This window comes from Acinonyx jubatus, chromosome F2 (assembly GCF_027475565.1).
Source record: "Acinonyx jubatus isolate Ajub_Pintada_27869175 chromosome F2, VMU_Ajub_asm_v1.0, whole genome shotgun sequence".
Classification (NCBI taxonomy): domain Eukaryota; kingdom Metazoa; phylum Chordata; class Mammalia; order Carnivora; family Felidae; genus Acinonyx; species Acinonyx jubatus.
This window is the reverse complement of record NC_069394.1, coordinates 74,100,790-74,389,147: the sequence shown is the minus strand read 5'-3', so window position 1 is coordinate 74,389,147 and position 288,358 is coordinate 74,100,790. Positions and strand designations below refer to the sequence as shown.

Below are 288,358 nucleotides of genomic sequence, written 5' to 3'. Positions count from 1 at the left end.
AAAAATTCAATTTAAGCAGATTTACACACGAGAGAAAGTAATTGGTTCACGAAAGTAGAAGTTCAGAGGTAGAATGGCTTTGGGGGTTGACTTAATCTAATGGCAAATCTTTCTACTTGGCCTCCAGTGAAGTTGGCTTCTTCACAGGCTGAAAGTCACAAGCTCACAGCAGATCCAGGACTCACATCCATGTGCAATAAATCCAAACAAAGAGAGAAAAGGTCACTTCCGGGAGCTCACCCAGAAAAACGGAAAAGAATTTCCCCAAAGGCCCTGGGCTCACTCCTACTTCCATCTCCCAGGTCAAAATTATTAACAGATCAAGGACATGAGATTATTCTTAGACAAACTGGGCCATCCTTGGAATTGCAAGTGGAGACAGCATCCCCTGAGATACACAAACTTCCTGGAGGAGGGAAGGATACCTGAACAAAGTCAGGATTCTTTTCGGAAGAAGAAAGGAAGGAAATAATGGATCCTGGGTAGACGGTCAACAATGTCTCGTTCAGAGAAGGACATTTTCATCTCACCCTCCTTTTGCACACGATCTGTGGCTTTAAAACAGTTCTTGTGAAAAAAAAAAAAAAGCTGTGATTTTTGTACTGATCATAAATTCAGTATGAGCCAAAAGGATCAGATGGTGAATCTGGAACTCATTGTTGAGAGTGATGAGGTTAAAAGAAGAAACAGTCTTATCGTACTCACTTCTGGTCATATTGGGACCATGGTATCAACTCCAGATGTTGCATTTCAACATGGTACACTGTATGGCTGAGCTGTAAACATATTTGCTCCACCCAGCGCGGAGCCCAATGTGGAGCTTGATCCCACAACCTTGAGATCATGACCTGAACTGACATCAAGAGTTGGACACTTAACTGACTGAGCCACCCAGGTGCCCCCAAGCCTACCTTTAAAAGTGAGAGTTCCTGCTGGGAATTTGATTTTGCCTACCAGTTGATGAATGCATTCTTTTACCTATAAAACAACAGACTGAAATAGGGAAATAATGTTAAATGTAGGGTTTAAAGATTTTGAGTGAATCATGAGTACTGGGCTTTCAATACTGCTGGGTGATGGCACATATTAAAGAAGAGGTAAGAACAGGACAAGTGGGGGAAATTAAATGGGATGACCAAGACAGAAAAAAAAAAAAAATGTTTCATAGATGTTGAATTATGATCTAAAACAATACCATAAAGCCACCTAGAATTCAAAATAACCCTCATACCACAAACCAGCCTGATGTTTAGAAGTCAACACACAACATGGAAGAGATACTAAGATCCACATCTATTCTTTCATCTTTGAACATGAAAAATAATCATATAAAGACAAAAATGCATACTTTCACCATTTCTAGTCAGCATATTGTCAAAAGTTCTAACCAGAGCAATTAGGCAAGAAAAAGAAATAAATGAAAGTCAAATTGGGAAGGCGGATGTAAAATTATCTGTTTGCAGATGACATGAATTTATATACAGGAAACTCTAAGATTCCACCAAAAAAAACCCTGCTAGGGATAATATATGAATTCAGCATGGGGTGCCTAGGTGGCTCGGCTGAGCACTGGACTTTGGCTCAGGTCATGATCTCACCGTTTGTGAGTCTGAGCCCCGCATCGGGCTCGCTGCTGTCAGCGCAGAGCCTCTTTTGGATCCTCTGTTCCCCTCTCTCTGTCTCTCCCCTGCCTGTGCTCTCTCTCAAAAATAAATAAAACATTTAAAAAATATATATGAATTCAGCAAAGATGATGAAACAAAATTAACACACAAGTCACTTGTATTTCTATACATTAACAATGAGTAATTGAAAAGTAAATTATGAAAGCAACTGTTTAAAACAGAACAAAATGCAAAATTATAAAACATTGCTCAGAGAAATCTAAGATGATATAAATAAATGGAAAATATCTCCTGTTCTAATACTGTGAAGATGACAATACTATCCAAAGCAATCTACAGATTGAATACAATCTTTATCAAAATCCCAAGTTTTTGTTCATAAATAGGAAAACCCATCCTAAAGTTCATATGGAATCTCAAGGGACTCCAAATAATGAAAACAATCTTTAAAAAGAACAAAGAGAGCTCATACTTGTAGATTTCAAAACTTACCACAAAGTTGCAGTAACCAAAACAGTGATACGGCAAATGGACAGACATACAGAACAATGGAACAGAACAGAGAGTCCGGAAATAAATGCTTGCATATATGACCATTTGATTTTTGAGAAGGGTGCCAAGACCACACAATGGAAAGGACAGTCTTTTCAACCAACGGTTCAGGGAAACTGGACTTCCACATGCAAAAGTATAACGTTTATACCAGACACAAAAACTAATTTAAAATGGATCAAAGATCTAAACTTAAAAACTAAAATTATAAAACTCTTACAAGAAAGGGGGAAAGCTTCACATTGGATTTGGCAGTGACTTCTTGGACACGACACCAAAAACACAAGCAACAAAAGAAAAAATAAATTAGATCTCAACAAAATTAAAAACTTTTGTTCGACAAAGGATCGTATCAAGAGAGTAAAGACACAACACAGAGAATGGGATCAAATATTTGCAGATCATATAACTGATAAGGGATTAATATCCAGAATATAAAAAACTCTAAAAACAACAGGACTTGAATAGACATTTCTCCAAAGAAATGCAAATGGCCAATAAGCACATGAACAAATGTTCAAAATCATATCATTAGGGAAATGCAAATCAAAACCACAGTAAGATACCACTTACTGAAAAGAAGTGAAAAAACTGAAAGCAACAAGTGTTGGCGAGAATATGGAGAAAAAGGCATCCTGGTGCATTGCTATTGGGAATTTAAAATGGTAGTCTCTGTGGTAATCAGTTTGGTGGCTCCTCAAAAAGTGAAACATAGAATTACAATATGATCCAGCAACTCCACTCCTAGGTATACATAACAAAAAAACTGAAAGCAGGGAACCAAACAGAAACTTACTTGTACAGCAATGTTCATAGCAACACTATTCACAGTAGCCAAAGGGTAGAAACAACACTACTTTGCATAAACAAAATGTGCTATATACATACAATGGAATATTTTTAAGCCATAAAAAGGAATGAAACCTTGATACATCTATATGAACCTTGAAAACACTGTGGTGTAGTAATATATATGTGTAAATATATATTTACACATCTATCATATATATATAGATAGCTAGATTTTGCACACACACACACACACACACACACACACACACACACACAAATTTGGTCTTTGTTCCTAGCTCCTGGCACTGAGTTCCTAAAATCCTGGTAATTTTCTGAGTGATAGAATAACTGTTTTATGCTGACGCCTAGTTGGGTGTGATGAGGGAAGGCTAGATAGCTTCAGGATGAGGCTAGTTACCAGAAAAACTATGTGATTAGAGGCTTAGAACTTTCAGTCCCGTCCCCAACCTCTAGGGAGGTGAGAGGCCAACCAGTGGCCAACAAGTCAATGAATGATGCCATGATGAGGCTTGGGGGAGCTTCCGGGCTGGTGAACAGATCATATGCTATCAAGGGGGGCACCCAGGGAGAACATGGAGGCTCTGACAACCCCGCCCCCCCTCCCCCCACTCCCATACCTTGCCATCTCCCATTCGGTGGTTCCTGAATCGTATCCTTTGTAATAAAATAATAAGTATGGCATTTTCCTAAGTTCTATGAGTTGTTCTAGTAATTAACCCAACCTGAGGAGGGGGAATGGAAGGGGAGGAGGTCATGGAAACCTCCAAATTTGTAGTAGGCCAGGCAGAAGTGGGGGTAACCTGGAGGCCCTATTTGCTGCTGGCATCTGAAGTGGGGCCAGTCTTACAAGACCGAGCCCTTACCTTGGAGGGTCTGTGTTAACTCCAATAGTGTCAGAATTGAATGGAGTTGTAGGAAATCCAGCTGATGCCAGAGATGAAAGAACTGGCATTGGAACTACGTCATCTGGTGGCAGAAAAGACCTCAACTGATTTTGCTAAGTGAAATAAGCCAGACACAAAAGGGTGAATATTGTGATTCCACGTATAGAAGCTACCTAGATTAGGCAAATTCAGAGAGACAGAAAGAACAGATGTTACCAAGGGCTGAGCAAAGCAGGGAATGGAGAGTTATTATTTAATGGATACAGAATTTCCGTGTGGGATGATGAAATCGTTCTGGAAATGAACGGTAGTAATGATTCCACAATATTGTAAATGTGTTCAAGGTGAATGAATTGTACACTTAAAATGGGCTAAAATGACAAATTTTGCTACATACATTTTTCCAAAAAAGGTAACAAAAATGTATTTTAAAAACAGTAATCATATACAAATACAAAAACATATCTCTTACCCTTGTAAACATCTATTATTTCAAAGGTTCCTAATGCTATAAACTTCAGAGGGTCTCATATTTAAATCACTTAGAAGTATATGTAGAATCCTTTAAACAGAATACGTATCTCAGAGTCCACAGTGATAATATCAAGTCTGTGGGGAGAGCAGAAACTGGAAAATTTTATAAGAGTAGAATGCCAACTAACAAATGTAGAATAATAGTTAGAAGATCACACTTTTGAAAACCTCACAGTAGTACTTATTTCAGGAAAGAGTCAATTCAAGAATGCCAAAATCGGTGGGTGAAAGTTTGATGAGACACATATATTTACATGGTCTCAAAGTATCTCTCCATAAACTCGATACAAAGGAAAATTTTACAGGGAAGAAACCTGGTGGGTGCCATTTTAACCAAGTGATCAAAGTTACTACCATCGCTAATGAACCAAACTGACATTATGTGCCTCGTGATGTGAAACGCTTGAAAAAGCACAGCATCATTTATGTAGTATTTCTGGAGTAATGCATAACCTGATTCAAATCATGAGAAAAATATCAGAGAAAAACAGAGTAAAGGGTATCTACAAAGCAAACAGTCTGTCTTCTCCAAAAATGTCAGTATCGTCAGAGACCAAGGAGGGCTGGGGAATCATTCCAGACTAAAGGCAACTCAAGAGATAGTAAAACTAAATGCAATACGTGATCCTGCTATGAACCATGCATCCAGAAGAGCAACTGATATAAAATATGGAGACAACTGGTGAAATGTGAATCCAGTCTTCAGATCAGGTAATACCAGATATCAATGATAAATTTCTAGTCATTGCTCTATGATGCTATAAATGGACAGACTTACAATCGAGAAGAAAAAATTGAAAGAAAGAAAACATCTACCTATATAGATATATAATATATATAATATCTATACAATATATACATGGGATGGGGGAGAGAGATAGGAGGAGGAGTGGGTGAAGAGAATAAAACCAATGTAACGTAACAATTGGCCAATCTGGGTGAAGAGTATGTGGGAGTACTATGTGCTACCATTGCAACTTTTCTGTAAATTTGATATTGTTTCTAAGTTTTTTTAAAAAGGATATGAAAAATCTCCCATAGAAGTATGCCATGTTCCTGCTTCTGGAGAGTTCCTAGCTTTCATCAGGCTTATGAAAAACTCCCTTCAAAGAGTGAACAACACCCCCTTTCCATTATTATTTGTGTTTCTGTATTCACTCCTATCCCCTCATTCTTCTAAATGGCATCTAAATTCAAACAGCAAAGATAAAGATCTTGTCCTGAGCAAGACAGGACAGCTTCCGGATAGAGAACATGGCTTGAAGTAGTAAAACTTAAATAGTATAAACAATAATAGCTTTTGCTACAGTAGCAATGAATATCGTTCTTTCCTCCATTTTTAAAACCCAATGGTGGCCCCGAAACATTATTCTCATTTGTTTTATAATCATTTATTCATTCATTCTGGAAACACTTATCGATTTTCAAACAAACACTGCTCACTGCCAGAGGGAAAAAAAGCTGCAAATAATCATTAACTGACTCTTTTCATTGGAACTGAAATTAAAATATATTTCTTACACTAGAAAGTAAGGTTTACTCATTGTGGCTGACATAGATGATTGTCAACATAGGATTGTGGGTGAAAAATGTATGAACAGTAAAACAAAAAAATTACTTTAAAATAAGAAAATGTCGCATATGTAATTTCACAAGAAAATGAACTGTAATTCAGCTTTACTTTTATTTTATGTCGCTTACTTTTATATACATCACACATATCATACATATATACTTGTTATACAAAAATCTATACAAAAATCCAGGTAATTTAGTATCTAAAAAAGGGAGCGGGAGATACTGCATTTGATTTCTGGTACTCTTCTGTTTAAATACTTCTAAAATTCAGATTTCAAGGAGACAACAAATTGAAAGCCATTAATTTTTCAGAAAGCTTTGTGTTCACATAAATTCATCATTCACGTATACTCTTATGGAACAATAATACACCACGTGACTGACTGCAAAATCACACTGAATAAGCCATGGTACCGAGTAAGAGTGGAGCTTTCTTGCTCTGGTTTTACAGAATCAGCCCCTTACATGAAACGCGGAACACAACCGCGATTCCCACCTGCCACTATGAAACGCCATGTTACAGCACGGTACACCCTCTATCGTCTGTCCACAGATTCTTGTTAAAAAATAATACTAAAAAAGAATAATTATTAGAAATCTTACTTCTCCGAATTTCTTTTTTATTCAATTTGAAAAACAGTATACCTCTTCCATTGTGCTTGGCAACTTGACATCATACCTAAAGAAATCATTTAAAGATCCTATGGATCAAATATATACATAAGCTTCTAAAAATTCTTGGTATTGTTTAATTCATTTATAATTTCAGTTCGACAGTTCTCAGTCACAGCAAATATAAAGAATTTAAAACAACACTCCTCAACATAGCATTATTATGTTTTTAAAAAGTGAATTGCTGAGGCACAAGAACATTACATGATTTGCCCAAGGTCAGGAAAGGAATGAAGGGCAGATAAAGGAGTATTTCTTCTCCAATTTAAAGTGTCTGTACTGAATTCCACCATCTTGCAAAATTAGCCCAATGCAACAGATACAGAAATTAGACGCATTATTTGGGAATGTGTGTTTAGCCTAAATCGCTGTTATTAATAAACCTAGTTTTTAAAATCTATACATTTATCATACATTATCAGGAATTTATAAAAAGAAACACCATTCTCTGAATTATTAGGCAGGTAATGAGTTACTGCTTAATTTTGACACAATTGATTGCAAAAGCAAAATCGATACAATTTTAAACAAACAAGTTCAGCAAAAGATGCTTATTAACATTTTTTTAAAAAAATACTAATTATAGAACCTACAAAATTTAGAAGACAGTACTAGAGACACAAACATACTAATATAAATGTATTAAATCGTCTTCGAGTTGATCTTTTGTTTTTTATGAAAACGTTCTAACAAAGCACTCATAATGTTTCCTGGTATTCTTTGGTGCTTATCAATCAAAGCTTGAACAGCATTCTTTGTCTATTAAGAAAACAAAAGAAAAGCCATTATTCTTTTAGTTCTCAAAATAGATCATTCATTTTGTAAAGATTTTAATACACTACTACTTGCAAAAAGCCCTCCCTAATTGAGCATCCCTCTCTCCCCAAAATTAATGCTTTCCTTCTCAGCACACCCGTCGTGTGGTTCTCACACTTGCCAGGCTGGAAGCACAGTTAATATTACACGGCTATTTTCTATACCACACTGTAAGCTCCTTAAGACACAGCTTCGTCTTTCTCCAACACTGAGCACAGCAATGTTTTGCATACAATAAACACTAAGAGGAACGAGAAAAGTCGTAGGACATTTTTCTAGTGGGCAGATGGGGAAGGAAGTTTTACTCCTTCCTATCCATGAATAAATTTGTGTGCACGTTTCTTTCATCACATACAATTACATCAGGCAACGCAAGAGGAAAAAGTGAGAACTATGAATGAGCTGATACACTTTTAGTTCACTGCCTCAATTTCTAGACAGTTTGAGGACTTTAAGTCACAGCAATGGAAAAGCCAATTAGGATATAACAAGGTGTCTCCTAAAACGATTTGCTTCCCATTAAATTCATGACAAACTCCAATAATCTTTTCTTTTATATCACTTTGTGGCTATCTAAAAAAAATCTGTGTGCACATCATGCATGCATGTACACACGTACATTATTTTAGATGGCAACCTTTTAATAAGGCTTCTTTTTATAAATCTTGGACCTTCATCCCTTTTATTTTTGTAAAAAAGGGTTTTTTTTTAATTCCAGTTAACATACAGTGGAATATTAGTTTCAGGTGTACAATATAGTGATTCACCACTTCCATACATTACATGCTGCTGTTCATCATCACAAGCGCCCTCCTTAATCCCCATCACCAGTTTCACCTGTTCCCCCCCCAACCCAGCTCCCTTCTGGTAACCATCAGTTTGTTCTCTAGAGTTAAGGGTCTGAGCTTCAGCTCCTTTAAATATAATTAAGAAGCTCTAGCCCAAAGATGTATTTAAAAAAATTTTTTTAATGTTTGTTTATTTTTGAGACAGAAGAAGACAGGGCGCGAGTGGGGGAGGGGCAGAGAGAGAGGGAGACGCAGAATCCGAAGCAGGCTCCAGGCTCCGAGCTGGCAGCCCAGAGCCCGACGCAGGGCTCGAACCCACGGACCGTGAGATCGTGACCTGAGCCGAAGTGGGACGCTTAACTGACATAGCCACCCAGGCGTCCCCCCAAAGATGTATTTTAAAAATATGCTTCTGAACCACAAGTTTGCGTGTCTGTAAAAGGAGAACTGTTATTATAAGGGTTAAAGGAAATTTCAACCATGTCTTCAGGTACTCGGCAGTGACTAAAAGTAACTAATAAGGGTTGTCTCTTGTGAAGTATGTTCTTTAAAATTTATTCATTTATTTAGAAAACAGTAGATGCTTTCCAAGCTGTCACATTAGTGAAACAAGTCTCTAACCTCAAGCTTGTAACTTAGTAAGTGGGTCAAGTACAAAGTAATAAAAACCTTAGATCATTTGGGGGCGCCTGGGTGGCTCAGTCAGTTAAGTGTCCGACTTCGGCTCAGGTCATGAGCTCACAGTCGGTGGGTTCAAGCCCCTCCTCGGGTTCTGTGCGGACAGCTCAGAGCCTGGAGCCTGCTTCGGATTCCGTGTCTCCCTCTCTGTCTGACCTGCCCCACTCACACTCTGTCTCTCTCTGTTTCTCAAAAATAAAACATTTAAAAAAAAAAAAAGATTAAAAAAAAAAACAACAACAACAAAGATCATTTGTAAGCTGTATCTACCACCTGAGATGTGAAAAGAAAGTATCTAGAAGTTCAGACGACAGCCCGTTTATTTGCTAGGCAGTGACAGGGAAGGACACACGAACAAGGTACTGTTTGGCCTGGGTCTCCAAGGACCAGTGAGATTTCAGTGACAGTGGAGACAAGAGCAGGAAGCAAGAGACCACAGGAAAACAACTGGCTAAGGACAGGTGGGTTAGGGAGCTTGGCTGGACTTTCAGGTATGTGTTCTGAAGCCGGGTGGTAGAAGGCTCTAAAATTATAATTCAATTAAATCATGAGGCTGTCAAACACCAAGTGAGAAAGTACAGACTTTGTTTAATATGAACTGAAGCGTCAAGGAAGGGTTTGGGGTGGAGAAATATCGGGGCAATGCATTAAGAAAATACAACTCTTGCAAAATCACCAATGATACTCTTCTGTCACCAAACCCGATGACATTTTTTTTTTTAAGTTTATTTATTTATTTCGAGAGAGTGTGAGTGTGCGTGCCAGTGGGGGGAAGGGGCAGAGAGAGAGAGGGAGAGCGCGAGAATCCCAAGCAGGCTCTGCACTGTCAGTGCGGAGCCCGACTCAGGTGAGATCACGGCCGGAGCCAAAAAAGAGTCGGATGCTTAACTGACTGAGCCACCACGGTGCTCCAGTCAGCGACATTCTTTTAATCTCACTTGACCTCTCAATCTCCCCTGATCTTGCTTCTGGAATTCTCATAGTGGAGGAAAACCTAGGTTTTCTTCTAACTTTCAGGCTGCTCCTTTTCAATCTTCCTTGCAGATTTACAGTCCCCAAATCTGCCACTGACTTATTCTTCAAAGGTTCAGTAATCTTTCCCCTTTCCACAACTTTAATTACCTTTCATTTGCTGATGACTCCAGCCCGCTCAGCTTCAGACAGGAATGGTCTTGAGTGTTTTAAAGGCACCTCATACTTTGTCCTTCCCTTAGTTCCTTCCCCGTTTCAGCAAACGACACTACCATAAACCTAGCCAAGTAAGCCCAAACCTAGAAGCCATCCTTCACAACTCTTGCTTCTCACTCCCAATAGCCAATCCATCCATTTATTTTTACCTCCCAAATACCACTCACATTATCCACTTCCCTCCGTCTTCTTTAAACCTTTATGACACATGTATACGATATATGCGTGTAGATATAAATAAACCCATATTTCTATGTGTGGATGTGCGCAAGAGACTAGAGAGAGAGTGAGTTAAAGAGACAGAAACAGACACTGTAAACACAGAAACAGAACAATAGAGAGATTAAGACTGAGAGAACTTTCGGGAAATATCCCAAGTGCCCTCTTCAGCATTAGCATAGTATATTTTAATTTAGATTTAGACAGTGCTTACAAAATGGTTCTCCGCAATCAAATGCCGGAACAATCTATCACCCATTTTTTAAATGAGGTTTCATTTCTACATTAATTTGGATGCTAGTAACTTTGAATTTGTGATGATTCAGGGATGATTACCCTATAGTTTATGCTTATATTATTAACAACGAAAACTGGAAAATCATGACAATGTATTACAAAAGGAAAATTTTAAGTGTTCTTTATTTCCAGTATACTTTAGTTCAATGACAACTTACAATCCAAAATATGAATACAGCAACTATGTACTTACGTAAATTCCCCCAAGAAATTCTACGATGCCTTGGTAGACTACTTGTTACTTTAGGCACTGAAAATAAAGCGCATAAAGTAACTGGAGATGATAACTGAGGTATTTCGATGATTCAGAAAGGCCTTTTCTTCCTTACTTAAACTGGTGTGTTTTTACTATATTTATCTGTTTTACTATATAAAATACCTAACCCTACCAGTGACACAAATGTGAGTAAATCCTGCTCTCATATGAAAAATCAAGGCACTGGAGTTTAACTATCAGAACATACTTTCCTTAACTGAGGAAAATAAGGGAACAGGGTTCACTTAATTTGAGACCTAAAAGAAATGCCGAACAGCATTTAGTTCAATTTCTCTGCTCTACAAATAAGGAAATCGGGGTCTGGGGAAGAACGTATTTCTCTAAAGTGATGCTGCTGCCTAGTGGTAGGATTGGTGATGAGTAACACGGGTGACGATCATAACCCAGGTCCCTAACCTTCCACGCCAGGCTTTTCCTGCTCCTTTTCTGTTACCTTCTATTTTGTGCGTAAAAATACGTGGTATTTGTAAAAGGGGCTCCTAACTGGCTCTGAGCCACTTAAATCTGAATACATAGGGAGGAAAAAGTTGTAAAAGAACAAAACAGAATTCACATATCCTACAGGAGAACACATAGGTCGGGGGCAGCACAGAAATGTGTTAACGATAAAGTGCACGTGGGCAGAAGCAATGTCACTGGGTAAGGCCTCACCCTGGCGTCAGGCTCCCGGAGCCTCATCAGTAAGGCATCGCCGCGGGATGAGACAAGAGTCATGTCGCACGGACAGCATGTGCTGACTCTAAAAGCCAGTGTCACGGAGCTTTGTCTTCAGGATGAAGGAGGGTAGTAAGTGCTGAGTATATTTAATGAGCCCGCAGCGTAACTGAAGGTAAGTTTTCTGTGTTTTGTTTCATTTTTTTTTAACGTTTATTTATTTTTGAGAGAAAGGGGAGGGGCAGAGAGAGGAGGAGACGCAGCATCCGAAGCAGGCTCCAGGCTCCGAGCTGTCAGCACAGAGCCCGACGTGGGGCTCGAACCCACTAACTGTGAGATCATGACCTGAGCTGAAGTCGGACGCTTAACCGACGGAGCCACCCAGGCGCCCCAGAGGTAAGTTGTCTAAGAATGAAGTTCAGAGACACGTAAGCAAAGACAAGGGCGCATAATGTTTCTTTACTGTTAACCTTTGTGAAACTTCCTACATGTCAGCTGCTTGATTTGAACGGTCTCATCTAATGTAACATTATCGTTGTTTCAACTGTACATTCTTTTCTAAGTGGTCTGGTCTGGCTGAGTCCCAATATGGTAGAGCAGATTATAGTTACTCACTCTCTCTGCCTACCAGGCCTCTCTCTTTTGGACCATCCTATGGGAGGAATACAGATCCTGTCCCCGTGAAGTCCATGGTGGCCATGTGACAGCACTGGCCAATAAAACGTCAGTGGGCAGCTGGGTGGCTCGGTCGGTTAAGTGTCTGACTCTTGATTTTGGCTCAGGTCATGATCTTGCGGTTTGTGAGTGTGGGCCCCGCATCAGGCTCTCTGCTGTCATCGCAGAACCTGCTTCAGATCCTCTGTCTGCCTCTCTCTCTGCCCTTGCCCTGCTCGCTCTCTCGCTCTCAAAACTAAATCAGCATTTAAAAATAAATAAATAAAAATAGAAATAAAATAAAATGTCAGTGGGAGTAAGTGAGCCACCTGCAAACAGAAGCTTTAAAAAGTTTCACTCCTGACATTTTTTTTTTAAGTTTGTTTATTGAGAGAGAGGGGGTAGGGGGGGGGAGAGAGAGAGAGAGAGAGAGAGAGAGAGAGAGCGCGAGAGAATCCCGAGCAAGGTCCACTCTGTCAGCATGGAGCCATGAGGCTGGCCTCAATCTCACAAAACCATCAGACCTTGATTTGAGCTGAAATCAAGAGTCAGATGCTTAACCGACTGAGCCACCTCGGTGCCTGACATTTTCTTTTTCCCATGGCAACATCCCACCTGAATCCTCCTGAATCCAGGAGAAGGAGGACAGGGACCTCAGGGGAAATATAACATAAACAAGAAGTAAGCTTTCCTGTCTTAGCCTCTGAGATTGGCTGGTTGTTAGCACAGCACACCCTAGCAAAACTAACTAAATTATCCAGTTTTCTTATGTGTAAAAGGCAGTAATAAGTCCTGCTCTATAGGATTAAATCAGACTTATGCATAGAAGGAAAAGTAAAATTACCTCTGTTCACAGATGACGTGATTTTATATATAGGAAACCCTAAAGATTTCACAAACACAACTAATAAACAAATTCAGCAAAATTGCAGGATATAAAATCCACACACAACACAAAAATTGTATACACTACCAACGAACAATCTGAAAAAAAAAACCAATCCTGTTTATAAACGCATCAAAAAGAGTAAAATACTTAGAAATAAACTTAACTGAGGAAGAGAAAGTCTTACACATTGAAAATTATAAAACACTGCTGAAAGAAATTAAAGAGACAAATACATAGAAAGACCTCCTGTGTTCATGGATTAAAAGATTTAATATTGTTAAGATGTCCATATTATCCAAGGTGATCTACAGATTCAAGGCAATCCCTATCAAAATCCCAGCAGCATTCATTTGCAATTTCAAAGGACCCTAAGTAGCCAAAAGAAGAACAAAGTTGTAGGCTTCATACTTCCCCATTTCAGAACATACTACAAAGCTACAGTAATGAAAACAGTGTGGTGCTGGTATAAAGACAAACATATAGACCAATGGAATAAAACAGACGACACAGAAATAAACATTTGCATGTATGGCAAATGATCCTTGACAAGGGTGCGAAGACCATACATTGAGGGGAAGGCAGTCTCTTCAACAAACAGTGGTGGGGAATCTAGACACCCACAGTAGAAGGAATAAAGTTGAACCTTACCTTACATCATAAGCAAAAATTATCTCGAAATGGATTAAAGACCTAAACATAAGACTTAAAACTATAAACCTTCTAGGAGAAAATATAGGACGGAAAGCTTCATAACATTGGACTTGGCAACCATTTCTTGAATATGACACCAAAAGCACAGGCAACAAAAGCAAAAATAGACAAACAGGGCTCCATCAAACTCAAAAACTTCTGTATATAAAAAGGAACAATCAACTGGTGAAAAGGAACCTACAGGATGAGGGAAAACATTTGCACATCATATACATAGTAAAGAGGACATCCAGAATAAAGAACTTCTACAATTCCACAACAAAAAAAAATCCAAATAACATGACTTTAAAAATGAGCCAACACCTTGAACACACATTTCTTCAAGGCACATGAAAAGATGCTCAACACCACTAGTCAGGGAAATGCGTATGAAAACTATAATGACATATTACCTCACACCCGTTAGGTTGGCTGCTATCACAAACAAAACAAAAAACAGAAAGTAACAAGTGTTGGTGAGGATGCAGAGAACCTGGAACCCTTGTGCCCTATTGGTAGGGATGTAAAATGGCATGGCCAACTACAGAAAACTGTATGGATGAGGGTCCCCCCCAAAATTAAAAAAGAATGATCGCACTGCGAGATAACAGAAAATATATATTGGTCTCTACCCCTGGTTCCTGGCACAGAGCTCCTAAAACTCTTACTATTTGGTCTCTTAATATTTGGTCTCTGACTCCAGTCAGGACACAGTGCTCCTGAAATCCTTATAATTTCCTGGGTGATAAAAGTGTCTTTTGTTCTCCTGGATTCCTGGATGCCTTCTGAATAAGGGCAGGTCACCAGAAAGACCAAACTATGATTAGAAACTTGGAATTTTCAGCTCTACTCCATCATGCCCCAGAGAGGGGAGAGGAGCTGGAAACGGAGTTAACAATCGATCGCGCCTATGTGAGGAAGCCTCCATAGAATGCCAACAGTACAGAGTTCAGGGAGCTTCCATTCCAGGCGGGTGAACACATCCACACCAGGAAGGGTGGCACGCCCTAACTCCACAGGGGCCCTGCAGTTGAGGCCCTCCCATTCCTTGCCCTACGTATCTCTTTATCTGGCTGGTCGTCTGTATCCTTTATCACATCCTTTAATAAACTGGTAAAGTAAGTAAGTGTATTCCTGGGTTCTGTGAGCCAATACATCAAAATCATTGAACCTGGGAGGGGTCCTGGGAACCTCCAATTCGTAGCCAAATTGAACAGAAGTTGCAGGTTACCTGGGGACCCACTACTCGTGATTCACATCTGGAGTGGGGTGGGAGCAGTCTTGTGGGACTGATTCCTTAACCGGTGGGATCTATACTATTTCCAGGTAGACAGTGTCCGAAATGAGTTAAGCGACAGGATGTCTAACTGGTGTCAGAAAATTGCTTGGTGGGGGCAAAGCCTCCCTCCACACATTAGGTGACCAGGAGTGTCGCAAGTCATGTTCTGTGTAAAAGTAAAGGAGATGTGCAAGTGAAAGAAAGACACAGTATGGAAGAACTAGGTTTTTCCCTCCGGGAGGGAAAAGCGAGTCTTTTCTTTCCACCTGTGATCCGGCAATCTGACTTCTGAGTATATATCCAAGAGAATTCAAAGCAGGGTCTTGAAGACATATTTGTACACCCATATCCACCACAGCACTGTTCCCAACAGCAGAGGAAATGGAAGCAACCCTAACGTGCATCGGTGAACGAATGAATATACGACATGTGGTACACACAACGGAGTGTTATTCAGCTTTAAAAACCAGAAGGAAATTCTGTCACGTGCTGTAGTATGGATGAACCTTGAAGACCTTATGCTAAGTGAAACAAGCCAGTCACAAGAAGACAAACGTTGTATGATTCCCCTTTTCTACCACGGTCAAACTCATAGTCATAGAAGGCAGAATGGTGGTCACCAGGGGCTGTGGGGAGGAAGAAGCGATGAGTGGTGTATGATTTCTACGCATATGTGGAATCTAAAAGAGGTGAATTCATGGAAACGCAGAGCAGAATAGGGGCGTTACCAGGGTGTGGAGGAAGAGGGAGATGTTGGTCAAGGGTACAAGCTTCCGGTTACGCGATGAGCAAGTTCTGAGGATCTAAGGTACAGCACAGTGACTACAGTTACGAATACCGTATTATATATCAGAAAGTTGCTAATGAAAAGGCCTTAAATACTGTCACCACGGGCACACAAAGTGGCAATTAGGTGATGGAAGCACCTAACCTTACCGTGGCCATCATTTCACAATATACACACGTATCGCATCTTCACGTTGCACGTTAAACTTTTACAATGTGATCGGTTGCTTGTATCTCGACAAAGCTGGGGGAAAAACAAGAATCTCGCGTGGCCCGTGAAGGAACCAGAAGAAAAAGCTGACGGGTATGTATGAAAAAGAAAAAAGAAAGAATGGGCAGCAGGTTTTCAGGGGGTATAGAGACTGGAGATTGGCCACACACGTGAATATATTTGGCACTACTAAAGCATACACTTAAAAACGGCTAATAAACGTTGTGGTTTTGACTACAATTTAAAAAACTTGAAAGAAATCACACTACACGTACCTACGGCTGGTATAAAAGTCATAATCAAAACACACTCACACCATTTTCCAGGTGATTCAATAGAAGCCATTCAACTCATGGCTTTCACGTAGTTTTTTACTTTCTGAAGATGTAACTGCAAGCTGACTGGGCTTTTCTCATCCTCATCTTCCCTGATCTCTTTGCAGGAATGAATATTACCGGTCATTCCTATTATGTAAACATCCTCGCCGGCTGGCTTCTCTCACACAAATTGACTTCTCTCCACGTCTCCACAGCTTTGGCTGACGTCCTCCGCATGCCCCTCGTGTGTTCTTCCCTGTCCTCCCGTCTGTCCTCAGTCTTCTGTCTCTAACCTGCTTTGTGAATGAAGCTCATGACTTCAGTAAGTGTCTCGTGCGGATAACTTCTAAATTTTCATCATCAAGTATTTTTAAAAACCTATGCATATAATACATATGGACACATCCTGCAGGTAGCTATAGAATCAATTTTCAAGTCTGGTACGTTCTATCTCTATAAAATCTCTCCAATCTGTCCCTTGCTCTTCTTCAAGTAGATAGAGACCACTATGTGATTCATTCATTCATCAAACATTTACTGAGATCTAATTAAATACCTAACATGGTGCTGGGAACTGGAGACCCAAGAATTCAACAGCATGAGCCCTGCTCTTAAAGAGTGCACTTATAATCATATGTATCTAAGTGATCACAATTGCTACAGTCATCTTCACAAACCATTGTAGAGAAACAGATTATACATCTGCTTGTTTGGGCCTCCTAAATGTGAATGAAACTGATATGAGCCACTCCCAAGCAGAGACCTATCCTCACTGAAATGTTATCTGGTAGACAAATTCCCTAGTCTGACAGTTAAGGGCCTAAAAATGTAGCTACTTACTCATCCAGCAGCATCTCAACCAAACCCTACCCACCAAGCTACTGATTCCCCAAGTTTATTCCACAGCTGCTAATCCAGGAAAAACAAGGAGGTTTTGGTCAGCTAAGACTGGGAAATGCCCATTGAAACAGTTAAATAGACTTCATTGCAGAGCTTCTTAGAGCCTTTAATGCATTTGCAAAATCCCTGGAGAATTTATTAGGCAGTCTTTTCCAACCTTGCCGTTCTAACCAACACTGCTGGTATATGGTCAACTCTCCAACCACCGCATCTTTGTTCATACTCTTCCTCCAGCCCCAAGTCCACAGGACCAAGCCACGCCCTTCTTTCAAGACCCACCACAAATGCCCTCACTCCAGGAAGCTTTTCCTATTTTTTCCTTCACAAAGCAGTCTTTTTCCCCTCTGAGCTTCTACTGGTCTCCCTCAAATTCAGCCTCCGTATCACTTCCAGTGATCTTGCCAAACGCAAACCTATTACACCATTCACCTATGTTCCAGAGCACCCCCCCCCCCACCTGCTTTCAGGAAACAAAATCAATTATAGGCCATCCTAGTCCAGACCATTCCTGTGTTTCTAGCCCCATCGCCTATGATATCCCTGTAGCTATACAAGACCACTCTCAACTCCCCAAAGATTTTATGCTATTTCGTAACACCATCCCTTTATACATTGTTTCCTCTACCTCAGGACCCTCTGTCCAGCTAATTCCTTGTCTTTCAAAGCCGAATTCAAGCATCACCTCTCTCAAGGAGGCATCCCTAATCTAAGTTAGATAGCTTCCCTTTGTGCTTCCATGATGTCCTAAGACAGAAGTTCTCAATCAGATCAGATTTTGCCCCGTTGGGGATCATACGGAAAGGTCTAGAGGCATTTTCTACGATCACAACGAGTGAGGGGTGAGGATGGGGAGCGCTCCTGGCATCTAGTGAATAGAGGCCAGAGATAGTGGTGGTAAACATCCCACAGTGCACAGGACAGCACCCCACAGCAAAACGCCACAGTACCCAGGTTAAAAAACACGTCACCATATAAGCACTGATTTAGTTATTTAGCTCCCTCACTAGAGTGTAAGTTCCTAGGACAACAGGACTCCCTGGTGTTAACAGTGTTAATATCCAGCATTCATGAAGCGCTTACTATCTGCCACTCACTGTTCTAAACAATGAACTTGCGTAACCTCATGTAATGCTCAGGGACAACTATGAGCGGGTACTATTCTCTTCCCGGTTCTGCACACTAACAGAGTGAGCTGTGGACTCCCTGAGGTCACACAGCAAGTTGTGGAGCTGGGAGCAATCTGATTTCATCACCCACACCCTTCAACACTGTTCCATTCTCCTCCCAAGATACTTCTATCAAACAAGAACAATACTTGTCTTTTTATGGAGGTCAATCTTTGTTCTTCTGAACATCACTTATGAAACCTTTTACTTACCAGTGCCAAGAGCCCCGACTTCGGCACGTTTGACATTTTAAACCGAGTAGCTCTGCGGTGGGGGCCTTACTTAGGCATCGTACGATGTTTACCAGCATCCCTGGCCTCTACCCACTAAATGCCAGTAGCACCACCACCTCCCGGGTCCTGCCTGTCATGACAATAAAAACAGTCTCCAGATCCCGCCAAATGTCCCCTGCGGGGAGGAAATCACAACTGATCTAGAACATGTTTGTAGGATAAAGTAGTGAAGTCATTTTTAATACAGTACTTAAAAGGAAAACTCTGTTCAAAGATTAAGAAAGAAACAATAATTTACCTTTTCAGCTAATTCTTCTGCTGTTATCTTTGGATCATAAGGAATAGGCTCACCTAAATAGGTGCGTAATTTCACAGGAAAACCCCCATACATCGGAGCAAATGGATAGCGGAATTTTTCATAAAGCCATCTAAATAACCCTGTTTTAAAGTAAACAAATTATTTTAATGGGTTAAATATTCTGAGCACATAATTGTAACTTTCAAATTAATATGTAAGACTTAGAGGAAGGTGGCAAACAATATCACCCCTGGGCAATTAATACAATATATGTTTTTTTAAGATGAGCTTTTCATCACTTGTAACTAATGGAGCATACTAACGTAAGATGTTAATAATAAGAGAAACTGAGGGGTGGTGAGAAGCTGTATCAGTACTCTGCATTTTCTGCTCAATTTTTCTGGGAACCTAAAAATGCCCCCCAAAATAGGTTTGTTCATTTTTTTTAAAATGAGCTTTCAAAAATAAGAGAATTTTAAAAAGGCAAATCAATTACTATTATTACAAAACAAAGGGTAAAGACTATAACCCAAAGCTAGAAGCTAAAATGTCTAGAGACTCACAAAAACAGGCGTGTATGAATAAAAGAAAAAAAAGAAAAGGGTAAGATAAATTCACGTAAACATGAAACTACAATGCACCAATAAACCAGGTAAAGAAAAAATATTGTAAATTAAGAAAACTGCAGAGTAGCAAAGAATTACTAATGTTAGTGACCAAGTACAAAATTTAGCAGGATTGCAAGTGGCAATAATGTAAAATAAACTGATGAACTAAGTAAAAAAGAAAGTCAAAAAGTAGTCAACAGTAATTTTTAAACCACTTTATAATTAAAGAAACAAAATTAGGAATAATTTTTGGTATGCAACTTAAATTCTGAAGAAATGACCTGAGAGAAAATTAGAAGAAATAATTCTACTGTAAGAAATAATCCCCAACAGTTAAATATCACATCACTTTCCACTTTACATTTGAAAAAAAGGGGGGGGGAGTAATACCTAAAAAATGTAATCGAATATCAACGATATACCAACATCAGACATAAAACAGACAACAGAAATTTAAAGTTCTTCAAGAGGAGATCTGCATGGGGATAGGAACAATATATTGCTAGGGATACAAAATATAATCAATCGAATATAATATATAAACCACAGGATATAAAAATAAACTATGAAAATCTCAAAATAAAAAGAAAACAACAGAGAAACTGCAAAGAAAAAGCACATCTAAATGTTATCTCTCCTCTAACTACACTCAAAGCTTATTTTGTTACCCATAAATTAAAGTTAGGCAAAAAGAACTTTATAATATAAATGTATCATGGTTCAAAATATTTTAAAAAGCAAAAAATAAGAAGTAACAGATATGAACCAAAGCAGATGATACATCCTTGTGTTGTTAATCTTAATTCAATATCATATTGTCATCCATTTTTAAAGCTGAAACTCATGCAGCAGTGAGTTAGGAAGGCAGTCTGAGTCATGGGTACATTTGTTCTAAACCTCAACAACGTGGTTCAACCCAGGAAATTAGATAACTCACTGTAATTTTAAGCCCACAACAAATAAGCTTCAGTATGTAGATGAGATTCTCAACAAAAATCTAACATCTAAGAACTGCCATTACTTAGAATGAGTTATCGTTTAGACTTTAAATAGAAAAGCATCTAAATAATAAATTCATTATCTAAAGTAATAACTCAAAAGGATTTCTTATAGGGTTCAAAAGCCCAAATATTTAAACTACTATAATCTAAATATTACATTACAATTAGAAAAACCATATGAATCAGAACTTACTTGTTCCTCCAAGTGATCTAAATCCTTCTCGAATATTTTGTGTAAACATAGGAATAATGGGCTAGAGAGAATTTGAATTAAAAAGTAAATATATTGATCCATTCAATATCACCATTGAGTCAGTAATGCAAACTTTTGGGGGCCTGCTTAAGATTATGAAATGAGGTATTTTAAAAATAAAGGTATACTTTTACCTCTAGTGTGATTTATCAGACTAAATTTAACTTGATCATTTGTAAAAATAAAAATTGGAACTACTACCCTCTAGTGGCGATATGTATTTCATTTGCCAACTTTCCTATCATTCCACATAAACCCTTGAAACTCAAAATGAGGATTACCAAAATCATTAATTTCACGGAATAAAATGAATATGGTAAATTGATCTTAGCGGTCCACTGAAGAGTACGCTGACTGAGAAAAGTTACAAGGCAGAGGCCCCTGTATGGGGAAATACATATGAATTTAAATGACAGGTTTTGGCAAGATGCTGTCACAGAATTACTGAAACACTTTTTTGTGTGAGCTTATGGAATCTAAAAATGTTCAACATTAATGAAAAGTGTAAGACTCACTGCAAAAAAAAAAAAGGAAAAGCATATACAGAAAACAATTCCTTTTATCATTAATTTTAGAGCATTTCTGCTCACAAGTTCATGGTTTTTATTATCCTATGAATATCACTGATTAAGCATGATTTTTTAAACAGAGACCTTAACAATGATGAAATAGCAAAGGATCACGTAAGGAGGTTCTACCATGGTGAAACTGAAGCAGACAAAAAAAATTGAATAGAAACACCTTAATATGCACACAAAATCCAACGAATTAAACGATGTTTCATAAAAAAAAAAAAAAAGAAAAGAAAAGCTGAGTATCACTTTACTTCCAGTCTACCATCAGTCTGTGCCGAATACAGTGTTCCCTGCCTCGGTGAGCAGGGCTTGAGATATTTAAATAAGCTGACATTTTACAAAGCCATTCTTACTCAGCTGTGGGGAACAGTAAACTATGGTGGACTGAAGGAAAGGGACTAAAGGCATAGCTTTCTTCCTAAGACTTACTAGCTCACATAGAACCACTGACCATTTATTTACTGTATCTCTCCCCGCAGCAGAAGGAAGACCCCTAACAGCGGAGACGTTGTTGGGCTCACAGCTGCGTCCCCAGCACCCAGAACAGTGCCTGGACTAGACTAGGTGCTAAAACGAAGTGCGATGAAGGAATCACAGAAGGAATGAGTACACAGAACAGACACAATGCCTGTAATGGATTAGTTCGTATTCTCTGAATACAAAATGTCAGAAACAGGCAGCAGCAATCTTAAAACCAGTTAGGAAAAAAAGTCAGGTAAAGAAAAGCACTCCGGTGGAAGAATTTAAAGTTTCGTGGCGTTAATCCACAAAGCTAAAACATGAAACAAAGTACACGGACTCTTTGGTAAAAAATTCAGATTCTGATCAAGGAAACCACCCCTAGTTTGGTGAAATAAAGTAATTGGCTGACAGTCTAACATTTTAAAGAGTTATAAAATGTCTTTAGAGAACATAAAATGCCCAAAGAGGAACAGAAACCTTTCAGCTCACATATACACACACCCTTTGTCTTCTCTGACCAGTATTGCTGGATTTATGTCTACTGAGTGGCAGGAACCCCTAAGTTTATGCTGAAGCGTGCACTTTATGAAGATTCTTGAGGTTACATATCATCGTTTAAAAAGCTTACTCTCCAGAAGCTAGATATTTCTAGAACTTCCTAAACAGGAAAATGCTTACCCTAGCAGGCTCAGTATTCCAGGCTATAGTCTGGGCATATGGTCGCTTAGACTTGCATTCAAGCTTAAAGCCTTAAGACCATAAGCATTACTTTATTACAACCTGATACTGTAGTACAATTATTCCTCCCTTTCCTCATGCACCTTTTGTATACGAGGGACTTGCATAAGTAACCTAGGATGAAACTGTTTGCAGTATACACGTATCTTTGTGTAAGGGTGTGCAAGAGAAAGAGAATGTGTATTTTGTTAAAACTAGTCTTGGGGAATCAGGTGAATGTGGTCTGAGAGTCTAAACTTTGCCACTAAAAGTAAATGAGCACCACTGGACAAATCACCAAAATGGAAATAATAATAATTATCCTATCTCAAAGGCTATTTTGTGGATTGAGATAATACATATTAACAATTTTACTAAAACAACTGTTATTTTCTTTTACATCAGTTATTTGTTTTCTAACTTGAATAAATGGGCTAATATTTTCCCAACCTATTTAGATATGAAGTCACCTAAACATTCCTATCAAAGTGATAATTCTCAGGAATTTCACAAAATGAGTGATTTAGATCATATTAAAAAGCCTGTAACTTTCAGATAAACCTTAAATATTTTTTACCAATATTTTGTAAACTTGCACTGACAATCTAGATTTTTTTCACTTCAATTTGTTATAATGTCACAATTTAAATGCAGTTATTCTTGCAACAGTCTTAAATTTTTACTGGAAGTTTATGATAGTTCTGTGAGGACTGTGAAGGGGTTTTCCAGATGGGATATTTGTAGCATTCACAACTAGATCCATATATGATTGAAAGAGCTCCGTCACATATCCGGAGGGTCCCCCTAACCTCCAGGTCAGCAGACTCACGGTGAAATGCAGGCAGGAGTCCCGCATGTAAGCTCTGCTTTGCTTCTGCCTTGCTGTATGACCCGACCCCTCCGTCCCTTCATCTCTCTGTGCCTGAGTTCCCTCATCTGCAACACTGGAAGAATTACATACGTCACCTACTTACTATACAGGAGTACCAACGTAAAGCCTTTAGAAGCACTACAAAAGGTTGGGGTGATACAGTATTTACCAAACATTTAATGCTATTTTGTAAATCAACAACGTTAAAGATTTTTGTTTTTAAACTTAAAAAAGGCGGTTTATAAAATTTTCCCAAGTTTTATACAGAAACTTTAATTAAATGATCTGGATTATCTTACTTAATTATCTAGAAACTCTACCAAAGATTGAAAAAAATAGTTCCTTTCTCTCTGTAATTTCTTTCTTTCAGGCCTTCGTCCAGGCAATGTTCCTTAAATCTGTGAAGTTAAGGATGAGAAATTAGAATCTCATGATCAATTTAATTCCAAATCTATTTTTGTCATTTTTATCTTAAAACTTTATAAGAAATCATTCTTTCAAAATATAAACTGAAAATAAACTATCTTTGATTAGGTTTTTAGCTTTTATCATTGCTTTAACAGATATTACATTCATTACCATTAATTTTTGTACAATGGTGCATATATCCTTTTGTTTTACATTATTCATATATTCTAAAATTTTGTTTTATACATCAGTGCTTAAGACTCTTTGAGAAATAGGGGTGCCTGGGTGGCTCAGTCAGTTAAGCATCTGACTCTTGGTTTCCACTCAGGTCATGATCTCATAGTACGTGAGAGTTCAAGCCCTTCTTGGGGCTCTGTGCTGACAGCGCAGAGCCTGCTTAGGATCCTCTCTCTCTCTCTCTCTCTCTCTCTCTCTCTCCAATAATAAATAAAATTAAGGAAAAAAAAAGCTATATGGCTTTAAAAAAAAGCCTCTTTGGGAAATAAAATGTGCTATAAATTAATTTTCTGTATCACTAATACTATTAACATAAAGTTCAACTTCAAACATCCCTTTCTAGTAGTGCTTAACGTTTTTCTAGTAGTGCTTAACGTTGTGTTTAAAAAATCAATTCAATTCAATTCAAAGACTACCAAATGCCAATCACTGTAGATGGTCTCGTCCTCAGGGAGCTTATAATCTACAGTAGGACAATAGTGTTTAAATGTGTATGTTGTCTATTATTAAACACTTGGGCAAGTGCAGTAACTCTTATTCTGGGATCACATTACTAGTGCGCCACAGCAGTAACTTCTGGTAGTTACATGTACATGTGTACAGGACAAACTAAAACTCAATGGATTTTATTTTAATTCTGCGGTTAAAAAAAAAAAAAAAAAAACCCCGTTCTTCCTCAAATATCCGTCTTGGGTCAGAATGAGTCATCTGTAATCTCTTCGTTTTTAATCAAGAGCCTGTATCTGCGAGCTGAACAGGCAAGTTAAGCGTGCACACCGGTCTCTATGTAGCAGCAATGGGCACACAAAAAACACTGACGCAGGGAAGTACTGTCAGCAGTCTCTAACTAACTGGCCCAGAAAAAGAACACCATCCTGGTCAAAGGCACTACCATTTCTTTTCCCGACAATCTAAAATGAAAACAGAAAACACAGGAACATTCCACAAGTGATCAGTAAGCGTTTCACAGGATAAAGTACAATATGGAAACCAAAAAGTTGAGAAATACTTTCCAAAGCAAAAGAAAAGGACAAAATGGCATTCACATTCTCTAGTCTACTAAACAGAATAATTACAGTGGATCTCAGAGGAACACTTAATTTTATTGACTAGTTCTTTCATCAAAATCTTTTTAAAAGATCTAAGTTACAGTAATATTTGTTTCTCATCTTCAGTACAATCAGAGAGCTGACCACATTTGCTGATAAAAAAATAATAGGGGCTACGAATTATTCAATTCCTAGGATTAGATAAATTGGTCACAGATAAAAGAATTGCAGTGAAACCAACCAACGACCGTCACTGAAAATATGCCAATTCAATCATACCAAAGGACTAAAATACATAGAACTGAACTGATTACACTTTTGAACAAGGTATGACTGAAGGAATACAAAACATTTTACAAATCTGATTAAAAGTCAGATTTTGAAATACGAAATAAAACTTTGGTGGCTATCTGCCAAATTTCCAGACTGATGTGGAGGTGACATCCCATGCACAACTTCTCCACCGCTACCTTACGAAGAGTTATGCATACACTGATTTTTAAGTAGTGCAATGAAAGGATCTAAATTCTTATATACTCTGGCTCACTATGTAAGCATGTATTTTAAATCCAACCTAGCTTTACTTTAATAATTGGTTTTATACAACTCACCACTTTTGCATCAATTGCAACCTGAGCGAAGCCTTTACGATTACCCCAAATGATGTTGTAGGTTTCATCACTAATTAGGGCTTCTCGAACTCCACCTGGTGAAATAGCTAACAAGTGACCACTCCTCAGAATTTCAACACATTTTTCTCTTGGTCCATGTAGAGCACAAAATACATCAAGTAATAAACTAAACCCTGTAAGAAACATTAGCATGAAGATGTCTTAAGTACTTCTTGTCCAATTCTTCAAAACAAAAACATTTGCAACCCACAGAACTTAATATCTACACTTAAATTAGTAAATTCCTTTTTTTACTTCTTTTTAGATCAACAAGAACTCTTAAGGTTTACGTACAATTAATATTGCTGGTAAAGTAACGGCTACTATGACTTACTCATCGCCTCCTACTGATCACCTCCTCACGGATCACCTGCTATTCGGGCTACTGGACATATTCAAACTCTTAATTAAAACTCACAAAAACCATGGAAAACAGGGATTCTGGCCCCCATTTTACAGACAAAGAAAGTTGGCTCAATGAGTCTCTTGCTCAAAGTGACACATCTAGCAAATGGCAGGGCAGAGATTCTGGTCCAGGTATGTCTACTCCAAAGCCCCTTCCACTGCATCTCAGGGCCAAACACTGTGTATAGTATTTACTAGAGCAATCAGAAATGATATCCCATCAGCAATCACAAATCTAATCTCCCTTTAGCCCTATAAGAAAGAGAATCACTCAGGAGAATGTAAATCTGACTATGCTTAGCCCTACCAAAATTGGCAAGCCATAATCAAATCAACTGAAATTCCAAGTTAGATGATGTTACTCTCACAATTAAATTTTTAAAATCAATAATAATAGCAAAATCATTAAGAGGTTTGGTTTTTTTAAGAGTTTTTAATGAAGTGAGTATTTAATTCAGTAACAGCCAATTCCAGGTCTTAATATTATACAGTTTTTCAAAGCACAACTATTTATGGATGAAAGAAATAATCCTGTTAGTAACTAAATATTTTAACCAAATCCTACACTGGAACTCTGGAGGGCTGATGTTAGCGTATACATTATTCTTGAGAATGGAAAATTGGGTAGTGAAGACTGTGCGGACTAACCAAACTCCTCACAGGTTTAAGGATCTAAAGCAAGATTATGCATATTATTAAGATTGAAAGACTATTCACCCCCATTATATCAAAAGCTCACTGATTTAATTAGATACATTTTCATAATGGGTTTCATAAATTACAAGATGATAAAGGGGAAATTTCAAGCCAAATGCTAAATAAAAATATGCACATTACATATAAAAAGAAAAACAATGCAAGCAACCTAATGTTCTATAAGAGAAAACTAGTCAAGTAAATATTTTAGCCCTACATTAAGACTATTCTTTATAAAGCATGGTACAATGGTAATGCTAACATCACAATTTTATAAAGAAGAACACAAAAGTGATTGCATAACATGCAAAATTATGCAAATGAAAAATGAAGTACAATAAATCAAAACAATAACTGGTTATGTTAGGGTGGTAAGATTATAATGATGCTCTCCTTTTCTCTAGTTTTCAAATTTATTATAAAGTGATCACAATTACTTTCTAAAGAAAAACCTTTCCTGGACAATTTAGTTTAATCAGAGTACAAATGGCTTTTTAGTACACAAGGACACTCAAAAGATTAACCATGCCTATGAAAGGCACTGTTACTTAATTCACTGCTTGGTGTTTGTCTTTCTGGTTGATGGGTGGCTTTTGCTTTTATTATGCCAGAGAACAAATGATAAACTTTGTTGGCTCATTTCTGGTGATTCAGTGACAAAAGAAAATAAGACTACCAAGGAGTTTATTTTAGAATGGCTTTTTAAAAACAGTTTGAAATCATTTGGTTCATTAATCTTTTTAAAAAGCATAAGCCTTTATGAACAGATTAAGAAGAATATAGTCCTTAACTTTAAGAGTTGTAAGTCTAGTGGGCAAGTCAAGTACGAAAAAGACAGACTTGTAAGGACAGGATTTCTGAAGCAATGTTATTATATGAAGACAAAATATACCCTCACTGATGTTTTAAGTAAGTTTGATTTGCTAGAATACCAACAGTAATCAAACTCTAATTACTGTGAAGTTAAACTCCAAAAATCAGTATCTCATGGAAAAATTCATCATATGAAAAATCAACTACTTTCTATGGCAAAATATAAATTAATCACTTGGTAAAAGTTACAATTTATTTTTTTAAGTGGAAGTTCACAATTTAACTTAGACAAATAATAACAAAATAGCTGTTAATAAAGAAAAAAGTTAGGTGACATTTTTGACCATGTTTTTATATTTAGATATATTACATAAATCGGATAATTAGATACTCCCAAACTAGAGTTCTAAGCGTGTTACCCTAAAAAGGCAAAAAGCTTTTCCAAATGATCCTAGAGAGCTCAAGGACACAGACTTTAACATAATTTGATCATGTTAACACCACTATCCACAGTCAAAGTTTACCTGGGATTTTAAAGACAAAGTGATCAGCTACTACTCGGCAAGTCCTGCCTTTATGGATAAAAATTTTAGCCATGAAGTAGTAAAAATCTATGGGAATAGCTCCATGATAAAAAATTATAAGTGCTGGTCCTTCTTCTGGTATTTTTTCCATCCCGTGAACTTCATAACCTGTTAGAAAGACAAAGTACAGATGCTTAAAATATATTTATTAGTCTATTTACACTAAAGGATGGTTACTAACTCAGAAACTCGGTCTTTTGTCATTGAAGTGCATGAGCCTTCCTCTTTCTCTTTCCCTCTTCACATAAATCGGTCCCACAGCGATTAGGTGGGCCACAGCAAAGTCGGGGTGGGGAGCAGCAAGACATGCTCCAGCTCAGGCAGGTTGAGGAGGGCATCCCCATGAGGTGGTCCAGAGTGGGGAATCAGAGCCCAAGCAGAGTTGTGAGTACAACCCCAGAGGGCAACAGCCTAGAACAGGGTGCTGGGGCCTGGGTGGGAAAGGGAGGGAAGCCAGGAGTGGGGACAAACACAGGGGTAGAGGACAGCGTTCAGATACTTCAGGGGCCTAGTATGGGGTGTCAGCCCAAGTGGGGTCAGATGGTATCCTTGAGTAGCACGGGATGATGGCAGTGATGAGAGCTTGATTAAATACAGGAGGACTGGTCTAATGAGCCTACACATTAAGGGTAATGTGAGCCAGGTTTCTCAGTGCTGGAGAAGGTGGCTACAAACACAGAAAAGGAGAAAACTAGAATAAGGTCTAGCTGTAAGAGAACCTCATTCCCACCCTAAAAGCAAGAATAAGCGGTGTGTCAGAAAGCTGAGGTCGCTCTCTCCATCAGCTGAACCGAGAGCTCCAATGGGTGATAAGCGCCTCTAATGAGAGGGAAGGTTAAACTTAAGTATGGAGAAGACACCGGTGCCCTAAAAGTAAGCAAGAAGAAAGTAACTGAGATGTTAACAAATTTAAAGGCCAAGTGCTGGTGGCCATTGAGTGCAGAATCCCTGGGAAGCCCAGACATAAGCCAGAGTCCACACTCACTCAGCAACCGTCCTCCAGAGGCCTCAGTGGGTGCTTACAAGAAAAAGCGGGGGTGCAGTAGGCAAGAGACGGAAAAGGGCCCTTGCAAATGGTATCGAGAACAAAACCCCACTTGCTTCTTGGAAGCCTCTCTTGGAAAGTCGACACCTGACCCTGGGAGAAGTGCAAGAAACTCTTCCACCCTTTCCAGGGAAAGGGCACCTGATGCTGGAAAGGACCCTCGCGTCACCCCGCCATCGCACTCTCAGGGAAAAGTCCACTACTGCTAGGGGAGCGCAGAAGCCAAAGCATCTGCCCCTGGGAGGTAGACAGTAGGCCCGGGTTCTGAAATGACATCAAGGAGAGATCGACTCCCCCAGGAAGGAAGGGCAAGAAACTTGCTGCCAACCCCAAACTCCCACCTAGGTAGGGCAGAGTTTGCCTGCCACTGGGAAGAGGAAAAAGGCCGCTGAGAAAGCCTCCCACCTGGGCCTCAGGCATTCAGGGACCGGGCCTGAGTGCGGTCCCAGCCAGACCAGGAAAACCGAAGAGTGTCCCTGACATCCCCACCCCACCGCCGGCCTCACGTGGCGTGATAAAGGCAACGACGTGCCCGGCAGTGGCAGATGTACTGGACTGAGGATGCGGGAGGGGTGCTGGGAAACACCACTGTGCACAAGGCAGCTGCAGGATTTTGCACTCTGTGCTGAACGGAAGGTACCTACAGCTACAACAAAACACAACTCCAGTCCACCTACAGGGTAGGCTGAATTAAACGCCACCCCACTCACTAACGGCCTGACAGAAAAAGGTCAATTTTCAGTTATAAATACTATTTACCTCATTTTCTACTTTCTTTTACAAGCAATGCACAGAATTCAATAAAAAAAGAAATTACGAACCATACAAAGCAGCAAGAAAAAAATCCACTGTCAACAGATTGTTTAATCAAGAGAACCAGACCCAAAAGTTTAAATCATCGGACGGTAACTTTAAATTAACCATGGTTAAGATGTTAAAGGATTTAGTGGAAAAAGGAACACATACACAATCAGATTAGAAATTTCAGCAGATAGAATGAAGTTATAAAAAACAATGAATCAAACGGAAAGCAAAATACTTGAATGAGATCTAAAGATCAGTAATAGTTCCATGTTAATTTCCTGATTTTAATGGTTTTATTAATGTTAAATAGAAGAACTTCCTTGTTTGTAGGAAATATGCACTAAAAGCATTAAAGAGAGGGTAACGTAGGCACTTCTAGTCAAATGATTTAGGAAAATAAGTTCTTTGTATAATACTTGGAGTATTAATTTTTAAAAAGTCTATGAATAAAAGCAACAATCGTTATTGCTCTCTATGGAAAAACCATGTAAGATCTTAGAATCATAAAATTTGTAAGATAAAAAAGAACCTTTGGGTTCCAATCTAACAGACATATTAAAACTTAAGACTATCTTCGGTTGTTAATCAAGGCTACCCAAGGAGTTACACATCTCTAAAACATCAAGTACACTTTATTGAATCCACTGGCTTTTAAAACACAATCTGGACCCTTCTGTGTAAGCTTAATACAGAGTAGTTCTAGGGGAGGAGATTCGTCTTGTTACAAGCAGATTGTAAAAAGGGTAATGAGCAGATCAAGGGGAGTAGTGAAGAGGGCCAAGGTAGGAGACGTCAATTAACTTATAGCTTCCCTGAGATAACACAATCTAGAGTAAAATTTAAGAGTGAGTCATAAAATAATTCATTGAGCGCTTGCTTCAGCAGCACATATACGAAAATAATTCATTGATAAAAATAAGAAAACTCTTAAACTCTTGACTCAGTGCAAAATAAAACATCCGTTTAAACTGTTACATACAAATGGGTAACTTAACCACGTTGCAAACTTTGATTTCATTCACAAACATATTTTTTGATATGCTGCAGAGACTGCAGAAATCTCCTGCAGTACAAGTGAAATTAAAGACCCGCGCCACCCCCCGTCTTTCCTTCCTGCCACACTGTAAACCCCACAAAGTCACTGTAAGGAGGAGCGAGTAAATGACAGGATGAAAGGCTGGTGGAAATGGGGAGGGGGACGATCGCTGGAGGCTTCCTTCTAACGTGCTTCAGTTCAAGGTTGGCTTCCTGAGTATACTTGTTTTCTCCTCCGACGCTAAAGAGATGAACCCGTCTACTGCCCTTTAGACTGCTACCAACCACCAGCACATCTCTCATGGCAACCCTGTCCTCTTGGCGGAGGTGGGGGATACAACAGATTTCAGTAAGCTCCACCAATGCTTCAAAGGAAAATACCCTGCATATTTTATCACAAGACTTGGAACTTAACACTCTGAGGAGCCGATGAAATGTGATCATGGTTCTAGTCATAAGATCTGTTCCTCCTTCCCATCTCACTGCTGTCAGGTGTCATTACTGACCTCAGCCTCAGCTGGTCCCAGCAAAAAGAAAAAGTCCACTGAACAATGAAGAAATGAAGAAAGCAAAAGAAAGCAAAAGAGATTCGGGGCGCCTGGGTAGGCTCAGTCGGTTAAGCATCTGACTTTGGCTCTGGTCATGTTCTCACGGCTCGTGGTTCGAGCCCCGCATCAGGCTCCGTGCTGACAGCTCACAGCCTGGAGCCTGCTTCCGATTCTGTGTCTCCCTCTCTCTCTGGCCCTCCCCCACTCACACTCTGTCTCTCTCAAAAAAATAAATAAACAAACATTAAAAAAAAGAGAGAGAGATTTAAAAATACCTTGAGATAGACGAAAATGGAAATAAACCATAATGAAACTTGCGGGATACAGCAAGAGCAGTTCTAAGAGGGAAGTTCATAATGATAAATGCCTATCTCAAGAAAACAAGAAAAATCTCAGATAAACAACGTAACTACACCTCAAGAAACTATGAAAAGAACAAAGGTAGTAAAAGGAAGGGAATGCCAAAGAGTAGAGAGGAAATAAAAAGACAATATAAAATATCAATGAAACCAAGAGCAGTTTCTTTGAACAGATAAACAAAATTGACAAGCCTTTAGCTAGACTCACCAAGAAAAAGACAGCACTCAAAAAATGAAATCAGAAATCAAAGAGGGGACCTTACTACTGATACCACAGAAAGACAAAGGGTAAGAGAGTCCTATGAACAATACATGCCAAGAAACTGGACAACCTACATGAAATGAATAAATTCTGAGAAACATACAACCTTCCAAGACTGAATCATGAAGAAATAGAAAATCTGAACAGACCAATTACAAGTAAGGAGACTGAAGCAGTAATCAAAAACTTCCCAACAAACAAAAGTCCAGAAGACGGCTTCACTGGTAAATCCTACCAAACATTCAAAGAGACACTGATACCAATCCTCAAATTCTTCCAAGAAATAGAGGAGAGAACTCTCCCAAACTCATTTTATGAGGCCAGTTTTACCCTAATACCAAAACCAGACAAGGGCATCACAAGAAAAAAAAATTATAGGGGTGCCTGGATGACTCTGTCAGTTAGGCATCTGACCCCTGATTCGGCCCAGGTCACGATCTTATGGTTCATGGGTTCAAGCCCCACGCTGGGCTCTGCGCTGACAGTGTGGAGCCTGCTTGGGATTCTCTCTCTCTGCCCCTCCCCTGCTCGCATGCTCTTTCAAAATAAGTAAATAAACATTTTTTAAAAAAAGAAAAGAAAATTATAGACTGATCAATACCCTTGATGAACACAGATGTAAAAACCCTCAACAAAACATTAGCAAACCAAATTCAGCAATGGATTAAAAGGATCATACACCACAATCACGTAGAATTTATTATACGGATATAGAAATGGTTCAACATTTGCAAATCAATCAACATGATACACAACAGTAACAAAATGAATAAAAATCATATGATCATCTCAATGGATGCAGAAAAAGCATCTGACAAAGTCCAATATCCATTTAAGATAAAAATTCTCAACAAAGTGAGTATACAGGCAATGTATCTCCACATAACAAAGGCCATTTGGACAAGCTCACAGCTAACATCACATTCAATGATAAAAAGCCGAACGTTTTTCCTCTAAGATCAGAAACATGACAAGGATGCCCACTCTCACCACCTGTATTCAACATAGTACTGGAAGTCCTAGCCAGAGCAATTAGGCAAGAAAAAGAAGTAAAAGGCATCCAAAATGGAAAGGGAGGAGTAAAACTGTCACTATTTACAGATGACATATTACATACAAAAAACCCTAAAGACTCCACCAAAAAGCAGAGAAAGAGGAACCCTTCTGCTCTGCTAGTGGGAATGCCAACTGGTGCAGCCACTCTGGAAAACAGTAAAGAGGTTCCTCAAAAAATTAAAAATAGAACTACCCTACAACCCAGCAACTGCACTACTAGGTATTTATCCAAAGGATACAGAGGCATTCATCCAAAGGATACAGGAGTGCTGATTCGAAGGGGCACATGCACCCCAATGTTTATAGCAACACTATCAACAATAGCCAAAGTACAGAAAGATCCCAACGTCCATAGGCTGATGGATAGTTGTGTGTGTCTATATGTATATATATATGTGTGTGTGTGTGTGTATATATATACATATATATATACGTATACGTGTATATATATATATACATATATACATATAGACACAATGCAAGATATATATGTATATATACACAAAAGAAGTAGTATACACACACACACACACAAAACCATGCGATGGAATATTTTTCAGCGATCAAAAAGGATGAAATCTTGCTACTTGCAACAACGTGGATGGAACTAGAGTGTATTATGCTAAGTGAAATAAGTCAGTCAGAGAAAGTCTATGACTTCACTCATACGTGGGTTTTAAGACACAAAACAGGTGAACATAAGGGAAGGGAAGCAAAAATAATATAAAAACAGAGAGGAAGACAAACCATAAGAGACTCTTAAATACAGAGAACAAACTGAGGGTTCCTGGTGGGGTGATGAGTGGGGGGTGGGAAGGGTGGGCTAAACAGGCAAGGGGCATTAAGGAGGACACTTGCTGGGATGAGCACCGGGAGTTATACCTAAGTGATTAATCACTAAATCCTATTCCTGAATTCATTATTACACTATATATTAACTAATTTGCATTTAAATTGAAAAATAATAACAACAAATAGTAAAATTAAATTAAAAAAGACTCCATCAAAAAACTGTTAGGACTAATAAATCCAGTAAAGTTGCAGGATCAAAATCAATATACAGAAATCTACAGAAATTAGTGTTTCTGTACACTAACAACAAGAGAAAATAAGGAAACAATTTCATTTATAATTGCATGGAAAAGAATAAAATATCTAGCAATAAATTTAACCAAGGAGGTAAAAAGACCTATACCCTGAAGACTATAGGATATTCATGAAAGAAACTTGAAACACAAATGGAATGATATCCCATACTCAGGGATTAGAAGAATTAACATTGTTAAAATGCCCATACCTGCGAAAGCAGTCTACAGATTCAATGTAATGCCTGTCAAAATTTCAATGGCATTTTCCACAGAAATAGAACAAATAATCCTAAGTCATTTGTACGAAACCACAAAAGATCCCAAAGAGCCGATGCAATCATGAGAAAGAACAAAGCTGGAGGCATCATGTTCCCAGATTTCAAACTACACAACAGTTTGAAAAACTGCTGAAAAACTAAACAGTCATAGTTATCAAAACAGCATGATATTGAAATAAAAACAGACACACAGATCAGTAGAACAGAATAGAGAGCCCAGAAATGAACCTACACATATACGGTCAATTTTTGACAAAAGGGCCAAGAATATGCAATGGGGAAAGAACAGTCTCTTCAATAAACAGTGTTTGGGAAAACTGGACAGTCACGTTCAAAAGAATAAAACTGATAAAGAAAAGAATGTACTATCTTCCACGTACAAAAATTAATTCAAAATGGATTAAAGATTTGAAGGTTAAGACCTGAAACCACAGAATTCCTAGAAGACTGCCTAGGAAGTAAGCTCCCTGATACCAGACTTGGCAATGATTTTTTAAACCAGGTTCCAAAATCAAAGGCAACAAAAAGAAATATACAAGTGGGGCTGTAGCAAACTAAAAGCTTCTGTACAGCAAAAGAAATCATCAACAAAATGAAAAGGCAACCTACTGAATAGGAGAAGATATTTGCAAAAACCATATATCTGATAAGCAATTAATATGCAACCCACGAAGTCATACAACTCAAAAATAGCAAAAAAAAAAAAAAAAGAGGAGAAATGGACAAACATAAAAAATGGACAGAGACAGGATCTAAATAGACATTTTCCCAGATATAGAGGTGGCTAACAGGTACATGAAAAATGTTCAGTATCACTAACCATCAGGGTATTCACACAGAGGTATCACTTCACATCTGTTACAATAGCGATTATCAAAAAAAACAATAAATAACAAGTGCTGGTAAGGGTATAGAAAAAATCAATTATCAATTTTTGGTGCCATAAATACAGTATTTATATTTCTCTGTCTGACTTATTCCACTTAGCATAATGTCTTCAAGGTCCATCCATATTGTTGTAAATGGCAGGATTTCCTTGTTTTTAATGATTGAATAAGGAAAACTCACTTTTAAAAGAGTATCACTTATCCTAATAAAATACAATGCCAAGTTACCGTAAAAAAAATTAAAAGAGGCTAAGAACTATGTCTTTTACTTCCTCTGAGCCATAAATGCATCTTTAAAAGTACCTCAGAAAAATAAAAACACCCCAAAAGTATATATTCTATTACAAAATGAGCTTAGTGCTTAGTTACCTAAATTAAATCATGTCTCCTGAAATATGAACAAATTCAAATTCCTCATGCTATATATTATCCTGAAATAGAGGGGGTGTATACGTAAGAGGGGGATACATATTCCCAGTAAGTATTGTCAACAATGCCAAAGAAGTTCCGTGTGCCTGTTTTAAAGACAACAAGCGACAGCAGCCGACACCAACGCAATCTCTGCAGACGGGCACACGTGGAAAGCGGAAGTATCATCTTGTCTCATGTAAAACCACCATTAGAGGGTATGAGAGTTGTAATGACCGGCAGGAGCACTAGTATTCAGGAGTAAATATCCCAAATTCAGTACATCAAAGGTATACGGCTCCTGGTTGCAAACCTGCTATTCAGGTATTCACCATGACGTTTGACCTTGAATCCCCAACCTGGGACAAACTTTCCACAGAGCACAGATCGCAAGAGGACAGGCTTTAGAGCCTGATATCGGAGATTGTATCCTGGTTCGTCCTCCTAGCTTCCTAGCGTGCCTTGGGCAAATAACAACCTCTCTGTTCCTCAATTTCCTCACAGGAAAACTGCAAAATGGAGATAATATGTAGACCTATCTATTCTAAGATTTAAAAGAATTAATGTACATCAAGCATTCAACAGTGTATGGCACACTAAATGCTCAAAAGACTTATAAGAATGTAGGTCATATTAAAATGATGACACATTGGCCTAATAATAAGCGTGTTACTGGTAATCTGTGCTAACAGCAGCCTTATACTTCCACGATATATATTTCCTCCCGTACCTATTTCAAAATCTGTGCTTCCTTCTGTGTATTTCTGTGAAACGATTTTGATGCTTAACATGAAATACAAAGCACATCTTTGTTAAACGCCTACTGAATTTTTGTATAGTCCTTAAGCAAAAATGATGAATAAGATAAAAATTGGTAGAGAAAAACACCAAGTCCTTGATAACAGGCCACAGGAGGGCAATTCTCATGACGGCCAAAGAACCACCAATCATTAAATGTAAAACACCACAATCTCTCAAATGATAAAGAAAAGAATGAATATCCTGGAGAGAAACTTATTGCTATCTCATTTCTTCAAGAGACATAATAACCTCTGAAATGAAGCAAACAGAAAATGGATAAATTTTGGTATACAATTATATTTAACATTATTAGTTAATAATTCTTTTTCAAAAAACATCTAATTTGACTAGGAAAGTTCAAACTTACTTTGAACAAGATGGAATTAAACACTAAATAATTAAAGCATTTAAATAATTAAACCTATTTTCAAAATAGGTTTCTAAACCGTTTTAATTAGTTTCTTACTCTTAGATGTCTCACATATGCACTTTTACATTTTACGTTATCGTTAACAGCCTACACTGTTGTATGGTTCTTTAAGAAAAAGTAACATGTTTGAAAACAATCATTTAGGGGCTCCTGGGTGGCTCAGTCGGTTGGGCCTCCGACTTCAGCTCAGGTCATGATCTCACAGCTCGTGGGTTCGAGCCCCGCGTCAGGCTCTGTGCTGACCGCTCGGTCTGGAGCTGGTTTCAGATTCTGTGTCTCCCTCTCTCTGACCCTCCCCTGCTCGCACTCTGCCTCTCTGTCTCAAAAATAAACAAACACTAAAATTAAAACAAAAGAAAACAAAACAAAAAAAAACGAATCATTTAAAAAAAGACATGTAAACGCACAATGCATGCAGACAGATGAAAGGAACTAGGGAAATATCCCTTGTACTTTTCAGTATCACGAATGATGAGACAGTTTCAGTGCCACACACGTGAACGGCAACACAGACAGCAGGGGACTCTTGCTTACCGTGCCAAACTGCTGCGTGTCCGTCCCAGAGAGTCGCCACCGTCTTCCTTGCACCGTCCCATAAATTATGAGAGTAGGCTTCTTTTAATACATTCTTCCTCTTATAAATGTGTAAGAAAATAATAGTAAGATAGAGAAGAAAGATAGTAAAGTAAGGAAGTATTAAAAGTATTAGTGGTGTAAAAACCCACAAGAGATAGTTTGCAAAATTCAAATAGTCCTCCAACTGCTCCACACCAAACCATCCTTCGAGGATGTGAATCAGACAAGTCATATAGGGCACAGAATCCTGTCCTATACCGCAGGTTTGATTTCTGTCTATCATCTTTCTTTAGGTGAAAATGACAAATTCAGTCTCTTTCTTCATTGTCATGGTAGGTCTTTAATTTTGCCACTAGAAGGGAAAAATAATCCAATGTTATTCTCTTCACAACTGAGAAGTGTTTCAGTCTACATAAATACTATACAGAATCATTTTTTTAAATTTTTCTTTTAATGTTTATTTTTGACAGAGAGAGAGAGAGAGAGAGAGACAGAGCATAAGCAGGGGAGGGGCAGAGAGGGAGGGAGACACAGGGAGAGGGAGAGGGAGACACAGGCTCCAGGCTCTGAGCTGTCAGCACAGAGCCCGACGCAGGGCTTGAACTCACAGACCACGAGATCGTGACCTGAGCCAAAGTCGGACGCTCAACCAACTGAGCCACCCAGGCGCCCCCCCCTTTTTTTTTCTATTTTTTAATGTTAATTTATTTTGAGAGAGAAACAGAGAGCAAGCAGGGGAGGGACAGAGAGACAGGGAGATACAGAATCCGAAGCAGGCTCTAGGCTCTGAGCTGTTAGCACAGAACCTGACGTGGGGCTCAAACCCACAAACTGTGAGATCATGACCTGAGCTGAAGTCGGATACTTAAAAAACTGAGCCACCCAAGCGCCTCTTATTTCATTTTTTTTTTTTTAATGTTTGTTTATTTTTGAAAGGGAGAGAGAGAGAGATCGCCCCCAGGGGAGTGGCAGAGAAAGAGGGAGACACAGAATCCCAGACAGGATCCCGGCTCTGAGCTGTCAGTCAGCACAGAGCCCCACATGGGGCTCCAACTTGCAAACCGTGAGATCATGACCTGAGATGAAGTCAGATGCTTAACCAACTGAGTCACCCAGGTGCCCCTATAGAATCATTTCTTAATACCAAAAAGGAGTACATTGTTCATGGTTAACTTTGTTGCAGATTTAAATGTGAAAATTATAAGGTTTCGTTTGCATGCTCATGAAGCATGTCAGGTTTAGCTTTTGAAATAACTCACAAGCTATAATTGAGAAGGAAAATAAACCTGATGAAGAATGAGATTTCGGATTGATCTTAACAATTTGACTTACATCTTAAGTGGATCACACTGAATGTTTGTATCTTAAATTAGGCTATGTTGAGATAACTGCTCTTCACAAAAGAAGGCATCAATATTTGAGTCAATAAAAGTAACCTAATTCTTTAGGAAATGATGACATACATTTGTGTGTACTGTCCTTCACAAGCAGGTTTACAAAAAATTTCTCTATTCTTTTGACATTATGCAATAATAAAAATTTATCAGTGTCATTTTTATCTTGTAGTCACTAAAATTTCTCTTAAGGCTTCAATGACTGAAACTACAGCCATACAATTATTTTATGCCACTTATCTCTAAACCAGTCACTTAACTTACCAGAAATTAGGCAAATATCTTGTCCCAATCTTCAGTGTATATGTTCTGGAAAACACAGTATACAAAGAAAAATATGCTTAAAAAAATATAATCATTAATATCTAGAGTTAGAATTTCCATAAAATAAAATAGCAAAAGACATTCACATATGTGTGACAAATATTATAACCCCACACTAGTGTATCACAGTTAAATCATTCTCGTGACCAATGCTTTAGTGAGGACAACGCTATACGCTTATTTCCAGTATATAAAGCCCCACCTAAGACTTTCTTTTAAAATTCAGAGCTAGGAGTGCCTGGATGGCTCAGTAGGTTAAGCACCGGACTTAGGCTCTGGTCACGATCTCACGGTTTGGGAGTTCGAGCCCCGCGTCGGGCTCTGGGCTGACAGCTCGGAGCCTGGAGCCTGTTTCCGATTCTGTGTCTCCTTCTCTCTCTGTCCCTCCCCTACTTCACACCGTGTCTCTCTATCTCTCTCAAAAACAAATAAGCGCTAAAAAAAATTCAGAGCTATAAAAAATTTTTGCTTCTTTGGAGAAAAAGTATAAAAGTAAAATGTATAACTGAACATGTCTCTTTTTAGTAACTTTGCCAAATAAGAAGCTGATGGTCAAATATGATATTCAATGATATAATTACATTAGCTCTTATGATCATGTTCTCTACACAAGATTTCCTTCTTTCATTCCTGTTTTCTTAGGTTCTGATTCTATTCTTAGAGACATTTTGTCATCACTGCATACAACACAGTCTTTACAAAAATCATCTCAAACCCTTTGGAGATGAGACAAGAAGACATAGTAAAGAAAGGGGTGGAGGAAGAGGTAGAGACAGATATACAACAGCAGTTATAAGTGCGTTGTCTTTATGCCAAGATTATCTTGCTCCCTGACTTATTGGCAGGCCTGCGATCTGACTTGGTCTTCCAGGGGTGGAGGATTTAGTCTAATTTCCTTGTCACCAACGGCATTGATTGTGAGAAATGTGGGCTGCGATGATAAGAGAAGCTAAACACGGCACATGCTAAGCTCACAAGCTGGGCTTTATTTTTTTCACTGAAGTATACTGGACACACGATGCTATGTTAGTTTCAGGTGTTCAACACAGTGATTCAAAAACTCTGAATGTTTTGTTGGGCTCACCACAAATGTAGCTGCCATTTGTTACCATACAGTGACGTGGGCTTCAATTACATCATATTCTCATCAACCCATCTGAAGACTTGAACCCCTATAATGTATCAGGATGTGGTCATTTAGAAGGCAATATAAACATAGCAAAACTTACTACTTTTTAAAATTAGAGCTTTCCCCCAGAAACATGGCTAGAACTACGAAAATGGAAAGTAAGTGTTGATGACGATGTGGAGAAATTAGTACCTTCATATGTTGTCGCTGGGAGTAAAAATGATGCAGCCACTGTGGAAATAAATCAGTTTGGCGATTCCTCAAAAAGCTACACGCAGAGTTACCTTATGACCCAACAATTCTACTGCTAGGTACGTATCCCAGAAAACTGAAAACACACATTCACACAAAAATTCGTATATGAATGCTGATGGCAGAATTACTCCTAAGGACCAAAAAGTGGAAGCAATGCAAATGCCCATCAACTAATGAATGGATAAACGAAATGTACTACACCCAAACAATAGAATATTATTCAGTCATACAAAGAGGTACTGGCTCATGTTACAACAGGCATGAACCTTAAAAACATACGAGGTAAAAAAAAGTCAGACACGAAAGGCCGCCTTTTACACGATTCCATCTATATGAGATTCCCAGAAGAAGATAATTAGTAGAGACAGAGAGGCAAGTGGCTTCCAGGGGCTGGAGGAGAGGGCAATGAGAAGTGACCGCTAATGGAAGTGGAAGTGTCTTCTGGGAAGAATGAAACGGTTCCAGAATTAGGCAGTAGTAATGGCCGTACAACCTTGTGAATATGCCAAAAACCATCAAGTTGTACATTTCAAAATGGTCCATGTTATGGTGAATTACACCTCCACAAAAAGAGCTTTCAAAAAATGTTCATAAGTTAAAGCGTATGATGGCTTCTCAAATATGTTAAAAGGAGCTTCTCCTAGGCCTGAAAACCAATCATTTTGATGATCCGACCCTTACTGCTTAATACAGTTGCCCCCTCTAAACTAGTCTCATTTCCGATTTTAATAGGATCATAAAATCTTGTGATTTTAAAACCTTCTTTAGTACCTCCCCCGCTCAAAATTGGTAATAGAACTATACCTCTTATGCTCAATTACATTTTCAGTTATCACACATACTTAACAAACACAACGAAGAGGGACAGCGCACAGGCGCACATCCAGGGAGGGAAGTTATGTGGACATCTTCGTGCACAGTCCCTGAACTGTGCCCCCGTGCTGCAGGAAAGGGCCTCCTCCAAAATGGTCATCCTCGCTTTTGATTTAAGCCCTTTCAGAACCGGAAACTCAAAAAGTTGTCCAATTCCATCTTCAAAACCATCCATCAATCCACAAAAGATCGTCCATATACTTACCTGACTGTAACTTTTCCCTGCCAGACCTAGTTCTACATCATAGAACTTCTTCCGTGAGACACGGCACAGCTATGATAAGCTGTGAAATCCCGTTTTCTAGTCAGAATCCTGAATTCTTTTGGGGCGCCTGGGTGGCTCAGTTGCTTAAGCGTCCAACTCTTGATTTGGGCTCAGGTCATGACCTCACAGTTCTTAAGATGGAGCCCTGCGCCAAGGCCCTGAGCCATCAGTGCACAGCCTGCTGGGGAGTCTCTGTCTCCCAGTCTCTCTGCACCCCTCGGCCCCCTTGCGTGCTCTCTCTCTCAAAAATAAATAAACATTAAAAAAAAAAATCTCAGTTCTTTCAACCACTCCTCAGACCCTAGCGTCATAACCTCTCACCACTCCGGTCACTCCCTGTGACGGACTCCAGTTTGATATTGAGAGCAACAGGTACAGTAACCCACCTGTGCCTCAACTTGCTAAAATCTGTAAAACTGGGATATGGTAATAGATACACTACGTTAGATGACACTAGGTCATGACGCTATGGAGAAAAATCTACAGCGGGGTAATCAGAATATGGAGCTCTACAGCAGGCAAGAGGGTAGGAGGGGGTTGCGATGTTTTAATATCATAGCCCAAGAAGGACTCCTGAAAGGTACATTTGAGCGGAGACCTGAGGAAGTGAGGAAGCAAATGATGTGGGAATTTGGAGAATTCCTGGCTAAAATAAAAGCAGACGCAGAGGGTGTGTACTTGGTAAGGTGAGGAGCAGCAGGGTAGCAGGCTGAGAAGAGTGAAGGGAGAGGGGTCAGAAATGGGCAGAGAGGTAGCACTATGGAACTCTCTAGGCCAGCTTTCATCTTAAGTGAGCTGGAGAGGGCACCAGAAGAGACAGCCTGACTGCAGCTTTAAGTGACCACTGTGTTGAGAATACACTGCATAGGGAGCAAAATAGAAGTTAAGGCAGTAAGTGAAATGCTGAAAATGGCTCAGACAAGGCTAACAGAGCGAAGGTCTGTAAGAGACCATCAGTTTCTGGATCTATCGTAAAGATAAAGCCACTGGAATTGCTGATGAACGTCTGTAGAATGTGAGTGAAAGAGAGAAGTCTGGGAGGACTGCAGTTTTGGCAACGTGGGCTTGTATTCCAGGAGACTCTGTCACTTCCCGTGTGACCTAGGCAGACCTAATATTGCTATGATCACCACTGTCATTAGCTAGCTTGAGAAAAGACGGAGTTACAGGAAGAACAAGTTTGGGAGTGGTCTCGACATCAGAAATTCAATTTAGAACATGTTAAGATTCTAGTAAACATCCAAGTGAAGACCTTTAACAGGCAGCTGGACATACAGGTCAGCAGGAAGATCAGGACTAGAGGAATACAGACATATATTCCTCCCGGGGGGGGGGGGGGGGGGAATCTAGAATGAAAAAGAGTCCCCAGGACTGAGCCTTGCAGCCCTCAACATTTTAGAAGTTGGGAAAACCATGAGGAACCAACACTCTCCTTCCAGGAATGGCACCCTGTGTGTCAAAGTAAGGAAAGAGTACTCAGCTGTTTCAAATGATACTGAGAGGCCTAAGAAATAATCATTGATCACTGCGTTTTACAACACAGAGACATTGACAAACCCTGATAATTAAGAGATATTTTGATACAGTGAGGATGAAAGTCAGGTGGAGTAAATTCATGGAAAAAAAAAGGGCAACGAATTGGAAACAGCAAATATGGACAACTCTGCAGAGAAATGCTGACACAAAAAGGAACAGAAAAATAGGGTGAGTATCTAGAGGGGAATGTGGGTCAAGTTTGTTGTTGTTTTAAGATGAAAGAAAACAGCAAGCTTTAATACCAATGGTAATGGGTCAATGGGAGAGTAAGAAAGAGATGATGCAGGAGAGGAATAATGTTGGGACCGGTCCTTGACTAGACCACAGGGGATAAATACAGCGTATAAGACAGGGGATGGCCCAGAGAAGACTATGCCATTGGGTTATTAATTTACTCAACATATACTTACTAAGCAAGTAGTTCGTGCTCCACACTATTCTAAACACTTGAGGATACATCAGTAAACAAAATCATATGAGAAAATCAGGGTGCCTGTGTGGTTCAGTTGGTTAAGCGTCCGACTTCAGCTCAGGTCATGATCTCACAGCTCGTGGGTTCGAGCCCCATGTCAGGCTCTGTGCTGACAGCTTGGAGCCCAGAACCTGTTTCGGATTCTGTATCTCTCTCTCTCTCTGCCCCTCTCCTGCTCACGCTCTATCTCTCCCTCCTTCAAAAATAAATAAATATTAAAAAATCATATGAGAATGGGGCGCCTGGGTGGCTCAGTCAGTTGAGCGTCCGACTTCGGCTCAGATCATGATCTCACAGTTTGTGAGTTCAAGCCCTGCCTTCGGGCCCTGTGCTGACAGCTCAGAGCCTGGAACCTGCTTCGGATTCTGTGTCCCCTTCTCTCTCTGCCCCTCTCCCCCACTTGTGCGCGCGCTCTCTCTCTCTCTCTCTCTCTCTCTCTCAAAAATAAGTAAATGTAAAAAAATAAAAAATAAAAAAAACCCATATGAGAAAACATATGTAAAGCACTTACAATAATATGTCTGGCACATAGTAGGCACCTAACAAATACCAGCTAAATATAGACCTTACCTGTGTTCCTTCAAATCCGTGACAAAAAATGTGGACCAAGACAGTGCCCTAAAACCTGCCACTAAAGAACTACCAGAGGAGTCTGAATAACAAGCCTTTGAGTGGATAAATACTTACTTTCCATAATATGAAAATTGGCTTTAGAAGTCAATGAATGCAACCTCTTAATTTTGCAGAAACCAGTTAAAAAGAGAAAGCCAAGTCCACTTGCCCAAAGTTACTAAATTAATTCAGTGAAGAACCAAGGACCAAAATTAAAATCCAGTTCCTACTTCCTACTCTGGTTTTCACTACATTCTCTGTAATATCTCTGTCCCTCTCTCTCTAACAGAAAGCTGAAAATATTAAGATTGCAATTTCTGTCTTCCCACTACTTCTGCCTGGCCCTTGTCCCCCTCCAATTTACCACGGGCTGTATTGGACTCCTTACCACTTTGTTTTGATCCAATTAAAAACTATAGTGGTTAAAAGTGGTTTGGGGGGAGATACAGTATTTTAATTACCAAAATAACAGGTTATTTCCAACCAAAAAAAAAAAAAATCTACAATCAAACACAGTCCTCGCATCACATATTAAAAAAATAGCATAATGTTGACATTGATAGTGAAGAACATTTATTGTAATTGACTTTACACACTTTAAAATAACAACATTTCAAAAACTAATAAATCAGAACAGAGGATTTCTTGTTTTCTGTAAAAACGTAATAAATCTGTTTAAAAAAATTTTGGGGGGAATGCAAACTGGTACAGCCACTCTGGAAAACAGCATGGAGGTTCCTCAAAAAGTTAAAACTAGAACTACCCTACGACCCAGCAATTCCACTACTAAGTATTCATCCAAGGGATGTGTGCTGTTTCAAAGGGGCACATGTACCCCAATGCTTATGGTAGCACTATCAACAATAGCCAAAGTGTGGAAAGAGCCCAAATGTCCACTGATGGATGAATGGATAAAGAAGATGTGGTCTATATATACAATGGAGTATTTATTACTCGGCGATCAAAAAGAAGAAATCTTGCCATTTACAACTACGTGGATGGAACTAGAGGGTATTATGCTGAGCAAAATTAGTCAGAGAAAGACAAATATATGACTTCACTTATAGGAGGACTTTAAGACCCAAAACAGATGAACATAAAGCAAGGAAAGCAAAAATAATATAAAAACAGGGAGGGGGACAAAACATAAGAGATTCTTAAATACAAAGAACAAACAGGGTTGCTGGAGGGATTGTGGGAGGGGGAAGGGCTAAATGGGTAAGGGGCATTAAAGAATCTACTCTTGAAATCATTGTTGCACCATGTGCTAACTTGGATGTAAACTATAAAAAATAAGTAAGTTATAGAAAGTAAAAAGAAAAAAATTTTTTTAACATTTTTATTTTATTTTTGACAGAGAGAGAGACAGAGCATGAGGAGGGAAGGGACAGACAGAGAGGGAGACACAGAATCTGAAGCAGGCTCTAGGCTCTGAGCTGTCAGCACAGAGCCCAACACAGGGCTCGAACTCACGAGGTGTGAGATCATGACCTGAGCAGAAGTCGGACGCTCAACTGACTGAGCCACCCAGGCACCCGGAAATAGATCTATTTTTTAAACACCCATTATCAGTACTTTTAGCACCATGGATGGCAGCAGATCAATTTTTTACTTTCAGTATATAAGCCACATTAAGGATACATTGAAAATGCCAATTAAATTAAATACTCGCTGAAATAAAATTAATTTTCCCTTTTCCTTTCTGCATTTTTAATAGTTGTTTAACAGGGGAATAGGACTCAGTTCTAGCGAATAAGCATCTACTTCAAACCATCAATAAAACTGAAGTTTATCTAATATCTCCATTAAAACGTCTGGCAAACCTAGTAATTTTATCTTTAAAACAATACCTTTTAGGGGCGCCTGGGTGGCTCAGTCGGTTTAAGTGTCCGACTTCAGCTCAGGTCATGATCTCACGGTTTGTAGGTTCGAGCCCAGCATCAGGCTCTGTGCTGAGAGCCCGGAGCCTGGAGCCTGCTTTGATTCTGTCTCCCTCTCTCTCACCCCTCCCAAGCTCACTCGCGTGCGAGCTCTCTTCTCTCTCCCTCTCTCAAAAATAAACATTAAAAAAGTAAAAACCAGGGGCACCTGGGTGGCTCAGTCGGTTAGGCATCCGACTTCAGCTCAGGTCATGATCTCACAGTCCATGAGTTTGAGCCCTGCGTCGGGCTCTGTGCTGACAGCTGGGAGCCTGGAGCCTGCTTCGGATTCTGTGTCTCCCTCTCTCTCTGACCCTCCCCTGCTCATACTCTGTCTCAAAAACAAACTTAAAGAAAATTTAAAAAATTTAAAAATAAATAAAATAAAAAATAAATAAAAACAATTACCTTTTAGATTTCAAGTTTCAAACTCTAGGTTCTGATATGAACTACCTTCCAAGGTTTGGGATTTTTTTTTTTTTTAACCCTAGAATGTCCTTCAACTTCTAGCTAGAATCTTGCATTCTGATAATTACTGTTCTACCTTTTTTTCCTTAACCTATCCTCACCCCCCAAATGTTGCACATCTATACGGGTGTATCTGTAACTGGGCAGCACTCTTACGAGCCTATCTCGGACACCAGGTGGAAATAAACATTTCATTCGAAAATTAATCTTCTATTTCCATCCAATAGTAAATGCGACCAAAACATTAAGGACTGTGTTAAACATCCGGATTTTATCTCAGCTTTAACACAGACTAAAGAAGTAACAATGCCATTTCAGCATTAACAGCACAACCAAGTCCTGAAATGCTCCAACCACCCCCAAGTCTGAACTTGCTTCTTTAAGGAAGCTGCCTGGGCAGTCTCAACGAATACCACACACCAAATACTAACTTCCTTTTTCAAATCTAGCAGTGGTGTTCCAGTTTTCGGCGTCCTGGTTATGTGCACACGCATTTTTCTTGCGCATCAGCAGCCTGAGGGCAGAAATCTGTTCCACAGGCTGCAAACCCCAGGGACCAACGCAGTGCCTGCGCGCACAAAGCAGGTACCCACTCAAACTATTAATAGCACACGAGCGATCGGATACACAGTTTTGTTTAGTCCTTCCAGCCGCCCGAGGAGGCAGGTACTATTATTCACCGTTCCTATTTTACAGATGATCACAAAGAGGCTCAGAAGGGTTACTTCGCTTGCCCGGATCACAGAGGCAGCGAAGGGGCATCAAACCAGGATTCCAAGCCTGACTCGTCCGGAAACCTTCTTAACCACTTATTCCTGCGGCCTCTCCCGTACACGCCCGTGGTCACCCCAGAAGGCTCGATTCGGATCCCGGAACCAGAGGTCGCCGGGCAAGCCCCAGAGGCCTGTAGTGAGGTTCTGACACCTCGCCCCGCCGCCTAAGTTGAGATGAAACGAGGTTTTTAAGCGCGGGGGGGGGGGGGGGGAGTGATGCGCGGCGGAGTGAAAGGGCTCGTTGTGACCCAGGCAGGGCCACCCCTCCCCGCCACTCCGGTGCCCGAGCTTATACCGAGTACTGCGGGAACCGCCGGGGACTCCGGGACTGCCTCACCGAGACGAGACTCGCGATCCTGGCGGCTCAGAGCCCCGCGAGACTGATGCGGAGCCGCGCGCCGGAAACGGAGGACAAGAGGAGGACCGACGCGCCTCTGGCGGGAGGTGCAGAGGCGGCTCGCCCTCACCCTCGAGCAGCGGCGGGAGCCCTTCGGTGGCTCAGCGACCCAGGGAAGCGGAGAAATTTCAGCGGCCAGCGTTCTCCCCCACGAGCAACCTGTGAAGAAAAAGACAAACACCGGCGGCAGCCCGGACCGCGTTGAGCCGTGCACCGCCTGCCGCCCCGCCCCTTCCGGGGCCGCCAGGAGCCGTTTCCGGTGGCGGCCCCTCCGCTCGCTCCGGGCTCGAGCACCCCCGGGCCCGTTTGTAAAGTCCTGACGTTCCCCCGCCCCCCCCCCCCCACCGGGCGCGCCGGCGAGACCTCTTTTCGGTGTCCGGGAACCGAGCAGAGGCCGGGAAGGCCGGTCCCGTGCCGCTGGTCGCAGGGCTTCCTGCTCCGAAGTGGGAAAATGTGCTGCGACAAGTGGAGCCGCGTGGCCGAAATGTTTCTCTTCGTTGGAGACCTGGAGGAGGATTGTAAGATCCTTTGCCTGTGCTCCAGGGCATTTGTGGAGTAAGTAAAAACGCGTCCCTCTTCATTTCTAGCCCGGTTCTTGCCCAGAAATGTAGGCCTCGCAAGCTACGTGTGATTGATCCCCGAAGCCGTGGCTCAAGTCGAAGACCCGTGGGCAAGGTGGTTTCAGGAAAGAAAAGTCCTCAGAGTTCACGGAAGGTCGCCTATTACCGTTAAGGGAAGGGGGAAATCGACTTTGTCGGCTGCTGTGAAAAAATGCGGCAGCTGATCGATTTCGTTTTTATAAACCGAGGGGACGTTTAAAAATCGGGGGAAGTGAAATGTAAACGCCCCTTCAGGGGTGTGACAGCTCAAGGTGAAGACTTTAAGATGAGTACCTTTTGTTGGTTAACATTTTTTGAAAACCTTGAGATTTATTCAAGCGCATATGCGCAGACATAGAGCTTCTAGTTACCCGAGATAAAAGATTTAACTATAATTCCATCAGTTTTTCAGCTGTATTTTTGGGAAATATTTGGGGTAAAAATTGCCCTCCATGGAAGGAAGATAACCAGTGGGTGGGAAACAAGGAACTAAGGAATCGGATTATAGGGATGACTGTTTGCATATCGGGTGTGTGAGTTAAGACGCTTCAATCTTTTTTCCGTCCCTAAAACAGGTATGTTTTCACAATGATTTCCAGTGATTTCGCAGGCTTATTGTTAGATTCAGCCTGTGGAAGTAAATTTCATGGGCTGTACTTTTAATGTAGTTTAATGTGGGGGAATTGAAGTTTGAAGAAATGCTTACAGTTACTGTATTTGTGTGGAGTAATCGGAAAATTGATCCAAAAAGAAGTTAAACACGATGTCTAACTTTTAAAATATTGCCATCTTTGCATACGTGCATGCATGTGCAAATGCTTTCTGTGGTTCTTTGTATTAGGTACCCTGGTAGGCCCTGGGGTATAAGACACAGCCTGTCGCTACACCCTAGTAAGACAACTGTTACATAATTATTTAGCGAATTACAGTCGTAGGTGCTATAGGAGAGGAGTACAGGGGCCGTCATAGCAAAAACCTAACCTTTCTCCAAAGATCACAGATTTCTTTGAGAAAAGTAGCTTTTGAAAAGAGATCTAGAGAGTGGAAGGAAACTGGGGTGTGTTTGAGTGAGAGAGAGAGAGCGACGAGCAGAACTCTGTAAAAAGTAGAAGAAAGCCAAGTCTACATACCTACTTCTTAGCCTGCAGCCAGATGAGTCTCGGGGCTATCTTCATGAAGTCTCCTTTCCACAAAAAAAAAAAAAAAAAAGGAAAGAAAGAAAGGGAATGTGAGTTATAAATGCATGAAGTTGATGGGGCACCTGGGTGGCTCAGTCAGTTAAGCGTGACTCAGTCAGTGAAGGGTCCCGACTTCAGCTCAGGTCGGGATCTCACAGTTTGTGAGTTCAAGCCCCGCGTCGGGCTCTGTGCTGACAGCTCAGAGCCTGGAGCCTGCTTTGGATTCTGTCTCCCTCCCTCTCTGCCCCTCCCCCGCTCGTGTTCTGTCTGTCTCAAAAGTAAATAATAAACATTAAAGAGAGTTTTTTTAAAAAATGTAAAAATTTGAGAAAAAACTGTCATGCCATACCCCTACAAAGCAATATGCTACTAGATTTCAATTAAAGCAACTTTATTTAGAACACAATTTAGGGGGCTCCTGGGTGGCTCAGTCCATTGAGCTTCCAACTCGATTTCAACTCAAGTCATGATCTCATGGTCATGGGATGGAACCTGATGGGCTGGCGATGGGCTGGCACGGAGCATGAAAACTGCTTAATATTTTCTCTCTCTCCCTTCCCTCCACCCCCCCCCCCCCACACACACACACCTCTTCCCCTGGTATACATGAACTCTCTTTCTCTCTCAAAATAAAAATAAATGAATAAAACACAATTTAATTGCCATATAAATCACCGATTACTTTGAATTTAGTCTTTTTGAACCAAAATGTTCATTTTTTAAACTTCGTATAATTTCATACATATTAAAACTTAGAAGCTCTACTTTCCTTTTAGAAGCCACATTCTGAGTTCAAAATAGGTAAAGAGAAAAGAATGGCTTTTTCCTTTAGATCACTTAATGCTCAAATTATAACTCCTTAGAACAAAAACAACTTGGAAATATGATCTTGAAATTATTTCCAGGAGAAGTCCTGGGGACTTGGAGACATGCTGGCAGTTCAGAGGCTTAATAGTGTAACTCTGACTTTCCAGGTAGAGACAAGGTCTGTTTCACCATCTTAAAATAACAGATTGACTGTTAGCAAAATTCTAGAATAGATTATTAAACTGAAAAATACAGTACCATACTTTGGAGCAGAAACAGAAAACGAGCATTAGCATAGGTGCCTAATACCTTCTTAGTATTGAGTTGACTCTCATACTAAACTAAACTAAAGGTTATTGTACACCTCTCCTATTGTAACTAATTTTTATTTTCTGAGGACATTATATTAACACACTGTCAGGGCACCTGGGTGGCGCAGTCAGTTGAGTGTCTGACTTTGGCTCAGGTCATGATCTCGCAATTGGTGAGTTCAAGCCCCACATTGGGCTCTGTGCTGACAGCTCAGAGCCTGGAGCCTGCTCAGGATTCTGTGTGTGTGTGTGTGTGTGTGTGTGTGTGTGTGTGTGTGTGTGTGTGTCTGTCTGTCTGTGTCTCTCTCTCTCTCTGCCCCTCCCTGCTCATGCTTTGTCTCTCTCAAAAATAATAAAACAAACGTTAAAAAAAATTAACATACGGTTTTATGAGCTCTAGAGTAATCTGTTTCATCTGCACATTCAGGTTTTCATACACCATATATATGAAGAAGACATAATTACATGTAATGGCGCTCTTAAAAATAATCATCATGATGGCTCAGTAGTAACATGAAAAAATAGCTTACGTTAATAAACGTCTGAATATAAAATATCTACTCTATAATTACAATTATGTAAAAATTTTGTGTTAATATGTACATAGTCTAAAATAGAATATAGTAAAATGCTGAAATGATGGAGTAGTAGATTTTTGTTATAAAAACAACAGACATTAATTATTTAATTCTTTTAAAGGAATTACTTAATTCTTTTAAATCATTTTTTTCTTTAAGATTTACCTATTATATATATCTGATGCTACTCATTCTTAGAAAGTTTATGCTTTTCTTGTTTTTAAACTTTATTATTAATTTAAATCCAAGGTATTTAATATATAGTGTAATAATGATTTCAAGAATAGAAGTTAGTGATTCATCACTTATATGTAACACCCAGTGCTCATCCCCACAAGTGTCCTCCTTAATGCCCCTCCTCCATTTAGCGCCCCCTTCCCAACACCCCTCCAGCATCCCTCATTTTGTTCTCTGTATTTAAGAGTCTCTTATGGTTTGTCTTCTCTGTTTTTATATTATTTTTGCTTCCCTTATGTTCATCTGTTTAAAGTCCACATGTGACTGAAGCCATATGATATTAGTCTTTGACTTATTTCGCTTAGCATAATACACTCTGGTTCCATCCACGTTGTTGCAGATGGCAAGATTTCATTCTTTTTGTCGCCGAGTAATATTCCATTGTGCATATATACCACATCTTTATCCATTCATCCGTCGATGGACATTTGGGCTCTTTTCATACTTTGGTTATTGTCACTAGTGCTGCTGTACACATTGAGGTGCGTGTGTCCCTTCGAAATAGCACTCCTTTGAATATCCTTCAGGTAAATACCTAGTAGTGCAATTGCTGGGTCACAGGGTAGTTCTATTTTTAATATTTTGAGGAGTCTCCATACTGTTTTCCAGAGTGGCTGCCCCAGTTTGCATTCCCACCAGCAGTGCAAGAGAGATCCTCTTTCTCTGCATCCTCACCAACATCTGTTGTTGCCCGAGTTGTTAATTTTAGCCAGTCTGACAGGTGTGAAGTGGTATCTCATTTTGATTGATAGTTGCCTGATGATGAGTGATGTGGAGAATTTTTTTCATGTGTCTGTTAGCCATCTGGATGTCTTCTTTGGAAAAGTGTCTGTTTTGCCCATTTCTTCACTGGATTGTTTTTCGGGTGTTGATTTTGATAAGTTCTTTATAGATTTTGGATAGTAACCCTTTTTGTGATATTTCATTTGCAAATATCTTCTCCCATTCCGTTGGTTGCCTTTTAGTTTTGCTGATTGTTTCCTTCACTGTGCAGAAGCTTTTTATCTTGATGAGGTCCCAATAGTTTATTTTTCTTTTGTTTCCCTTGCCTCTGGAGACATGTCAAATAAGAAGTTGCTGCAGCTGAGGTCAAAGAGGTTGCTGCCCGTTTTCTCCTCTAGGATTTTGCTGGCTTCCTGTCTTATGTTCAGGTCTTTCATCCATTTTAAGTTTTATTTTTGTGTCTGGTGTAAGAAAGTGGTCCAGGTTCATTCTTCTGCATGTCGCCATCCAGTTTTCCCAGCACCATTTGCTGAAGAGACTGTTTTTTCCATTGGATATTCTTTCCTGCTGTGTCAAAGATTAGTTGGCCACATAGTAAATCATTTTAAAATAATTTCAAACTTAAAAAATAGGTCCGTGAACCATATTCCCCTCTCCGCAGATTCACCAGGTCTTAATAGTTAGCTGCCTTTGTTCCATTTCTCCCTCTGCAGACACAGAGACACGTGCCCAGGCCCCACATACACCATCTTTTCTGAACCATTTGAGAGCAAGCTGCAGACTTGATTCCCCATCTCTCCTAAATACTCCATTGTGCATTTCCCTAAAACAAGTATATTCTCCTTCATAACCACTGTCGAGGGCTCACATTTCCCCCAGCTTTCCCGGCAGTGTTTCTCTTTTCTTTCTGATCCAGAATTCCACATAGTTCCTCTTATGTTTACTTTTGACTTGTCAATCTCCTTTGGAAAAATTCTTCACCCTTTCCCTCCCTTTCGTGGCCTCAGCATTTTAAGAAGTGCAGACCTTACCTTCTCCTTCTGTAGGCTGACCTTACTTAACCTGGGTCTCTCTGACATTTCAACAGGAACAGGGATGGGGCCGTGCCTTCTTGGCAGGAATGCCACAGAAGTGATCCTGTGGTTGGCCCTGCATCGCTTCAGCAATGACTTTCTGGAGATCCAGCCCACCACTGGTGACGTTAACCTCCATTGCCCAATCATTGGGGTCTCCCAGCTTTCTTCACTGTAAAGTCACAGTGATTCCCTTTGCATTCATTAGTATGTTGTAGGAAAGTACTCCAGTGCTATACCAGTACCCTGTTGTTGCCTGAATCTGCTACCTCTTGAAGATTGCCAAAGAGTGATTCTCTGCCTGTATCGTTCTACTTTTATTAGTTGGCATTCTGTATGGAGCACTTTCCCCTCTCTCCACATATTTGTTTACTCCTTTATTTACATTAACGTGAACTCTGGATTGTTTGTTTATTGATAAGTTATATTTTATTACTGTCATTTATTTCGATGTTCATATTGGCTCAGCTTTAGCTGGTGGGGGCCTCCTGAGGTGGCTTGTATATCATTTTGATGTGTCCCTGGCATTGTTAGACCTCCTCCTAACCTTCTGGCACAGAAGGTGACCCAAGCATAATCTTTTATAGTCCATGCTACAACCTGGAACTGCCATTTCTGAAGGTACCTTGGTTCCTTTTAGCAGAGTGTAGTGTTCAGAAACCAAGACTTGGGTGCTCGTTGTGTTCCCTGCTCTTGGGTTTTCATTTCCCCTATGCTCTCTCAGCAGATAGAATTAGGCAGGGTGTATCTGCATTTGCATACATACATAAATACATGTAGGTGTGTAGGAATATCTTGGCTGTCGGTATCTTCAGTACATTTACTTATGTGCTCAGTGTAACCAATCTTGCAATCTTACTAGCCTTTTCCTCCATCTGACACCTAGTGCCCCGTATCCTCGGGTGCTGACAGGCACGCCGTTGATGCCCTCCGTATAGCTGCTGCTCTCCCCCACCCCCAGAGCCCTCTCCATTGTCCAGTGTTCTTGGGAGCCAGTGGGCATTGTGCCAGAGCACATTTGCACTGCATCCCCTGGCATGTTTGCTGTCCTACTGTGAGTCATCACTTTATCTTTTATAAAGTATCAAAACATAAACAGGAGGATAGTGAAATATATCAAGTATACAAAAATTTTATTTGGTTGAATTTATTGTGGTCACACTGGAAAAATAGTATCAGGTATTACTTGCAGATGGCTTTATTCTGGCAGTTCTGATGGAGTTTGTTACAGCTCAATTTAATGGTAGGAAGAAAATGGCACAATTTTCTCCTTTTTCAAAGTGTCCTGTCAAGTTTATTTGTGTTAAGTAATCTCTGACCTTAGCAGATAGAAAACAACTCTTGAAGTAGGTATGTAAAATAAAGTTGAATCATTCACTGTTGTTAAAAATTGTTGAGACTAGGGTATTGGCTGGCTCAGCCGGGGGAGCATGCAGCTCTTGATCTTGGGGTCATGAGTTTGAGCCCCACATTAGGCACCGAGCTTACTTAAATAATTATTCAATTAAAAATTGTTGAGACTGAATGTTTTGTTTTGATTTCTGTTTCAGTTTGATAAAATATCTAAATAAGAACTTCATTGTATGTTAGTCCCCAAAACAACCTTTGCTTGGACTGTGACTATCTTGTCTACTAAGCAATGATAACTTGGCTGATTTGCAAATGGAGTAGGGTCTACATGTGGATTTATGTGTGTGTAAGGTAAATCTTTCCACCTTTTTTTTACATGTTTATTTTTGAGAGACAGCGAGAGACCAAGCATGAGCGGGGAAGGGCAGAGAGAGAGACACACAAGAATCCTAAACAGTCTCCAGGCTCTAAGCTGTCAGCACAGAACCCGATGTGGGGATCAAACCCACGAACCATGAAATCAGGACCTGAGCCAAAGTTGGACTCTTAACAGACTGAGCCACCCAGTGCCCCTAAATCTTTCCACTTTTATGCTCACTTCTTACAGCAAGTTTAGAGAACATTTTCTTGTTTATGTATTATAAGATCAATTCTTCCCACAATGCCAGAACTACCCTTTAATTATACTAATTAGTAATTGTAATTATAAATGATTCCTATGTGGTATATATTCCCTGTCTTAGATGTACTATCCTTGTAATAACCTCATGAGATATGTGTTCTTTCCTCTGTATTACAGATGAGGAAGATATATTAGCAGATTGCTTTTTCTGTTCCTTAACATTTTAAATCTATGCTGCCTTGAATTTTTTCCCCAGATTTATAATGTATTTCATTTTTGACTGTTTAATTTGCTTTGCAGAGATCGAAAATTGTGCAATTTGGGATTAAAAGGCTACTATGTCAAAGGCAATGGTGACAATGCAGGTAATACAGTATAAAACCATATGGTCCCTTTTCACTCAAAGTAACTATAGTACTGTATTGATTTTAAATATAATTTATTATAATACCATATTGATTTGTTGCATAAAATATTATAAATGACAACCAGTAATTATAGTCCTTATTTTTTATTATGACATGGTTCTAGAATCCTTTTCAAAGCACATCTTTTCCTGCTAGCTCCTCTATGGACTTGAGGTAGCCTCTTTTGCTCTATGTAACGTTCCTTCCTGAGTTGTTGCCATTAGATAAGAGGAGCCTGAAATTTGCAGCTTTGAAAAGTAGAGAGCATATTTTTCCCCCCAGCAAAATTTTATTGTGTTGGAAGATAAACAGAGGCATATTAAAATTTTCAAGAGTTTATTCGAGTAGACACCTCTCCAAGTCAGGCAGTGCCGGCTCCCTGGATAGGAGCACCACTCCACAACAGGTGTTAGAGGAGGGGTTTTTATAGAGACGGTGTAGAAGCAAAGCAAGGAAATTACTTGATTGGCTATGGCTTAAACAGTGGGCTCATTTGGGGAAGCATACGGGCTATTTGTGATTGGTTGTTCTTAAGTTTTATTTTCTTCGATTTGAGCGCTTGGATTCTGGCTTAGGTTTTTGGTTTGCTTCCATTGACAACAAAGGCCTTAGAGCCACCTCAGTCTAATGACCTCCTTATTTATATACTTTACCAATCGTATAAATAAGGTATTCAGGATAAGTGCCAAGTGAACATCCATAGTCTTCTGACTGAAGTGAAGAGCCCATCATCTGGGTTCACGTTCCCAAATAACAAATAGAATTTGTTGTATACTTTGAGCCTTATCTAGTTTCCAAAAACCATCTTGCTCTCTCTCAGACTTCCCTTTGAGACCGTGTTTGTTCTTTCCACACAGATCTTTTTTGTTTCTCTAGATACAGGCAAAACTAGCATGAGTTCTAGGCTAAAGCCAGCACAAGTAAAGAGTGTCGTGTTGCCCTTAAAAGTCCTTTAACTCTCACAATAATGGAACGAGTCAGTGTTTCTTCAGTTGATTGCTGGATAAAGTGTTTGGTTTGTGTTTCAATGTAATGTACAAATAAGGTTTCTTCAGACCCCAAGCTCCTGCTAAATGTAAAGTATACATACCATGGGGCACCTGGGTGGCTCATGATCTCATGGTTGTGAGATTGAGCCCCGTGTCGTCGTGGAGCCTGCTAGGGATTCTCTCCTCTCCCTCTACTCCTCTCACTTGCTTGTGTGTGCATGCTCTCTCTCTCTCTCTCTTTTTCATAAATCAATCAATCAATGAATAAAACACATACTATGAAAGGAACATAAAACTTAGCACATTTGTTTTTCCTATTTGCTCTCGGACTTTCATAAGTTCATTGAGTGGAATGGTAAATGGAATCCCCCTTATTACTTAGGCAGAGATGTTTTTTTCCCTCTTTGTTTTAGTAGGATTTGTACACAAAAGATTTCTTTATAGTCTCCATTTTTGCTTTGTAAGACTCACCATTCTGTTGCCTACAGTCATTTAGCTGGAGTGCAGCTCAGCCCTAATTGAGTATGCTAATGTGTAAAGTGACATTTATCTCACATTTCAAATGGCTAATGGAGCATTTGAATGGCATTTGTCCTGTTAATGGTGTGATACACTTTTTTTTAATCTAACCATATTAGTATAAAGCAAAACTTACTTTGTTACAATACAACAGGTTTTTTTGTAAGACCTAGAATCAGGAGTTTGAAAGAATCTTCCAGCTCAGTAGATTTCACTTTCAATAGCAGAACCCTTTCATTCAATCATCTCTCCCAGAGTCACAGAATATAAATCCTAGTTGTGATTAAAGTACCCTCAAAATAAATAAATAAATAAATAAATAAATAAATAAATAAATAAATAAAATAAAGTACCCTCGAGGCGACTAAAGACATGCCTTTCACCTCTCTTATTACTAGCTCCTAAAGTAACTCCACAAATCATCATTTTAACTTCACTGATCTAGTTGAGTAATACTGCCTATGGTGAAAATGTGTTTTCCCTGTGATTACTCCACCGTGTCCCCCCTCGTATCCTCAGTACTCTGCACGGTGCAAAGGGCTCTGTGCCCAGCACAGAGGAGGTACTCAGTACGTGTAACTTGAATGGGCAGCTGGTAGCTGGCAGAGCCAGACTAGAAGTTGTCTCTTGATTCTCAGTTGGCCATTTTTTACTAGTCTTTTTAACTCCTTAAAAATCGTAACACTTGCATGATTCTGGATCTCAGGTTCCTCTTTAAAATGAGGATGATAAAACTTACATCTACATTCTCTCTAAAATGAAGCTAACAAATGCTGTCTGTAGGAGACCAAGCAACAGAAGAGGAGGAAGGTGGCACGGCAGAGTCACATGACAGCAAAGGCTTAGGCCTAGATGAAAGTGAACTTGATTCTGAGGCTGAACTCATGAGAAGTATGGGACTACCACTCCAGTTTGGTGGTGTATCTGCACATAAGACTTTTGAGGTAAGTAGGGGCGCCTGGGTGCCTCAGTCGGTTAAGCATCTGACTCTTGATTTCAGCTCAGGTCATGATATTGTAGTTTGTGAGTTCAAGCCCTACATCAGACTCTGTGCTAGTGGTGTGGAGCCTGCTTGGGATCCTCTGTCTCTTTCTCTGCCCCTCTCCCACTTGTGTTTTAAATAAGTAAATATTTTTTTTAAAAAAGAATTTTTACAAAAGTATAAGTTACTTTTATTTGTTTCTTCATTTTCTTCATGAAATACCAAATGGAATTATTTTATCCCAAATCTAACACATTCATACATTAGAGCACCCCACTTCTTTTTAAACGTACATATTTATAAATTAACCAAAACTGCAAGTTTTGATATATGTCTATGTTTGATTTTTTCCTCCTCCTGTAAACATAGAGAGTAAAATTAATCTGTGTGTGTAACTAAAGCCCAGGATGAGGGTTTGAGGATCTATTATTTAATTTAATGGTAAAAGAGACTTGGATTCTATTTTCTCTTATACTTTATGAGGTGCATTTGATATTCAAGTTATTTATCTTATGTAGGTGTCTATGAATACTAGAAATAAAGTTAAAGTCAAAAAGAAAAAGAAAAAACAGCAAAAGAAGTACTTGCATGAAATTATGAGAGAATCTTGGAGACAAGAATATGAAGAAGATGACATTTTGGCTTCCGATGATCCGTCTTCAGTTGAACAGTATGAGAACACCAAAACATGTGAACTTCAAACCAAAAAGGACATTGAAGCTGAAAATCTTCCTGTTGAAAATACATTATGCCCAAAGCTAGAAATTACAGAGAAGTGGGAAAAGTATTGGAATGAATATGGCGGAGGACTCTTATGGCAAAGCTGGCAAGAGAAACATCCAGGTCAGACACTGTATTCTGAACCTTGGAACGTTCCTGATACAAAGGAGGAATGGGAACAACATTATAGTCAACTCTATTGGTATTATTTGGAACAATTTCAGTATTGGGAAGCTCAGGGTTGGACTTTTGATGCCCCAGAAACCTGTGATACAGATACTGGTGAGCCTAAAATAGAGGTTGACGACGAGAAAGATGAAAATTGCATAAAAGCTGACTTAACGTCTTTTCCATCTTCATCTATAACCATTGATAGTGAAAGCTCTAGTTCAAGTGATAAAGAGCATAATGAAATACTTGATGGAGTTAGTAACTTAAGTCTGAATTCAGAGGAAGTGGAACAGAGCCGGTTAGATTCTTCAGTAAGTTACGATGGATGTCAGTTGCTAAGTGAAGTCGGCAGCAGCAGAGAATGCCCTGCTGGCCAAAGTGAACCATGTCACGGAGGAACCAAGGACAGCAACGTGTCTGGGAACAGAAGCGCAAACCAACCAGCTCAGGGTAAGACTGGCCAAGATGTATCCTACTGAACAGGAAAATGAACCTACTGAGCAAAATAACACTAATCCTTTATGCAAGAGTTACACAATGCCAACTGCATTTTATAGTATAAAGTGATTTACTCCATATATCACAAGTTGTTTATTTCCCTTTCATATAAATCAGAAAAATATTTGCAAAGGGTTCTCAAAAGTATCATTTTTTCCACTTGTACCTTGGTGGCCAATTAAAACTTGAAACTCCCCTGGGGCGCCTGGGTGGCCTCAGTCGGTTAAGCGTCCGACTTCAGCTCAAGTCATGATCTTACAGTCTGTGAGTTTGAGCCCCGCATAGGGCTCTGTGCTGACAGCTCAGAGCCTGGAGCCTGTCTCGGATACTGTGTCTCCCTCTCTGTCTCCCTCTCCCTCCCCCACTTGTGCTCTGTCTCTCTTGCTCTCAAAAATAAATAAAACATAGAAACGAAGCAAACAAAAAACACCTTGGAACTCCCTTGAGAAATTTAGAATAGACGTGGAACTTCCAAGTTTCTGTGAAGCAAATGTATTTATAGGAGGCATATTAGAGAATGGTTCAGAGTACACAATGGATATCAGGCAAATCTTACTTTAAGTTATATCTGGAAATTTATTTTGGAACCAATGAAGTCTTGCTCTGTAGGGAATCTCAACAGGGCATGATATTAATTTCTATCTAGAAGAGTTGACCTCAGGATCCTTGTTAAATATCCAGGATAGGGAACTTCGTTGACTCCAGCCTAAGTGATTGAAAACAAAACAAAACCTGTCATGCAAATTGATGTCTAAAGAACTAAAGAAAGGATGAAAGAAAGCCAGTGAGAGGTATGTTAAGAAGTCAGAGGTGGTTATTAAGAATGCTCTTGCTAGGGAAAAGGATTCTAAGGAATCCTAAGGAAACCAGGAAAATCAGAGAGGAGGAAATTTTTATAAGTTTGGCATCCTTGATGTTTGGTGCTAGACAAGTCTGGTTTATAATAGAGGACTTTCTTCTCGGCCTCATTCTTACATGAAACAAAAGGTTTTGGCCTTTTATTTAACAATTGGGTTTGCTTTGTTCCTTGGATTGCGGATTTTCATCTAGCTGAGAGTTCCCTTTAGAGAGAGTTCCTAAAGGACCCTGCCTACTTTTTGATTTCTTTTTTCTCTGTGCTCTCCCAATGGAGCTTACCTCAGTATTATCATTCTTTTCTATTTTGGTGTTATTTTCATCCTTTTTTTAATGTGATTACTTTATGTTAGTCTTTTGACACTCCTCTCTGCTCTCTCGATTACTTTCTGTGCTGATTTTGACCATAAAACTAGAAATCTGTATATTGGCCAATGTATTGGCCCCTGTCTTACTACTTCATGTTACTTCTTTGACCATCCTCCGTTATCTTCCTGTTTGTTCCCTTTGTCAAACATAGTAAACCTCATAGTCTCTGCCTTCTGTGGTCTATTTCCTAGTTTACATGCATAGATTGGCCATTTTTGTTACCTTTTCCCTTAATTATGTGTGTAATTGGCCATTTCTTTAATTAGTCCCGGGGTGAGTGCCATCAGGATCAATCTGAGAATTTGAGGTTTTAATTTGTTTTGGATCCTCCCTTGAGATCACAACACAAGGTATATGTTGCATGTTTTCTATGTAAGCGTATATGTTTTCTATTGTTTGTGGTTGCGTATTCTCCTGAAATAGTCTGTGCCTACACAATCAAAGTATCCCATTGCCTACACTACAGACAACTCTCCATTTCTAGTTCCCCCTACTCACTCTGTGCCAGTCTGAAGAAATACAGAACAAAGACAGGTGCCTCAGTCAGAGCTGCCACAAGTTTAAAAGCATTCTTTTTAAATGATGGTGCTTACCATTCTGTTACTTGCATTGTCAATTTAAGGGCTATATTAGAGACCAATGTATTTGCTTCTTAATAAGGAGAAATCATTTTTCTGAAAACACTGTATTCAGAGTCATGTAAGTTAAAATTCGGTCAAATGTGATAGCTGTTAGTGTGTGTGATTAGAAAGCTTTCATAAAAGTAACTGGATTAATTTATGTAGATTTGGACAGCTATGAGGAAAAAGTTTTCGTTTGCTTTCTAAGTAGTTAGATCATGGAAACTTTAATAGATAGGCATAGCTACAATTTTACGCTCAGACTCTGCATGTGGATACACAAAATAGGTCGATTCGATCTGGCGCTGTGCCTGACATGCGCATACAGGTCATTGCAAGAAAGGCAGTAAAGTATTTGATCGCCTTTGCAAAAGGCAGAGGAATTGTCAAACCAAGGAGAGAACTCCACTGCAATATCTCTGCCTCTTTAGCTTCACAGGACTCTTCCGAAGCAAACGCAATCAGAGAAAGACCACACTCCAACAGTATTGACGGAGACGAGAGTGAAGAAGATCCACCTGAACATAAGCCAAGCAAACTCAAGAGGAGGCAAGTAACACATTACCTCCCTCTCCACAGTGGGGTAGCAGAAGCACTTGTGTCCATGAGGGGGTGGCTGTAAAGCATTTGTTATATTACAGTACTTACTGTTAGTCCTGGAGAAAAGGAGAAAAGATGAGACGTACTAGCCTTGGAACACGGTCAAATCCCAGCAGTCAAATCCCACAGTTTCTTGTCTATAAAATGGAACCAATGCTTTTTTTAATGAGATCGTTAGGAAGACTAGAACTAGCATGTAATATATCTGATGGGAGTGTCAGTAGGTGACAGCTTTTAATAATGTATCCGTAGATACGGTTTCTCTCAAGGACGTTCTGATTTTTTCTTCAAAAATCTAAGTATATGTTATCACAGAATTTTATGCTAAAAGACCTCAAGTATCTAATGCTCTTAATCTGTACATGGGAATATTAAGAACAAAATGAGGGTAAGTGCTTTTGCCCAGAGTTACATAGCAAAACAATGGCAGTTCCAAGGCTGATGCCCAGACCAACTCTTCTGGAGGCAGTGCTCTTCTAGTATACTATTGATATGTAAAATTAAAGTGACAAGTAACACAGGTTGGATACAGTCAAATGCTAATTCTGTAAGATACAAGGAAAGGACGGATGTTACAGAACTTAGATGTCAGCTAAAAACATTTTATTTCTGTGACAGGATGTGAAGTGTTCCACATATGACTTTTATGTTAACATACAGCTTCTAGAAAAAATAATATGCAAACTTTGGGGGCCCAGTAACCTAGTACTTTCATAAAAGCATGCCTCCATTGTGTTCCTTCTACATGGTTCGCAGTGCTTGTTAATTCCTCCCTAAGTGCCCGGAAGCAGAGACTCTGTATGTTCTTACATTTCTGGGACGTAGTAGGTCCACCATAAATGTTCGGTGAGCTTAATTTAATTTGTAAGAATTATTTCTCCCCATTTTCTCTTAGTACTGTCACGTACGTCATAGGGGTCACTGGGAGGTATCCCCATTAGATCAGTGATCATGGGTTACTTGATAACACACTTGAATCACAACCTTATTCTTCATATATTTTTTAAAGTTTTTGGTTGGATTGATACTTCTCAAATGTTTTCTTCTTTGTTTTTGAGGAAAACTTCTAAAGGTAACATTCTAGGAGCTTAGTTGAAGGCTGTAGTTTTTACAGGTGTTCTTCCAAAGGCAGATGGAGAGATCTGAATTCGTGCCATGTTCAAGAGTAGAGAGAGTTACTTGACAAAGTTTAGGATCTGAGTGCTTTTTGCTGTGTTCCAAATACTGCTGGGTACTTTATCTTATTTGGAAAATCTGATTAAAGTACTCTTTCCTGTCTTCGTGGATTTGTGAGCTGGAGCTGTGGTTGACTGTTGTGATTAGAAAGTGTGTGTAGATTGACTCTGTGTACCTTTTGATATTTTCATTAACTGGTGGCCTCTAGATATAATGGTTTATCACGTTTTACCTTTTGTTTGTTTAGCCACGAGCTGGACGTCGATGAAAACCCAGATTCAGACTTTGATGACAATGGTTCCCTTCTGGGATTCAAGCATGGCTCAGGACAAAAGTAATTATGTATAAATACTGTTGTTTTCCCAAAATTGTAACACTTCAGCTGTCTTAACGTTCTCTGATAGCTAATGATAGTTATAGATTTGATAGCATTTGAGATAGTATAGTTAAAACACTAACCTCTCTTGTGGAGAGATCACCACACATTTGCTATATTCACATACATCGTTTACTCAGTTGCACTTCATACAATCCAATATCGTTATTACAGTTTCATAGATAAAGCAGTGACTTGGTTGGGATCATATCATTTCCTAGGGAGAGGATACAGGGCAAGGTTTTGAGACTTCTAAGCAACCCTGACTTATCAGTGCTCACACAATTATCTAATTCTTGTGTGTTTAATTGATTACCCTGTATGTACTTCTAGGTTCTTCCTAAGATTTAGGCGTGTTCCTTTGAGGTTCTTCCCAAGTTATTGTGTGTACCAATAGTTCATTCCTTCATACTGCTGAGTAGTATTCCGTTGTATGGATGTACCATAGTTTCTTTAACCATTCATCTATTAAAGGACATTTGGACTATGTATGGTATTTGGCTATTACAAACAAACTGCTGTGAACATTTATATACAGAAGGTGTAAGTTTTCTCTGGTATTAAATGCCCAGGCATTAAATATAAGAAAAGTGAAGGGCTTATTGCATATACCATGAAGACCAAACTGAGTATTTAAGGCACATTAAAGACCTACCATTTATGTCAACATGCACCAGTGATTTAAACCAAGATTAAGGTCTTTGATGTTTCTAAGGGTTGAGACTTACTTTGTTAGTTGTGCAGTTTTAGCTGATACCTACATACTGTGAAGTCAGCAAGGAAAGGACACAGATCTCAAAGTTGACTTATAAATTGAATCCAAATCGGTTAAGGATTACATGCTCATAATACTATAAATATTTTTTTAATTATCAATTATCTCTCCCTTACGGTACTTGAAGGCAGTTGCCGTTGGTATAATTATTTAAGGTTAAAGATCACAAAGATGAGTAATATAAAATGTCTTCTTGATAGTGCCATGTTTAAATTCCTGACAGAATTTATTTCTACCCACATGTAATTTTATTGAGAAATTACTTGAGTGGCTCTTGCTAGGATACATCCCTGGAGATTTATTCTGTGACCTGGGATTTAACTTAACTATTCTTCTGTTTAGGATTCCCAGTTCTACTTAGAAGAAAAGGATAAGGGGGACCTGAGTGGCTCAATTGGTTAAGTGTTCCAACTCTTGATTTCCCGACTCTTGAGATCGGGTCACGATCTCATGGTCATGAGATCGCGTTGGGCTTCACGCTGGGCATGGAGCTTCCTTAAGATTCTCCCTCTTGCTCTGCCCCTCTTCTGCTTGTGTGCTCCCACTCTTTAAAAAGAAGAAGAAGAAGAAAAGGATAAAATGGACTTTTTTATAAAGTTTATAATATGGCTAGAAGATAACACCTGATATTTAACACTAAACTGTTCAGGAGTTTGTAAGTGCTAAATTGTGTATTACACTTTAAGTTTCTTATAGTCTGTGGGAGAAGTACTTAAATAAGGCTTGATATAGTCATAGAAGTCTTTGTAGCAGATCTTGATCTTTTAAGACCAGAAAAATTCAGATGGTTAGATCAGCAGATATTTTCTAGTTATTTTGTTAATATGGGTTTGCTTCTTGGGTAAGCTCAGATTAATTTAGGTTAAGAAGTCAGTGACCACTTTTAAAATAATTGAAGTCCAGGTATGTATGTATGAAAGAGCTTTGGTATCATCTCACCATGAGAAAAGATTATATTTCCCTGGTGTGCAACGGGGTTACATGTTTCTGCGATTTCTTTATTACATTTTACTTTGTAATACCTGCTTTCTGCTATATAAGGTATGTTGGTACTCCCAACTGATGTTTCAGATTTACTTAAAATTAACATACAACTCCTATGCATTTGAACTTTATTTCATAATTTTTATAATTTAGAAAAGAAATTAAAATGGTGGCTGCTAATCGAAAAATAGTGAAAATTGTCCGTTTTATTCTCTTTTCATATAAGAAAACAAACTCACAGAACTTAAGGTTTGAGTCATCTTCCTTTGCTTTGGTCACAGATATGGTGGAATTTCAAATTTCAGTCATCGGCGGGTCAGATACTTGCAGAAGAATGTGAAGTATAAGTCAAAGTTCCTGGACATGAGAAGACAAATAAATATGAAAAACAAACACATCTTCTTTACTGAAGAGTCAGATAAAACATTTTTCAAGAAAAGCAAAGCTTTGACTAAGGTCTGTATAAATTTTGTTCTATATTTACAGATAGAATCTCATTTTGTGAGCTTGACTCAAATGGTATTCAAATGGAAATCCTGCTTCTAGCAGATATAAAGGTGCCTAAAATTCTCTTCCCCTTGCTTCCTAAAAGCATATAGCATGTGAACTAAATTTGAAAAAGAATAAGTTGGTAGTAATGTTATGTTTTAAAAGCTATAAAGTATCTGGGAAGATAGATAAAATTGCCTTGTATATGTAGTAACAGTGAGACTTTCTCATCTGCTTCAGGCTAAGTAGGATCCTGGAAGTCAATTTCTAGTACAGCTTTTATTGTAAGTCTTAATTACGAGATCATCCAGAGGCGATCAATTAAACATTGCACTATGGGGCGCCTGGGTGGCTCAGTTGGTTAAGCGTCCGACTTCTGCTCAGGTCATGATCTTGCGGTTTGTGAGTTTGAGCCCCACATCGGGCTCTGGGCTGACAGCTCGGAGCCTGGAGCCTGCTTCGGATTCTGTGTCTCCCTCTCTCTCTGCTCCTCCTCCACTTGTGCTCTGTCTCTCCCTCTATCAAAAATAAATAAAAAATGTTAAAAAAAAAAAAATTTAAACATTGCACTAACCAGTTCATCCTAATGGTCTCCTGCGAATTTAGTGATTTACACTGTTAACTGGAGTGTTCACTAGAATATTCGTGTCCCCTCTCTCGGACTCTGCTATACCTGCTGTGCCAGCACCGGAAAAACAAAAGTAATTAGAATAGTTGTTGCTTGGTTTGATGAGTGATACTTTTCTGTTGGGGGGTGGTGGGCAGGGAGGACACCTTCTCATGAGTGAAACCTTTGTATCATCGTATTAGTCACTTCTCCAGCAACTCCTTTGGACAACAGAACAAAATCTCAGATCCTGTAATGACTTTGTTCTACCCTTAAGGTACATTATCCTTCCTAACTTCAGCATTCTTCCAAAACATGCAACAGACTTATGTTGCTGCCTTCATGTTTTCCTTTTCATTTTAGATTGGTTGGTTGCTAGTGATATTTTAATATTTTAGTGGCCCTGGTTATGTCTGGAACACATTTCCCACTTCAGGTCAGTCAGTCCTATAGAACTTTTTATTTGTTGGATGTGATTGCCCCTATACATCCATCTGTAGACAAAGCAGAAACATACCTGCTGTGTATTGACAAGGAAAAAAAGAAATATGGCTGTTGTGTCCTTAGGTATCTGTTTGATACATAGGCACAGTCCCCTTGAAGATTCTGGGTTTGTCTATGCTCATCTTCCAATTTCCTAACTCTTAGGAGGGTCATGAACTCTGTTATGAAGAATATTCTTGTAGGGGCATCTGGGTGGCTCAGTTGGTTAAGCATCTGACTCTTCATTTCAGCTTAGGACATAATCTCATGGTTTGTGGGTTTGAGCCCTACATTGGGCTTTGCACTGACAGTGCAGAACCTGCTTGGGATTCTCTCCCCCCCCCCCCCCGCCCCTCCCCCTCTCAAAATAAATAAGCTTAAAAAATTTTTTGTTTAAAAGAATATTCTTGTTACAGAAGTTTGCAAGGAAGTTACCTGACCTTATTAACATTTCTAAGAAACCTACTTTTTAGGAATCCTTTTTACAGGCTTCACTCCGTTAAAGGGCAGTTTGCATTGCTCTTTTTCTTCACATGGGCACTTAATCTTTTTAGAGTTTATCTTTGATGCTGAGTACAATTTAACATAGACTATAGCCTCAGCCATTGAAGAAAGGCCTGTATGATTGGAAAAGATAACATTAATGACAGTAATAAGTGGGTACGTGTGTAATGGCAATATCACATAGTATGGTTATATTGTCAGAAGCCTCTATGGAAAGCTACTGGAACAGTTCAGCTTTATCCTCTTAGTGCTAATTGATTACAGGAAAGTCACCACCTTGTGTTTAAGCTGATATCTTCTTCCTTTTAAAGAAATCTTTAATAAGGTCATGGTATGTCCAGATAAGAAAATTGTGCAGTTAGCTCAGAATTACTTTTTGCATAATTAGCTTGTATGATACAGTGTACTTATTGGAGCTAATAATTATGACTCAGCTTCTCAGTGAAGTCCAAATGGTCAAAGCAGGTAGGACTATTCTGTGCAATTTGGAATTAATTCGTGCTTGTGATGACTGACAATTTCAGGTAGAAAAATTTCTAAAATGGGTTAATGAACCAATGGATGAGGAAGCATCACAGGAGTCAGTTTCTCATGACAACGTGCAAGACACGTGCACAAGCAGTGATTCAGAGGAGCAAGAAATGTCTGTTAAAAAAGGCGATGACCCACTTGAGACGAGCAGTCAAGAACCTGGAAAGTGTCACGCCGTGTCTTCAGCTGGTGAACTGGAAACAGAAAAAAATGAAGGAGACAGCACAGTAACAGCTATTACACATCAGGAAGATTGTGTTACTCAGATTACACCAGACTCTCTACAGGTCGACACTGAAGGTAAGACTGTGCTTCAACTTGCTGATGAATTTGGATAATGTGCTTCCCTAGCTGTCACTTGTTAACCGTCTATACATAAGGATGCACCGCTATTTTACTTTATTGTATTTTATTTCATTTCATTTCATTTTATTTTATTTTGAGGTGGGGGTAGAGCACGTGTGCACACACGGGGAGGGGCAGAGAGAGAATGTGGGGCTCGATCCCACAACCCTAGGATCATGACCTGAGCCGAAATCAAGAGTCAGACAACTAACTGAGCCACCCAGGCGCCTCTCACCGCCATTCATTTTCAAGTGGAGAGGATGCACAGTAAGTGTAAATGTGCTAGTGGCTATGGTTTGGCACCAGAAGACTACACTCTTGGCTGAGCAAGCGTGATGAGATAAAAGGGCGCACATGTGGGAAAACTGAGTGTCTCTGTTCCACTAAGATTGGTCTCTGCCACTACCCTCTGCTCCCTGGGCTAAAAGTGACTGGCAGTCCCTTTTATCCCTCTTGAAATTTGGTATTGCTCTGGTGTTCCTTTTAATAATTCTTTTTATTTTGGGGCGCCTGGCTAGCTCAGTCGGTTAAGCGTCCAACTTTGGCTCAGTTCGTGATCTCGCAGTTCGTGAGTTTGAGCCCAGCATCGGGCTCCATGCTGACAGCTCAGAGCCGGGAGCCTGCTTCAGATTCTGTGTCTCCTTCTCTCTCTGCCTCTCCCCTGCTCACGCTCTTTTTCTCTCTCTCTCTCTCTCTCTCAAAACTAAATAAGGATTAAAATAAATTTTTTTTTAATATTGAAGAAAATACCTCATTTGAATCTTGATTTGTGTGTGTGTGTGTATGTGTGTAGAGAGCTGTATTCTTTGTATCACATACTCCTTTGCCTTTCTAAAAAGCATACTAAAGGTAGTTTAAATTTTTTTTATTGTCATGTACAACTGATGTTCATATGGTACTTGCAGATTTCATGTGCCTTATTTTCATTTAATCTATAAAATAGGTAGATGGAATTATCCCTATTCTATAAATACAGAAAGTAAAGCTCAGAGAAACTAAGAAATTTGCCTGAGATCACACAGCTAGTAGGTGGCATAGCTAGGACTCAGTACCAGGTTGTCTGATTCCTCAGTCCCATTTCCCCCCTACCGCTTCCCTACTTCCCTAATTACCTCATGTCACAGTGCTGGTAGTTCTCACCTGGGCCCATACCACCCACCTCAGGGGCATTTGGAAGGTGTTGGCTGTTAGAATGACCTGGAGGTAGGGGCATTTAGTACTTGGGGTTAACCTTCTGTCCTGTATAGGATGATCTTGCACAATAAGGAATTGTTCATTCAAAATGTTAGTGTTGATGACACCTTATGCTATTTGCAATGACCGGATGACGAATTAAGACTTGGTTCTATCCTTGAGAATCATTGAAGCAGTAGTTTTATTTGTCATCATCAATTCTTCTCATTATGTCTAGCTGTGATAATGCTCTAAGTTGCTATTTCTGATCTCAGAACTGAGACAAGATAACCAAATTAATAAAAATTGTTTAAGAAAAAAGTCCGTCGCAGGGTGCCTGGGTGGCCCAGTCGGTTAAGCATCTCACTTTGGCTCAGGTCATGATCTCACAATTGTGTTCTGTGCTGACAGCTCAGAGCCTGGAGCCTGCTTAAGATTCTGCGTCTCCCTCTCCTCCCTTGCTCACACTCTGTCTCTTGCTCTCCCAAAAATAAATAAAACATTTAAAAACAAGAAGAAAAAGAAAACGTCCATCTTTGAATGAATGAGATCCTTTTCTGTTAACATTAAAGCCATGACCTATTTTAATTTCCTTTAGGTCATGGGATCTTCAGGTCATGTCTGTGTTCAGAGGATTGACCAAGTTAGGACTCAGTCAGTCCTTGGGAGGTTTTATTTCAAAGAAGGGAAGAACAATGTTTGGATTTCTATAATTGACCGACTGAAGTAGTACCTTATCTAACAGAAGCAATAACTTTATACCTACGTAGTATCTGTGCACATCCCCTAACAATCTTGGGAAGTAAGTAGATAAAATACTATTCATTCGTTCCTTTTGAGGAATTAGAAATTGGATCTTAGTGAGCCTGGGTTTCTTTATGTACCAAGCCCAGGCAAGTTATAAACAGCAAAACAGAAGCTGTCATGTAAAGTCAGTGCTACGTGCATCAGGCCCGCCTGCTTCTCCAGGGGTGCCGTTGCACACGTGTTCTGGAGTGCATTCCCAAATTGTAAATATTGAATGTGGGTACACTTTTAGATAAATTCATCTCCGATTTCCTTTTTGTCATGGTGAGCATCTGTATTTTTTATATTCTTTTATTTTAGCTGAAAGGAAGAAGAAGAAGAAGACAAAGAAAAACAGGAACAAAAAGGTAATTGGCCTGCCTCCCGAGATAGCTGCTGTTCCTGAGCTGGCAAAGTACTGGGCCCAGAGATACAGGCTCTTCTCCCGTTTTGATGATGGGATTAAACTGGACAAAGGTAAAATATATGTGGGGGGTTTTTTGACACTATTTTGAAATAATTTCAAAGTTACAGAAACGTGGCAGGAATAGTAAAAATCTCATAATGCCCTTTACCCATATCTGACTGCTTGGTAACACTTTGCCACATTTGCTTTATCATTCTGGGTGTGTGTGTTTCTGATCCAATCGCTCCTATCCCTTAATACTTGCGTGTATGTTTTCTAAGAGCAAAGATACTTTATGTAATGGTGATAAAATTACAAATTGAACTTTGCTGCAATATTCTATTCTGCAGTCCAGACTGCAGTTTCATCTGGTACCCTAATCATGTCCTTTATGGCATTTTTTCTTCCAGTTGAGGACCACATATTGCATTTAGTTTTCTTTTCCTTTCATCTGGAACAGTCCCTCAGCCTTTTTGTCTTTCTTGACTCTGACATTTTCCAAAGAAAAGTGGCCAATTATTTTCTACAGTGTCTCTTAGTTTGAGTATATATGTATTTTTAAAACTTCACATTCAGGTTTAATCTGGATTTGTGGCATTTTAGGATGGATAGCAAAAAGTCAATAGACTATTAAGCAGAACATCTGATGAAGAAATACCTAGTGCAGAAGGTGTAATTTAATGAATTAACTCTGGAAGCGGAGTTCTTCTGTGAGTGTCCCTGCTATGTCTGGAACACCTTCCTTCATTCATTTCTGCAAATTGATGCTTATTTTCATATCGGGGCTCCCTAAACATTGGTCCTTATTGACTGTCAAAATCAGGAGACTTGATCTGGGTAGAATTTTGGGTTCTGTGAACCTCTTCTAATAATTTCCAAAATGTTGTGTTTGTTGTGTGTCGAAGAGAGTACATAGGAGTTTGTTTGGAGAAATGAGGCTGGATAAAAAAGCTTTCTAATTCTATAAAAGGAATTTATATTTGTATTCTTCCAACAATGAGGAGCCATTTAAAGTCTTGGTAAGGAAAGAGAACAGGAAAATTGGTGCATGATTTTGTTCCAGAGAAATAAATTTCTGAAAAAAAATGTTAATTTTTTCTACTGGGAAAGGAAGTCAGTATCCTCTTTCTTCTGGAGTGGGCATAGGACCCCGTTTCTGAAAACGAAGAGGGGTCTATTCCTACAGCTTTGCATCCTTTTGCTGTCAGCTTCTTGCTTTTCCTGACCCTTTTGAAATGTACACATTTTTCCAAAGTGTCAAGTACAAATCTGGCTCGATAGTTCCCTGTTAGAAATAAAGTAATCCGGAAACTCAGTGGGGTCTGGGGAGTTGGCCAGTTGAATAGAGCAACTTTCCATTTTCCTTAATAGTCATTAATACTTCAAACAGAGAAACTAAAGTTGCATTCAGTTATTAGAAGTATATTATAAAAGCAACAGGCAAGAATTCAGATGGTTGCTTCTGTGCAAATCGGGAATGGGAATAGTACTGCTTTTTATAACAAGCTCTACTGAACTTTCTGTAAAAAAAACGAAGCAATTTATAAGTTCTTGAAAAGAGAAACTAGATCTTGTTCGGGTATAGCATATATAGTAATGTTTGCTGTGATGTTTGTGCTCGGGTTGGCTTCTTGAAATTGAACCATCTTCATCCGGATGCTCTTCCTCTGCAGAGGGCTGGTTTTCCGTGACCCCTGAGAAGATTGCTGAACACATTGCTGGCCGGGTCAGCCAGTCCTTCAAGTGTGACATTGTAGTAGATGCATTTTGTGGAGTCGGAGGAAATACCATTCAGTTTGCCTTAACAGGAAAGAGAGGTAATTAGCCGACAATGGAAGAAAGCGATTTATTTTCCGTTTGTTTGAGTTAAAAAGTTTCATTTTGCTTTAGCCTGTGTATGTTGTATATAATTAGTAACATAACCCCAAATATCCAAAATAATAATAGCAGGGCGCCTGGGTGGCTCAGTCAGTTAAGCATCTGACTCTTTAGTTCGGCTCAGGTCAGGGTCTCACAATGAAATCGAGCCCCGCATTGGGCTCTGTGCTAACAGCACAGAATAAGTAAATAAACATTTTTTAAAAATACATAATAATAATAATAATAATAATAACAACAACAGCATATATCAAGCCATACACCCTGTATCACGTACTAGTATAAGTGCTTAATATGTATACATTTATTAGTCAGCAGTCTTGTGAGGTATATCTTTTACTATCTGTGTTTCACAGATAAACAGAAAAATAGAGATGAAATAATTTGCCCAGGATTACACAGACACAGCTTGGTGAAGCCAAGATTAATGACATTGTAGAAAACCAACAATTCTGAAATGGGAAGGCCTTCTTTAGAAGAAGAGTGGACAGAGAGTACCTGCTTTGCCACCTCTGTGACTTTGGACATCATTTAACCTCAGTTTAAAGGAGACCTTAAATTGAGATAACGTCTGTAGTACCTTTCAGCTTTAACATCATAAGACTCTAAAAATCTTTCAAGTGTTAGGTCCTCCTCATGTTTGACTTTGGAATCCCGGGAAAGAAAACCTCTATTGCTGTATATCTACCAAGAACTTTGTCAAGTAGGTAGTACGTGTGCTGTTTCCCAGGGAAAAGAAAGCTTTATAAAATTGAACAATCTGCCCAAATTGGCATAGCTGAGTCATGAAGCCAAGGTTTTTTTTTCTGGTATCCCTGTTCTTTCTAAATTCTTTTGAAAGCGTAGTATCAAAGACATCAATTGTTGAGTCATGCTCTGAAGATGCTTTTTTTTCCCCGACATCTTTCTATGATACATGTAGTTTCCATTTCAGTGAATTAAGGTTAAGTCTCATTAATTTATATGAAGTTCTTAATGTTGACTAGGAAAGCATGATTCTGGAAGCCTAATATAGAAGCTAAAAATCATGAAGGAAAACTTAACATTGATTTTAAGACCCATGCTGATGAACTGTGACCCTTATTTAATCATGCTCCAGGGCATGGCATTGCCCACCTTATATGGTCTCCCAATAGCCTGAATGAAAGTTGTTTTCAGAGTTACTGGAACAGGAATTATTTTCTTGTTTTCCTTGAATTCATTATTTACTCTGCAATTTTTTCTCTGCACTTGCCAGATAAACCATTCCTGTGAGCTCAAATCAGTGTACATTGCATGAAAATGATTTTTCAAAATCATTGTCAACTTGGTCTCAAGTTGTCAACTTGGTCTTCGTTTTGATATTGCATCATAACATGACAATTAAAATATCCGCCCTCCGGGGCGCCAGGGTGGCTCAGTCGGTTAAGCGTCCGACTTCAGCTCAGGTCACGATCTCACGGTCCGTGAGTTTGAGCCCCGCGTTGGGCTCTGGGCTGATGGCTCAGAGCCTGGAGCCTGCTTCCGATTCTGTGCCTCCCTCTCTCTCTGCCCCTCCCCCGTTCATGCTCTGTCTCTCTCTCTCTCTCAAAAATAAATAAACGTTTAAAAAAATAAAATAAAATAAAATATCCGCTCTCCAATAAAGCAGCAAATAGATCTGGATATTTTTTCAAATACTATGGAAACTGTCCATATTGTAGATTTGTATTTCTTTGAATATAGGTCCGTAGCCAAGGCTTTCTGCAGCTTAGTACACATTTGGTAAAGGAAAATGTCCAATGTGGGTCCCACGCTAAAGGAAGTCTATTTCTGGCATGTTCTCCCAGATCCAGCTTTCATCAAGGCGCCTTAGGGTCTTTTAATCACTCACGCTTACAGGTAGCCAGCTTCTGGGAGGAAAGGGAAGCAGATAGCGAACACCATGCCTCTCTGGTACTGTCATGACCTGGCTTCTGTCTTTGCAGCATCTGGAACGGAAAGCCTAGGACCCCTCAAGCCTGTTCAGCGTAGTGGTGTCCTGTGACCTGTTTCCCAAACAAGCAGCAACAGCTCGCAGATGCTCTAATGTTAGTTGTAGGTACTGCTCCGTGCTAGGGGATTCAAAACATTTGAAGTATAATTGATTGTGTGCTTACATATCTCTGTGTGTGTTGATATATATATATATATACACACACACACACACACACACATGCACGTAATCATTCTTCAGCTGAATATATATGAATCCACACACATACGTGTACGTGCCCATACACATATGAGAAAATAGCGTTGTGTATGACTGACATGATCCCTTTGTGCCATTGCTTCCTTCCACTCAGATGGTTGTGGTCTATGCATCTACTCACCTGAGTGTTAGAGAATCCACAAGGTTTTGCATTTTGCCGTTAAAAGATTTTTTTCCCTCTCTATCTACTTCAGTATCCTTGCTATTCAATAGAATTTTCTGTGATGATGGCAGTGTTCTGTATCTGCATTGTCTAGGTATGATAGCCACTAGCCACATGTGGCTATTGAGCATTTAAAATGTGGCAGGGTGACTGAGGATCTGAATTCTTTATTTCATTTTAATCAATTTAAAGGTAATAGCCACATATGGCTGGTGGCTACCATTATTGGACAGTGCAGTTCTATATAATGTCATCCAACGTTTGTCGGCATTTCATTTACATAATAGATTGAGTGCTTACATTCTGTTAGGCCTAAAAATAAAACAGCCTCTAGGAGAATGTAGATGAAAACGTGAGAATTGACTGAGTATATTTGATGTTGAAAATCATTTTTCCCCATTGAGTTTTTGATGTTGTCGGCATATCTTTCCATCTGTCTCTATACTACAAGTGGAGCAGATTGAACAGCTAAAAAGGACATTTTCATCTTTTTTGTTATGAACGTTAGCTTATTTAGAACAGAAAAATAGCATTGTAAATGCATAATTTTCAACATGTAATTGGAGCTCGTATACATTGTTCAAGTGATTATTTAGTGCATTATTTCTCAAAAGTGTTAACAAATTTTGAAACCAGCATTTTGTAGAAAAGAACTGTGTTTCCATGACAACCATGGTGTATGCATTAGGGTTCCACTTAGACCTTGCAAATATAAAATATTGCCACGAGCACACTGGTGCACATACAGGTGCACTTGAGTTATTTGCTGTAAGACATCATGAGTGAGCTCAAATCAACTTACGTTTGCATTGCTAATTATGAAATTGCAGTAAATTAAATGAAAGCCCTCTCGGTGAAAACATAACGTTGTCAGTTCCCTCCCCCCTAAGATGTCTCATTAAACGTTATCAGCAGATGTTTTTACATTTCTTGTTCATAAGTTGGCTCTATAGGTTTGTCAAATGTGTTTCAATTTGCTCTTCTGTAGAAGTTGTCAAATTTGTCTTTGGAGGCCGTGTCTCATTTTAGGAAATGGGTCTTTTCTGAAATCCTAGTGTGGTTACAGGCTTGACATGCAGTCGGCGACCTTTCCAAGTGTTTGCTGCTCAGGGTGTTCAGGCCACAGTGCTGAACACGTTACCTCTCAGTAGGTACTGTGTGACTCCTGTCACTACTTGCTTTGGAAAAGCTGGCTGAGTGACACAGCTTTGACAGCCAGGCCATTTAGTCCCATTTTCTTGGTACTACACAAGTGCATCTTTCTACTTTAGGTTAAATTTTTTAATTAAGTTTTTATCCCTGGTATATGAACCAAACTCCCTTAGTCTTTAAAAAAAGTTCTTGTAAAGAGAAGAAAGGAGACTGCTCAGAAGATGAACTGTTCTATGTAACAGCCGGTGTCATTTAACTCCTCTCTTCTTTTCCCACTTTCAGTGATTGCCATTGATATTGATCCTGTTAAGATCGATCTTGCTCGCAATAATGCAGAAGTTTATGGAATAGCAGACAAGATAGAGTTCATCTGTGGAGATTTCCTCCTGCTGGCTTCTCACTTAAAGGCTGATGTTGTGTTTCTTAGCCCCCCTTGGGGAGGACCAGACTACGCTACCGCAGAGACCTTTGACATTAGGACCATGATGTCTCCAGATGGATATCCTTTGCAAGGCTGGCAGTTTACTCAAACAGCGGTTGTAGAGAGAAGGGCGTGCATATGAATGAGTGTGTGTGTGTGTGTGTGTGTGTGTGTGTGTGTGTGTGTGTGTGTTTCAGGGAGAGAGAGGTTAGTGAAGGGGGGAGATACTCACTAGTAGCACCTGATAGGTTCCGGTTTATTTTGCATAAAAAGCCAGTATGTAAACATTAAGTGCTGGTTGATTGCCAAGAGTAATGGCCAATGTGAAGTTACATTTCCTTTGGTTACTGTCCAATTATATCATCATAAAACAAGAAGTAGGAAGTATTAATTGCTTGAAATTATGGTCCTGGACATTGGGAGATTCCCCAAGACCTGTCCTTACGAGTCTGGGTGACCATCCTTTAACTTTTCTTCAACTTACACTGGCTTGAGCTGATTCTCTTTGTCTCTTCCAGTGTTTCCTCTCACTTTTCCAAGACACCAAAGCAAATTTTTCTTTCATGGTAATATTTATTATTTGTCCCTTTCTTTGTCTCTCCTCCCCAGAGGAATCACCTCTTTGACTCTAACAGGAAGCGTGTTTCTAAACTGCTAATTAAAATTTAGGATGTAAACCACAATGACCAGATTTACTTGTCTTTTATTCTTTACTGGAAAGAGGTGGTATTGTGCTTTCCTCTTCTTTCTACTCTCACAGTAATTAGGAAATGGTAGAAAGACAGTGTATTTCTGACCCCTGGCTGCCTTCCACAAGGATAATCGAATGAACAGTTTTAACTGCTAATCTTTGACCCATCTGAATTACAAAATCTCCTACTTAATTCTCTTTTAGGTTCCATTAGAGGATCTAAATGTGTGTCTTATTGTTACTTATCAAAATATATTTGGGATATGATGCAAGAACATATCTCTGCTCAGAAATGAACTGCTCTTTTTGTTACCATTCCTTAACTGCTGTCCACCTTTGAAATTTTCAGGCGTTCCCAGAAGATCACTAATAATATTGTTTATTTCCTTCCAAGAAATGCTGATGTTGACCAGGTAAGTAAGCCACTACTGCAGAACTTCTCTGAGCCTGTGGCATAACTATTAGGAAAAATGGGCAGAAAAAAATACAAGGCATTTCTTTGAGAACATATTTATGAAAAGTGTCTGGCTTTTATGCTAATAGTAGAAAACTGGAGGTGTTTGGTAGTTAAATCCTTGCCTGTTTAATGCACTTCATCTCCACAGCTCCTGGCGTACATGTACATAAATAGAATACTCGGGGCTTTTAATATGTTCTGGAAGGATGACCGGATGTGTTGTGTTTCAAATGTGCATACCGAAACCAGGCAAGATCTGTCTTTACTGAAGCCTACCTTGAGAATCGAGTTTTTAGGTATTCCTCAGAAGAGGACCCTACATAGACATACATAGACAGATGAAACCTTAATTTGGCCAGAAACAGTTTTAACCATAGTCTTGGAGTGTGGAAAGCTAGACTAACAGTTAAATGTCCTCATTCCATTCTTACCATAAACACTTATTTTAGTAATGTTATTTTTTCTCTGGTAGAATTGGATTTGGTACAACTGCCCTGTGAGGATTTGATGGTGGCTTTATTTCATGTTTTTGTTGATTTGCTTTTTATAAACACTACGTATTTACTGTGTGGTGAGCGTTCTGTTGAAAATCTTTTGTCTTTCATGTTTTGATTTTACTAGTATAACTAGGTCTGGAGTTTTCCTTTCTCTCCTATTTGATACTCTGAGAGCTGACCCTGTCGTGCTCAGCCTTGTCATCTGATTCTGGAGAAATTATCTCCCATTACCTATTCAATTAAATTTCACACCACCTTGGTTTTTTTTCCTGGGACATCACTTACGCGTGTGTTAGTCTTTTATAATTCTATTTTCTGGCGCTTTTTCTCTTCCTTTTTCTTCTGGGAGATCTGGGCTTCCAACTAGTTCATTCCTGAGAGTGTATTCCTTGTGTTTTTTTAGTTCAAGTATCGTGTTCTTTATACTTAAAATTTCTGTACTGTTTTTGTTTTCTTTTATACTGTAATAATATCTCTTACTGTTATTATAAGTTTAAATTCTTAATCTGGTCTGTCCTTTCTGCATTTCATGTAATTTAGAATCCATTTTGTTTTTCTTCCATGAAATACTGGCGGTCCTCAAATGTCTTAGCGTGCATTGACTGTTCTCAAGTAACGTGGAGGAGACAGGCCAGGCTAGAAACTAGCGTCGACTCTGGCTGTACCCTAGGGTCACTGGGGACCCTTAGAAAAACTGTGGCTATGTAAGCCCCACCTCAGAAACTGATCTAACCAGGTTCGTAAAGCTGCCAGATCATTCTAAGGTGGAGCCCGGGCAGCCTAGCGCTGCTCACCGCTGCGTTAGCCCCGGTGATAACCTCAGGGGACGAGAGTGTCAGGTGAGCTGTGGGGTTGCCAGCCCAGGAACCACAAGACCGCAGTTCATTGTCACCAAACACCACATCAGGAGGCAACTCCTCGCTCTTGGGGAGGGGCTGGACCGAAGCGGGTTCACGGGCTCTTTCATCCCCGAGTGTCATCAGCTCACGGGTGTGGAGAGGGAGGAGTGAGACAGTGGCTGTCAGGGACTCGTGGCCACCTGTTCCTCTCAGCTCGTCACGCGGGATATCTTTTCAGACTGCCCTAACGACTGAACGTTGACCAGAGTTCCCGGTTTCTGGAAGTGAGGCAGCGTATACCAAATACAAGGCAATTGGCCGAGGGAGCAGCCGAAGCGGAACTTGCGAGTTCTTGTTCTCCTTCTTCCTGTGCCGGCTTCCCACAGGCCCGTGCCTCCCGCCTCAGGCCAGAGGCGCTGCCCTCCATCCTGCGCACACACGTTCAGACCATCCCGGGTCTCCGGAGGTCTCGTTCGTTTGGCGGCCTCCCTTTGTAGTGTCTTCATCCGGTGCTGGCTTGCGGTAGCCAACAGGCCTTCTAGCCCGGCACCGTCCCAGGGCTTTCGCCGCGGGGACATAAATAACGACAGTGCACCCTTCTCACGAGAAAGGTGGAGATTGAACGCGCTGGCTCTCTGGTTGGATGACTTCAGGAAACGCTCCGATGATGTAGGACGTAAACTGGACTTCGGAGTCCAAGAAGCTTCGATGGTAGGAGTTGAGCAGAAGGTGGCCAGAGCGCCAAAGACACAGCAGTGGGAATGTGTAGGTAGTGTTCAGTTAATGGGCTCAGAGAGAGAGAGCAAATCAAACGGACCGGGTTTAGTCTCGGCCCTGCCACTCACCAGCTGTCCGGCGACGGTTCCGAGGCGTAGACGAGTCTGGGGGTTCTGCGTTTAACACGGTACCTCTAGCCCACAAACCTTCGATAACGTCCTGTGTCTGTGACTTATCGCAAAGTTGTTGTGAGGAGAATGTAAATGCTCCTAACACCTTGAAGAGGACCAGTATGGAGAGATGATATGTTTTCCCTAGAGGACAGAATAGAAGCTCCTGTATTTGTGAAATGATAGAACTTAATTTATAAACACACCTCCCCGATCACCTGTTTTTCTCATCCTCTCATCAGAAACATACACTCTGAACAGACAAACTCTTGTGTCAGTTGGGCACACTCTCGGGATCATGACGTATTTCCTTGGTCTTTGCAACACTGGCTCTCAGCCCTGGCTGCTAATTGGAATCGCCTGAGTGGCTTTTGTTTTTTATTGTGGTAAGATGCACACAACAAAACTTACCATAAACCATCTGTGAACGTCAGACACATTCGCACTGTCGTGCAACCATCCCGCCATCCGCCTCAGAACTTTTACATCTTCCCAAACTGAAACTCTGTACTGTGAAACACTCACCACCTGCCCCTGGCAACCACCATTCTCCTCTCTGTGTCTGTGAATTTCACTGATCTAGGTACCCCAAATAAGTGGAGTCAGACAGTATTTGTCCCTTTGTATCTAGCCTGTTTCACGGAGTATAATGTCCTGAAGTCATCCACGTTTCAGCATGTGCCAGAACTTCCTTCCGTTTTAAGGCCGAACGGTATTCCATTGTGTGGACATACCACATACCGTTTATCCATTCATCAGTGGACATTTTGAGCTACTTTCACCTTTTGGCCGATGTGAATAATGCTGCTGCGGGTGCCCTGTATCTTTTCCTGCTTTGAGTTCTTTCGGGTATATACCCAGAAGCAAAATTGCCAGATCATAGAGCAATTCTGTTTAGTTTTTTGAGGACCCCCCCTACGATTACTCCCTGGCAGCCGAACCAGTTTACATTCCTACCAGCAATTCATCAGGAGTTCAGTTTCTCCACATTCTCACCAACACTTGTTTTTTCTGTTGGTTGTTGTTTTGTTATGATAATAGCCGCCCTAATGGGTATGAAATGGTATCTCATTGTAGTTTTGATTTGCACTTCCCTAATGACTCATGATGTTGAGGACCATCTGTTCACGTGTGTATCTTCTGGGTATTAATCCCCTCTCAGTATATACTTTGCCCGTATTTTTCCCCATCCTGTGGGTTGCCTTTTTTACTCTTGATAGTGTTCTTTGCTGTACAAAGTTTGTAATTTTGATGAAGTTCAGTTTGGCTCTTTTTCCTGTGTATTGCCGGTGCTTTTGGTGTCATAGTCAAGAAATTGTTACCAAATCTAATGTCATGAAACTCTTGCCTGTGTTTTCTTCTGAGAGTTTTATGATTTTAGCAAGTAGCTTTTTAAAACTACCAGTTGAAGAGTCCCCAAATGATTGTAGTATGCTGTCGGAGTTGAGGTTCTCTGGGATAACAGAAGGGTAAATGATCTGAATGAGCCAGAGCTCTTACTCTGTGGGTTAGAGGAGGTGAAATTAGATCTTGTCACCTGTCATCTATTTATGAGCCACAGTGTTTGAATATTAGACCTCCCAAACACTGTGTGCTGTACCGTTACAAGAAAAAGCACTGTCCCCTTGCTTCATGCATTTTTTATATCAAATCTCATATTAAACTGTATCTCCTACTCACGTGACTCTCATCTGCATCCTGTGCTCCCAAGTAAAGTTGAGCCTGTTGATTCCATAATTCTTATTTGCTCACATAAATATTATGCTCCATATTGCTAGTCTCATAAGTGGTTATGTGATCCTTCTATTAAATATTTGATGGGCTTCTTGGGGTACTTGAATGACAATAGGAAACTCACTGTTTATTGCAAAAGTTACAGTGTTTTTTCTAGTTAAGTTAACATTTTCCCAAGGAGGAAGTTAATTTTTTTCTCTTTAACTTGTGTTTTTGGTTTAGTTCAGAAACCTGCCAGAATTAGTTCATTCACATTTTCTACCTGTAGAGGGAGTAACGACACTAAAAAATAATAAAAGTCAAAAAGGAAATGAGATTTCAAGTGTTATTATATTGTTTGGTATTAAATTTGGATCAAATTACAGTAGGGAGTCAACTTTTTAAAATGAAAAAAAATCTATCCATATATAGTATTGTATTTTTACAATGGGAGACAAGACAGTTCTGCAAGAATGAGAGAGAGCAGCATTACAGAGAAGTCCACTTTTTTGCTAAGGAACATTTAGAATGTCACAGCAACCTGAACTTCCACATGGGCTGGGTTCCCCAAGTTCATGAGTTGGCTGTTTGAAACTCAGGCCGCATTTTTCCCACAGAAATGTCAATTAAGAACAGTTAATTTCCCATGCAGGGAGATTTGTACTCATGGTATTTGTATTTAGGGTAACTAAAGTGAGTATGGACTCAGCACAGATACAGCTTGTCCTGTAGTCTTTCCACATGGGAGACGAGGCTAGTTGTTTTCTGTGTCTAGTAACACATTTTTCTAGGTCCCCTATTACCTCAGTCTCTTACTCCCCTTTTCTGTGTGGGTGTTATTCCAGGACACGTATTCCCTTGTTATCCACACTCTCACTGTCCAACTCAAGAACTGAATAATTTAGAAAGTCTTTTTGCGACAGGCTCTTTGGAGGGAAGTCACAGTTGAAACTTGGGAACTGATTAGATTCAGTTTGGAGGGCCCAGGATATATGTATTTATCTACTGGATGATAATCTTCCTTTGACAATCAGAGTTCAGCCAATACTGGCTTTGGTTCCACCAGACATTCCAAATACGGGAAACTTCTGTTTTAAAAAGTGCACGTACACAGTATGGATCGAGATGTCTGAGCAGAGCAGAAGGTCGGTATGAAGTCCCTTTGGGCGGCAGCTCCAACGTGGAGGAACCCGTCTGCTGGACAGACGTTGGGGTGCTGAGAAGGGCGGCTGCTGGCTGCTGGGATACAGCACCTCCTTATCTTTGTCTCCTGAAATGTCTAGCCTTCTCTTTAAAGGACTCTTCTTGATAGTTTGTGCGTACTACCGGTACAGAAAGGGCAGCGTTGAGCAGCATCCCTGAGGATTGTGTTGAAAAATGAACCGGGAGGCAGCCGTGCTTCGTGTCAGTCCGGGCACTGGGCTGGCAGACGTGCTCTGCCCTTCGGTGACCTCCCCCGCACACGCCGTGGTGACAAGCAGGCCAGTCCCCAACTGTTTTATTTCCCGAGGAAGCAGGACCAGGTTTGTGGGCTTAGTACCACAGGTGAAACTGAACCTGTGATTGTTTACGTTGCAGCCCCAGGCCTAAAAGCTGTGAGATTGAATCATGAGAGCCCTTCTTCCCAGTGGGCCGAGTGCTTGAGGCTCCCGCTGGAGCCAGTACATGGTGTCTGGGAAGGGGAGAGCTCCTGCCTAACAGCAGTCCTCACGCTTCCAGCAGCTTATTGTGCCAGGTGGGCGGGCAGGCAGGAAAGGAGGACTTACAGGTGACATTTCTAAAACCACATGGAAGAACAGCGAGGCTGAACATGGAAACTTGAGGCAATGTTATTTGGAAAAAGATTACTTTAAATGTAATGTTAAATATTTTAAATATAATTCAGTTCATTGGCGTTTTTAGTGTTTGTTTTTAGCTGAGTGCAATGAAAATCTACCACCGATTTCTTTGCAAATATTAGTTCCAAGCTGTTACAGTATCTGTTTATATGAGAAATGAAAAATTAGGGCCTTGCCGGTTTCTGTGATAAGAAATTTGTGTCAGATTCTTCCAAAAGAAATTTCCGTAGTAGAAATCTGGTATAATGGCAGCACGGTCGTATAGCCAAAACCGAATCCACGTGGTCAGCATGATGAAGTCGTCCCGACAGGTGGAGGGCCCGTAGTCCGGGGGTAGATACCAGAAGCAGGAGAGAGTAGAAGGAGGATCAGGAACTGGATTGGATCTGCTACATGTAGGAATAGTAACCTCTAAAGCCGTTGAACCTGAAAGTAGCCAGCCCCTGAGACTCCGAGCGCTCAGAAGTGCCCTCATCCTGCATTTGTGTGCAACACAAACAGCTTCTAATTATGTCCCTGTTGAATACACGTTTCTTGCTCGTTGGCATCCTTAGAGCTCGAGGCTTTCCCTGCGCGTTTCGTTGGATTATCTCAGTGGCTCCAGAGCAGGCAAGTCCGGTTCTCAGCCTGAAGTTGGCGATGCGAGGACTGGAGGAGTTCGGTGACTTGACTGCTCCTTCTGTCTCACCGTGGCAGGGCCTTGCTGTCTCCCACTGACAAGGGATTCACTACCAAGAGGAACAGGTCCATCTGCTATCAGTGAGTTAGCGCACCCTCAAACTGGAAGCAGTGAACAGAAGTTGGTACGAGAGAAGCCAGGGAGCTGTAAAGAACTTCGGCTGGGTCAGTTCTGTTTCATTCCCGATTAGTGAGAAAAAAGAGGGCTGGAACTTCACCGCAAACTGAAAGGCACTCGCTGCTGAGCTTTGTCTCCACGAGGATCCTCTTATCTCTTCTAGGAACTGGTACCAGGTGTCTAGACCACTTCTATCCCTAGTGAAACCTACTGCCTAGTACATACAGTGCGGTTAAGGATACGTTCGACCAGCTTCGGTAGCTGGCTTTTCCCTGGGGAGTTTGCTGCTGGCCAGAAGGGCAGTGTTCTTCGTTCTTGTGCTGCATATATTCTCATTCTCCAGAGGGGCCGTGCACCTGGCCCCATAAGTGCAACTGGAAAGGCAGATAAGATCCTGGACAGAAGCTTACATTTCTTTTGCCCCTTTGGGTAAATTTTTTCAGTAAATGATGTAGATAAAAAGTAGAAGCATACCACACGGTGCCACAAACAAGTCCTGTGCAGGCAGCCGGGGCCTCTGGATTCTCTGGTCCGTTGTGCTGTACGTAACTAGCTGGATTTAAGAGCAGTCTTCGGGTTTCTGGTATCCAGCTCTGAGAACAGGTAAGGAGCAAAGCTCAGTGAACTGATTTTTGGTAGCCTTCTTCTGAGAAACTAATGTAGGAAAGCTTTTGGTGCTCAGCAGGGTTTTTTTGACCTGTCACCACTGTGCTCCTGTTGACAGTGGTGGCTTTTAAAAATCATATTTATTTTAATCACCAAGTCAATATTTGAAAAAAAAAACAAGAAATGATACTTGTGGGAGCTTGAGGTAATCTTTAAGTTATCTGAAAAACTTTTAGCAAAAAAAATTAAGATTCATTCACTCCAGCATAGAAATCTCCTTCCTGTTTATCATGTGCAGGTAAATGGAACTCAACTTAAGTTGTGAGTATTCCCTGGTTTTCTGCTGATAAAAAATACTTCCTTTTATCTCCCAGAGAACTGTTCATCAGAAATATTTCATCCAGCTTACTTTCATTTGTGTGCAGTTATTAATTGGCTGTCACAAAACACAAGGGCAGAGGAACCATAGGTAAGGCACTTGTTTCCAGTCACAGCCAATAATACTTCAGATGCTTGCTTCTCCTGTCGCTACTTGGCAGAAACGCGGGGGCGCCTGGGTGGCTCAGTCGGTGAAGCGTCCGACTTGGGCTCAGGTCATGATCTCACGGTTCGTGAGTTCGAGCCCCACATCGGGCTCTGTGCTGACAGCTCGGAGCCTGGAACGTGGTTCGGAATCTGTGTCTCCCTCTCTCTCTGCCCCACCCCTGCTCACACTCTTATCTTTCTCAGTCTCTCAAAAATGAATAAACATACATACATACATACATACATACATACAAATAAATAAACAAACAAATAAATGGCGGAAATCTGTAGGCCCCATAAAAAATACTCCTCATTTTCACCGGATGTAATTTGCATCTAAGCAAGTTTTTGCATATTGCAGATATAATCACTTCTGCAGTGTAATAAAAAGACTTATTTCCAGTGCTCTGATTTTTCTGCATCTTATAATAAAGTTCCTGCCCTTAGTATTGATTATATATTTTTCCATTAGGATCCAGTTTAGTGGTTATTTTCTTTTATCTGTTCAGCTGCCATACCTATTTACTTCAAATCAGTTTGCTTTTGAAAAACAAATGCAGGGGTGCCTCACCAACTCAGTCAGTAGAGCATGAGACTCTTGATCTCTCTGGGTCGTGAGTTCAAGCCCCACATTGGGCATAGTTTACTTAGAAAGAAAGAGAGGAAGGGAGGAAGGAAATGCACTTTTGAATGTTTAGTTGACTCTTAAATCTTCCGTTTTTATTAAAGTTGCCACCTTTACCACGATCTTTACCCATTTCTCCTTTCCCAGTCCCCAAGGAACAACTATTTTAACATCTAGTTGATGAGGGTTACAAGCCTTAGTTCTAGTTCAGTCCAAACTAATTGGGATTTCTTTTGGTAAGTCTAGTATCCTTGGGTAATATGCCAGAAACATACTATGTAATCCAGAGGTAATAACCTTTATCTATTTACCTACCTGCCCTTTACTCTCCCTTTCCTGTCTTGCCTCCCTCCTTTCCTCCTTTTCTCTCTCTCAATTTATTAAACTTTAAGAAAGAGGAAGGAATCAAGTAGCCTTTTTCAGTTAAACCTGCTAGTGAAAAATAAAGACAACTGGAAATCAATGGCATTAAGTTTGATTGAAACAAAGTGTTACTGGTTTGAACTACACAGTCTTTATAGTCTTTTCAGCTCCAGAATCCTAACCTTTATATAGTTGGGGGCCTGGGTGGCTCAGTCAGTTAAGCCTCTGACTCTTGTTTTTGGCTCAGATCATGATCTCATGGTGTGTGAATTTGAGCCCCTGAATCAAACTCTGGGGTGACAGTGCAGAGCCTGCTTGGAATTCTCTCTCTCCCTTTCTCTCTGCCCCTTCCCAGCTGTGTGTGTGTGTGTGTGTGTGTGTGTGTGTGTGTGTGTGTGTGTGTGTGTCTAATAAATAAACATTTAAAAGAACTTTAAAAATAAAATATATATGGTTTTAAAAACATGGAAAATGTACAAAAACACTAAAGTTAGAAATTGGTTTTAATTAGAACATGTGAAAGTAACACTTTAAGTTTCTAAACACTGAATAGATAATGAGTTTTCTCATTATATTTTGACATAGACCCACCTTTTCCTCAGTATCAGGAAAAGTGCACGCTTGTTTTTTTGTCTGTCATCTGCCTCTCCCAGCCTTCAAGAGGGTTGAGATTTTGTGTGTGTGTTTTTGCTACACTCCACTACCTGGAACAGAAACCTCCACGCATTCAGTAAATAGTTTTTGAATAAAATAATTGAGCATTTTGCAAGAGAGCCAAGAAAACTCTCACGCGGTGAGCGCATCTCCATTCTTTTTTCTATCCAGAAAAAAGTACCCCACTTTCTCAGGGATTTGTTGGGTTTTTCTTAAGTTTATTTATTTTTGAGAGAGAGCACGAGCAGGGGAGCGGCAGAGAGGGTGAGGGGGTGGGGACAGGATCTGAAGTGAGCTCTGTGCTGACAGCAGAAAGCCCAATGCGGGGCTCAAACTCACGAACCTCAAGATCATGATCTGAGCCCAAGTCAGACACCTAACTGACTAAACCACCCAGGAGCCCCTCAGAGATTTGTTTTAATATAATTCTATTTATGGCTCACAAAACGCACTTTTCAGGGACATAGGTAGTACTGTTTTTCAGATCCTTCTAAATTGATAGGGGCGCCTGGGTGGCGCAGTCGGTTAAGCGTCCAACTTCAGCCAGGTCACGATCTCGCGGTCCGTGAGTTCAAGCCCCGCGTCAGGCTCTGGGCTGATGGCTCAGGGCCTGGAGCCTGTTTCCGATTCTGTGTCTCCCTCTCTCTCTGCCCCTCCCCCGTTCATGCTCTGTCTCTCTCTGTCCCAAAATAAATAAAAAAACGTTGAAAAAAAATTAATAAAAAAATAAATAAAAATAAATAAATAAATAAATTGATGGTGGAACTGGTATTCAGATTTGCCTCTGACTTTGCTCTTGGTTTTCTGCTAGACCTCTCCTAGTAGACTTTTGCTGTGGTCTCAACTCTAGTTCTCTTAACCTGCCCTCTCCTCTCCCCCTGCCTTGTCCTCCTCTCTCCTCCCCAGTCACCACCCCCAACCCCCGCCTCCCTCGAGAAAACTTCAGCTTGCCAATTCATCACTTCCTCTTGAGCAAATCACTGGTTTAAAGGAACAGGAGAAATACTGCACCTGAATTATGTCTAACTCCTGGAAAACTTACCATGAAATAATTATATTTTAGATATACTAGTGAATGCCTTTTATTGTTTAAAGACAAAATTTGTCATTTTGCCCTTATGAAAAATCAGACTAACGGGCACCTGGCTGGCTCAGTCGGTGGAGCGTGTGACTCTTGGTCTCAGGGTTGTAAGTAAGTTCAAGCCCCCTGTTGGGTGTGGAGCCTACTTGAAAAAAAAAAAAAAAGAAATGAAATGAATAAAGAAAAATCAGACTGGCATAAAGATACCAAAATAGAAGAAACAATTATTCCTATAATTGCCGCTTAAAGACTAGTTGGCTACTTTTAATTTCTAAAGTTTTACTTTAATGTACTCTTTATTAGTAAATAGTGGGATACACGTGTGCTTTTTATCGTTATGACAGATACTGTGTTTGACTTGGGTTGTCAGCTATTCCTACTGATAAAAACACAGCCATCTCTTTGGTGTGTGGTATTTTTGTTGTTTTTTTGGGGGGGGGGGGTTCTGTTTGTTTTTTTGTTTTGTTTTTTTTTGCAGGTGGGCATTGATGTTGATATTAACTTTTTTAGTGGGACAGCTTCTTTTAGAATGACCTGTGGTTTCTTCCCTATTTCTGTAGCTGTAACTTTTTTTCTAAGAGGAAGTTGAAATGCTTTTTTAAAATACACACTCATTGGTGATGCACAAAAAATCTTCCCTTCTGCCAGATGCTGGTGTAGCACATGTAATGCCGCTGAGGTTAGTTCTCTCAACCTCCATGCCAAACGAAACCAGCTGCAGCCCTGCAAAATACTCTGCCGATTAGGACACAGAATGGATTACGGAAACTACAGGTCTCCTTTCGTTGGAACCTGCCCCTGATATTTTGGGTATCCCCAAATATCAGTGCCTTCAGTTATCAGACCCCCAGGACTTTCCCCTTGCAATACCCTTCCCCCTGATCATTCTCACTGCTATCTTGATAAAGATTCTGGTAATGGAATCGTGGGTTTAGAAGGTAATATATTTGCTAGTTGACAGACGTGAGAATGAAAAGTTGTTGGAATGAATCAAAATTTTATCTGTAGACCTTTGGGGACAGCATTGCTAGTTTGAACCATCCTTTTGATGTTAACTCTGTGGAGGTGGAGAGGAGGTGATGCTTTTTTAGCTTCCTAATAAAAAGGTTGGTCACTGTTTCCTCGTAGACCTCAAAAAGTAGGGGGTCTTAAAAATATACACACGAGGGGCACCTGGGTGGCTCAGAGTCAGTGGAGCATACACCTTCAGCTCAAGTCACCATCTCACTGTGAGTTCGAGCCCCTCATCAGGCTCACTGCTCTCAGTGCAGAGCATACTTTGGATCCTCTGGCCCCCACTCTCTCTGCCCCTCCCCTGCTCGTGCTTTGTCTCAAAATTAAAGAAACACTTAAAAAAAATACACAAGAGCAACAGGTGGAGGAAGTGGTCCTGGTCGGGATAACAGCACAAGAGAAGGAAAAAGCATACAGCAGAGACCAGAACTCTGACAGGAGCATGGGATCATTTCTGTCTTGCTGTCTGGTGTATTCCAGCATTAGGGAGCAGGTGCTCGATGAATATTGTTGAATGTGTGAAAGGGCAAGTCGAAGAAGGTAAGGTGAACAGGACCGAAAGCTGTCAGGGAAGGGAGTTCTTTTTTTAAGTTTCTATTTAATAAATAAACCTGATATTTGGGAAGGGTCCGTTCATTTTCTCTCCCTCTGAGGGCGTTAGCTTCTGCCATTGGAGAGATTGGGTTCTGCCCAAGAAACACAGCACATGGTCTTACCCGTATGATCAAATGTGTTTGAAACAAGTATTTCTGCCACCAAATACTACATTAATACCTGCCTGGAAAGTAACGATGAACATTTGAGATGCCTTGTTATTTGAAAGACTTAATTGAAAAGCCAGAGTCTTATTATTTGATAAAGCATTTAAATGAAGGATTTATTTTGAAATCATGCTTCTGTTATGTGTGGCTTTTTCCCGTTCCTTTTTTTTAGGTGGCATCCTTAGCCGGGCCTGGAGGGCAAGTGGAAATAGAACAAAACTTTCTTAATAATAAATTGAAGACAATCACTGCTTATTTTGGGGACCTGATTCGAAGATCAGCCTCTGAATCGTAACTGTGAAGGTGGTATAAGGACAGACAAATGGATCATGTGTGGTCAGAACGTTATTCAGATGAGACCCTTGAATTTCTTTCTGCATTCACTAATATTTTGTACCCACGATCTTACATCACCGTATGACACAGGAGCTTACAGTAGATTCATGAACATTAATGAGGTACTTGGACACCTTTGGATAATATTAACTGTGTGCAGTATACATGAGGATAGTCAGTATCTGAAATGGAAAAGGTAGGCTTTCCCCTGTGCTTAATGTCAGACAGTGTGTATATATGTGTGTGTGTGTGTGTGTCTATATATATTTTTGAATCGCACATGTTTTGGTTTAACATCTTTGTGTGTACGTGGGTATAAAAAACAATCACCGTGTTTCTTCTAATACAGCGATATAAAAAAACAGTGAATGAGCTGTAGTCTGCCCATCAGACCCCTGCTGAGATAAATAATATTAAGCCTTTAAGGGTAGAAACATAAACAGTACAGAAGGGTACAAAATGAAAAGTAGAACTCTCCTACCCCTTCCCCTGTCCATTATTCATTTATCTAAAGATAACGACAGCTAACAGTATTTTATAATTCCTTTGGAAGACAGAAAAGGAATTGCAGTATACTTTAATACACTTTTTTCCCTCTCATTGATGCACTGTTCAGTACTCCCCCGTTTTTTATGTAACGTATGTTTTTTTAAACTATGTACATTTCATTGATGTATCTTGAAGACCTTTCCCATATCCTTACGTACATGGAGCTCTACCTCATTCCTTTTCATGGCTATCCTATATTCCATCATGTTGTATTAATTCAACTGGTCCCTGTTGATGGACACCTGGACTGTTTTCAGTTTTTTGCAACTGTCAACTGTTGCAGGCATCATCAAGCATTTTGATTTTGTTATCTTATGTGTCAGAAAAATAGTATCTTATTGTTTGTATGTATTCCTTAATTATGAATGAGATTTGAGCATATTTTCGTATATTTTGGTCTTAATAGTTTTTCCCCTTTTAAACTTACTGTTCCTATATTTTATCAGTTTTGGAGGGATTGTTGTCTTTTTCTTATTAATATACATGACTTCTTCATACATTAAAGAGCCCTTTGCCTTCAGTAGGTATTGCAGATATGTTTTTCCAGTTTGTTATTGCCCTTTGCTTGTTCTGTAGCTTTTTTGTTTTTGTTTTTGCCATACATGAGTTTTTAATTTTTATGTGGTCAGACCTATCGGTCTTTTTTTTTGTTGCTTCTGGGTTTGTTTTTCTTAAAAGACATTTTTCCATTCCCAGAAAATACATACATTGATCTAAGCTTTTTTTTTTCTAGAATTTTACTGTGTTTGTGTCTTTGCTCCGTCTAGAATTTGCTTTTTAACATTCTCTGATTTTATAAAATTAATGTGTTTTAAATTTCCATTGCAAAAATAATAAGTATATTTTGTAAAATGGGGTTTATATTCTTTTTCTATTAAAATGGCAATGAAAGGAGGAATGTGTGTTGCGTAATTATTCATCTAAAAAGTGTATTTAGGGGGCGCCTGGGTGGCTCAGTTGGTTGAGCATCCGGCTTCGGCTCCGGTCATGATCTCACGGTTCGTGGGTTCGAGCCCCGCGTCGGGCTCTGTGCAGACACACTCAGTGCCTGGAGCCTGCTTCTGATTCTGTGTCTTCCTCTCTCTCTGCCCTCCCCTGCTCACACTCTGTCTCTTTCAAAAATAAAACATTTTTTAAAAATTTAAAAAAATAAATAAAAAGTGCGTTTAGTCATTTTAATAAGTAGGTAAAAAGATAGGGCCGTAGGACTCTGTCAGGGATCTGGGACCTTTATCTTTTAATAATGTGGCCATGTTAAACATTAGACAAAACATGGCTTTGGCTGGGATGAAGCTAGGGGAATTGAAATAAACTGAAATTTCCAGTAAGTACTGGGAGAATAACTGTTAAATAAAACAACTTTGTCGGGGAATGGAGACGCAACGCTAATTTTTGTCTCTTGAAACTTTACAATGTGTTCCCAGTTGTCCTGTGGCAATAGAGCCGGTCATGAAGGATGAATTGTTTATTGATTCGCAACATCAAAATCTGTCAACATTCTTTGTTTTTATACTTCCTCATCACAGAACATCAGTGTATGTATCGTAAGTCTGTCATCGTTTTTTAAATAATGGCACCCTCGGTCATAACCACGGGGCCTCTAGAACTAGAACATGACTACTCAGCCACTGAAGTAGGAGTTAGAGGAGTAAAAGCAGATTTCCGAAATCACCAAGTGTTTTTTAGTTTGTGTCCCTTAACCTTTCATGTGTATCTTTTTTCCACAGTACGTTTTCTTATTTATATATTGTTAACATTAAAACTAATTTATCTTTCTGAACATACACACGAGTAGAACGGGAAGCCTAGCCGAGATTAAAATACTCTCCACTAATCACACGCAGACATAACATAGACTCGTTTGTAGACTATTGGTAGTGTTCAAAAGAACTTTATCGTGCAGCTCCTGTGTTCAAATAAAATCTTACCAAAAGGCCAAATATGGAAAACAGATAAAAGTAAAGCTTCTAGAGTTGCTTCCGATAAAACAGAAATGAGGCTAGCAGCCCTTGTTCTAGTCCAACTCTCTTTTTCTTCTTGTTAAATTACAAGACTTCTTCAAAGTTGCTTTTATTAAAAAAAAAAAGGATGTATTTTCAATCTGAGTACAAAGTGAACAACTCAAAAAGGGAGACCCCCTACCCTCGCCTCCTGCTTGGAGCGCTTTGTCTCCACCTCGTCTCCCACATTTCCATTCCCCTTCCCAAAGGCAATGGTGGGCAGCACCTTAGTATGTTGTACTTCGAGACATTTCCCAGAGCTGTCCACACACAGTGGGATGGAACATAATAGGATAATATTTTGACATTTGATTTTGTTTTGAGTTTAATAACCCGTACGAGTTTCTCCATTTTAATACGTAAACATTTGCGCTATCATTTTTTCTTTTTTATATTTATTCTTGCGAGAGAGACAGAGTGAGAGCGGGGGGGGGGGACAGAGAGAGGGAGACACAGAATCCAAACAAAGCAGGCTCCAGGCTCTGAGCTGTCAGCACAGAGCGCGACACGGGGCTTGAACTCCTGAACCGTGAGATCATGACCTGAGCCGAAGTCAAACACTTAACCGACTGAGCCACCGAGGCGCCCCTGTGCTGTCACTTTTAAACAGTCCCATAGTACAGATCTGAGACAGTCTTTAACCATTACCCTACTATGAACATTTCGGTTGTTCCTAGCTTTTGCAATTGCAGATGCTACTGCAGTGTGGATTTCTAAGTAGGGTAGGGTCCTAGAACTGAAACTTAGGTTAAAAGTCCTGCTAATTTTTGTATTTAGTATGTCATGTTAAGTTGCCCTTCAAAAATGTGTATTCTCACCAACTATGCACGAAAAGGGCCACTCTTCCCGACTGTCCAGAATGTTGCATGTTTTCAATTCTTATTGTTACCAGACTGATCAAAGTTATTTTAATTTGCATGTCCTGATAACTAGTGAGGGATGAACAGTTTTTCATATATATTTGTTATGCAAGTGCGTGAGCTATTAGGCATCTAATCTTTTCACCAAAGCTAGTTACTACACCATTTTCTATTAAATGAACTAAACTTTGTCCTTTAATTTGGAATTCTGCGTGTGTGTGTGTGTGTGTGTGTGTGTGTAATTCTATGTCTGGAATTCTTTTTGTCCCATCAGTCACTTGTCCATTCCTGTGCCGCATTTTTTGATTACTGTAGTTCTCATTGTATGTGCTAATAATTGCAAATCCCTCATCATTAGTCCTTCAAATTTTTCTCAGCTCTTCCTGAGCATTTTTACTTTTTTAGGTGAACTTAAAATTTTTTCTTTTTTTTTTTTAATGTTTGTTTATTTTTGACACAGAGACACAGCATGAGAGGAGGAGGGGCAGAGAGAGAGGGAGACACAGAGTCCGAAGCAGGCTCCAGGCTCCAGGCTCCGAGCTGTCAGCACAGAGCCCGACGCGGGGCTCAAACTCACAAACCGTGAGATCATGACCTGAGCCAAAGTCGGCTGCTCAACCGACCGAGCCACCCAGGCGCCTTTGTCAGTTCTATTTTTAAATCCCCATTAGGATTTATAGTTTTCAGTTTAGACAGAGTGATGTCACAACATTGAATCTTTCTACCCAAAGACTTAAAATGTCCCTTTCTGATCTGTGTCTTTCCGTAAAGCCTTTATACTCATATAAATCTTGGTACTTTTGCCAAGTTTATTGCTTGGTATTTCACACTTATGGTTTGATTTTGAATAGGATCTTTCTTGTTCTTACACTATTGTTTGCATGTAACCGCTCGTACTTTCTTACATCCAGTCACTTCACTGAACTCTTTTGAACAGTTCCAGCGTTTCAACTGATTCACTTTGGTTTTCTAAATCGGCAGTCATGACACCCTCATAAGAGTTTCTCTTTGCCAATATGTGTGCCTTTTAATCTTTATTCTTTTCCTATTGTATTGGTTAGGATTGCCAGGAATGTTATGATAATGGCACTTGCTTCTTGCTTTTTATTTTGCAGTGAAAGCTTAGAAGCGTTTCTATTCGATGTTAGAGCTTGCCTTAGAATTAAAGATACTACTGTATCCTAGAGGTTTTTTTTTTTTTTTTTGCCCTTATTTAATAAAGTGCTAAAATACTCTTCAAATGTCAAATTATTCAAGAATATGGGCATGTATCATTAAATCCTACTTTATCATAATGTATTGTTTTAGTTCACTGCTGGATTTCACTTGGTAAGTTTACTTTGTTTATATTTGGTTTTTGTGCATTTTGCCTGGTTTTGGTATCAGAATTAGATTACGCTGGCAGAATGCTTTGGGAATGCTTCCTTTTTTTATTTTTATTTTTTTTTTCCTGTGTCCTAAGTAACATTAGCATTATTGGTTCATTGAACCCTTGGTTAGAAGTCCAGGAAAACTAAGCCTGATACTTTTTTAAGCAAGATACTTTCATTTTTTAAAATCACATTTTTCTTCCATTTTTTAATACTTTCGTGAGTTTTTTCAATAATTTATAATTTCTTCAGAAATATCCATTCATTAAAGAAGATGTGGTATATTTACAATGGAATACTAGTGATCAAAAAGAATGAAATCTTGCCATTTGCAACAATGTGGATGGAACTAGAATGCATTATGCTAAGCGAAATAAGTCAGGAAAAGACATATCAAATGATTTCAACATTTGTGGTATTTAAGGAACAAAATACACGAGCATAGGGGAAGGGAAAGAAAAATAAGATGAAAACAGAGGGAGGCAAACCATAAGAGACTCTTAAATACAGAGAACAAACGGGGGGAGTGGCGGGGAGGGTTAGCGGGGTAGGGAAAATGGGTGATGGGCATTGAGGAGGGCACTTGTTGGGATGAGTGCTGGGTTTTTAATGTAAGTGATGAATCACTAAATTCTCCTGAAACCATTTTAACACTATGTTAACTAACTTAGTGACATAAAATTTAAAATTTAAATAAAATTTAAATAAATTTTAAATAAAATAAAATTTAAATAAAATTTAAAAAGAAAAAATATCTTCACTTAGATTTTGGTCTATTGACATAAAGTTAGTACATTAACTTCCGATATTTCCTTTCATTGACTTTTTTTTAATGGTTTCTGTCATAAAATGATTGAAAAACTAGCATAAAACATTTTTTGTGGACAGCTCACTCATTTTCCAAATGTTATTATCTTATCTCAGGCTGCCCAATGAATTCTGGAGGCCGTAGCAGAGGGGTGTAAGAGACAACAGGAAGTGCTCCCCAAGTCCTCATGTACCCCGGATCACGGCCTAACCAGGCAGAGGAAAGACGTCGGCCAGGCCAGTGCTTCCCAGACCTCAGGCAGTTGTCTGTTACCCTCATAATGTCACCACACCTGTTGTCAATGTGTAGCGGCAGTTTTTTTTAACTCAGCTAATTTTTAAAACTTAAAATGTATTTGAGGGGCGCCTGGGTGGCTCAGTCGGTTAAGCGTCTGACTTTGGCTCAGGTCCTGATCTCGTGGTCTGTGAGGTCGGCCCCGCATCAGGCTCTGTGCTGACGGCTCGGAGCCTGGAGCCTGTGTCCCCGCCTCTCTCTCTTCCCCTCCCCTGCTCATGCTCTGTCCCTCCCTGTCTCTCAAAAGTAAATAAATGTTAAAAAAAAAAAAAAAAAGTATTTGAAAAGCAATTTCAAATACGGCCAAAAATGAAAACTCACTATCCCTTTTAGTATTTGTATACTAATACAATAATAGAAAGGATGTTCATCCATTTAACTACCTAAAACAATGGAACTTTGTTCCACTGTTTGAGAAACAGTGGAATGGATGGTGAATGGTAAAGAAGATAAAGACCCACATCGTCCCCTCAAGGAACCAAGAAGCGTGACACAGCATCCCGTGTACCATGAAAAGGCTGCCCTTTGAACATCACGGTAAGTTATCAACAGGAGGAGATTCAGGAGTAGGATTTTTCCAGGTTAACAACTTGGGACAAGACATTCCAAGAAAGGAAACAGCATTTAGAAGGCACAAAGGCAAAAGCATGCCATCTGCTTAGACATCAGTAAATGTCAAACTCCTGGTGAAGCTGAAGAGTCCTGTGCCTGCAACCTGAAGACAGTGCTGGCTTTTTTAAATTCTTTTTTTAGTGTTCATTATTTTTGAGAGAGAGAGAGAGAGAGAGAGAGAACAAGCGGGGGAGGGGCAGAAAGAGGGAGACACAGAATCCGAAGCAGGCTCCGGTCTCTGAGCTGCCAGCCCAGAGCCCGACGCGGGGCTCGAACTCACAAACCGCAAGATCACGACCTGAGCCGGAGTCGGACGCTTAACCCTCTGAGCCACCCGGGCGCCCCGAGTGCTAGCTTTTTTAAATCAACACATTAAATAAAATCTACTGGAGGGTTTGCTAGCTGCTGCCAAGTAGTGAGCTCTGTAAATGGTGTTTCAAGGAAGGTGCAACAATTAGAATGTTCCATGAAACCGTGTAATGTCTGTTGGTGGCAGAGCACAGGTACTGCTACGAGCTTGTTTCGTTTTCTGTTTGCCACGCACATTCACACACTGCCTGAATTCCACCCCTGATCCCTGTGGGGCCACAGACCGCAGCTGAAGATTTCCCTTGGAGGGATCTCTCGGACTCAGGAATTAGCCTGCCCGGGAAGCAAGAGGCGTGGAAGGAGGCGCTCGTCCACATCAGTGATGTGTGTGTGGCACTGAGGACCAAAGGCAGAGGCAGATCTGAGAGAGGTTTAGGAGGTAGATAGAGCTCGGATGAGAGACGCAAGTTAGTGTCAGCCCGGTGGGCAATTCCTTACTTTTCCTGGGAGACATTCTGTTCCTGGAGACCTTGTAGGATAAAACTCTCCTTTCTGCAAGAGCGGAGTGGGTTACTTCTCCAGCTTTGAATGGGGAAGGCATTCTGTAATTAAGCAAGACACCTCTTGGAAATCCTGAAGAGTATTAATGGGAATCCTCCAGATCAACACTGTCCAATGGAAACGTAATAGGAGAAGGGGTACCTGGGTGGCTCAGTTGGTTAAGTGTCCGGCTTCAGCTCAGGTCATGATCTCACAGTTTGTGGGTTCAAGCCCCGCATCGGGCTCTGTGCTGACAGCTCGGAGCCTGGAGCCTGCTTCGGATTCTGTGTCTCCCTCTCTCTCTTCCCCTCCCCCACCAGTGCTCTCTCTCTCTCTCTCTCTCTCTCTCTCTCTGTCTTTCGAAAATAAATAAATTAAAAAAATTTTTTTTAGAAATATAAGCAACAGGTTGGGGCGCCTGGGTGGCGCAGTCGGTTAAGCGTCCGACTTCAGCCAGGTCACGATCTCGCGGTCCGGGAGTTCGAGCCCTGCGTCAGGCTCTGGGCTGATGGCTCAGAGCCTGGAGCCTGTTTCTGATTCTGTGTCTCCCTCTCTCTCTGCCCCTCCCCCGTTCATGCTCTGTCTCTCTCCCAAAAAAAATAAACGTTGAAAAAAAAAATTTTTTTTAAAAAGAAATATAAGCAACAAACGTAATTTTACATTCTCTAGTAGCCACATTTAAAGGTAGAAATAAACAACAGGTGAAACTAATTTTGAAAATATTGTTTTAACATGTAAATGATATAAATCCATATTAATAAGATATTTTACTTTCTCTTACTAAATTTTCAGTATCCAGTGTGGTTTTTTTAATTTTAATTTAGAGAGAGATCATGAGAAGGAGAGAGGGGCAGAGGGAGAGAGAGAGAGAAAGAATCCCAAGCAGACTCCACACTCAGCACCTAGTCCCACAAAAGGCTCGATCCCATGACCCTGGGATCATGACCTGAGCCAAAATCGAGAGTTGGTCGCTCAACTGAATGAGCCACACAGGCACCCCCTGGTTAAAATACTGTAAGTATTTTAAACTTACAGTACATCTCATTGGTACCAGCTACACTTCATGTATTCGGTACCTACGGGGGGCTGGTCACTGATGGCTTCTGTTCAGATAGTGCAGATCTAAATTTCTGGAGAACAAAGAAGAACACTTTCATTCTGAGGCTTTGGTATCTTGTAATGAAATCTCAAATGCTTAGGAATTCAGATTTCATCCTTAGCTGATAGGGAGACATAGTCATTGAAGCTGGAAAAAATTACCAGATTTGCATTTTATAACCCAGGATGAAATACTGCACAAGCCTTCCTCCTTCCAACTGGAAAGGTGAGATTCTTTTGCAGTATTTCAAATAAAAGCTTAGGAAGTCCTAAATTAAGGACTAATTAATCATTATCTCAAATGAAGTATAATCATGATTTTTTTAACCCTTGAAATAATCGGCAATAAGCTGAGATTACAAATAGTAAACCCATATGCTGAAGGTTTTTGTTGTAGCTGTTACAGTGACTAGTGTCTGAGCCTAGACTAGCTATGGATCTTGGATGAGTCTGCTTTAATTCTTTTAGGCCTGACGGCCTCGCTCTGGGCATTGATGAAGGACTCAGACTCCAGAAGAATTCTGGGGAATTTGCCATTCTGGGGAATCCCTTCTTAACCTGCCCCACAACGAGGGACGGGAGAAGTGTTTTTACTTTCTTTAAGACATGTGCTCCCTTTATTCAAATTCATTTTCTTTAAATGACATTTCTAGTAAATAAATAGAAAAAAAATGCATCTAAATGTTAATTTCCCGTGAGGAAATGCAAATAGCATACAAACACAAGAAATATACTTTTCCCTAATCACTCATTAAACAAATAAGTATGCCAGGCACTGCTAGACTTTGGGAGTTCACAATACCAGTTGAAACAATCCTTATACCAGGTTATATCTCTTCAGTTAGCAATTTAAAAGTAGTAGCATTCAATGATAGCTTGTTACGATAAATAATTCACTCATTCACTAGCTGTTCATTATTGCCTTTTGGAAAAGCAACGGAATGGGATCTGAGATGGCCCAGAGTTCTTTAACACTCGCTGCCAACCCAAGCCTGTGGCTATGACTTGAGGATTTAAGTTCCATCAGGTACCTTTAGTTCCAAATATGCAGTTTCTTGTCTTGTGGCCCCAGGGCCTACCAGCTTATCCCTGGATTCTGCTGCCCCTCCTGGGCCTTCCACACGGTTGGACTGGCCTCACGGTTGCTTGTTTCCATGTTGCCTCTAGACATGGTCTTGGTCCATCCTGACCAATTCATCTTTAGCCCTCAGTCCAGTCTGGATATACTCCCTCTGTCATTTATCTGACTCCTGAGGATCTGCCCTGCGGAAATCCTTGAGCGAGGGGAAAAATAGGCATATATCCATGAAGATATTCATTACATCCATGAAGATACTCGTTATATCCATGAAGATACTCGTTATATCTATGAAGATATTCGTTATATCCATGAAGATACTCGTTATATCCATGAAGATACTCGTTATATCCATGAAGATATTCGTTATATCCATGAAGATATTCATGACATATAGGGAAAAATTTGAAAACAACCCAAATATTCCCTAAAGAAGACTGGCTGTTTACGTTGTGACTATTAAGACCATGACAACACATAAATCCGCTTTTTCAAAATGTGTATAACTCAAAGGAATCTCTCCAATGTTCTCCAACACCAAATAGTGCACTTTGAGGCCCCCATCTTAGGTCTTGCTACCCCTCTCCATTGGTCAGAGTGGAGCCTGGGATTCCTGTCTGCTCAGCCTCGCAGGGGCCAACGCATCTAGGTTGTCCTGCTCTGTTCTGGCTTAACCTCAGGACAAACTCTGGAGAACTGAGAGTGGGCTGTAAAGGTATTTCAAGTTCTACCCTTTGCGATCACGGCGCACATGGGCTGTTTCTTCTTGTCTCTGTGCCCCACCACGTGGACTCACTGCATGAATTTATTTATGCCCACAAAATTAATACCCATGCTAGAAAAAACAGTGTTCCCTGGAATGGTCCCAGCCCTTCTCCTGGAGAAAAATGTAAACCACAGTTTGAAGCGATAATGGCACGGCTCACTTCCCCAAAACTGAATGGTACCAAAAGAGTTTTTAATATTTTAAACTTTCTCCTCAGATTCCAGTGACATTCTCACCATTTGTTACCAGGGTTCTCTCTAGAGAGAAGTGGTTTCTAGGTGCATTTTACCAGATAACTATATGTTGAGGCACCATCTGTCTTGAGATTTTATACCGTGGCATGTGAAAATCAAACAGGCAAACAGTGTAGCATGTAAAGAGACATAGGCAAGATGCATAAAAAGCTGCAGCGGAGGGTACGAGAGTTAGATCTCTGCCCTGTCATCAGATAATCATTAGTGCTTCTTAGTAACACCAATAGTGAGACATTAAAATCTGGCGTGCACCTTCATAATTACTTCTCCTTGGAATTTTGTAGCGCCTTCTGTTTTAAAAATTTATTTATCCATTTTGAGAGAGAGAAAGGGAGAGACAGAAACCCAAGCAGGCTCCTTCCATGCTGTCAGCGCAGAGCCCAACATTGGGGCTCAATCTCCCAAACTGTGAGATCATGACCTGAGCCAAAATCAAGAGTCGGGCGCTCAACCGAATGAGCCACCCGGGTGACCCTGCAGTAGTAACTTCTAAAATCTTTACCGATGGACAACCTGAAGATGTCTTTAATGTACAGTTGCTAACTAGGAAGCAGCCTCTAAGACAGCCTCCCAGTGATCCCTGCCTTGTGTAAGTCCCCTCCCCTTTAGTGTGGAGGGGACAAACAAATAGAATTTGGCAGAAGTGAAAGAATCCGATTCTAAGATTAGGTTACGAAAAGACTGTTTTTTACTCTTGGAGTTTTCTCACCCTGAGAGAAACCAGCTGCCCTGTTGAGAGGCCCTTGTGGCAAGCCACTGAGGCCTGCCACCAAGTACATGAGTGAGCTTAGAAGCACACCCCTTCCCAGCAGAGCCTTCAGATGAGACCACAGCCATAGCCAATGGCTCACGTGCAATGCAGTCTCAGGAGGCACCTTGAATCAGAGACAGTCAGCTAAGCTACACTCGGACTCCTGACCCATGGAAACTATAAGGTAAACATGTATATGGTTTTAGCCTGCTGAGTTTGGGGATAATTAATTACATGGCAGTAGATACTAACACAGTAACCAAGCCATGAAGGTTACTACAGCCACTTGGTTGACCAAAAAAGTTTTGACTTCTTATTCATAACTTATAAGCAAGAATCTCAAATTTCTACATAATTGGTGAATCATCTCCTCCCTACTGATTCTCACTGATGGTATCCTAGTCTAGGCCACCATCATCTCTAGCACTAATTTCTACCGGGGCCTCCTAACTGTTATTTCTGACTCCAAGGGTGTTCCCCCATCCGCCTGCCTTCTAACTCTGCAGCAAGCAAAGCTCTCTAAATTCCAAATCTGGTTGTATCTCTCACAACTTGAAACTCTTCAGTGACTATTCCATCCTTCTCTGTGCCCAAAGAAAACCCTGTGTATCATCCCTGAACCCTCCCTCCTGCGGCCCCCATAATAATGCTCAAACGCCTTCCCACGGCCTAGCCGCCGGCCCAGCCCGCTTCTGCTTCTCTCCCAGTCACACCACGCCCTCTCCACTCATCCCACCATCCAGCCCGGACCCTACTGTTCAGTTCCAGCTTCTGCAAAGCCCTTCCCTCCGCTGGGACATTTCCCCAGCACAGCGTGGTCATCTGACCAAAACCAATTCAGACTAGCCCTCTGAGATCAGAGACTTTGTCACTCCCTCACCTCCCAGGCCCCTCTTGCCACCCCGTGTGGACCAGTCCCTTCCCTGAGCTCCTGTGACTATCTGCCCTGAGCACCTGCAGACCCCTCACACTGTCCTTCGGCAGAGTCTGGACCACTTCTTTGAGTTGAAGCATTGAGCTGAGGACAGCTGCTAAAATGTAAAGAGCCCTTTATTTATTTGGTGTTTGTTTTTAAGTTCACTTATTCATTTTGAGAGAGACAGAGACAGCATGAGTGCGGGAGGGGCAGAGAGCGAGGGAGACAGAGAATCCCAAGCAGGCTCCGCACTGTCAGCATGGAGCCCTCCACGGGGCCCAAACCCACAAAACCACGAGATCATGACCTGAACCGAAACCAAGAGTTGGACGCTTAAGTGGCTGAGCCCCCCAGGCTGCCCCAAAACCCTTTATTAATTCACAGCCTTCCGTGTCCTTAGCTGGAATAGTTAGGTTGTCGTTGTCCTTTCACTCTCGTAGGAAGATGGCAAATCGTTCTTCTTCCAAGTTACTTCATTCAATATATGGCAAGGATTTGTAGCATCATCTGATCTTTCCATTTATAGAAATTGAGATTGACCCGTAATCACATGATCAGTTAGTTTCAAAATCAAGAGCACCTACAATTCTCGAATCTCTGACTTCTGCCCCAAGTACTGATGGACACTTCCTGTCTCTACTCATGCTCACAAATCCACTGACTTCTCCTTTCTGCCTACGAGAAAGGCACCTCCCAGCCAGCATTACAAAATACTACATATGCCCCACATATCTTGACCAGGGAGGTCTTTACAGAAACATTTTCACCATATCTGAAAAACTCATACCCAGCAAGACTCTGAGTGGTAAACTCACTTTTCCTGTTCTATAGATGAAAACAATAATAAATAATTAGAGATTTTTGCATCCCCATGTGCCAATTTTGTACATTAAGTAGACATTAGAGATATTTCAGATATTAAAGTGCCAATTTTGAGTTTTCTTTCTAGCCTAGTTCTGTCCAACTTTTTACTGTTGTATATAAAAGGAGAGTTTTAAAGATCAAATTTTATTATTTACTGCTTTTTTTCAAGTTCATTTATTTTGAGAGAGATAGAGACAGCACAAGTGGGGGAGGGGCAGAGAGAGAGAGAGAGAGAGAGAGAGAGAGAGAATCCAAAGCAGACTCCACACTGTCAGCACAAAACCCAACGTGGAGCCCGAACCCACAAAACCGTGAGATCATGATCTGAGCAGAAATCGAGTCAGGCGCTTAACTGACTGAGCCATCCAGGCACTCCTATTATTTACTGCTTTTTAAATGATTATAAAATTGACATTAAACTTTTTAAGTTTAATCCTTTTTCAAATTTTTTTAGTTTTTGAATTTGGAAGGCTGCAGTGTGATGAGTTGGTTTTTTAAAAAATTTTTTGATGTTTATTTCTTTTTGAGAGAGAGCGAGAGACAGAGTGCAAGCAGGGGAGGGACAAAGAGCAAGGGAGACAGAATCTGAAGCAGGCTCCAGGCTCTGAGGTGTTGGCACAGAGCCCGACGTGGGGCTCGAACTCACGAACTGGGACATCATGACCCGAACTGAAGTCGGATGCTTAAACAACTGAGCCATTGAGGCACCCCCCGACAAGTTTTTAAAAATGCTTCTCTCTCACCCACGTTAGTGAGCCAAAAATCATTCAAAAACTCTGTGATCCAAACTAAATATTCAGGCACTTGGAAGAAAACAAAACCTATAAAGCAATCCATATCCTTCCAGAGAATATAGCAACAACCGTATGTTGTAGCAAATCAGACCTGTGTGTAATACTTTCATAGATCAGCGTGTCCTTCCAAATAGCTGGCTACCTCGGCTGGTCTGCCTGACGTCCCAGGATGATGTTTGGCAGCTGTGATCATCCCTGTCTTGCTCATGAGCAGAGATCAAGAGAGAGTTTCAATGAATCCATGGCCTGCCCCTACCTACCATTGCAGAGCCCAGGCCAAGAGTACCAGAGGATGTCCGCTGTGTGCCTTTTGGCGTTGGTGATATGTGGTGTCTCTAGAGCTCAGGGCCCAGACCGTGGTTCTAAGAGCAGATTTGTTATTGAGAACAGGAGCCATAATGCGAGTCTTTTTTTTTTTTTTTCAACATTTATTTATTTTTGGGACAGAGAGAGACAGAGCATGAACGGGGGAGGGTCAGAGAGAGAGGGAGACACAGAATCGGAAGCAGGCTCCAGGCTCTGAGCCATCAGCCCAGAGCCTGACGCGGGGCTCGAACTCACGGACCGCGAGATCGTGACCTGGCCGAAGTCGGACGCTTAACCGACTGCGCCACCCAGGCGCCCCAATGCGAGTCTTTTAAAACCAGATCCAATACTCAATTATCAGAGTCACATCATAGGGAGCAAGGCTCTCGAGTCAGCACTTGAATCCGAAAAGGGTAAGTTGAACTTGGGGTATCTTAATTTAAGCCCTGACTTAATATTCCCTGAATTGCCTTATGAAGTATAATCCACGTTACCTTGTGTTACTAAGCCATGCACTGTCACAGAGGATATTATTCATGGTTACCAACCTACCAGTCATTCCTAAAGGATCCCGAATTTCCCTGCCACAGAATTTGGGTATCTGGACCCTAACCTCTACTCTAAGGGTGGTTCCGAGAATAGCCAACACAAATCAGTATAGTCACATCTGTCCTGTCACAGCAATTGGATCGGAAGTGGACACATGGTGTAGGGCACCTCGATCAGCAGGAAGGTCAGACTCTAAAGTAAGAAAGTTACTACTCTTTTTATAGGGATACTTTTTATGTCTTAATGATTTCCTGTTCTTCCTCTCTCATGAGGCCCGTCCTTCTCCTCTGCCACTATTTCCTGCCCTAAAGTCTATGTGCCTCCTCCCCAGGTTTGGGAGACCTTTCTCTCCACATGAAAAAGCAAAGAAAGATGGTTTACTTTTATTTATTTTTATTCTTTTAGATGTTTATTTATTTTTAAAGGTTTTTTAATTTATTGATTTGAGAGAGACAGAAACAGCTCAAGTGGTGAAGGGGCAGAGAGAGAGGGACAGAGCGAGTCCCTAGCAGGCTCTGCACTGTCACAGAGCCCAACACGGGGCTTGAACCCATGAAACTGTGAGATCATGACCTGAGTTGAAACCAAGACTTGGACCCTTACCTGACGGAGCCACCGAGGCACCCCATAAATGTTGGTTTAGTTATTTATTTTTGACAGAGAGAGTGTGCATGCACACGAGAAGGGGGGGAGGGGCAGAGAGAAAGAGAAAATCCCAAGCAGGGTTTGCACGGTTAGCATGGAGCCCAATGCGGGGCCTACACTCACAAACTGTGAGATCATGACCTGAGCCAAAATCGAGAGTCAGATGCTCAATCCACGGAACCACTCAGGTGCACCAGATGGTTTATTTTCAAAATGAAGAAGAGGAAGAAAAAGAAGAAAGGAAACAAATGGAAGTGTAGCATATGGATCATGTCTAACTCATATACACAGTTCTTGGTGCTCGATCTCTCCATCTAAATACAAAATACTGTACGATTCCACTCCTGAACAGTCAAATTCATAGAGACAGGAAGTAGAATGGTGGTCAGTAGGGGCTAGGGGAAGGGAGGAATGGAGAGTTATTGTTTAATGGGTGCGGTATTTATGATGGAGATGATGAAAACGTTCTGGAGATGGGCAGTGGTGTTGATTGCACAACAATTTGAATGTAATGAACTGCACATTTTAAATGGTAAGTTTTATGTATATTTTACCACAATAAGAAATGAAAAAAATATATATATATAGTATACACCAATATGTAATATTTATTACATAATTGTGTATATAGCAATATGTAGTACTTATTCTGTAACTTACATAATTATAATTTTTCATGTAACTTTATCTACCTCACTTCCTCATTAGCTATCTGACAGCCCAGCCCTCCATCATTACAGGGAACAGACTCGAGAAAATGGATGACATCAGCACAAGTTATCATCAGGGCTGGGAAACAGCTCCACAGAGCCAACCTCTTCTGTGGTCAACGAAATAATGCAGTGCTCACCATGGGCAGAGACTGCTCTAAAACCTCGGTGTATATTAACTCATTAATACATAACAAGAACTCCACAAGAGGGGCGCCTGGGTGGCTTAGTCGGTTAAGCGTCTGACTCTTGATTTCGGCTCAAGTCATGATCTCAGGGTTGTGGTATTGAGCTTTGCCTTGGGCTTGCATTGAGCGCAGAGCCTGCTTAAGATTCTCTCCCCCCCCCCCATCTCTCTGCCCCTCCTTGGCTCTCTCTCTAAAATTAAAAAAAAAATCTTCTAAAAAACAAACAAACAAAAAAGAACTCTATGAGATGGTATTTTGCTCATTGTGCAGATCAAAAACCTAAAGTACTGGAAGACTAAGTTACTTGTTCAAGTTCACACAACTAGTGAATGAGGTAGCTGGGATTCGAACCCAGGTACCGTCTCCAGAATTCTCGTACTCTTTTGCCCAAATGAGACTTACCAAACCAGGGGTCCCTCTATGCCCCAAACCTATAAGGATACAGAGATGAGTCTAGAAATGGACCCTCTTTCTCTGTGCCTTGGTTTCTCCATCTGAAAAACAGAGGTAATAATGACACCTATTTCATAGAGTGGTCATGAAGATTACATGAGTTCATGTACATGACTTTGTAAAGTGCTCTGTGTGTCTGGCTTATAGTAAAGACTAGTATTCGTCATTGCTCTTAAGGAAAAATTAGGAATCAAAGATGGTTGTCATGAAAAAAACCTCTCAACAAACCAGATATACAAGGAGCGTAGCTCCACATAATAAAGGCCATATATGACAAGTCCACAGGTAACATCATATGCAACAGTGAAAAACTGAAAGATTTTCCTGTAAGATCAAGGACACAAGGACACCCAGTGTTGACACTTTTATTCAACATAGTACTGGTAATCCAGGCAGAGCAATTAGACAAGAAGAAGAAATAAGAGGCCTCCGAGTCAGAAAGGGAGAAATGAAACTGTCTCTATTTGCAGATATCATGGTATCGTATATAGAAAACCCCAAAGACTCTATCAAAAACCTGTTAGAACTGATAAATTCAGTAAAGTTGCAAGATAAAAAACCAATATGCAAAAACAGTTGGATTTCTATACACCAATAACGAACTATCAGAAAGAGAAACCAAGAAAACACTTCTATTTATCATTGCACCAAAAAGAATAAAATACCTAGGTATAAATTAAGCAAGGAGGTAAAACACCTGTACAACTGACAACTATAAGACCTGATGAAAGAAAATGAAGACACAAAAAAAAATGGAAAGATACCTATACTCATGGATTGGAAGAATTAATACTGTTAAAATGTCCATGTTTTTCAAAACAATGTACAGATTGGATGCAATCCCTATCAAGATTTCAATGGAATTTTTCACAGAAATAGAACAAATAATCCTAAAATTGTTATGGAACCACAAAAGACCCTGGATAGCCAAAGAAATCTTGAAAACGAAGAACAAAGCTGGAGGCATCATAGTCGGTGATTTCAAACTATATTACAAAGCCACAGTAGTCAAAACTGTATGGTATTGTCATAAAAACAGATACCTAGATTAATGGAACAGTGTAAGAGCCCAGAAATAAACCCACACATATGTGGCCAATTAACTTATGACAAAGGAGCCAAAAATATGTAATGGGAGAAGGGCAGTCTTTTCAATCAATGGGAAAGCTTGATTGGGAAACCTTGATAACCACATGCAAAAAAAAAAAAAAAAAAAAAAAATGAAACTGGGCCACTTTCTTATGCCATACACAAAAATCAACTCAAAATGGATTAAAGACTTAAACATAAGGCCTGAAAACATAAAACCAGATGCAAACTTATAGGGGTAAGCTCCTTGACAGGTCTTGGCAATGACTTTTTGGATCTCAGATCAAAATCAAAAATAAGTGGGACTACAACAAACGAAAAAGCTTCTGCACAGCAAGGGAAACCAACAAAATGGAAAGGCAGCCTGCAGAATGGGAGAAAATATTTGCAAACCATATGTCTGGTAAGTGGTTAATATCCAAATATATAAAGAACTCCTACAACTCAAAAACTCCAATTAAAAAGTGGGCAGACAATCTGAACAGACATTATTCCAAAGACGTCCAATGGCCGGCAGGGACATGAAACTATGTCACCATCACTAATCATCAGGGAAATGCAAATTAAAACCACAATGAGATATCACCTCCCACCTGTTAGCATGGTTATTATCAAAGAGTCCAGAAATAACAAGTGTTGGTGAGGATTTGGAGTAAAGGGAACACTTGGGCACCATTGGTGGAAATGTAAATTGGTGCAACCACTCTGGGAAATGATATGGACGTTCCTCAGAAATGTTGGAATAAAACTAACATATGATCCAGCAATTTTACTTCTGGGTATTTATCTGAAGGAAACTAGATCACTATATCAAAAAGATATCTGCACCCTCATGTTCATTGCAGTGTTATTCACAGTAACCAAGATATGCAAACAATCAAAGTGTCCATCAACAGACAAATGTGAGATATATCCTAGAAGGAAATCCTGCTATTTTTGCCAATATGCATATACCTTGAGGGCATTATGCTAAGTGAAATTAGAGAAAGACAAAACCGTATGAGCTCATTTGTGTGTGCAATCTAAAAATAAACTCATAGATGCAGAAAACTGTGCCAGAGACAGGGGGTGGGCAAAATGGGTGGAGGTGGCCAAAGGTGCAACCTTCCAGTGGTAAGATAAATAAGTCCTAGAGATATACTAATGTACAGCATGTTGACTATAATTAACAATAGCATATTGCATATTTGAAAATTGGTGAGTAAACCTTGACGGTTTTCATCACAAGAAAAAAGGTTTGTAACAGTGGTGACACGTGAATAGACTTAACGTGGTGATGGTTGTACAATATATACAAATATCAAATCGTGGGGGCACCTGGGTGGCTCAGTCGGTTGAGCGTCTGACTTCTTGACCTGACTTGGCTCAGGTCAAGATCTAGCAGTCTGTGGGTTCGAGCCCCGCGTCAGGCTCTATGCCGACAGCTCGGAGCCTGGAGCCCGCTTCCAGTTCTGTGTCTCCCTCTGTCTCTGACCCTCCCCTGCTCACATACTGTCTCTCTCTCTTTCTGTCTCTCAAAAATAAACATTAAAAAAAAATCATTTTTACAAATAGCATGTTATTCACCTGAAACTAATGTAATATGTTATATTAATCATTTCTCAATTTTGAAAAAGAACAAAAGAACTAAAGGAAAAAGGTGCTAAGAGAGTAGATCTTAAAAGTTTCATCACAAGAAAAAAGGATTGTATCCGTGTGGTGATGCAGCTCATTGTAACCACAACGTGTACATCTATCAAATCATCATGTTGTACACCTAAAACGGATGCCATGTTATACATCAGTTATAGCTCAATTTAACAAAAATGTTTGTCGGAATGTTAGTAAGAAAATTTTTAGAGAGAGAGTGAGAGAGGGAGAGGACAGAGGGAGAGAAAGAGAGAGAAAAATAATCTCAAGCAGGCTCCACGCTCATCACAGAGCCCGATGTGGGGCTCGATCCCACGACCCTGGGATCATGACCTGAGCCAAAATCAAGAGCCAGACGCTCAACGACTGAACCACCCAAGCCCCCCGATGAGAGACTTTTATTTTTGTTACATAAAAACTGCCTTCTTAAGGTTTGTACATTTAAATTTTCTTCTTGCAAATGAGTAAACTTAGAAGCATGAATGTTAGGGTTTTTTGTCTTCTCAGTTTTAAACCCCGAACCCTCACCTTCCTGATCATATTGTTTTAATCGTAAAGAAGCATAGGTATTGGGCTTGAGGTCATAAGATGGCGATTTGATCCAGTTTGGGCAAGTGATTCAGTGTCTCCGACTCTTTGCTCCTCAAAATGGAAATAACAATTCCCGGTCCACAAAATAATCAGGAGGATAAGTGAAGAGATGGTAAAATCGAGTGGTTAATGGTCTTAGGGTCATTCATTCCTGTGTTGACAGCCCAGGGTCTTGCTGAAGCTCCTTTGCTTGAGAGTCTCTCATGGGTGTTGTAGGGTTTAGCACACTTATCACTGTTCCAGAAACCATGTGGTCTCAAAACATAGAACTATTTGTGGGGTGTTGATGAAAATGATGCTGTAGGATTGTGAAAGCACTAAGAAAATACAGGTTATTATTTCTGTTACTTCCTAAGCAACTCTTAAACGTGGGATTTAGAATCCCATTTTTTAAAAGAGGGATTCAAGGTTAAAGGCAGTTATGGGTCTGTTACAGGAAACCTTCTGGAGACAGCTTCCCTGTTTGGGAGGTCTGGTAGCTTCTACTGCATAGCCACTCAGAGTAGAAGCGCGTACCCAGGTGGGGTCACCATGTCATGCCCTCAACTACAAATGTGAAAACAGATTCACCAGTATGTGCTGCTGCTTTTTTAGTTTCACTACCGGAAAAGCCTGCTTGGATGGAAAGATTTCATTTGCTATGCTTTCTGCCTTTGAGTCTGGTTAGCATCGTAAGCAGGTGTTTTTTCATTCAAAACATGTTGTGGCCCTTGTTGAAAGCCAGCATGCAATAGACAGTACAACCTGGGAGGGACACAACAGTTCTGGACTTGCTAGGGCTATCACCAGTCTCTAGAAATACTTACAGCAAGAAAGCTTCACTCCCTGGCTGACACACCTTATCTTACTTATCACACACCAATCCTCCTTCAACTTCCTGTAACTAATCAAAAGACAGTGGTTGAATATTTGAAATTCCTCCGTTCTTCTAGGTCAGGGCTCGGCAAACCGTGGTCCACAGGCCGAATGTGGCCCACCACCTTTTTTGTAAGGCTTGTCAGAGAAGGATGGTTTTTACATTCATAAAGAGTTTTTTTTTTTTTTAAGGAGAAAAGTACTTTATTTCATGGCAAGTGAAAATGAAATGAAATTCAGATTTCACTGTCTATAAATAAAGTTTTATTGGAACACGGCCCATTTGTTTACACATTGCTTATGACAACTTTTCGTGCTCCAAGGACAGAGCTCCACTATTAGCTGGGAAGTTCCCATTATATTTTAGCTTAACAAAAAATAAAGGAATCAATAGCCAGAAATACTTACGTTTTCACATGACAAGTTCTGATTTTCTAGTAGTGCTAGAAGCTAAAAATTAATTTCAGGGTTTAATCTGTTAACATTTAGGAATTGACTCAAACAAAGGGGAAAACCATGTCGAAAAGTATTGTATTTAATTTATTGTATTTATCTTTATTGTATTTATCTTTATTCTTTATATTTATATTTATTGTATTTATCTTTATTCTTTATTCTACAATTTATTGTATTTATCTTTATTCTGTAAATCAGGTGCCAAATATGCACTCTCTATTCCATGCTTGTCTCTGACATACCTATCCAAAAAGAAAAAAACAAACAAACAATTGTCCTAGACTAGGCTTTAAGCTGAAATGGATACTGTAGAGAATGAAATTAGGGGATGTGGCTACATTATTCAAGATTTTAGCAGCTGTTGAAATAATTCCCTTAACTCTCTCTTTTATTTCTGTAGCAAGACTGCCCTTATTGTTGACTGGATTCAAGGCTACCTAGAGTTTCAAAGGTTTTCCTTTACCAGTCTCCCGGGGCTTACTCAAGTGCTCCAGACTCCAGAATTGAATTTGCCTCTGACTTGGTCGTTCCTTCCTTCTGCCGTGGGTCCCCCTACAGAAGAAACCAGTCAGTGAAGAGTGTGTGTGTGTGTGTGTGTGTGGAGAAAAGGGTGTAATAGCCACCCCACCTCAGTCACTGAGTAGAACCCTGATGACTAACCAGCAGAAGCAGAGGTCCCGAGAGCCTAACACTTTGCTATACTAAAAAAAGTCTGGCTACAGAAAAGTATGAATTTAAATGCAAATAAAACTCATCATGTAGATGTTCCCTGCAGTCCTCTTTTGAGTAAAGAGTTGAAAACAGTGTAGACATAGATTTAAAAAAAAAAAAGAACTGAATTTTTAAACAGATTGTGGTACATACACGTAGAAAAATGCAATTCGGAACTATGTAGAACTGTTGTAGAAATACTATGTAAAATTCAACCAAGAGGTTCTGTGCAGCCATGTGACAATCCGATGAAACTGAATCTACTGATATACGGGTACGTTCAGGTCCCCAGTTTCAGGGTCACCTCATCTATATAGCGACTCTGCACCACCGAGTTTCCCCAAAATATCTCCTGCCCCACGTCGGTATTGACTACCTGCCTCCGTCATAACTATGGCCTGCGTATACTCAAGTCTTCGTGCCTGTGGACCATCCCCATTCCAAAGGAATAAGGGGAGGGGGTGAGGGGAGAGAGAAAAATAATTAAATTGCAATAAACTTAGTTACTGCTTTTCACAAGCAAAGTCATTTATTCAAATGACTGTTTGAACTTGCTCCCTTGATTTGAATATGTGGGACAACATCCTATAGAGATAAAACTATGTTAGGAATTTTACGGAACTTATTTAACTAGAAGATGGCAATTCATTTAAGTAGCACTAATTTGCAGGCAGCCTATCACCAAGAGAAGCACAGAAGGATTTGTATGTTTGGATCTGAGCTCGCTGTAGGAAGTGCATTTGTGACTCACCAAGACTCCCCCGGTAGCATCTGGATCCTTAGTCTACACCGTTTACTTGGTTATTGTTATAAAGTCAAACCATGTCCCCACAAGTCTTATATTGAACTACAAGTCCTCAGCACCTCAGACCGTGACTGCATTTGGACATAGGGTCTTTTAAGAGGTAATTAAGTAAAAATGGGGTCATTAGGGTGGGCCCTAATCCAAAATGACTATTGTCCCTCTGTGCAAAGATTAGGGCACAGATACGCACAGATGACAGAGTAAGTGAAGACACAGGGAGAAGAAGGCCAACTCTAAGCCAGGGAAGAGAGACCTCAGAAGAAACTGCCAAGACCTTGATCGTGGACTCCTAGCCTCTAGCCCCGTGAGAAAATTAATTTCTGTTCCCTAAAAGCCACCCTGTGCAGTACTTGGCTATGACAGCCCTAGCTAGCAAACTAATACAGTAATTAATTGTGCATTAGGGAGTTTTTAATATGACTTTAATATTCTTTATGTTTTATACATTTTTATGTAATGTGATGTGAGTACCACTTAAAACTTCTAATATGTGTATGTGTTTCGTCCCCACTAGATGGTAAGGTTCTTGGGAGCATTTCAAACCAAACCTGTATAGCTCAGTGTCCTTGTAGAACTCCCTAGATGTTTACTGGCTTAATCTAATCACAAAATGTGTCACTTCTATGAAAAAGAAGAAGTGAGAAAAGAGAGGGGGAAAGTTAGTTTGGGGTTAGACACTGACATCTCTCCGTGAGTGATTCTGTTGGTTACTAGTGAACCAAAGATTGAAACAATGCCTTAAGGCTTTACCAAATGATCTTCTTGGACCTAATGTCATATATTCTTCACAAGGGCCTGGGACAGGAGTGCCACCATTGGCTAGACTTTGCAGATGGAGGAAAGAGAGCTCAGAGCCATCACAGAACTCGGAAGGTCGCACAGAACCAGAGGGGTCGGCCTGGAAACGCGACCGGGCTCGGGGACACAGGGGAGGGGTCCCACTCCTGTCCTCGGCTAAACTGCAGTCACTAAACTCACCGAGACGCTCCCGGAAACCGAACTTGAGACGACCTGGAAGCCTTGCCCTTCTCAACCAGGCCCGTTGTCAGATCTGGAATCTCCGAGGGGCAGGGGAGAGGCTCTGCAGTGACAAAGAAAAGCGACGGGTCGCTTGTTATAATTCGGGGGAGGAAATCAAGCCCCAGCACTGTGCGCTCACTGCAGGTTCTCAAATGTTTCTCGGGGCAGTTTTTCTTTTTCCATTCGTGGTTTTCCGGCCACGGTCAGAGGAGCCGTGCCCTTAGTTACGATGCCGAAACTTCTCACTTCTCCATTCCCGGGGCTTCCTCCTGGGTGACCAGCTGGCTGACAGCTGGCGAGCTCTCTGCGGACCTGAGAAGTCACTCCAGGCAGGAGGTGTCACCGGATTTCAGGGTGCTCTCCTCTGGGGAGGCCCCTGGCCCTTCTGGGTCTGTCCAGCCCTCCCATGAGGATTCCAGCCTGCCTGCCCCTGGAGTCGCAAACTCAGTAAACAGACTGCTAATCGTTGCCAAACGCGTGAATCAGGGAAGGATGGATATACTGACAGAGGAGATGTTGGTTTTCCTCCAAAAATGACTGAACTATTTGGGAAACTGAATGAGAACTAGATCTCTCCGGGGCGCCTGGGTGGCTGCACCGGTTGAGCGTCCGACTTGGGTTCAGGTCGTGATCTCGCGGTTCATGGGTTCGAGCCCCGCGTCAGGCTCTGTGCTGACAGCTCAGAGCCTGGAACCTACTGTGGATTCTGTGTCTCCCTCTCTCTCTCTGCCCCTCGCCTGCTCATGCTCTGTCTCTCAAAAATAAAGGAACGTTAAAAAATTAAAAAAAAAAAAAAATCGGATCTCTGCCCCAGGTCGTGGAATGAGCCAGACCTCAGAGCCGCCCAAGGCGCCGAGAGGAGCGAATGCCACACTCCCTCCCCGTTCGTGGGGGATGCAAAATAAAAGCAGTGAACAGACAGCAGCTCAAGGAGGGCCAGATGCTCATAAAGAATATCACGTCCATTGCCCCTCCCGCAGTCTTGTCCTTTTTGTTGGACGAAGCCATCGAGGTTATCGGTCAAGTTGCCTTTCCGATTTCCAGCTTCGGTCTCCAGGGTCTGATATTAAGTGCCTTGCCAGCCTCCTAAAACTAAAAGTCCCAAACTGTTTTTCAGCTTCTAGCTAAAGGCCTCCACTCCGCTCCCATCATTTATTTTCCTAACCTAGAGTCACACGCTAAAAGCATGTCACATGGCCATCTGCACACATCTGTAACGGGGCAGCACAGGGGCCTAATTTCTACCTTCACGAATATGCACCTTGAACCCTGTAATTCGGGGAGACCTTATTTTGCTGAAGAGCTGGCTCCCCTCCAGGTAGAGTGAGCCCACAGGCACAGCACCTCCAACCAAGTCGGTCTCGTGAAAGGCTGCGGAATGAAGGAGGTCTGAGCACGGTATCCGTGTGACGTGAGAGGGAGAAGGGAAGGGGGGGTTGTAAAAAAAAAAAAGGCACCCCCTGCCTTCCCATTCAGCGTCTGTCTCCATGATCTGCCTGCACAGTATTCTGCACAGAGAGGCGTGGAAGTCTGGACAGTTCAGTAAACTTTGCACACATGTCCGAAATATGCAGAAATGCACTTTAAGGAAGGGGTAGTGGCACAGTTTGTTGTGTTAATCTCACAGCGTCAGGCTGAGTGGAGAGGAATCCAGGGCAGCCGTGGAGAGATAGTAAGGGCAGGGTGGTGGTTGCGGGGAGAGACAGTGGCTCCAACTGCCACTCAGGCATCCAGGCAGAGGGTGGAGGCCAGCAAAGACAAATGTGGGTTTCTGAATACCTTCTCTGTGTCCCTCCACCCCCCACGCGATCTCTCTGATTCATTTTCAGACTCAGACCTTAGAAGGATTTCAAAGGGAAAGTCCAATGGGGTATCACGGTATCCCTGCAAACTCCCCATTGTGACCCCCCCCCCCCAACAAGGCTCTGCTGTTCCCCGGGAATGTGAACTCAGGAGGGGAGAGAACTGGGCACAGCCAGGGCGCCTTCTCGAGAAGGCCAGGGCGTGTCATGGGAATCATGGGAGTCGTGGGAATCGGAACCTGCATCCCCCTGCCCCCCACCCCAGGTTTCTCAGGAATGCACGCCTTACCTAACAGCAGCCCAAGGGGGTGGGGTGGGGGGACTCTTTGCTGGAGTGGAATTTCTCAGCAAGCAGCCTGAGCTCCAAATTGCTGGTTTGCTAAGAGGCCCTCTAATCCTAATGCCCGCTCCCAGGGAGCACTTTAAATGACCGTTCACACGGTTCCCGAGGTGTTTTCAAATACCTGGCTGCAATAAAGTTCGGATGGGAAAGATTTTCTTTCTCAACAGATTATATTTTGTCATTGTTTTGTTTTGGTTTTTAAGTTTTTTCAATGTTTATTTATTTTTGAGAGAGAGCGCGAGAGTGAGCGGGGCAGGGGAAGAGAGAGAGGGAGACACAGAACCTGAAGCAGGCTCTGGGCTCTGAGCTGTCAGCACAGAGCCCGAGACGGGGCTCGAACCCACAAATGGTGAGATCAGACCTGAGCCAAAGTCAGATGCTTAACCAACTGAGCCACCCAGGTGCCCCCATTGTTTTGTTTTCATACATCAAATTGCCTATGATGCTATTTTTGATTACAGAAGAACGTCAAAAGTTTTGCCCAACACCAACTGATTGGTACCATTACTGGTAATGACAATCCTGTGTTTGAATTTCCAGGTCACCCCGGATCCACTCAGGCTGAACAGTAGATAAAAGGCCACAGGGCTACCCCTTGCACTGGCCCCGGAGGGGGATCTTCTACTGTCATTATCGATCTATTCTCTTTGCTTCCCAAAGTTTTTCCGACACGCTCTGTCTCATTGATGCCACACGGAGGGCGGTCCCAGCCTGTGGCTGCCACAGCCTTCGAGTTACCAACCACAGCTTGACGTTGTCGTACCTGTATCTTCTATCCGTTGCCGTTCATTTCATTCTCTCTTCCCTCCACCTTCATATATTTCCAGACCCCACTTAGCTGAGCCCTAGAAAGGCACTGGGTCTGTCGCCACCCTGGCCACAGCTACAGAAAACGCTGGAAGAACTCCGAGTGGACAGGAACAGCGGGATGTCTCTCTCTGGGATTCCCTCCTCACCCGTGGTCCCCAGCCCAAAGCCACTCCTCTTGACTTCTCTTTACGTTATCCTAAGTATTCCCACCAGGGACTCAAGCACATGAGTTTTCAGAATTCCACTTAGTATAACATGTGCCTGGCATTTATCAAGCAAAGGGGAGAGACCACCAAGGAAGGAGCCACATAGAGAATAACTACAGTCACGGTCCCAACAAACAAACAAACAAACAAACAAACAAAAAACGGGTTTCAGATAGTAGTCATAATATACCCTCCGCTTCCAGAGGACAAGCTCAGGGTCCCAGGAGTCACTGCCTCAGCTCTTTGCAAGTCTGTAGCGCCTCACCGTCCAGGGTGCACGCGACCAAGGACAACTAGACATGTGGGCGGTAAGAGCTCTAAGTGGAAAACACACACCTGATTTCCAACAGTTCCAAAAAAGAATCCAAAACATATTAGTATTTTTTATATCAATTGCGTGCTTAACGATAGGATTTTGGATGTTGGGAGATAAATAAAACATATGGTTAAAATGAAGTCCACCTTCTTTTTGCCTTCTTTAAGGTGGCTATTAGAACATGAACGCTGATACCTGTGGCCACCATTTTGTTTCCACGGGATGTTGCTTCTCAAATAACGGCCTTACCTCCTGCCTTGCGGGGAGCCTTCTCCAGGGGACTTGCTTAGTTCCTTACAACAGTCCGGACAAAAGTTCTCTGTGTCTCTCACTTCCCATATTCCTCCCATTCGATTCTGCTCTTCGGTCTGGGACAGTCACCTCATCCACAGCCAACCAAACGGACCGTCCTGATGGGGCAGGACCCTCTCCGATAACCAGGAGGATTGTATCTGCCCCTTACAGCCAGCTTCACCATCCAATAATCTCAGTCCCTACCATGAGAATTATAGATCCCCCTCATCATAATCCCTCATCCATCTCAGGTCTTTCCCAAAGAAAATGCAATATCCAGGACGAGCATTTATTGCGAAACTGGTAAGAGCCCCACCTTCCTGAGACGGTCTATGTATCTGGCCGTATCTACATGGAAGGTTCACAGAGCTCATGAATTAACCTTTATTTTTTTAATTTTTATTTCTTTTTTTGCCAGATGGAGGCTGTGGCCTGCCCAGCACCACAGAGCTCCGGGAAGGAAATGCTGACCCGACCAGCCGGGTAGCTTGGTTTTAATCTTGTCTAGATTTCTATCTAATTCATATTCCTCTGGTGCCTACAAAAGAAGAACACTGACTTCACACACATCCTTTCGAAGCCCATAAAGAATAATCCTCTTACCATGACTTACCCGTAGGATAAGACTTTCCCTACCTTTTAGGGGTTACGATACACCCGGTAAGGGATGAAAGAGAGATAACAAGATCTGGGGACACATCTACGTGGGGCTGAACAACTGGACCCCAAGAACATTCCCGAGGTCAGCTCTATTTACGCCAAAAAATTTGATGAACAGATTAAATGCTCTCACTTTTCATTCAAATTTAGAGGCCTGGTATAAAGACAGCTATAGATTTATGGAAACGGTAGAGTTATCGGAAAGGGCTGCAGGATTTATACCAGCCGCTGATAATGCAGCACAGTCTGGGGGCAGTTCCTGGTGGCTGACGTCTGAGGAAATAGACGGCAACACCCAACTGCAGATGGCTCCTGATAACTGGCCATCTCTTTTCCGAGTGGCCAGAAGTGTTATTTCGGGAGCACGACACAGAGCAGACCATCTGTCAAGGTTCTGGGGGAAGCTTCAGTTGGTCATACGTGGCAAAGGCAGCCAATGAGGCAGAACTCGAGCACGGCCGTGGACGTGCCAGAGGTCGCCGAACCCCCCCGTGCTGACCGCAAGGGAAGGGCTCCGAGCTCCAGGGATCACGGACACTCTGAGGGAAGGGGCTGAGGGCTGCTGGGGTGTCTGCTGGGCCTCTGCCAGGCCTCCGTTGTCCCCGTATCTTGGAAACTGGGAAACGTGTTGCTTTGCTGTCTATTTTTGGTACCAGAGGACTGTGGCCTTTCCCGAACAAGCGTGTCTCTCGTGTTAACAGTGTGCGAGCAGACGTGCCCTGGGAAGGCTGGTTCAAGGCTAACGGGGCAAGAATTACAACACACAGTGAGTAACTGTAATTTCCCAGAGGAAAAGCGAAGCCTGCAGATCTTCTCAAACCTTTATCCCAAGCGTGAAGTTTTGTTTTCAATGCTTGAAAGGCCAGAGTTGTCTTCGTAAACAGAGACTGGGCCTCAGCAGGCCAGAGCAGGGGGACGTCTGATCTCGGCCATCACTGGCCAGGCCCTGACGGGCTCTGGCATTCACCTGCTCTCGTCTCCAACACGTCCCTCGCCCCGGAAAGTTCAGCGTGTGCTTCATATGTCTTGCAAAGCAACAGCGATGGGTAAGTAAGCCATACGATACAAAAATACATGTATGCTGAAACAAAACAGCTTCTTTCTAGATTTCTCTATGGTCAAATTTGGGGTAATTTCTCCCTTTCTCCCTTTCTCCCTCTCTCCCTCCATTCCTTTCTTCTTTCTTCTCTCCGTTCCTTGTATCTTTCCTCCCTCTCACCCCCACTTTTTCCTATCCTTCTTGACCCTGCCCCTCTTTTGCTAGTGCTCTGTGCACCTACATTGTCTGCCTATTGAATAATCCCGATCTGGTGTCACCTTTGAATAATCACACACCCCCAAACTCTTTGACTTCCTGCACATCTCTTTATGGTTTTATCTCCCACGAATGTATCTACAGTGAGAACATCATCTATTCATATCCCTCACCCCACATACAAGGACATTCTGTTCATTGGTTTCTGTAATCCCTAGTGTCTCTTGAGGTGGCACGATGCTCCCCTGTCAGCTCTGGTGGCCTCTGACTAATATGTCCCAACCCATCACCATCTTTAAACAATAATAGACCGGGGAGTGGGGTCCCAATCAGGGGGCTCCACAACCACAGGACTTCCTTTCCTTTTCCTTCTCAGCATCTTGGAGGGTCTCTTCCTCCTTCCCCCCATTCTCCCCGAGCCCATGGCCATCCTCAGGACCAGCAGAGGGTACGTCAGTGCAAAGGGAAGATGGCTGCCCCTCCCCCAATCACCTTCTCTCAGTCTCAAACCTGGCACATCACGGCATCCCTTTCCCTCAACTCCCCTCCCCACAGTCACTGTTCTATAACTCATGCCAGAAACTTTTCTCCATCTCATGTAAATACAATGACCAGATTTTCCAGAAAGTTCTAATTTAAATTTTTCTGTTTGCCACACCCTACCTCCCATTTGAGGAAATATGGCCACTCGTCCAATATGGAATATAATGGAAGCCTGTTGTCAGTACCTGTAAAAATAACTCTGATTTTGTCCTTTTTAGGGTCTAAGTAATTGTCGAGCAGCACAAGAAGAAGGAGGGCGTAACAAAGTTAAGGTGCATGACTTTCACACTAGACATCTCATACTTGCTTGAGAATCTGGAAAAAGCAGCAGACTTTGATTTCGGAAAAACACACAATGTGCAACATCAAACTGCGCTCCACATAAATGGAGAGGACAAATTCTTTTTTTTTTTTTTTTTTAGTTTGTTTATTTATTTTGAGAGAGACAGAGTGTGAGTGGCAGAGGGGCAGAGAAAGAGGAAGAATGTCAAGCAGGCTCTGTGCTGTCAGCACAGAGCCCACACGGGACTCGAACTCACGAAATCGTGAGACCATGAACCAAACCCAGTGGAAATTGGGAGTCAGATACCCAAGCCGCTGAGCCACCCCGGGGGCCCCAAGAGGACAGATTCTTTAATGGGAAGTATCAGAGGAGGTAACGACACAAAGGGAAAGCAGCAAGACCTTTTTTGTTTCACTCATTAATACGTTGACTCTTGTTTCACGCCCACTATGTGCTGGAGCGTTCTGGGCACTTTGGGAATGCAAAGCAAATATAAGGCATCCCTTTTGCCATCCAGAAGTTCAGTGCAGTGAAGGTAGACGCGCCTGCAAATCATTCTCTTTTGTTTTTTAAATTTCAAAATCATCATAAACTTATAGGAAAGTCGCAGGTACAAGATGAAGACATTTTTCTTCCATCGCTTAATGCGAAGTTGCCGATCTGTCGTCCCAACTCTGATAACCATGTCTCTTATTTTCTGTATTCTGATGCTCTGACAGCTGGGGTCTTGCTGCCCCTGGAGGGGCCACCCCTAGCAGGGTAGCCCGTTCCTAAAGATAACGAACAACCCGCATCGAGCATGCTTTTCAATGCAAACCGACCAAGCCAGAGTCCGCACCCATGATCTACACCAAACACCTGATCACCCCAAAGCAGGTACCAGACAAGAAGGACAGCTTCTCTGCCCAAGAGCCTACTGATAGTTCAAAACAGCCAATCCCACGCCCGCTCGCCCTGCCTCGCCTGTTCTTCCCATGGAAGCGAGAGTAAAAGCTCTGGTCTACATTTTCCCTTCACTCCCTCTGCTTCCTTACAGACACTGCTTCCCCTTGTGGGCCTGTGTGGGGTGCCACGGCTCCCGGAGACTATAACCAACTAGATAGATCTTCGACGGCGGTCTCTCGTTCCCGTACCTAAATGCTAACAAAACCTGTTAAACCATGGTCATCTGCGACTACTTCGTGCGTACTTCCTACATAACTACAAAATAACTCTTAAATTTTAGAAATTAACACTGATACGTTACTGCCATCCAGTCTTCAGACACCTTTTCAGTTTTGCCAGTTATCCCAATAATGTCCTCTAGAGCCAAAGGATCCAGACCAGAATCAGACATCACGCGTAGCTGTCAGGCTTCTTTAGTTAGCATCGTGTAGGCCGGAACGGTTCCTTGGCCTTTCCTTGACCTTCAGGACCTCGACACTTATTGAGATTACAGGCCAGTTATTTTGCAGGAAGTCCCTCGATCGGGCCTCTCTGATGCTTCTTCGCACGATTAGGCTCAAGTGCTGCGTCTTTGATGAAATGCCACAGAAGAGACGCTGTGTCCTCAGCGTGTGCCTTCGGGTCACGATATCAGTTCGCTTCCTTACTTTGGTCACTTGATGAAATTGTGTCTGCCAGGCTTTTCCACTAAACGGTTACCCTTCTTCCTGTTATAATTTATAACCTTTTCGTGGAGGAAAAACTTTGAAACTATAGAAATATCCTGTTCCTCATCATACGTCCAATTTACATATTACCACAACTTCTTCCTTTCTATGTTACTCAATAGGCTACAATCTGTTACCTAGAACCCATTATAATTTGTTACTCTCATTATTTTATATTCAGATTGACCCAAATTTAACAAGTGTGTGCTTTTTAAAAAATTTTTTATTAATGTTTGTTTATTTTTGAGAGAGAGAGAGAGAGAGAGTGTAAGCAGAGGAGGGGCAGAGAGAGGGAAGCAGTCTCCAGGCCCTGAGCTGTCAGCACAGAGCCTGACGCGGGGCTCAAACTCACAAACCGTGAGATCAACCTGAGCCGAAGTCGGACGCTTAACCGACCGAGCCACCCAGGAGCCCCTAACAAGTGTGTGCTTTTAAAAAGTGACCTCAGGGGCGCCTGGGTGGCTCAGTCGGTTGGGCGGCCGACTTCGGCTCAGGTCATGATCTCGCTGTCTGGGAGTTTGAGCCCCGCGTCGGGCTCTGTGCTGACAGCTCGGAGCCTGGAGCCTGTTTCGGATTCTGTGTCTCCCTCTCTCTGCCCCTCCCCCGTTCATGCTCTGTCTGTCTCTGTCTCAAAAATAAATAAACGTTAAAAAAATTTTTTTTTAAATAAAAAAAATAAAAAGTGACCTCAATTTCCTTCTGACATGCCCTCGGACTTTTTAAAGTACTTCCTTGCTTTCTTTCTTAGTGAGATGTTCCAGCCTCTTCTTGTACTTGCCTTGCCCCAGCTCCAGAATTGACCGTTTCTCCCAGGAGTCCTGTATCTTTTGAGAGGATGATTGTATTGAGAAGTCAAGCCCCAGGCACTGGATGTGTTCATTTCCATGGGGGAGTTGCTGCTCCTGGCCTTCTTGGGGAGCAGAAGGAGGAAGCATCGGTGTGTACCCATATGCACATGTACACATCTGTGCACACACACACACACACACACACACATTTTGTTCACATTTATTTCTCTGTCTCTATCTCTCTAACATACGATTCTGTCTTTGGAGAAGGATAGGGTAGGGTGGATGATGCCAATAGGTTTGGGGTCCTTTTGTTGTTGTTGTTGTTGTTGTTCCTTGGTTGGTTGATTTATTAGTACGCTAGGGCTACCATAACAAAATGCCACGGACTGGGTGGTTTCTACAGCAGCTATTTTCTCACAGTTGTAGAGGCTGCAAGTCTGAGATCAAGGGGTCAGCACGGTTGGTTTCTCCCAAGGTCTCTCTCCTTGGACAAAAGATGGTCGCCTTCTCCTGTGTCCTCCCACGGACTTCCCTCTGTGCATGTCTGTGTCCTGATCTCCTCTTCTTGAAAAGACACATCAGATGAGGGCCCACACATCTGCCTTCGTTTTCACTTAAATACGTCTTTGAAGACCCTATCTCCAAATATGGTCACACTCTGAGGTACTAAGGGTTGAATCTGAGAGGGAGGGGGGTACAATTCAGCCTATAATAGTTAGTTTACCAGAAAAATCAGCATGCTTTTTGGCAAAGGTCTACACGTTCTAAATCTAGAGAACTCAAGCATCAACACAACAAACAGTGATGACGATTTTTATTTTATTTTTATTTGTTAAGAGAGAGAGAGCAAGCGAGCAGGAAAGAGGGGCAGAGGAAGACAGAGAGAAAATTTTAGGCGGGCTCCAAGCCTGAGGCAGGGCTCGATCCCATGGTCCCGGGATCATGACCTGAGCTGAAATCAAGAGTTGGGTACTCAACCAATGGAGCCACCCAGACGCCCCAGTAATGAAGACTTTTAAAAAGAAACAAACAAACAAAATTCATAGTTCCCCTCTTCAGTGGACAGGCTCTGTCTAAATTGGGATGAGCCAGTCTGCTCACGGCAAAGAAGGACGTCCTTCCCTTCTAGGCCTTTCGATAGCCCGTGGGGACTCTCTTCTCCCTGATATCTGTAGTTACACTCAGTTTCTCATTTTAACTTTACTTGTAATGTCCTAAAAAAAAATGTCCTTTGAGAATTTAATTGGTTAAGAAGGCATTTTTAAAGATTGACCCTCACACTAAGCAAAAAACAATATCAAGAAATTTCGATTTCTGACGAATTTCATTCTTTGTTTTACAGGAAGCCAAAAGGTCCATTTTTTTTTTCTTTTTTTCTTTACATCTAAACTGGCTTCGAATGCAGACAGACTTCTCCTTTACTTATTTCCATCTTAGTTTTTTTACAAACTAGTATCCGTGAGCGTGCATTTTATGCTACGTAACACAAGGGCATGATTTGACCGTAGTTTCTTTTTGCCACGAGGGGTTGGCACAAAGCTTCCCTCTGCATCAGGTTCGGCTGCACCAGCTCAGCGAGGAGGAGTGTGCAGTGCCCGGGCTCAGGCCGCAGAGCTGGGCTGTTTGGGGCAAGACTCCCGATCTTGCTGGCATGCCCTCTCCTCTGCCATGAAATGGAAGAATTGCCCCCGTCAGGGAGCCTAGTGCCTGGAGAACGCTCAACAATAAACAACTTCATGCCAAATACTTGTGGGAATCAGAGAGAGAGAGAGAGAGTGTGGCCAAAAGCCCCCGCAACGGTACCCGCCAGCCCGAGAGAAGAATCGAGAAAAGGGGCAGTAGAGAAACAGCGATAGATGGCAAGCTTTATCATTTCTGGCGATGGGCCTTGGTGATAGGGTTAAGGAATTGGTGCAGAAGAGTGTAAGTGAAAAATTAGGGGAACTGCGACCCGTTTTCTTTAGATAAACCGTATCTTTATATGAAGAAGGTAGATTACACAGAGCATCACGCTTTTCCTTTGGTTCCATTGCGCACCCCGGATGGGCAACCCGTCCTCAGACCCGGCTCTGCGTCCCCCTAAATCCCGGGGAGTCGTGCCTCCCTGGCCACCGCAGTAAGAAGCGGTCTGAGGGACACACTCCCCCAGGGTGGCCAGCGGGCACCTTCCCGTGTGCATGAAAGTTCACTGAACTCACCCCCCTGCCCCCACCCCCGGCCTTGTTCTCTTCCCTTCCATCAGCAGCTCAGAGCTGAGCTGTCCACTAAGCTCTCCTCCACGCCGTCCAAAGGCACTCGTCCCCGGACTCTGAATTAGACACGGCAGAAAAGAGTCTGAAAGGTCAAACGCAGAGTAGTTCCTCTTTCGGTATCAAAATAAAGCATTCCTTGCATTTCCCTGAAATTTCTTCTTCCTCTTCTCCCGCTTCTCCTTCTCCTTTGAGACCGTCCGGGGAGAATTTCCCACGAGCCGAGCTACGCTACATCCTCGACAGGCTGGGGCTCGGTGAGACCCCACTGACGTCGCGGTCTTGCTCATTTTAAAACACCAAAACCCGAAGTTTAGCGAGTGCGGAGGTTCCCGAGCTTGGGGCGCGCCTGGGTGGCTCAGTCCGTTCAGGGTCTGACTCTTGATTTCGGCTCAGGGCACGACCCCGGGGTCGTGGGAGCGAGCCCCTCTGTTCTTCCACACTTCCCACAGATCCTCGTGGCTGACCCACGTCTCAAAATTTCTTCCCCGGACATGACACTTCACAGGCACACGAGCACACACACACACACACGTGCATATGTCTGCGTGCATGCAAATCTACACATGTGCATCTAACACCCCATACACAGAACGCCTGCATATCCGCATTCCTGCACAAACACACACGAACATCCTCACATCGTGCTCCTACATACGTGCCCTTACCCCGCCCCCCACAGCCCTGAGCACACACACTCATCTATGCACACAAATGTCTATACACATAATTACACCCTGAACACCCATCGGTGCACCTACCCTGACGCACACGCTCCCCTGCGTGCACACACCCTTACACACGTGCCAATACCGTTCCCTCGCACACACACCCCTGAACACACGCTCCCCGTACCCACACAGACCTGCCCGCACATGCACACGCATCCGGCCACTGTCAGAACACGGATGAAAGCGGAAGAAGCTAGGGTCACGTGTTATCATTTTGTATTTCCAATAATGGGACCAAGGGAAATTTTCTCTCTGCATTAATTTTTTTTTAATGATGTTACTTGGCAATACATATATACCGAGAGGAGAAAGATCATTTCAGGTCATCCAGTCAAGAAGTTTTCGTGCTGAGGAGACATTTGAGGCAACCTAACTAAGACCATGTCAAGAACTGCACTCAGTAGACACCTTTGTGTGCCCTCATTTTGTTTTGCTTTTTAAAAGATTATGGAATTGAAAACATGGCCCTTTGTTCTACTTTGTATTCGATTACCGGTGAATTTTTGCAATTAAAAAAAATTTTTTTTTTAATTTTGAGAGAGAGAGAGGGTGTGAGCAGGGGAGGGGCAGAGAGAGAGGGAGACACAGAATCCGAAACAGGCTCCGGGCTCTGAGCTGTCGGCCCAGAGCCCAACGCAGGGCTCGAACCCATGAGCTGTGAGATCGTGACCTGAGCCGGAGTCCGTCGCTCAACCGACTGAGCCACCCTGGGGCCCCTGAATTTTCACAATTTTAGAATACTTAAGTATTTTAATTGAGCGCGTGCTATCCCAGCTTTGCAAAACAATGGTAAAACACAGAGATTCCATCCAGGGATACTGTCCTCGGACCATTTATTACCAACAACTTACGGAAGCAGAACTTCTGGAGCTTTTGAGAGTGCAGATAGAAGGCTTGGCCTGGTGCTGCTTACACGTTCTGGGCTCTCCCCATCTACATGTCTGAGATTCAATTTGTTTCGCCTTGTAAAGAACTAGAGTGGCTACTTTTCTATTAGGACAAATACACCTTGGTATCCTCCAACCTATGTGTTAATATTTACGAGGAGAGAAGTACTGGGCACAATAAAACCATTTCCGATGTGTCAAGTTTTATAGTGAGTCACGCATCTGTCTAACCAGATAAATGTGACAGGACATCCTGTAGGCACCATGCAGTTTTTCCAATGCTTCTAAGTTTTTCTCTTCTACTTTTCTTTTCTTCTTTTCTTTTTTCTCTTCTTTTCTTTTCTTTTCTTTCCCCCTTCTTCTTCTCCTCCTCCTCCTCCTCCTCCTCCTCCTCCCTCTGGCCCTGCACGAGACCCAAAGGCAATCACACTGTAACCAAATACTAAAACATGTTATAAGTCTAGCTGCAGCTGTGTACAAAAAGAAAGAATTGTAAAGGAAAAAACAAAAAAGAAAGAAAGAATTGTAAAGGTACTGTTGAAGGCCGATCATGTTTGGTAACATCTCCGCAAGACAGATTTTTCTTTTAGAGCACAAATCCCTTCTCTATTCATTTTTTACTCATTTGTACTTTTTCCACTCTCACTTCCACTCTTGCCATGTGCTATTGTTGTTTGTTTTTATTGGGAAATAAGGGACTTCTCTGAAAGGGAAAGGACACTTCATTTTGTTTCAGCAACATGCTGCTTTACACAGAGTTCCCGCATCGACTTTGGTTTTTACATAACCTTCCTGACGGAATGGTGACAGGATCGTCAGATTCGGTAGACAACAGATGACGAGCCACCAATGAAAATAATCACCAGAATAGCACAGAAAGTCAGCTAATATGTATCAAAAGGATGAACAATTGAGAAGTTGATGAATCACTATTTAGGTTTTACTTACAGAACAAACTCTGTGGTTTCTTTAGCGAGAGTAACACGTAATAAACATTAATTGATTGAGTCGTATTTGGTTTCCACAAACGTCCTCAAATATCCGAAGCATGGTATTTCACACCAAAAAGTTATAATCACCTGTCTAACCCCAAAGACGATCACGCAATGAGTTAAACTTAATCAAACATTTAACTGTAGATATTAACATACATGTACAAAAGTAATGCACGACTTTGATAATTATTCTTTCTGCCAGTTACTGGCTGTGTGATACTGGGAAAGTGACCTAGCCTCTCTGAGCCTTACTTTCCTCATCTGCAACTTAGGGATTAACAACATCAACAGCAAATCCTTGTTGTGAGAAGTAAATAAAGCAGCATCCAGCAAGTGTCCTGCTCGGCACACGATGAAAACGAGATAATTGGTAGGTCAAAAAGCCTGTGTTCCATCCTGGAACCATCAAGTTACTAGTTTGAGATCAGACAAGGTTTCTCTTTTCTGTCGCCCAACTTTCTTATCATGAGATGAAACAAAAATACGCATGTGGGGGGGCACCCGGGGGGCTCAGTCCGTTAGGCGTCCGACTCTTGATTTCAGCTCAGGTCATGATCTCGCCGTTCATGAGTTCGAACCTCACGTCGGGCTCTGCGCTCACAGTGTGGAGCCTGCTTAGGATTCTCGTTCTCTCCCTCTCTCTCTCTCTCTGCTCCTCTACCCCTCCTGTTCTCTCGCTTTGTCAAAATAAATAAATAAAAACTTAAAAAAAAAAGCAGGAGGGAGAGGGGAACATGGGTGAGGAGGGCACTTGCTGGGATGAGCACTGGGTGTTGTACGTAAGCGATGAGTGACGGGAATCTACCCCCCAAAACCAAGAGCACGCTGTATATACTGTAGGTTAGCCAATTTGACGATAAATTATATCAAAAACAAAAACAAAAGGACGTGAAGCCTGCCGCACACTCCTGGCCATTGGTAGGCAGCTACTGGATTCCCTTTCCTGACCTTCCCTGGTGCTCTGACTCAATAACGGTTACAGCTCTCACGTCCACTCCATCATTAATCCTACAGCTAGTTCATTTAACCGGTTCAGCGTCGTTCACGTTAGCGAGGCCCTTGTTCCCTGGTTAGTGCAATGCGAAACGTGTGAGATATAGAAACTGATTGAGAAGCTGGAAACAGCATCCACTTTTCAGAAATCTCATCACATCTTTGAATGTCCCACTTCTTGACAGAGGAGTTCTGCCAACGAGCGTCTTGGACTTCAGGCCTGCTGAATCTTCCGGATGCTTCCATCGGAGCCTTCTCGGGGGCAGGGGGGCCCAATTCTCATTCCCGTTTCCAGACTCATGCCGCACATATGTCATGCACACACGTGTACACATGGATACAGTTATGGTCTCTTCAACCTCATTTAATAAACTGTCCTAAATTTGAATTTTTTTCTCCATCTGTCTGTAGCCTAACATGTTTGATTATTCCAGCCTCACTGGTTCGCAGTCATGTCCTGAGCTCATTTCTTTAGAGCCCCCTTCTCGTAGGTCCGAAATCCAGGTACTGACAGAGATGAACAAGTACACATTAAAGATGATTTCTTACAGCCATCTGCGTTCTCTCGGGAATGCGCCCTAAACAGCCCTGTACTTGAGCACTGTTCTAAACTTTCAAGTTCAGATCACAAAACACTCATATGTAAAGGAATTTTAGAAGATTCAGCTTTAGTTTTCTGGTCACCGGAAGGATTTCTTTGTTTCCATTTAACAGGAGCATCTAGTTGGACTGGTTTATAAGACTCCATAATAGTTGAAGGTTTAATCTCCTTAATACAAGCTACTCACCACCTCTTTTGTATGCAGATCCCCCTCAAAGGATTTTCCTTCTTGAAATCAAAAGCTGCTTCCAATTGGTCTGAGCAAAAATATCGCTTTATACTGCTCACATAATTTCCCAGGTCACAGTGAATTATTTTCTCAGGTCAAACGCCCTGAACAGGCAATAAAAGTCCTCCTAGTATGTCTTACCATCAAAAGCAGAGACTCTGAAACCTGAAAGTTCCTACGGATGCCATGCGGACCAGCCTCTAAGCCCAAAAGTGAGGAAACCAAGGTTTCACAGCTAATAAATGGTGAAGCCAGAGCTGAAACAGAGCTCTCATAATTCCTATGCGATGTTCTTTCTATCAAAGAAAGCTTATTTTTATCACCAGCTTAAATCCCAGAGAACTTAAGCTTTATGGATGCATAAAAGCATACGATTATTTTTATACAATTGATTTTTAGTGCACTGGAGAACGCATTCATCTCGCAAATATTCATTGAGCTGTATGTGTCTGGCATTGTGCTGGGCACAGGGATAGAAAGGTGTGGAAGACCCCGTCCTCAACCTAAGGAAGCTCGGGGTCCTCCTGGATCAGCCTGTAGAACACAATGTTGTCAGCCCCGTCTGCATTCGAGGCAGGGAATGCACAGATGAGGTGGGTCATCACTGCAGACCGGTGGAGATCATGGAGACAGTGGAATGCACCCTGGTTCTGGATCCAAAGACCTGAGTTGAGTCCCAGCCTCCCATTCGCTAGTTATGTGGCCTTGAGCAAGCCTTTTCATTTCTCTGTGTGACATAATACATGCAATGTACCTCGACCAATGCCTAGTACTCCATAATCGTTACTTACCATCCCCCATGTTGAAAAGCAGAGGTAGAAATCACGCCTACCCTCTGTACCTCAAAAGACTTCTTACAGAGGTTGAATGAACCAACGCCTTCTAAAACCACTTGTAAAGTATTATTATGTTTCTCTTACCACCATATTATCGTGACTACTATCTTACTCTTTGTTTCTTTCCAGTTTAAGCATTCCAAGCACTTAAACGAAACCCATCTGTGTGGTCCCAACCACCTTCCAAAACCCACAAAGACCAGAATAAGGAGAAGAGAGTTTAAGGGAGAACTTGTGTTTCTGTGTGCCTGACCCCACTGGTTCCATTATTTTTGCATTCACCAAGCTCCCAGAGAAGTTAGGAAGTAATTCCAGTCTTTAATTGCATCAAGAGGTTGTTTCTGTGTTTTGTTTTATCTTCACGGAGTTTATCGAAAGACTAGTCCATGTTTGTGATAAAGATATTAAGGATGACTAAGGATATTAATACTTTTGTAACACGTTGAACCATGTAAAATTGCCAATAGTTAACCATTTTTTGGACCTGTAAAAATGGCAGTTTCATAGGGTTCAACCTAGTATTTTATTCAAGAGCAGTGGTCATGGGAATGTTAGAAAGACTCTCTCCCTCGATACACATTTAGCTACAAGATGGTTTCATAACATACACCTGAGGACGGCTTACAGCGATCTCTCAAGCAATGCATCTGGGATGAAACTAAGCCCGATGTCTAGAGTGCGATGCTGAGTGGAACAGTGGCCATCGTACTGGCTGGGAGTTAGGATGTGCAGCCGGTAGAGCCTGCCATGTGTTAGATGAGTTGAGTCCCTGAGGCATCTCACAGAAGCTCTCTGAATCTCAGGTTCTCACACCGAGCCTAAGAAACTATACCCGTTCCTTGGATGCAGGCGAGAAGAGTCTGGTCTCGCTCCCCATGAGGTGGAGACCCTGCCCCTGGCACGCCATGCCCTTCCAGAGAAGAGTCTGTGAGTTCCCGCCCTCCTGGAGCCCCCCTCAACCCATGTTCCCGGTACGACAAACCACAAAGTCCCCGCCTAGGTATTTCTGGGCACATCGGACGCTCAGATCTCCTCCCCCAGGGAACACAGCATGACAGCTCACGTCTCCCTAGGCCAAGAGACAGCCGTCTGCAGAGCCGCAGACATTTCGATGTGTGGGTTAGGAAGGCCGCACTCCTGCGTGCAAGGCTGCTCAGAGTGAGGGGCAGAGGTGAGAAGAGAAGGGGTGAGTGGCAGCACAAGGAAGGGCCTTCAGCCAGCCATCAGCGGTCCTGGTATCGCCTCGCTCTGACGCACACTTCCCCGGGGTCTGAGAATTCCACCTTCCCGAGTCCTTCCAAGACGGTGGTGGTTAGTTTTGTGCGCCAGCTCGGCTGGGCCAGGTACCCGGACATCTGGTCAGACTTCACTGTGGAGTTTGCTGTGAAGGCATCTTTCAGACGAGACTAAAATCTAAATCGGAGGACTTTGAGTAAAGCAGATGATCAGGTGGATGGGCCTCGCTCAAGCACTTAAAGGCCTTAACAGCACAGACTGTGTCCCCCTGAGGGGCACCTGGGTGGCTCAGTGGGTTAAGCAGCCGACTTCGACTCCGGTCGTAATCTCACGGTTTGTGAGTTCGAGCCCCGCATCGGGCTCCGTGCTGACACCTCGGAGCCCAGAGCCCGCTTCGGATTCTGTGTCTCCCTCTCTCTCTGCCCCTCTCCCTGCTCACACTCTGTCTGTCTGTATTTCTCTCTCACAAATAAATAAACATTAAAATAAAAAAAACGACTGTGGTCCCCTGAGAAAGGAGGAATTCTGCCCCCAGACTGCATTTGAACTTGAGCTGCAACATCAACTCTACTCTTTCCTGGCGTCCAGTCTGCTGGCCAGCCCTGCAGACTTTGAACTTGCTGACCTCCATAATTACATGAGCCGATTTGCTAAAGTAAACCTCTCTCTCATATTGATTCTGTTTCTCTGAAGAATCGGAATTAATACAAAGGTTTATTTTACAAGGTAAGAGGCTAGATCATGTTTTATGTATCACTTGATGTATATAGACTAGATATATTAGACACATAGTATTTGGGCCGCTCAGAAGCGGTCTCACAAATATTAGGGCTGAACCCGAATATGTCTGCATTCCCACTTTGTGCAATACAAGAGGTCCGAAAGTGTGTGCTTTAGCCACATGTAGCGAGCCCTACATAGATGCTCATTGCTATCAGAGGGTCAAATCTTGGCATTAAAGCTACCGAGGACTCTAGAAAGGGGGCGGTGGGGGAGGGATGGGAACAGGCAGTAGGCCACAGTGGGAAGGCCATAGGCTTGGTCAGCTAAACCCAAAGTCAGATCTTACCTCCATGTTTCAGCAGGGGTGAGTGATCCGTGTGACCTTGGAAAACTGCTTTTACTGGCCTGTGACAGCGTTCCCATCAAACGTAAGCCAGAGGAAACAGCAGGGGTCTCAAACATTACTGAGAAAACTGTGTACGTGATGTGTCTAAGGGACTTGCCCCGCTCAAGAACCATCCGCTACTTTGCGAGGGCTGTTGCCACAAAGGACCACGAATGGGTGGTTCAGACCACAGAAATCTGCCGTCTCGCAGTTCTGGAGGCCAGAAGTCCAAGATCAAGGTGTTGGCAGAGTTGATTCCTGCCAAGGCTCCGGGGAAGGATCTGTGGTATGCCCCTCTTCTAACGTCTGCGGGTTTCCTCGCGACATTTCTCATTCCTTGACTCGTACCTGCACCGCTCCGTCTTATGCGGCATTCTCCTGGTGTGCCGGCATGGTCATCCGGGTTCACGTTCTCCTTTTCTTTATAAGGACAGAGTCCTATTGAATTGCTCCCTCCCCCCCATGACCTCTCTTAACTTGGTTATCTGCAAGTTAATACCTATGTTAGAAGAAAGGTACGGGGGGCCCTGGGTGGCTCAGTCAGTCGAGCATCCGACTTCGGCTCAGCTCGTGGTCTCACGCTTCGTGAGTTCAAGCCCCGAGTAGGGCTCTGGGCTGACGGCTCGGAGCCTGGAGCCTGCTTCGGATTCTAGGTCTCTCTCTCTCTCTCTCTCTCTCTCTCTCTCTCTGCCCCTCCCCCAGATGTGTTCTGTCTCTCTCTCAAAAATAAAAATAAGTTTTTAAGAATTTAATAAATTCTTAAAAACAAAGAAAAAGAAGAAAGGTATAAAGCGACAAGTCAAGAAGAGCTAGAGGTGAAGTTTCATAGGATTTTAAGGGCTGAACAGATGCAACGAATCTAAAGAAGTTTTCACAACTCTTTGATGAGGTAGCATTTGAACTGGCCCTTGAAAGATGGGTAAAAATTGGCCAGGTGAAGATGGCCGGAAGGGGAATGTGTGAAAAACAAAAACAAAAACAACCCAAAAAAGATGTGAAGTTATATGTCAGCGTGAACTAAGCCGCATAAAAATATTCTCAAACTCTTGTGTCTTTAAAGTATGAGTTGGCCTTCTTGTCCTTCCTTCCACCTCTTCCCCCACCTCATCCCATCACCATAACCCTAGACGAGGAAAACTGAGTCACTTGACTGCCTTCACAGGACCTCGTGTGAGCTAGATGTGACTCACTTTGTAGATAAGCAAACAGGATCATGTTAAGTATCGCGTACCCGATCATCACAAAGGACCTCTTCTGATACCCTGGGGTCACGTCAATGAGCAGTTCAAGTTCAACATCACAGCCTTGAACCAAAGCTCTCCCACTGGGTGGTAAGACAAATACATATACTCTAAAATTCCAACTTAATTCATGTGAATTTTTTCTCTTATAACTTTGAATCTGCTCTACAGTCAGATCTGAAGACTCCCTAAGTAAGAACTTCACAGGACAGTGTATTTTTAGGATAGTGGTATTCTCAGAGCTTAACAACAGCGAATCAAAATAAACAGGACTTTGGAGGAACACACACATGCACACACACACACACACGCACACACAAACTATTCAGATCAACCAAAAGACATACCCAAAGTCAGAAGAAAAAAGAATCATAAACCCACCCTGGAATGAACTCTACCTTTAAGAGGGCGGTTGAGATTTTACGGAGTGGCCTGTAAGGAATGTTCTGCATTTTCTGGACATTTCTGGAGGTGGGGGCGAGTGACGGAAAATGACCACAACAAGGCCGTGGAGGTCCCCCCTAACACTTTAGCTGAGCACTAGAAAGATATCACCAGCCTGGAGACAAGTCAAGGAATCGTACCAACACCTCTTTGTACATAATTAGAATCTGTAGCTCCCCGTGGAATACTTGGCCGAGCAGTGGTGGCCATTCGCGCCCAAGAAGTGGTAATAGCCAGACCAGGCTATCAGGCTGGCTCTACAGAGAACTGGGGGGTGGGGGGGGAGGGCGGGGGGTGGTTAGCTGATGCCTCCCACCAGGGTGAAAAGCAGAAGCAGTCTTTGAAGCTAAATTCATCCGCAGGCAGCATAGACCAAGGAACAATTTCCAAGATGGTCACCAAACTACATACATACATACTTACGTACATGAAAACGACACAACGTTGGTCAGTGCAGATAAAGGATGTAACCGGAATGTAAAATCGTTATCAGCGTTGCACGAACACCCTCCTCGGGCTAGGTCTCCGCACGACAGCGGGTTTTCTGGGGGAACCGTATCCAGCATGCCATGCCGTCTTGCCGCTGGTCCATGAGAGGTGATGGCATTCACCAGACCCCAGAGGGCCAGTTCACCATGAAAGGCTCTGAGGGACAGTTCTGTCAACACGGAGTGTCACAGAGCTCTGAGAAGCAGTTCAGGTTTGTTTGCATACTGGGAAACGGGTGCAAACACCCATGGGCACCTCGTTCGTGCTCACGATTTAAACTATTTTGCTGTCACGTCTGTGACAGCAGACGAGGTAGCGGCACGGTCCCAGGGGCCTCAGACACGACGTCCTGTTAGCACCAGGCGGCAGTGAGGGCTCCCCATGAACACAAGCAGCTGTGTTGTGACAACTGGTCCCGAGTGCGTTTCTCCGCACGCGTGTCCCCTGGGCCCGTGAGTTGGGCACACACACACACACACACACACACACACACACATGCACTCGGGCCCCTTCCTAAAAGACCCACAGCAACATCGCTGTGCTACCTGGAGCCTCTGGGACCAGGTTCATCTCAAGATCCCCAAAGCAATTTAACCATGAAAACTTTTTCCATGTGACACCTATTCATATTTAACAGTTTGAGAAATCCTGCTTTGCGGTAATTTACGCACAAATAACGTTTTATGGAAAATTTTTGTAGCCTGAAAGGGTTCGTATGAGTTTCGTTTTTCTTTATTAATTCCCTGGTGTCTACAAGCATTTGTGCTAAAGTCCACCCCCTGCCCCCAATTTATGTGTGTGTGTGTGTGTGTGTTGATTTTTTTTTTTTTTGATGCTTACCGTTATACTCACATGCAGGTGTACAAGTGCTTCTCTTCCACATGGCAGTCCTGGGAGTGGGGGGGAGGACCTGGGGGAGGTTGCGACTGTTAAGACAGCCGGTTTCCGGGTGGGGGGGGTGGGCGAGCCCTCTTCTGGACACACTCACGGCATGGTGGCACCAAACCCACGCAGGTGGCCTTTGCTTTCTGGGAGCAGAAGAGGAGGAGAGCTTAAAGGAAGCTAGAGGAAGCAGGGGGCGGCCCGATGCACGGCCACTGGGCATCGAGGGCACTCCTCATCTGTCTGCACCCCAAGCCGCTTGAGCAGGGTGCTGCCCAGTTCTGGGAGTGAGGTCGCTGGCCTCGGCTCGCCCATCGGGACTGGCCCCCCTCCCCTGCCCGCTTTGTGAAATGGCTTCTTTCTTGCTGGGAACACTAAAGGTGACTAGTGGGGCTGCATCGCCCAGGGGAAATTACGTTACACAACCAAGCTTTCGAGATCAGTATCTGTACCAGGCACCCTGGACTTCCAGAGAAGCAAGCCAGGTTTGTCCCAGGTAAGGGGGGAGGGGGAGAGGGGCGAGGGCAGGGTGGGAGGGAGACTCTTTTTTGCAGCCCTTTCCTACCCAGCACCTCCCTCAGGTGATGCTTCCAAACACTTCTTTCCTGCAAGATGTCCTGGGCACGAGGTGACCCCTGGCCATCATTCCCCACCGCCACCACCTTCATCCAAACCTCCAGCCTTAATGCCAGTAACACCCCAGGCAAGCTCTCCAATTAAACTACATCATGGGGCGCTGGCTGGCTCAGTCGGAAGAGCATGCGACTCTTGATCTCAGGGTTGTGAGTTCAAGCCCCACGTTGGGTGTAGAGATTATAAACAAACAAACCACATCATGAAGCTGCTCTGAAAATTAAGTGGTTTTATGCTTCTTTTTTTTTCTTTTTTTGATCCTTGCTACTTGTTTTTCCAAGGCTCTCTACTTCCTTCGACTGATGCAATCCAATTTCAGAAGGTTCTGTCTGTCCCAAAGTGATAGGATACCTCATTTCTGCAGACATTACAGAGATAACTGACTCAGGCAAGAATCATCAAGGGACGCTAAGCTAGTGGGTAAAAGTTTGATGAAGTATAGGAAACTTCCTTACATAGTTCGTAGGGAGCAAGCTATCTCCCTACAAGATATTGATTAATTATAAAAGGAAAAATCGTGACTCTGGAGTGGAAAAACTAGGCAGACACCCCCTTAACTAAGGAGATAATGGGCCTTCTGCCATCAATGATGCCTTCTGCCCGAAATGCACAGCCCGAATCTAATTATGAGGAAATATCACATAAACCCAACATGCAGCATGATCTGGAATTTTCTTTTGCTATAAAGTGTATTTGTGGGACAAATGTCAATATTTGAATGGTCTACAGATTTCTTCTTCTTCTTTTTTTTTTAGGTTTATTTATTTTGATCGGGGGCAGAGGGAGGGGCAGAGACAGAGTCGGGGAGGGAGAGAATCCCAAGCAGGCTCTATGCAGGGCAGAGCCCGATGCAGGGCTCGAACTCATGAACCGTGAGATCACGACCTGAGCTGAAATCAAGTCAGACGCTTAACCGACTGAGCCACCCAGGAGCCCCGGAGTGGTCTGCAGATTAACAGTGTATCAATGTTCGTTTCCTGATAAGAGAATGTTTTTAGGAAATACACACTGAGGAATTTAGGGGTAAAAGGGCATCGTGTCTGTAACTTACTCTGGAGCCACGGTTGAGAAAAATTTGCGGATTGATAGAGCACAAACATGGTTAAATGTTAATGGTTGGAGAATCTGGCTGAAGGATACAGAGCGATTCTTTGTGGCTATTTTTGGAACTTTTCTTCAAGTCAGAAATTTTGAAAAACTAAGTACATGAGTTCGTAGATATTATAAAAACATCTAGAATTAGAACCGGGGCAGGGCTGATACCAGAGTGAGGAGATCTGCTTGGTTTGAGGGCCTAGATACCCTTGCTAAAGATCAGAAGCTATGGAAGGAGGGAATACGGCACTGACCGGGGGCCTCGTCCTTCTGAGAGAAAACAAAAATGAAGTCATAACCAATTCTCCCTCTTACCTCAGGACATTCCCCTGTAGACCACCCCCCAAGCCCTCCGTATGACTACATGAGACTTTTATTTTTTACACACAGTCTATATTTTGATCTAATTCCCATGTAGCCCCGTCTTGTGCATCATCGTGTATTTTGTTATAAATTTGATAGGATTCCAATCTCGACGATGTTATTGGTATTATTACCCTTATTCGCTAGCTCGGTTTTTAAATAACTTCTCATTCAGGTAGTTTGGTTATCCCTTTGTAATGTAAGGAATTGAGAAGGACTCGGCCCAGATTCAGCCACGTGTACTTTCGGGCACACCGGCGGGGTTTCTGCGCTTTGCCAACTGAGAAGCCCAGACTTTACAGAAGGCATTGGAATCCAAGGGTACAACTTGGGCTGCGAGGTCAGACGGACAGAAGGGGTTTGAATCCAGCGTGTGCCATCTCAAGGTGAATTTGGGTGAGTCACCTTCCTCCTTTGAGGCTATTTTCCTACCTATCAAACATAGAAAATAAAGCCGGCTTGTTGTGAGGACCGATTGGAGGCTTTAATATAAAACAACCTGCCCAGTTCCTCCCTGGTAGTTGTGACAAAAACCCTTTGTAAAAAGCAAAGGGAGTCCTCCCTCCAGCAAAGGGAGTCCTCTCCTTGCTGCAACTTTTCCAGGTTTTTTTTCCTTTCTATCTTTATTTATCTTGAGAGAGAGAGACAGAGACAGAGACAGAGAGAGCCAGCAGGGGAGGGGCAGGGAAAGAGGGAGAGAGAGAATCCCAAGCAGGCTCCACACTGTCAGCGCAGAGCCAGATGTGGGGCTCGAACTCACGAACCGTGAGATCATGACCTGGGCTGAAACCAAGAGTCAGATGCTTAGCCGACTGAGACACCCAGGCGCCCCTCCAGTTGTTTTTATATCAATGTGTGCCTGACGTTATAAATAAGCAATTAAGTAGCAACTTAGAAAAAAATGGGTGGAAAAGTTGTTTCTATGTAAACTAAGCTGAATATTTGGAAACGGTCACAGGTAAAATGGTAAAAGCAGGGGCTCCTGGGTGGCTCAGTCAGTTAGGCGTCCCGACTTTGGCTCAGGTCATGATCTCGTGGTTCGTGGGTTCAAGCCCCGCGTTAGGGCTCTGTGGTGACAGCTGGGAGCCTGGAGCCCACTTCGGTTCTGTGTCTCCCTCTCTCTCTCCCCCTCCCCCACTAATGCTCTCTTTCTCAAAAATGAATAAACATTAAAAAAAATTTTTTAATGGTAAAAGCAAATAATTCTGCTGATTTAGGAATGATTTAGGTGTGAGTGAAGCGGCTGTAGAAAGCGGGAGACTGAGGGGAGAGATGGCTTCGGGCGTCTTTCCTCTGCTTCCACAAAGCTGTAACCAGAAACCAGAGATGAGGGCCCATGGGTGTGGGTTAGGGAAGAAAGAGGATACAGAATGCCCAGCCGGGGATTCACAGAGGAAGTGCCATAGCATCACATGAGAGATTGGCAGGGAACGAACGTGAATTCAACCTTAAGTTCAAGTGAAATATTTAAAAAAAATTTCTTTTCTTAACGTTTATTTATTTTTGAGACAGAGAGAGACAGAGCATGAACAGGGGAGGGTCAGAGAGAGGGAGACACGGAATCCGAAACAGGCTCCAGGCTCCGAGCCGTCAGCACAGAGCCCGACGTGGGGCTTGAACTCACGGACCGCAAGATCGTGACCTGAGCCGAAGTCGGATGCTTAACCGACTGAGCCACCCAGGCGCCCCTCAAGTGAAATATTTAAGGCACATGTACATCACTTTTATTATTTCCCCACTTTAAACAGCTTTTTTGATTCATCAGTCCCCAGTGCGTCAGGGGAGAGGCCTTCTAGTGCATTTGTTCCGGAACGCTGGCGGTAAGTAGACACCCGTTTGTCTGGCAGCTACGTCCCGTGTCCTCCCAGGGTCTTGGTTGGAGCTTTTTCCCAGTGGTTCCCACCCATCTTGGCCTCTCCTCAGCCCCACCTGGGGAGCTTCAAAGTCTCTCTCACTCTACCCCTTTGATGTAATGACCGGGGTCGGGCCTGGGTAAGGCGATTCCCACGTGCTTCCGGGGCTGGGCACCGCTGTGCTGTGTTGTTTGCTACACGGGCCTCGGTCTGCGGCCGTGTCTGCAAGGGTCAGACGGACCGTCTCAGCCTCCACTCTGCCCCTCCCCACAAAGCCAAGCAGGGAGCTGGTGCAGAGTCTGTACGAGTCCCTGCATTGTCTGCAAGAGTCTGAGCCTCCGGAGAGCAGCTCCCAGAAAAGTGAAAGGGACCCCTGGGACAGTCCACACGGTGACGGTGGGGTGAGCTGGGGGTCAGATGGCAGGTGAGCTGACACGGAAGCCTGTGCCGAGGATGCCCGATCCCCGCTCCAAGTGCCACGATCGGGCGCATGATCTAGATGGTGTTGAGGGAAAATTTCCTTGAAGTCAGGCATTTCATTTTCCGACCAGCGGATAACAGGCTGTTCTTCCGCACCATCGATTCTCATTATTCCTAGCAGTTACGGTCTATAAAGATGAATGAATCAGCTAATACCCAACCACTGCTCCTGACGGGAAGGCAGGCTTCAGCAGCCGAGAGTCTCTGGCCACTGCACGTTCGTCGACGGACCGATAAGTGACCTTGTTTTATGTGTTTCTGTTTAAAGACAAATTCTTTAATGTAATCTGTTGACTCACCAACATCGAACTCATAGCCAACCGTACCATACGTAACTCATGCCCGAATAAAGCCTACCTAACACATAGATCTCTTCCATAAGGCACATCACAGCCTTCTCGTGCTCGGAACGCTAGACCGCACTTCAGCACTACCCTTTGCCATTTTAAACAGTGAAATTACCAGCAAAAAGCACAGAAATGCAAAAAAACACGGCGCTAAACGGAGCCCCAAAGAACGCCCGGTTTATAGTAACAAGAGCTGCAACGGGAAGGCGGGCCGTGACCTTGTCTGACCTCTGCTGGGAATGGGTGCCTGGGGAGACGCAGACTTTTCACTGCTACGCTCACGTCCCCGCGTGGCTGTGAAAGCATTGGGTGCACGGATTTGGGGGTTTCAAATAAGTTTTAGCGAGGGGGTGAATTTGCAGGTGCAGAATTGGAAAGACTGAGGATGTGCCATTTCCACTATCCCTCCTCTTGTCCTGCCCAGGCATGTCCCCCGCCTTCTTCAAAAGCCTGCTTCCCTTGCCAAGAGGGATCTTTGTTGATTTTCTTTTTTCTTTCTTTCTTTTTTTTTTTTTTTGTTGTTGATTTTCAGCCTGCCTCTGATTGTTGCCGTGTGTGCTCAGTTCCCTGTTGAGACTGCCCTTGAGACAACTCAGTCCGTCAATTATGAACCAACCAATACTAATGAAGTATTTTAAAGCACCTAATAGACTTTTTAAAAAAGATTTTATTTTTAAGTAATCTCTACCCCCCACACGGGGCTCGAACTCACAACCCTGAGATCAGGTGTCACATGTGTTCCCGACAGAGCCAGCCAGGTGAGCCCTCAAGCACCTAACAGAACTTTTGAGAAGTGCGGTGGGAAAGAGATAAATACAAGAAGCCGTGCCTTCCAAAGAGGGGTTCGCTATCTCCCAGCAGTGGAGGAGAGAAAGTTACCATGTGAAACAAAGGCAAACAATGTTAAAAGGGACCTACCTCTATTTTAAAATGAATGTTGCACACCGAGTGTTCTGGACATCTGGAAAAGAAAGATACCAATGAGGGCTTTAAGTAAAACTTTTCCAAAGACATGAAACTTGCATGGGGCTTTGAGGAAAAACAAGTGTCGAGGGTGGGTGGGGAAGTATTCAGGATATATGAATGCAACCTGAGAAATGGGAAGAAACATAGATTCGCATCCAGCGCTCACCCCCCCCCCCACCACCACAAATAAGAACAAAGAGACAAACTTAAGCAGGGTGCTTGTATGTAAGGTGCTTGTATGTAAGGATCTAAGTGCAAGCCTAGCCCTGCCTGGTGATCCTTTGTTCCTTATTCCACAAGACACTTTACCGAAAAACACTGACGGGACATGCCAGATGGATTAATCAACACCAAACATTTTGCGTCCCAGTCACGTGCCTTTTGCCAGGATCTCAAGGATGCATGGGTAATAGTAGTAACAGTATTAAAATATGAATCAAACAGTGATTTTGATTTAGGGCCAGTGTACTTGACAGGTCGTCCTGAAGAAAGGTGTAGGCAATGAGGTCTCAGGTAATCAATTACTCCATAGGATCCGTGACCGATTTCACGCACACATTCAATACCTTCCAACAGGTGCCCTACCCTCTCCTCTTCGGCAGGAAAACGAACCGATTACATGCTATTGAACATCACAGGTATAGGCCATCCTACCTTTTTTTGTTGCGTAAGGCAGTAGATTGTAAACGTCTATAGTCTGTTGTCACTAATAGATGGCTGCTGTATAGGATTATGTTAAGGTGGCTACTTGACGGCTGGACAATGGCTGTCGCCTCAGGTGGGGCCAGCCTCTTAAGAATCTTAACCCACACTTACGCAGTATGCAAATCCGCAATAAAGAAGGTAAGACCATACAGTGGGGAAAAGACAGTTTCTTCAATAAATTGTGCTGGGGAAAATGAACAGCTACACGCAAAAGAATGAAACGGTCCACTTTCCTTACACCATACACAAAAATAAACTCAAAACGCATTAGAGACCCACGTGTAAGACCTGAAACCATAAAACTCTTAGTAGAAAACACAGGCAGTAAACTCTTGGACATCAACCAAGGCCATTTTTCTAGATATGTCTCCTGAGGCAAGGGAAATAAAACCAAAATAAACTCTTGGGACTACACCAAAGTAAAAAGCTTTTGCACAGCAAAGGAAACCATCATCAAAATGAAAAGGCAACCTACTGAATGGAAGAAGATATTTGCAAATGGTATATCTGATTTGGGATTAACATTCAAAAATATATAAAGAGCTTATACAACTCAATACCAAAAAACCAAAAATGGTCTGATTTAAAAAATGGGCAGGGGACCTGAACAGATATTTTTCCAAAGACGACATCCAGATCGCCAACAGACACATGAAAAGGTGCTCCACACCAGCAATCTTCAGGGAAATACAAATTAAAACCCCAATGAGACATCACCTCACACCTGTCAGAATGGTTAAACTAAAAAAGACAAGAGATAACAAATGTTGGCAAGGATGTGGAGAAAAAGGAACCCCCGTGCACTGTTGGTGGGAATGCAAACTGGTGTAGCCGCTGTGGAAAACAGAATGGAGGTTCCTCAAAAAATTACAAATAGAAACACACACACACACACACACACACAGTGGAACGTTGTTCGGCCATAAAATAAGATGAGATCTTGTCTTTGTGACCACATGGATGGATCTAGAGGGCATCATGCTAACTGAAAGAAGTCAGACAGAGAAAGACAAACCCCATATGATTTCACTTATATGTGGAATCTAAACAACAAAGCAAATGAACCAACAAAGCAGGAACAGACCCATAAATAAAGAGGACAAACTGACGGTGGCCAGAGGACATGGGGGTAGGGAGATGAGCAAAAGAGGTGACGCGAGTGGGAGCTCACAGACTTCCAGTGAGAGAATAAGTCAGTCCTGGGGGCGAAAGGCACAGCGTAGGCAATGGGGTCAAGGGTACTGTAACAGCCTCGAATGGTGCCGATCAATGGTAGCTCCACCTGTGGTGAGCACAGCATTGCCGTATAGACTTGTTGAATCACTATGTTGTGCACCTGAAACTAATGTAACATTGTGGGTCAACTGTACTTTGATTAAAAAAAAAAAAAAAGATTAAAAGAAGAATTACAGGGGGGAAAAGAGAAGGGTAATGGGTCAGAAGTGCTTAGCCCAATGCCTGGCACCTGAGAGGCCCCACTTGGTCGCTATTATAAATACCAAGAGTAAATCTCCTACAGGCCGCTATTTATTTCCTTGTGAATTCCACAGCGTGGCGTAATGCTGGGATCCCGGGGAATCTCGCTTCGACCTGGGCCTCCGCCACGGCTGGGACCAGTATCTCGGACTTGCGTGTGGCATTTACTGAGTTGGGGGACACGGGCTTGAAGGCGGGCTCATTCTTTCAACCAACCACGATTATGCCCTTGCTGTGTGCCGAGCACCGTGCCGCATGCGGGGAGGCGGAGAGAGCCGGAATGAGAGAAGAGCAGCGACCATCACGGCGCGCTAGGGCACAGTAGGAGCCCTTTGCACGAGCATTTCACCCTCCCAGGCACCTTTATCTCCGTTTTCCGGGAAGGAAGTCCAAGTTTTGAGGAACCGGGTCATTCTCCAGGCCATTCAACTCCGCTTCTAGCCTCCGCCCCCGCTCAGCCCCCTGAACATCCCCGTGGGCACCCTTCAGGGGCTTACTCGGTTGGGAACGTTAAGAACTCCGTGAGACTCTGCACGTCAACTCGGCACATCTCAGCCTCTCTCTGGAGAACTCCAGATGCTGGGGCTCAGGGCGCGCCCCCTCTGCGGCCAGGGGCACCCCACCTCCTGACACCTTCGGGAGTGGCTTGGAAGAGAAGCCGAGGCGGCCGACCGAGGCTCCGTGGCCGGGCTCCCTGGAAGAGCCTTCTGTCCGCGTCGACAGGAGCATGTGGGGCCCCAGCGGCTCCGCTCCCCCGAGCGGCACGCTGCGACTCCAAGTTTCTCTGCCTTCAAAGCTTGCGCGACGGCCACGCCGAAGACCCAAGCCTTGGGCAGAGGCCAAACGGTCACTTCCCCGCCCTCCCGGCGCAGTATGCAAATCCGAGCACCAGGAAGTAGCTGGGACCTCTCGGCCGAGCCCAGCGACAGCCAGTTCCTCTCCCGCCGCTCCGGGCCGCCGGCCGCTCGCTCCCCTGCCGTGGCGCCTCCGGGCCCGACGCGCTGCAGCCTCCAGCCCGCGGCAGGCGGGGCGGCCGCGCCACCCCGGGCCCCGAGCCCGCAGCCCGCCCTGCGCCGGCCCCGCGGGGCCGCCCCGTCGCGCCCCCCGCTCTGAACTCGAGTCACCGTGGAGCGCCGCCGCCGCCCAGCAACTTTCACCCGGAGCTGGTGAGTCCCCGGAGCTAGCCGGGGGGTGGGCGCGGGGTGGGGGTGGAGGGGTGGGGACCGCGGCTGTGTCCCCGGCCGGAGTCCCGGACGCCGGGCGGGCCGGGGGCCGGGGGCTGGGGGGGGGTCGGCGCGGGCCGCGGCGGCCGGGGGCGCGCGCCGCCTCCTGGCAGCGCGGATGCCTCCAGCCTGTGGGTGGCCCGGCCCTGGGGGAGCGCGGTCGCGGGGGCGGGCGGCTCCGCAGGTGTCCTCTCGGCTGCGGCGCGCAGGGGCGCGGTGGGAGGTGCGGGTGCGAGGGCAGGCGCGCGGCGGGTCCCTCCGGTGCCGACCCGAGCGCTGGCTGCCGTCCCCGCCCGGGCCACTCTCGGTGCGCCTCGGGGAAGCCCCTCGCCGCGCGGAGCCGGCGCGCGGCGGGGATCCCGGCGGGGACTCCTCGGGCTGCAAAATCCGGCCGCGCCGGGGCCCCCCGAGGTGAGGGATGGGGCTCGGCCCGGGCCCTCTGCCAGGCTCCTCGCGAGCGTGACGTCGGGGTGGGGTGGGGGGGGGCTGCGGCAGAATCGGTAGGCACCCTCCCGCCGAGCCCGGCGCCTCCCCGCCTGCCTAGGAGCAGTCCCGTGCCTCCGCCGGCGGAGAGGAAGCGAGAGTTATTTTAAGAATTCAGGGGTTGCCTTTCCTTCGCCTTGGGGGGAAGGGTGTAAGCGTCAGTTCCCGCTTTCCTGCGTTATCTTGGCCGACTGTGGCATCTTCTCCAAGCTGTGTGTTTGCGATGTTCCTGTCTAATAGCTGACGTGGTCGTGCGGTTGTGTCTCCATTCGTGTGTGTGTGTGTGTGTGTGTGTGTGTGTGTGTGTGTGTGTGTGTGTGTGTATTATCCCAAACCCACCCAACTTCTTTGCCAGAAACCCCAGTTGAATCGGGCCTTGCAGTTGCCTCGCCGAGTGTCAGCTTGGGCCTATTACTGAAATTACCTGCGTGGGTTTTTTCATCTCTGGGAGAACATACTTACTTTCTGAGCTGTGTATTGCATGCAAAGCCCCAAGTACACTCACAGGCATTCTGTAAATGGCGCTGTTATTTGTTGCAAATACAGTAACTCTATCAAAACAGGGTTCCCTGGTTCTTTGCAATTTGTTGATTTTAAACCTAAGACTACATGGTCCGATTTAGCCACCTGACCCTCCTAGTAAACGTGCTTAATAAATACACCGGAGATTAGCTGTCTGCACAGCTAGTGCCCGGGAGTCTCACTCACCCTAAGCACTAGCCAGTAAAGATGTTTGACTTTTGATTTGTTGACCGCCCCTACAGGCACTTGTAGGGTTTAGGAGGGCAGGCCTGTTGTCCCTGCACAGGTAAAAGCCACAGCCGTGCAGGGGGGAACAGGAGTATAGGAATTTAGTAAGTCCCGAGAAGCCCTTCCTAAATGAAGTAAAGTCTGCTGGAAAAAGGGTGGGATTCAGTTAGTCCCCGGTTTTCGTTTGGAGGCAAGGAGCTAAATGTCTTAAGGCTTGAAGACATTTAATTTGATCACAGGAGGCTTTTGGTGACTGGGCCTCTTTGGAGGCAGAGTGGGGTAACCCTCTTCCTGAGTGAAGGGTAGAGGCCAGCCCCGGTAAGGGAAGAGAAAACAGGAACTGGAAAACCTAAGTTTGGGCCTCTGCCATTATCTACCAGAGCTGTGATTTGGGATAAGTTGGGTTAATGACTTGTCCGTTTGTTCGGCCAACATTTCCTTCATAGCAGTAACTGGCGTTATATCATGATTTGTCCGTGTGTGTGTATGTGTGCGTGTCTGTATTCACCACTGCAATGAAGGCTCTGTTAAAACTGCTCTGTCTTGTCCAAAACGCTAGCCCCAGTGCCTGTCACAGAGTCGAGATTACTTGGAAGAAAGGGTGAAGTTTGGCTTCGAGTTTGGCTCCGCACAAGGTCAAGGAACAGGGCTGGTTCGTAAGGCACTTGAAGCCCGCTGGCCCTCCGTCCTGGTTTCTGAAATGGGGATTTGAGGGACTTTTTTTGACTGTCCAGTTCTCCCAGGGTCAGTCTCTCTGCAGGACCCGTTACTCAGCTGTATCACTGGGAGCAAGGGCTTGATTTGGATTAAAGGTCATTTGCCCAATCAAGACGACCCACTCGATGTTGCCCACGTATATGGAGACCTTGCCATATCCTCCCAACCCCCAGGGGCTTTTTTAGCAGAAAAGTGGTCCAGCAATTTTGTGAATCGAGGACTGTCCAAGCCCCTTAGGTCCATTTCACTTGTATTCAAAACATCGGAGACGCCATTTGGCTCAAATGAATACACAGAGTTGTGATTCAACAACATTAGCATGGGTTTGCTTATGGGTAGTATAATTTGCATCTGCGTAAATAAGAACACAAGGTGTCTGAGGCTGCGGTGTGAAACGTTGTCACAGCTCACACTGCTGATCTCCATGACCTCCATGTCCTCAAGCATGGATAGTCATTAGTTGGGACGTCGATCGGTGACCCATCGCGATGACGGTGCTCATCCCTTTCGCTTGTTAGGAGCGATTCCTGGGAATCACTGATCCCGGAGTCAGAAGCCTTCCTGAGTTATAATTTCATCTGAACCTCTCATGGACCCCAGGGTGGGCAGGGACAGGTACAAAACAAAGGGGTTTGGTGTCCTGCCCAAGGTTACAGGTGGCAAAGTAGCACCGTTGGGCAGAGTAGGTATGTTTTCTGGCTCCATATTCAGAGCGTTCCGCACTTTTCCGCCTTTGCCCTGTAGTAGGTACTCAACTACGGGAAAGAAATCACTTAATAAACATTTTCAAAAAGGGGAACCACAAGGTAATTTTCTTCTATCTTTTGGCGATTGCATCATCAAGCAGGGCACTTAAGGCATGTTCCGGGAGATGCGTTTCTGTGCCTTTTAGCACTGCTTCCTGCTCAGGGAGGGGGGAGATCTGATCACTGCCAAGGTGACTCCTACATCGGCTGTTGCCCAAGCAACTCTAGTGACTGCCTTGGGGCTATTAGGGCTTATTGGTTAATACAGAAGTGCTCAGGTAATACTTTGCCCAAGGATTGCCTCCAGCCTCTGCTAGAAATGCCTCCCGTGAACCTTACAGGCCTCCTTGTGTGGTGGTTATAACAGTAGGAGCATCATTTGAGGTGAAAATATAGAGTAGGGAGATAGGGCCCAGAAGATGCTCGTTAAAACATACACTACCCTTTACTGAGCACCTGCTATGAGCAAGGTACCCTTCAAAGCCAACACTCTTACAAGAGGGTACACATTGCCTGTTATCTTTAAAGACTGGTGACAGAAGAGGACAAATATGTAAGAGGAAGTCTTTTTTTTTTCCCCCAGTCAGAAATATTGAAAGATTTCTTACAGTTGCCCGGTTTCCTGATACTTAAGTTGTGAAATGTTGAGTTCACTCTATCATCATTTCTGAAATTTATTTTGAGTAAGTTCCCATTTAGGGGAGAAGCCCAAGTATAGAAAATAGCATAGGAGTCTGCCAGTTGAGGAATTAGAATTTTTGAAACAGCCCAGTTTAAAGATTTGGACCCTCTTTTGGATATCCTTGGCTTAAGTTAGCTGGACGGGCTCTCTTGTAATTTAGAAGAGAAAGTTCAAATAACGATTTGGGATGTTGTGTTTAAAAGGTGCATCCATGGGCACCTGGGTGACTCAGTTGGTTAAGCAATTGACTTTGGCTCAGGTCATGATCTCTTGCTTCCTGAGTTCAAACCCCACATCGGGCTTTTTGCTGTCAATGCAGAACCTGCTTCAGATTCTCTGTCTCCCCCTCTGTCTCTCTCTGCCCCTCCCTGCGTTCCCTTTCTCTCAAAAATAAACATTAAAAACATTTTTAAAAAGGTACATCCATGCTAACAAGTTACAGGGGCCATTGATGTAGCCTTTGTTCTTCATTCTTGGACTTTTTCCTCAATCTTGTTCTGTGCTTCACTTTCCCTTAGTACTGAATAAGCTGTCAGCATTCCTTATTTGCCACAAAAGTAGTTCTTGAAAGTTCTATTGACCATCTGGAAATGGCTTTCATTTGTATAGAACTCTTCCAAAGTTTGGTTGTTTGACTGTCTTTATTAACCCTCACATATTCCCAGTCTCCCTTCTCTGGCCCCCCTCTTCAGCTCTCTGTTCTCCCTCTTACCAGGTCCATGAACCATGAGTTGACGTGATAAGAGATGAGCATTTATGGCAAGAGTTTATTGGCTCATGTCATTGTAACTGTTCATTTTTCATAACGCTGACTTATACAAATGATGTCCCGTAAAATTATACGAATGGTGAGACCTTTATAGAATCCATCAATGTAGGTATTTCTTACTGGTCTGGGCTCTGCTTCCGGTGAGTTGGAGAACCCTGGGCAGAAGTCTCCATTCGTGTAGCTCAGAGTGCCTTTAAGTCAATCTCATCTGCTTTTTACAGTTCATACCTCAGGCAAGTCTGATAATGCTGGGTCTGCCCACACTCCCACCTTTCTCTGAGCATCTACACTGACTCTGTTGATCCCAAGCCGTGCCATCTGAAAGCTCTTTGCCAACGTGCCTCTCTAGTCCTTCTTCCTCTGTCTGTGGGTACCGCATCAGTTGTGGGGCATGGGAGAGCTGTCAGTACTTCCTTGGGCCCACTTTTCAGTGCTGGGGAGACCGGAGAGATGGGTTTGCATTTATTCTACCTCCAACTCAAGTAATGATGTCTTCTTGGCCTTTGGGCCTTCTGGGTGCCTCAGCTCAAGTAGTGATGTCTTCTTGACCTTTGGGCCTTCTGGGTGCCTCAGCTCAAGTCGTGATGTCTTCTTGGCCTTTGGGCCTTCTGGGTGCCTCAGCTCAAGTCGTGATGTCTTCTTGGCCTCTGGGCCTTCTGGGTGCCTCAGCTCAAGTAATGATGTCTTCTTGGCCTTTGGGCCTTCTGGGTGCCTCTTCCTGTTAATGTTAACCCCCACGGGGGTGAGGGGAACAGAGAAGCTCGTCTCAGAGAGACCCTCTGGAGAGGGAGGACCACTTCTGCTTTCCACGGGGAAGCTGTGTCACAGAGGGCAGAACTGTAGCCAGCGGCCTGACGGGAGGCCCGAGGGAGGGGGCCGGCAAGGAAGTGATACTTCCTCCTGCTTGGAAGGCCCCAGACCCAGTCATTTGCCTGCAGCCCCACCTTCCTTACCACTCAACACTGCTTTTTTTTCCTCAGGGTTCTTTCTACCACCTTCTGCTCTGTTCATTTTCAGTTTGCCTCTGAGAGGGGGCGGGGGGGGGGTGCGGGGAAGGGGGAGAACGAGCGTAGTCATCACTGGAGAGCCTTCTGTGGCAAAGCCCATGGTGGCCATGTTTGAGTCTTCAGCAACAGAAAGATGTACGTTTTGATGGTCACCATCATGGAAATCATTCTGAAAATCTAACTAGGTGTTCTGAAATCTTTTAATGTTCAGGCAATATAATAATTTCTTAAGCTAACTATAGTGGTTCAGTCCTATTTTTAAAATTACTTAAACTCTAGCCTCTTGTTAATTTTTTGGGATAGGGCGGTGACTTTCATGTGACTTTCATATTTCTTTGACCATAACCCACATCAAGAAACATGTTTCACCTTGTGCCTGAATGCACGTCTATGTGTATGCAAAAAAAAAAAAAAAAAAAAAAAAAAAAGAAGAAGAAGAAAAAGAAAGAAAGAAAAACGAATTTGGTGAAAGAGCTTTTCCTTCTAGATCACCGGGCAGTGTGACCCAGAGCCGTCCTTTCAAGAACAGCGTAGTGAGATCTATTAGAGTTTAAAACATTTGGGGGAGCCCAGAGATTCCAAGAAGCTCCAGTCTGATAGGGAGGCTTATTAAGCAAATACAAATTAAGATAAATCCATACAATGGAACACCGTAGATCTTTCTAAAAATAGTATTCAGTTGGGGCGCCTGGGTGGCCCGTTGATTGGGCTTCTGGCTCTTGATTTCAGCTCAGGTCACAATCCCACACTGTCCACCTGAAACTAATATAACGTATGTTAACTATACTGGAATTTAAAAAAGAAAAAGAAAAAATAAGTTGAACACAAATGTGTGGGTAATATATGATAGTATTTCTGAAATATATGCATTGGTGAGACACCTAATCTGTAAGCTATGCACATCGATACTTTTTGTACTAAAGTTTTGATAGTGATTATTTCTGGGTTATACCAATTTTATTGCCTTGGTACATTTTTTTTTTTAAGAATCACTTATTTGATAAACGTTTTTTTTTTAATTTAATATTTGTTTCTTTTGAGAGAGCATGAGCGAGAGAGGGCAGGGGAGGGACAGAGAGAGAGGGAGACACGGAATCGGAAGCAGGCTCCAGGCTCCGAGCTGTCCGCACAGAGCCCGACACGGGGCTCGAACCCACAGACTGTGAGATCGTGACCTGAGCCGAAGTCGGACGCTCAACCAACTGAGCGACCCAGGCGCCCCAAGAATCACTTATTTGACTTTAAAACACCATTGTAATGAGCAGTGACGTGAAGCCAGTGTGAGTGCAGGGGAAAGGGAAGAGCCATCAGGAAACGTTGGGGCCAAAGCGGCCACAATGGAGCTTGTGTGATCTAATCGTGAGCAGACTTGCCCCTGGAGGAACTCATGGGCTCTGCGTCTTGTAAGTAGATATAATATTTTCTTAAAGGCGGGTCTCTTTCTTCTATTTAGTCATATTTAGCATGGAGCGTAACAAATGTTTGAGTAAGCTGTGCAGGAATCATTCAAAGATCCAAGAACTCGTTCTAGTGGAGTGGGGATAAGCCTGGAGGGCCATTGCCCAGAACACGAAATGTTGGATTTTACTGTGTAAAAGGAGAATCACCAGAGCCTTTTAGCGGGAAGCCATTTTCTTCCTTCACGACCAACTTCTCGCCCAGACTCTTGGCTGTAAAATGGAGTTGCCAGATGATGAAGAGATAGTGAATACTCATTAGCTGCTCGGAAGAGGTGGATCATTAACCCAGGGGCTAACAGGCACCTCCACAGAGATTAATTTGGGGCTGAAAAGTAACATTTATTGCTGTCTTGTGTAACATCAGAAGCCTTGACCTTGTAGTCACTAGCAGGTCGGTACTTGATCGCTGGCCTGAGTGGTCATCTTGTCCAAACTCCTATCTAAATATTCTTAATGATAGCAACACTATTGAAGAAATGAGCAATTAATTTGGAGTTGAGGTCTAAGTTTCTGTGGCATTATGAGTATTTTCCATTTGATTTAAAAGGCAAATCTGTTGGGGTGCCTGGGTGACTCAGTCAGTTGGGTGTCTGACTCTTTATCTCCACTCAGGTCTTGGGCTCTGGGTCATGAGTTCAAGCCCCATGTTGGGCTGTGCACTGGATGAGAAGCCTACTTACAAAAAAAAAAAAAAAAAAAAGAGAGAGAATGTATTACAAAGCAGCAGCTTGGTGTTGGGATCCCTTTTATGATCTATAAGATAGTAAAAGCATTACCAGGAGTGCCTGGGTGGCTCAGTCGGTTGAGCCTCTGACTTCGGCTCGGGTCATGATCTCACGGTCTGTGAGTTCGAGCCCCGCATCGGGCTCTGTGCTGATGACTCGGAGCCTGGAGCCTGCTTTGGATTCTGTGTCTCCCTCTCTCTCTGCCCCACCCCAACCCGTGCTCTGGCACGCATGCTCTCTCTCTCTCTCTCAAAAATATTATAAAAAAAAAAAAATCCCTTCCATAACTAGGAATGGCAATATTTGGCCAAAATGGCATAATTTGCCGATGATGCTGGCAACTACCTTGCATAATCCGATACCACATATTGAATATCTCTTGTTTTCAATGCCTTTGAGAGATTCTTACCTTTAAATTTGAGGGGAGATAATGTAAATGGTAAAAAGACAGCGGGTTTCAAGTTAAACGGATCTGAGTTCCTATCTCGGTTCCCCTGCTTATGACTTTAGGTAAGTTACTTATCCTCACCATTTAGTAATACCAGGTTTGTGGTGGTGATTAACAGAGCCAACCTCCTATCTCCTAATGTTGTTTCTGGTACACAGCAGGCACCAAATAAAAGGGAGCTCTTTTTATAATGGACTAGGTGATTCTTTCTTAGAGGGGAGGAACCCTTCCTTCCTTCCTTCCTTCCTTCCTTCCTTCCTTCCTTCCTTCCTTCAACAAACACATGCTGAGCAAAAATTTAAATACTATCACAATCCAATGAGAGTTCAGAGTCTAATGGGGGATCAGTCACAAACCATCCTGCCCAGCAGTTTGCCACGTGCTGGAGTCTTGACTGAACTTTGGATCTGCCTATGAGGTTCCCAGAACTACAGTAAGCCCAGGGGCTACCAGGGTTAGCGGGATGGTCTTGGCATTCAAGGATGCCCTTTGTAGGGGAGCGTGAGGACACAGATGTGGTGTTCAGAGTGTGACCCGTGCCATCCTAGATGTATACACACGGCGCTCTGCAAGCGGAAGGAGAGGGCTCCCGGTGATAGGAAGAGACGCTGGAGCTGGGTGTAGAAGGAGTAGAAGGAATTCTCTAGATAGGGGCTTTACGGAGATAGGCAAATGAGCCTGGGGATTCCAGAGAGGCCAGGGGTCCTCTGGGATGGACTGCATCCTTACATGAGAGGCTTCGTGGTCTAGAGGGGGACAGACGAATATGGTAGCAGGCACCCAGTCTCTCTGGCTTCAAATGAAATTCTAATGTGGAATGCAGGGTCATCCATATAATCAAATGAGTACCGTAAGTTGTTTTTTTTTTGTCTCTCTGGACAAGACCCTGGTTGTTGTCTCTCTGGACACGGGAGCACATTGCCTTTTTTGAATGGTTTCAATTTTAATGGATTAAAATGGATATAGAAAGGAAATGTTAACCGGTTAAATTTCATAACTGCCTGTGTGTCTTACTTTCCGGCCCTCAGTTATTGTTAAGGTTTTAACTGAATTAATACGACCACTGAATGAGGATTTCATTGTAAGTTTCCTTCAATTCCTTTACGAGTGGATAACCTTTCAAGAGTCTAGTAGAAGAAACCATTCTGAGCACTCTAGTGAATGACCCCGACGTTACATTGCTGCCATAGTTAGAAGTCTTCAAGAGAGATGAGGCCGTGCAATCCAACTTAACACATAACATAACCCTTCGCACGTCAAGTGTCAACCCTCGGGCTCTTGACGTCCCCTATCTACCTTGGTATTCAACGTTTGAATCCTAGAATCTTGTAAAAAGGAAGAGATTCTGGTAGTGTCTTACACATGGCCCTTAGCAGGGAGGTAGTCACCTTCCCGTGAATCCTGGGTCTCAAATGTTAGTCTCCTGCCAGGTTATCCTACTGCAGGTAATGGAGGCCACATTGTGAGAGCACCGTGAGAGGGTGCTCAAAGTGACCCATTTCATTTTTGGACAGCTCTGGAGAGGAGACAGATTTTTCTATCATGCTACAATGTTTCATTTTGGTAACTTCTGCCTACTGCTGCTAACTCTGCCTTCTCGCACTGTTTTGACAAATTCTGAGGCTGTGGCTGTCGATCGGGGACGTGTAGGGACATGATTGATTGCCTGCCCACCCAGCACCGTTACCCCACCTCTCTTCGAAACAGAGCCCAGATTATTTCAGGGTTCATCTTCTCCGCTGAAGGTTCAGCAGTTGTCCCCATCCCCATCGATAGGGTGGCCCTGACTGGTCAGAGGCTCCTACTCTTGCCAGTGATTGGCTCATAAATGGGCATACTTGGGGTTGGACGGTAGTCAGTAAAGGGAGGTAATGTCCCATGGGTGGCCCTAACATGAATAGAAAAGGAGTGGAGAGGGATAAGAGAAGTGAGAGATGAATGAGGAATAAAGGCGGGGGGGGGGGGGGGAACTCGTGAGAGTCAAGAAATTAGAAGGAGAATATAAGTTATCTTGATTACTAATTTGCTAATTTGTGATGTGTACAGTATGTGGTGTGTGTGTGTGTAGTCACACAGACTGGTGTGGGATTAGTAGTGATTACTGGACTTCCATAACCACAGTTTATTTTTAAGACGTATATGTATTGAGTGCTGTGTGTTGGGCATTGTAGTGGGTGCTTTGGGGGAAGCAAACATTGGTAGCATGAGGTTCCTGCCCTGGAAGAGCTTATGGTACTCTGTTCTCTCTGGGTGGTTCACGGACCACAAGGCTGACAAATTAATGTGCCAAGGTCATGGATGGAACAGTAACCTTCTTGCTCAGGAGATCCCTGAGCACCTTAATCAGTGCCCAGAAACCAATATTTTTGGTTTCTCCCTCGTGCCCCCCTCCCTCATGCCCCCCTCCCTCGTGCCCCGTCTCCCTCGTGCCCCCCCAACTCATGCAATTGCCTGCATGTGCTAGCTCTCTCTCTCTAGCAAACAAAAAAAGAAACAACAAAAACCCCAGAAAATAACAAGTGTTGGCAAGGATGTGGAAAAATTGGAACTCTTGGGTGCTGCTGGTCGGAACGTGAATTGGTCCAGGGTGGCTGTTCCTCAAAACGTTAAACCTAGAATGACCGTACAATCCAGTACTTCTATTTCTAGGTGTGTACCCCCCAAAATCGAAAGCGGGGTCTCAAAAGAAATATTTGTGCACCCACATTCATAGCAGGATTATTCACAAGAGCTGAGGGGCGTAAGGAACCCAGGCGTCCGTCGGCAGATGCACAGACAAACTAAATGTGTGTACATACAATGGAATATTATTCAGCCTTAAAAAGGAAGAAAATTCTGACACGTGCTCAAACATGGATGAACCTTGAGAGACCAGTATGTTAAGAGAAATAGTCACGAGAGGATAGCTACAGATCTTCCTTGACTCATGATAGGGTTACATGCGAATAAACCCATGTGCTTTATCTACCTAACCTATTGAACATCCTAGCTGAGCCTAGCTTACCTTAAATGTGCTCAGACCAGTCACATTAACCAACATCAACGAACACAAAGACTGTTTTGTGTACTAATAAGGTGTTGAAGATCTCCTGTAATGTACTGAATACGTACTGCAAGTGGAAAGCAGAATGGTTGTGTGGGGACAGAATGGTGGTGGCGTAGTGGTTGTTGACCCTTGTGATCGCGTAGTTCCCTGGGAGTCACTGCCACTGCCCGGCCTCACAGGAGAGTGTCGTGCTGTCTGTGGCTAGTCCGGGGAATGATAAAAATTCACGATGCCAAGGACTGAATGCATATTACTTTAGCACCATTATAAACTCAAAACATCAAAGGGCACCCGGGTGGCTCAGTCGGAGGAGTCCGACTTCGGCTCGGGTCAGGATCTCATGGCTGGTGGGTTCGAGCCCCACATCAGGCTCTGTGCTGACAGCTCAGAGCCTGGAGCCTGCTTCGGATTCTGTGTCTCCCTCTCTCTCTCTGCCCCTCCCCTGCTCACGCTCTGTCTCGTTCTCAAAAATAAATATTAAAAAAAATTAAAGATTTTCTCCCTCTCCCCCTCTTGCGTTCTCTCTCTCTCTCTCTCTCAGAATAAAATAAAATGATTTTAGAAAAGTTGCTAGATAAACAGAAATGTATACAAATTAGATGAGGGTGGTGGAGAGGATATTTCATTGATTTTTCTTGATAAATTCTCCTTATTCTGAGATTTGCCCACCACGTTGGCTGGTGTTGACTTTTTTGGAAGGGAGGGGGCAGGGTCTTCAACTCTGTGTCATTTAACATAGAGCCATGTGGACTGATGGCTGACAAGATGTGGACACGGCTGTGTGTGTGTGTGTGTGTGTGTGTGTGTGTGTGTGCGCGCGTGCGCATGAGTGGAGAATTGTACAAAGGCAGAGGCTAGATTGGAGGGTAAGGAGGAGGCACGATTGGAGGCCTGAAGGGGATATGGCTGGGGTGCAAAGTGGGCCTTCTCCATTCCCAGAAGTTTGTAAACAGTGATTCTCTCATGGGACCCTTTAGAACAGGTTGGACCAGGGGCGCCTGGGTGACTCAGTCCATTGAGCGTTCGACTTTGGCCCAGGTCATGACCTCAGGATTTGTGAGTTCGACACCCGCATCAGGCTCTCTGCTGTCAGCACAGAGCTCACTTCGGATCCTCTGTGCCCCTCTCTCTGCCCCTCCTGTCCCCCGTCTCTCAAAAATAAACATTGAAGAAAAAAAACCGAACAGGTTGGACTACCCGACTCTTGATAACTCTGTTCTTTCTTGCTGTGTACTCACTGATTCCAAATCATAGGAAAGCACATTTCCGATGGTGTTTTCCTCCTAGGCTCGAAGGGGAGCTTTTATTTATTTGAGTTTTTTTAATGTTTATTTATTTTTGAGACAGCGCGCAAGCCGGGGAGGGGCAGAGAGAGAGGGAGACCGAGTCGGAGGCAGGCTCCAGGCTCTGAGCGGTCAGCACAGAGCCGGATATGGGGTTCGAACCCACAAACGGTGAGATCATGACCCAAGCTGAAGTCGGACACTTAACGGACTGAGCCACCCCGGTGCCCCTCGAAGGGGAGATTTTAAGGAAGTTTGCCCAGCGCATCAGGGGGCTTTTTCTTTCGATTGAAGTGGAACATACACGCAGCAAGTGGCTTAAAGCAAAGCCTCCTGTGACCACCCCCAGCTCAAGAAGCAGAGCCGGACCCTCTGCTTCCCCGTGTGCCCCCCTGACAATACTGTCTTCCCTCAAAGGCATCTGTCGTCCTGCTCCCAGTTTTAAGTTAGTTTCCAGTGTCGGCTTGTCGGCAATAAGGTGTAAGAAACTGAAGAGCAGCACAAAGCCTTTTGTTTGGCAGATGAGCAGCTTGCTGAGCTCTGGGTCTGGCAGGCCCTGGCCAGCTCCCCGCCTCTGCCTAATGACTGCGGTTCGATCCCGAGCAGGTCCTTGCCCTGTGTTATACCCTGGCTGTTCCGTTGCTAAAATTCTCACCTGGGAGTTTGATCCAAGCCTTATTTAAATACCTTTTTCTTCCTCCATTCATTCGTCTCGCTTTTCTCCCCATCTCTGCACAGCCAAGTGAATGTGTCAAGGCGGATATAAAAACGTGGGCTTGGGAAGGTGGTTTCCAGTGGCCCAAAAGTAATCGCACATCCGGCCACATGACCCGAAGCCAGTCTGTGCGTAGACATCTGGAAGTACTAACTGGTTTTGGGAATTCAGTTGGGAAGCGCCTCAGGAAACTAGGACCCATTTTTCTGATGCGAAGGAACACGGTACCCTTATTACTACTCACTGTCCTGCCTCACGTCGTTCTGACACTTTATTTTTGTCGGAGAGGAGACCGCACCATTATTTGACCTGTGGAATTTATTAATCCATGAAGTAATGCTTCATTTATTCATCATTCAGAAAACATTTCTGGGATACTCCGTCCTCATGAATATGTATGCATGTGACCCGCAGCTACATCCACTTGCTCTAAATGGCAGAATTGTTCCATGTGGACTCGGGAAGTGAAAATATTTTTAAAAAGTAGAATGAGGAGTATGAATCTCTATTTCCTATGAAGTAGGAAGAGCACACACAGGCAGGGAGTATGGAGGCGCGGCCTTCCTACGAGAAACGGCGCGGGTTGTGGTCTGGGTCAAGGCCCCAGAGAACCACAGGCCAGGAGGGCAGGGGGAGCCCATGGCATAACCACCTGCAGCCCCCTGGCCCCTGACCAAAGTGTCTGAGAGTTTCCACCACTTATGTCTGTTGGTGACATAAGAAGGAATGAATCCTGGAAGTGGAGGACGGGGAGGGGGGCCTAGGCCCAGGAGCCTGACCACAGCAGGACCGTGTTTTTGCTGAAGAAGTGTGTTCCTGAGTTGAAGATTAAAAAAAAAAAAATTTTTTTTAATAAAAATAAAAAAATAAAAAAATTGGGTTCTAATCCACGTCTGTCCCGTTGTAGGTGTAGGGCATGAGATGAAGTTCCTTAAACTCGTCAGGCCTCATTTTCCTTACACCTAAGTCAGCAATGACAGGTTTACTTCACATTCCATCCCATTGCTGCAAGGGTTAAATGAGGTAATATACCTGAAAGTCCTCAGAGAAATCTAACTCGCCACACGCCGCCTGTGGGTGCCGTTTGGGGTCAAATTTCGGTCCCTCTAGCCTTTTCTTCCCCTTCAGGCAGGAGGCAAAGGGAAAACATTTTCTTTTATTGTTAGGCAGTCCTTAAGCATGAGAGGTAAAGCAGTTAAAAAAAAAAAAGTTTTATAGATAAAAAGGGAGGGAATAAAAATCTTGCCTAATTTGGTCGAGGCCCACCCTCAGGCTCCCTCACCTGAGTGCCTGGATAGACTACTGTGGCCCGGCCAGAGAGTGGGTTCCATCCAGACTCTGCCCCCCTCAAGCCCTCTGAGCTTAGAGCAACCTTGGCCTTTCCCCCTCCAACAGGGAGATGAGGTGCACACGTTACTGCTCTGGCTTTGATTCATGTGATTCTTACCATGCCACATAAACGAATCCAGATTTGAGGCTAATGAACGTTGAGTCTTCTCTGTTGTATCTTAAAAGATACTTTTTCTCCTCCTAATAATGGGTTACAGGATGCTCGAAGTCTGACTACCTTAACAACACCTTGAGGTCGAGAACGAGCTTTACAGATGCTAAGCAGACCTCCAAGTTCACCTGTGGCATTTACGAGGGGCTTGACTGCATGGGACCCCTGAGTTGTAGCAATAATCCCGAACCCCGCCCTCCTCTTAAAATTGCCTTTTCTGCCTTGGATATCCCCCCTCTGACAAAAAAAAAAAAAAAAAAAAAACCGCTGATCCTTCAGATGTGCTCCAGAATATTTCAAAATCCCTTCAGTAGGGGGATACGGCACTCTAAGTCATCGGAACAATTTTTTAAGATTAGTAAGCATTTTTGTTTTGAAAAATTTAACAAAGTTAAATGAACAAAGATTTAAGTGAAAGTAGGTTTGATGTTAAGAAACGACTGGAGTTTTTTTGTCCTTTTTTTTAGTCGACTTTTAAAATTTTCTATGCAATTCTATGATTGAAAAAATGTATGGATTCCCTTGGCCATTACCATAATAAGGATACAGAATGGTTCTGTCACCCCCAGCGTCTGGCAAGCGCTGATCTGTTCTCGGTCGCTATAGTTGGGCCTTTTCCAGGATGTAATATAAATAGAATCCTCCTGTATGTGGCCTTTTTTACAGCGTGGCCCTCCTGAGATAGAATTCACACACCATATAATTTACCCATTTAAAGTATGCAATTCAGTGGTTTTTAGTATGTTCACAGAATTGAGCAACCATTACTGCAGTCAACCTGAGAACGTTTTGTTCACAACAAAAAGAAATCCTGTACCCATGAGCCGTCCCTCTCCATTTCCCCCAAGCCCCCCCAAACCCCGCTTGCCCTGGGCACCCACTAGTCCGTTTTCTCTTTTGTATAGATTCCAGGCAACTGTTTTTAATGATATGTTGTGTGTGGCTTTTGATGTTTCCCAGACTGAACTGTTCTCCAGTTTTATTAATTAAACTTTGCAGGATTTCAAGGGGTAATTTATAATGCAATTTCCATAAAGCTTCATATTGTCGGCAGGGTGCATGGGGGGGGGAACATTTGCTGTGTCTTTTATACTCAAAATAGTTTTTCTCCTTTAGGGCTGCTACTTAAATAAAGGTCCTCCCCAAGAGAATCCTCCAAGATTGTAAAGGGCTGTGTTATTCACGCTGGAGGGGAATCCTGGAAAGCTGAGCTTTAAATTCTGAGGGTAACCTGGGCATTTTGTCCTGTCCTATCCTGCAAGTGCCCTTAACTGCAAAGTTTACTTTGTGGGGAGGTGGTCTCTGGGAGCCCCAGCTCCCCCACTTAGAGAATGGACGTGACCATAGCTTCTCACGGACTCTCCCAAGAGTCAAGCGTGTGATCATTGGAGCCAGTGCTTCTGTGTCATTCTCTTTGTGAGGGGTAATGTCATGTAGGGACAGTGGACGGAGGTCCCGGTCATGTGACCTGGCTCCACATTTGCAGGTATAAATTCTCACTGTTGGAGGTATGATCATGGGCAAGGCGCTTGACTTCTGGTCATTTCCATGTGGCCATCTGTTGTGTGGCGATTAATTATAGAAGGTCTTTGGAAATTTAGCTGTGCCAATTTATGTGGATCTATTCAGAACATAATAGAGTCTTAACAAATATTTAATATTTGCTTTTCTTTTGGTAAAGTAATCATTTTTGGCCCTCAGTCTTCAGGGAGCTTATTCTGTGCAACTGTATGGAAATTACTGAAAAGATTTTGCAAAGGCCATGGTACTCTGAGTCTAGATGCATGCTTGGATTTGAGCCAGCACTGCATTATGAAATGTTTGTGAAAGCTTAGAAGCACAGTGTATTGCCAAGAGGGAAAGAATGTTTGGATGAATGATGGACAAAGGAGAAACCCACACCAGGATGACTTAAGTTTTCCATGCGTTGTTTCGCCTCTGCAGGGGGCTAAAAGGACTTTCTGGCCCTTGGTCCTCAAATCCACAGTCTTACTAAATGCTAGCTAATGATGAGACACAGAATCCGATTCTCAGTCTTCTTAGACAAAAGACCAATGTGTCAGGACCAAAGAGAAAAAGGAGCTGGGAGTGATTAGCCATGGTGCCGAAGGGGAAGCAAGCTTCTTTCTCAGCTGCTTGAGTTTTATAATCATGCCAGCACAGTTAGCACTCATTTTTCTTCCCATCTTGAGCAATCTTTACCTTTCACAGAAAATACAATAGAAATAGCAATTTTATTGAATGTGTGTCCTGTGTTAGATCACCAATTCTTTTTTTTTATCTTTTTTTTAAAAATTTTTTTTAACGTTTATTTATTTTTGAGACAGGGAGAGACAGCATGAACAGGGGAGGGTCAGAGAGAGAGGGAGACACAGAATCTGAAAGAGGCTCCAGGCTCTGAGCTGTCCGCACAGAGCCCGACGCAGGGCTCGAACTCACGGACCGCGAGATCATGACCTGAGCCAAAGTCGGATGCTTAACCGACTGAGCCACCCAGGCGCCCCTCACCAATTCTTTACGAGGTGTGCTGCTAATATTTCTGTTATTGATAAGGAAGCCAAGGCTCAGAGATAATAAATTAAATGCTCCCTTAGCTACTAAGTAAATGGAACCTGAGCCAGCCTGACCCCCAGGCTGGTGTGTGTGTTTTGCAGGCATACCTTGGAGAGATGGTAAGTTCGGTTCCAGACCACTGCAATAAAGTGCATGTTGCAGTCAAGCAAGTCGGATGAATTTGTTGGTTTTCCAGTGCATATAAAAGTTATGTTTATATTATACTGTAGTCTATTAAGTGTGCAAAAGGATTATGTCTTTAAAAAAAATGTACATAGCTTAATGAAAAAGTACCTTACTGCTAAAAAATGCTAACCATCATCTGAGTTCTCAGTGAGTCATAATCCCTGATCACAAGTCACTGTAACAATATAATGATAATAAATGTGACAGAGACATGAAATCAGCAAATGCAGTTGGAAAAAGCCAAGTACAATAAAATGAGGTATGCCTGTATTTAACCTTGAAAGCTTATTTTTATTAAAAAAAAAAAGTCACGACTATACTACGTGGAAGGTGATGTCCTTGACTTTAGTTTATGAGGTTGACTTTATACGCTTACTTACATGGAAACCCAGGGATGTGGTCGCTCCTGAGAGACTGATAATTAAAATGACGCAGCGAATGTTTTTTTGAGCACACACGGTGCGTCATTAACACTCACTAAGTTTTTATTCATTTAATCTTCACAAGAGCCTTTTGAAATTGGTACAGTTACCATCCCATTTGTGCAGACTAACCAGTGTCACGTAGCTCTGTGGGGGGGCGAGGGGGGGGGTGGGCGCTGGAACTTGAACCTGGGTCAAGCTCAGCTCCGCCGTTCAGTGAATCTGATGTCTAACCGCTCTGTCTTGCGGAAGACAGAACCCCAGATGCTAAAAACCAGTCAGAGCAAGAGGACACCCCCGATTTTGCCAATTTGGTGTGATTTTTTTTTTCTTTTCTTCTCTCTTTTTTTTTTTTTTTTTTTTACCATGGTCAGAGCTTGAAAAGGTGAAGAGCGAATAAATTCATTGAAATTGTACTGAAACTTTAAACATCACGTCAGGAGTTTAAAGCATGATCAGGATTAAGCCAGTTGAATTTATCCGCATTAACTTCAGCTGGTAACTGAGTTTAATCTATTACAGTTGTCACCCTTTGCTGGGAAAGAATAATTTTCCTCTTCCGCTAAAGCAGAGCAAATAATTTGTTTTATAGTGAAGACTGACTCTTGATTGGATTAAGCCTTTTCTTCAGAATGTATCTCCCATCTTTCTTTTGCTAATTACTTATGTAGCTTGCATTTTTCTTCCCATAAGGCAGGAACTCTTCAGTATGAATACTCGCTAACGCTTGACCTTAAAATGCTGTTACAGAGCCTTGCGGGTTCGAAAGGTTGTGCCTGGGCGGAGCCACTTTATTCCCTGGGAGGCAGTGTCCCCCAGCGAGTTCCCTGGGAGGCCGCTCTACGGCCAGTGTCTTTGCTCAGCACTCGGACAGTCCGTGACCGAGTGTCTCCGTATGGTTTATAAATGGCCTTTTCCATTTCTGAATGACAGCTCTCTGAAAAGACGTTAAAAGAGCGATAGGTAAGACTTCAGCTTTTCGTTTACGAAGGATGGTGTATCAGAATCCCCGTATTCTCTTTCGTTACTGGCGTTGTCAGGTGATTCTTTGAGTAAAACCCCAAATCCGTCTAGACGAAGTCAGAGCAAGTGGGAGTGTTTTGACGTTGACTTTAACAGAAAAGGAGCGGTCTCCTTTCACCGCCAGCCCTTGTGCCCATTCTTGGGCTCCTGCAGGATCCCTTGGTATACTTTGTGGCCTGACCAGAACCACCCCTGGTGATTTCCCAGGATGAATAGTCCCCAAACGTGGTCGCTGCAGTCTTGGGGTCGGGCAGAGGTGCTGTGTCACGCTTGCTTTCAGTAGGGATGCAAGTGTTGCCGTGGGAGTCTTGGGTCAATATTTTTCATGCCGGTTCCGAAGGGGCACAGGGCATATGCTGAAATAAACTCCGTCGGCGGACAGTTTGGAGTCGTTGCTGGGCCTGCGAGAACCTTCGGGCCACAAAACCACTGCTTCATCCTGAACCTGAGCTGGAGGCAGCTAGGAGAGAGCACCCACTGAATAGCGTGTGCTAAGTCCTTATCTGGTTCTTGGGGCTCAACCAAACAGATGAGAGGAGCCGAAGTCAAAACAGGCATTGGCACCTTGACTTGGGTTAATGGCCTACCCAGGGCAGTGACGGATTCGTTACTAGACAGACACCCGGCAGGAGCCAGACGGGAGTCAGTGATCATATATCAGATGCATTTAAAAAAATGTCTTGGGGCGCCCGGGTGGCTCGGTCGTTGGGCTTCCGACTTCGGCTCAGGTCATGATCTTACAGTCCGTGAGTTCGAGCCCCGCGTTGGGCTCTGTGCTGACAGCTCGGAGCCTGGAGCCTGTTTCAGATTCTGTGTCTCCCTCTCTCTCTGCCCCTCCCCTGCTCATGCTCTGTCTCTCTCTGTCTCAAAGATAAATAAATAACTTTAAAAAAATAAAATAAAATAAAATAAATAAAAAAATGTATTGATATGAAGGGGAAGGGCCTTCGCATTAGAGCAAACAGGAGAGGAGAGCCCTACCTTGAGGTATTTCTTTCAAGTCTTCAAAAGAACCAAGTGAGCTAGTGGGGAACACTGAGAATCACAAGGCTTCTGTGTACAAGGCTTGTGGGACAAAGTTAACGATGATGAAGTAAACTTAAGGGGACAATGATGAGCTGAACTTCTGGTTTTGACGGCCAGTGTTTCAGGAAATGGACAGGTTGGGAACCTTCTGCTGTTGTAAGTTTTAAGAGCAGGAGATTATTTCTTGGGAAGCTTCTTTTAATTTCCGTGGTGATAGTTGAATATGAGTCCACTGTGGTTTAAGGAGACCCTCCCATTTGAAAGTGACTTCTGTCTATTTATGATTAGCCTATTGTTTGTTTATGTAGAATTTAGAAGGTTTTATGATAACTTTATATACATTTTGAGGCTTTAAACATGAAGTGACATTGTTTTATCACTCATAAAAATATTTGTTCCCTGAGAGTTGATTATAAACAATGAGCTAGCAGGAGTCTTGAAATAAAGGAAAATGATAGCCACAGTTTTACAATAGATAAATCTGAGCTAAGTAGAAGTGAGTTCTGTTTTTCATAAAATACACCCCAAAGCTAATACTTTGTAAATACTACCGTTTTCTTTATGGCTACAGTATAACCAAATTCAGAACTTTAATAACTTTCTATTTTTGGCTATCAGGTTTGTTTTTGTTTGGTTTTAAGTTTAGTTACTTATTTTGAGAAAGAGAGCATGAGTGAGAGAGGGACAGAGAATCCCAAGCAGGCTCCGTGCAAAGAGCACCCTTAGCACGGAGCCCAGAGTGGGACTTGATCCCGTGAGCCGTGAGATCATGACCTGAGTCTAAACCAAAAGTCGGGCGCTTAACCGACTAAGCCACCCAGGCACCTAGGCTCTCAGGTTTATGGAACAAAAATAAAGTTCACAGAAGCAAAAGTATGCTATGAAAGCCAGTTCCACTGCGGGTATGTTGCCATTAGGGGCTCTGTTTATCCCTTAGAGCTTTAATTTTTCTCCTGAGCATTGTTTTTCGTTTTGAGTTCAGGAGTGAGGTTAGGTTGGCAGTGGATACATCCCAGTCCCCACTGCTGAATAAGGGCATGGAATCCCGATGCTGCTTGGAACTGTGACTGTTGTAGTCAACCAGCGGGGCCCCTGGAGTTGAACGATCCATGGCATTTCCATCACTATGATTTCACTTCTGACATGGAGCCCGGTATTTGATGAGGTTCCTAACAAGACTGGATGGTGCCATTTCTTTTTCAAAAGCAGGTAAGGTTGCAGCGTAGGGTTTTTGTAATCGTACTCAACGCTGACTTCTCATGGGAATCACTGGAGAGCACGCAAGCCTTCCCATGCCAGGCTGCACCCTGATCAAGTAAGCGGGACTAGCGGGGGACCCAGGGTCAGTACTTCTTAGGGGTCTCCTTGAGATTCTGCTTGTGTGTCAGGTTGAGACCCATTTCACCAGCTGTAGCCATCGTGGAACCTTCGGGCTGTTGTAAGCAAATGTTCCGATCAGTGAGTTAAGGTGGTGCCATTACTCTCCGGTCACGTTCCAGCCGAATGTCAAGTGTGCTGGCGGGTGGAGACAGGCCCGGTGGAGCTACCTCTCCTCCCCCTTTGAGGAAAGCAACTAGAGTGGGCACCCGTGAGGACAGTGGACAGTTTGCGGGGTCAGAGTGCTTGTCCTGCCGTCTCCCCGACACACTTAGAAGCCTCTGGAGTGGGACAGAGCACCTGCTGGGCCAGCCTCAATCACCACAACAGCATTGTTTTGGCTGTGTTTTTAGGTGTGTGGGCTCCACAGAGCTTCTGTGACTCGGGGACTTCAGACTCAGGTGTGGGCGGGGAGGTCTCCCACGAGCCAGGGGCTCGCTCCCCTTTCCCCGGGACACGCTCCTCGCCGTTCTGCGGGTTGCCCGCTGCTCTTGACTGCTGTCACAGTGGCCCATGAGTGAGGAAGGACTGTGTCCGGGAAACCGTGGTGTAGCACAGTTCCATCAGAACCCCTCATTCGCTGAGGTTTCTTTTTCTCCCTTGACAGGCAGCAGGTTGACTGGGATGCTCACAAATGGGAATCTGTCTCGTCAGAGGGCCGGGGGTGGGGATCTCCACCCGGTGAACTCGGGGCACGTTACCCCATCTCGGAGCTGCTCTTCTCTTCAGCTGTTAGAATTCCTTGTCAGGACTGGTTTTGAAAGGGTCCGTGAAAGTGCTCCGTGGAAAAAGAAAAGAATGAAAGGAACCCCATTCAATCTCCAGCTGAGCCGGGTGTGAACCTCCTGCCCGAGAGAGAAGGAGCAGAGCCGTGGCGAAAGCAATAACCCCGTGCAGCATCCATAGTGTGGTGAGCCACGGTTAAAAAAAAAAAAAAAAAAAAAGACTGATAGGGGCGCCTGGGCAGCTCAGTCGGTTGAGCATCCGACTTCGGCTCGTGGTTCGTGAGTTCGAGCCCCGCGTCGGGCTCTGTGCTGACAGCTCGGAGCCTGGAGCCTGCTTCGGACTCTGGGTCTCCCTCTCTCTCTGCCCCTCCCCTGCTCATGCTGTCTCTCTCTTTCAAAAATAAAACATTTTTTTTTAATTTTATTTAAGTTAAAAAAAAAAAAAAAGACTGATAATACCAAAATGCTGGCTAGGATGCGGGGAGACCGCAGTACAAAACGGGACAGCTACCCCAGGACACCCTTTGACGTTTTCTTGTAAAATTCAACACACGTGTGCCTCACAACCCAGCATTTCTACTCCTAGGTGTTCACAGATGAGGAGTGAGAGCATGTGTCCACAAAATGACCTGTGCAAGTATGTAGGTAGCACTTGTTTCATAATATATATAAAAAAAACCCCAAACCCTGGAAATGCCTCGAATACCTGTTACCAGAAGAGTGGTTCAATAAATCTGGGTGGTGGATTCATAAAATGGGACACGACTCAGACCCCCCAAAAAAGGAGGGGGTATACTGATATAGGCAAGACCTGGTGGAATCTCACAAACGTGTTAAGGGAAATACATCAGAAAGAAATCCAGATTGAGTGACTTCATGTGCATGAAGTTCAAGAACGGCGATCAGAGGGAAGGTGTGACTTAGAAAGGGACGCAAGGGGACGGTCTGAGGTGATAGGGACGTTTTGTATCTTGTTTTGGAAGGTGGGTTTGTGGCTGTGGACGTACATCAAAATCGATCTACAGCCTTTAAGATCTGTGTGTTTCATTGTATATACATACTGGTTTTGGTGGATAAGGAAAATTTCTCATGTTTTTTTTTATCGTGGTAAAATATACATGACATTTACCATCTTAGCCGTCTTGAAGTATACTGTGGCATTAAGTACATTCATCCTGTGCCACAACCATCATCATCATCTACAATGAGAAAAGCAAACGAGGGGCGCCTGGGTGGCTCAGTCAGTTGAGCATCTGACTTTTTTAATATTATATTTATTTTTAAATTTACATCCAAATTAGCACCTATTGCAATGATGATTTCAGGAGTAGAATCCAGTGATTCATCCCGTGTGTAACACCCAGTGCTCATCCCAGCAAATGTCCTCCCTAATGCCCCTTGCCCATTTAGCCCATCCCCCCACCCACAACCCTTCCAGCAACCCTCAGTTTGGTCCCTGTATTTAAGATTCTCTGATGTTTTGTCCCCCTCCGTGGTTTTGTCTTACTTTTGCTTCCCTTCCCTTCTGTTCGTCTGTTTTGTATCTTAAATTTCTCTTATGAGTGAAGTTCTAGTATAGTTGTCTTTCTCTGACTGACTAGTTTCCATCCACCTTGTTGCAAATGGCAAGACTTCATTCTTTTTGATTGCTGAGTAATATTCCAGTGTGCGGGGGTATACACAATATCTTCTTTATCCACTTATCCGTCGATGGAAATTTGGGCTCTTTCCATTCTCATGGTTATTGTTGATAGTGCTGCTGTATACATTGGGGTGCATGGGCCCCTTTGTAACAGAACACCTGTATCCTTTGGATAAATACCTAGTAGGAGCATCTGACTCTTAATTTCAGCTCAGGTCATGATCCCAGGGTCATGGGATTGAGCCCCATGTTGGGCTCCATGCTGAGTGTGGCACCTGCTTGGGGTTCTGTCTCCCTTTGCCCCACCACCCTCATGCTCTCGGTCTCTAAAATTAAAAAAAGAAAAAGAAAAAACTAAAGACAATATCATATGGTAAAGTCCAATTAAGCAATAACTGAGGTTAATACCTTGTGCATAGGTGAAGCCAACCCTGACACTTCTTGGCTCTGTGGCCCCGAAGTGTGTTGAACATACCTCTGTTGTACCTGTCGTGTCTTACCAGTATTAGCACTGATTTACCTGTTTCTCCTGCTGTTCTCTGAATTCCTGAGGGCAGAGAGTATCTTGCTTATCCTCTTTCCCCTGACATCCACATAAGTGAGGCTTTCGTGGAAGTGTGCCACACGGTCCCAATGTCAGAACTTGGCTTGGTACATTTCCATGCTTTGCTTTTCTGTTCTTTTCTTTTCTTCTTCTGCTCTTTTCTTCTTCTGCTCTTTTCTTCTTCTGTTCTCCTCTCCTCTCCTCCCCTCCCCTCCCCTCCCCTCCCCTCTCCTCCCCTCTCCTCTCCTCTCATTTTATTTGAGAAAGACCATGACAGTACGAGCAGGGGAGAGGCAAAGAGAGGGAGAGAGAATCCCAAGCGGGCTCCACACTGTCAGCTCAGAGCCGGACGCGGGGCACCAACTCGGGAACCGTGAGATCATGACCTTCAGCAGAAACGAAGCGTTGGGCGCTTAACCGACTGAGCCACCCAGGTGCCCCCTCCGTGCTTTTCTTAAATTATGAGCCTGTATTTTTCACAACTGCCTCTGTCGGATGGTTAAAGAAACTGTGAGAGTTCAGAATCTTGACATGGGGAACATTCGTGTGACTTCCTCAACGATTTGCTTCTACTTGACATGTGTGTTTTGTCTCCCCTCTCGCTTCTGGCTGGTGTCCGCTCATGGACTCCCACACCCAATACCATGACTTCGGCACTTCCCTTTCTCCTGTGCCCTGTGGTTTCCTGTCCTGCCTCCCAATCCTCCATCTGAACAGCACAAAAGAGCCTGGGCGACCGCTGAAAATATTTTATTCTCCTAGCAGCTTGCAAGAGTTGAAACTAACACTTGGGGCTTGCCTTCTTCGGAAACTTCACGATTTCCCAGGAATAAGGAGGGGTATAGAAGAACGAGAGGGATTGCCATCTGCTGCTGCGGAAGGACCTGGGCACGTTGCTTTAGGGCTGTGCCACCGATGGTCCACAGGCGGCCAGCCCCTTCTTCCTCTTCTGAGCCCGAAAGCCAAAAATAGGCTTATATGCGATAAGGGTTTCCATTCCCAGACAGCTAAACAACTTGTACCGTTTCTAATCGTACTTTCCAGATTAGACCTAATTTTCAATATATATTCAGCATTTTATCCTAGGTCTCTAATTTTATGCACTTTCTTCACAATAAGGCTACCAGCTGACATCAGAAAGAAGTGTGTGGCTTAAGGCTTCAGGGTCCTGGCTGTCAGCCTATCTTGTGATTTTCATCTTCTTGCAGTTGGATTAGGCTTCTGACATCTCTGCTCTTTATAGCGTTCATATCAACACTTTGGCCTTTGGGCTTTTTACTAAACTTTTATTTTTTATTTTTATTTTTTTTAAATACCTTCACAGCAACTTCTAGATTAATTTTTTTTTAACATTTATTTATTTTTGAGACAGAGAGAGACAGAGCATGAACAGGGGAGGGGCAGAGAGAGAGGGAGACACAGAATCGGAAGCAGGCTCCAGGCTCCGAGCCGTCAGCCCAGAGCCCGACGCGGGGCTCGAACTCACGGACCGCGAGATCGTGACCTGAGTCGAAGTCGGACGCTCAACCGACTGAGCCACCCAGGCGCCCCTTTACTAAATTTTTAAATTACAGCTTCTAAGATACAGCGAAACACTCCAGTCACCGCATCCGCTGTCGCCTCGGGCTAAGACACCACTCCTGATGCCTCTGACCTTGGAGAAGCGGGCAGCACTGTCGTGCAAAAGGTGAAAATGTGTAGTCGCTGCCTGACGGGGACAAAGTCTGCATTTGGTGCAGGAAAGGTTGTGTAGGGATGTCCTCCTACTCCTGCAGAAGCTGAACCTGCGGACGTGAAGGGGGATTTCATTTTACAGGTGGGAAACTCATTGACTTCCTCATCAGCAGGTATAAAGGGAGGCCGTTGAATGCCAGTTTCAGGTCTAGGTGCTCTGGAGACAGTGAACAGAAGACACAGGGCTCTGCTCTAATGGCGCGTGCATTGCTAGTCGGGACAAAAAAGGCAATATACTGAGTGCTTTCAGGCGGGATGAAGGGCCCTGAGGAAGGTAAGACTGAGTAACGTGACAGGGCATGTTGGGTTGCGTACCCCCCAGCACATTGGCTGGGGAGGGGGCGTCTCTTTGAGCTGTGATCTGAATGATATGGAAGACAAGGAGAGGGAGAGGATGTGAGAGGGGAGGGCAAGTGCAAAGGCCCTGAGGTGGGGATGAGCTTGAGTGTCTGCAGGGAAGAAGGACATCTCCTCTGGCTGAAGCCAAAGGGTGAGAGGTTGGAGAGGCAAGCAGAGAGCCCTCTCCAACCTCTCCCACCTTCTCTGATCGAGGACCCTCAAGGCTTTGGTAAAGAACTTAGCTTTAATTCTAAATTCTGAAGAAAGCTGTGGGAGGATTTTAATTAATAGATAAAAGATTCAGGGGGCGCCTGGGTGGCTCAGTCAGGTGAGTGTCCGACTTCAGCTCAGGTCGTGATCTCACAGTTCGTGAGTTTGAGCCCCGCGTCGGGCTCTGTGCCGACGACAGCTCAGAGCCTGGACCCTGCTTCGGATTCTGTGTCTTCCTCTCTCTCTGCTCCTCCCCTGCTCACACCCTGTCTGACCTCTCTCAAGAATAAATAAAGATTAAAAAAATAAATAAAAGATTGGACTGTGTAGGGAAAGCAGACAGGTTGGCAGATTTAACAAATAAAAATACAGGATGCCAGATTAAACCGAAAGGTTAGCAATGAATCCTTTTTTAGCATAAGTATGTCCCATGCCATATTTGGGATCTACTTATACCAAAACTGACTCACTGTGCCTGTGAAATTCCAACGTAACTGGGTGTCTTGTATTTTATGTGGCAGTTGGGACACCCGCGTACACGGCCCCGGTGGTAGAGACGAGGAGGGTCAGACTGAGGATGGCTTGTGCATGTTGACTGAAGGACTTCGCTGCTGAGTTGGGTGCGGGGAATGGGAAAAAGAGGAGTCAGGCGGACTTCTCAATTTGCAACTTCCAACAGCCGACAGGGCTCTTTTCTGAGATGGAGATGGCCGGAGTGGGCACGTGTGTGTGTAAGGGTATGATGTGGTGAACGCTTAAAATGGGAAAAATAAACGCACTTCCTAGGAACCTAAAGAATATTTGTTTCATTGTGTAACAGAGTTCTGTGTGCTTCTTTAAGGAGACACTGATAGGCATATTGAAACAAAATGATTTTTGCCATGGAGCTGTGCACCAAATAAACCAGGCTCAAGATGTCTGTCTGAGTTACAGCACTTCTAAAATCCAGCATTACGACCAGACCCTACCTACTGTGGCTCCACTTAAGTGTTTTCTGAAATGTTAGCCCAAATAAATTCTTTCCTTTTGAGTAAAAAGGCAAGAGTTTATAAGCACCTTGCAATACTGAATTTTCTGATAAAAATGTCCTTTTTCAAAAAAAGAACTACAGGTATTATAATTTCTTTTTTTTTTATGTTTAATTTTGAGAGAGAGAGAGAGAGAGAGAGCGCAGGGGAGGGGCAGAGAGAGAGGGAGACAGAATCCCAAGCAGGCTCCATGCCGTCAGCACAGAGCCCGACGTGGGGCCTGAACCCATGAACCATGAGATCATGACCTGAGCCGAAACCAAGAGTTGGATGCTTAACCAACTGAGCCACCCAGGCGCCCCTATAATTTCTTCTTAAAGTGGCCATTGTTAAAATTTCCTTAGCCTTGACTTTATTCTTATGCAGTATAAGCCACTTTAGCAGATAAGCATTTTGATTAGAGGGGGATTGGATGTAAAATGTCCTCCTATCCAGAGAATATTTCAAATCAAAATTGGATGTATTCCATGACTTTTTTTCCCCCACCCTTTCTTCAAAATTTAAAAAAAAAATGTTTTTAATGTTTGTTTACTTTTGAGAGAGAGAGAGAGAGCGAGCGAGCGAGTGGGGAAGGGTCAGAGAAAGACAGTGAGACACAGAATCCCGAAGCAGACTCCAGGCTCTGAGCTGTCAGCACAGAGCCTGACATGGGGCTCGAACCCCGGAACGCTGGGATCCTGACCTGAGAAATCAGACACTTAACTGACTGAGCCACCCAGGTGCCCTGTCCCCTTTCTACTTAACTCTTTCAGGAAGGAATTTCAGCTAAAATTAACATTATAGTATAAGCAGTTAATAAAGTTTACTAGGGCATTCTCTTCCCAAAGGAACTGACATTTTAGTAGGGGACAAAGTATCACCTGAGTCAAATCAGCAGAAGAATTACCTGTGTTGTTTGCTACAAATGCCCTCAATCCCCATGTGGATTCCAGTTCAAGGGTCTGTCAAGCGCAGGACCCAAGAATCCATTTAAAAAAAAAAATTTCTTTTAATGTTTATTTTTTGAGAGAGTGGGGGGGGGGGGGAAGGGGCAGAGAGAAGGAGACACAGAATCGGGCTCCAGGCTCCGAGCTGTCAGCCCAGAGCCCGACGCGGGGCTCGAACCCGCAGACCGTGAGATCATGCCCTGAGCCGGAGCCAGATGCTTAGACCGACCGAGCCACCCAGGCGCCGAGTGAAGGAGCCTTTTGAGAAGCTGGAGGAGAGATGATCGCGCGCAAATGGTCTCCTTACTTGTGTGGCTCAGCGGATTCGTGGGGTGTCTTCTCGTGGTCGTGGCTGCGTCTCGGGCGCTGCTGGTGCCCCGCGGAATAAACCGAAGGGGGTGCCGTGTGCTGAAACGGGTGGGCGGGGGCCCGGGAGGAGGGATGTGCACTCCTGGCTACAGGGTCAGGCCGGCTCTATCCGCAGGACACGGTGTTTGCGAGGGGTTATTCGAAACGAGAAGGAGCCCCGCTTGCTGAGCGGGGTGTTCGGGGAGGGATGGAAGGCTGCGGGGTACTGGGTTCCCGCGTGGCTGGCCTGCAGGACGGGTGGGAACAAGGTGCGCGGCCTACAAAACCAGGAAGCTACCTGCCAGGCTCCGAGGATGGAGGAAGCAGGGGGGAGAAAGAATCTTTCTTTTTGGAAAGATACCCAGGCCAGCCGCGAGTGGCACGGGGAGCAGAGGGCCGTGGTGAACTGGGGGGAGGGGGAGAGGGGGAGAGGGGGGTGTTGAAGAGACTGGGACTGGACAGCGAGAGAAAGGGGAGAGAGAGTTTTCAGTACGGCTCCGAGGTATAGTGGGGTGCTGAAGTAGGTCAGAGGGGTTCAGGCATGCATTCTGGGGGGAATGGGCCCCCCCCCTGCTGCCTCCGTGAGCATTTTCTGTATCTCACGTGAATTATGCTGAGATGACCCCACACTTTCGGGGGAGGGTGAAAAGGCCAAGGAGAGGATGTCCGATTCCGAGGTGAGAGGTGGGCAGTTCCTTTGGAGCTCAGGGAGGGTCTGACCACACGGGTGGACCAGGCCCCCGTCGGCAGCCCCGGCCAGGCCCTGGGTGGGGGGGGGGGGGGGGGACCACTGCCCTTCCGGCCATGTGCATGCGCTCTGGGGAGCAGCCCAAACCCAGGGACCTTTCTCCGAGGCCTCAGTGGCCGGGAAGTTCGGTGGTCATGCGGACAACAGGGTCACCGTGGCGGTTGTGTTCCCTGTACCTCCTTTCCACCTGCCTCCGTCTCCCCTTCCAGACATGAGGATACACTGTTCCAGAACAAAATCCAGGAGACTGACCTACTGGGTAAAGTAAGAAGGAGCCAGGAAGTTGCTATTCTGTTCACTGCCCGCCCCCCCCCGCCCTTTTCATCTTGTTGGTAACTGTGGAGCCCAGCTTCAGACAAACTCAGAAAAGGTGAACGATGCTCATGGAGTTGTTTCCAGGGGGATCCAGGACCAGCTAAACTTGAAATGGCCTCTTCGCCCTCTGTGTGTACGCCTGGGGTTTCACCTGCTTTGAATTGGGATGATCTAATAGCGTCCGATTAGACTGGGAGAGTACAAATGGGTTTGTTAATTAGATGAAAACATTACATTTTATGAGACTTCTATGAACCACAGCTTGATGACTGAGGCCGTCCTCTGGCTTAAAGCCTTATCTGTGATCTGCTCTTCTTTTTGAAAATGTGTCTTATTTAGTTTCTATCAGGGTGTGCGGGGCTGACTAGTCTCCGGCTTTCGAGAGCTGGGTGCTATAACTCCTTGGTCTTTGCCCCACCTGTTGTGAACTTACGCCCTGTGACACCAGATATCCTCTGCCTCCGATATCCAGGTTCCATGATAGGAACTATAGTTTGTTTCACGATATTTTATCACATCCAAGTTCTTTGAAGATCGATACCACTGTCAACGGAGAACCAGCCACTGAAACGGTTGAGGTTCTAGACTAAGACCCCGAGGGCTGCGGTTTTCTTCGTTCGCTTTGCTGGGTCCATGTGGCCGGACCGAGGGCATCACAGTCCTTGTCAGATAAGGACGTTGGACTGGTCAGGGCTGGTCAGTGGTTCTGGAACTTTAGCAGGCATGAGAATCTCCTGCAGGGTTTGCGCAAACCCGGCTTGTGCCTTCAACCCCCGAGGGCACAAAGTATGATTCCGAAGGTCTGGGCTGGGGCCTGAGCATCTGCATTTCTGAGATGCTGAGCTTGCTGGTCTAGATAACCTTTTAAGTCCTCTCCAGCTCAAACACTTTGATTCTGTGCTCCTCTGTGAAGCATCAAGAGGGGCCTTGTAAACACTTCTCAAAGGGATGTTTGAGACTGTTGCTGCGCGTTCACGTCACAGGCGTTTTCTGTCACCCTTCCCTTGCGCTCCTGCGGATTTCCAGTCGCCGCCCTGGGGTCCTGTTTCTCTGTTCCAACAGCTCACTCCGGCCACGGAAAAAGCCATTAGCGGTCGGCCTCCAGAGGCCACATCACATTCCCAGTCTGCAGCCATCCCGGGCCGAGGGACGGAGCCCGGTGGTTCTCCCTTCCCTCTTTCAGCGTGTAGTCTGAAGTGTGGACTCTTGGGAGGTTTCTCGCAGTACGTCCTGGGGAGCAAATGGTGCTCACCTACCAGCACGTGTCTCAGCTCTGACTCGACTGCTTACTGCTTCCGGCACCTCGGAAAAGTCACGTTCCTTCTCTAAGCCTCAACTTTCTCGTCTGTTAAATGGGGTTAACAATAGCATCTGAAGGCTTGTTCTAAGGACTGAATGAAACAATCCAGGTAGAGTGCTTGGCTCAGTACCAGGTACATAGTAAGTGTGAGAGAGGTGACGGTTTTATCAGATAGCATCAGGGCAGTGTTTCATTTTTTTTTTTTTATTAAATTTTTTTTCAACGTTTATTTATTTTTGGGACAGAGAGAGACAGAGCATGAACGGGGGAGGGGCAGAGAGAGAGGGAGACACAGAATCGGAAACAGGCTCCAGGCTCTGAGCCATCAGCCCAGAGCCTGACGCGGGGCTCGAACTCAAGGACCACGAGATCGTGACCTGGCTGAAGTCGGACGCTTAACCGACTGCGCCACCCAGGCGCCCCTGTTTCATTTTTTTTAAAAAATATTTTTAAATTTATTCTTGAGAAAGAGCGAGAGACAGAGCGTGAGCAGGTCAGGGGCAGAAACAGAGGGAGACACAGAATCGGAAGCAGGCTCCAGGCTCCGAGCCGTCCGCGCAGAGCCCGACGCGGGGCTCGAACCCACAGACCGCGAGATCGTGACCTGAGCCGAAGTCGGACGCTCCACCGACTGAGCCACCCAGGATCAGGGCAATGGTTAGATGGGAAAACGAGGTCAGCAGGGATTAGAGATGACAATAATACAGCTACCCTGCGTAAACCGTGGGCCAGGCTTTTGAAATACTACTCACTTTCACCATTAAATGGGGGAATAAACAGACCTGCCATTTAAGTCTATTGAAATTTACTTTAATAACTAAATTCTCTCTACCTAAAAGGAATAGGAAGCAGCACTGTCAAACAAAAAAAGACATTTAAGAATAAAACAGAACCTAGATGATGATTTCTAAAACAAATGGATGTCCAATAAGCATGTATTTACTGTATTTCACAAGCTCTAAGGCAAGCACATTTTTACATTTTAATACCTCTGAAATCACAGTTAATGACCTCTTAATAATTTGCAGGGTAGCCATTCTGTTTTTCTTTTTTAACAGCACATACAGTAATGATATAAAAATCGATGGTATTTTAGGTTCATGAAACAAAACTTTCAGTAAATTAATTTGGTAATTCCATTTCTTGGTGAATTATTTCTGTGATCATCCCATTTGTTACCTAGGTCTTGAGAGAAAAAAATTTATCAAGTTGATCGTTGGCTAAAGGAGTCGTGGTTTTAAAGAAACACTTCTGGGGGTGCCTGGGTGACTCCGTTAAGTGTCCGACTTCGGCTCAGGTCATGATCTCACGGTTCGTGAGTTCGAGCCCCACGTCGGGCTCTGTGCTGGGAGCCTGGAGCCTGCTTCCGATTCTGTGTCTCTCTCTCTGCCCCTCCCCTGCTTGCTCTCTGTGTCTCTCTCAAAACTAAACATTAAAAAAATTTTTAAAATAAATTCTTACCTTGTTTTTTGAGGGCAGAAAGGGAAAATATTGGAGAGAAATGTTGGGTGTGTTAAACATCACAGTGCTTTTAACATCAGTAAACTGGAACCAATGAGGTTGTGTTTCCCATTGTACACTGTTAAACGGTCCTATTTCCTCATTTAAAAATAGTGCTTCTTGCGCTAGGCTTTCTACTTCTTCTGGACATTGTCAGGTTACGTGGGGTGCTTTCCAAACCTAATTCCACTCTGGAATGGTGTGGGCATAATGTAGATCACAGAGCAGTGGAGACATACATTTATATCACGGGGCACTGGTGTGGAGTGTTACCCCGGACCAGTTGTTCTAGATGGGTATCCTGTCTTTGATTCCTGGGCACCAGATGTTAAGGAAGATATAAATCCCTCATCATGTACTGAATTTCACAATGGTCCACCCCTGAGAGAAGAGTACGGACTGACCTCTGTCTGTCTCTATCCTAGAAATGTCGGCATAGTGACACTGCTGTTGAGACTGTGCAGGAAAATTAAATGCTGCCTCAGGCAGTGTGTGTGTGTGTGTGTGTGTGTGTGTGTGTGTGTGTGTGTGAAAAATTATCAGAGATAAAAGTTAAAAATTTAATTTGGGGTGATGGTTGACATCAGGGAGAGTTATTGTTTTGAAAGTGCTCTTTAAAAGTGTATGGGGGGCACCTGGGTGGCTCAGTCGGTTAAGCGTCCGACTTCAGCTCAGGTCACGATCTCACGGTCCGTGAGTTTGAGCCCCGCGTGGGTCTCTGGGCTGATGGCTCAGAGCCTGGAGCCTGCTTCCGATTCTGTGTCTCCCTCTCTCTCTGCCCCTCCCCCGTTCATGCTCTGTCTCTCTCTGTCTCAAAAATAAATAAACGTTAAAAAAAAATTAAAAAAAAAAGATTTAAATAAAAGTGTATGGGATACCTGGGTGGCTCAGTCGGTTAAGCCATCGACTTCGTCCCAGGTCATGATCTCACAGTTCGTGGGTTCGAGCCCCGCCTCGGGCTCTGTGCTGACGGCTCGGAACCTGGAGCCTGCTTCGGATTCAGTGTCTCCCTCCCTCTCTGCCCCTCCCCTGCTCACTTTCTGTCTCTCTTTCTCTCAAAAATAATAAACATCAAAAAAAATTTAAAAGTTTTGACCTGCTGGCGACACCAATAATATTTTGTCAAACTTGTGAAGTTGAGGGAGTGAGAAGGGAGAAGCTGGTGCGAATGAGCTGGTGACATGAACTAAAGGAAGGAGGAAAGGAAAAGAGTTCTCGAAATACGCCCCCAGAGAGTCACGGTCCTCCGTTGACACAAAGGCATCATATACTCAGGTCCTCGGAGATGGCCGTGTCTTAGAATATTTACGCCTCCAGCGTCGCTCCGATAATGTGTCCACCAAATGAAAAGGACCCTGGATTCACGGGTGCCCAGAACTTGAGCTGCGAGAGAGGTTTGTCTTACAAGTGAGGAGAGGGTGTGGGGCCAGGGAACATCAGGGAGCGTATTTGGGAGTCTCGGTGGTAGAGACTGTCCCGGGTTCCCCCAACTGTCTTGCTTTGAAGTTCCCTATTGGTCAAAAGACGATTGCATAAATAAGACTGAGTTAGACTAAAGAGCTTGTTGCCTTCGTAGAAGTTGGTTGGGTTGCCAGGGAAGCCTCCTCCTGCTGGCTTCAGCAGAAATGGGGAATTATTGGAGGGAGGCTGAAGCATTGCCCAGAATTGCCCAGAACTGGAGGAAGAGCTGAGCAAGCAAAGCCGTGGTGGGAAGGGACCTGGGTGGCCTCCGATCTGCTGCTGTCGCCTCAGCCCTGTGTCCTCGCCACTCTGCCTCCGCGAGGCTGGCCTCCCCTAGAGCGGCGTCTGCCCGCACGGGCCTTGCTGACCAGTCGTCCCGTCCTGAGCTTCACATTGACTTGTTGGCTTCTGGAGATTTTTTTTTTTTTAATTTTTTTTTTTCAACGTTGATTTATTTTTTTGGGACAGAGAGAGACAGAGCATGAACGGGGGAGGGGCAGAGAGAGAGGGAGACACAGAATCGGGAACAGGCTCCAGGCTCTGAGCCATGAGCCCAGAGCCCGACGCGGGGCTCGAACTCCCGGACCGCGAGATCATGACCTGGCTGAAGCCGGACGCTTAACCGACTGCGCCACCCAGGCGCCCCGGCTTCTGGAGATTTTTAAGATGATGCCCAAGGCCTAATCCCCGGAGATTCTGACACAGCGGGTCGGGCGTAGAGCCCGGACACGTGCATTACTTTTAAAAGCCCCCACGTTGTCCCGAGGCACAGACAAGGTTAAGGATCGTGGTCTTACACGTTGATAGAACAAATACAGAGTGTACTGTTTGGAGCATGGCAGCTGAAAATATGTTTAAAAGAATTAAGAATGAGAAATCGAGGGGCGCCTGGGTGGCTCAGTCGGTTAAGTGTCTGCTTCTTGATCTGGGTCAGGTCATGAAATCCCTGTTTGTGAGTTCGAGCCCCATGTCGGGCTCTGTGCTGACCATCTGGAGCCTGCTTGGGATTCGTTCTCTTCCCTCTCTTTGTGCCCTTCCCCCGTTCTCTCTCTCTCTCTCGGTTTCTCTCTCAAAAATATATAAATAAGCATTAAAAAAAAAAGGAGAAATCTAGAAAGGATACATTAAGTAATAGTAAGGCACTTGTAGGTAACCACAGGGAAGTAAAATTACCAAGAGCCCTCCCAGACCGTGCTGGCTCAGCTCCCTTCTCTGGGTGTGTTACCTCCCTTCACCCTTACAGAGGCCTCACCTCCAGATAGGGGGCAATAGCCTCATTTTCCCAACCAATTGACTGAGACTGAGGGGTTAGATACCCTCCCAAGGTCCAGTGGCTTGGGATTCAAACTCAGCCTGCACCCAGAGTTCTTTGGCAAACACAGCCATCAGGCTGAGAAGGCAAAGACGCTGAGTGGCCTCTCTGAGACCCGTGTTCCTGTGTGGGACACGCAGGGGCTGCGGGGAGGGGACCCCACCTGTGTGGAGGTTAGAGCAGCCAACGGTGACATGCCTGACGGGAAGGCCATTGAACGTTGGGATCCGTTGCCAAGGGAGAACACGTTTTGTAGTAAAAATGCTGGGCGAGAAAGAGGATCTCAATTATTGCAAGAAAAGCAGAACTTGCTGGGCGTTCAAGGCTAATTAACGGAAATGTGAAGAATGCAAGTGTGTGAGAGCCTGAACCTAAAAGTGGTTTTGTTCAAAGAGGAGAAAGAAATGGTGGGGTGGGGGTGTGGAATGAAATTTTGAAATTTGTCTTTTTTAGGAAGTTGAGATATTGTGTAGTGTTTGGTGAGGAAAATGGGAAGCCTAAATCTGAATGGTCTGTTGATATGGTACTTCTTCTAAAAATAACCGAGTAGAATAGGCTTCACTGAAGAGTCTAGAAAACATCCCCTCTGCCTGGGTGACTTGGAAACGGCCGTGCTTTTAACACAGAGGATTGGACAACAGGCCTCCCAAGGGTTCTTGAAGAAAGAATCTGTAATCCTTTTGGGTTTAACCATTAGGCAAATTTAGTTTCCTGGTTTCAGAAAGAGAAAACACACCCACAGAAAGAAAAACCCAGGCCCGTGGGAACAAGTAACTTCCTCCTCCTGGGGGTGCTTGAAAACCCTAATCTGTCTGCCATGAGTCCCTCTCCTGCCCAGCATGAGGCTGGCTGGGGAGGCATCCAAGAGGCCAAGGGGTGGTGGAGACAGAGCGTGCCAGCTGGGATAAGGAACTAAACACACTTCGGCTGAGAGGTAGGTTTGGAAAGCAAGGCTCTCGAGGCAGAGAAACTGGCCAGAGGCAGCTTTGTGATTCTGTGAGCTCCCGGGACACAGAGGACCTGAGTGGCTGTGTTTCGTGCCTACCCTCTCCACGTCTTTCTCTCCTTTTCCTTCAATCTAACACATCTTGAAGCCGAGAAGCAGAATTCTTCTTCTTCTTCTTTTTTTTTTTTTTTTTACTCGCTTGGGGACAAAATCAGAGAAATGCCAAAGCCAGGTGAAAAAAATGTCTGCAAGCACAGAACTGCTTTTCCTGCCAGATATGTGAGCGTGTGCCACCGATACGGGAAAACGAGTTCGCAGATTCGATGAGGGAGCCCACTGTGAGGCAGGGAAGGGTCTGCAGTCTGGGCCACTTAGCTTTTAATAAAGCAAATGGGGGGGGGGGTGGTAAGAATTGAGGTGGAGGGGCGCCTGGGTGGCCCAGTCGGTTGAGCATCCGACTTCGGCTCAGGTCTTGATGTCGCGGTCCGTGGGTTCGAGCCCTGCGTCGGGCTCTGACAGCCCGGAGCCTGGAGCCTGCTTTGGATTCTGTGTCTCCCTCTCCCTCTCTGCCCCTCTCCTCCTCACGCTTCGTGCCTCTCCCTCTCTCTCTCTCTCTCTCTCTCTCTCTCTCGTAAAAATAAAACATAAAAAAATTTAAAAAACACAAAGTAATGAAGTCTACTTGTAGAATTACGTCTGACTGCAAAACACAGTCCTTGGAATTTCCAAATTCAACGTTAACTCGGTAGATGGTGTTTTATTGCTGACTTGGCAGCTGGGGAGGGTTCTCTGTGTGTTTGGGTGGCAGGTGCAAGGTGGTCTATGAAAAGGTAGAAGAGACCGTGTCTGCCCTCAAGGAGTTGATAGTCTAGTCGAGGAGGCTATGTACACGTTCACAGGTAGGCAATTTAAGAGTTTTGTTACCGGCATGAGATGGAGACGTCGCGGGGCTTGTGCCTACATTCCAAATTGATTACAGAGAGAAGAAATGGGAGGTAGAGAAGGATGTGACCTGAGGGGAGCAGGCAAGATTGGGTGTGAGTTAGGTTTGTTCTCGGCTCTGGCCCTACAGCTGTGTATAGAAGTAACAAAAATCCCTGCTCTCCCCGGGAGGAGAGCCCGACAGATGGTGACATGGGTCCTGTAATCTGAATGCTTCCGATATTCCTATGGAGAAATGTAAACAGGGAAGTGGGCAGGGCAGGGATGAATGACCGCAGATCGTCACTGTGAAACTGGGCTCTGCGAATAGGTATTAACTCACTGGACCAGTGAAGTAACGGAAGGTGGCCTGAAGAACTTGGAATCTCGACGGACACAGTGATCAGATGATTCGCAGAGATGAGCAAAGAGCAGGGGAAAGGCTGCTGCCGAAGGACTAGCGAGGAGGCACCTGCCACAATCCAGACTAGTTATCCCTAAAATGCTGCGATATTAGTGATTAACATCTTGTAGGGTTTTGTGACACAGGAGACTAATGTGGGAAAAACCACCGCGATCCACTATTCGTCCAGTCCATGCCTTTTTCTAAGCTTCGAAGCCAGCCACAGTTATCATGCGGAAGGGACGGGGCTCGACGGAGCGTTGTTTCTACTGAGTCAAGTGTGACACGCAGGTCGCAAAGGTGACGGGGGTCCTGAGCCCAGGTGAATAGGACGGTGAGCAAAAGGCATTTCCATGAAGAAAAATGGAAATTCAACAGAATATGCCTGTCATGCTGTCTTCATGATTTGAGATTTTTCTAAAACGAATCGGGACATCCTCTAGCGTATTCCTACTGAGAATGGGTGGGTTCTCCTTACAGCAGGGTAGGCAATGTGAAGTTGAAGGTGGGGGGTTCTCGGTGCCAGGAGACCTTGCGCGCGCCCCCCCCCCCCCCCCCCCCCCCGTCCTCGCCCCAGGTGCACCTGGCTGGTGGCCCCACCCACCCTCGCCTGTCTCTCTGTCTCACTGCTCAGGCTCGCAGCACCCACCTGCTCTGTCCTAACCTGCTCACATGTTAAAGATTACTGACCCTGAGTGTGTCAGTAATTTTTACATGGTCAATCCTAGAGCAGAGGACACACAAAAGAGTTCCATCTGTGTTTAGGTTGCTAGGTCCAAACAACTTAATACATATTTATTATAACACCTTAGCACCGTTTGAAAAACTAGCACACAAACATTGAAAGTAAAACATACTATTTTTACGTTATTCTTCTTTAAAGTGTTTTCTTAACGTGTATTTATTTTGGGGAGACAGAGTGTGTGTGTGCATGCGACCCGGGGAGGGGCAGAGAGAGGGAAGCAGAGGTTCCAAGGCAGGCTCTGTGCTGACAGCAGAGAACTCGCAAACTGCGAGATCATGACCTGAGCTGAAGCCGGATGCTTCACCGACTGAGCCACCCAGGCGCCCTGATGTTATTCCTAAATGAACACGATGTACCCTAGTGGGATGTGTGTACCTGTGTCATGCAGCCTCTCGACTTTTGGAGTTGGATTGGACACCACCGGCCTTACTTTCTGTTCCATGTTTACCTTCGCGTTTCTGTTCCCTGCGATCCTTCCTTTTTATCACAGCAACCACAGAAAACCCTGTTTCACACAGATTCGAAATTGCTGAAAGGAATACAGTGCAACCTAACGTTGAACCTGAGCCACCTTGAGCTACTCGTTCTCACAGCGTCCAATAGATGTCATGGTGTCTCCCTCGAAAATTTGAAATATCCCCAGGCACGCCTCGAGTTTGCAGTGGCACCCTGGGTGCCTTGGCACACAGTTTGGGAACCGTGACTGCAGGTCTGCTCTCTGCCTCCCGTCCCTTTTTCTCTTCCTGCATCTCGTGACCCTTTTTGGCCATACCCATTTTTTTTTTAACGTTTATTTATTTTTGGGACAGAGAGAGACAGAGCATGAACGGGGGAGGGGCAGAGAGAGAGGGAGACACAGAATCGGAAACAGGCTCCAGGCTCCGAGCCATCAGCCCAGAGCCCGACGCGGGGCTCGCACTCACGGACCGCGAGATCGCGACCTGGCTGAAGTCGGACGCTTAACCGACTGCGCCACCCAGGCGCCCCTTGGCCATACCCATTTTAAGAAAGTAACTTAGGACCCAGCCGTGGCCTCATTTCCTCTTTTTCACTTTTAGACTCCTGGAGTGAGTTTAAAGTTTACTCTCTCCCGTCTGCTTCTAGTATCTTCCACCACACTTGATAAGTCGCTGTTTTATCTTCAAGCTTAGTCCAAAGAATGGTTTCCAGTTCTTCTTCTTCCTCACGTCTTTTGTGTTTAAAATCGTGGCCCTGTGACCTTTGGTCGTCTGGGGTAGACTCATTGCCTGGCTTTTGACCATCATACTTTATTGACCACAAGCTCACATGGGTGCCAGCCCGTGGGGAAGACGGGCTTTCCGTGCCTGCAGCTCTCTTGAATACATTTAAAGTCCCCCACAACCACACCGGGATGAGTGCCTGTATCACCCCATTCCCTATCCGAGGACACCGAGGCTGGCTGACCTCAAGGCATTGCAGTAGGACTGAACATCATATGGGTGTCCCTTGTCTCCCAGATAATGGGAAAGTCCAAAAGGCCGCTGTGGGTAGAGGGGACTAGCATAAATACATAGCTCGCCATGTTTGATTTCTAATTTTACAGGCGTATTTTTATCAGAGTCCAACACGGTAGCTTTCTGTACACATGTCGGCAAGGGAGAAAGACCAGGCAAAGCTCTGACCCGCCATAGAAGCATGAGGTGTTTTTGTTTCAATTTTGATTTCATTTGATTTTAATATTTCTTTCCAAACTTTTTCTACATATGTAATCATAATGTATGTGAAACTTACCTTGCTTTTTTTTTTTTTAATGTTACATTATAAAGTGGTTTTGTTTTGTTTTTTTAGTTTATTTACTTATTTTGAGAGAGCGGGAGAAGGAGAGAATCTCAAGCAGGCTCCACACTGTCAGCACAGAGCTTGACGCGGGACTCCATCCCATGAACCGTGAGATCATGACCTGAGCCAAAATCAAGAGCCAGATGCTTAACTAACTGAGCCACCCAGGCGCCCCATAAACAGTTTTGTGTGTGTGTGTTTTTTTTTTAATTTAGGTACACAATTCTTTTAGCCATCCTTAAAAAAAATTCTTCATCGCCATCAAGGGGGAGACTTGTACACAATTTAAAAACCAAAACAGCTAAAAGCTTTGACATAAAAGAGCAGACTCCTACCCCCCCTTCCTAACACCCCCCCATCCGGTTTCACTTACCAGATCCAACCATTTTCTCTCTAACAGTCCCTTAAATGGACCACATCTCTTATGTACCTGCCACTCCCACTATTTTTACTTATCCAACTATCGGTTGACAGTGGTTCTGTGGGATTACTATGGCTGATAAAATCCTGTTCACTCTGCAGATACATATGTATAAACTCAGGGCTATATTATCAGATGTGTTTTGTCTTGTCATTTTTACAAGCCTAATGCAGCTTTACTTCTCCTTTATCATAAAGGGCTATAAGCATATTGCTAGGATTCACGGCTTTATTATTAAACATTAATGGATCTCCTGTCTCTTACCAGTTATTTCCCACGCTAACACTGTAGAGGCTTAGGAATTCAGCTGAGAAGGTTTAATGAAATTCTACTGTAGTCTACGCCATAATAAGGTAGAGCAGGTAAGAGCCTGCCCTTGATAATTGGAAATTTTGGGGTGTCGAGGAGCATACGTAGTAGGTGGATGTGTGCAGATTTTCCCAGCAGAACTATTTTAAGGCAATCATCTTTTCTTTTTTTTTTTTTAAAGTTTTTTTTTTTTAACTTTTTTCTTATTTATCTTTGGGACAGAGAGAGACAGAGCATGAACAGGGGAGGGGCAGAGAGAGAGGGACACACAGAATCGGAAGTAGGCTCCAGGCTCCGAGCCATCAGCCCAGAGCCCGACGCGGGGCTTGAACCCACGAACCGTGAGATCGTGACCTGAGCTGAAGTCGGACGCCCAACGGACTGAGCTACCCAGGTGCCCCAAGGCAATCATCTTTTCAAAATTGAAGATCTGTTTTCTGAAATATGGACTCAAAAGTATATGGATTGGTATCTTCTGTCATAATATAGTTTAAAAAATTAATACATTCCTTTTAGGGCAGTTTTAGGTTTACAGAGTGGTTTATTGAGTGGAAAGTTCAGAGAGTTTCCCATATGGCACCCCCCAGTTTTCCCAAATTGTTAACATCTTGGATTACCTTGTACATTTGTTACAACTGATGAGCCAAGATTGGTACACTATTATCAATGAAAGTCCAGTTTTTATTAGGGTTCACTCTTTGTTTTGTACATCCTATGGGTTTTGACCAACGTATAATGTCATGCATCCACCCACCATCGCATCTTCGAATAGAATAGTTCACTGCCCTAAAAATCCCCAGTGTTCCGCCTCTTTCTTCCTCCCCCTGAACTCCCCCTGGTGAGCACGGATCTTCTCACTGTTTCCAGGGAACAGTGCTGTTTTGCCTTTTCCAGAAGGTCATATAGTTGCAATCATGCGGTATGCAGCCTTTTCATATTGGTTTCTTTCATTTAGCAATATGCATTGAAGTTTTCTCCGTGTCTTTTTATGGTTTGATGGCCCACCTCTTTTTATTTATGAGGAATATTTTTTGTCTGGATGTACCTTCCTTTGTTGATGCATTCACCTGCTGCAGTACGTCTTGGTTGCTTCCAAGCTCGGGCAGTTACGAATAAAGCTGCTGTAAACATCCGCGTGCAGGGTTTGTGCGAACTTAAGTTTTCAATTCATTCGGGTAAATGCTAGGAAGTCCGGTTACTGCATCATTTGTCAAGAGAAAATTTAGTTTGGCAAGACACTGCCACAAACTGTATTCCCAAGTGGCTGCACCATTTTACATTCCCCCAGCCACGAATGAGCGTTCCCGTTCCTTCGTATCTTCACCAGCATTTGGTGTTGTCGGTGTTTTGGATTTTGGCCATTCTTCTAGGCGTGTGGTGATATATATCACTGTTGCATTAATCTGCAATTCCTTCGTGATGTATGGTGTTTAGCATCTTCCCATATGTTTCTTTACCATGATTATCTTCTTCAGTGGTGCCTGTTCAGATCTTTTGTACACTTTTAAAGCATTTTACATTTAGTTCTGCTTATCCATTTTGAGCTCATTTTTGTAAATGATGTAAGGTCTGGGTCTAGATTAATGTTTTTTCTCGTGTGGGTGTCCAACTGTTCACCACCATTTGTTGGAAAGACTGTCATTCCTCCATTGAATTAATTTCACAGACTCCTCTGTCAAAGGTCAGTTCACCATATTTCAGTAGGTCTGTTTCTGGGCTCTCTATTCTGTTCACAATGAAGGTGTTTTTGTTTTTTGTTTTTTGTTTTTCAGTATATGAAATTTATTGTCAAATTGGTTTCCATACAACACCGAGTGCTCATCCCAACAGGTGCCCTCCTCAATACCCATCACCCACCCTCCCCTCCCTCCCACCCCCCATCAACCCTCAGTTTTTTCTCAGTTTTTAACAGTCTCTTATGCTTTGGCTCTCTCCTACTCTAACCTCTTTTTTTTTTTTCCTTCCCCTCCCCCATGGGTTTCTGTTAAGTTTCTCAGGATCCACATAAGAGTGAAACCATATGGTATCTGTCTTTCTCTGTATGGCTTATTTCACTTAGCATCACACTCTCCAGTTCCATCCACGTTGCTACAAAGGGCCATATTTCGTTCTTTCTCGTTGCCACGTAGTATTCCATTGTGCATATAAACCGCAACTTCTTTATCCATTCGTCAGTTGATGGACATTTAGGCTCTTTCCATAATTTGACTATAGTTGAGAGTGCTGCTATAAACATTGGGATACAAGTGCCCCTATGCATCCGTACTCCTGTATTCCTTGGGTAAATTCCTAGCAGTGCTATTGCTGGGTCATAGGGTAGGTCTATTTTTAATTTTTTGAGGAACCTCCACACTGTTTTCCAGAGTGGCTGTACCAATTTGCATTCCCACCAACAGTGCAAGAGGGTTCCCGTTTCTCCACATCCTCGCCAGCATCTATAGTCTCCTGATTTGTTCATCTTGGCCACTCTGACTGGCGTGAGGTGATACCTGAGTGTGGTTTCGATTTGTATTTCCCTGATAAGGAGCGACGTTGAGCATCTTTTCATGTGCCTGTTGGCCATCCGGATGTCTTCTTTAGAGAAGTGTCTATTCATGTTTTCTGCCCATTTCTTCCACAGTGAAGTTTTAAATGAGTTTTTGTGTTAACTTCAGTGAAAATAAAATACATTTTCATAAGAGGGGGGTAGGTAGAACAGATGATTCTTACTGTTTCTTCTAGTTTTATCTCGTGAGACTAGTTTTATTGATTTGTTTATTTTTAATGTTTGTTTATTTTTGAGAGAGAGGAACGGGTGGGAAGGAGCAGAGACAGAGAGAGAGAGAGAGAGAGAGAGAGGTTCTCAAGCAGGCTTCACTCTGACAGCACAGGGCCCAATGTGGGGCTCGAACTCACAAAGCATGAGCCGAAGTCGGATGCTTAACTGACTGAACCACCCAGGCGCCCCATGACTAGTCTATATAGAAGTGTAGAGTCAGGGTGATGATTTTCTCATAAAAAGTTTCTGGAACGATTCCAACAAACACTGGATCTCTGTGTGTGTCTTTGTGGGTCTGTGTCTGTCCCTGTGTGTATAGGCAGATGTCCAGACATCTATTGGACAAAATTTCTGGCTATGTCCCTTAAACTTTATAGTGGGACATTAAACCTGACTTTCACCATTGACTAACAAAGCATATTGTTTTACCCCAACGTGTAGCAGAAAATCTCAGTACGTAAGGTCATTGCCAGTAATTAAAACATCTGATTTCCTGCCACATAGCCTTCATCAAGGGACATTCGGCAGTGTCTGGAGGCATTTTTGGTTATCACGACTCACGAGGAGGTGGGGGGAGAAGGGTGTCACTCTCTTCTTGGGTAGAGGCCAAGGGTGCCGCTAACTACCCAACACTGTGCAGGACAGCCCCCCACAACAAAAAATTCTTTTGGTTCCAAATGTCAGTAGTGCTGAGGTTGAGAAATTCTGTTGTAGAGCAGCTGATTTATTTATATCTGAGGCCTCTTTTCCTCCTCTTGGCTTCAGCCTCAAGAAAACCTACACTTTTTGTCGATTTGCAGCCTACATCTAACAATTGCACAGAAACTTACGGCAAGCTGTAACACTCAGCTTCCTTCAGCTGCCTTGGGCTCAGTTTCACCTTTTTTTTTTTTTTTCTTATTTCCTAGTAGTTTGTATTATGTTGCCTGCACGCATGTAAAGCTACTTTAGTTCTTAAGATGGAATATGAACACATGATTTTCTGCATTTCCAAATCTATGTGGCAGAATTCTTGATCACAGAAATCTGAGGCTAGACGCAGAGTTGAAGTTGATTACACTTCTTGGTTGGCTGTACGTACAGAATTCATACTCTGCCTTTCATTTCCTCTTCTGGTCATTTAAATGTCACGTTTGATACATAAGCTTCTCTGATACATAAGTTTCCATGAACTCATCTTGTTTTCATTGTGTTCCCTTTTATTGTTCAGAGAAACAAAACCAAAAAAAACCCCATTGTTTCAACAATCTCCTCTTGTCTTCCTCTGTGTGAAATTGCTCAACTAAGACTTATGCAAATCAGGATCGGCTGTGTAAGCAAGGCTTCTTAACGCACACTGATCCAGGGGGATGCCACCCATCGCTTGGGTATTTGTCATCCGCTGCACACTTATCATAAGAGGGTCAGGCCCTCGGCCTTGCCTCTTACCACTCAGATCCTTGCTTGCCTCACTCCAGCCATACCAGCTCCTCTCCTACCCCTCACCTCATTCCAGTCACAGGACCTTTGCACAGCCTCTTTCTTCCACCGCCAACTCCCTTACCTGAGACCTTCCAACTTTGCTAGGAGTCCAAGAGAAGGGGCCATGGGGGTATCAATTGCCTCTTGTGTTCACATAGGGGTCTGAGTCCTTGTCACCTCTTGAGACACCTGGCTGGTAGGTGTCTGTTTCTCTAAGCCCAAGACAGCTGAAGGAAGCTGAATTTTGTATCATGCCATAGATGCCCGCTTAGGTGCATCTCCTGGATGTTGAACGGTTTTCCTTAGGTGTAGTCAGCATATCCATGATTGACAATTTATTTCCGTTTAAATTCTTAGCAAAGACACGGCTTTAGCTGCAACCTCTCCAAGTTCTTAACTTCGACAGATTATCAGTGTTTCAAAGATGGTAAGCCATGGGTCCAGCTTCTCTTGTTATATTTCTTTGCTGTACGTTTCATCCCTGTGACTTATTTACTTGATACTTGGAATTTTGTATCTCTTCGTCTTCACCTGTTTTGCCTATACCCCCAGCCCCCCCTCCTCTGATAACGACCACTTTTCCGTATTTATGAATCTGTATCTGTTCATTCATTTGCTTTGGTTTTTAGATTCCAGGTATAAGTGAAATTGTGAGATATTTGTCTTTCTCTGACTTATTTCACTTAACATAATACCTGTTAGGTCCATCTATGCCATTGTGAATGGCAAGATCTTACTCTTTTTTTATGGGTAAGTAATAGTCCTGTGTGTGTGTGTGTGTGTGTGTGTGTACCACTTTTTTATCCGTTCATCAGCTGACGGACACGTAGGTTGCTTCCATATCTTAGCTATTATAAATAATGATGCAATAAACATAGGGGTGCGTATAAAGTTTTGAGTTAGTGTTTTCATTTTCTGCAGGTAAATATCCAGAAGTGGAATTGCTGGATTATAGGTTTTCGCCGTTTTTGATTTTTTGGAGGAAACCCCATACTGTTCTTCATAGTGGCTGTCACAAACTTACATTCCCACCCACAGTGCACGGGGTTCCTATTTTTCCACATCCTTGCCAGCACTTGCTTTTCTTGTCTTTTTTTATTTTAGCCATTCTGACTGGTATAAGGTTGTGTCTCATTGGGGTTTTGATTTGCATTTCCCTGATGATGAGTGATGTTGAGCATCTTTTCATGTGTCTGTTGGCCATCTGGATGTCTTTGGAAAAATGTCTACTCAGAGCCCCAGCCCGTTTTTTGATCAGACTGTTTGAGTTGTAGGAGTTCTTTATATTAATATATTTATGTTCATATTCTTCATATTGGATATTAACCCCTCACTGGATATATATATCATTTGCAAATACCTTTCCCATTCAATAAGTTGCCTTTTCATTTTATTTAAAAAAAACTGATTTTAATATTAATTTTGAGAGAGAGAGTGAGTGCACAAACAGGGGAGGGGCAGAGAGAGAGAGGGAGACACAGAATCTAAACCAGGCTCCAGGTTCTGAGCTGTCAGCACGGAGCCCAACGTGTGGGGCTCGAACTCACGAACTCTGAGATCATGACCTGAGCCGAAGTCGGGCGCTCTACCGACTGAGTGACCCAGGTGCCCTGCCTTTTCATTTTATTGATGATCTCTTTCACTGTGCAAAAACTTTAGTTTTTTGTAGTTTCAATTGTTTATTTTTGCTTTTGTTTCCCTTGCCTGGAAAGACAGAAAACTATTGCTAAGGCTGACGTCCAAGAGTTGATTGCCTTTGTTTTCTTTTGGAAGTTTGTAGGTTTCAAGTCTTACATTTAGGTCTTTAATCCATTTTGAGTTTATTTTTGTGCATGCTGTAATAAAGCCCACCTTATCACATATTACATATTACATATTACATATATATTTGAATATATATAGAATACATATATCTGGTGAAGCGCCCAACTCTTGATTTTGGCTCAGGTCATGATCCCAGAGTTGTGGGATCGAGTCCAGCATCGGGCTCTGCACTGAGCATGGAACCTGCTTGGGATTTTCTCTCTTCCTCTGCCCCTCCCCCCCCTTTAAAAAAAAATTAAACCACTTATTACCTACTTATTACCAACTAATATTAATATAGTCCTAAGAAGATCCTGTTTTTAAAAATAGAACTGTTTAAAAACAATCCTGTTTTTAAAAATAGAACTTTCCTTAAAAGGCATCATAGGAACTTTCAAAAGCTTTTAAAACAATTACATTCAATAACAATTGTTATACCCTTAAGCTATTAAAACCACTTCAACTAATAATACACAGTTGTAAACTTAAGCTGGTAAAACCATCCCTCTAGTGTAAAATTACATAAACCTAGTTAAGATATACAAATGTTGGTAAATTGATCATTTTGTAATTTTTCAGAGAACTGGCTATAGGTGTAATAAACTTTGAGAGTGACCTATAGTTTTGTATTTCGAGTATATTTCGGATCGTGTGGTATTTACACACAGTCCCCTTTCTTTATAAAGAAAATATCCTTTTCTACAGAGCTTTGTGTAAGTGACCAGTTATTTTCTTAGAAACAATGTATTGCTGAATGGAATGTTAAGAAGTGCCCACATTTTTGTGTGTGTGTTTATTTATATTAGAGAGTGCACGACCAGGGGAGGGGCCGAGAAACAGAGACAGAATGTGAAGCAGGCTCCATGCTCTGAGCTGTCCGCACAGAGCCTGACACAGGGCTTGAACTCAGGAACCGCGAGATCATGACCCGAGCTGAAGTAGGACACTTAACTGACTGAGCCACCCAGGCACCCCAAGAAGCGCACACATTTTAAAAGACTTTAATATGTATTGTCAAGTTAAAAATAGTATCATTGACTCTCATGCCAAGCCACATGGTTTCATTTTATGGTGAAGAAATTAGAGCCCAGAGAAGAAAAGTGGTTTTGTCCGTAATTACAGGACTGTCAAGGCTGGACCCGGCAACTCTGCTTCCCAGTTCCTAGTTTCCTGTACCTGTCATGATCTTCTGCGGTCTTCCCGCCAGAGTCAAATTACCCTTGAACTTCTCCAGATTCCAAATGTTCAGGTATTTGAACCCTCACCTAATTCTTTCATGATCTTTTCTGGACTCACTCTGATAAATGCGGCGACTAAAACTGTACTGGTTTATTAAGGTTCTGATGAACGCAGCCGACTTGCTCTTTTTATGCATCGTTATTTCAGAATATTTCAGGATGGGCTTCCTGTTGTTTATGCTACACATTTACGTTGTAGCTAACTGCATAATACCTGGATCTCCCTGCTGCTCTGCGTCCTACAGCATATAATAAAAACAAGCTTTCAAACCAGATGGAGACATTGGCAAACATAAGGTAAATTAAAATGTCTCAGATTTCGATCACAAAAACATAAAATGGCACGAAGGGGAAGCCAGCCATACTGCCCTATATCCATCTCTTGGGGGGGTCGAGGAAGCATATTTTGAAATTAATTCGTTATCGACACAATTCACATGCCATAAATTCACCCTTTTATTTATTTATTTAAAAAAAATTTTTTTTTAACGTTTATTTATTTTTGAGACAGAGAGAGACAGAGCATGAACGGGGGAGGGGCAGAGAGAGAGAGAGACACAGAATCGGAAACAGGCTCCAGGCTCCGAGCCGTCAGCCCAGAGCCCGACGTGGGGCTCGAACTCACGGACCGCGAGATCGTGACCTGAGCTGAAGTCGGACGCTTAACCGACTGTGCCACCCAGGCGCCCCTAAATTCACCCTTTTAAGACACACAGTCCGGTGGTTTCTAGTAGCTTCTCAAGGTTCTAAAACCATCATCACGAATGCATTCCAGAATGCCCCTGCCTCCTGTGGGTAGCAAGCTTGCAGCATGGCCACACTGCACCTCGGCTGTGCAAAAACAGAGGAAAGAAGGCTTCACGGTCTTCAACCCTCGCTCCTCATCCCCCTGAATAACAGCAGGTCAGCAAACAGCCTTAAGTTTGCCAACGGGGTTTGAAGTTTTCCCAGCTTAGTCTTTTTTCCATCATGTCGCCACCTCTTTAAGATGGGCGTTTTGCTCTTCGGGTTTCTCCCCCTCCCTTCTTAGGTGGTACCTACGTAGGTACAGGGTTTCTGTGGTGCTACTTGGGGAGGTAAGAAAGCCACGGGTTCTCTCCACGTCCTTTGTGTGTCTGCTGCCATATGATGGGCACTGCTGACTGTGTGGAGCGTTAACCCGAACAGCCCCTCCAGAGCGAACGGATCACGGCGGGATCTCCCAGAGCCCCTGTCCCTTCAAAAGGCTTCTGAGTGAGGGGAGCCTCCAGAGAGCCTTCCGTTGTGCCTCATCCTGTAAGCAAAAAGAGAGACAGACCCTCTGTCAGATGTACAGTCTCCCCCAGGTTGGATCTGGGGGTGTAGACCTCTAACTACTAAATGTACTTAAAGCAACTTCCCGCCCCACCCCCCTTTCCCAATTGGCCCTTAATAATAAAAGTGGGTGGGCGTGGCCCCCCTTTATGTAGAATGGGGGTTCTATCCCATTCTTACTCTTTCTAATGCTCCTTCAGGCTCTCTGTCACATTTTATGACTCAAGAAGTACTTTTTGTAAAGCACCCCGCTCCCTTCTACGGGGATCCCACCTTTAGTCACAGACCAGAGGTGACACCCACACCATAGAGCAGTCCTGTGACCCGCGTTGTCAAGGATTTGCTCAGATTATGGAACCCAGAGGAAACCTAGGAGCCAGGACTACCCAATACCAAAACGACATTGACTTAATTGCCCCTCAACCTTCAGGACCTCGTATTCGAGGCTGGTCGAAACCAGGGTCTGGACCCGGGTGGCCCTGGTTATCAGCTTACTAACTGTGTCAGTATGGCTTTCTGGGCGATTTCATCCAGGGGAAAATACCGAGAACATTTGAAAATGATTACCATGGCCTACAGAGGAGAGAAATCTTAGTTGTCTAAGAGAGTCTGGCTACATCTTTTTCAATTCTATCTTTCTCGAAAGGAATTTAGGAACGTTGGCAAAAGAAAACTACTTAAGTAGGAACTGATGGAGTTGATTATGGAGTTTAGTTCTGGAGCTTTCTCCTCCTCTGTTGTCCTGAGGCTACCACTGAGACACTTTCTCTCTGATAGGTTGTTGGAGCCCCTCCATCGACCTTGCCTCTCTGAAAACATCTCCGGAGTCTCATTCTTGAAAGTACACTAAGAAGGAAAACAATCAAAGGGTGTCAAGAAGGCTTCTATTTGGGCAGACAAAGCAAGGCTTGAGTTAAATAACTGGTTCTGGAATGTAAGCACGAGGCATGGAAGATGTTATTTAGGGATAAATTCCTGGGAATGACCCTTGAACCAAACCCAGCATACTTTGGAAGTTCAAGATCACTGTTTGGGGGGTTTTTTGTTTTTTTTAACGTTTATCTATTTTTGAGAGCTAGAGAGCACGAGCAGGAGAGAGAGAGAGAGAGAGAGAGAGAGAGAGAGAGAGAGAGAGAATCCCAAAGCAGGCTCTGTGCTGTCACCGCAGAGCCCAATGGGGGACTCCCACTCGTGAACCGTGAGGTCATGACTTGAGCCGTGCTTAACGGACTGAGCCACCCAGACTCCCCCCTTCTTTTTTATTAAATGTTGAAGGTCACTTTTGGGGGGGGATTATTCTCCCTATGTCGTTGGGGCTTCCTTTTTCTTGTTTTTCTAAGCTCACTAATTCAGAGATGAAACACAGTATGGGGAGGCAGCAAAGCCTTGGGTGGGTCAAGAAGTGTGGCTTTGAAGCCGATGGACCAAGTTCCGTTTGTACCTAAGACCTTTGATAACCTCACACAGGTTCACCTCTGGGCTTTGCTTTCTTCATCGGGGCAATGCTGGGCACAAAGTAGGTAATTGCATATTCTTCGCTGCTCCTCCCTTCCCACATACACATGTCTGGTAACTCCAGAATGACGCTGGATATTGCAAGGTTAGACAGGAGGTCGGGTAACCGGAAGAAGGTTCTGGAGCTCCTGATGAGCCTTTGGATGAGTAATTGGCTTGTTGCTGGGAAAACTCCATGCAAAGTAAAGCAGTCGGTTGGGAGAAGTAGTGGTGAGTTTAAAAAAAAAAAAAAAAAGACAATTTACTTTCTTTTTGGCTGATGGAGTGAAGACAGAAAATTTACAAATCATAATAGAAACAAAATGGGATACCAACACAGTTTCTTTGTAGCATTTTATAAAGGCTGGAAATGCAGGTTATGGGGGGTTAAATTCTAGTAACCTTGTTTTTAAATTTTAAGATCTAGGATTTTAACTTGCTGTTAAAATACGGATTCAGATTACATAGGGGGAAATAGCTTCCAGTTTCCTACTGGATATATCTTTAGGCTCTGATAATATGAGAAATGAGTGATTTCAAAACTATCATGTAGCAGTCAGGGAAGTGATTTGTACGGACTTGAAAAATATAGGTTGAAATATAATATATGGGGTGTAATACCTTTACTTTTTTATATATTTTTAAAATGTTATTTATTTTTGAGAGGGAGAGCACGAGTGAGCGAGGGGCAGAGGAGAGAGAGGAAGAGAGAGTCCAGAGTCCGGAGCAGGGCTCGAACTCACGAACCGCAGGATCATGACCTGAGCTGAAGTCGGATGCTTCGCCGACTGAGCCACCCAGACGCCACCGTAGTACCTTTTAAACTTGGGAGATCTGTGACAGAGGCCAAGATATTACCCAAAATGCATGTTAAAGGCAAACTCAGGAACCTCTTCCACTCCCCAGCTTCTCTCCCCGTCTTTAATCACAGGGTAATGCATATGCACTCACATTCTGCTCATCATGCCATACCCAAGCATACGGCAGAGTTGACCCGGCATGGAAGGCACCCACCCCAAAGAGGGGAGGGACGGAGTAAGGAAGAAAATGGCCATTTGGACGGGCCAGGTGGCCTGGGTGCCACCCCGAGGGTGAGGTGGCGATGGGCTCCTACCGTTCCCTCTTCGGGGTGGGGTAGAGGCTGTGCTTCTGTTTCTCATCGGCGACAGTGTTTCCCTTGCTGCGCTGGAGGGAAACTAGCGTTTAGACCGCATTTATCTATGTGTTTAACCAACACGTCTATAGCTCTTTCAGTGTGCCGTTTTCAGCATACTTGTAAGCACTTTACAAACATTGACTGACTTCATTCATTTGAGCATCATAACAATGCAATGAGCCAGGTAAGATTATCTCCAGTTTTCAGAAGGATCCTGAGGCACAGAGAGGTTTGGCAACTCGCCCAAGATCACACAGCTAATAATTGATGGACCCAGGATTTGAGTTCAGCAATCCAACGCTACAGTCCTCACTCCAAAATATCTTATAAGTTGTGGCGCCCTCTTTAGGAATGTTGAAGAGTAAATTTCTGTATAGGATCTTGCCCCTTACAATGGACTTCAGAACCTAACCAACATGGTGACGGGTCTGTCTTCTTTTTCTGTGGATAGATGGAGATGCTTCCATATGGATATGTGTGTGTCCCTATGTCTCTGTGTGTTTCTTCAATCAGTAATGACCGATGGTCAAGAATGCCCGAATTCTACAAATCTCTCTTTTTAACTCCTTCTACTCTCAGAATATGTCAGTTTATCCCAATTTAATGAACTCTCCCCTACTGACATATAGATTGTCTCTCTATATGATATACATAACGTTCACGTGAACAACCTTGTGTATCTCAAGAACAGCTCCTCTAAAGTTCTTACCATGAAAATAACCCCTGACAACGCCGTGAAGTGATTGAGGTGTTAACTAACCTTATTGTGGGAATCATTTCACAATACACGGTGTACAAAATCATTAACATCGTATGCCTTAAATTACACCATGTCCTATGTCAATTATATTTCAGTAAAGCTGGAGGGGGAGAAAAAGAAATCCGTCCCCGGAAGTAGAATTCCAAGCGGACGGTCGTTTTTTTAGCAAGTGCATGGATAACGGTAAGGCATTATTTGATCTGACCAGAGGCAGCAGGGTAGTAAATGAAGGCTCATACTTAGTCTTTTCTTAAATCTTTTCTTAAAAACGATTTTAGTATTCTAAGGCCCTTAACTGAGGATAAGCCACCCCAAAGGATGTTTGTATTCTAAGGCCCTTAAAGGAGGATAAGCCACCCAAAAGGACATTTGTTCCAGTGAAAGAAATTTCTGGAAAGAAAAGTTAACCACCTCCCGTTTCCTGGGCGTGTTGGCAGATGACCCTTTGTGAGCAAGTAGTTGCCCAGATGTTTGTGTCTATTTTAGACCATGTAGTCCAGCTGATGTGATAAACATCCCATGGCTGTATTTGCATGTCAAATCTTGGTTATTGTCATGATTTTTTTTTTTTGATGTTTATTTTTGAAAGAGGGAGTGGGGGCGGGGAGACAGGTAGACAGAGGATCCGAAGCAGGCTCTGAGCTGTGAGCACAGAGCCCGACGCGGGGCTCGAGCTCACCAACTGTGAGATCATGACCTGAGCTGAAGTTGGACGCCCGACCAATGAGCCACCCAGGGGGCCCCTCAGTCTTTATCATTATTGACCGAAAATCCCCACGTATGAGATGCGTCTTCACTTACTGCTAAAAAATTGAAGGCCTTGCGAACTACATCATCTGTAGCACTTTACATAAAGTTAATCTAAGAAACCTTAGCATCTGTGGGGGGGGCCTTGCCCTCCTGGGGGGGGCCGCTCTACTTCCTCTTGCCTTCGTGAAAGCGCCGTCACTCGCCCTGCACCCCTGTTCTTCCTGCCAGGAAACCTGTGATAGCAAATCTGGTGCCCGCCGTGTTACCACATCCCCATTTTCCTCTTTTCCTTGGCTTGGCTCTTCTGCTTTCGTTTTATTAAACTCCTCATTGTCTGTTTTGGGAAAAGCATTTCAAGTCCTTCTGCAAGAGAAGCAGGCTGTAAAAATGATCTCTTCCTTCGGCATCATTACTGAAGTAGGTAAGACACAAGTTTCAAAGCCACCATTGTCTGGACTTTCAGCTAAGCCTGTGTGCGAGGCCCAGCGCTAGGGTTCAGCAGTGCCGTGGCTTTGGACTGGTCATAACCGCCTCTCTGGGCCTCAGTGTGCTCTTCTGTAAAGTGGGGTCAGTAATACCTGCGTCATAGGGTTTCTTCAGGGAGTCCATGGGATGCTCAAAAAATTATAAATATTTAAAAAAAAATTCTAGAGTGTGGGGGCGCCTGGGTGGCTCAGTCGGTTGAACACCTGACACTTGCTTTTAGCTCAGGTCATGATCCCAGGGTTGTGGGACCCAGCCCTGCATCGGGCTCCACACTGAGCGCAGAGACTGCTTGGGATTCTCAATCTCATTCTCTCTCTCTCTCTCTCTCTCTCTCCTCCCCCCCCCCTCCCGTTCTGCCTCTCTCAGATAAAAATAAATGAAATAAATGCTGAAGTGTGCATCATGGTAGAGTGTAGCTCCTATCGCTTGCAAATGTGTAACCACCTTAGTTTTTGTTGGGGGTACGTTGGATTTTCTACTTTTCTGGAACCTTCCCACAGCATGAGGAATTGGCAGGACCAGGTCTGAGTTCATCCCCGTGTCCCCACAAGCAGCTCTCTGAGCTTTCTCGCTGGACGGTGATGAACTAGAACTCCCTGTCGGCAGAGGCCAGCTCAGCCTGAGCCACCGAGGACCGTAACCCCACGGGGAGCAGTGTCGTAATTGTTGTCATCAACAGCCCTTGTGTGTTATCAGTTATCCATGGTGACGGGGGGGAGGGGAAATTATGAAATGAACATGAAGAGATGATCATCTGTGAACCGTTGCCACCGTTTACACATCCACCTGCTTTCTGTTTCCATCCTTCCCTGTTCCTTCGTGGGGCCACCGCCCATGGGCAGTCGTCATTGCCTCTTTGTCCAGACCCCGGAGAGGTCTGGCTCCCAGACGCCCCCACTCCACACCAGCTGTCTTCTCTCTCCTTGTTCCCGCTGAGTGTCTCTCTCTCTCTCTCTCTCTGCCGGGGTTTCTAACATTTTGTATGACTTCTTTTTCATAAAGTTGTTCATAACATCCTCTTATTTTCTCCCCCTCCTCTAACTTTTAATTTTGAATCTAACAAAGCCACAGGAAAAAAAAAAAAATGAAAGAATGTCCTCACCTGGGTTCTCTGATTTTTGAACGTTTTGCCGTATTTGCCTCCCCGCCCCCCCTTGTCTTTGTACTGGGCAAAGCGTTGTAACTTGTGACACCATGAGCCACCCTCCCCTGCACACCTGTATGCGTCTCCTAAGACTCGGCCTCATGCCGCACGATCAGAGAGCTATTATCTCATCACCCACGAAACTTAGCAGTTCCCTAACATCATGTTCAGACACATTCAGATTTCCCCGGTTATCCCACCCTGTGTCCTCCTCTGTCCCCACCCCCATCCAGGATCCACGCAAGGTTATGTGTCTCTAGTCTTTTAATGTGTAACCGCCTCGTCCCCACCCCGCCTACCCTGTGCACTCTTCAGTGTGTCCAGACATGGAGTTGGACCTTACTGTGGACTTGCCTGATCATTTCGTTCCTCTGACCTCTGTATTTCTTGCAAATTACAAGTCAGTTCTAGAGATATCTGCCTCTGAAACCGACGGAGGTGTGTTTCCTCTCCTTTCTCTTGTTCACCTTTTGCAAGAGGGTCGAGATGATGAGCGTGTACACAGCCAGAGCCGCCCCACCCGGTCATTCTCGGGGGCGTGTTCCCTGAACACCTGCCCCGCACAGGCACTGCGTAGCCGCTGGGAGTACTGCTGGGAAGAAACAGGCTGGGAGCTTCCCCAGCAGCCTCAAGTCTGGTGGGCGCTGACCACAAGTTAATCAATATGTAATGGGATGTCGGTCACAATTAGAAAAGAGAAGAGTGTAAAGCCTGTGCAGTAGAATGGGTAGACGGGGGATCTTTTCAATAGGGTCCTTAGTGATGACCAGGCTGGGCAGGTAGCATTGGGGTTAGCTCTGGAGACGGTGGGAGAGAGAGAGAGACAGAGATGCAGAGGCAGAGAGACATTGAGAGGGAAAGAGGGAGAGAGAGAGAGACACACACACACACACACAGAGGGAGAAACAGACACCAAGATACAGAGCACCTGCTGGAGTGGGGCAGCCAGCCGGGTCTCAGGAGCACCTGCAGCCCGGAGGGTTGGGGAGGGGTGCGGTCTTTGCGAGGAGGAGCTGGGCGGGGGGGTTGGGGGGACCCTCCAGGGCCTCCCCTTGGTGTTGCCCGTGTGCTCGGCGGTGGGTGCTGAGAGGCCTTCTCCAGGACCACATTCCCTTGTTTTAACGGACGATCAGTGCAAACAGCATTTTGGAGGGGGTGGGGGTTGGGACTGGTGAAAAAAGAACTTGCCTGTTTACCCTAAAACCCATCTCACTTATTTACAGATCCACTTGAAAACCCTTCTCCATTTCAGAAACTTGAGCATATAAAAAAAAGGGGGGGTGCTGTTTTGAATCAAAGAAATACTTGCTTCCCCTTTATTTTGGGAACTGTGCTTGCTAGTTTCAGAAAGAGGTGTGACTGAGCCTTTAGAGGCTTCATATCTCACTAGTGCGATGATAAACAAGTTGAGGGGGTGCGGGCCAACTGGGAGCCTGCGGGACAAGGTGCAGAGATCAGTTGTGGCCACGTGCCCTGTGGGTGATAATCCAGAGATCTTGAGACTTCTTGGAACAGTTCTTCCTCTGGGAGTTATTTCCCGATTCCCAGCACCTCTCCCCCAAGCTCTGAATCATCTCCCCCTCCTCTGCTGTTGTAGGCAGTGGTCCCCAAAATGGCAGTGCTTCTGAATTCCACAGATGCACCCCCCTCCCCCGCTGGGTACCCTCCTCCACTGGCCCCAGTGGAATTTCCTGGAACGTGTCCCGGGAATCTGGTCTCTTGAGTTTGATGATCCTGGTGTTCGTTTAGGTTTGGGACCCACTGCTCTATGGGGCCTTCTGACGGAGCTCATAACAGATTGTTTTTAATGTATAGATCGGACCATGAGGCTATGCTGTAGGCAGAATGCGTCTCTGATTATAGTTTTCAGAATCCTCTCTTTAGTCCCCAGAGTGCTTTGTGTGGTGCTCTATATATCCCAGTATTAACCAGATAAACGAGTAGAAGAGTTCAGCATTCGGAAGCTTGGTTACGTCCTCGTGCTCTGGTCAGGCACAACCCCTTCTGTCTGTGGTTCTTCCTCCAAAGTAGTACACAGTCATGCCTTGCTGATACCATCATTCATGCCTCTAGCTCCGCCGTCTCGCCTGGTTTCCACACTCACCTGTCTTCCTGGGAAGCCTACTGGATCTGATCATTTGGATGTTCCTCCAGGCATCATCTCTCCTCTTGCATTTCCGGTCTTGGTGAAGGCCCCCCGCCATTTTCCTAGGCCCGAAGCCACATTCAGTTGCCACCAGGCTCTCTGCCTTCTAGGTCTTCTTCATGCTTGCCTTTGAGGCCCCAAGCCCCTGACTTTGCCTTGCACGTTATGTCCTTGTGAAATGACAAAGTAAGCCCAACAACTCCCCGACGTTTACCCAAAGTGTGCCTCCCTTTCCATCCCAGCCCGTGGCCTTCCCTACCTGCTCCTTGGCGAAAAGCTTTCTCATTGTAGAACTAGTTTTCTGAAGGGATCAGCTTGAACCTCTTCCCCGAAGGGGTGAGATGAACTAGTTCCCCAAAGGAGCCATGTTGTCTCAGGGTCAGTAGTTTGCATTGAAGTTCTTTCTTCCTGGAATCCCTTTACTGACTTTGCCATGTGGCTTTGCCATGTGGCCCCCATTCTGACTCACGGAGCATTTCCTTCAGGATGTTTCCCACTGACTCCCTCTTTCTCCACCTGCCTGAGTTAGGTGCCCTACCCTAGGTCCTAGTTAGTTGCATCCTCTGTCATGGACTCGTCCCGTTGTACTGTAGCTTTGATTCACACGTCCCCGCCGCAAGAATACGAGTGTCTCTAGAGCGGGGATGATGTCTTGCTGACGTAAAAATGCTGCTCGAGCAATAGCTGTTAAATGAATGAATGAACCAGCAAATGGGTATGTGAAGCACATTTGAGTTCGTTATCTATAATAAAGCATAAAAATGTACTCTTTCTAGCCTCTGTTAATGCAGATGTTTGGGAGCTTGACGCCAGTTCTAGAATGGTAAAACCCTGTCATTGCTTTTATATTCCAACAGGAAATATGGGATGTATAAAATCAAAAAGGAAAGACAATCTGAATGGCGATGGAGTAGATTTGAAGCCTCAACCAGTACGTAATACTGACCGAACTATTTATGTGAGAGATCCAACGTCCAATAAACAGCAAAGGCCAGTAAGTAGATAGTCTCAGGGGAGCGTTCCCACAGCAGGATCAAAGCATGGCTGCGTAATTTAAACACCGAATCCGTAACCTGTGCGTGCAGAAAATCAAATCCGTTACTTGGGCCTCCAACAACATTCGCTATGCCTTGTAACTTAATCCTTTAAAGAGTTTGTAAACATTTTAGAGATAACCAGGCTCCCTCCTGTCTGAAAAAAAGGGGCCGTTGGTCACCTCCTGTGAAAAGAAAATCACTTTTCGTGAAACTGGTGCAAAGACCAGCTCTTTATACATAAAGATGAATCTGCCCATCTCTCTGGACCTGTATGACTTAGGGTAGATAGTGAGATTAGTGCAGGGGTCTGGAAGCAGAAGGAAATTCTGGATGCAAGCCAGAAGCTAGAAGAAGTGTGAATAGGCCCTTCGGCGTGTCATATTTTATCCCACATCTTGTCATTCTTCAGTTAATTCCAAACAGTGCCGATTCTGAAGCTGTCAGGACTTTTTGTAGAGAATTAAAAGATTTCAAAAAACACACACAACTAATTCTGCCCCCCGACCTTGCACGGATATCTTTATATCTGTGATAATAGCATGAGTGACATGCTATTCGATGCAGTTGGGAAATGCTGGGCAAAGGAGGACCTAATACTCTATCTGACTTGATGGAAAAGAGGAACAGAGCTTTGGGTAGTTAGTGCTTCAAATGAACTTTATTTCAGGCCTACTGTCCTTTCCATCTACATATAGATATGTATAGGTAGGTAGATAGGTCTATAGATATACATATAGATACCTATACCTGTTGATCTATCTGTCTATATAATGGAATTTCTAAGCATTTAAGCCGGAAGCAGTTTATTAGCCCCAATGCCTTTATTAAGAACTTCCATAGCGGCTCTAGTCTGACCTGTTTTAAATGTAACGCCTTGGCATTACAGAAGTCTGTTATTGTTGCCAAGGCAAAGTTACATATTGTTATGTATGTCAAAATCTCCTGGCACTGTTGAAATTGAAACGTCACTGTTGGCCTCCGTAAAAATAAATGGAGATAAAGAGTGAATATATTATCGCTATTAATTACCGCACATGATTCTAGACAGAGAAGTGAACGTTATGCTTATATAGAAACTCAAAGAGTATAAGGATATGGCTTTAATAATTTCGTCATTATAAATACATGTAACTATATTTAAAAATATTACATAAGCATAGATGTAGAATCGTATTATATAAACATGATTAATGGGAAATAAAACGATTGAGAGAATTGGAAGTCACAAGTAGTTTTCTTATTAGACACTTAAAAGGTCTCAGAGACACTATATGCTAACTAATTTGGATGTAAATTTTAAAAAGTAAAAAAATTAAAAAAAAAAAAGAGGGAGAAAATAGGGGCGGGGGGGGGAAGATCTCAGAGAAAGAATCTGGCTTTTTCTGGTATCACATGCAATGCATTTTTCACGCTTTAAACCCAAGTTTTCTTCTGAACTGATGATCGAAGATGCCCTTTATCCAGAAAGCACAAAGGCAAATAGTATGAACTTACCATGTTGCCTCTTATTTAATGTAAAGCAGGTGAAACGTTGAGTTGGAAAGCAGAAGTAGTAAAAAAATGGTTGCAACCTTGCACCTCTGTCATGGATTCTGCATTTTAGTCTGTGCCTTCTGTGGTCACAGATGCCTTTGTCTCACAAGGCTCTTAGCTTGGAGCCGTGATGAGACAGGCAGAAGTGATGGAATTCAACAACAGCCCGAGGAAGAGACCCTTTAAAGAGAAAGAGTTAAGGCGACTGCACCGTCTATGTGTTTTGCTCTTAGGAAAAGGCTACTGAAACCTTTGTAAATTAAGGACTCATTGATACTTGAAAATCAGCTTGCTGCTTTCAAAGTGATTTAGTCTCTCATCTTCTAATTATTTCCTCTACATCATTTATAATTGATCATGCGTCGTAATTATGCAAATCCACTGATTAAAAAATCAGTCGAGAACTTCTTAAAAGAAGTCTTCAAGGATAGTATGGACCCATGATTTTCTGCTACCAGGAAATCTGCTGTGTCCTCTCTCCTCTACAGCCCGCCCCCAACCTCCTAATTGGAGATTTTATGGGCTAGCTTTCGTCAGAAATTTAAATTTCAGTGCACGCCGTTTCAGTCCCATTCCATTAAGTCACTTTAATCAAAGAGAAAAGTGGCATGATTTGCGGGTCTAGGCCTCCGACAGTACTTTCCTTAAAAGGGGCCCCGGAGGTCTTACCATCCTCTCCGTGGTCACTGAGAGAAAAAGGATTTGATTTAAAAAGCAATTGAGGTGGCTTTTGTGCCACAGACCCTGATGATTCACCCCCCAGCAGAAATAACAAAAGATGCCAGCCGTCCCCATGACAGAAACAGGGTCAGCCTTAGGAAGCCTGGATCTGTTAGGACCGGTTCTCAGCTCCTAGGGACAGACCCCTGACCAGTTTTCTACACAAGTCTGGGAAACGCGGAGATCAGCAGTCCTGGCCAGAGTGGCAATCCCACAAAGCCAGCAGGGACCCCGGCTACCAACCGCCCCCCCCCCCCCCCCGCCCGCCCCACCGTCTTCTGCTCTGCTCTCCGTGGTGTCTGATTTCCAAGCTGAGACTCCAGCCTCCACCTGTTTCTAGGCAGAAAGAGCGCAAGGGAGAGGGGGAGCTGGCCCAAAGCACCCCCGCAACCAGTTTGCTTACAGACCTCCTTCCCCCCCGCCCCCCATCTGCATAGAATGTCAGAGAGTCAGAAGCATAGCCACTTGGCTGGGCAAATTGCCATCGCACACAGTATTAGGGTCCTGTTATCAAATAAGAGGGAGAATGATGATCGGGTTAGCATCTAGCAGCCCCTGCTTCGAGCCCTGGTCGCTTCCTGCCATCGCAGGCAAGTGACCGTGATGGAGAGTCTGTGGAGAGATGGAGAGACTGTGAGGGGAGAGTCCTTCCACCGAGCTGTGTATGTCAGGACGCAGCTATGCAGAAGTTTTTCTCTGTTCTCCTCTTCCCTCCGCCTTACTAAATTGCAAGTCCTAAACCTCACGTGCTACCGTCAGAAAAACGAGAGAACGTACAACGTGAACGCGGGAGAAAGAAAAGCTAAACCTCAGAATCCTCTTCCTAACAAATGTTCTCTCCTAGGTTCCAGAATCTCAGCTTTTACCAGGACAGAGGTTTCAAACCAAAGGTACGTCTTCATAGCAACATGGCTTCTTTTCTTCACTGTTGCAGGCTCTGCAAGGCAGTCAGCTTGAGTGTTTTTATGTTTCTGTGTAGAAAAACACATGCAACATAAAAGTTATCACGGTGGCCATTTTTTTTAAATGTTTTTTTTTTAACATTTTTTGTTTATTTTTGAGACAGAGACAGAGCATGGACAGGGGAGGGGCAGAGAAAGAGGGAGACACAGAATCGGAAGCAGGCTCCAGGCTCTGAGCTGTCAGCCCAGAGCCCGACGTGGGGCTCGAACTCACAGACCGCAAGATGGTGACCTGAGCTGAAGTCGGACGCTTAACCGACTGAGCCACCCAGGCGCCCCTCACGGTGGCCATTTTTTTTTAATTTTTTTTAAGTTTATTTTTGAGACAGAGAGAGACAGAGCATGAACAGGGGAGGGGCAGAGAGAGAGGGAGACACAGAATCGGAAACAGGCTCCAGGCTCCGAGCCATCAGCCCAGAGCCCGACGCGGGGCTCGAACTCACGGACCGCGAGATGGTGACCTGAGCTGAAGTCGGATGCTTAACCGACTGAGCCACCCAGGCGCCCCTCACGGTGGCCATTTTTAACCATACAGTTTAGTGGAAATAAGTACGTTCGCATTATTGTGCAGCCGTCACCACCATCCGTGTCCAGAACTTCTTCGTCTGAAACTCTGTCCAGATTACACACTAGCTCCCTTCCCCTACTCCCCTCTGCCCCCGACAGCCCCCATTCTACTTTCTGTCCCTCTGAATCTGACTACTCTAGGTACCCCAAATAAATGGGATCGTAAAGTGTTTGTCCTTTCGTGTGTGACTTCGTTCACTTCTCATGACGTCTTCAGGGTTCATCCATGCTGTAGCTTGTGTCAGAATTTTCTTCCATTAAAAAAAGCGTTTCATTTTGAGGGAGAGAGTGGGGGAGGGGGAGGAGGGCCAGAGAGAGAGAGGGGAGGAGAGAGGGAATCCCAAGCAGGCCCCACACTGTCAGCACAGAACCCGACGCGGGGCTCAAACTCACGAACCTTGAGATCGTGACCTGAGCTGAAATCAAGAGTCAGACACAACCACCTGAGCCACGCGGGCGCCCCAGAATTGTCCTCCATTTTAAGGCTGAGTAATATTCTGTGGCACGCACTCACCACATTTTGTTTATCCATTCGTTTGTCACTGAACGTTTGGATTGTTTCCTCCTTTTAGTTTTTGTGCATCATGCCGCCATGAACGCGGCTGAATAATTTCTTAAGTACAGAGTTGGAATTAATTATAGTCGCGGGCCTGTACGATTGGCGATGACCGATAATGTATCCGGTGCGTATAATACGTTGCTTACCGTAGAGCATGTGGGCTGTGCGTCCCCCTGGGCAGGACTCCTTTGTGCCTGACAGGGACTCACTAGAATGTTTCCACTGATTGATTCTTGAATGTCTTCCTTCCCGGTCTTCGGTTTTAGATCCAGAGGAGCAAGGAGACATTGTAGTAGCCTTGTACCCCTACGATGGCATCCATCCAGACGACCTGTCGTTCAAGAAAGGAGAGAAGATGAAAGTCCTGGAGGAGTGAGTACGCCCTCGCACGCTGTGCCTGCTGTCCCTTAGGCCACTGAGGCCCGACCCCTCATTTGGCTTCCCGCCTCCTTGCTTGCCAGCAGGGCTTTGGGAATGGAAAGGGGAAGGCCACAGGAACTTTCCTCTTATGTGTGGCTGTGAACACTCTCCAGGTGTCCCTTTGAATCCAGACGCTGGTTTCTTTCTTTATCCATCTGTGTCACCTTAACAACTTTGGGTCTGCGTGGAACTGGCACGTTATTCTAATGCCATGTTTGTTTAGTGATGTTGCCCAAATCCAGACTGGGTTTATGGGTCCAGCTTGGTTTGAGTTCTAAGGACACTGTTGAAGCAGCGTTTTGGAAACGCCCCTGCTCGGCAGTTGTAGCCCTCGTGAGAAGACACTTAGGCATCATCATGTCCTTGACCTCTCTGTGCTGACTCACAGACCCGTGACTCAGACCCCAGGGGCTCGGAACTGAGGATACGGATTTCCTAGGTATTTCCCGCTGATCTGGCATACGTTGTCCCCTTGGCCCACCAACCACGGTGGAGGAGGGAGACCCCGTAGTAAGTACAAGGGGCTAAGTGGTTAAGAGCAGCTGTCACTTACTGGTTGCAATCCCGGCTCTGCCTCGTGACGACTGTGTGATCTCGACAGGCCGCTTCAGCTCTTGGTTTCTTCACTTACGAAATGGGAATGGCGGTACCTCGGTCTTGGGGGTGATGTGAGAATTAACGTGCGTGTAAATACGGCATGGGCGTCCCACAGGCAGCAGCGCGGTGTCACTGTGGTTGTCGTTCACGTCTTGTGGGCACGGAGCCCGACTGCGTGCGGAAACTGGAAGCCGATCATAGTTGAGGCTCGTGGGGACCCATCCATTCTGCCTCCTTCCCTGGCCCCAGCCTCCTCCTTGCCTCCGTGCGGAGGCCAAGAACATGGGGACGAGGCTGCCTGCTTGGAATCATTTATTTTATGGTTTTCCTTTCCTTTTTTTTTTTTTTTTTTTAACTGTTTATTTATTTTTGAGAGAGACAGAGTGCAAGCAGGGGAGGGGCAGAGAGCGAGGGAGACACAGAATCCGAAGCAGCTCCAGGCTCCGAGCTGTCAGCACAGAGCCCGATGCGGGGCTGGAACCCACGTACTGTGGGATGGTGACCTGAGCTGAAGTCGGATGCTTAACCCACTGAGCCACCTAGGTGCCCTGAATATATATATTTTTGAGAGAGAATATATATGTTATTTTGAGAGAGAAGAGGAGGTGGAGGGGCAGAGAAAGGGATAGAGACAGAATCTCGAGCAGGCTCCACACTACCAGCGCGGAGCCCGACGTGGGGCTCAAACCCACGCACGGCAAGATCATGACCTGAGTCGAACAAAGTCAGACGCTCAACGAACTGAGCCACCCGGGCGCCCCTATTTTATGGTTTTCTATTTCTTTCTTTCCACGGCATCTGTCTATGGAAATTAGCATTTCCATATTTTAACAAAAGAGTTTATAACCTAGGAACTATGGTTCATTAGTCCCTTGACTCCCCCTCTGTAAGGGTCCTAAAGCATTTCTTAGATGTCCCGGGTGGAAGCCGCAAATGTTGCTTCTGCCCGATGGGAGCCATTTCTACCAACTCTGTTTGCACAGCACTGAGCATGGTGACCCAGTTGCGAGACTGTTTGCCCTTGCCTTCATCTCTAAACATATTTGTATTTCAGCAAAATGAGTGAATTTCCCACTGGATTCTGGGGTTCCAGGGATCATCTCACTCTCCCTCGCCCCCCAAAACAAACACCTTAAGACAAGTGCAGTTTTTGACTCATTGGACACGAACACTTCTCGATGTGTTTCCATTCCAGACATGGAGAATGGTGGAAAGCTAAATCCCTTTCAACGAAGAGAGAAGGTTTCATCCCCAGCAACTACGTAGCCAAGGTCAACACCTTGGAAACGGAAGAGTGAGTCCTTTACACGTTGTCATCTTGGGTGATTTGTTTGTTACATTGGCCATCATGTTTATTCCTTATCTTTTTCTTTTTTTTTTTTTTTAAGTTTTTAACTTTATTTTGAGAGAGAGAGCATGTGCAGGAGGGACAGAGAAAGAGAGAGAGAGGGAGAGAGAGGGAATTCCAAGCAGGCTCCCCACGGTCAGTGCAAGGAGCCCGATGCGGGGCTTGAACTCACAAACTCGCGAGACCGTGACCTGAGCTGAAATTGAGAGTCAGACGCTTAACCGACTGAGCCACCCAGCCCCCCCCCCCCCGCCCCCGATTGCTTCTTTTTCCTTCCCTGGAACATAATACCCATGAAATGTCACAATGTCTTCTCAGGTGGTTTTTCAAGGACATAACCAGGAAAGACGCCGAAAGGCAGCTTCTTGCGCCCGGGAACAGTGCTGGGGCTTTTCTTATCAGAGAAAGTGAAACATTAAAAGGTAGGAAGTGGTTTAAATCCTCCAATAAATCACTACTGAACAGATCATTCTTAGAAACTAGTCTGGAATTCTTATTTTTTTTTAAAGAAAGATATATTATGTTCTGGTAGTGAAAGTTTTATAGTTTGGTAACAAATGACTCAAATGATTAGTTTTACTACGAAAAGTAACATAGGAAGCAGCCCAATTATGGCCATTTCTTACCACACTTTATGTTTGCTGGGCCTCTTACGTTATTATTTAGAGTAAATCTTGAAATCTTCAGAGAAAGAAAATCAAAGTAACTTTTCAATTCAGCGAAATCATAAAAACCTATTGCGAGGAAGGAAAAGGGCGTGTTGGTAGGTTTCATAGCAAACAAAATACTAGCCTCGTGTCAAGCGGACTTGTTTATAGGACTTTAAAAATTACGCACTCTATCCATACTTAATTTACGTTTTGCATATTTTATGGCAAAATGCGTACTATAGTGTTGCATAAGGCAGATCTTCTAAAATATAAGCATGATCTTTACTTGTGTTTTTCCCTCACAGGAAGCTTCTCTCTTTCTGTCAGAGATTATGACCCTGTGCATGGTGATGTTATTAAGCACTACAAAATTAGAAGTCTGGACAATGGGGGTTATTACATCTCTCCACGAATCACTTTCCCTTGTATCAGTGACATGATTAAGCATTACCAAAGTAAGTAAAAGCCGACGGTCAGACAAGGCAAAACAGATGATTATGAGATGCAGGGTTTCAGACACTTTTTTACACTAAAATTCTTCTACATCGTACATCTCTTGGAAGAAGTTGGAGGATCATACTCTATAATTGATTCTAAATTCATCTATAATTAAATCCGCATTTAAAATCAGATTTGATCCTAGTGAATAATCATCCTGGCCCTTCCCACCTTGTCCATGCCGTTTCACAGTTAATGTCCCAGAATGGTGAAGAGCAAAATGAATGTTTTTTTTCCACGTAGTGCATATTTTTACAACACATCTTTAAATATTTGGAATCGGAATGCAGATTCACAGATACGTGTCTTTGTAGACACATGTGTATATGTGGTAAAGGTAATAAGGTAATGCGCATGCTGGGTGAAGGAAAACAAAGGACAATGACAAGAAAATATTTAGAAGTGGCAAGTCAGGGGTCCTCTGTCTCCAGTGCTGGTTCTCAGCCCTGTTAAGCCAAACCCATGGGCGGCTTCCGGGTTCATTCCCTGTGTGATTGAAGTCGGTTGTGGTGGGCGGCCGTGGGTACTGTTTATTTCTGCAACCCATTCTGAGGCAACATACACTGGAGGTTTGCAAACCATACTAATCGATAAAGTCAAGGCGCGTTTCAAATGGTCTCTCATGTAAGAATTTCAAAAGTCACGAGGACACAAAAGATAACCCGCACGACATTTTATGTCCGTAGACTACGTCAGTCCGAAAGCGATCGCGCTAGCAGTCAAAATTTCTTCTTAGATGCCGGTGAGATACAAAGTGGGACGTTGCTTAACCTCTTTGAATTTGTGTTCTTTCAAATCAGAGCAGTCAGATGGCTTGTGCAGAAGACTGGAGAAGGCGTGTATTAGTCCCAAACCGCAGAAGCCATGGGACAAAGACGCCTGGGAGATCCCACGGGAGTCCATCAAGTTGGTGAAAAGGCTCGGTGCCGGGCAGTTCGGGGAAGTCTGGATGGGTGAGTTGCGCCTCTGGGGGAGGCGACCAGGGAAATAAGGGCCCAAGCTAATTTTGACGCGTTTTCTCAGCCAAACACTAAACCGCGCCGGAAGCATCCTTGCTTTTGTTTGGCTCTGCCCACCTGGCAACAAGAACTGGCCTGCAAATCTGTTTCGACTCTCTTCCTTGTAATTCTCTCTCTTCTTTTTTAAAAAATGTTTAATATATATTTTTAAATTTTAGTTGAATTACGGTTGACAGTCAACATTATATTCGTTTCTGGTGCACGAAAATAAGCGATTCAGCAATTCTCAGTGTTCTGCTCTGCCCACCATGAGAAGTTTAGTCAACCACCTGTCGCCATACGGCATTATTACAATGTTCGTAACTGGAGGTTTGTACCTCCTACTCCCCTTTGTCTGTTTCACTCCCACCCACCCCCACCTCAGTAACTCTCTCTTAGAATAAATGTGTAAGGGCACTTGGGTGGCTCAGTCGGTTAGGTGTCCGACTTCGGCTCAGGTCATGATCCCGCAGTTCACGAGTTCGAGCCCCGCATCGGGCTCTGGGCTGATGGCTCAGAGCCTGGAGCCTGCTTCGGATGCTGTGTCTGCCTCTCTCTCTGCCCCTCCCCCGCTAGTGCTCTGTCTCTCAAAACTAAACATTGACAAAAATTTTGGAATAAACCTTCGTAAGGAAGAGGGCAGTGGGTCGTTCTTCTGATTGTTCTACTTGTTCATGATTCTCTCATGACTGGATTCTCAGGACACATGTCTTAAGTGCAGGACAGGAAAAATTACCTTCAGGGTTAGGATCATCCTTGCTAGTGGCCGTAATAGGACACATCACACTTACTTCAGTTTCTCACCAAGGAAGTTTCTAAAGATGTTCAAAGCGCCACCATTAATGAATCGTTCCTTACCGTTAACTCCTGCCTTCTCAGGCTGACAAGAAGTACACCAAAATTATAGCAGTGGCTTCTCCAGGGGATTTTTCCCCCACCCCTGCCTGTCTTTTCTAAAGTGTTTACATTGAATGTGAATTGCTTTCTCTTTTGTGATAGAATTTTTAAGACCTTTTTTTAAAAAAAGTTCATGTCCCCCTCAAGGTTCTAACTGAAAATGCAGTTACTCTTGTTAAGCATAACATGTGAGGTCATACACATCTTATTGGGTCACTTTTTCTGTGCCAGCTTTATGTGAGTGAAAGCAGCTATGATTTCTAGAGAGAAAAGGGGGTAGCAGCTTTTAATACTGTGCAGTCCCAGCCGGGCAGAAACTAGAGACTCTTTCAGCCTGCTGTAGCTATATAGACATTTCACTTGCCCACCCAGGGGTCTGTGAGGGGGAGAGGTTTCTCCTCTAAAATCTTGGCCCCTGGGATCAGAGTATTGCCTACGAAATCCTGCTGGTGCTGCTTTAGTTGAAGCATGTTTTAAATATGGCAGACCTTGCAACTTTGTGGATGGAACTGGAGGGTATTATGCTACGTGAAATTAGAGAAAGACAAATACCATATGACTTCACTCATATGAGGACTTTAAGACACAGAATAGATGAACGTAAGGGAAGGGAAGCGAAAATGATATAAAAACAGGGAGGGGGACAAAACAGAAGAGACTCTTAAATATGGAGAACAAGCAGAGGGTTACAGGAGGGGTTGTGGAAGGGGGGATGGGCTAAATGGGTGAGGGGCATTAAGGAATCTACTCCTGAAACCATTGTTGCACTGTATGCTAACTAATTTGGATGTAAATTAAAATCGAAAATAAATTTTAAAAAGTGAAAAACAATTAATAAATATGGTAGACACTGACCCAGCATATGATGAATTCTCACTGCACTGGAAGTCTGTGAACATACTATGGAATTCGGGTAAATTATAATTCTCCATCTTGGTTGTCATATTTCAGAACCAGTCAGTAGTTCATATTGGACATGCCATTTCCATCCCAGTCATCAGATTCCTGGGTGTGAGTGGTGGCTGCAGATGTGGCCTCTTCTTACTCCTACTCTGTGGCTCAGGTCATGGTATCAAATTCCCCCTTTCTCTTCTGCTCTTCTCTTTTTTATGGAGGTAAAAATCTGTGTAACATAAAATCAATCATCTTAAAGTGAACAATGTTCAGTGACATGTACTACATTCACATCGATGTGCAACCTCCTCCTCTATCGAGTTCCAAAATATTTTCACCACCCTAAAAGGAAGCGCTGTACCCATTAGTAGTCAATCCCCATTTCTCCTGCCCCCAGACACTTGCGACCACCATTCTACTCTGTCTCTATGAATCTGACTAGTCTAGGTACCTCATGGAAGTGGAATTGTACAATATTTGCCCTTCTGTGACTGGCTTCCATCACTTAACATAATGTCCTCAAGGTTCAGCCACATTATAGCATTTGTCAGAATTTTATCCTTTTTATGGGTGAATAATAATCCCTCTTTTTTAAAAAAAATTTTTTTTAATGTTTGTTTTTGAGAGAGAGAGAGAGAGACACGGAGCACGAGCAGGGGAGGGGCAGAGAGAGGAAGACAATGAATCCGAAGCAGGTCCCAGGCTCTGCGCTGTGAGCACAGGGCCTGACCTGGGGCTGAAACTCCCCAATTGTGAGATCGTGACCTGAGCTGACGTCGAGCACTTAACTGACTAAGCTACCCAATCACCCCAGTATTCTCGCTTTTTTGAAAGTCTGTTTATTTTGAGAGAAGAGTATGTGCTTGTGTGCGGGCGGAGGAGGGGCAGAAAGAGAGGGAGACAGAGAATCCCAAGCTGACAGAGCAGAGCGCGACAACATGGGGCTTGATTTCACGAACAGTGAGATTGTGACCTGAGCGAAAATCGAGAGTCGGACGCTTAACCAACTGGGCCACCCAGGCGCCCAATTCTATTGTATGGATATAGCACGATTTGTTTATCTGTGTATCTGTTGATGGGTATTCGGGTTGTTTCTACATTTTGGCTATTGTGAATAATGCTGCTATGAACGTTCATGTACAGATTGTATAGACCAATAGTCTCATTTCTCTTGGGTACATACATTCTTTTACGAGTGAAACTGCTGGGCCATGTGGCAATTCTATTACTAACTTTTTAAGGAATCATCAAACTGTTATCTGCTCATTAAAAAAAAAAAGCCACCTACTTTATTCCCCTGAGGTATTTGTATTTATTTCTTAATAGGTACAGAATAGGGGCAGGAATAGTACAAGAAACATTGCAAACCCTTCACCTGAGTTTACTAGTTAGTAGTTTGCTATGTTTGCTTGATCTTTTTTTATAGATACACACACATATACATACACGTTTTATTTTCGTTGTTGTTGTTGGACCACTTGTGAGTGAGTTGCAGATATGATGACTTTGCACTCCTAAATACTAAAACATGTGTCTCCTGAGAGCAGGGCTGTGATCTGACATGATACGTTGGCCACGTTCAGGAAATCTAACACTGATGCATATGATTATCTCATAGAGTCCAGGATTTCTCTAGCTGGTCCCAGTAATAGCCTTGAGCTCCCTAGGATTATATATTTGCATTTAGTTGGCATGTCTTCGCTATCCTTTGATCTGGAACAGTCCCTTGGCCCTTCATCCGTTTTGACACTGACATTTTATAGAACCTGGGTCATTTGTTTTGTAGACTGTCCCTCATTTGGATGGTTTCATGATTTGGCTCCCACGATGCCTTCGTGCGTAAGTAGTATCCAAGTACTAAGCGATGCTGTGTCCTCAGGGCATCTACCAGGAGGCACAGAATATTAGTTGATTCCATCATTGCTGACGGTCTGTTTGGTTTTGATGAAGTGCACCAGATATCTCCATTGTAAATATTAGTTTTCAATTCCCTTTCGTAATTAATGAATAATCTGTGAGGAGATTAAGATCATGTAAATAGCTTCTGCTCCAAAAGAGCTTTCCCCAAATGGTTCCAGCATTATCTTCTCATTTTCAATTCTCTTCCGTCTCAGAAACCATAACTTCTCTAAAAGGAAGCTGTCCCTGCCCTCCTCCACACTCTCGCAAATGTGACTTCTCCAACCCCGCTGGCTCCCTAGGGACCCAGGGACCTGCCTTCTCCCCCTGGCCATCTGAACGCTCTTTCCTCCCTGTATTTACTATGACTCTGAATGGGGAGGAGATGATTGACGTGAGCACAAGGAGGCAGAAGGACGGAGGAGAGGAAGGAATGTCCGAGTGACATGGTGTCCACTGGCCCCCTCTGGGCACGTGTTCGATTATCTCTCGTACTCATTACAATAAGTCTGCGAGATCGGAATTATTGTCGCCGTTGGATAAGCAAGGACTCTAGACTCAGATAAGCAACTTGCCCAAAGTCATTCAATGTAGCGAAGAAGCCAGGCACTCTGGCATCCCAGAGGCCTGGACTCGCTTGCTAATGAGCTATTTAGAAATTAATTTGATCTCCTCGGTTTCCTCATCAGTAAAATGGGCAAACAGCTATGTTCTCAGTTGCTGAAATGAAGCATGAGATTATATACCTGACATGTTTCTTATAGAATATGGTTCTGTGCCCTCTACTTTTCTTATCTGTATTTGACTATGGCCATGGGAAGCTATATTTTAGTGGATTTTCCCCCACTTTCAATCAGAAATTCAAACTATAAATAATCCAGTTCGACTTTCCCGTGAATATTTTTTGGCAAAGGAATTGCATACTTGAGGGGAAAAGCAGAGGGAGCTTAAGCAGGGAGTACTCATCTCCTCTGAAAGAGTAACCCTGCGTGTGAAGGGACAGTATGGCATTTGGTTCCGACCTCCTTGTGTTCAGCTGTGAAGCCAAGAGGAAGGGATCAAACTACACGCCATTTGCCCCCAAGAGATAAGAGTGAGGTCTGGTAGTCTGGGAAGCTATCGCTTGGAGGGGAAGACCTTATGATAGTCCTCTTGTATCTTCTTAAAACTGTCTTGAGAGTTGGGGCGCCTGGGTGGCTCAGTCAGGTAAAGCGGCCGACTTCAGCTCAGGTCACGATCTCGCGGTCTGTGGGTTCGATCCCCGTGTGGGGCTCTGTGCTGACAGCTTGGAGCCTGGAGCCTGCTTCGGATTCTGTGTCTCCCTCTCTCTCTCTGCCCCTCCCCTGCTCACGCTCTGCCTCTGTCTCTCTCAAAAATAAAATAATGTTTCAGTAGAACGGTAACCACTGCGCCAGCTTTGCGATGGTGGCGATCACAAGTGCCATTTGAAATTGACAAGGGGCTGTGCTAGTGGGAAGTCAAGGGCGAGGTAGCAGCGGAAGGGGGGCGCACCCGGCCGAGTAGACCTGCTCACGGCCCAGTGTTGCCCTGAGCGGCCCAAAGCTATGCTGAAATTGTCACCTGGAGCTCAGGCACATTGGTCCTTCTGAGATGCGGAAAACCTCTGCTGCGCTGCAATTCTAGATACACTAAAGCTTCCTGCCCATTTCTCACCCTTCCCTGTTCATGGGCGTCCACTGGCCACGTGCTAAATATTCACACTGACTTTAGAGAACATATTCTAGCATGTGCCCAGGTGGTGGGAGAAACTGAAGTTTAGAAGAGAGGAGAGTGGGGCATTGAAAAATACAAAGTGTTACTTTTGACTTAAACTCTTTGAAAGGGGGTAAAAGCCTTGTGAAAAATTCATTGTTTAAATAGAGTTGCTAATAATTTTATGTGTGTTTTGTTTACTTTTGAGAGACCGAGAGACAGAGCGTGAGCAGGGAAGGGGCAGAGAGAGAGAGAGGGAGACACAGAATCCAAAGCAGGCTCCAGGCTCTGAGCTGTGCACAGAGGGAGATTAAGCTCAAACCGCGAGATCATGACCTGGGCCAAAGTTGGTCACTTAGCTGACTGAGCCAGGCGCCCCGTTGTTCCTAGGTGTGTGTGTGTGTGTGTGTGTGTGTGTGTGTGTGTGTGTGTTTTAAGTTTATTCATTTATTATTTCTGAGAGAGAAAGAGAGCATGAGCAGGGGAGGGGCAGAGAGAGAGGGAGACACAGAATCCGGAGCAGGCTCTGGGCTCCGAGCTGTCAGCACGGAGCCCGACGTGGGGCTCAAACTCAGGAACTGTGAGATGAGGACCTGAGCTGAAGTTGGATGTTTAACCAGCTGAGCCACCCAGGTGCCCCTGTTCCTGGATTTCTTAATTAAACTTTTTATTTTGAGGGACGCCTGGGTGACTCATTCAGTTGAGCTTCTGACTCTTGATTTTTGACTCCGGTCATGATCTCACAGTTTGTGGGTTCGAGCCCTGCTGGCAGCACAGAGCCCGCTTGGGATTCTCTCCCTCTCTCTCTGCCCCTCCTCTGCTCATGTGTGCTCTCTCTCTCAAAATAAATAAACATTAAAAAAACTTTAGATTTTGCGATGATTATAGATTCACCTGCAGCTGTAAGAAATAATACACAAATTAAAACATATCTGTGCAAACACTTCTAGGTGAATGTTTGTAAGAGCATTATTCATAATAGCTAAAGACCATAAACAACCCACATGTCCATCCATGCAATGGATACATAAAATGTGCTGTTTCTGTCCAATAGGATATTATTCAACAATAAAAAGGAATAAAGTAGCTGACACATGCTACCATGTGGGTGACCCTTGAAAACACTGTGTTAAATGACAGAAGCCAGACACAAAGGACCACGTGTTAAGTGATCCCATTTGTATTGTGGATAGGCAAATCTATCACTCCGAGTAGATGGGTGGCCGCCTTAGTGGCGGGGCCAGGAGGATGGGGACGTAACTGTCAATGGCTATGGGGTTTCTTTTGGGGGTGATGAAAACGTCCCAGTATTTGATTGTGCTGCTGGGCCCACAATTCTGAATATATAAAAACCAATGAATTGTATGCTTTAAATAGGTGAATGGTATGGCATATGAATTCTCTTTCAATATTCGTGTGTGTGTATATATATATATACATATACATATATGTACATATACACACACACACACACACACACACACGTACTATACATAAATAGTACAAAGAGATCCCATGTAACCTTGACCTAGTTTCCCCCAGTGGTAACATCTTGCAAAACTACAGTATGATATCCTTGCCAGGATATTGACGTTGATAGTTGTTTTTTAATCATGCTTTTCTCCTCTAGTCTTGTATTAAAGGAAGGAAGGGAAGAGAAAGAAGGAAGGGAAGTGGGGAAGGAAGGGAAAGAAAGAAGGAAAAAAAGAGAAAAGAGCAAAATAGAAATTTTGATCTGGGATCTTTTGCAGATACGGTTCTATGAGTTTGGCTGTCAAGGGAGCACTTCCTTTGCTATTGAAGTAATGTCCATGTGCTGAATGCATTTAGCAGAGGAATACTGGGAATCAGACCAAAAGAATAAATGATTGGTGACACTATGTTATGGATCAGAGGTCAAAGGATATCCCCCCCCCCCCTCCTGGGTGTATCTGTGTCTCCTTCCATCTGTCCAAGGGTTGGTGTAAAAATCAAGGTCTGCAATTTAGAGCTGCCTGAGTTTAGTTTATTTCTCTTTTGGGATTTTGGATCTCAAGAGATGAGCCGACTAGTTTTTCCCATTGATAGCAAAAGTAGAACAAATTAAAAATTGTATCACTGGCAACCAAATAAAATCATATTTTTGTGACATTCATAGACTACCAGTCACATTTTACGGTCCAGATTTTTCTGGTCTGCAACGCACAAACAAATACTAGGAAGTGACCTGCTTTAGGGGAGGAGAGGGTGGGGCTAAAAGAAAGGAGTTTCTCCCTCAAGCTGTTTCCTCTCGTTCATGTGATCCTCTTGACATCTGGCTTGGTGACACGTTTTCCCCCGTGGATTGTTGGATTCCAGGGGCACTGACTGCTCAGTGAAGCCAAAGATGATGTTTCCTGTTGCCACTCGATCTGCGAAGAGACTTTGTAGAAGAAAGGGAACTTGTTTTCCATTGAATGTTGCCTGATACATTTTTGAGCCAGTTGCATTGAAATTTAATCACCAGCCAACACCAACCACATGCGTCTCTTGTGAAAACCAGCTTCCATTTTGCGGTACTTAGGAGCTTTTTAGCAAATTAGTCACACCCGGAAGTGGAGCTGTCTCAAAGTGTCACACGAGCTTTCTTTAACTGTGCCAAAATGGCACTCTTCAAGAAATTCTTCACTTTCAAGTGATTTTTTTTTAATGTTCATTTATTTATTTTGAGAGAGAGAGGGGGCACGCATGCGAGTTGGGGAGGGGCAGCGAGCGACAGAGCGAGAGAATCCCGGGCAGGCTCCACACCTGCCAGCACAGAGCCTGGCACGGGGCTCGATCTCCTGAATCATGAGATCGTGACCTGAGCCAAAATCAAGAGTCACATGCTCAATGGACTGAGCCACCCAGGCGCCCCCTCAAATGATTTTTAAAAAAAAAAATCATCGTCTATCTGTAATGCCGACCCAAATCTCCATGACTAGGTTAATTGAACCTGTACCCTACGGGAGAATATCTCGGCAAAGTACAGTCTGATCCTTAGTGCTGAATACAAATCATGCCTTTAGGGCAAGTCGGAGACCTGCCCTCTTGTTTAAATACCACCGCCCCAAGACACCAGTGAGTTTGGAAGCTGCTGCAATCTTGAGCTGTGCTTGGTGGAACCGTTTTATTCACCGTTCATCTCAACCTCCTTATCAGCAATTTTAATATCTTTAGCAGCAGTGCTGTTTCCTGACAACTTTTTCCCCTGCCCTTGGAAAGCATTTTTTTTCTTCATCCTTTACCCATAATTTTATTTATGTAAAAAGGCTCAGTGAGTTCCATTGTTGGATGACAGAGAGAGAGCGGGTTTGTTTCTTTCACTTTTATTGCTGGGTGAGCTAACCGGCAGACTGAAAAGTGTATACAACACAAATGTTCAATATCACAAATAATTATAAAATGAACACTGGTGCGGTGACCGCTGAGACCACATGGTGGAAACTTACCAGCACCCAGCAGCCCCCACTTATCCTTTACCAACCACAACCTCACCGTCCCCCAAAGGCAGCTGCCATTCTGGCTTTTGTGATAATTTCCTTTTCTTTATTCTTCTGTTACTTATGCACATGGGGGTGAGCATCCTCCAGAATATAGTAGTTTTGCCTGTTTTTAAACTTTATGTTAATGAGTCATACCAAAAACTACCCTTTTATTTTTTTTTTAATTTTTAAAAAATGTTTATTCATTTTTGAGAGAGAGAGACAGGGTGTGAGCAGGGGAGGGGCAGAGAAAGAGGGAGACACAGAATCCGAAACAGGCTCCAGGCTCTGAGCTGTCAGCAGAGAGCCCGACGCGAGGCTCGAACCCACGAACCGTGAGATCATGACCTGAGCCCAAGTCAGACGCTTAACCAACTGAGCCACCCAGGCACCCCCAAAAAACTACCGTTTTCTTACGTCTTGCCTCTTCTGTTCCACATTATAGTTGTGAGATTTCATCCATGTTTTTGGGTGTGGCTACAGTTCATTTACCTTCATCGCTATAGCGCATCGTGTTGTACTCAAGGTGTAGAGAGGTTTAGCTATTAATTTCACCATTTACTTTTAAATGTTAGCGAGGGTGAGTGAGCAGGGGAGGAGCAGAGAAAGAGAGAGAGTGGGGGAGAGGCAGAGTGTATGGGATAGAGGATCCGAGGCAGGCTCTGGCTGACAGCAGTGAAACTGATACGGGGCTCGAACTCATGAACCGCGAGACCGTGACCTGAGCCGAAGTTGGATGCTCAACTGACTGGGCCACCCGGGCGCCCCTGATTTCACTATTTATTGATGAAGCTGGACGTGTTCCCAGTTTTCAGCAACTATGAATGACAATTCTGCTGGGAACCTTTTTGTAGTGGACCAAGGGTCCATGAGTTTTTCTAGGGTGGCCAGGAGTCACTTTGCTGCATCACGGGAGTATGGATCTTCAACTCTACCAAACACTGCCAACTTTGTTTCCAAAGTGCTTGTCCCAGTCATATATACAAGAGTTCTCAGTACGCCATTTCCTGATCAACAGAATTGTATCTAGAAGGAGGTGGGCCACAGGTCAGCACAGCCTGTGGGGAGGTGAAGGGTGTGGCCAATACTCAAATGATTGCACTTGAAAGGAGGCTGGTCTGTCAACATCCTTCATGGGCCCCTGGGAATATTATTAAAGACAAGCTTCACGGCTCGATTTCACTGATGCTCAGAAAAGAGCACAGAAGGCCTTGGGGAGCTGCCCCAATCTCTCTATCATGGTCATGTGCTCACCAACACTCAAGTTGTCAGGCTTTGTGATTTTTGTCAAGCTGGGTGGTGGCTTCTTCCTATAGCTTTATTTGCATTTCTCTGATTACTAATAAGACTGAGTTCTTTTACACGTTTGGCAGCCATTTGGACGACTTCTTTTCAAAATGCCCATTCAAGCCTCTGCCTATTTTTCTATTTTTCTTATTGATTTGTAGGAATTCTTTGTATATTCTGGACACCAGTCCTTTGTCGGTGTCAAAGAGAGTGTATTTTCTTGCTCTGTTTTGCCACTGATACAGTCATGTCACTGAGGATCTATATAGAAACCTTTTTTGCATTTTATCTAGTTTGTTTTTTGCATTTATTATTGAAGTTTGGCACACAATGTTACATTACTTTCGGAGGTACAACATAGTGATCTGACCATTCTGTACATCACTCACTGTTCACCACAGTAACATAATTGCAGTATTATTGACGAGAGTCCCTATGCTGTACTTCTCATGTCTGTGACTTATTCACTTTGTAACAGAAAGTTTGTACTTCTTCATCCCCTTCACCTATTAACACCCATCCCCGCACCCCTTCCCCTCCGGCAACCACCAGTTTGTACTCTGTTGAGTCTGTTTTTGGTTTTTTTGTTTGTTCATTTATTTTACGTTGGTTTTTGATTTTGTTTTTTGTTTTTTTGTTTTGTTTTTTTTTTTTTAGATTCCACAGATAAGTGAAATCCTATGGTATTTATCTTTCCCTGTCTGACTTCCTTAGCATAATGCCCTCTAGGCCCATCTGTGTTATTACCAACGGCAAGATCTCATTCTTTTTTATGGCTGAGTAAATTGCGTCGGGTGTGTGTGTATCACTTCTTTATCCACTCATCTACTGATGGGCACTCAGGTTGCTTCCATGTCTTAGCTGTTGTAAGTAATGCTGCAATAAACATAGGGTTGCATATATCTTTTAGAATTAATGTTTTCATTTTCACTGGGTAAATACCCAAAAGCGGAATGACTGAATCACATGGTATTTCAATTTTCAGTTTGTTTTAGGAAACTCCATACTGTTTTCCACAGTGGCTGTACCAGTTTGCATTCCTACCAACAGTGCATGAGGGCTCCTTTTCCTCCTCGTCGTTACCAATGCTCGTTATTTCATGTCTTCTTGGTACCATCCGTTCTGACAGGTGTGAGGTGAGGTCTCATTGGGGGCTTTGATTTGCATTTCCCCGATGATTAGTGATGTTGAACATCTTTTCATACATTTGTTGACCATCTGTAAGTCTTTTTTGGAAAAATGTCTGTTCAGGTCCCCTGCCCATTTTTAATCAGATTATTTGGTTTTTCTGGTGTTGAGTTGTAGAAGTTCCTTATATATTTGGGTATTAACCCCTTATGAGATGTGTCATTTGTCAATCGCCCCTCCCATTCGGTAGGCTGTTTTCTCATTTTGTTGGTGTCCTTTGCTGTGCACAAGCGGTTTATTTTCGTGTGGCCCCCGTAGTTTAGTTTTGCTTTTGTTTTCCTTGCCTGAGGAGACCTATTCATAAAGATGTTGTGAAGATTGATGTCCACGAGATGACTGCCTATGTTTTCTTTTAGGAATTTTATAGTTTCAGGTCTTATATTTAAGTCTTCAATCTATTTGAAGGGCTTTTTTTTGTTAATGGTATAAGAAAGTGGTCTAGTTTCATTCTTTTGCATGTAACTGTCCAATGTTCTTAACCCCATTTATCGTAAAAACTATCTTGTCCCCATCGTATATTCTTGCCTACTTTATCATAGATTAATTGACCATGTAAGTATGCGTTTATTTATGGGCTTTCTCTTCTATTCTATTGATCTGTGTGTCTGTTTTTGTGCCAACATCATACAGTTTTGATTACTGTAACCTTGTACTGTACCTTGAAATCTGGGATTGCGATGCCTTCAGCTTTGTTCTTTCTCAAAATTGCTTTGGCTATTCAGGGTCTTTTGTGGTTCCATATGGATTTTAGGATTACTTGTTCTAGTTCTGTAAAAAATGCTGTTGGCATTTGGATTGGGATTGCGTTGAATCTGTGGATTCCTTTGCACAGTGGGAACATTTTAACAACATTATTCTTCTAATCCATGACCCTGGTGTATCTTTCCATTCGTTCGTGTCGTCTTCAGTTTCTTCCATCAGCGTTTCATAGTTTTCAGGGTACAGATCTTTTGCCTCCTTGGTTAAATTTATTCCAGATATTTATTCTTTTTGATAAAATTGTAAATGGGATTGTTTTCCTAATTTCTCTTTCTGCTACTTCATGATTAGTGTATAGAAATACAACAGATTTATGTATATCAACTTTGTATCCTATGACTTTTCTGCATTCATTAAATACATTTGTGTCACTGAAAACCTATGTATAAACCTTGAAACAAATTTGTAACGATCTCCGTATTAAATTTTTTAACATTTTAGTCAAAACAATTGTTTTACCATGGTAAGTGTGCTCTTTAATCCCTACTGCCTATGTCACCCATCCCGCAATCCCTTCCCCTTTGGTAACTACCAGTTTATTCTCTATAGTGAAAAGTCTATTTCTTGGTTTGTCTCTTTCTCTGTTTTCTCCCGTGCTCATTCGTTTTGTTTCTTAAATTCCACATATGAGTGAGATCATATGGCATTTGTCTTTTTCTGGCTTATTCCACTTAGTTGTATACTCTCCTGGCTTCACCCATGTCCTTGCAAATGGGAAGACTTCATTCTTGTTTATGGGTGAATAACCATGCTCAGCACGGAGCCCCATGCGGGGCTCGATCCTGCAAGAAAAACTGTGAGATCGTGACCCGAGCCTAAATCAAGAGTTGGACACTTAGCCAACTGAGCCACCCAGGTGCCCCGCATATAGAGGGTTTTTTTTTGTTTTTTTAAATAATGCTTTATGAAAACTTTTTGCTTTGGGGGACGATTTTAGATTTCTTTGGTAAAGATGGTAGACAGAAGTCTCACATTCTCACACACCCTTGACTCAACCTTCCCTCGTGTGAACCCTGTAGAGAGTTTTGTGTAAGTTTTTTCGACCTAGGACGAAATTTCCTTTGAACTCTGCATAAAGTTTTTGGTTTTCAGTTTGATCTATAAAGCTGAAGTCACAAAGCTTGCCCTCCCTTCTGCTTGCTTTCTAGGTTACTATAACAACAGTACCAAAGTGGCTGTAAAAACCCTGAAACCAGGCACCATGTCTGTGCAAGCGTTCCTGGAGGAGGCCAACCTCATGAAGACCCTTCAGCATGACAAGCTGGTGAGGCTGTATGCCGTGGTCACCAGAGAGGAGCCTATCTACATCATCACTGAATACATGGCCAAGGGTGAGCACGTCCCCCTGACCCCGTGCTTTTAAGAGGCTTGACGCTCCCAAAGCAAAACGCTTAAATGCTCAAAGAATGTTCAGTTTTAATTCTAAGACAGCGGCCTCACCACGGAAAAATGAGAAAATGTGGGAAAGCAGAGCATGTTCACAAACCACCTCATGAGACATGTTATAAATATTACCTGAATTATAGAAATAATACATAGTCTATCTTCTCTGCATTTGTCTTCATATACATATTAGCCACAAGAATAGCACGCAATACGTCGTAGGCCCCTAATAAATATTTGTCAAAAAAAAATCTATTTCAAATAGGAGTATTTTTGTTATATATTTAAAACGGGAATTCTTAAAATCCTAAAACGAGTCATTTTCCTCTTTAGCATTTTTTAATGTTCAGGGTGTCACTTTAAAATGCTCACATTTTGGGGCACCTGGGTGGCTTAGTTGGTTAAGTGTCAGACTTTTGTTCAGGTCACGATCTCAACAGTTCGTGAGTTCGAGCCGCACACTGGGCTCTGTGCTGACAACTCAGAGCCTGGAGCCTGCTTCGGCTTCTGTGTCTGTCTGTCTGTCTGTCTGTCTCTCTCTCTCTCTCTCTCTCTCTCTCTCTCTGCCCCTCCCCTACTCGTACTCTATCTGTCTGTCTCTCAAAAATAAATAAACATTGAAATAAATTTTTTTAAGTTTCAAAAATGTTAACATTTTTTAAACTGTTGGAAGTTAAATTCCTATGTATCAGAATCACTGAACGAAGAGGTTTCCAGCAACCACGTTTTCTCCCACTGAGGTTACCTTCAGATAACAGGGTTTGAGTTATCATCCTTCCTCTGTTCGGTTAGAGATACTAACAAACTGCCAAATGGTTCTTTAAAAATCTTCAGAAGGAACGAAGGAAGAAAAGAAAGAAACATACATAATAGAGAATTAACAATCATCTCATGCTTGATGGAGACTATAGTGTAATGTCGTAGCTGAATAGAAAGATGAACGTTATATTTGCTTATTTAATATATATAAATATTTCAGAATATTAGTCAGTCTGGGGCACCTGGGTGACTCAGTCGGTTAAGTGTCCGACTTTGGCTCAGGTCATGATCTCACAGTCCATGAGTTTGAGCACCGTGTCAGGCTCTGTGCTGACAGCTCAGAGCCTGGAGCCTGCTTTGAGTTCTGTGTCCCCCACTCTCTCTCTCTGCCCCTCCCCCACTCTCGTGCTCCATCTTGCTCTCTCAAAAATTAAAAAAAAAAAAAATGTTAAAAAAGAACATTACTCACTCTGAGTCCTTCCAAAAAAGGATATTGTTTAGAAACGAAAACCAAATACCTTGTCCCTATGGCTTAGGTTGCTGTCACCCAGAAACCAGGCTCAGGATCAGACACTTTGTAGGAGTTCAGTAAATACGTGTTGAATTAATCAGCCGGTAGCATCTGGGATCGTAACTGTAAACAGGAGTTTATCCACATAGCGATGCTTAGCCTTTATTGAGTACTTACTGTATACCAGATTGTCCTTGCTGCCTTCCCCGGGTGATCTCGCCTGGTCTTCTTAGCAATCTGAGGGCTAAGTACCATTGTTCTATGCTGTGGATGAGGCAGCAGAACATTTATTGAGCGCTTACTACCCACCAGGCACCATGGCACGTGTTTTAAATCTGTCCTTACGAGGACCCTGATAATAGCTGGTAGGCTGTGCCCGCTGTACAGGGACTAAGACGTTACAGGTAAGCAACTTGCCTAAGGCTGACACTTCAAGTTCTAGGGGAGAACGCAGGTCTTGTTTTAGAGATGATGCCATAGGAAGCCGGGCGGGGTTGGGGGGGAGGTTATCGACAAACTTTCTTTTAGGTACAGAGCACGGTATGTTCATCAGACACTCATGAGCATCTGTAGCTTGTGCTGAGCTCTGTGCTTTTGCTGGACACAGATAGGAGTGAGCCCAGCCCAGTGCCTGCCGCAGGCAGGTCGGCCATGAGGACTTGCTGACGCCCGTCCCTGAGAAGCTCTGAGGATTCGGCAGCTGCACTAAGTGTATCGTGGTGCCAGGTGCAAAGTGCTCTGAGATGCGTGCTCTCGGTCACCCGGAGCCAGAAAAACCATGTCCCCCATCGGCCTTTCTTACCTGGACCACACACATTTCCCATCAGGTCAAAGGGAGCAGCTTAGAGGGGACTGGGTATGACCAACTTCAAGAAAAAGGCACAGTGGCCATACAGCATTGTCAAGGCCGTCATTCCGTGGGTTCCCCCGCTAATAGGAATGATTGTTTGACTTGTGTTCGGATGTTGGTCTTGTGTGTTTGAACTACCCCGACTTGTTCCTCTCTATCAACAGGCAGTCTGCTGGATTTCCTGAAGAGTGACGAAGGGGGCAAAGTCCTGCTTCCAAAGCTCATTGACTTCTCTGCTCAGGTGAAGTATTAAAAACCCAGGGTGTCTGTAAATTCACGCAGACCGCCTTGCATCAGAGTCGCGATGTTCCCGGGAGAAGGCATTTTCCTTGAATGCTTCCCAGGAGCGGTTCTGAGAAAAAGACCTTCCAGGGCACGCTTCCCTGAAGACAGTAATGCGTGTTTCACACTGAAGGCATTTGTGCGTGTGTTGAGCTCTGGCTGGGGTGTCGTCTGCCCTAAAACAAGTCAGCCCCTTATACTTCCGTTCACTTCTGCACCAGCTATAGAAAAACGCAGCTGAAGTGGTCACTTTGTTCTGCGTTTTGGAAATGCAGTCCCACGCGACATAAGCACAGCGCATTCTAAGTGATGCATGGTGGTATTTCAGGTACTAACCTAAGGTACGGAAACTTCGAAGTCCTTAGTATTCGTGCAGAGGGAGCTCCTTATCTCCCCCCCGTCTCGTCCTTCTTGTTGGCTGTGTCTTTAGGATTCTAAGAAATACTCATTCGTAATATTTCTAGTACTAGCCTAGAAGTGGCAAATGTGTTTAGTTTGGGAGCACACGTTTCCTGGAGGGCATTTAAGGGCAGAGGGACGTCACCTGAAACCCAGCAGTATGCCCGATGTGTCCAGGAAACGCACGTCCGGATGATGCCAGCTGCTGACTTTTAATAGTTTGATTGTGTCTGGTCGGCACGTTACGTACTTGGCTTGTTTTGTTTCTAAATCCTGGCCGTGGGTAGTTCATGCTGGGAAGGCCACGTGCCATAAAGCCTGAGGTAGCACAGGAGGTTTCTAGAAGTTTCAGGTAAGGGTGGCCTTCTTGATCTTCGTTTCTCACTCGGTTTCTTCCCTCCGACCCTCTTTAAGTCGGGAAGTTGATAAGGCCTTCTGGGGAGGATGAGATCAAAGGAATGAGTGTGCAGGTGAAGTACTCCAAGTAAGAGAGCGTCAGAATACGCATTCTGCAGTAGAAGATTGTGAGCAGAGCTGGGGTTCAACATCCGAAGGCTCGTGTGTGTCGGGACTCGATAGCCATAACCACCCAGGAAGTCCTTTGCCTCTTTGGGTTGGTGTATCGGCCCGTCAAATGGGAATGCTAATTCCTACTTTAAGGTGATGTTGTTGGGGGTCTAATCTCACCACAGACTGGCGTGGATACAGGCACATCGCAGCCTGTTGGGGGAAGCTGAGGTCACCTTGGGGATGACAGTCCCCATCATTCCAGTAAAGGTGCGTGACGAAGTCCTCATGCTCGGGCCCCATCTCCTCTCCCTGAACTTGACAGCCTTAGCAGATTTCTTATCTGAGTAGGACATTCAAAGGTGATCTGGCACCCCAGTGTCTAAGGTGGAAAGAAGCAAGATCGCTGTGGTAGAGCTGGGGGAGGGAAAGAGTCCAGCAGCCCTGACTTTTTAACCCTTCGCTCAAGCTCTGCACACTGGGCCCTGTGAGAGGCTCTGTGGGACTGCAAGGGTTCCAGGACCACAGTTTGAAAACCACTGTTCTGCAGTAAGAGGAAAGATCACTTGGATGGACGCGGCTCTAGATGCTAGGTAGATAGGGAGGCAGAAAATGAGAAAGCAGAAGTTGATGTACTTGTGTCATACTTGACGTAGATAAAGGAGGCAGTGATTTAGGCGTCCCCAGTGGATGAGAGACACTTGAGTGTAGTGAAGGTTTGTTGCACCTGCTTCTCAGAGGGGGAAGGTTGCTGACAGGGATATGGAGAAGTGGGACATTTGGCCTGGAGGCCTGAGCGGTTATAGTTCAAGTGCAACTGAGGGTCTGATCTGTGCCTACAGTTCTATGGGGTAATATAGGGTCTACAGTTATAGAGAAATTATGCACGTCAGGGTGTGTACTGTACCTGGAGAAGGACTTTATTTTGTCACATGAGTATTTTTTTTATGTTTATTTATTTTTGAGAGACAAAGCGTGAGCAGGGGAGGGGCAGAGAGAGAGGGAGACACAGAATCCGAAGCAGGCTCCCGGCTCTGAGCTGTCAACACAGAGCCTGATGAGGGGCACGAACTCACGAACTGTGAGATCATGACCTGAGCTGAAGTCGGACACCTAGCCAACGGAGCCACCCAGGCGCCCCATCACATGAGTATTTTTTATTTGATTTTACTTGGCTTACCTTATAAAACTTTATCTTGACGTAGTTAAAGCTTTAAGAGACTCAGGGTCTCTGTACCTATTCTTTAACTTGGTAAATTACTACTATTACTAAAAAAGGTACGTTTTTCTAGCTTACAAATGAGTTGGGAGAGAAAGGTACTTTCTAAAGCTTTGAAGTTTGCAAGGAAGATTATCTCAGAGCCTGGCATTGACCATGACTTTCAAATCGTAGGTTCCAGGTGGCTTCAGTTGACTCCTCGGTCAACTGGGATAGGGCTGAGCCCTTCCCCCCGCCCCTCACCCCACCCCCCATGAGAGGAGGGGCCTGGGATAATCGAAGCCACCACCAAAGGAGTTTTGCAAATCCAGCTTCTGCTGGATGAGCTCTTGTTCCCCAGCCCAGAGTTTCTTTCCCAGCCGTGACCACTGGGTAGAACTGGTGGGACATCTAATTTAAGTGCCTGGGGAGTTAAGTGTCAATGGGAGAGTCAGCGGGTCAGCAGCGCCTGGGGTTGTCGCAAAGCATGTGGTTCAGCACAAAATTCATTCACCAAATACAATTTCATTTTGAGTTCATCTTTTTTTTTTTAAGTTCTCTGAGTTTTGTTTTACTTTATTTTATTCTATTTATTTATTTTTAATATGAAATTTATTGTCAAACTGGTTTCCATACAACACCCAGTGCTCATCCCAACAGATGCCCTCCTCGATGCCCATCACCCACTTTCCCCTCCCCCCACCCCTCATCAACCCTCAGTTTGTTCTCAGTTTTTAAGAGTTTCTTATGGTTTGGCTCCCTCCCTCTCTAACTTTTTTTTTTTCCCCTTCCCCTCCCCCATGGACTTCTGTTAAGTTTCTCAGGGTCCACATAAGGAAAACATATGGTATCTGTCTTTCTCTGTATGGCTTATTTCACTTAGCATCACACTCTCCAGTTCCATCCATGTTGCTACAAAGGGCCATATTTCATTCTTTCTCATTGCCACGTAGTATTCCATTGTGCATATAAACTGCGACTTCTTTATCCATTCGTCAGTTGATGGACATTTAGGCTCTTTCCATGATTTGGCTATTGTTGAGAGTGCTGCTATAAACATTGGGGTACAAGTGCCCCTATGCATCAGCACTCCTGGATCCCTTGGATAAATTCCTAGCAGTGCTATTGCTGGGTCATAGGGTAGATCTATTCTTAATTGTTTGAGGAACCTCCACACTGTTTTCCAGAGTGACTGCACCAGTTTGCCTTCCCACCAACAGTGCAAGAGGGTTCCCGTTTCTCCACATCCTCGCCAGCATCTATAGTCTCCTGATTTGTTCATTTTGGCCACTCTGACTGGCGTGAGGTTATATCTGAGTGTGGTTTTAATTTGTATTTCCCTGATGAGGAGTGACGTTGAGCATCTTTTCATGTGCCTGTTGGCCATCTGGATGTCTTCTTTAGAGAAGTGCCTATTCATGTCTTCTGCCCATTTCTTCACTGGATTATTTGTTTTTCGGGTGTGGAGTTTGGTGAGTTCTTTATAGATTTTGGATACTAACCCTTTGTCTGATATGTCATCTGCAAGTATCTTTTCCCATTCCGTCGGTTGCCTTTGAGTTCTGTTGATTGTTTCCTTTGCAGCGCAGGAGCTTTTTATCTTCATGAGGTGCCAGTAGTTCAAGTTCATCTTTGTTCATGGTGTATACCTCACCCACACTCTTCCCCAGTCCTTCTCTCAAGGTGGACCTCCCAGACCATATGTTGCCCCACCTTTGATTATTATCTGCTTCGTTTGCTTGTGACTTTTCTTGTTATGATATCAATAACGTGAGAAAAGGGCCTGAACCTTGGCAACAAGCAGTGGGGGCCTGCACACCTCGGTCTCAGTCTGAAATCGGCTCTCTGTTGAGCCCGCCCAATCACCATCCAACCTTTTCCCATCCAATTGGTCAATGCACCAATTGACCACCGTCAATTCCCTTTGTGACCGGTCTGAAGTGATCTCTTTATACAAAAAGTCATCTCTGAAGTTTTCCTCCTTTTCCTCTCCATCGTGTGCAACCAGTTAACTCTGCTGCCTCTCCATAATGGATGAGAGTAATAAATACGATGGCCCAAGGTGATAGAGGACACTTGGTGCCCGTACCTAATAATCGATCCTTTCCGTGCCTTCCTCCACTTGACTTTAGGAGAATCATGGAAGTCCATTTGGCATGTGGACTCTCAACAACTAGCAGGCTGTAGTTTGTACTTTCTCATATTAGCATTATCATAGCATCAAAGAGCACAAGAGGACACAGTTAAATTCAGCTGGTTTTCGCAGTGAGGGACTGAGAGTAGAAATAAAGCAGTTGCTTCATCTCAGCCCCGGAGGGAAGAGGGAGTGGGGATAAGGGGCAACACTGGGACTTTTCTCACAGCCTCTTCTCAGCCTCTTCTTCCCTCTCCCCGCGACCTACTTCCCCAAGCTCTACTTTCCCCTAGGCAACCTCCCCTTCAGCCAGTCGAGACAGGAAGTGGGTGAGTGCACATGATATCCTCTCGGTTCATGTGAGAGCTGATGTCATCACTTCCTGTCTCAGGATGAGTCCTAAAAAGCTCTTGCGAGCCCAAGTGTAATTCACCTTGTGCAACCCATCTCTTAGCTCACTGGCCTTCCTCTGCATTTAGTGGAGAGGAAGAAATCTCAACGAAGGCAGCTGCAGCAGTGTTTTTCTTGTAGGAAAGGAAGCGATGTTGTACGCTCTGTGCTAAAATCAGAAAATCCCCCCTTTGCAGAGGAAGCTGGATACTTTCAGGGCAGAGAGACTGCCTAATTCCCTTCCAGCCTTTTGCCTGCTGGAAGAGAAGAAAAATGAACTTGAAAAGCCAGGGGGTTGAAATCTGTGGGGATTCCCTGCAACGGAAGCGGAAATGGAATCGAAGACTTGTACACAGGAGTGGGGAGGGGAGAGAAGCAGGAGATTCACAGTTGCAAGATGGAGGTCAGAGATCATCTTGTAATTCAGGTCAGGTGAACCAAAGCATTCCTAGTTCTTTGGTGGCAACATCACTGAAGTACAGAAGTTAGGAAAACTGAAATGGACAGTTGTGCAATAAAAATAGAAAAGTCAAGGCTTGGACTCCAATAATGGCCACAAGTAACGTTTCTTTAACTCCCTTCCATTTGATAAAGCACCTCTGTGTCCATTATCTGATTTGAGCCCAACTATCTTGAAGGCATTTTTATCGGTAGTTACCACATGTCACAAATGAGGAGGTGACCTTGGCTTTGTCTAAGGTTACAGAGCCAGTGGCTGGAAGTGCTGGACTCTGTCCTGGGTCTTCTGACTCTAGATAACTTGCTCTTTCCTCTGCACCGTCTCACGCTCAGACGCCAAGATCAGAGTTGCCCTAGGATTGTTTTGTACCCCACACTGTGCCAATACTCATCTTTACCCACTGGATGGGTATTGCTTATCAGAATTAATGATACCTGGCTTTCTTTCCCCGCCCCCGCAATCTCTATTATCAGAGATTACAGTTTTATCACATAGTGATCGTGCTTAAATATATTTTGCCCTCTATGTTACGCTTAAGCTGCGTTTTATATTGGAAATTGGTAGACTGAGGAAGGCAGGCAATCTGTCCGTGTCATTCTCAACCTTTTTGAGTGGGAAGGCCTTTTGCCATCAGAGCTTTTTTGAGTTCCCCCTCATCATAGGATCTGCTGCCTGAGAAAACAAGGCATAGACTGGGAATCCGTAGCAATCACCTGGGACCCACCAGTCTCTTGGTGGTAAATGAGGTCTGCGGTGCCTGGAGGGGAGTTTCTGAAGTTTCTACCGTGTCTGTCGATACCGTCAGGTAATGTGTCTCCTCGCTCTACCTCTTCGTAAAGAGCCTGCAAGATAAGTTAGGCTCTCATTCCGCCACTCACGGCCAGCCTTCCCTCCCCTTCCCCCAGCGCAAGGGAATGAAACAACTCCTCTGTTTTCCAAACCATCATTAATCAACCCTCGATGGATAGTGTCATCACGTTTCATTTACTCAGACTGGAGGAAGGATTCCAGTGGACGTGTTGAATCAGATTCAGCGGCGAGGGGAGATCGCGGGTCACAGACGTGGTTTGCACTGCATCCCTGAGGCCAGATCCCCTCTCCACCCCACATTTGGTCTCACTTCTCACGCACAATTCTAGATCGAGGCCCCGTGTTGCCAATTCTTTATTCCGTGCCGCAGGCTGTGCTGGCTGATGGGGCGTGGTAGTGACTCAGTGTGCATTATTACTAAGTAGCCCTGGTCTCTCTCTCCCTCTCACTCTCTCTCTGCCCCTCATTTGCTCCCCCCCCCCCCACCCTTTCTCTCCAAACGAAAAACTAAGGAGCCAGGGTTTGGACTGTAAATCCCAGCATAAAATCTAGAGGTGGTGGTTAACTCTTTGTCCAGAATACGAGAAACATCACTCATTTTGCAGATGGCACTCTTGGTGATGCCAACAGAGAAGGCATGGAGCCGAGGGCTGGGAAACCTGGCCCTGCCTGGGGAAAATCCTTTCACAGGCCGGGCCCTCATCTGCGAAGTGAGAGGCACAGATTAGGTTTCCCGCATCCTGATGCCCCAGCGCTAAAATTCCACGACTGACTAAGAAAATCTACCAAGAATATCTATGTGAATCATCACCTGAAAGTCTAAGTAATGATTTTGCGTGTATTCGGAGGACACTGATACAGGAGTTTGACCTTGCTCTAAAGAAAGGAATATGAACGTATCAGAGGAAGGTGTTTTGCATAGTGAGCTTTGGGCCCAAGACTTGAACTTTGGCTGTGAAAACTTACAGAATGGACACGTGAAACCAGAGTGACTGTCAGAATTGCAAAACTGGACCCTACGCAGTTTCCGTCTGAAAAAGTTCTTCCGTCTGAAGAATGGGAAACTGTCATTTAAAAATGGTGTCAAATGGGAACTCTTTTTCCCCACTTTGGTGGGGGGGTGGGGGCAGGGATGTTTAGCATATTGAAGCAGAGGGGCCATGAACTAGCTGTTACTCTTGTTTTAATTTTGATGGGAAAACTTTGTAGCAGCAGGAAGAGGCTTTAAGCTCATGTAAAGGGGAGGAAGCTGCCCCTCTGGTCTGCCTGCCAGATCTGCCTCGTATCTTGGTATTATTTTGTCCAGGGGCGGCAATTTCTGGTCAGTGCTAGTGTAAGCCACGGGATAATTTCCTGTCTAGGGACTCCTCATGGAGTGCAAGGCCAGCATTAAATTGAAGCCGTTTAGAGGTGGACACAGTTTGTGAGCGGCTGCCCACAATTCAGAAGTGGAGACGGGAGCACTCGGAAAGGAGCAGCAGAGTGCGCATTCCAGTCGGTCTTTGAAGCCCTTGGCTTACGCTCCCCGTGTTTCCGCCACCCCCTTGGGAAACCTCCCTCTTCTTCGGCCACAAACATGTACAGAGAGCAGCCTGGCAGAGAAGTAACAGCAGTGGAGGGCACCGCACAGCAGGGGTGCAAATAGGAATATGGCGAGGCCTTTCTGGGACGGGCGCCGCAGGCTGCTGTCAGACCAGTGGGCGAGGTCTCAGGAAAAGGTAGGCTGCCTGGAGGAGGCGACCCGAAGAGCCAGGGTTAGCCCTGCTAGCCTGAAAGGGGCCGGATCTAGGAAGGAGTCTTTGAGAGAATTTGGCGCATAAGGACACGGGGGGGGGGGGGGGGGGGGGTGCACATAGGATGTGTGGAAAGAATGGGACAGGGGACACAGAGCTGAGAAAGCCAGCCTGGGAGTATCGCCCACTCTCGAGTTATAGAGAAGGGACAGGTAACTGTTTGGTGGGTGACTGAAAAGACGTATTTGAGAAAGACAAAAAAAGTTTATACTCAGCAAAAGTTCGCGCAGGAGGTACAGGTCTACCCTTTCCATTTTGCTTGGCCCTTGGGTGTCAGTGGGTGCCGTTTGTATTTACTACAGTAGTATTTGTGCCTGCACACGCACCCACGCGTGCCCTCGAGGCGCTTGCTGTCCCCGCAGCCAGGGGAGCTCAAGAAGTGTCCTGGGAGGCTGGCCGATCTGATGACTTTCAATGGGACTTTGATTGACTTCCCAGAGAGCACCTGTGCGGGGGGGGAGGGGGGCGCGGAGGACAGCCCGGGGCAGAGCCCCAGGGAAAGGGCTGAGAGGGACAAGGATGGAGGCCAGCCTGGGGACACCAGGAGCACCCATCTGGGAGACAGCCCTGTAAGGAGGAGGGGGGATTTGGCCATTGGGATTTTTAAACAAGGAAGTCCTCGGAGAACTCGGCTAGACCCTGTCAGCGTGGTGGTTTAGGCAGAAGCCACATGCCTGGCCTCGTTGCCCCTCTCTGTCCCTGGCTCACCTCCCCTGTTCCCAGCTCCTCGGATCCTTTCCTTCGTTGGCACAGCTAAGTCTCTAAACCTGGCTGGCTTGTCTTCACCACCTCGTCTTCCCTGTCGGTCCTCCCCTGCCGTTCCCCAGCCCACACCCTGGAAACAACTTATTCCTGTCATAACTTAAATGCAATTATTTGGTCCTCATTTTCAAAAGCAAGTTCATATTGGTTTTTTTCTATAAAATACCATTTTTATTTTTTTAAATGTGTACTTATTTTTGAGAGAGACAGAGCACAAGCAGGTGAGGGGCAGAGAGAGAGGGAGACACAGAATCCGAAGCAGGCTCCAGGCTCTGAGCTGTCAGCACAGAGCCCGACGCGGGGCTCGAACCCACAAACCGCGAGATCAGGACCTGAGCCGAAGTCGGAGGCTTAACCGACTGGGCCACCCAGGCGCCCCAACGAGGAATAATGTTTTAGCAGCAGCATTCTCTTTGTGTTTTACCTGGCAATCCTGTTCTCAAGGTCTCTCTCTCTCCTATTTCTTTGGCTTCCTCTTCCCAAGCTGCACAGAGTAGGCAGAGCCAATTGGATAAATGTGTTTGTACATTTTTTTTTATTGTGGTCAAATATACGAATCATAAAATTTTTGCCATTAGAAATTTTTTTTAATGCTTATTTATTTTTGAAAGAGAGAGAGCATGCATGTAAGCGAGGCGGGGAGGGGCAGAGAGAGAGGGAGACCGAGGATCCAAAGCAGGCTCCGCACTGTCAGCACAGAGCCCGACGCGGGGCTCTAACTCATGAACCGCGTGATCGTGACCTGAGCCGAAGTTGGATGCTTAACCGACTGAGCTACCCAGGCACCCGCCTTCTGAATCCTTTTTAAGTGTGCAGTTCATGCCTGACATACGTTCGCGCTGTTATGCGACTGTTCCCGGCGTCCATCTCCAGAAACTTCTCATCTTCTCACGCTGAAAGTGCCCACCCATTGAACACTAACCCCTCACTGCCTTCTCTCCCCAGCCCCTAGCAACCACCTTCCGATTCTCTGCCTCGGTGAAGTTGACCGCTCGAGGTATCTCACCAATAGGATGATTGTGCATCCCCGCTTAGCTCCTTCAGTGCATTCCCACCACGTTTGTAAAATCTGCCGCCCCTCCCCCCCCCACCGGCTCCTTCCTATCTTAGTGCCTCTCCCAAGCCCACTCCTGGAACCTACCCACCCCTTCTGCACCGTGCCTTACCCCACCTCCTGCTCAAGGACACCTTCCCCAAGCATCCCTCCTAAAACAATTCCACCCCAATCCCCCACTCACTCCATTCTTCTCTGTCTTGGCCTCCTGTTCCTTTCTTTCATAACATTTACTGCAGTTTGAACGTTTTGGTAAATTCTTGTCTACCTTTTATCCCCGGCTCTCAGCACAATGCCACGTAAATAGGATGTGCTCAATAATATTTGTTGAATGACTATACTGACCAAAGTGGGGACTGTCTATAGTCAATTTAAAACAATAAATTTCGGGGGCACCTGGGTGGCTCAGTCCATTAAGCAGCTGACTTAGGCTTGGGTCACGATCTAACAGCTCATGAGTTCTAGCCCTGCATCAGGCTCTGTGCTGACAGCTCGGAGCCTGGAGCCTGCTTCGGATTCTGTGTCTCCCTCTCCCTCTCTGCCCCTTCCCTGCTCACGCGTTCTCTCCCTCCCTCTCTCTCTCTCTCTCTCTCAAAAATAAACATGAAAAAATTTTAAACAACAAATTCTTTGTTCTCTGCTTCACGCAGCTCTGAAAGAATGTTTAGAAGAATGTGTCTTTTAATGTGTGCTGGGTCACTATTCAGGTGTATATAGCCATAAAGTATTTTCCTGATACATTTATTCTTCCTCTTCCTCCAAGTGTGTTTACTTTCCTGCACAAAACTTACTTTGTTGAACTAAACACAAAGGAGAGAAGAAGGAGGAAGTAGATACAAGTATCTGGGCCTTTATGCAAAGACAAAGAGCTGCTTTGTTTCTCATTCTCTGTGGAATCAAGAACACCAGGAGGAACGAGAAATTATAAGTGAAACGTTTAACACCGAAGCCAGTGGTGGATGCATTTAATTTGGGGAGAGGGGAATACAAGCAAGTTTTTCCTCCCACTGTGTCATTCAGATCCTTGCGTGGCCTTTTTCTGATTCTGGGAGAGCCCTGTAGCCTCACCTGCACCAGCAGGCAGGGGCAAGGGATGCTGGAATTCAAGTGGCCGTGTGGCTGGCTGATTCTTCTTCGAATGTCGGGATTTCCGGGGCGCCTGGGTGGCTCAGTCAGTTAAGCGTCAGACTCTTGGTTTCAGCTCAGGTCACAGCCTCCTGGTTTGTGAGTTCAAGCCCGGCATCAGGCTCCATGCTGACAGTGCAGAGCCTGCTTGGGATTCTCTCTCCCCCTCTCTCTCTCTGCCCCTCCCCTGCTCACGCTCTCTGTCTCTCAAAAATAAATAAACTTAAAAATGGGGCACCCAGGTGGCTAAGTGGGTTAATAAACATCTGACTTCTGCTCAGGTCACGATCTCACAGTCCGTGAGTTCGAGCCCTGGGTTGGGCTCTGTGCTGACAGCTCGGAGCCTGGAGCCTGCTTCAGATTCTGTGTCTCCCTCTCTCTCTGCCCCTCTCCCATTCCCTCTCTCTCTCTCTCTCTCTTTCTCAAAAATAAATTTAAAAAAAAATTTTTTAAACGTCAGGATTTCCAGGTCTTGTTAATTATTTTATCCACATCTCCTCTCATGTGTAGAACATAATTGGGCAACGCACGAGGTTACAGAACTGACTACGAAGATGATATTCCTACCTTTTACCCACAGAAGATCCATACCTTCCTTCTCCCTGACCGCCTCCCCCTCCCCCCCCCCCCCCCCCCCCCCCCGCCAGGACCTCCAGCTTTGAGGTCCACCGCCCTCCGTGTAGTCGTCCCCGGATCCCTGGACGCTTGTCACTGCCACACTTCGGCTCAGGTTCACACTTTCTCCCTCCAGCCCCAGGAGACCCTGCCCTTGTTCGTAGGGACCCACGCAGGTAGACCTTCAGACTCAGGCCTCCCTGCCTCTTGAGTTTTCCTCTTCTAGGACTCTGTCCTGTCTTCTCCACTGCCCCACATTCCCTGGGGATGACCCATGGCTCCACCCCTCCGCAAGTCCCATCCGGCCCTCCGGCCCCCATGTGCCTGGCCCACCCCCTGGGACTCCTGCTTCCAACAACTGTACCCCTTCCCGCCACTTCCCACCCATGGAACCCTCTGCCTGTTGCCACGCCTCCCTCGCCCCCACCTCGTGTGTCTCTTCTGTCCCCACCAGGCCTCTGCAAGACTCCCTTGTGCCTCTCCGTTGGTCACACGTGCCTTAAGTCCAACTCTTTACTCGTTTTGCACCCCCCCCATCTCCCCCTGCTGCCACCGGCACAGATGTGACACACTGGCTCTTGGCACTTTTTTCTTTTTTTAATTTTTAATTTACATCCAAGTAAGTCAACACGGTGGCTCTTCCCACTTGCAATTCAAGGCCAGTACGGAGGTGCCTAGAACTTCTCCTCATGTTCCCAGACAGCTGACTCTCACCTTGTCCTCTGCCCCCGAACCTAACTCCTCCTTCCCCTTCTCTCTCTCAGTGGATTTCCTTGCTGTCTCTTTCGCCATCGCAGAAAGCCCCCCATTCTACTCGATCCTTCCTGCATCATTCACCAGGTCCCATCCCCTCTTGCTTTTTCAAGACATTGTTCTAGAAATTCTGCCTTGGCGTTTTCCCCTCATTTCTCTGCCATTCTCAAAGGAATTAGAATAAAGGTCTCCCTTTCTTCCATGTCTCTCTCCAGCTACCCCCACCTCCATGTTTCTCCTCTCTTGTAAGATCAAAAGCCCTGGAAGGACTAGCCTCATTTTTCCCAGCTCCTTTCCTCTTGCTCTCGAACTCGACACCATTCGACCAAACAGGTCCTGGCAAGCCTTGGATGGTCCCCACCACACTGAGTCCAAGGGCATCCCTCTGCCCCTTCTCTGGTGGCCCAGCAGCAGTGGTTGGAGCAGCTGGTCCCTCTCTGCTCCCAGACATGCTGGGATGCCATTCTCACTGGCCATTTCTTCCTCATCTCCCAAAATGTAAACATCGGAGGGGCCCAGAGCTCAGTCCTTGGACCTCCTCTTTCTTTCCCCATATTGACCTCCCAAGTGGTTCCATTGAAAGTGTTGTATTACTTTCCTAGAGGTGCCATAACAAATCCCTACCTCCTGGGTGGCCTAAAACAACAGGGATTTATTCTCTCACAGTTCCGGGGGCCGGAAGTCCTGCCAAAGATGTCGGCCTGGCTGTGTCCCCTCTGAAGGCTCTAGGGGAGAATGCTTCCTTGCCTGTCCCACCTCCTGGTGCTCCCTAGCTTGTGGCCACAGTGCTCCACTCTGTCTTCTTCTTCACAGGCCTTCTCCTCCGCATCTGTGTCTCAAATCCCCTCTGCCACCCCACTGGTCGTTGGATTCAGGATCTGCCCTGAATCCAGGATATGCCTCCCTAGCAAGATCCTCAACTAATTAAAACTGCAAGGACTCCATTTCCAAATAAGTCACATCCCGAGGGTCCAGGTGGTCATGTCTCTGAGGGGGGACACTATCTGACCCAGCACAGCTGTCTGTACTGTGACCCCTCTGAAGTGTATGTCCCTAGCTTGATCTGCCTCCCTGAGCTAACGGCTTACTCAGCATCTCCCCGTGGATGTGCATCGGGTATGTCAAACTCAACAATTCCCGAACTGAGCTCCTGTCCTTCCCCCTCCAGAGCCTGCCCACCCACCCATAGCTTCCTCCCCTTCAGGTGGTGGGATCTCCATCCTTCTAGTGGTCAGGCCCCAACCCCTGAAGTTGTTATTGACCCTCCTTCTCTTACACCGCGTGTCCAGTCCTTCCGCAAATCGGGTGATTCTGCCTCTAAAACAGACTCCCGTTCCTCACTCCCCCGCCGCCGTCACTCTAACCCAAGTCCAACGCTCTCTCTCCAACCAAATTACTCAGTAGCTGCCTAATTAGGCTTGTGCTTTAGGTTTTGCTCCCTTCAGCGCTTGTTTGTAACACCGTAGCCCGAGCGCTGCTTTGGAAACATGAATCAGACCAACGTCCTCCTCCCCTTGGCCTCTGGTTATGCTTTGCCTCACTCAGAATAAGAGCAAAAAGCCCCAGAGTGGCGATTTATCTGCCTGCAGTGCTAGTCTTGTTGTGGATTATCTTTGAGAAGTTTCATCTTTTCCTAACTATTTGATTCTTTTATTTGTATGGAAGTCAGGGTATGTTACAGGGTTTCATGCACTTGCCTTATCATTAAGACTCACCTTGAGCCCTTGTTTAAAATCTGTAGATTTTTGGGTCCTTCTCTTGGATATCAGTAATTAAGGAGCAGAGCTCAGGACGATCAGCAGGTGTCTTGGGGGCTCTGATGAGTTCTGGAAAGCACTGCCACGGAGAATTTGCTGAACTGAGTGAGTGATCATTTTTCTAGGTCTTACACCTTCTAAAGTACAGTTGCCCCTTGGACAACACAGGAGTTAGGGGCCCTGACCCCACACGCACTTGAAAATCTGTATATAACTTTTGACTCCCCCCTGGAGGTAACTACTGTATGGAAGACTTACTGATAACATAAAGTCAATTAATACGTATTTTGTATATTACACATATTACACCCTGTATGACAGTAAAATAAGCTAAAGAGAAACCAGTTATTAAAATCATAAGGAGCGGGGCGCCTGGGTGGCCCGGTCGGTTGAGCGTCTGACTTCGGCTCAGGGCATGATCTCATGGTTGGTGGGTTCGAGCCCCGCGTCGGGCTCTGTGCTCATGGCTCAGAGCCTGGAGCCTGCTTCGGATTCTGTGTCTCCCTCTCTCTCTGCCCCTCCCCCACTCACACCCTGTCTCAAAAATAAAAAAATTTAAGAATCATAAGAATACATTGACAGTAGTATACTGTATTTATTGACAAAAAAACAAAACAAACAAACAAACAAAACAACCCACGTAAAAGTGACCCATGCAGTCTGAGTCTGTGTTCAAGGGTCAAGTGCACTGTTTCTTTTCCTCGTTGCAAAGCTGTGGCCAACAGGGAGGATTTTATTTCTCTTCCCATTTTATGTTTGTGAAGACCAGTAACTATTTTCTCCAGCGTGAGGCACAGAAGATTCCCCCCCCCCCCCCCCCCCCCCCCCCCCCGTTAACCAAATACTTGACAGCTTTCTCCTAAGATTCCGCCTTTCCGGCTCCCCACTCCTCCCATATCCTTAGGAAGAGGAAAAGGGACAGGAGCCATCGCAGAGAGCAGACCTTCACCAGCTCCGTTAATAAACACAGGCCACTTTGGAAGCTTATTTCAAAAGGGTTGAAATGTAGCAACGTGGATGGAACTGGAGAGTGTGATGCTAAGTGAAATAAGCCATACAGAGAAAGACAGATACCATATGGTTTCACTCTTATGTGGATCCTGAGAAACTTAACAGCAACCCATGGGGGAGGGGAAGGAAAAAAAAAAAAGTTAGAGTGGGAGAGAGCCAAAGTGTAAGAGACTCTTAAAAACTGAGAACAAACTGAGGGTTGATAAGGGGTGGGAGGGAGGGGAGGGCGGGTGATGGGTATTGAGGAGGGCACTTTTGGGATGAGCACTGCGTGTTGCATGGAAACCAATTTGACAATAAATTTCATATATTGAAAAAAGAAAAATAAATAATAAAAATAAAAAAGAAATAAAAAAAGAAATGTAAATACAATGATTACAGCGCCTCTGTCTCAGGTATATTTGGAGTTTATCAGATCTCATCACAGGCTGCTTTCAGTTGGTCCCAGGAAAGAGAAGTCGGGGATTAGTTCCGGAGCCACAGCCCAGGCTTTGCCAACCCAGCCAAACTCAAGTTCTTTAAAGTGCGTCGTTGGAGTTGAAACACAGCACGCGCGCCTCTGTGTTTTCTTCCGTGCTTAGCTGTCCCACAACAGGGGACGTCTGTTTGCCGATGTGCTCTTTTCTGTCTGCCCCATTAGGAAGTAAATCCCACAGGGCAGGGACGCTGTTTCGTTGCCACCCGCCCAGAACAGGACCAGGCTCCTAGCGGGCAGACTGGCCTGTAAGTGGGAAACCCCGCCTCAGAATGACAGTGATCTCCATTCTTGTAGTGGACGAAGAGTGTCCTCTGGGGGTGGTATCCTCGTGAAGCTACAAGTGACCGGACCCCCCAGTACATTCCTAGCTGCTTTCTGTTAACTTGGGGCATACCCACGTATTGATATGATTGTGTAAATGTGAATACGTACCTAGTGAGTAATCCTAGAAGTCTTTCAAAGCGGACGTAGCACAAAACAGGTATTCATGCTCTGGGAAATTCTTGGAAAATGTGATCCATATCAGATCTTTTTTTTTTTTTTTTTTTTTTTTTTAACAGAGGTTGTTTTGCTTAGTAGAAGTCAGTGCAGGAGCACCTGGGCGGCTCAGTCAGTTAAGCTTTCGGCTCTTGATTTCGGCTCAGGTCATGATCTCACGGTTCATGAGTTTGAGCCCCACGTCAGGGTCTGTGCTGACAGCTTGGAGTCTGCTTGGGATTCTCTCTCTCTCTCTTCCTCCCCTGTTCACTCTGTCTCAAAATAAATAATCATTAAGAAAAGGTCAGTGCACGTTTCTGATAGAAATATTGAAAACAAATGAAAACATAGCATTCAGATGACATTTTCCTATTATAAGCTTTTTCGTGTGTTCTTATGCTACATTTCAGTTTTGTTTGTTTAATGATATTTTTTTAAGCATTGCATTGAGAATGGGTTTAAAAAGAAGAAAAGTCAAAGTAAAGTATACTCTAGCTTAGAAACTAAAAACCTTATACCCCGATTCCTCGGTCCCAATCTTAACAATTCTAATGCATCATTCCAGTTACCAGCACTGGTTATGGTCATTCCTCCCAGTCCCCACGGAAATGCATGATATGTACAATATGCTGCAACTCCGTAGCTTGATGTATCTTGGCTATTTTTGTATCAGTGTAGAATGATCCCCCTCCTTCTTTGTTTAAGCTTATTTATTCCGAGAGAGGGCGTGAGTAGGGGAGAGGCAGAAAGAGAGGGAGAGGGAGAATCCCAAGCAGGCTGTCAGCACAGAACCCACCTTCTAATCCTCTCTGTCTCCCTCTCTCTCCCTCCCTCCCTCTCTCTCCCTCCCTCTCTCTCTCCCTCCCTCTCTCTCTCTCTCCCTCTCTCTCTCTCCCTCCCTCCCTCCCTCTCCCTCCCTCTCTCTCTCTCAAAAATAAATAAAACATTTAAAAAAATGAAATTAATTGTAGGTTGTAGATCTACCAAAAGTGTGTGTACATTTAAAATTTTGATAGTTACTCCTGAAAGTCTTTCCGAAAAATGAGAGTATCTTTTGTCTCATCTGCTTGCCCAAACTTGGTATTGTTAGCATTCTCCAATCCAGTCGGATAGATCAGATTTAGCATTCGTTATTGTAATTTATGTTTATTTAACATAGATGAGGTCAAGCACCTTTTTCCATATTTATTCTTTGCAGTATATTTTTCTGCGAACTCTTTAAACCTTCTGCTCATTTTTTCTATTAGCTCCTCACCATCCATTTTAGTTATTTCTAATTATGCATTAGATTTGTACTATAAATTCTGTGTTTTGTATGTATTGGACTGAATATTTTTTCAATATTTTTCCAATATATTTTCCAATAATTTTTCCTTTTATTAAAAATAAATATCACGTTATAAACATGTATGTGCTGGGGCGCCTGGGTGGCTCAGTTGGTTGAATGTCCGACTTCAGCTCAGGTCATGATCTCACCGTCAGTGATTTCGAGCCCCGCATCGGGCTCTGAGCTGATGGCTCAGAGCCTGGAGCCTGCTTCCGATTCGGTGTCTCCCTCTCTCTCTGCCCCTCCCCCATTCATGCTCTGTTTCTCTCTGTCTCAAAAATAAATAAACGTTTAAAAAAATTAAAAAAAAACCATTATGTGCCTTTACAACATAATATTCTGTTCCTATGATTATACGATGATTTCCTTAACATTCCGATATGAAGAACCTCCAATTCTTCCCTAATATAAATAACAATACAAAACATTTCTGGGGACAAACCTTTACTCATTTTGTTTCCTTACCACAGAACCCCTGCCCATCCCCTGCCCACTAGCCAGATAACAAGATCAGAATATAAATGTTTTTTATGTCTCTTGACATTCAGCTTGTTTTCACTGAGCAAAATTTGGCTTTTTTGGTTTGTGTCAAGTTTTTATTTAAATTCTAGTTGGGGCGCCTGGGTGGCTCAGTCTTTTGAGCATCCGACTTCGGCTCCGGTCATGATCTCGCAGTTCGTGGGTTCGAGCCCCATGTCGGGCTTTGTGCTGACGACTCAGAGCCTGGAGCCTGCTTCGGATTCTGTGTCCTCTCTCTCTGCCCCTTCCCGGCTTGCACTCTGTCTCTCTCTCTCTCTAAAAACTAAATAAACATTAAAAAAAAAAAACAATCTAAATACTAGTTAGTTACCGTAGAGTGTAATATTGGCTTCAGGAATAGAATTTATTGATTCCTCACTTACACGTAAGACCCAGTGGCAATGAACAGAGTGAATTGTTTCTCAGTTTGAGGTGTCAGGGCGGGGGGGGGGGACCGTCTGGGTTGGTTCACATCCCACCTCAGAGGAAATCGGTATTCGAGCTCAGAAACAAGACCCATCAGGTTCTTTTCTCACTTCCTCCCACTGTGGCGGGATAAGTTGTGAACCATTTGCTTCCTTCTCAAAATCTGCTTGCTTTTCAAAGCGATAAGCAGGAGCGGGGCTCATCAGCCACCGATCAGGGGGTAGCTCGTTTACGGCACAGTAGTACCGACGAAACTGATGATGACGGAAGAGGGGACGGTAAGCAAAGGAGCTTTCTGATCCCCAGTGTCATTGATTCACCGCCTTGTCCTGAGTGTGCAGAACTGGCCAGTCTCTTCCGCGGCAGGGGTGGGGGGGTGGGGACGTCGTTGGCGGACCATCCCTTTACCCTCTCGGGCAGCTGGTGGGAGGGAGCTCGCTGCCCACCCCGAGCGGAGGCAGCGTCTTCAAGTTTAGCCCCTGCCAAGACCGCTCGCGTCCAGTCGGCCAAAGCTGAGAGCTGCGAGCTGCCAGCCGGCGTGCCGGGGACCACACTCCGCCCTGTGCCGCAGCTTCCTGCCACTGTCCCTGGGCTCCACGGAATCCGCTCCGCTGTCTGTCATGTCACCGTTAGGAGCCACATCTGGATTTTGGTCTTTTCTGTTATTAACAGCAGCAGCAGGAGGAGGAGCGTAGCAGTGACGAGAGTCGTCATCTTGCGCTGAACGTCCTTCCGTTCTCTTCTCAATCTCCTCTGGACTTTACCAGGTTGTTACTGATATTAGCCCCATTTTGCCAAGTGGGAAACCGGAGGCTTTGAGGAGAATCCCAGCCCCATCTTGTCTAAACTCCAGCTGAGCCCTTCTAAAGTTTAGGACGCAGAGTCGCAAAGGTCCCAGCTGTATCCCGAGGCAGCGTCGGTAATCTCTTTCCTGCCAGGCCCTAGGTGGGTCGTCGCAGTCGCCGCCAGGGTTTATGTGAGGCCGGATGGAGGAGCTGCCCCAGGCGAAGAAGTGATCGGGGAGGAGCTTTCCCTGCTTCCCAGTTTGGTTCGGTCCCGCCTGGTGAGCCACCGGGAAGCTGCACCTTGATCAGCAGGTGGGTGGGTGACAAGTGCTGTGCTGGGCTCCCTGCGGCAGAAAGCCTTTGCTGGGCTCAGGTCCTGCTTCCCGACGGTGCGAGGCTTCCACTATAGCTGTGGGGGAGAGGGGCGCGTGAAATAAACAGAACAGAAAATCTACCATTTTTAAGTGCGCAGCTCAGTGGCAGGGCCGTGCAATCATTACCACCGTCCATCTCCAGAACTTTTTTCACCTTGCAAAAATTAAAAAAAAAGAAAAAAAATTTTTTTTTAGATTTATTTATTTTTGATAGAGACAGAGCACAAGTGGGGGAGGGGCAGAGAGAGAAGGAGACGCAGAATCTGAAGCAGGCTCCAGGCTCTGAGCCGGCAGCCCAGAACCCGACACGGGGCTCGAACTCACAAACTGCGAGATCATGACCTGAGCTGAAATCGGTCACTTCACCGACTGAGCCACCCAGGCGCCCCTCACCTTGCAAAAATAAAACACTATACCCATCAAACAACTCCCCGTTCTCCCTCCCACTGGCCTCTTGCAACCACCATTTTCCTTTGTGTCTACGAATTTGACTACATGAAGTCCATGACATGAGTGGAACCATACAGCATTTGCCCTTTCGTGCCTGGCTTAGTTCACTTCACATAATGTCCTCGAGGCTCATCCATGTTGTAGCAGGTGTCAAAATTTCACTCCTCTTTAAGGCTAAATATTCTGTCGCATGTATAGATCACATTCTGCTTATCCATTCACTCATCAGTGGACTCTTAGGTTGCTTCCACCATTTGACTATTGTGAATAATGCCACTGTGAATAGGGGTGTACAGATATCCGTCAGATATTGTATAAATATCTGCTTTTAATTTGGGGCGTATGTACCCAGAAGCGGAATCGATGGATCCCAGGATAATTCCATGTTTGTGTGGTAATGTTTTTAGGAATACCCGTTCTGTCTTCCTTATATGGTTGTAGCATTCTGCATTCCCACCAGCAGTGCACAAGGGTTCCAGATTTCTCCATATCCTCACCAACACTTGTTACTTTCTGTTTTTCTTTGGTGTCTCTTTGTTGGTCTTTACAATAGCCATCCTGATGGGCGTGAAGTAGTCTAATTAAAGTTCTCTCAAGAAAACCTCTATGGGAATTAGTTGACAGATTTGTCTTCCTTTTTCGCTACTTAAGAAGGTGAGTCTCCTTCATGGAAACTTGCTGATTTGAGTATGATTATTCAACGAAACTGTCTCCATGGAAAGTTTGATGTCGGTTTGATTGCTTGCTGTCGGTTTGATTAAATTTTGACCGGTCACAGGAAACTTACGAGCCCCAAGTTCGCATATGCCAAACTGCCCTCATCTGAGAGCTCTGACGGTAGTCGGACAGACTGCAAACTTTAACTTGGCCACTTTTTAAGTTATCTAGTTTTGGGTTTTTTTCCTCTCTCTCTCTCTTTTCCCTCCTTTTACCTGCTTGTGAGCATTCCACTACGTGTACCTCTTGGTAAAGGAAGATGCCAGTCTGGATGAAGGGTTCAGAGCGCAGGTGGTGGGACCAGCCAGACTTGGATTAAAACCCAAGTTTATCCAGGAAAAAATGACCTTCTCCAAGACTCCGCTTCCTCATCCTTACCACGAATATCGCCTGCCTCGTGGGCTTGTTTTAAGGAGTATAATAAATGCTTCGCCAGATGCCTGGGCAGAGTAAGCAGCGTGTAGCTATAATCGTCACCGTCCCCACCATCATTATCAAAGGAAAAGACTTCACTATTTCTTAGCAGTTTTGCTTGACAGGGAAGAATAAAGAAGAACGTTATAATAACCAAATAAAGCTAAAACAAAATTTCTAGGAAGTTTTGACCCAAAACCCAGCGGGGGGGTGAGCTCCGTGCTCCCTCCATCCAAACTACACATTAAAGACTGTAGGAATCCAGTGTAGAAAGATCAATGAATATTTATAGAGGAGTGTTTCTATAAAACCATCAAGTGCTGTAAGACACGTGCTGCCACATTTGGACTACAGAGGGGATGTGTTCTCACTTAAGCTTTCTGTTTGAAAGCTCCCTGTTGTCTTTATGTCATTAAATGGTCTTTAGGTCAGTTGAGATGGACTCTAGAGGCTTCCTGTTACAAGGACCCTTCACACAGACCCTAGGTTTTACTCAGTTGTTCCTCATTTGTTCCATTCCAGCTTATTAATCCTATCCCCATCATTATTTCACGAGCCCCCTAGGGCATTTGAAAGTAATTAGTGATTGCAATCCTCTTTTTCCCAAGTGTAGGAAGGAAATGCCTATCTAAAGAATGAAGTTACCGATGCCTAATAGGACAGGTAAAGCATAAGAAACCAGATTTTTTTATTCTCTCCTGCCTTTTGGCACTTTGCTTGTTTAATTTCTCTCGTTGCTGGTCTAGATGACAAATGTTTTCCAACCAGCCAATTCTGAGACAGGTTGTATTTTCAGTTCCAGTTTCTCATTTAGGCTGGAACTTCCTGGGGCAGATTTTAGCTTTGCTTGAGAGATCACGCTGAGTCTCTCAATTAGGCTCCTTCCATTCCTTTGTTCCCTCCGTCATCCGATTCAAATGCAGGCTTCTTCCTCATTAAAATAAAAAATGACTCACTAAGCCAGATAGCTTGTTCCTTGCCAATTTCTCAGGAAAGTGATAGTAATTAGGACGAACAGAACACCGGAGCAAGACTTCCAGAGCAAGGCCATCCACACGAGCCTTTTGTTATCTGTCCAAAGCATCACTCCGATTCTCTGGTGAAAGCAGCCCAGTGTGTGTGCCCAGCAGACCATCCACAGAGCACAGGCCTGGGAAGGCTACTGAAGGCTCAGAGCCTGTGAACCAGAGGGAGCCTGCTGGAAGGCGGGCGGGGGAGAGGGGGGCGTGAGTCCTGTGTGGGATGCTGGGACGCTGGTTGCTGATGGGGCTTCTAAGAAAAACAGGAAAAGATGCGTGACCTCTGTGGTCAGTTGCTAGCAAGGAAGGTCACTTGCAAGGTTTATTTGAGCTCTGCTTTGGTATGTAAGAACATAATTGAGGTTTTTTTTGTTCCCCCTCCAGAGTTGTAGTCCACATGAGATAAGCCTCTGATACTGACCCAAAGCCTGTAGTCATTAGGTATTTTCTGCCCCAAGCGGAACTGTACTGAGAGCCGCGAGTCGGTCACTGGCAACTCGCGTCTCCATAAATGTATTTGATGATGGAAGCCACGGGTCACTGGAAAGGGCAGGACCCGTGTGGCCTTCCTCAGAGCGGCCCAGGCAGGGGTGTGTGGAGAGGGTCTGCTGAGCTGCCTGCCATGTTTATGCCTCCTTTGGGGAAGAGGAACACACAGACTTTCTCTACCTAAATGTTACTGTTGGAGCAGGAATTTAAAAACGAGTGAACTCAGCTCAAATGCTGCTGAAAAGTTTGGTGTGATTTCCGACCTTGTACCCTGGGGGGGAAAAATGTATTTGCAAAGTAAATAGGACTCTAGATTTTGTGTTCCGTCCCCACTTTGCATACGTGCGTGTATATGTGTTTGTTTGCAGTAGAAAATGATGGGCAGAGGGAGCAGAGGCTGTTAAGAGTTCTGAACACTCGCCCTGCGCTTGTGTTGTATTTGTGTGTGTACGTGTGTGTGTCTGTAAAACCACATCTGTAGACGTGGATGTACCAGAACGTAGACACCCACGGACCGCAACGCCCCGTCAAGTGTGCCCGCGAGGACCCTCTGAGATGCTGGGTGAGGATCGGAAACCCACCCCCCCAATCCAGCTCACCCACCCACCAGGTCACCTGCCCTTGGAAGACATGGCGCCTTCTGATTTGTTGTGGGCCAGGGAGGGTACACGGGTTGGGAGGGAGGACACTTTCTATTTCACACCAGCAGCAAAAATAGGCCAGTGTGTTTGGGGTCAGAACATTTGATAACCCCTTCTTTCTCTGGTGGCACACCTATTTTTAGCCCCTTGACTTCCCCCATGTTTGAAAGCTGATTGGCAGACCCCTGATGACCAATGTCTTTTCTTCTAACAGCACATTCAAATGGCCTCTCGGAAAAACTTGCATTGCATGAGACCTAAAGCCTGCTTATTTAACACCTGCCCTTTAACTCGGGAAACAGCATGTTTAATGTCGCCCCCGTGCCTAGAACTTTCACCAGGTACTAGATGCCTGGAATTTCACCAGAGCCCCTCTGGGCTACTGGCCCAGTAGCCTGGGATCCCAGGGGGTCACTATCTTAGTTAATAATTCCTCACTGCCCTCCCAGGACAGCAGTGAACAACACGCGTGTGCACACACACACCCCCCAAAGGCAGAAATGTCACCCTCATATATTTCCACTGAAGGTACAGAAAGAGGAACCAAGAAATGTACGTTTGTCATGCTATTTGAGCTGAAGAGCATGAGAAATGCAAAACACACCCAAACCTAAATCAGTTCGCTTAAAACCAGGAGCACGAAAACATCGCCAACGTTACTTTTTACGTGACTGTTCTCATTTTAGATGATGGAGGTGCTTTGTATTTCAAATTTCCCCAGTAGCTTCACACCCAGACTCTCTAATACAGAGTCAGGAATTGGCACACGGACAGAAGAGACCTATTTAATTGCTGCTTTAGCCTCAGCAGGTGGTTTGCGGAATTGAGGTCCTCTCGTGTTTGTACATCGCTGGGCCTGGCGTTGTGAAGCTGCCATGGTCCGGGATGATGAGAGAATCTCTTCATCTGATTTAAAACATAAAGGTCAAGTCAAGGGTGCCTGGGTGGCTCAGTCGCTTAAGCGCCCGACTCTTGGTTTCGGCTCAGGTCACGATCCCCCAGTTCGTGGGATCGAGCCCCACATCGGGCTCACTGCTGTCCGCTCAGAGCCTGCTTCAGATCTTCTGTCCCCCCTCTCTCTGCCCCTCCCCTACTCATGCATGTTCTCTCTCTCTCTCTCAAATATAAATAAATATTAAGAAAACCATTTTTAAAGAAATACTAGCATAGGGGTTAGGCTCTCATTTTAACTGCTAAACGTACACAAGGGAAATTAAATTGACTTCCAGACCATCACATTAACCTGTGGTATGATTCTGGGAAAGAAATTTCCTTTCAGCCTCGTTAAAGTTCCAAGGGCAAGGATAATTATTGCCTTTTTTTTTTTTTAATAACATATGGGTCATCAAAATCTGTCCCCAAGAGCCAGAGAGGTGTGGATACTTGGTGCCATGTTCTAGAAGCTCTGTCCACGCCACCAGTGCACATCTGTGTGGGTCATCTGCTTCCTGAGTGCTCTGGCCAACTGCGGTGCAGGCCCAGGTTGAGATTGTAGCCAACTTTGGCTCGCTGGGCTTCCTGACCGGTTTACGTATAGTTACTGGAATGTTACATAAGGGCCCAGGAACAGAAACGGGCACACCCTACACCTGCCCTGATTTATATTCCCGCAGGGCTCGTAGGTAAACAGGTGAGGAGCAGAGAGCCCTGGAACCACAGCATTCCCCGAGGAGAGCTGGGTAAGGCTTCTTAGAGGCAGTGACATCCCCACTGAGGCCCTCAGAATGAGTTGGCCAGGCCAAAGAGACCAGCGTGAATGTGCCCAGCAGAGGCAGCTGGGGAACCAGGATACGGGACAGGAGCTGCCCGTGGTGAGGAGGCAGGAGGGCTGAGCAGGGGCCGGTCACACGGGGCCTCAGTGGCGGGGTTACAGAGTTCAGACATTGGCCTGAGGCTGGCTCTGAGCAGGGAGTGACCCGGCCGGACTCACACAGAGGACTAAAGCATTTCTGTCGAGGGATGAGGTCACCTGGGCCCTCACGGAAGTGAGGGCTGGCCAAGCAGGGACCTGACTCCAACTTCACCCGGTAGGGGTTCACGTAGGCTGGGTCTTTCACGCCACCTGCCTAGTCAAGGGCCACACGCACCGTTCTTGCTTGTGAAAAGCTCTGAGAAGAGGTTTGGTGAAGGAAGGTTCCAGGAGATAGAAGTGAAAGCAGAAAAGGTACAGGGTGTGGCTTCGGCCCTGGAGGTGTTTACTGTCTGGCAGGCCTGACATGGTAAACACATTAAACAGCGTAAAAATAAAGACCGAGCTCTAATCGGTACCAGCACGTGGTTTTGTGCAAGGTGACCCTTGACGGTGGGCAGAGAGTGACGAGAGCTCATCGCAGAGGAGTTGAGGGAAGGGGAGGAAAGGCATTCCAGGAGAGGGTCCAGGAGAAGCACAGCCCGTAACAAGGAACAACACCTTGGCAAAGCGGCTTGGCCTTGCTGAAAGGGGGTTTGAACCGAGTGGATGGATGAGGGGTGAAAGTCAGGCCCTCCGAGCTGAGACTCTTGGATTTCAAGATAGAATCCAGAAGAATACATTCATTCCTATGTGACGCGATCCTAATTAGAACTTTCTAACTGCTCACCAGATACAGTTCCCTCCTTCCCTCCCTCCCTCCCTCCTTCCTTCCTTCTGTCTATCCTTGATTCCTTCCTTCCTCCCTTCCTTCCTTCCTTCCTTCCTTCCTTCCTTCCTTCCTTCCTTCCTTCCCTCCTGCCTTCCTTCCTTCCTTCCTTCCTTCCTTCTTTCCTTCCTCCCTCCCTTCCTTCCTTCCTTCCTTCCCTCCTGCCTTCCTTCCTTCCTCCCTCCCTTCCTTCCTTCCTTCCCTCCTGCCTGCCTTCCTTCCTTCCTTCCTTCCTTCCTTCCCTCCCTCCCTCCTGCCTTCCTTCCTTCCTCCCTCCCTCCCTTCCTTCCTTCCCTCCTGCCTGCCTTCCTTCCTTCCTTCCTTCCTTCCTTCCTTCTTTCCTTCCTCCCTCCCTCCCTTCCTTCCTTCCTTCCTCCCTTCCTTCCTTCCTTCCTTCCTTCCTTCCTTCCTTCCTTCCTTCCTCCCTTCCTTCCCTCCCTCCTTCCTTCCTTCCCTCCTTCCTTCCAGATCCTTATCTTTATAATTTGGTAGTGTTTTTCCCTAAACATCTCATTTGGATTTCCTTAAAAACTGAGTTCCGCGAGTAGTAGCTTCACCTCCCTGACTTTACTACAGTTCTGTTTCAATCTTTGCTTCTGTCCTGCTAGCGTGCTTTATTGTCAGGGTGAAGCTCTGTGGTCCTCGACAGTGCGGGGAGAGCTTGGAGAACCAGCCCTGTGGGCTGCTGATGAGCCTGACAGCAAGGATCTTGCTGACTGAGGACATCCTGTTCTTAATACCCTGATAATTTCCTTGTGTGGGCATGGCCCTTTCTCCAGCTCTGTTTCCTCATTTGAAGCACGGGGATCATGACATCCGCGTAGCTCCGTGCAAGAATTTAGTGGGGGTCTTAAAAAAGATTCCCCGCACATTAGGAAACGTCAACACACGTAGCGATGACAAAAATCTGGTTGAGATGTGATAACTGTTGATGGGGTTTTGGGGTGATGGCGGGCTTTGGAGCTGATGGCCAAGAAAGAATTCTTGAAGACACCTTTGGTGCAAAACGGTGATTTTATTAAAGCATGAGGACAGGACCTCAACCCTGGGGTTGCGTGGAATGACTGCTTGTATACTGTGGGGTTGGGGGAGGGAAAGTCAAGGCTTCTCGAAGTGATTTCCGTATGCTAAAGAGGATTGACAGGTGACTGGAGGCCTAGCTGTTGTCAGCTAAGGTTGTTTCTCCATTTAGCGAAGCATAATCATTTCCTGGAGATTAGGCTGTTGATGAGATATCTATAAACTGATGGAGACGTGATCAGTTTAACCATTTGTTTTCTGTCCTTTCCTTTGTTCTTGGGCAGCAAGGAGTGCCTGAGGAGTGTCACACGGGTCCCACCGGAGTGGGGGGGGAGGGGTGGTCGGGTGGAGGGGTTGTGCTAGCTTGTGCTTGGCCCTCAGCTTGCCTTATGGCCCTTTTCAACTATCACTGGAGATTTGGGGTGGGGGCAGCTCTTTTAGAAAGGACTCAAAATAGCAGTTGTAATTTATCCACTGTATTTATTTGTTTGTTTATTCGAGAGACAAAGAGAGTGAGCAGGGGAGGGGCAGAGAGAGAGACAGAGAGAATCCCAAGCAGGCTCTGTCCTGTCAGCACAGAGCCCAACGCAGTGAGATCATGGCCCGAGTCGAAACCAGGAGTCAGACTCTTAACTGACTGAGCCTCTCAGGCGCCCGCCTACCCACTGTTTTCAAATTTTTGAAAGCTCAGAATAATAGACGGGAAAGGATTTCAGGAACTTGTCTTTTTGGTTTTCCTGATGGTCCTCTGTGGTAGGTTACCCTCAACGGAAAATGAGAGCCCTTTTCTGTTTGCAGATTGCAGAGGGAATGGCATACATCGAGAGGAAGAACTACATTCACCGAGATCTACGAGCAGCGAACGTTCTGGTCTCTGAGTCACTCATGTGCAAAATTGCGGATTTTGGGCTCGCTCGCGTGATCGAGGACAATGAGTACACAGCAAGGGAAGGTATGTTGTCCTCACCGCTTCAGCTGTCTTGCTGTTTCGTTTTATTTCATTTCTCTCTCTCTCCCTTTCTCTCTCTCTCTTTTTTCTTTTACAAAGCAATTACAATAGTCATCATTTTAAAAAAAAGAACTCCTGGGGCTCCTGGATGGCTCAGTTGGTTAAGCGTCCGACTTTGGCTCAGGTCATGATCTCGCGATCTGTGGGTTCAAGCCCCACGTCGGGCTCTGTGCTGACAGCTCAGAGCCTGGAGCTGCTTCAGATTCTGCGTCTTCCTCTCTCTCTGCCCCTCCCCCCACTCGCCCTCTGTGTCTGTCTGTCTCTCTCTCTCTCCCCCCAAAAATGAATAAACCTTAAAAAAATTTTAAAAAGAAGAAAAGAACTCCTTTGGTAAAATGTTCACAATGTACCGTAGTTGCTGTTTGTGGGTCTATTCTAATAATCGTTTTTAAAAAATTACTCTCCTGATTAACTCCACACACTGTGTGTAAAGTTTATAAATGTTGTCATCTGTATTTCATTTTTTTTTTTTAATTTTTTTTCCAACGTTTATTTATTTTTGGGACAGAGAGAGACAGAGCATGAACGGGGGAGGGGCAGAGAGAGAGGGAGACACAGAATCGGAAACAGGCTCCAGGCTCTGAACCATCAGCCCAGAGCCTGACGCGGGGCTCGAACTCCCGGACCGCGAGATCGTGACCTGGCTGAAGTCGGACGCTTAACCGACTGCGCCACCCAGGCGCCCCGTCATCTGTATTTCAATTAAGCAAAGGAAAACAAAGAGAGACTTGGCAAACAAAGATTAGACTTTGTTGCTAATTGTATGTTAAAGCTTTTTGCCCAAACAACGAAGCACACTGTTCCTAACTGTGGAGAAAACATTTGTAACGATAATTCTGTATCCTGTATTCTGGCCTTTCGATAATTCTGTATCCTGTATTCTGGCCTTTCGATTGCGAATCAAAACTTGGAAAGTATGGCACACGGAGAAGTAAATGTAATGCTACAAAAATACACCCCTTTTATTTAACCACGTTCCATGTTCTTCTACACATACTAAAACGCACAGAGTAAGCTGGCTCATGGCTCTCTCTGTCTGGGGTTGTGCTCGCCTTTCCGTGTTGCTTAAGGTCTGAGGATCCTGAAGGTCTCACTCACGAAAGTTGCGTGCATATCTTTGTAGAACCAAGCATTCTCATGACATTCCCAAAAATTATTTAAACAAGGCTTATTTTCCTGGAAACACACGCGTGCCGTTTCTGGAAGACGTCTACTGGATTTATAAAGGCACATTGAGGGGCGCCTGGGGGGCTCAGTCGGTTAAGTGTCTGACTTCAGCTCGGGTCGTGGTCTCCCCGGTTTGTGAGTTTGAGCCCCGTGTCGGGCTCTGTGCTGCCAGCTAAGAGTCTGTGTCTCCCTCTGTCTCTGCCCCTCCTTTACTTGTGCTCTCTGTCTCTCAAAAATGAATAAATGTTAAAAAATGTTAAAAAAAAAAAAAAGGTGCATTGGAAACACCGCTTTGATCTGTTTAGCGTCTCTTGTGCCCATCATGGTTCAGGTGGCTCCCCCCTGAGGTTGGGTGATAACTTGTCCTCAGCGAAAAGGCAGGTGATGTAGGATGCCACGTTGTTGTCCTATCATCACCCTTCCCACCTTCTAGGTCAGGCCACGGGGACATTCGGCAGCTGCTAAGGCCTCATAGTAAGTGGGAGAGCCAAGAATCGAACCCAGGAGGGTAGCCTCGACCTACACCAGCCGGAATATATTCCACTGGTTTTGTTGGATATGACGAGACTGGTGTCTCACAAAAATAACTAACTGTTCTTGTGTGAGACAGGTGGCTTAGCACAGAGAGCTTGGGTTCTAGAATTAAATAGTAGCCATTTCAGGGCAACGGGAATGTTTAGCCTGTGCCAAGCACGCAGAGCAACCCAGTTGACTCTGGCACCAACCTTGGGGAGGTTCCATCTCCTCAGGTTCAAGACGGAGAGATACAGGTGCCCAGAAGGGCTAAAGACAGTTAAGTGACTTGCCAGGGTCACACCAAGTTGGAAAAAGACAGTTAAGTGACTTGCCAGGGTCACACCAACTTGCACTGGGCAGGACTGACCTCCCCCCACCCACCTCAAGACACCCTGCCCCTCCCCCACCCACCCCCCGACCCCCCCCTGCTGCTGCCCAGCCCTATGGGGTTAGTCGCCAGAACATGCTAGAGTGAGTACCCTGCGTGCAGGACCTAGCTGTTCTACAGGGCCGTCTCCTGTCCTTACTGTTCTAGTTCGGATTTCCAACTTGGGTCTGATACTTCAAGAAATTCCAGAATCCTGGTGTCCTTACTGCTTCCCTCTGGGCAGATCATTATGCTACTCAGTTCCCGCAAGTAGTAATGTTTGCTCCGAGCAAATGAAGGCAGGAGACCTGAACATTTGGAGTCGTATCTAAAATTCCCGCTGGTGTGGGTTTACAGAGATTGCCCGCCAGAATGTGCGTGTCAAGGGATTATTTATATTCCATACAAACATAGAATGGGTTCAGTGACCATCTGAACACTGAAGATGTATGCTTTGGAGACCGGTGTCGGGGGACAAATACGTGAGTGAAGAATAAATGCCTATACATTCCGTGTCACGTTCTTTTGTTTCAGGTGGGCCCGTCATGATGTCCCTGGGAGGGCACACAAGGAACTTTGCTTCTCACAAGGGGAATGCCCAAAAGGGACACAGGGGAGGGAGGCGACTATTTTCAGTATGATGTTTTCTACTGTCTCTGTTTTGTACTGTATGGAGGCATTCTCTGTTCAAAAGAAATGATTAAAATCTTCCCCCAGAGAAGGAAAGTATGAAGGCCACATGCCCAGGACTTTTTTCGTGTCAGCTCAGAGGCCCAAGTGACACATGTCTTCTCCCTTAGGTGCCAAATTCCCCATTAAGTGGACGGCTCCAGAAGCGATCAACTTTGGATGTTTCACGATTAAGTCTGATGTGTGGTCCTTTGGAATTCTCCTGTACGAAATCGTCACCTATGGGAAAATTCCCTACCCAGGTATCGTTTGCTTACCTATTTTCATTCGAGTAGTACCCATGAAGAAAAAAAAAGCCAAAGGGCAGGAGGCATAAAAAAATAAACCCATCCCAAAAGTTAAGAATAAGCCCTTTGTGCTAGAACTTGACTGTGACTATCTTTAGTGGAAAGTGTTCTAAAATAGGCTTAGACACTTCCCTGCCTTCTTATTGATTGATGTGTATTGAATGTGTATTGATTGAATGTGTATTCCCTTTTTAAAAAAATTTTTTAACATTTTATTTCATTTTTTGATTGAATGTGTATTCCCTTTTATTTTTATTTTTTTAATTTTTTTTTTCCAACGTTTATTTATTTTTGGGACAGAGAGAGACAGAGCATGAACGGGGGAGGGGCAGAGAGAGAGGGAGACACAGAATCGGAAACAGGCTCCAGGCTCTGAGCCATCAGCCCAGAGCCTGACGCGGGGCTCGAACTCACGGACCGCGAGATCGTGACCTGGCTGAAGTCGGACGCTTAACCGACTGCGCCACCCAGGCGCCCCTGTATTCCCTTTAAAAAAAAAATTTTTTTTAACATTTTATTTCATTTTTTAAGGGACAGAGACAGAGTGGGAGCAGGGGAGGGGCAGAGAGAGGAGACACAGAATCCGAAGCAGGCTCTGAACTCTGAGCTGTCAGCACAGAGCCAGATGCGCACAAGATCATGATCTGAGCCTGAGGCTTAACTGACGCTTAACCCCAGGCGCCCCTTCCCTTTGTTTTTCTACTTAATTCCACCACTTAATGCCTGGAAGGCGCCTGGCACCCTCATAGGCGTTGCTGTTACGAGGATGTTTTTGGACACAGGCGCCCTTCCTCGGCAGTGCACCTGTCAGAGGAGGAAACAGACACAACAGTGAGGATTTACAATGCTTTTTGGCTAGTTTTGAAACAGATTATATTGTATAAAGTACTTTGGAGTCTCTGCCTCTTCAGGAAGGGACCACCTCTGCTTCTCAGTGAAAGATCTTCCCAGTCTGTAACTTACTGAATGTGAGGCCATCCATTCAGTGCCTCTAGATTCCTAACACCCGAAGCCCTTGGAGCCAGACTGTGCCGGCCCGCCCTTTTTTCCCAGGATCCATGCCTGAATATGCAGGAAGAAGGATTTCTCCCAAAGCCTCCGCATTTTTGTTAATGTTCGGCTTTTTGCAAAATCGATGATACGATGAAATTACAGTTAAATCTTTAATGTTTCAATCATTCCCTCATTCAAAAAAATACCTGAGGGCGTCGGACACCTCGAGGTGCCTGGATGCCGCAGTCACAGCTCCTGTGCCTTTGAGAGCTGATATGATATCCTAGCAGGAAGGGACTGGTAACAGTCAACTGGGCGACGGACTGTCAGAGGGCGCAGTGGACTATGGAGTGGCTTAAAGATCAGTGAGTAGGGGAGGAGGGTAGCTGGTTGTCTACTGTGATCCTGGTGGCAGCAGGGACTCAGCAATTTGAGGAGGGAGCCACAGGGCTGTCTGGAGGGCCCAGTGACCCACAGGGGAAACAGCCATTGTATGACTTCCTGAGGCCCCGTGGTTTGGGTCTCAGTGAGTGCTTGCCGGATGAATGAATGAACGAATGATGTGCCATTTAACGTCTAGACAGACACCGTGCTATGGATGAGAAAAACTTGTGGACAGAGTAGCAATGTGGCCTTCGTGCTCCTGATCACCCTCAGTGCGGTTTTGGGATGAGCCATGGACAATCAGGGACCAGGGGACCGGGAAGGGGAGAGCCTCAGGCGGTGGGCTGACCGTCCCATGAAATCCTTCTTGTACCAACGTTTCATATTCTGACTGCCAACCCCGCTCTAGATGCCGAAGTGAATGAAAACACTACTATAAAATGGGGAAAATGTTTTTTTTAATTTATTTATTTTGAGAGAGACAGTGTGAGTGTGGAGGAGCAGAGAGGGAGAGAGAATCCCAAGCGGGCTGCATGATGCCAGTGCAGAGCCCAACGTGGGGCTCGAACTCATGAAACCGCGAGGTCGTGACCTGAGCTGAAACCAAGAGTCTTTTGCTTAACCAACTGAGCCACCTAGGTGCCCAAGGAAAATATGTCTGGATCAGTCCTGATATCTGACATTACATATCTGCATCTATCATCTGGATCTGTATCTATACAGAGAGACTGTAAATTACGTGTATAATCTGAATCTGATCAGATAAACATTTGACTTCATAAAATGATATGTGATACGTAGGACATGCTCCACAGCGACATACAGGCGATGCCTGTGAGGCTCAGAGGAGACTCGGGCCCGGAACTGAATCACTAGCCCCTTGCAGAGCTGCTTCTGAACCCCAGGCCTGAACCCCAAGAATACCTTGTTCTCATTCACTGTGCTCAATGCCCAGGATTTAAAAATATTTAGGGGAAGAAAGTCATTAAAAATGTTTAAAAAAAAAAAAAAAAAAGGAAAAGAAAAGTAAAGCAGTAGAAAAATGGTGGTGGGGGGGGGGATACAGTAAGACCAACCAGAAAGCACTGATTGCTCTGTCCGCCAGATAGCTTGTCCCCCAGATAGCTTGTCCCCTGTAAGGACAGGGGATGTGAGATACTGTCAGGAACTCTGGATTGGTGAGGTGTTCCAGTCGTGAGGGTTGTAGAAGATGAGAGCTTCCAGCATTAGGACATGTGAGCAGAATTGAACAATCCTATTTACTTAAATATCAGAGGACTTGATTCACAGGTAACATGGAAACTGGTGAATATTGCCAACACAGGCCATATCCATCACTGCTGTAAAACTTCTTGTGGGAGAGAGACCCCACTGATAATTGAGTTATCTGGGCATATTTTCTCTACCTGGAAGAGTGCTGGAGATGCTTTTTTTTTTTTTAGTGGTTTAGAAACCACTTTTTTAAAAGTGGTTTGTAAAATTAATGGGAATAAGAGAAAGGGAGGGAACAAAAAGGAGATAAGGAAGTCAGATATAAAGTGAACATGTATTTTAAAAGAAATCAAAGACAGGGCGCCTGGGCGGCTCAGTCAGTTAAGCGTCCGACTTTGGCTCAGGTCATGATCTCGCGGTTCGTGAGTTCAAGCCCCGTGTCGGGCTCTGTGCTGACAGCTCGGAGCCTGGAGGCTGATTCAGATTCTGTCTCCCTCACTTTCTGCCCCTCCCCCACTCACACTCTGTCCCTCGAAAATAAACATTAATAAACAAAATAATAATAAATAAAAGACCAGAAGGTGAAATATACCAAAATGTTACTATCCTTGGGCAGTAAAATGATAGGTTATATTAATTTTCTTCTTGATAAACTTCTGATGTTTCTAATTTTTAAAAAATTACGTCTTTATTAAATATTTCAATTCTTGCTCAAGTAATATATGTTCATCAAAAAACCAGGTGGTATGGAGAGACTTCTAATGAAAAATTGCCTCCCTGGCCTCATGCTCCTCAAAGACATTTACTTTCACGAATTTTAGTCATTGTAATATTTGTTGCTCAGAGGGGCACCTGGGTGGCTCAGTGGGTCGAGCATCCGACTTCGGCTCAGGTCACGATCTCATGGTTTGTAAGTTCGAGCCCCGCGTCAGGCTCTGTGCTGACAGCTCGGAGCCTGGAGCCTGCTTCGGATTCTGTGTCTCCTTCTCTGTCTCTTCCCCTCCCCTGCTTGTCTCTGTCTCTGTCTCTCTCTCTCTCTCTCTCTGTGTCTCAAAAATAAATAAACATAAAATTTTTTTTTTAATATTTGTTGCTCAGAATTCAAAATACTATACTCATACTAGTCTCTCTTAAGTAAAAATGTTCCCCATTTTACTTACCATTAAGTAGGAATATGGTCACATGGTTCTAAATTCAAGACCTACGGGGAAGTATATGGTGGCAGTTCTGTGTGCCTTTCATCCCTAACCTCCAGCCGTACAACCCCCCTTGCCCCCTTGCCCCCATAGGAACCATTGTTATCAATTTCTGCTGAACTGAACAGAGACATTCTAGAAATATTCATGCAGATACAATTAAAGGTGTACCAAAACACATGTTGACTGGGTTCCAAAACTGGTTATCACCCACATAGAACAAACTTCTGGGAATAAGAGAATAAAAGGTACAAATCCATTTTGATCAGTAAAATCAAAATGCTAGTAGTCACATACTAAGTATAGGGTAGATGGCAGGAGTGTCATTTCCCATTTCAGTTCTCTGTGTTGAAATAGATACACTGAGGAGGCACGAACTTCTGGAAAGGTCTTTTTCTTAACACGCCTTTTACAAACAGGCTTTTGTACCTGTTAATCCTATTTTGGGCAGATCCCCCAAATCCTTTGTTTTCAAATACTGTGAGTCCATTTCAACAATTTTCTGCTGTGTTTTAAAGTTCTTAGCCCCCCTGGGCTCAGAGCGGTGAGAAATGGTTTTTGTCAAGCATTCTCTTGTTCCCACTGATGCGTGAGCACTGAATGACTAAAGACAGCTTATCACGGTCATGAAAATTTGAGGCTTCAGAGGTGATACTCTGCTTGTACTTCATACTTAGGACTCTTCCCGAATGGGGCTTTTTCTTGAGAGACTCGCGACCTAAATAAAATTAAACCACTAAGTAAGTACCGTTATCGAATTTGCTTATGTTGTAAATGCTCGTACAGCAAACCTTCCACCTAGAATGTTAAACAGATTCCTCCGCCGAATCTGCCTTCCTAAGTGGCTTAGCCACAGCAGATGGCTTCCGAATCCCATCCCGTGTCCCGAATCCCCTTGTTTTTCCATGGAAGAACTCAGGATCTTTCTATCTCCCTGAAATGTCATTGGTCATTATGTTACTCTGAGTAACTGTTTGTCCTTTCTACTTGGAAACTTGCGGCCATAAATTCTGGGAAATCTTCATAGGTAGCTTCCTCGAAACTCCTCCTCCCCGTTTTCTGTTCTCTTGCTGGATCACGTACGGGGAGGTTGAGGCTCATGTCTGTTCGTGGCTTCTGTCATCCTGCCCTTTGGTACTGCTCGAAGGCTTTATCTGCCCACCCTTCCTTTGATGAGGGGTCTTACGGGAACGAAGGTCTGCGGTGGTCCAGGCTCACCAGTCAGCACCCTTCCGGGACAGTGTCTTCAGGTGTGTTCTCTGGGAACATTTAGTTTCTTCAGAAGAGAATCTCCAGGTCCTGCCTGTGGGGGACCAGCCTGGCTGTCAGCACTCTGGAGGTGCACTGGGGAGGGGGCCTCAGTGTCTTCTGTGGTTGTTTGTGGTTGTATTTTTTTTTTTGTTATTGTCGTGAAATATACACAGAGTAACCACGGTAACCATGGTAGCCCCGGTAACCATGTTCAAGTGCACAATTCGGTAGCAGTGAGTACGCTCACCTTGTCGTGTGTCCATCACTACCCTGCATTTCCACAACTTTTTCATCATCCCGGACCTAAGCTGTAGTAAGTCCCCAGCCCCCTGCCCTCCAGCCCCTGGCAGCCTCTGTGTTACCTTCCGTCTCTGAATTTGGCAAGTCCAGGTACCTCCGATAAATGGAATCATATGGCATTTGCCCTTTTGCGTCTGGCTTGTGTCCTCAAGGTCCGTTCCGGTTGTGGTGTATGTCGGGAGGGTCCCGTCTTCCCACCCTCAGCCTTCCTCCTAAGTCCTTCAGCCTGCACTTTACCCCCACCTCCACGGGGGCTGGCGTTCCCGAGCGTGGGCTTGTCACCTTCAGTCTCTCCAGCGCCAACATGGGCCACCTGCCAGGCAGGCTCCGGGTGCAGTCTGTCTGCGGCCACCAACGTCACCCTTCTGTTGAGTGTGCGGTGACTCCGTGTGGGAGTTCCCCAGGGCATGCCGGGAGGACACATCCTGCCTGTTGGTGGTGATCCTCTCGCCCAGGTACTTCTGTTCCACGTGCCTGCTCCTGGCTCAGACCACGTCTGCCTCCGGGTGACAAGTGTCTCCCGGTTTCACCAAATGCAGAGCTGAAGTCTCTATTTCTTGTTCTCCTTGTGTTTTAGGATACATTAAACGGGGGAGGGGGAGGAGGTGGGGCAAAAGATCCTTACTTCCCTATCCTAAAAGCAAACTGCAATCATATTCATATATGAATTTTCTCAAGAAAATAGAGGGGATCTTTGTGGTTGGGGTTTTGTTTTGCTTTGCTCTTACAAAGAAAAAGGAAGCTTGAAAATGAGAAAGTTTCCTGAAGCATCATGTCTTTCCTGGCTGTTTCTTTTTTGAATGTTTGTTTATTTTGGTGAGAGAGAGAGAGAGAGAGAGACAGTGTGGGGGGGGGGGGGAGGGCAGAGGGAGCAGAGGGAGACACAGAACCTGAAGCAGGCTCCAGGCTCCGAGCTGCCTGCACGGAGCCCAGCGCGGGGAATCGAACTCACAAACCGTGAGATCGTGACCCGAGCTGATGTCGGACGATGTCGGACGATTAACGGACGGCCCCACCCAGGTGCTTTCCTGGCTGTTTCTTACCAGACACGTCCAGCGTGTGAATTGGATTCAGGGAATTCATCTGCTGTGAATACTCACCTTGGTCACAGACGGTGCTCAAAAGAAAGAGAAAAAAACCTGCCCTTTTGGAAGTATTAGGGGGTGGGAGGCTGTGGTCCCATAGCAGCTGCTACTCCCTCGCTCACACGCACAGAGGGCCCCTTGTCTCTAAAGACTCATGGTCTCTGGGGCCTGCTGGACTCCATTCAGAGGGGAGAGAGTTGCTAACTCTCCATTCCTTTTCTGTTCTCAGCCGCACTGCGTTTTTCTCCTCCCTGTGCTCCTTCACCAACTTTCGGTCTCTGCTGATTCCTACCCACTCCGGATTTCACTTCCTGCTCCCCACCCACCTCCCTCTCCTTGAGGGCATCCTCCCCGCTGAGCTGCGTGCCCTTTGAGGACAAGACTCTGTCCTAATCATCTCTGCATCTCTCAGAGCCTAGTGCTAGCTTTTCCGTCACCAGCCAATGGGTGTTTGCTTTCTTTAACCTCACACAACAGAGCAAGGACCAAGTATCAGGTTTAACCTTGCGGTCTGGTTGAAGTCTCCCTGCCCCCCCTCCCTTTCTTCCATAAGACTCGTCATTCGATAGCCTCGTGCTTCTTGATTTACGTGTGCATTCAGATTTCTTTCTGGTCCTCTTATCAAGTCAAGTTCCCTCAGGCAGGATGGAGCACACCTGGCCTTTATGTGCATCATGGAGAGTTCTTCAGAGTTTAGGAAAACAGAGGAGAATGAGGAAAGAAAACTCTGCAGTGAGCCAAGCGGGGGCGGGCTAGAAAATCATCTCTTCTGTGGGCATGTTCTGACCGTTTATTCAGCTAGGGTTTCTCCAGGCGGAAAGCAGAAGAGAGGGGACGCCTGGGTGGCCAGTCGGTTAAGTGTCCGACTTTGGCTCAAGTCTTGATCTCATGGTTCGTGGGTTTGAGACCCGCATCGGGCTCTGTGCTGACAGCATGGAGCCTGCTTAGGATTCTGTCTCTCTGCCCCTCCCTGACTTGCGCTTTCTCCCTCTCTCAAAATAAATAAATAAGGGGCGCCTGGGTGGCTCAGTCGGTTAAGCGTCCGACTTCAGCTCAGGTCTTGATCTTGTGGTCCGTGAGTGGCTCTGTGCTGACAGCTCAGAGCCTGGAGCCTGCTTCAGATTCCGTGTCTCCTTCTCTCTCTGCCCCTCCTCCACTTATGCTCTGTCTCACTTTGTCTCTCAAAAATAAATGTTTAAAAAATGTTTTTAATAAATAAACTTTAAAAAAAGTGAAAAACATATTCCTAAGAGGTTTGCTGGTCCAGCTGCCGTTTTCTATCATCCTGGGTATAATCCTCCTACCAGGATCGCAGAGCCTCACCCAATGCCCAAGTAGAAGCAAATACAGAGATTTCAACTGAAATTTATCCAAGTGAGCTTGGCTAGTTACAAGAGCCAGAGCAATGCTGAAGTCACATAATTTATGGAGACTGGAACCCCAAATGAATAGAGTGTTGCACATCGGTCCCTTGGCTTCAAGCAATGAGAATAAGTTGAAGTCTTTCCATTAGAACATTCCTGTTACACAAATATCTGAAGCTAGTGTTTCAAAAGACTTGAGCAAAATTAATTCACCGTGTAAATAAACAACTTTCAGGAGATCCTAACTATTGTAAGGTTGGCTTGGATCTTTCCATTTCAAAGACAAGGACTTTTCCAAGACTGAAACAATGATGTCTTCTTTCAAGGGTTTAAAATCCATGCAGGGCCTTCAGTCATTGTGTCCTTAGAAAAAGAAAGGTTAGTTCAGGGCAGAGGAGTTCAAAGGTCGCCGATCATGCCCCACGGTAAGAAATAAACAGAAAGTCAGCTCCACCAACAAAACAAAAGTTTTCACAAAATCGCACTAACTTTTACTACGTGCGGGGCATTCTGATCTTTTCTATTTTATTCTGTTATAATGTATTTTTAAAAACTGGTAGCTCCCTAAAAAAAAAAAAAAAAAAAAAAAGGTCAATTTGTTGATCTCAAATCAAATGTATGTAGTGACCCACAATTTGAGAAACACTGATCAGAGAATAAATTCACAAGAACGCTCTGTTTCAAATCTGGTCAAAGACCTTTCACTTCTAGCTATCTCTTAGAACCTTCTCAGTGACCGCCCCTGGTAAGACCTATGGCTAATGGAAAGGAAATTGTTGTAATGAATGGAACTCCTCGTATGCCGGGTATCAGATGCTACGTGGAAACATTCTGCATGACTCAGCTTTTTCCCTACACGGTAAGGTATCCACACAGTCGGCAAAACATACAGATGTAGACACCCCATTTCAAACACGGAGGGAAATGTTCTTTTTTCTTCCTTAAAGCTGTTCTCAGGGTCAAAGATGGACAGTTGCCCACATGAAAGGCCACCCTTCGTTACCAGTCCTCTTGCAGAGCTCAGTAGGAACGACGAACACTCCCCTTCCCTCACTGGACGTTAAGAACATACACATTCTAGAGTCAGTGTGAGCTCTGCACTGAAGTCTTTTTAGGGGACAATTTCATGATTGGGACATAATCCACTGGACTGGCTGATTTACGGATTTTGACTTCCTTTAGTAAACTTATGTTGAAAAGCTGATTTGAAAAAACTACGTTGGTACGAGATAACGTACACGAGGATGATTTTTTTTGGTATGTGTATTACAGGTAGAAGTTGGAAAAAATACCGCAAAAGAAATGGAGATTGAGGGTTAGAATTGGGTTTGGCTAGATCATTTAAGGCCAGTCAAGTCCATTATCCTTTTGCCATTCAAAGAACCTGCTCTGTCTTCTGCTTCTCTCGTTTGCCCGTTTTCACTCTGGCAAACCGAATGCCGTCTTGATCCCCTTCGTAGTAAAAGTTACGCGTTATTTAGTTGCTTACCGAACCCTCCTTAGCCTCCCTGTCCATTTGCAAGGGCTGCTGTAACGAAGTACCGCAGCCTAAATAGCTCAAACCACAGAAAGGAATTTTCTCACGGTTTTGGCGGCTGGAAGTCTGCGACAAGATGCTGCCAGGCTGGGCTTTTCCTGAGGCTCCTCGTTGGCCTGGAGAGGGCCATGTTCTCGCTGTGTCTTCGCGTGGCATTTCCTCGGTGCCCACACGTCCCTGGTGTCTCTGGGTCCTAATCTCCTCTCATAAGGAACATCAGTCAGATTGGGTGAGAGCATACCCTCAAGGCTTCATTTTAACTTGATTACCTCTCTCAAAGCCGTATCTCTGCCCTGTGGTCACGTTCTGAGTTGGAGGGCTAGGACTTTAACGTGTGAATTTATTTGGGGGCCGGGGTGGGGGACACAGTTCAGTCCATGACAGCGTCTACAGCTCGCTTCAAGAGTGGATGTAGGATGCCAGGAGCGGAAAGACCACTCCGGTGCTCGACCCTCGGTCAGGCTGCTAAATGGTACATTTCTTTTGCTTTAGGGCGAACTAATGCTGACGTGATGACCGCCCTGTCGCAGGGCTACCGGATGCCCCGCATGGACAACTGCCCCGACGAGCTCTATGACATCATGAAAATGTGCTGGAAAGAAAAGGCAGAAGAGAGGCCGACGTTTGATTACTTACAGAGTGTCCTGGATGATTTCTACACGGCCACGGAAGGGCAGTATCAGCAGCAGCCTTGACGCCCAGGGAGGCTCGTGGCCATCGGCTGGGACGGCTGCCTCATTCGAGAGGAAAACATGACCGTCGCTGGTTGTGCTAGTCTTTCATATGCTAGGATCATCTACCGGCCCTGCTTCCTGAAAGCGAGGCCAAGTTACTCAGGAAGAACACTCTTGACATGGGCAAGTATTCTCTTTCTCATCGGCTGATGCCCACCGGTAGCCGCGCGGACCGCACCCAGCCGGCAACCTTGCTTCGCTAGACCGACGTCTGCCTTCGGAGAAGGAGCCACCTGTTCCGTCCAACAGGCACCCACCCCGGCCTCTTGTTTACGACTCGATGTGGGACTCATGGGCGCAGAGGCCCTCGCAGTGAATCTCAAACAGTAGCAGAGTGAAACGCATTCCTAAAAAGCGAAGCAACCAGACGCAGATCACGACCCTCGTTTGCATTTTCTCTCTGCCTTGGCTTATCTGTTAAAAAGAAAAAAAAGAAAAAAAAAATTACTAATCCGATCTGTTGTTACGTTTTGCAGCTGAAGTCAGAAGGTTAAAATGGTCTCTCCCAGATTGCAGTGATTTCCCCTGCCCCTAAAGTCTGAGGCTGTTAAAGATTTTCCTTCCACGGAGACGGCTGGGAACTCCCAGACACGAAGCGTGCTCTCCTGTTCTGTTTCCTATAGGAGTGTGTGCGGTTTGTGAGTGTGCACAGATGTCGTGTGTCGCCACACAGACCCCACCGACAGCCAGGGCTGGCCCAGACCTCCCAGGAAAGAGAGAAGAACCAAAGGAACTGCTGTACCCTCAGAAGGAATATTTTGAATGGCCCAGCTTTTCAATTCCCCAGTTTCCTATCTGAGAGACTTTTTTGACCATGTACTTTGGGTCAAACAATAAGATTCTAATCTCCGCAGAGCCTTACAAAAGGCCTTCTAAGACATAAGAATTCTCTTTATTGCTTCCAATGATTTGAACGTTACTTTAACGATGGAATGTTCATTTTCGTTGTACTCGAGAAAGTAAAAACGCCATATTTGGGTCTATTTTTGTGATTCATCCATCTTTTCTAAATTGTGTAAGGTGTGGGTGGGACTATTTATACGAGGATACGAAAGGAACGGAAGTGACTGAAAGGCTCAAATGAGCTCCTGCAGCAAGGGAGACGAGAGGTCTTGTTTACTAAGTTGTTCTACTGTGAGCTTCAAATAGAAAATGCTACATCACATCGTGTTTCACTTATGCTGTTGTGTATATACCTAATATTGCTGTTTTCTTGATTTTATTTGAATACACCTGGCCCAGTAACATCTCAAGCTTTTTCCTTGTGTCCAACATTTCCAACTATCGTCAACGTAGAAATGAGTACCGGTTGGGGGAAAATGAGAGGCGATTCCATACAGTTACATCGTTTAAAAAACTTGGACAAGGTCTACCTCCATTCCTTTGAGCGTTTCCAGATTGGAAAACTGGGACGTGACAGTCCGGCTATCTCTTTATGGGGGCCAAATAGGATTTGTTTTCAAATAGGCTTAGCAGGCACCATTAGAATTTCATTTTGTGTGTGTCGCCTAGGTGTTGGGTACCTAGGGGAAGGGATAAAATATTCTACTTTCCTGTGCAATCTTTTTTAAACGTCCTTTTTAAAATATTCTAAAGTTCTTGATTCACAAATGCCACATTCACAGAGGGAGAATATTATCACCATAGAACGTCTGCACAGCTGATCACTTGATTCACCCACCTGTTCACATTTCATTTCAGAATCACACGTATGACCCAGCATGTTCTATGGAGAAAGTGTAAACAATCCCTAAAGCAGAAAGAAACGTCTAGAAAATTAGTAAGTTTGTCTTCGCCCTGTTTTTCTTTTCTCAATTCTGCTTCCTTTTGCCATTTTACAGTCCACTTTTCCCTCCCGATCAAGCATGTGATCTTTTCCTCCATCACCTGGGGCCTCGTCACTCAGTTGCAGGATGTGCTCCTGTCACATCATACCCCATGGACAGCATGGGTCTCTCCGCTTGTCAGTAGGATTCCAGCTGCCTCATGATCGGCAGGCAAAATGAGGGCCTGGGCATGTTTGTATCATCTTGGGGGGGCGGGGGCGCGGACCAGAACGCCTTACATCATCACATCCCAGCTCATTACTGGGGACTTGAAAAGGAGCATGGCCTCAGGTCCCGCCATTGTTGTTCCGCAGGAGGGCTGTAAGTCACTGTACTTGAGAGGCTTCCCGGTAGATATCTGGTTTACCCAGGCTTGAGAGTCCCTCCCTTGCTTTGGTCCATAAGGCAAAGTTAATTGCTCAAAGGAAGGCCAGCCTGCACTTTCCTCAGATGCCCCCAGGGAGGACAGAGGAATACAGGAGGAAGGAAGAGGGAAAATGTGCCTTTTTCCTCTTTTATGGCCACGAAGCTCACTGAATCCAAAGTAAAACTCATAGGCTTGACCCTGGTGTCCTCAGTAGAAGGGACACTCTATAGCCCCTCCAAGATGTCTCCCGGGATTCTGTCAGAACCGCCCTGGAAAAGCATACTGCCCAGGCCTCCTAGGGAAGATAATATACTGCGGAAGCATTGATTCCTGTCCCAAGAGTGTGTAAAAGAGGCCAACAAAAGGAAGCACCATATTTATTTACTCATGCAGTGGGATAGCTCAAGGGCACTGAAATGTAAATACAAACACATTTCCAATTTAGCCTCTGGTGATGGCTTTCCTTGTATCTTTTCCTTTGCTCAAATACAAACTACATTGGGGCAGTAGCTGCTGAAAGGCGCTCAGTACTGAAACACCAGCATCGGGGTACGCTTGATTGAATTAAAACAATTGTTCATCCCATAGCTGAGCTCCCTGGCCTCTATGAATGTTATTGCCACCTCCACAGCCCGTCAGTTCCTTGTATTCTCAGATGAGATCTCACCACCCATCTTTCCTCCCAGGATCTTTGTTTTCTTAGCAGATTAAGTGACCATGAGCCTTGCCATTCTTCCTGATGGAAACGGCGGTTATAAACCTACAGAGATAACTATACACCCGCCAGTGGCTCGGCGCTCTTTTGTACTTGGGCACGTTGCAAAAATTACCTGTAACTCACGCGGCAACCCTTGAAGGTATGGCCCATGCTATCGCTATTTAACGGCTGAAAACTCACGTGCCTTGAAGGCCACCGGAGGAATGGACTGGCTTCACATCATGTTGTTTCCTTGTGAGATAAGTGAAAGGCTTTTACAACAGGACTCATTTGAGCATTCCAGGCGCACAAAGGAATCACTTACAAACTGCTTCATTGGAGTCTGCGCAGGTATGAGGGAAAATTTCTGAGTAATTTTAACTTGAGAAGAGAGGTCAGACAAGAGCTCAACTCACTACTCACACCTTTTTAAAAAGACAGTTGAGGGGTGCCTGGGTGGCTCAGTCAATTAAGCATCTGACTTCAGCTCAGGCCATGATCTCATGGTTCATGAGTTCGAGACCCGTGTCAGGCACTGTGCTGACAGCTCGGAGCCCGGATCCTGCTTTGAATTCTGTGTCTCCCTCTCTCTCTGCTCCTCCCCCACTCATGCTCTGTTTCTCTGTCTCTCGAAAATAAGTACCCATTAAAAAAAAAAAAAAAAAGATGATAAAAAAAACAAAGACGTTCTTTCCTAACGTGCAATTCAGACCATGTGGAAGCACTACATTCAATTCTGAACGCTCGATGGTGAATTATCAAATCTGAACGGCTCTGGAAAAGTCATTTGGATGTGGGCTATGGGGTACGTGAGAAAGAATTGGGAGCATGTCAAGTGTGGAAGTCTTTGGGCAGTCGGGGAGAGCCACACCACAGACGTTTTGACGTAAAGGAGAGAAATGGAATCATTTAAAAAACGTTTGCTCTGTCAGAGAATTCATTTTGAATCCTACTTTGTAAGACGTTTTAAAAGTGGCTCAGCACACTCCTAATCTCTTTTTTGTCCTTGCACTTCGCTTTAAATAGGGTGCTCGGTGGGCTAACCGTAGTCATTCAATGCGGTGCTTTACCGAACACTTCCCTGAGGACAGGAAATGTAGCAGACGCCTTAGGGACATGGACGGTGAGTCTCAAATTCTTTGCTTTAAGGAGACAAGTACAGGGATGCTACAGGTAATGCCAGAAACCTATCATATGGGAAAAAAGAGGTGGAAAATGTGAAGAAGATCATTCCGAGGAGAGATGGCGAAGCTGGTTACAGGAACAGGCGTGGAGATGAAGACAAAAGTCTTCGTAAAAAAGTGGCATCCGGGACTGGCTTTGCAGGGAGACAGGGGCGCTGGCAGGCGGACAAGAGACTCTGCAGAGAGAAGCTTCCGAGAAAGGACGCAGCAGGCAAGAGGCAGGGGCAGAGTAGCGTGGGAAACACCAAAGGGCAGAGCCCCCCAGCCCGGTAGAAGGAGGGCCCTGCTACTCAAACTCGAGATTGCGTCAAAATCACCCAGAATTTTTTTAAAACTGGGGCGCCTGGGTGGCTCCATTGGTGAAGCATCTGACTCCTGGCTTCATCTCAGGTCATGATCTCGTGGCTTTGTGGGTTCGAGTCCTGCGTCGGGCTGTGCGCTGGCAGCGTGGAGCCTGCTCGGGATTCTCTGTCTCCCTCTCCCTCTCCCTCTCTCTCTCTGCCCCTCCTCCACTTCACCACTGTCTCTGTCTTTCTCAAAAATAAATTTAGGGCGCCGGGGTGGCTCTGTTGGTTAAGCGTCCGACTTTGGCTCAGGGCATGATCTCGCGGTCTGTGAGTTCAAGCCCCGCGTCGGGCTCTGTGCTGACAGCTCAGAGCCTGGAGCCTGTTTCAGATTCTGTGTGTCTCTCTCTCTCTGCCCCCCTCCCCCCGCTTGTGCCCTGTCTCTCGCTCTTAAAAATAAACATTAAAAATAATTTTAAAAAAATAATAAATGAATAAATTTAAAGAAAAAAGAAAAGATTCATTATAACAGATCACTGCCCCCGACCCTGAGTTCCTAGTTCTGGGGTGGGGGTCTGGGGAGGGACCCAAGAACAGCAGCCGATATTCCTGAGTCTGGACCACCCTTTGAGACCCACTGGGCGTACAGGTGCTCGAACCCAGTCAACTAGGATGAGCCACCTCGTGGAGAAAATATGGGCTCCTGGATGAGGAGAAGGAACTTTCTTAGAGCACGCGGGTGGTGGCCCTACACATTCGAGGGGGCCTCAGGTGAGGCGGTTCAGCATAGAGGTGGCAGCCCTTGGACAGAAGAGCCACGTTGTTGCCTGGCTTTCTACCCCGGCTCTACTTACCGTGCTCAGCTACAAAATAGGGGTAAGAGTGGTCCTCCCCTCCCTGGGTTGTTATGAGGAATAAATCATGTAATAGTTCATTAGGAACCAGGCACACAGTTGAGCCAATGCGTTTGTGAAACGAAAGTGTGAAATCAAGGGATGCCTGGGTGGCTCGGTCGGTTGGGTGTCCGACTTTGGCTCAGGTCCTGATCTCGTGGTTTGTGGGTTCGAGCCCCGCGTCGGGCTCTGTGCTGCCAGCTCGGAGCCTGGAGCCTGCTTCGGAGTCTGTGTCTCCCTCTCTCTCTGACCCTCCCCCGCTCATGCTGTCTCTCTGTCAAAAATAAATAAAACATTAAAAAATTTTTTAAAATTAAAAATAAATAAATATGAAAAAAAAATTAAAACACAACGTCAGAAAATCACATGATGAAATCCAACCAGTGAGCAGTGTGAGGGACGGATGGACAGGACAGGAAAACCGATGAGGAGGCTGTTACGGCAGCCCCAGAGGGGGGGAAATAAGCGCCCAAACTGTGACTGGCATGCTTTGGGAGACACTGTGGATGCCGACCATCTCAGGGCCTTGCCTGACACCCTGAGACTGGCTTTCTCCAGATGTGGAATGGGGTGCAGAGATCTGTTTGTGTGGCTTTTTTTTTTTTAACAACCTCCCCCATCGGTGAGATCTGATTTCAGTATTCAAATTATAACCCTGATAAATGCAACTAGGGAATTGGATTTTGGTGTTGCGAACTGTTAGGGTGGAATTGTGTTCTCGGGGCGCCTGGGTGGCTCAGTCAGTTAAGCGGCCGACTTCGGCTCAGGTCATGATCTCGCGGTCCGTGAGTTCGAGCCCCGCATCGGGCTCTGTGCTGACAGCTCAGAGCCTGGAGCCTGTTTCGGATTCTGTGTCTCCCTCTCTCTGACCCTCCCCTGTTCATGCTCTGTCTCTGTCTCAAAAATAAATAAACGTTAAAAAATTAAAAAAAAAAAAAAAAAAAAAGGAATTGTGTTCTCCCAAAATGGTACGCTGAAATGCTAACCTCCGGGACCTCAGCATGTGACCTTATTTGGAAATGGGGTTGTTACAGATGTAATTAGCTAAGCCAAGAGGGACTGCACAGGCAGGTCCCTAACTCTATATAACGGGCGCCCTTACAGAAAGAACATCCTGGGAAGAGAGAGAACGCGCATAGACCGAAGACTATGTCAGGAGCCCCAGGGAGAAGAAGACTGTGGGCAAACCCAGGAGAGAGGCCTGGAGCAGATCCTTCCCTCAAGTTCTCGGAACAACAACACACCCGCCAACAACTTGATCTCCGACTTCCAGGCCTCCAGGCCTGTGCGTGATTAAATTTCTGCTGTCAAAACCACCCCATTTGTGGCGCTTTGTTACCTCGGCCCTGGCCCATTAACGCAGCAGCCTAGGGAAATTACAGGAGTGGCCAATAAAAGAGAAATTCATGGAAAGCAGGGATAGGGAGGGAGAGGAGAGCGAGGCCGGCCAACAAGACAAAGTGTGTGCTGAGGCAGGAAGTTGGGAGAGCTAACATGGGGTGCCATCCAGGCTCCGGAGGCCTCAGCAGTATGTTTCCAAGTGTGGGTTTTGAACTCAGCGTACTCAAGTGGAGCCAGGCCAACAGAGGAGGAGACAACAGCCATTGAAAACAAAGTTTGTTACAGTTCCCCGGAGAAGAGAGAGCTCCAGGCCACGCCAGGAAGTGCTGGGGGTAGGGTGGGGCGGGAGGGGAAAACATGGGCCACAGCTTTCTGGTGGTTTCTGCAGGCAAGGCGGGGCCAGCAGGTTTAGGACTGGCTCTGGGATAATGTCAGGATGACATCAGCCGGCTCTGGGGCCTGGGGCGAGCTAGCTGACAGTTACCTGGGCCTGGGGGATAGTGGTCCCAGTGTGGGAGCAAAGGTTAGGTGGTGGGGTGTGGGCTTTGGGTCGCATGTGAAATGCATGCTCCCAGGGGAGTCATTCGCTGTCTCTAGGAATTGATTGACCCTGGGGAGGGGCGGGGGACAGTCAGACCTTGCTGAACCTGCCCAATGAGCCCCCCCCCCCCCTTCGGCTTCCTAAGAGCGCCAGAGGGAGAATCACGACTGGATGGAGAGTTCTGACCCAGACGCAGACCAGAGCGATCTCTGACTCTTAGGATGGCGAAACATCCTAAGAGAGAGACAGAAAGACACGATGGTGGCGTGTTTGCGGCCACCATCCTGGGCACAGGCACGTGCATGCACGCAGGCGTGATTATCATCAGTCGCCAACGTCTTCCGCCGCATCATTATTCCAAGGGATAGGGAAGTGTGCCGAGCCTTTTTTTTTTTTAGACATCAAAGTATTTCAGAGACAGAATGCTTTCCTATTCTCTCTTGCCAGAATCCTCAAAGATTGGGGTGTTTCGTTGTTAACGATGTTTAAAAGGACTTTGATCCCCAAAGAAACCAGAACTCGTGGATGAGAAAGAGAAGTGAATTGATCTCGACTGGGGTGGGGGGGATGTATAACAGTAAACTACCAGCTGTTTATTAATCAACTAATATTTATCGATTGCCTGCCGTGTGCTAGGCGTGGTCGTGGGTATTGCCCTCGCTGGGGTGTATTTCATATTGAAGGAGACCTAGAGGGCTCCTGGGTGGCTCAGTGGGTGAAGCATCTGACTTTGGCTCAGGTCGTGATGAGCCTGAGTCCCGCTTCGGATCGTCTGCCCACCCCCCCCCCCCATTTCTCTCTCAAAAATGAATGAACGTTAAAAAAAAGATACCTAGACACGCACACCATCACGACCGTGCACACACACACACGTGCACACACACACACACACACACACCCCTAGTCATTTCTGTGATCATTAGTTCTCTCAACAGCCGCTTCCCATCGGTCAACAGCTTTAAAAATATCCAAACCATATTGCAGATAACTGCTCGGGCTGTGGTAGGAAATGAAGAGAAAGAGAGAACGAAAAACGTTAAGAATCAGATTAAAACCTTCAACTCCAAAGAGTAGAGTAAAAGAGATAAGGACTTTCCTCCTTGACCTAGCCAGAGTGTGACAGAGCATCGCTTTCAGGAGTGAATTCAGCTATGCACCAGCATCTAGGAGAATGCTCTGGAGTGGAAAATAGGGTTCTCTGAGAGGAGAAGACGTAAACCTGAGGCAGAGGAAGAGGTGAGAATGTGTCACACTCCTCACAGGGCGGAATTTGAAAATGGGGAGTCCCCACTGGACACACCTCCCCAAACCAACATTCAACAACGTGTGTGAGGTTTAAAGCCTGAATGTTCGGAAGATGCAACCCCACAAAAAAAAAGCCCTATGCTGCTAGACCAAGTAATGCAAGAAAACAAGGACTGAACTCTTCTCCTGCGAGAGAAAAATAGTTTAAAACCTTTTTAAAACTGGCAGCAGGAAATCTCTTTTCAATCCTCAATATATTACCTCCTATCAAATGTAGGAGTCTGGCTTCTGGGGTTTTCTGGGGTTTTCGCGCTACTGTGCTACCTTTTTAACGAACCTTGTGGATAGTACAGGAGTGTAATTAAGCGGAGACCTTAGGGAGAGATGTGAATTCTCACTGTTCTGCCTACTTATGAGAGCGCTTGAGAGGGTTATGTGGCCAGTGCTGCCCAGGATGTGTATTCTTCTCCTCCTGTCTTTTCTTGAACAGAATCGAACGGGTCACACAACTTCCCCGAGTTTCAGCAAAGCAGTGAGAATGTGTGCTTGTAAGGGCAGCCCCCAGGCTCTGAACTAGACAACATGTCTCCAATAAGTCTTGTGTCTCATCAGTCAGCACACATTTTGTTGAGAGGCTCAACCAGTGACCTCTTGCCTCCTCGCACGGTCTGGACAGTATTTTTCCCTTTCTTTCAGTGGGTTAGCCTCATACGATTTGCCCAATTTCATAAAATCTGATCATGAATTAAGAGCTTCAAAAACATCAGGGCGCCTGGGTGGCTCAGTCGGTTGGGTGTCCGACTTCGGCTCAGGTCATGATCTCACGGTCCATGAGTTTGAGCCCCGCGTCGGGCTCTGTGCTGACAGCTCGGAGCCTGGAGCCTGCTTCTGATTCTGAGTCTCCCTCTCTCTCTGCCCCTCCCCGACTCATGCTCTGTCTGTCTCTCCCTCTCAAGAATAAATAAACATTAAAAATTTAAAAAAAAAAAAAGAGCTTCAAAAACATCCATGCTATTGTTGGACTCAGCTCAACTTCTAGAAATCTTAGATATGTAAAAATACTTAAGTAACTTGTAGATTCAAACACATTCATTTCATCACTATTTATAATTCCAAAATATTGAAACTTTCTAAATAGCTAATTTATTCAGTCCTTATGTGTTAAAGACCTGCTATGCATCCAGAATTATGCAATACACTGAGGATATTTATGAGCTAATTTTAATCAAATTAAAACAGGAAAGGTTAATTGATTACGTAAAACATTCTCTTTAAAGTTTCTTGTATTATTTATTTTGAGAGGAGAGAGAGAGAGAGCACGCATCAGCAGGGCAGAGGCAGAGAGAGAAGGAGAGAGAGAGAGAGCACGCGTGAGCGGGGCAGTGGCAGAGAGAGAATCTCAAGCAGGGTCTAAACTGTCCACACAGAGCCCGATTTGGGTCTTGAACTTGTGAACCGGGAGATCATGACCTGAGCAGAAATCAAGAGTTGGACCCTTAACCGACTGAGCCACCCAGGTGCTCCTTATGTAAAACATTTTAAGTGATATATATATATATAATAATTAATATTTTATATGTAATATATATTATAACTAATATATTTGATATTTTATATCTAATATATATTTTATTTATATATACATTTATATAAAATTAAATATATATTCTATATATATAAATGAGACAGGAAAATGTTCATAATGTATAGTTAAATAGAAATAACCCACATATCAAATTACTTACAAAGAATGACTAGACCCATTTTTTTAAAAAAGAAACGTTGAAAAGTTTGCAAAGCAAGGAAAAAGAAAAAAGAAGGCACTTCAAGAGTACACACTCAAGTCATAAAGACTGAATTGTGCTTTTTTCCCCTACTTTTATCTATCTTCCAATTTTCATTATTGTCTATTATTTTAGTAATGGAAAGGAGAAATGCCCACAGAATAATGAAGCTAAATACTATTTGTAGATCAAACAAAATCTATTAGAAAGCAAACAAGTTGCTTAAAAGAAACAACCCACAGTGATGGTGGTATGTCAGAGGGACACAAGAGCCATTTGAAAGAGCTCCCAAGGGCCAAAGCTGGAAGGATTTGAGTAACCAAATAAGTAAAGTAGTATTGGATTATGACTCAGAGTGTAAAATAAAAATTCATGAGTCCACACCGGTATAAATAAATAATTCAACAAATAAATAAGTGGAGGAGAAGAGAAAATGTTTCCATGCAGAGGAATTCCAAATAATTTATGTAGATATTTCGCCTTCAACGAGGTAAAGCATAACAGCCCAACCCTTAAATGTCCGCTGTGCATAGAGACTTCCTTCCAAAGAGGACGGCATGGGAAGGGAGGGATAAGGTAATGTGAGTGAAGAAACCTGACAAACATTGCCCCAGCTAGGTGATAAAAGTCTACATTATCAACAGTGATTGGTCACATTGACAATATGTACCCTTGATGTGATAAAATGGCACTTTTACGTCTGTAATCTTCCTCTCCCAAATCTATAACCCCAGTCTAATCATTAGGAAACATCAGACACATTCTAATGCAGCGGCATCTTATAAGACAGCCAGTCAGCAACATTCAAGACCTTCAAGGTCATCAAAAATGAAGAAACTGTCACAGCCAAGGGGAGCCAAAGGAGACATGAGGACTAAATCTAATGTGGTGTCCTAGATGGGATCCTGGAACAGAAAAGGGACATTAGGTAAAAACTAAGGAAATCTGGATAAAGTGTGGACTTTAGTTAATCATAATGTATCATTAATAATGATACATTATTATTAATAATAACGTATCAACATCGATTCATTAGTTGTGACAATTGTACCATAATAGGCAAAACTGGATGCCAGGTATATGGGAACTTGCTGTACGATCTGTGGAATTTTTCTGTAGATCTAAAACTGTTCTAAAAATAAAGCTTGTTAACAACAGTCACGGAAAGGTAAACAAGTTCCATGAGTCTGCTCTGGGTACCATGAAGCCGGAAAGAGTTACCATCCAGTCATCTACCTTTACCTAACATCTTACTTAGAGTTACATTCTTCAAGAAGTCCATGTTTGTTTCAAGTGTAGATGCTTATTCATAAAATTAAAACCTCATTAAGAACAAAAAGTAAAGGGAATATTTTTATCTGACTTTTGGAAAATAACAAACCAACCCCTGACAATAGGCTTAAAAAAAAAAACAAAAAACCTTAGCATTCCAGTCAATTCCTTCAGGGGACAGCGCCATCTTGTGTTCAGTCACATAAATGACCCAGTGGTGGTTCTGGTTCCCTCTCTATGGGCTGCTGTACATTACCTTAAGTCCTCTTTCAAAGCTGAAAAGAACAATGAAATGGACATGTATCTCCACCCCACGCCCCCAGAAAGCGCTCATAATCTCAAACAACCCGAGTCATCAAGTTGAAATAACCTGGCTGCATTTACAACTTCAGCCTTGAATCTTTCTGTTTGTAAAATGCCTGTGTCTGTTTTCAAAAATTCAGTCCAAAAATAATGTGTATGAAAGAGATTTTGTCAGAAATACAAACTCGTGAAAATTTTTAATAATGTGGTCACTGTTCAAAACGTATAAAATAACTTACTCCTTATAAAACAGCAGATCTGAATTCCAGCTGTCCGTTCCAGAAAACTGCAAAGCTGTGACAAGTTACTATTGTGTTAACTTCAGTCCAGCACATACATAAAGTGCCCTTGCTTAATGAGTTCATGCCTATTTTAATATGAGATTGTTGTTCATAAAGTTATATCTTTATTAAGAAGAAACGGTAAAAGGGGGGGAGAATGGGCTCCTTTAATTAAAGTCTTAAATAGCTCAAGTGAAAAAACTCAAATGATTAGTTAATATATATTGCTCTTGAACCTGAATGATTTTTCAAAATGTGTCACAAAAAGAAACATGGCTGAAAAACCAGCACCTTCCAATTGCAAATAACCAAAGAGGTAGTTTGCCTAGAATATAAATGGCAAAAATTGACTCCCAACCCCCAATTTCTTCGGTGCTTGGCATACAGAATAGTGGGGGGAGAAACACTCCCGTTATTAATTTGAATGACACTTCTTATTCTTTTTTGACCACACAGACATATTAAGATAGGCCCTGAAAGGAATCATTCCCATGATGCCTTGAATTAAGAGGTATGTCCGTGTATTAAGAAGTCACCTCTCAGGTAAGATGGGTTTGGGGCTTTGTTTTTCAGATTTTATTAACATTCAGTTAGTAGAGCTTAATGGCACTGATAACAACTTAGCCAGGTTGTAATTTATTCCAGTGTTTTGCTTTGTTTTTTCAGAGTAAAACTTCTCTTAGATTTGGGGCTTAGACGTTTTCCTGAAAGCAAACAAATTGTTGTCCCACTTAAATGATGATGATCTGAGTTATGATGTGACTACAGACAATTTTCCCCATTTTATTGGTTGATGTATTTTCCCTGGCCATATTAAAATTATCCAGCTATTGGGGCGCCTGGGTGGCTCAGTCGGTTGAGCGGCCGACTTCGGCTCAGGTCACCATCTCGCGGTCCGTGAGTTTGAGCCCCGCGTCCGGCTCTGTGCTGAGAGCTCGGAGCCTGGAGCCTGTTTCAGATTCTGTGTCTCCCTCTCTCTGACCCTCCCCCATTCATGCTCTGTCTCTCTCTGTCTCAAAAATAAATAAAACTTAAAAATAAATAAATAAATAAAATTATCCAGCTACAAAACCAACCAACCAACCAATGACATCAAGAAAAACAGAAAACGTATGACATGTAAAACACATAACAAAGAAGTAGAGAGTGTTTTCTCCTAAAGGGTTTAGTCCCAAGAGACCTGGGTGGTAATAAACCACAGGGAAAGAATTTGGACAAAACTGACTCTGACAATAAGCATGGATATGGTCACCCCTTCTTACCTGGAAACAGGTGTCTCTCTTCCCATAGTCATGAAACGCCCGCCCTGTGCATCTCTAACCCGGAATCATAGCTGTAAAGAGGCGCAAGCCTGGTGCCTTTCCACTGTCTAGCATTTCCAGCTCAGCCTTGCTTTGTTGTTCCCCCGGATCACCTCTTATCAATAGGGATATTTATGAGATAAAACAGAGTTGGCTTTTCCCATTACAGACCGAGAAAGCCAAATACTTCTCCTAGTGATAGAAACAAACAGAAAGTGGAGCTGTCCAAGGAAGTGATGACACTGGAGCAGAAAATTAGAGTTTGGGACAGAGTCCACAGTGATCCAACAATGGCGCTGATCCATGCTAGAGATCTTCGGAAACAGGAAGCAGCAATTTGTAATCCTCTGCCCATGAGGCTCTAGACAGAGGCTCTAAACAATGGGGGAACTTCTGTAGAAGGTGTGCGCACAAGAAACAGGTGACCTGCACAGAGCAGTCGGGCGCAAGGCTGGAGAGGTCCCCAGGACAACGGGCTAGGGTCTTCCTCCTCCCAACATGTACTGGGCATAATTACGTCAAGTCCATTGGAAGGATTTTCCTTTTCACTTGAACTTACCAGAACTATCATGTCTTTCCTTCCTGAGCTGAAGAAGCAGACCAAAGATGAGCTTCAGCAAATGTTCAGCACGGACAAAAACTAGCCTGTGTTACAAGAAAACACCTTCGTGAACCTCCAGGATCCAGAAGAAGAAGAGCCTGGGTTTTTGATGACCAAAGACAGACAGACTTGCATTTTATGGCACTGATTCTGAAGGTTTTGCTTTTTCCTTCTCAAAATCTAGGACATTACAAAGAAAATATTGGGATTACTGCTTTCAGTCTAATAAAATCTTGGGACGTGGTACATTTCTTTCTAAGTCTGTATCATAAATGTTCTGTCCTGGGATGGCTTTTGCAGATTTAGGGCTTTCAAGCATCTTAAGGTCTCTTCGCACTGGTCCTTGGAGAGATGGGGCAATGAGGCAAGGAGGCAGGGAGGCAAGAGAGAAAGCTTTCCCAGGGACAAAGCACCATGGGGAGGAACCATTGTCCGCCACCAACTCCAACAAAAATAGAAAACAAAACAAAACACTGGCCAGGACTTTATGAGGAGAGGGTTGGAATCTAGTGGTGCTGGGAAGGAAGAGCCTTTGCTGTGCTGATACGTCTCATGAAAATTAGTGGGTCCTTGGGTGAGGAAGACAGATATTCAGCAGAGGGGCGCCATTAAAGAGCCAGGAGAGCTGCCCCATCAGGATGGGTCGTGGGAGCAAGCCCGTGGGGTATGCGCAGTAGAGGTAGAGGGCTCACCTGCAGTGACCGCAGCCTCTGTGGACTCTCCACTGTTGTCCACGGAAGGCAAATGTGACAGTTGTTGTTACTGGATTTCATTACTTAAACATCATCTGTAAACTGAGGATAATGCTATCTGCTTCTAGATTCAGGAGTAAATGAGCTAATACGTGTGGAGACGTTTACCACAGTGTCTGACACAGAACAAGCACTAGAAAAGGATTTTATTTTTTGTATCTCAGAAAATGACATTAAGGATTCTTACAGGTAATAAATGCTGGGCATGGGGCGCCTGGCTGGCTCAGTCAGTGGAGTGTGTGACTCTTGATCTCCGGGTTGTGAGTTCGAGCCCCACGTTGGGTGTAGAGATTCCTTAAAAAGAAAATCTTAAAAAAAATTAGGAGCCACAAATATGTGGCCAATTAATCTTCAACAAAGCAAGAGACAGTATCCAATTGAATAAAGACAGTCTCTTTAGCAAATGGTGCTGGGAAAACTGGACAGCAACATGCAGAAGAATGAACCTGGACCACTCTCTTACACCAGACACAAAAATAAACTCAAAATGGATAACGGACCTAAATGTGAGAGAAAACCATCAAAATTCTAGAGGAGAAAACAGGCAGCAACCTCTTTGACCTCAGCCACAGCAACTTCTTACTCGATAAGTCTCCAAAGGCAAGGAAATAAAAGCAAAAATGAACTATTGGGACCACATCAAGATAAAAAGCTTCTGCACTGCAAAGGAAACAATCAACAAAACTAAAAGACAACCAACAGAATGGGAGAAGGTATTTGCAAATGACATATTGGATAAAGAGTTAGTATCAAAAATCCATAAAGAACTTACCAAACCCAACACCCGAAAAACAAACAATCCCTTGAAGAAATGGGCAGAAGACATGAACAGATACTTTTCCAAAGAAGACATCCAGATAGCCAACAGACACATGAAAAGATGCTCAACATCGATCATCGTCAGGAAAATATAAATCAAAACCACACTGAGATACCACCTCACACTGGTCAGAGTGGCTAAAATTAACAACTCAGACAGATATTGGCGAGGATGTGGAGAAAGGAGAACCCTCTTGCACTGTTGGTGGGAATGCAAACTGGTCCAGCTGCTCTGGAAAACAGTGTGGAGGTTCCTCAAAAAATTAAAAATAGAATTACCCTACAACCCAGCAATGGCACTACTAGGGATTTATCCAAAGGATACAGGAGTGCTGATTTGAAGGGTCACATGCACCCCAATGTTTATAGCAGTATTATCGAAAGTAGCTGAAGTATGGAAAGAGCCCAGTGTCCATCAACTGATGAATAGATAAAGAAGATATGGTATATATACACAATGGAATATTACTTGGAGATGAAAAAAAACGAAATCTTGCCATTTGCAACAACATGGATGGAACTGGAGAGTATTATGCTAAGCGAAATAAGTCAGTCAGAGAAAGACACATATATGATTTCACTCATATGTGGAATTTGAGAAACTTAACAAATAACCATAGGGGAAGGGAAGGAAAAAATAAGATACAGAGGGGGAGGCAAACCATAGAGACTCTTAAATATGGAGAACAAACTGTAGTTAAGGGTGGATGGGGGTGGGGAAAATGGATGATGGGCATTGAGGAGGGCACTTGCTGGGATGAGCACTGGGTGTTGTATGTAAGTGATGAATCATGGGAATCTATTCCTGAAGCCAAGACTGCACTGTATGTTAGCTAACTTGACTTAAAAAAAAAAAAAAAGATTTAATGCTATCTGATGTGAGATAGTTCGATGGTTGTAATGGCCGAAGTGTTCAACGGATGGTATCATATTCATGACTCAGGATCGAAATGACATTAGGCTCTTCCCCTTCAGAATTAAGTCATTTACTTGTGTGGCATACTTGCCGTTAATGCTGATGTCCCCAAATCTTTGTTTCTTTCTCGTATCATCCGGGGCCCTATTCCCTGCTAAGCTAACATGGCTCTCACGGAATGTGATTAAGAAAAACATCTTTGGTGGGAAGTTCTCTATATAGTAAGTGCTAAATAATAATGACTTTTGGAGAATGGCAGCAAACCATTTCGGAAGGATGAATAAGGAAGAGCTAACTAACAAACTAACTAACTAAATGCTGGGACTCCACTAGGCATATTCCAAGTGAAATATGACTTCCCTTCTCTCCCATGGAGCAACCAGTAGCCTGAAGGCCATGACACTTTCTACTCCTGTTGGAGCAGAGCCATGACAGCTCCCTATACTCTCCTTTTTTCTTTGCCGGGAGTCCCAAGGATCCTTTCCTCTGGAATGGTGGTCACCACCGGACCTATCCTCTGGAGTTTTTTGTCCTCCGAAACAGGATTCTCTTCAGCTCTCACTTTCTTGCTCTCTCGAAAGATGAATATAAGCCCTTCCCACTTTAAGATTTTATCCCAGAGAAATAGACACTATGAAATAAGAAGTCACAAAGTCCACCCATGGTGGTCCCTGGTCCTCTAGTGTCCAAAAGCTGACTCAACAGATCGAATCCCCAATAGGCTCCTGCCCTCCCTTCAAGTTCTCCTGAGAGAGTGAGGTTTCAATGGATAACCACCTCCCCTCTCCCCCAGTATCAAAAGGGCTGGTGGATCTAGTCGAATTTTCTTTGAGAAAAATCTTTTCATAACGGTTATAAGTTGGTTTAAAACTAGATAAAAGTTGTAGGCAATAAATGCATTTCCTTGTCGATTGAATGCAGTAGGGTTTCAGTTTCAATGAATCTCCTCACCATTTTGGCGTGTGTTGTATAGCGACTTCAGAAAAGCCTTAGCAAAATTTTATGCATAACTGTAATTATAAAGATATCCCTTAAGGGTTGAGTGGATTTAAAACATTTTAATGACGTTTAGTGACATTCCCAGGGGGGCTGAGGTCACAGAGATTTATAATCGGATGAAGGCTGGTGGATACGTCACTGCAGGTGTGAACACATTCCCCACCAACTGCCCGGGCAGATTAATGACCAAGGGGTTATTTCATTAAATTTTTGAGTAAAAGTAAAAAAAAAAAAAAATCTCCCTCAGGAATCTCTTCAAAGTTGCAATTAAAATGTGCAAAGATTTAAATTGTCTCTAACAAATTTCAGCCCAATCCTGAGTCCCTGGGATTAATAAAAACACGTAGACATATATTATGCTGTGAGTTCTGGAACCTCCTGAAGAACTGAAGAGACATTCTTAAAGAAACAAGGTGGGCATAGAGGGGGAAGAGGGTCCTGTGGGCCGGTCTAATGGCACCACTCCCTACAACGGGCCAGGAAGTGACAGGGTAAGATACCATGTGGTCCAGTCCCAGCAAAATGGCAAAGAACGAGGTATGCCATAGCACCTCAGTTGAGATGGACATGAGGGAATGGAATCTGGGGGTTTGGTATGATTCCCCTTGGTTCTCAGAAGGCCCAGTTAGGAGGAGAAGAGATTTGAATATGATTCCGGATTTATTTCTTTATTACAAGCTTCTGGTGTCATCCTCTACAGCACCCCTGGAGGTTCAAGGAAAGTGAGAAAGAGAGGAAATAAGCAAGGCAATCTGTACTACTCAGTGGGGCTCCTTCTCTTTGGTCAATGACCAGGACCTCCAGACCGTGGACCTCCAATGGAGATCTGCAGGAGACGTGGGGAGGAAAGGAATGGGCGGGGGGGGGGGGGCGCTGGTTTAGTTTGCACCCTTGGCTCTCCCACTCATTTTAAGTGAGGGTGTCTTACACTGTTTTTTTAATTAGCTCCTTGTTGCAGTGTAATTTTATTTTATTTATTTTATTTTTATTTTTTTTAACATTTATTTATTTTTGAGACAGAGAGACAGAGCATGAACGGGGGAGGGTCAAAGAGAGAGGGAGACACGGAATCTGAAACAGGCTCCAGGCTCTGAGCGGTCAGCACAGAGCCCGACGCGGGGCTCGAACTCACGGACCGCGAGATCATGACCTGAGCCGAAGTTGGATGCTTAACCGACTGAGCCACCCAGGCGCCCCTCGCAGTGTAATTTTAAATGTACAACTCAATGAGCTTTGGCATGCCTATCCTGTCATCTAACCACTACCACAGTCAAGATGTGGAATATTTCTAGCATCTCAGAAAGTTCCCTCGTGTTCCTTTGCACCTCTGTGCCCACCCCTGCCCCAGGCAACTGCTGGTCCACCTTCTGTCACCATGATTTCTCCTTTTCTAAAGACTCATATAAATGGAATCATATGGCATAAAGACTTTTTGCTTTGTTTTTAGAAGATGAATTACCGTGTGGGCTAACCTGTCCCTTCCTGGGTCCCTGTTGCCCTCAGTAGTCACCGGGGTTCTGGCAATTCCACCTGTGTGGCTTTTGCAGCCATCTTGCAATAAATGCATTGCATCTTGCTGACCATCTTGCAAAGTCAGTAGTGGACCCTTACCGGGCACCAGACAGTAGATGGGGGTCTTACATATTCTTCAGAAGGAAGCACCTAGAAGATTTTCTAGGACTATCATAGCATAACATGGACGACTCTTCACTCTGCCTTTCAGAGGTCTCCCTTTCTAGCCAGCCATGAGGAGAGAAAGAAGAATCCTCACACAAGTGTCTCTCAATGGTGGGAAGAGGAACGGAAAGCCATGATAAGGTTGGATCCTGGTGTGGGGGGTGGGGTGGGTAGGGAATAAAATCCCATCCCACAAATTTGG

The 288,358-nt window shown here is 44.2% G+C and overlaps 3 protein-coding genes and 1 long non-coding RNA gene across 21 annotated transcripts in view; 3 read left to right on the top strand and 1 right to left on the bottom strand.

Moving 5' to 3' along the window:
- TMEM68 (transmembrane protein 68) overlaps positions 1–48,559 on the bottom strand; it is a 59,545-nt gene extending 10,986 nt beyond the window's left edge. The window contains exons 1-9 of one of the 10 annotated variants that reach the window (XR_003415154.2): positions 48,241–48,545; positions 39,584–39,628; positions 37,884–38,277; positions 28,289–28,456; positions 25,791–25,984; positions 20,801–20,861; positions 18,999–19,138; positions 18,680–18,875; positions 6,069–7,417 (exon numbers count right to left, since the gene is read on the bottom strand). Coding sequence is in view for 9 of the 10 variants with exons in the window: in XM_053208554.1 (XP_053064529.1) it covers positions 16,536–16,694; positions 18,999–19,138; positions 20,801–20,861; positions 25,791–25,984; positions 28,289–28,456; positions 37,884–38,208 (1,047 nt within the window). In the remaining variant the exon portion in view is untranslated. Of the gene's footprint in view, positions 1–6,068; positions 7,418–14,494; positions 16,695–18,679; positions 18,876–18,998; positions 19,139–20,800; positions 20,862–25,790; positions 25,985–28,288; positions 28,457–37,883; positions 38,278–39,583; positions 39,629–48,240 lie in introns of those variants that run through there. The other 9 variants (XM_027042877.2, XM_027042880.2, XM_027042876.2 and 6 more) reach the window with 9 other exon arrangements.
- Positions 48,560–48,583: 24 nt separating this feature from the next.
- On the top strand, positions 48,584–92,137 carry TGS1 (trimethylguanosine synthase 1). 3 transcript variants are annotated; one of them, XM_015080695.3, is made up of 13 exons: positions 48,584–48,897; positions 56,121–56,185; positions 58,519–58,679; positions 59,236–60,058; positions 62,382–62,499; positions 63,974–64,060; positions 66,143–66,317; positions 68,469–68,775; positions 71,101–71,256; positions 72,859–73,002; positions 76,873–77,089; positions 78,037–78,115; positions 90,531–92,137. In XM_015080695.3, the coding sequence occupies exons 1-13, from the start codon at positions 48,794–48,796 to the stop codon at positions 90,651–90,653; spliced, it is 2,559 nt and encodes an 852-aa protein (XP_014936181.1). In that variant the 5' UTR covers positions 48,584–48,793; the 3' UTR covers positions 90,654–92,137. The 3 variants fall into 3 exon arrangements, with proteins under 3 accessions (XP_014936181.1, XP_053064527.1, XP_053064528.1); XM_053208552.1 differs by lacking the exon at positions 90,531–92,137 and adding an exon at positions 79,249–84,419; XM_053208553.1 differs by lacking the exon at positions 48,584–48,897 and having other exon boundaries at positions 56,138–56,185; positions 58,499–58,679.
- Positions 92,138–119,297: 27,160 nt separating this feature from the next.
- LOC128312861 (uncharacterized) lies at positions 119,298–124,177 on the top strand. The gene is made up of 4 exons (XR_008292713.1): positions 119,298–120,041; positions 122,113–122,257; positions 123,477–123,665; positions 123,995–124,177. It is a non-coding gene; the product is annotated as an uncharacterized LOC128312861 (long non-coding RNA).
- Positions 124,178–145,274: 21,097 nt separating this feature from the next.
- On the top strand, positions 145,275–272,592 carry LYN (LYN proto-oncogene, Src family tyrosine kinase). Of its 7 annotated transcripts, XR_008292805.1 has the most exons (14): positions 145,275–145,524; positions 203,524–203,660; positions 206,801–206,846; positions 208,311–208,416; positions 210,257–210,355; positions 210,728–210,831; positions 211,365–211,514; positions 212,358–212,510; positions 225,823–226,005; positions 228,342–228,418; positions 255,780–255,933; positions 258,841–258,972; positions 268,832–270,853; positions 271,953–272,592. XR_008292805.1 is itself a non-coding variant. In XM_027042887.2 (13 exons), exons 2-13 carry the CDS (start codon positions 203,529–203,531, stop codon positions 269,032–269,034), a joined length of 1,539 nt encoding a protein of 512 aa, XP_026898688.1. In that variant the 5' UTR covers positions 145,275–145,524; positions 203,524–203,528; the 3' UTR covers positions 269,035–272,592. The 7 variants fall into 7 exon arrangements, 6 of the variants coding, with proteins under 6 accessions (XP_026898688.1, XP_026898689.1, XP_026898690.1 ...); XM_027042887.2 differs by having other exon boundaries at positions 268,832–272,592; XM_027042888.2 differs by having other exon boundaries at positions 145,276–145,524; positions 203,524–203,597; positions 268,832–272,592.
- Positions 272,593–288,358: the final 15,766 nt, after the last annotated feature.

Coding starts and splice junctions, on each gene's coding strand:
- LYN (XM_015080697.3), top strand. CDS start 200,847: ATGGAGTTGGACCTTACTGTGGACTTGCCTGATCATTTCGTTCCTCTG. Junction 203,661..206,800: donor CCAATAAACAGCAAAGGCCA/GTAAGTAGATAG, acceptor GTTCTCTCCTAG/GTTCCAGAATCTCAGCTTTT. Junction 228,419..255,779: donor TCATTGACTTCTCTGCTCAG/GTGAAGTATTAA, acceptor TTCTGTTTGCAG/ATTGCAGAGGGAATGGCATA.
- TGS1 (XM_015080695.3), top strand. CDS start 48,794: ATGTGCTGCGACAAGTGGAGCCGCGTGGCCGAAATGTTTCTCTTCGTT. Junction 73,003..76,872: donor TGCCTTAACAGGAAAGAGAG/GTAATTAGCCGA, acceptor TCCCACTTTCAG/TGATTGCCATTGATATTGAT. Junction 78,116..90,530: donor GAAATGCTGATGTTGACCAG/GTAAGTAAGCCA, acceptor CCTTTTTTTTAG/GTGGCATCCTTAGCCGGGCC.